Source organism: Anomaloglossus baeobatrachus, chromosome 3 (genome assembly GCF_048569485.1).
Source record: "Anomaloglossus baeobatrachus isolate aAnoBae1 chromosome 3, aAnoBae1.hap1, whole genome shotgun sequence".
NCBI classification, from domain to species: domain Eukaryota; kingdom Metazoa; phylum Chordata; class Amphibia; order Anura; family Aromobatidae; genus Anomaloglossus; species Anomaloglossus baeobatrachus.
In genome coordinates, this window is record NC_134355.1 from 130,268,234 (window position 1) to 130,556,591 (window position 288,358).

General features: G+C 45.5%; 1 protein-coding gene across 1 annotated transcript; it reads right to left on the reverse strand.

The window, feature by feature from the left end:
- Positions 1 to 44,499: 44,499 nt before the first annotated feature.
- On the reverse strand, positions 44,500 to 203,637 carry RMDN2 (regulator of microtubule dynamics 2). The gene is made up of 12 exons (XM_075338130.1): positions 203,545 to 203,637; positions 189,347 to 190,048; positions 166,912 to 167,110; positions 163,889 to 163,900; positions 160,406 to 160,496; positions 151,136 to 151,196; positions 110,152 to 110,227; positions 106,589 to 106,666; positions 71,386 to 71,484; positions 65,502 to 65,555; positions 57,017 to 57,097; positions 44,500 to 45,514 (listed from the first exon to the last, which is right to left on the reverse strand). Exons 2-12 carry the CDS (start codon positions 189,784 to 189,786, stop codon positions 45,461 to 45,463), a joined length of 1,245 nt encoding a protein of 414 aa, XP_075194245.1. The 5' UTR covers positions 189,787 to 190,048; positions 203,545 to 203,637; the 3' UTR covers positions 44,500 to 45,460.
- Between the last annotated feature and the right edge of the window lie 84,721 nt (positions 203,638 to 288,358).

Sequence of the window (288,358 nt, forward strand, 5' to 3'; positions counted from 1 at the left end):
AATCTATTTCTGATAGGGGAATAGTTTTTTTTTATTTAAAAAAAAAATTATATTAACACTTCAGTTAAAAATTACAATTAGTAAAATAATGGAGCCTCCAATGCAAGATGGACACACACACACACACACAAGGAGGCTGCTGAGAGGGTATGCAGAGAAAATTATCCAAAACCAATCTAATACGTGATATCAGCACAGTTATATAAGTCAACTAACAGAGATCCCTGGTGTGGTATGGGTAACCAGGTTGTAAATACACTCCAAGTATAATAAGGGGATGAATCCACAAAATTAACCCACCAGAAATACTGCCTGCCAGTGACCCATTAGCACTAAACTACCTCCCATGCTAAAATACAGGTGCCCCTATAATTAAATGGTGCAAAGCTGCATACCTGGACGTAACGAAATGCACGTCGGCTTGTGAGGCAAACTGGGAGCTATTTATTCATCTGGTTATGTCCAGGTATGCAGCTTTGCACCATTTAATTATAGGGGCACCTGTATTGTAGCATGGAAGGTAGTTTAGTGCTCATGGGTCACTGGCTGGCAGTATTTCTGGTGGGTTAATTTTGTGGATTTATCCCCTTATTATACTTGAAGTATAGTTACACCCTGGTTACCCGTACCACACCAGGGATCTCTGTTAGTTGACTCATATATGTCATGCTACCACTAGGGGGAGCTGGAGCCCTGCAGGAAAAGACACTACACAGAGCTGAATCAGCATGGAGGTGGACACACTGTGTGCTAGAGCACTGCCCTGCAGAGTCAGCCAGAATACAGAGGTCACGGGGCATGCGAGGGATGGTCAGGCAGGCCAGGTCATACACAGTACGGTGAGAAAGAAGACTGGAGGAACGAGCAAAAGCGGTGTCGAGGTCAGGCCAAGGTCAGTACCAGAGGAAGCAACCGAGTGGGGAGGTAGGAGAAGGGGGAGCGACTGGGGCTATTTTGGGAAGGAAGGAGGTGGGCCAGAACGCAGACAGAGCACAGGGGAAGGACGGATCAGGAAACACTTACAAAGCAGTGCTAAGCTTATAGTCGGCGCTGGTTCACCAGAGAATACAGAATTTAAAGCATCCAAGCTCCGGAAGTGAGGCCCAAGAGAAGGCTCTGCCCCCTAGCCATGTGGATGGGGAGGTGGAACCATAACAATATAACTGTGCTAGTGTCACGGATTGGATTATTTTTGGATAATTTTCTGCATACCCTCTCAGCAGCCTCCTTGTGTGTGTGTGCATCTTGCATTGAAGGCTCCATTATTTTACTAATTGTAATTTTTAACTGAAGTGTTAATAAAAAAAAAAATTAAATAAAAAAAACTATTCCTCTATAAGAAATAGATTCTTCTGAAGTCATTATTTTCTTCTGGGTGGTTTTCCCACAGGAAGTTTTTTGAGAAGAATTGAGTGCCTTAAATGACAATAATGAAATGAGATTTTTGATTAACTAATATAAAAAGTAGTTGATCCCAAGCATACTTCAAAGTTTCAAGAGAAATCCTGGAAGGTTCTTAAGAGGCCATCATAGTTGCTTGACTTGAACCCCATAGAAAAAGATTTCATGGAATTCGAAGAAAAATGGTTATGGCATGCAAATACAAGAATATTAGTGACCCAGAGGCTGTTGCTCAAGAGAAATGGGTTAAAATGGAAGTACTAACAGCCAAAGGTTCTCTACTCTACTAAAGACTCTTGTCACAAAGGGGTTTAATAATTTTGAGCTTGCAGTAGTCATGAGCGGGCATGGTGTGCTGATTTTAGAGATTTTATTATATAATTTGTGTTGAGTTATATATTCTTGTTTCATCGGTTCATTGTAAACAGCAGTTTCTAAATTTTGCTAAGAAACCTAAATTTGAAATGTAGTTTGGATTATTTGGTTTGCAACTGTATCATTGTTGACAAATATTTGACGTTTTAAATACATACATATACAGCCATGACTGAAAGTATTGGCACCCTTTATATTGTTCCAGAAAATGAAGTATTTCTCTAAGAAAACGAATGCAATTACATGTTTTGTTATACAAGTGTTTATTTTGGAGCAAAGCAAAAACATAAAAAAGGCAAATTGGACATAATTTCACACACAACCTCAAAAATGGGTCAGATAAAATTGTTGGCACCTTTCCAAAATTGTGGGTAAACAGCTTTGCTTTAAGCGTGTGATGCTCCTTCAAACTCACCTATGGCAAGTAACAAGTGTGGGCAATATAAAAATCACTTTTTTTGAGACATGCAGGCATGTGGAAAATCACCATAACAGTCATTAGCAACAACTCATATAATCATGAGGACAAAGAGGAACAGAGTCTTTAAATTCACTATAGTAAAAAGCCCATACAAGCAAAGTGATGTGAATATTACATATTTTATTATAAAGTGCTGTTGGGTACAAAAATACATGAATAAATAAGGACCAAAGGAATGGTGCTGAGGGGGAAAGAACCCCACGTGTCCCAGAGAGGAAAGAGGAAAGTTCCTCAGCAGAGATCTTTTTAGAAGGTTGCTGAGGGGTGGCTGATACCAGAGAGTAAGGCTGTAGCACAAATAATAGGAACAAATATACAAAGAGTGTACAATTATTTTCCCTAATGCAAGCAGCACCACTCACCTCCTCAAATCTATGCAGATCACTGCACCACCGGGGTAACCACGTGGGGACCAGCGTCTCAACACGTGTTTCGCGTGTAGCTTCGTCGGGAGACGGATAAAAAGTGTGTGCAGAAACTGACCTTAAGTAGGCACCCAGAATACATCACAAACACCCACCCAGAGCGCGTCACGGGAAGCCCTGAGGCCCGGAAGTCCGCCCAGGTTCAGCGTCCACAGTAGGGGCCGGACGGAAGAAAACTTCCTGTGACGTCAGTATTATTGTTCCGGCCCCACTGTTAAGGATGCTGCCGTGGCGACGTCCAGGCAACAGGTACGCCCCGTGACGCGTCTCCAAATCCCGCCCCCCTCTCTCCGTCCATCAATCCCTCATTATACATAGAGCCACCACTCACTACCGAGGTAGATCAGGATCTCTCCATACCGCCCACAAAGAAAAAGACGAAAAGTCACCCCATAACACCGCAATTATGCCCGCCATAGTGGCATCAGGATAACATCAAAAACATCAAAAGAAGCCGATGAATCTTCATAGATAGCATAGTCCTCCCCCTGCAGAGTGGGGTCCACCGTCCACTCCAAAGAAAGATAAGTGAACAGCACATTTTAAGCAGACGTCCATCGGTTATCCCAGATCACAAGGGAAGCCCAGATACAGTAAGAATGTGGTAAGAATGTAAGGACAGGAGGGATGGGGCCAAAAATAGACCCCCAACACTATCTGACATGTATCGCCTTACCCAAAAAAATCATGGAAAAATATCACGTTCTAAAGTTTGCAATGACAGATGTATTTATACTAGTACAGAAGATTTATCATAAAGGAGTCCATAAGGCCAGTTGAATACGTGATGGTATCAGTACACCATATCTTCATTCTCCACCATGTGAACCGAAATCCCAGATGTAGATAGTCCTCTTTATGGTTACAGTCCATCCATTATGGGGGTGGGCGTAAGAATGGTTCTTCCATCTCCACAGAGGCAGGAGGGTAAGGGGGAGTGAGGTTTTCTTTGTTTGTGGGGGGTTTTTTTTGGGGAAGAGGGAGAAGTGGCTAAGAGGGGGGGGGGGGCAAGATGCTTCACAAATGTGATACATATGGGTACCACTCACTAACAAAAGAAAAGAGAAAAACAAACACACTGTTAAAAAGAGAACCATAAACTCCTGTCCAGAATAACCTAAAATAAATATATAAAACAAAATTAAAGAAAGGATCGCATAGGCAGTCTCAAAAGCTCAGATGTAATACTGAAGGTATCCATTGTAAGCACCTATGTGCGTGACCACACGCCCAACAGTGCTACTGATACACCGCAATGTCCCAATAAGAACAGTGGAAAGATACATAGCATGAAGTTATAGGAAGGGCGCAAACGAAAACCGCTCGTTGAGACCAAGCGGGGACATGGTACCCAGGGTGAATATCCAGCGACATTCAACTTGTGCCAGTCGTTTTTTAAGATCTCCACCCCGAATGCCCATGTGAACCTTGTCAATACCCCGAATCCTCAGACTTTTTGGGTCACAGTCGTGAGCCATCCTGAAGTGTCGGGGTATAGTTTTCAAGGTATCCGGGTCAGTAGCTTCCTTGGCTGCGAGGATGTCACGCACATGTTCTCTTGTACGTATTCTAAGCTCGCGGGAAGTCAAGCCGATGTATATCAAGCCACAGCCACACATGGCATAATAAATTACGCCAGATGTGCTGCAGGAGATGTACTCCCGGATCCGATATTCTTTCTTCCCGTCAGCTGTAGAAAAATGGGTGGCACGAATGATATTCTGACATCCCCGACAGCTACCACACGGGTAACAGCCAAGCCGTTGAGGACCACAGCCAAAAAGGGGGGGCACCGTAGCCACATAATGGCTATGCACTAGAATGTCCCTAAGACTTCTACCCCTCCTGGCTGTCATAAGGGGACGTGCTGGAAGATATCCCGCCAGGGAGGGCTCAGTCTGGAGAATCCCCCAATGTTTATTCAGCACCCCTCGTATTTGGTCCCATTGACGGCAGTAGGTGGAGATGAACCTGGCCACAGGTTTAGAATTTGCCACTGGGAGCTTTCTCTCCATCAATAATTGATTTCGTTGGGAGGATCTCGCTCGCTGGTACCCACGCTTAATAGATCTTCCGCTATAGCCTCTATCGGCAAATCTCTCCCTCATGTCACATGATTCAACCTCAAAAGCCCGATCCGACGAGCACAGTCTGCGCAACCGCAGAAACTGGCCAGTCGGAATCGCGTTAATCGTGGACTGTGGATGTCCCGAGGATGCATGAAGAAGAGCATTCACCGAAGTAGGCTTACGGAAGATATTAGTGGATACCATCCCGCTGTGTTCGATTGTAATCCGGATGTCCAGAAAGTCAATGGTCCTCGGGCCAATGTGATGGGTCAAATAGATGTTAAGATTGTTGGAGTTGAGTCGACGCACAAAATCCTCGAATTCAGAACCGGTTCCCCCCCAGACGACCAGCACATCGTCTATATAGCGGAGCCAGCACTGCGCATGGGAGCTCGCCGGCACGCCATCCCCGAAAACCTCCCTCTCCCAAAAACCGAGAAAGAGGTTTGCGTAGGACGGCGCGCAGATGAATTGACAAAATTTAATGAGTCACTAGATAGGGACTTCTCCAAGTGGGAGAAGGAAATATTGAGTGTGAAGACCAAGAAATATCAGCGGGACGTCACAGATTACAGGAATGGCCAGGTCTTTAGATGGCGGGGGGCCTCCCAGAGCAAGAAGAAACATCTTGCCTCCTCTATGTCAGTCTCAGCATCATCGGTCTCCTCATTGGAGGAAGAATCAACGACAGAAAGGGCTAGGAGCATGAGACCGAATACAAGAGCAATAACAACACGCAATAAGAATACTTCAGCCCCTGGTGGTGGTCGTGGGACTCCTCTTCCGACTCAAAGGAAAGGTGGTGATACTAATTTGGAGGTGATTAATTTATCTCAGCACCGGCTTACTGCAACTCAGCTGGAGGTTCTTAAGCTGGGACTGACTTTTGTTCCGCAGTCTAACTTTAGTGTTTTTTCAGTGATTAAGGACCTCCATCTTTTTCTTCGGAGGTTGGTGCTGCATAAGTTGCACTCCAAGAAGGGACCAGGAGAACCATCTATATCAGCTATGGAAGAGGAAGCCTTGGCGGCACTTGAGGAGTTGGAGGAGGAGTCTGCGGGCCACCCACCAGGTAACTTCCCTCATGGGGTGATGCCAAGGTCATCCACGTTCCCCCCTCTGTCACTTTGCCCTCCGATCCAGATCTTTGGAGACCTGGTTACCAGGGACATCCAGGAGCTATCCCGGAGAGGTGGCACCAACAACCTCTCATTTAAACAGGAGAGAGCCCTAAGAGAAATACAAGATCTGGAGGGAGTGGTTATAAAACCTGCAGACAAGGGGGGGAACGTGGTAATCTGGCCGGTGGAACTTTATGAAAGGGAGGCATGGCGGCAGCTTAAAGATCGGGAGGCCTACACGCCTCTTCACTCTAATCCAGTGAAGTCTTATACACATGATCTGGAGCAGATACTGCTTAGTGCCTTTGAGGCGGGGACTATTCCTAAAAAGGTGTATGAGGGTCTTCTAGTGAGATCGCCGGTGGTGCCAACTTTTTACCTCCTCCCAAAGATCCACAAAAACCCCAAGGTACCCCCGGGGCGTCCTATTGTCTCGGGCATAGGAGGGCTATGTGACGTCACGTGCAAGTTCATTGAACATTATCTGCACCCCCTAGTTGAGACGTTGCCCTCCTATGTGCGAGACACTTCTGACGTCCTGAGGCGTTTGGAGGGTCTTGTCTTAGAGGAGGAGGTATCACTGGCGACATTGGACGTGGAGGCCCTCTACTCCAGTATAGGCCACCAGGAGGGACTTAAAGCTGTGCGATTTTTTCTGGATGCCAGTAGTCTTGATGGGTCTTTATCTTTATTAATTATGGAATTGTTGGAGTTTGTGTTGACGCACAATTTCTTCGTGTTTCGGGACCGGTTCTTCCTCCAGCGGCGCGGCACTGCGATGGGGGCGGCCTGCGCGCCGTCCTACGCAAACCTCTTTCTCGGTTTTTGGGAGAGGGAGGTTTTCGGGGATGGCGTGCCGGCGAGCTCCCATGCGCAGTGCTGGCTCCGCTATATAGACGATGTGCTGGTCGTCTGGGGGGGAACCGGTTCTGAATTCGAGGATTTTGTGCGTCGACTCAACTCCAACAATCTTAACATCTATTTGACCCATCACATTGGCCCGAGGACCATTGACTTTCTGGACATCCGGATTACAATCGAACACAGCGGGATGGTATCCACTAATATCTTCCGTAAGCCTACTTCGGTGAATGCTCTTCTTCATGCATCCTCGGGACATCCACAGTCCACGATTAACGCGATTCCGACTGGCCAGTTTCTGCGGTTGCGCAGACTGTGCTCGTCGGATCGGGCTTTTGAGGTTGAATCATGTGACATGAGGGAGAGATTTGCCGATAGAGGCTATAGCGGAAGATCTATTAAGCGTGGGTACCAGCGAGCGAGATCCTCCCAACGAAATCAATTATTGATGGAGAGAAAGCTCCCAGTGGCAAATTCTAAACCTGTGGCCAGGTTCATCTCCACCTACTGCCGTCAATGGGACCAAATACGAGGGGTGCTGAATAAACATTGGGGGATTCTCCAGACTGAGCCCTCCCTGGCGGGATATCTTCCAGCACGTCCCCTTATGACAGCCAGGAGGGGTAGAAGTCTTAGGGACATTCTAGTGCATAGCCATTATGTGGCTACGGTGCCCCCCCTTTTTGGCTGTGGTCCTCAACGGCTTGGCTGTTACCCGTGTGGTAGCTGTCGGGGATGTCAGAATATCATTCGTGCCACCCATTTTTCTACAGCTGACGGGAAGAAAGAATATCGGATCCGGGAGTACATCTCCTGCAGCACATCTGGCGTAATTTATTATGCCATGTGTGGCTGTGGCTTGATATACATCGGCTTGACTTCCCGCGAGCTTAGAATACGTACAAGAGAACATGTGCGTGACATCCTCGCAGCCAAGGAAGCTACTGACCCGGATACCTTGAAAACTATACCCCGACACTTCAGGATGGCTCACGACTGTGACCCAAAAAGTCTGAGGATTCGGGGTATTGACAAGGTTCACATGGGCATTCGGGGTGGAGATCTTAAAAAACGACTGGCACAAGTTGAATGTCGCTGGATATTCACCCTGGGTACCATGTCCCCGCTTGGTCTCAACGAGCGGTTTTCGTTTGCGCCCTTCCTATAACTTCATGCTATGTATCTTTCCACTGTTCTTATTGGGACATTGCGGTGTATCAGTAGCACTGTTGGGCGTGTGGTCACGCACATAGGTGCTTACAATGGATACCTTCAGTATTACATCTGAGCTTTTGAGACTGCCTATGCGATCCTTTCTTTAATTTTGTTTTATATATTTATTTTAGGTTATTCTGGACAGGAGTTTATGGTTCTCTTTTTAACAGTGTGTTTGTTTTTCTCTTTTCTTTTGTTAGTGAGTGGTACCCATATGTATCACATTTGTGAAGCATCTTGCCCCCCCCCCCCCCCTCTTAGCCACTTCTCCCTCTTCCCCAAAAAAAACCCCCCACAAACAAAGAAAACCTCACTCCCCCTTACCCTCCTGCCTCTGTGGAGATGGAAGAACCATTCTTACGCCCACCCCCATAATGGATGGACTGTAACCATAAAGAGGACTATCTACATCTGGGATTTCGGTTCACATGGTGGAGAATGAAGATATGGTGTACTGATACCATCACGTATTCAACTGGCCTTATGGACTCCTTTATGATAAATCTTCTGTACTAGTATAAATACATCTGTCATTGCAAACTTTAGAACGTGATATTTTTCCATGATTTTTTTTGGGTAAGGCGATACATGTCAGATAGTGTTGGGGGTCTATTTTTGGCCCCATCCCTCCTGTCCTTACATTCTTACCACATTCTTACTGTATCTGGGCTTCCCTTGTGATCTGGGATAACCGATGGACGTCTGCTTAAAATGTGCTGTTCACTTATCTTTCTTTGGAGTGGACGGTGGACCCCACTCTGCAGGGGGAGGACTATGCTATCTATGAAGATTCATCGGCTTCTTTTGATGTTTTTGATGTTATCCTGATGCCACTATGGTGGGCATAATTGCGGTGTTATGGGGTGACTTTTCGTCTTTTTCTTTGTGGGCGGTATGGAGAGATCCTGATCTACCTCGGTAGTGAGTGGTGGCTCTATGTATAATGAGGGATTGATGGACGGAGAGAGGGGGGCGGGATTTGGAGACGCGTCACGGGGCGTACCTGTTGCCTGGACGTCGCCACGGCAGCATCCTTAACAGTGGGGCCGGAACAATAATACTGACGTCACAGGAAGTTTTCTTCCGTCCGGCCCCTACTGTGGACGCTGAACCTGGGCGGACTTCCGGGCCTCAGGGCTTCCCGTGACGCGCTCTGGGTGGGTGTTTGTGATGTATTCTGGGTGCCTACTTAAGGTCAGTTTCTGCACACACTTTTTATCCGTCTCCCGACGAAGCTACACGCGAAACACGTGTTGAGACGCTGGTCCCCACGTGGTTACCCCGGTGGTGCAGTGATCTGCATAGATTTGAGGAGGTGAGTGGTGCTGCTTGCATTAGGGAAAATAATTGTACACTCTTTGTATATTTGTTCCTATTATTTGTGCTACAGCCTTACTCTCTGGTATCAGCCACCCCTCAGCAACCTTCTAAAAAGATCTCTGCTGAGGAACTTTCCTCTTTCCTCTCTGGGACACGTGGGGTTCTTTCCCCCTCAGCACCATTCCTTTGGTCCTTATTTATTCATGTATTTTTGTACCCAACAGCACTTTATAATAAAATATGTAATATTCACATCACTTTGCTTGTATGGGCTTTTTACTATAGTGAATTTAAAGACTCTGTTCCTCTTTGTCCTCAATATAAAAATCACACCTGAAACCAGATAAAAAGAGTGGACATTGACTCAATCTTTGCATTTTGTGTCTGTGTGTGCCACACTAAACATGGAGAACAGAAAGAGAAGAGAACTGTCTGAGGACTTGAGAATAGTTATGGGCGAATCCGAACTGTAAAGTTTGGGGGCCATACCGAACACATGTTTTCCTGGGAAGCTTTGTTACAGTTCGGGTCCAGTTTAGGTCCAGGGGCATTAAAAAAAAGCACATTAGTGAAAAACATTATGATTATACTAACCAGTCCCGCGACGCGTCCTGCAGACCCGCTCAGCCACTGAATCCCTGCCGTTTCTGCTTCCGAGTCCGATCATTAACTTCCGGTGGTATTCACTGCACTGCTCGTAACTCAGCAGTTTTCGGCCATGTTCGCAGTGACATCAGGGTTCACCTGACTCCATAAGCCATGGACTCGATTGAACTTTGACTGTCACTGTGCGAGTCTCACATTGGTGTCACCCGGCATTGGCCACACTCTCCTTACAAGAGCAGATTGGCTGCATTTATTTCCATGCAGCTGAGGCGCTCCTGTCAGGAGAGTGTGCACCGTGCCGGGTGATACCAATCCGAGACTCGCAGGAGCCATACGCAAGCCTCAGCTGTGCACTCGGGTAAAGTCTCTGAGCTGAGTCTGTGTGAGCAGACCTGTGTTTGTCTTCTCGCAGTTGTAGCAGAGCTGAAGATGCTTGCCCGCCTTTGGACTATGTTGGAGGGGTTTTTTTGGGTAATAAAAATGGAGTTCTAAATGTCTTCTGTTTTATTTCTAATAAAATATTTTTTTCTCTGTGTTGTTGTTTTATTTTACTGTTAAAATAACAATCACAGATGCTGTCACAGAGTGGGCATCTGTGATTGGATGCTGGAGTAACCTGAAAAAAGCCCATACATTCTAGCATTTAGAATATATAGGCAGATTCCAGGTTTCCCCAACAGCCTATCACAGACGCCCATTTTGCGTGACAGCGTCTGAGATTGACTGTTGAATCCCTCACACATATAGTAATGTAAAAATAAATAAATAATTAAAAAAAAATTACGTAGCACTCTCCGGTATTTTTTATTTTCAGCGCAGAAAAAGTGGACAGCTACGGGCTGCCACCCCAATCTGCCTGGTTTTACCTTGGCTGGCATTCAAAATAGAGGGAAGCCTATTAAATTTTATTTAATTATTTAAAAAAAATGTAAAAAAGAAATGCATGGGCGCTCACCGTATTTTGATCACTAGTCAGGTAAAACCAGGCAGCTGGGGGCTGGGATTCTCCGCAGCCGCCTCTTGAAATGACGCATTACTTCTTAGCACCATTTCCAGGCGCCTTACCCGGCTCATCCAGCGGCCCTGATGGCGGTGGCACGCTGGGTAATAAAGGGGTTAATACCCGCTTTGTATTCTCAGCTGGTATGAAGCCCGAAATTCATGGTGTCATGCCAGATTAGACATGGCCACCATGAATTTCTAGTGAACCGTAAAAAGAAAAACACAACACATAGAATTTTTTTTACTGGAAATAAAACAAAAAAAACATTTAGAGACTCCATCTTTATTATAAAAAAATTCTTTGTCCAACGTAGTCCACAAGTAGAGCTATAGACAAGCGTCTCTACAAAGCGAGAAGCAGGCTGACAGTGAGGGTATGATTCCTCTTGCGTATGACTCCTGCAAGTCTTACATCGGTATCACCCAGCACAGAAATACATGTAGCCGAGCACTCCTGTAAGGAGAGTGTGCGCTGTGCTGAGTGATACCGATGCGAGACTTGCACAGTGACAGTCAAAGTTCAATCGAGTCCATGGCTTATGGACTCAGATGAACCCTAACGTCACAGTGAACACGACCAAAAACAGCCGAAGACTGCTGAGTGATGAGCAGGGCAGTGAATAGTGAATACCCCCGTAAATTAATGACTGAACCTGGAAGCAGAAGCAGCCAGGAGACAGCGGCTGAGCGGGCCTACAGGACTCGTCGCAGGAGCGGTAAGTATAATGACAATGTTTATTATTAACTATATTCCTTATTTTAAAGACCCCTCCACCTCATCATATAACTGTAAAGTCCAAGTTTGCAGTTCGGACGCAAGGTCGTGTTATCTTAGAAACTGAACTCGAACCTTGCAAAAAGTTCAGGCGAGTCCCCCGAACACGAACATTGGGGGGGTTCACCCATCCCTATTTGAGAACCAAAACTGTAGAAAAATATCAACAATTGCAAGGTTACAAGTCCATCTCCAGAGATCCTGGTGTTCCTTTGTCCATGGTGTGCAACATAATCCAGACGATTTTAACCCATAGCACTTTAGCTAGTCTTAGACGTGGACGACATAGAAAAATTGATGAAAAGTTGCAAAGCAGGATAGTCCAGATAGTGAATAAGCAGCCCCAATCAAGTTCCAGAGAAACTCAAGCTGTCCTGCCGGCTCAGGGTGCATCCATGTCAGAGTGAACTCTCTCTCGGCATTTGAATAAAATTAAACGCTATGGCAGCACAATCAGGAGGACCGCACTGCTGACACAGAAATCTGAAAATTACCAAAGCATTTTGGGTCACAATGTAGCGACCAGTGTCAGAAACTAGATTTGCATCCAAGATCATGGGTCTTCCAGCAGGACAATGACCCCAAACATACTTCAAGAAGCACCCAACAATGGATGGAAACAAAGCGCTGGAGAGTTCTGAAGTGGCAGCAATGAGTCCAGATCTAAATCCCATTGAACACCTGTGGAGAGATCTTAAAATTGCTGTTGGGAGAAGGCGTCTTCAGACATAAGAGACCTGGAGCAGTTTGCAAAAGGAGAGGGGTCCAATATTCTAGTTCAGAGGTGTAAGAAGCCTGTTGATGGATATAGGAACGTGCTACCAATTTTGTCAGGCTCATCATGGGCGTACCCAGCGAGGGGCAGGGAGGGGCAGCTTCCCCCCCTAGAAGCAGGGGCACGCACCAATTATGACCTGTCTCTGTCAGGTAGTGGGTGCGTCAGGCAGCGCGGGTGGTGAGGAGAGGACAGGGGGGCATGGTGCATCGGCACCCGCCACCCACTAGTACCGCAGGACAGGTTGAACGCTGCTCCCGCAGCCGCTCCTAGTAGGAGCTGTAAAATCCCGTCCTCAGTGCCTGCCGGCCACTCTGCACTGCAAATCAGCACAGCGGGGACTGGACTGGAGTGATGATATTGACATCATCACTCTGCACCCCGTTGTGTCGAGTCCTGCAGTGCAGAGCTGGGGAGACTGCTGGGAGGCTGAGCTGCTGCCACAAGTAAGAAAAAATGTAAATATTAAATTAGACAGTCTGGGGATCTGGGGAGCTGTTGTATATGATGTGGGGCTGAATATGGGAGCCCTATGGGGGGGCCTTATATCAGATACAGCCCCCCATAGGGCTCCTATCATGTGAGACCTATGGAGGGGCTGTATATGATATGGGATCCATATGAGGGGCTGTATATGACATGGGAGCCCTATGGGGGTGCTGTATATGAGATGAGAGTCCTATGGGGGGCTGTATATGAGATGGGAGTCCTATGGGGGGCTGTATATGAGATGGGAGCACTATGGGTGGACTGTATATGAGATGGGAGCCCTAAGGGGGGCTGTATACAGTATGTGTTTGTGGGGGGGCTCTAGGACCCGGAAGCACCATGTGACCGGTGACGTTGCCCGGTCACATGGTGCTGTTTAAGATCCTGCTCCAGATCCTGCGCTGCATAAATGCAGAAATACGCAGCATGTGAATGCACCTTTTTCTTTAAAACAACTAATCTTTCAAATTTATTCCAGTTATAATTTATTAGTTTGCCTTCTTATTTACATTTAGAAGTCATCGAGGCTGCCTAAATGGATATAAGAAACTGGTTCCAAAAAGGTAAGATAAGTAATTTCTGTAGGAAATGAAATTGAGAGGAAGCAGCCCAGCCTAGAGACATTGAACCATAAATTCCATGTTTTCTAATAGGTCTATAATAGTGATCACTGATGAGCGAGTATAATCATTACTATGTGCTATTCACATTATTCGTTATTCAGCCAGTAAATAGTTAAAATTTTCGTTTCATTCACCTTTTCCGTTCTAATATTTTACAGCCTGAATGACCATGGCTTGCCCCCCTCCTAGTTTTGATCCTGGGTACGCCCATGAGGCACATTATTCAAGTTTTGTGTGAATTATGTCTACTTTTCTCTGATATTTTTGTGTTATTCCAATACACACAAAGGAAATAAAAATGTGTATAACAAACTGTGTAATTTGGCGTCACGGTGGCTCAGTGGTTAGCACTGCAGTCTTGCAGCGCTGGGGTCCTGGGTTCAAATCCCACCAAGGAAACCATCTGCAAGGAGTTTGTATGTTCTCCCCGTGTTTGCGTGGGTTTCCTCCGGGTACTCTGGTTTCCTCCCACACTCCAAAGACATACAGATAGGGAGCCTAGATTGTGAACCCCAATAGGAACTGTGTTGCCAATGTATGTAAAGCGCTGTGGAATTAATAGCGCTATATAAATGAATAACATTATTATTAATTATTATTAATTACAATCATTTTCTGGCAGAAATTCCTTTTCTTGAGCACCTTCAAGGGTGCCAACACTTTCGATCATGACTGTATATTAATTTAGGTCCAGAAATATTCAGATAGTGACAAAACCTTTGGCATTTTAGCTTTTTACCAAAACATATTCAAGATACAGTTACATAATCAATATAGACTTAAAGTGCAGACTATTAGCTTTAAGGCTATGTGCGCACGTTGCGTAAATACATGCAGTTACGCTGCGCTTTGTAGCGCAGCGTAACTGCATGCGTCCTGCCTCCCCTGCACAGTCTATGGAGATTGTGCAGGGGCCGTGCGCACGTGGCGTTTTAGAGCGCAGCGCTTCGGCTACTGCCGAAGCACTGCGTTCTAAGAAGTGACATGTCACTTCTTCCGTGCGCTTTGCCGGCAGCCCCTGCTCTGTCTATGGCAGGAGCTGCAGGCAGAGCGCATGGAATCGGCTTCACTACGGACATTTCTGCAGCGATTTAAAGCGCATATGTGCTCTTCAGATCGCTGCAGAAATTTCTGCAGTGAACTGTACGCAACGTGCGCACATAGCCTAACTTGAGGGTATTCTGCTCCTAATTGGAGTACTTTCTGCCTTAAAAAGAGTAGACTGGAGAACTAAGGAACACAAAAAGACCTGGATTTTCACGGAAGACAACAGTGATGGATTATTGCAGAATCCTTTCCATGGTAAAGAAAAAAATCCTTCACAATATCCACCCAAGAGAAGAACACTCTCCAGGAAGTAGGTGTTTCAGTATCTAAGTCTACTATAAAGATAAGACTTTAGGAGAGCAAAAACAGAAGGGTCACCACAAGGTGCAAACCATTAATTAAGCCTTTAAAACAGAAAGGCCAGATTAGACTTTGCCAACAAACACCTAAAGAAGCCAGCCAAGTTCAGGAAAGCATTCTTTGGACAGATGAAACTAAAGGCCCAGTCACACACAACCACTTACCAGCGATCCCGAAAACGATGCGACCTGATAGAGATCGCAGGTAAGTCGCTGGGAGGTTGCAGGTGAGATGTCACACAGTCAGACCTTACCCGGATGCAGGAACAATACAGGTCGCAGTAGCGACCTGTATAACGATCTCAGCAGTCACTGTGACCCTGTCACACAGTGTCAAACACAGCGATGTGTCCTGCCCAGCAGGACATCGCCTTTGAAGAAAATGGCCTGGACCATTCTACAACGACTAGCGATCTCTTAGCAGGGGCCTGTTCGCTGGTAGATGTCACACATAACGAGATCGCTAACGGGATCGCTACTGCGTCACAGAAACCGTGACTCAGCTGCGACCTCGCTAGCAATCTCGTTATGTGTGACGGTACCCTAAGAGCAACCTGTATCAGAACGATGGGAGGAAGAGAGTATGGAGGAGGTATGGAACGGCTCATGACCCAAAGCATAGCATGTCCTAAGTAAAACATGGTGGAGATATTGTGATGACATGGACTTCCAATGGTACTGGGTTACTAGTGTTTATTGATGATGATACTGAAGACAAGCAGCCAGATGAATTCTGAAGTGTACAGGGCGAGACTTTCTGCTCAGATTCAACCAAATGCAGCAAGGTTGATTGGATGGTGCTTCATAGTACAGATGGACAATGACCCAAAACATACTGCAAAAGCAACTCAGGATTTTTTTAAAGGGAATCTGTCAACAGGTATTTGCTACTTCATCTAAGAGCAGCATGATGTAGGCAAAATGACCCTGAATTCAATGATATATCACTTTAGATTACTGGGTGCAGTGGTTTTGACACAATCAAAGTTTTTAGCTTTACCTATGCCGCAGAACTAAAAAAACTGCACCTGCCCACTTAAGGTTGTGTATTTATATAGACAGTGAGAAGCTGCTAATCTCAGAGGGGGGTTAATGCACTCCATAGTCCAGTAATGATAAGCTACTGAAGCTAAAACAGACATAGCAGATAAACAATAACACACTTTTTGATAAGAGGACATGGCTGAAATCTCTGTGTCAATCCTTGCAGATGTCTTCAAAGTATATGAAAAGTAAGGTTCAGTGTTAGTACAAAACATGAACATTACCAAAAAAACAGTGTTCAAGTTCTGAGTTTGGGTGCTTTACGTATGATAACCACTCGCTAGAGCATCACTGTGCAAGCTGCACTGGGGTAACAAGAGCTTTATCGGATGTAGTGTGCACCAAAAAAAACAACCTTCCCTGGAAGTGTTCTCTTTATGGCTGGCTGTACTTGCACAGCGAGCCAAACTGCCCAATCATTGACTTCCATTGGGGTTCAGGTCAAGTCCGGGTCCAGAATTGAACTTTATCTAAAGTCTGGCTGAGCACGCTGAACCCGAACTTTCACGGGTCCGCTCATTTCTACCGGCAAAGCATCACAAAGGAGGAAACCCAGCATTTGGTGTCGTCCATGGCTTCAAAATTTCAAGCAGCCATTGACTGCAAACGATTCTCTACAAAGTATTAAAAATGAACATTTTATTTATGATAAACTCTATTTGTCCAATTACTTTTGAGCCCCTGAAACGAGGAGTATTTGTAGAAAAATGGTTGCAATTCCTAAACGTTTCACAACATATTTTTGTTAAACCCCCTTTTTTTTATACATAAAAAAGTAGCATGAGTAATAATAATACTATTTATTCATTTATATAGCGCTATTAATTCCACGGCGCTTTACATACCTTGGCAACACTGTCTCCATTGGGGCTCACAATCTAAATTCCCTATCAGTATGTTTTTGGAGTGTGGGAGGAAACCGGAGTACCCGGAGGAAGCCCACGCAAACACGGGGAGAAGATACAAACTCCTTGCAGATGTTGTCCTTAGTGGGACTAGAACCCAAGACCCCAGCGCTGCAAGGCTGCAGTGCTACCCACTGAGCCACCATGCCACCGACCCTTGTCATTTGGCACATATCTACAGCTGGGCTACAAAATCAATTTCCTAATCAAACACAACCTTTGGACATCAGTGAATGACCAAAACAAGGGGAGTGACAATTTTACTATTAAAAAACAATTGTTATTGGTATTCATTAAAAACAAATAAAATCAGCAAAAAAGGTACCGATTAAACAGAGAGACATGGACAAACAATTTAAATGGATCCCAGTATTTGTCAAAATTACAGATGGGACATAGACACCAGCCTCCCAGAGAAATTGAGAATAATTAATAATAGAAGCCCTATGCCTATATAGACCGTCTAGATGATAGAAAACAGAGATCGGTGCAGCTTTTAGTCCTATATATGTTAGTAACAAAGCACTTTATTGAAACAAATTAGCTTAGGTTTTTACCACTCATGGGTATCTCATCAATATTAAATTCCCACACAATAAATATACATTAATAAATAGAAGGGTATATATAAAGATAATCCAAAAAGTACATAGGTGGATATGAAAGTGCACCGTGCATAAAGTGCATAGGGTCATGAATAGGACAAGAACTGCACATCCCAGTAAAATCAAAGTAAAGCATACAGGGAATTAAGCATAATACCCAAAGTTGGTTACATCATCTGAGAAGCGGTGCCCGATGCCGTGGCCCTCACACTCCAACACGTGTTTCGCTATCGCTTTTTCGAGGAGCGTGTCAGAGGTGGGGGGCGGACTGGTTTAATTCTACAAGATAGCCAATGAAAGAGCTGAACTAGGATCATGGGATTAGCGACAGACGGCAGCAATATTACTTAATGATGCGGCACATGACAACCGTTGCCATAACCACTATTAGAATGAACTTCCTATCCAGCGCGATCACGTGACTGTGACTGAGAATAAAGGGGCCGCAGAGCTGCTTTCCACTCACAGTTTTGAACATGGCTGTAATCCAGCTGCAACAGGTCTCCATTTGCGTGAACAGGGATGATTGTAATGCCCTGAACAGCTGGGAGGCCAGGAGAACCGCTATGCAGGAGAATTCCAGAATCAGTAGATCATTAATTGATGGCATATCCTAATGACATGCCATCTCTTGCTGAGATGAGAATATCCCATTAACCTTTTCTTAACCTATTTACATGCAGGTCTAAGCTAGCTATAATAGTATACTTGTATATTAACAATGGTTCCTATCCTAGACAAAAATACAAACAGAAATTACACTTGATATGAGAGAAAAAAATGAGTAATTGATACTGTGTTTGATCATTATTGAACCATTTGTTTTTTCACTTTATTTTTCAGCAAAACCAGTGTATTATTTTTTCTAAATATTTAAGTATTATATATGGGCCTTAGTTCATAATTGCTATATGTGGAAATCCTTAGTTGGTTGTAGACTAAACTGGAAGCAATTTCTCTTAATCATTCAATCTGGGAACCTTATGCTTAAAATTATCAATTGAAAATGCAAATAACTAGAAAAAAAGGTCTGGATTTTGTAATATTGATAACTGTCTCTTTCAAACTCAGCAAAGGAATTAAAGCACCTCTCCAACGTGTTTTTTTAAAAATTTCACCGCTGGAAATGTACTTTACAAAGTTACAGGCACAAGATGACACTGCGAGACAGGAGTGATGCCAAAAAAGCATAAAAGCCGCCATACGGTAAGTATAAGGTAGAGGACAAGTGCCTTCTCCAGTGCTGAAAATTATAAAACCCTGGAGTGGTGCTTTACGGAACTCTGAAGTCAACTATCTACAGATATTATTATGGTTTGCTCTTTTCAGTGACTAAGGGTGTTTGACACTGGAAACTAGTAGAGGCATTATAGGGGATGTGGCGTGTGCAATATATTTTTTGTGCTCTTAATAAAAAGGCCTAAAGTTAGTGAAGCTGGACTTGGATGTTCTTCTCATCCAGATAAAATGCATTACAGCACAGAGACTCATCAGGTCCGACCAGAGGTGTATCTAGGCTTTCTCATAAAAAAGAGAAGTTTTGGCAGCACTCTGCGGTGTCAAGAAATCTATTTTCTTTTTCTTTTTTGCAGACAGGTGATACAAACATGAGGGAGCAGGGGGAGCGGAGCACAAGGACGACGGTACCGTTTCGCACCTCTAGGGGTGCTTTCACGGGTCCACACTATCTAGGCTTTCTGGCACCCAGGGCACGAATCCTGTTTGGCGCCCCCTCCACCCCGCCTCGCGGTTTGGGTAGTCGTCATGTGGCCGCTCATTCATATATGATTGGCACATTTAGTCATATGCAAGACGAGCTGCTCTTCCTAAGGCCTAGCACATATGGGGAGAAAAATAGAGCAAGTGGAATGTGATAAAAAAAAATTGCATTCTACTTGGATCAATATTACTCTATGTACCCGCTCCCATAAGCAATTGTTTTCCCAACCCTAATCGTACCGAGAAAACAGTCGCATCATGCTGCGGGTGTAATACGAGCCTGTTTCACTCACACCCATACAAGTCTATGGGGCGAGAGAAACATCGCACTGCAATCGCATTACACTGATGTAACGCGAGAGCAGTGCGATTCTCGCATCAGCCGGCAACGGAGGAGTGAGGGAGAAAAATTCCAGCACTCCCCTCTGCAGCGCCGGCCCTCCCCACTGCAGTTGTGGTCTAATCGGACCACAGTCGCATGACCCTCGGCTCCCGCTGTGCTGCGAGCGTGAGCAGAGTGTCATGCAAGGACTCGCAGTAATCCCCGTGTGGCCTCAGCCTAACTCTCTCAATCTTCACTGAAAAACAGAAGTAGAAAGAGACGCTAATTGTCACATGACCAACTATGCGACTTGCATGAGTGGAGCGGCAATGTGATAACTGCTGGAAACAGAGAGTGTAGCTGAATCCTGACAGTGAGTATATTATACTCTGTCAGAATTGGACTACAAAGCTTAATTTTAATTTTTTATGATGAAAGTGTGTAGTCACTCTGTGACTGCAGGCTTCTAAATTCTCACAATGAATGCTCTGCACACTTTTAGGATTCTCCCATGCCAGTGGCAAGAGTGGAGGTTATGTGAGCACAATTATGCTGGGTACTGCACATCCGCCTCATTGATTAGCATGGGAGAAGATATGGAGTACTCAGCCGTGGCCACTATCAGAAGACATAGCAGATCTGGAATTGAGCACTCTGGCCGTCTGCTGCTTCAGTCGATATTTAAAAGGAACCTGTCAGGTGCAATATGTGCATGTGCATAGTGCACATGGCACTATGCAGCACTGCCATGCAGGCCCCTCCCCCACCACTCTGCAATCTTACAGGAGATGTGCAGGAGCCAGAGGCAGGGAGAAGTACCCCCCCAGTGCTGTCTGCCGGACCTCTGTCACTGCACTGCACAGGTCGCACAAACCTACCGCCCAGCCATGCAAATGATCACAGGGAGCCGCGGTCCACACTTTCTCTGACTCCGGCTGTCAGCTTGACTGCTGGACTCAAAGAATAGCCGGCTCCCACTATGGAGGGCAGTAAAACAGTCTCCAGGGACTATCAGAGTGCTGCATCAGGCAGCTAGACAGCGCCTCTCTGATAACTGCGCCCGGGGCAGATGCTCCGCCAGTTCCCCCTAAATACGCCTCTGGGTCTGACAGTCCATTAAGCATGTGAATATTCACTGTTCCCCATGCCCTTTATCCCACCCACCTCTTTTCATAGAGGGATTATGGGAAAGGGGAAAAGTGATTATTCATGTTCTTTAATAGCAGCCAACATGACCACCCATCAGTCAGCCTCCTACAGCGGCTGGGCGGACACGTGTGCCATTATTAAAGAATATGGATATTCACTCCTCCCCACGCCCATAATCCCGGGCGTGTGGAGCACTGACTATGCCGGCAGGTGACGGCGGTGTAAGTAGGCGTGCATAATAGTGATTTAATGCACTGCGCCGCTTACACTCTGAGGTTAATTGCTGGTATGACAGCATCGAAGGAAGACACCGGGGGAAAAGAGGGAAGGTGAGTATAATCATTTTGTTTTGTTTTTTTTTTTACTGTGTGCGGCATGATGGGGGATAATATGAATCAGGATGCAGCCGGGATGGGGACATATGCCAGGATGGGACTATGATGGGGACATAAATACCAAGATGGGACTATGATGAGGACATATGTACCAGGATGTGAACAAAAAGCAACACACTGCCAGCTTATCTCAGTCAATGTTCATATGAGTTTTCTCTAATCTGGGTGGAATCCACACGGAGGACTCAGCGGTAGCTCACTGCATTGTATAGAGGAAAAAGAGGAATTTTCATCCAGCGTGATATCCAAAAGTCCCAGGTATCTTAAAATTTTAAGATACCTGGGACTTTTGGATATAACGCTGGATGAAAATACTTTTTTCCTCATATGTGCCAGGATGGGGCCATGATAGGGACATATAAACCAAGATGGGTATATGATGGGGACATATATGCCAGGATGGGGCCATATATACCAGGATATAGCCATGTTGGGGTCATATACTAGGATGGAGCCACGATGGGGACATATACCAGGAAGGGGGACATATGTACCAGGAAGTGGTCAAGGATAGTAGTAATTAGTACAGGCTAGGGGTCATTGCTACATAATGAAGGAGGAGAGGGGGCAACTGGTAAGTCTTTATAGGATTTAGAATGCTACAATGGCCCATTCATCTGACCAACATACAGGGAGGGGGGGGCTCAGGATCAAACTCTGCAAAGGGACCCATCAGACCCAGTGCATAGTTTCAAGTTAGGAAGTGCTGGCAGTTAATCCAAACACCATTACCTACCCAGTTAGTAAAAAGAAAAAAAGACAGACACGCACATAGTTTATTTGAATAAAGACTCCCCAACTATCCCTCGTTCACCAATTTGTTATCAAAAATTTTCACAAGCAGCTCTTCTATCGTAGGCCACAATCCAAGACTGCAGATGGGGCAACTGTGAATAGCATTAAACTACCATTCACAGGCGCCGAATAGTGACAAGTCTCATCAGCATCTCTGTGTATCGCTGGGCGCAATGAGAAATTCCTTGCTTGCTGCTCGTTAGAAAGTTTGTGCCTGATTCTGGCTGGGAGTTATTATTATTATTATTTATTATAGCGCCATTTATTCCATGGGGCTTTACAAGTGAAAGAGGGTATACATACAACAATCATTAACAGTACAAAACAGACTGGTATAGGAGGAGAGAGGACCCTGCCCGCGAGGGCTCACAGTCTACAGGGAATGGGTGATGATACAATAGGTGAGGACAGAGCTGGTTGCGCAGTGGTCTACTGGACTGAGGGCTATTGTAGGTTGTAGGCTTGTTGGAAGAGGTGGGTCTTGAGGTTCCTCTTGAAGCTTTCCACGGTAGTTACCTATGGAACCTTGTTTTCAAACTTTTGTCGGAACTTTGAGGATATTTTTTAATTTATAAATTGGTGAACGAAGGAGTGTGGGGGAGTCTTTATTCACCATTGGATTACATTGGAACTTTGAGGATTTTTTTTTATGAATAAACTGGTGAACAAGTGAGTATGGGGTAGTAGTTATTCAAATGAACTATTTTTTACAGTGTGTGTGTGTGTGTTTTTTTTACTGTACACTTACCGGGTTAGTAATGGGGGTGTCTGATAAACGCCTGTTCATTACTAAACTCTGGGCTTGATGCAAGCTGTCAATTCATAGCTGACATCAACCCCAAAAACATTACCTTAATTGCCACCACTCCAGGGCCATCATATAGAGCCAGAATTGTCGCATCTAATGGATGTGCTACTTCTGGGGTGGCTGTGGGTTGCTATTTTTAGGCTGGGAAGGGTAAGAGAGCCTTGGGCCTTCCCTGTCTGTCAACATTAGCCCCCAGCTGTCTATTTTACCTTGGCTAGATATAAAAAATAAGAGGGACCCTATGTCATTTTTAAAATGTATTCCTTATCCACATTTGTTTGCAGGGCAAATGTCCTCCTCTTACCCCCATTGACTTATATTGCCTTCAAGGTCCAGGATCAAGTTTGGATCAAGTCCTGGTACCAAACTGAACTTTTAACTAAAGTTCAGCTGAACCCGGTGAACCTGAACATACATGGGTCCGCTCATCCCTACTTACTGGGTTAGTAATGGGGGTGTCTAATAGATGCCTCTCCATTGCTGTTGTCGCGGGCGGAGGAGGGGACGCGGCACTCTCCCACTGCTCGGGTCCGGCCGCTGCTGCTGCGGCTGCTGCTCGGTGGTGGCTTGAGCGGTGGGCCGGATCCCGGGGACTCGAGCGGCGTTCCTCGCCCGTGAGTGAAAAGGGGAGTTTGATTGTGGGGATTAGATATTGTCCGTGACGCCACCCACGGTTGTGGTGAGATTGGTGACACCACCGCTGCTCTGGACGGGGATCCTGGGAGCGATGACAGGGAGCAGCTTGGATGTTAGTCCTCCCCTCCGTGGGTAGGGGGATTGGTTGTCCCGGGGCCCGGTGAGGGGGTAGGGATGGATGGCAGGCGGGTTACGGGGCCTGGCCAGGTGCAGGGTCGCGGGGGCAGCGCTGTGCCGCACGGCACGGTGGTACTCACTCAGCCAATGATGTACACAGAGTCTCCGGTAAAACAAACGGCTGGATGGACGGGTCCCACAGACGGCTGCGGTGTTTCTCCTCCCGGCAGGTTGATGGTGACTGCCTTTCCCTCCACCTGTGTAGTGTGTACGGTTCCAATGGGTTCCCACCGGTAACCCGCTCCCCAGCTTGGATGGGTGCTGAAGGAGCCCCTTTTGCCCGCAGGCTCTGGCCCTGGAAACTTTAGCCTTGGCGGTGACTGTGTTTCCCTCTCTCGGTTGGACTGTTGCCTTCTGTCGGGACTTGGCTGCTGGGAAACCCAGGAGGTTCCCTTCGCTAACGGATTTGACAAATTCATGGCGACTCCTAGCCTTGTCGGGGTCCGTAAGCCCCTGCCAGATGGTGCTGGCTTCTCTTTGCGTACCGGTCCGGTACCGCTGGGCCACCACCCGTCCACGGTCTTTACGGCTAGCTCCAATAGGCCACTCCTGCAGACGGTCACCACCGTCTGCCAACCTTGCTGTTCCGTCCGGGCCACACACCTGGACCAACTTCAGGCTCCTCAACTGCTACTTCCCTCCTTCCACTTTCACTTCCAAACTCTATCTTCCTGCTTTTCCCGCCTCCAGGACTGTGAACTCCTTGGTGGGTGGGACCAACCGCCTGGCCCACCCCCTGGTGTGGACATCAGACCCTGGAGGAAGGCAACAAGGGTTTTTGTCTGACTTTGGTGTGCCTGACTGGGAGTGTGGGGTGTGTTGGTGTAGTGCTTGTGACGTCCTGGCTTGCCCAGGGCGCCACATTCCCCCTTAGCAAAATGCAGACCGTCCGCGGGCTGCCCGTCCATCACCGGTTTTATTTTCACAAACTGGAAAAGATTTAAAACGGTAAACAGGTATTACAAGTATACTAACTTCTTCCCACATCGGGAGGCACATTACTTAAACGTTGCTAACGGTAACGGCTTCCGCTCTCTCCCACCCAAGCAACCTGGCCCTGATGCTGCCCCTAAGCAAATGGGCAGCACCCCTTGACCCCATTCCAGCACAAGTTACCCGAGCGGGTTCTGTCCTTTTCAGGGGACCCACGTCCATGGGGAACCCCTGAAACCCCCGGAGGATTGCCACCGGTTGCGGTAGTGGCGGGCCTGGGCCATCACTTCCCTCCAGGCCCATCCTCCAAATCAGCCTCTCCGGAGGCGGTAACGGTAAAGCCAACATTTTTATTTACAGACCACAAGTTCGTGGTTGCCCTGCCAGTTCTTGGGCTTGTCCGTAGTAGTTCCTACGCAGTGGTTTGTAAGGGGTCCCAACGGGGACCAGTTGCCGGCAATGACCGGTTCAAATCAGGGTTTCAATCAGGTAACATCTCAGTAATTATTCACCTATCATTTTCAAAACTTCTAAGCGGCACTTTGGTGGTCCCAACGGGGACAACTTGCAACGGGACTCCGCTGCCATCACTCCGATTCTTCGGCATCGGTCGGGGGAGGGGGCGCGGTGAACACCCGGGCCTCTTGGCTGCCCCTAAGCTTTGCATCCAACGCAAACCACCCCTTCTCCCCGCAGTGCCGGGTGTACTGCACCAGGTCTCCCGGCATCAGGTTGCGGCCTGGGTACTCCTCCGGCAGGTGGGCATTGACATCCCGCCGGGCTATAAAGACTTCGGCCTCCAGGTCTGGCTCATAAAGAAAGCCATAGCCCCGGCGGACATCAAACCGCCTCACCTGCCCTTCATACAGGGGGCCCCGGACACAGAAGGTCGCTTGCCGGAGGCTCTCTTTTTCCCGGATCGTGCGGGCCACCAACTCTGCCTTCTTTCTCTCCCTTTCTGTGATCTCTGGGCCCAGCGGTGTCGGCTCCCTGTCCTAATACGGGGCTGCTGCGAGCTCTGGTGCACGGGTCGGGCCCCGCGAGACCTTCTGGACACTGCCCACCACTGGCGATCTGGGTGGAAGGTCCCGCGGTGACTTGGCCTGGGGTGCTGCCTTGCAGTGGCAACCCAGCGCAACCTCAGCCGAGGTGTGGGGGATGGGCACAGGGGTCCTCTTCCGCCGGGCCTCCTGCACGGAGCGGCTTGTCGGCTCCGGTTCGGGGGAAGTCTCCGCAGATGCCTCCGGTTCAGGCTTTGGCACCTTCCATGGAAGCAGTTCCGATCGGTCACGGGCTCCGGCTGCAGGCCGATCCACCTGGGTGGACGTGCGGGGTACCGCTACCGGTTGCGGTGGTAGCGGGCCTAGTGGCGGGTGCGCGGCGGCCAATACGGGTAGCGGGGGAGGTAGCTGGATGAGCGGGTGTGGACCGGGTCCCTCGGCCGCGATGACCGACCCACTAGGGGCACAGGGGCATGGGTCACTCACCCTCCCTTCCGAAACTCCCTCTTCCTTGCGTCTCCGCACGGTCGCCACAACCTTCGCCATGTCGGCCTCCCACTCCTCCAGGAGGAGCTGCATCTTGATCTGTAGCCGTTGTTGGAGCTGAGCGGTCCGGATCTCCACCCTCGCCGCGGTTCCAGGCGCGGGGGCTACGGTGCTGCGGGACGGCATGAACATGGCTCTGGCGGCCTCTTCCAGGAACCAGCAACAAGATGGCCGCAGGGTCCTGGCGTCCCTGCTTTTATAGCCGCGCGCTACATGCGGCCAGACGCCATCAGTCCCCCTTAGTCCCTTTCCGGCTCCTCCTCTACAGGGGCGGGGTTTAGGCCTTCGCGCCTCCACTGCTCGAGGAGACGCTCGAGCGGGAATTTTTCGCATCCAAGATGGCGGCTTCTCCAAATTTTCAGCCGGACACCTCCGGCGGTCACAAGGCGCACCTCTACCAGACAGCAGAGCGGTAAGATCCTGTTCATGATGCCAAGTTGTCGCGGGCGGAGGAGGGGACACGGCGCTCTCCCACTGCTCGAGTCCGGCCGCTGCTGCTGCGGCTACTGCTCCGTGGTGGCTCGAGCAGTGGGCCAGATCCCGGGGACTCGAGCGGCGTTCCTCACCCGTGAGTGAAAAGGGGAGTTTGATTGTGGGGATTAGATATTGTCCGTGATGCCACCCACGGTTGTGGTGAGATTGGTGACACCACCGCTGCTCTGGACGGGTATCCCGGGAGCGATGACAGGGAGCAGCTTGGATGTTAGTCCTCCCCTCCGTGGGTAGGGGGATTGGTTGTCCCGGGGCCCGGTGAGGGGGTAGGGATGGATGGCAGGCGGGTTACGGGGCCTGGCCAGGTGCAGGGTCGCGGGGGCAGCGCTGTGCCACACGGCACGGTGGTACTCACTCAGCCAATGATGTACACAGAGTCTCCGGTAAAACAAACGGCTGGATGGACGGGTCCCACAGACGGCTGCGGTGTTTCTCCTCCCGGCAGGTTGATGGTGACTGCCTTTCCCTGCACCTGTGTAGTGTGTACGGTTCCAATGGGTTCCCACCGGTAACCCGCTCCCCAGCTTGGATGGGTGCTGAAGGAGCCCCTTTTGCCCGCAGGCTCTGGCCCTGGAAACTTTAGCCTTGGCGGTGACTGTGTTTCCCTCTCTCGGTTGGACTGTTGTCTTCTGTCGGGACTTGGCTGCTGGGAAACCCAGGAGGTTCCCTTCGCTACCGGATTTGACAAATTCACGGCGACTCCTAGCCTTGACGGGGTCCGTAAGCCCCTGCTGGATGTTGCTGGCTTCTCTTTGCGTACCGGTCCGGTACCGCCGGGCCACCGCCCGTCCACGGTCCTTACAGCTAGCTCCAATAGGCCACTCCTGCAGATGGTCACCACCGTCTGCCAACCTTGCTGTTCCGTCCGGGCCACACACCCGGACCAACTTCAGGCTCCTCAACTGCTACTTCCCTCCTTCCACTTTCACTTCCAAACTCTATCTTCCTGCTTTTCCCACCTCCAGGACTGTGAACTCCTCGGTGGGCGGGACCAACCGCCTGGCCCACCCCCTGGTGTGGACATCAGGCCCTGGAGGAAGGCAACAAGGGTTTTTGTCTGACTTTGGTGTGCCTGACCGGGAGTGTGGGGTGTGTTGGTGTAGTGCTTGTGACGTCCTGGCTTGCCCAGGGCGCCACACTAACCCCTGGGCTTGATGCCAGCAAACACTAAACAGCTGAAATCAAGCCCAAAATATATTTCCCAGCCTACTACTATCTCGCAGCTGTCTGCTTTATCATGGCTGGTTATCAACAATAGGGGGGGACCTCTTGTTGTTTCTTTCTTTAATTAATTTATTAACAAGTATATTAAACTACAGATGCAAGGCACTAATTAAATATCTGATTAATATCTATCCTATCTAACCTACAATAGCCCTCAGCCCAGTAGACCACTGCGCAACCAGCTCTGTCCTCACCTATTGTACCATCACCCATTCCCTGTAGACTGTGAGCCCTCGCGGGCAGGGTCCTCTCTCCTCCTATACCAGTCTGTCTTGTACTGTTAATGATTGTTGTACGTATACCCTCTTTCACTTGTAAAGCGCCATGGAATAAATGGCGCTATAATAATAAATAATAATAATAATGTGCCTTGCGTGTGTTGTTTACTGTGCTTAATAAATAATTAAGTGTTAATAAATTAATGAAAATAAAATTACATGGGGTAAGTAAAAAGAGCAAAGTAAACACACAAAAATATTTTAGTTTAAAAAACACTCCCCGACTCATGCCCTGTGTCACCAATTTAAATTTATTATCAAAAAAGTTCCTACAAAGCTCCTCCGTCATAGTCCACGATCCACGAACACAGCTCCAGCGACTGTGAAAAGCAGAAAAGTACAGCTATTCACAGCTATTCAATAAAGACTGGATTTTATGCTCCAGCAAGTGCCGCTTTTTTCATCTCGCACTCAGCTATTACTAACACATACGTTTTGCCTCCAATTGAATTCAATGGCGTTCAGATATGTTTGTCGAGCTGTTCGTTGAACAATGGGAAAGTCGGCGAACATGAACCGAACCTTGACAAGATCACTCATCTCTAGTTAAGGGTCATCTAGAGTACGATGCACCAAATTCATCCGGAGGCAGTACCTATAAATTAATTTGTCCCATTTTTCAACTACATATGTGGAAAATTAAGAGCGGTACTGTGGTCATAGGTGTTTATGGCACTGTATGTATTACTACAATAATTTACTATAGCTTTATTTTTAATAGATCCATCTTCACTGTGCCACCCCCTCCCGCTAACCTCTGTCTACTTTTCAAATAGTTTGCGTAGCTGGCATAAAAGTGCAAACATTTCCAAACTTTTGCACAATTACATTTTGCGCACCAAAATTTGTGACTTTCCTAAATTTTTTGGTAAAATGGACTTGATCAGTTAATTCACTAAGTTTCATCAACCAATGTAACCATAATAGATGAAGACTAATAACCTTTCAGGTTTTTTTGTAATTACATCAGTGCTGAAAGTGTTAATGATGGCGTGCATTCTCCATAAATGTGCCTTGCACAATGTACTGTTCTCAGAATAGGTTGTGTAAGAGGTGCAGAGGCAACTTCAAAAGCAATTTGTTTATTAACTTATTATCTGCAATCAGCTAACTGTACAAGGTTTAGTCACGCACAAATGGTCCAGTCACACTAAGCAACTTACCAGCGATCCCAACAACGATAGGGATCGCTGGTAAGTTGCTAGGAGGTTGCTGGTGAGATGTCACACTGCAACGCTCCAGCGATCCCACCAGCAACCTGACCTGGCAGGGATCGCTGGAGCGTGGCTACACAAGTTGCTGGTGAGCTCACCAGCAACCAGTGACAAGCCCCCAGCGCAGCGTGGAAGATGCTGCGCTTGGTAACTAAGGTAAATATCGGGTAACCAACCCGATATTTACCTTGGTTACCAGCGCACGGAGCTACACGTGCAGAGAGCAGGGAGCAGCGCACACTGAGCGCTGGCTCCCTGCTCTCCTAGTTACAGCACACATCGGGTTAATTACCCGATGTGTACTGCAGCTAAATGTGCACAGAGCAGGGAGCAGCGCACAATGCTTAGCGCTGGCTCCCTGCTCTCCTAGTTACAGCACACATGGGGTTAATTTCCCGATGTGTGCTGTAGCTACATGTGCACACAGCAGGAGCCGGCAGCACAGGCAGTGAGAGCGGAGGAGGCTGGTATCAAAGGTAAATATCGGGTAACCAAGGACAGGGCTTCTTGGTTACCCGATGTTTACATTGGTTACCAGCCTCCACAGAAGCCGGCTCCTGCTGCCTGCACATTTAGTTGTTGCTGTCTCGCTGTCACACACAGCGATCTGTGCTTCACAGCGGGACAGCAACAACTAAATAATGGCCCAGGACATTCAGCAACAACCAACGACCTCACAGCAGGGGCCAGGTTGTTGCTGGATGTCACACACAGCAACATCGCTAGCAACGTCACAAAAGTTGTTCGTTAGCAGCGATGTTGCTAGCGATGTTGCTTAGTGTGACGGGGCCTTTAGGAGGACACTGATTGGCAACACGTCTCTCGCAGATAATTCATGCAGGATGTTGTGAGAGGAAACTGGATTCTACAGATACATACACCGCTTATCTCACCAGTTTCCCCTTCACTTGTACCTCTAGGAAAACCTTCCAGCGTCCTGCTGTAGATCAGTAGAAGTAGCAAGGGAACTTTTCTTGTGGGAAAAAGATAAAACATATGTAAAAAAAAAAAAGCTGAAATTACACATGCGATTTTTATTGCAGTTTTCAAAGCCAGGAATGGAAACAAAAGAAAGTCATATGTGGTTTTCTAGCATCCTTTTTATTTTAGGATCAGTTTTGGAATCCACTTGAGCCATACATATTCCTTTGCATTACATGTGTTTGACAATATTCTCGCCTAGAAGCAAAGCTTTTCTAGCCATAGGTGCAAATCTAGCAAATGCCAGATGGTTTAGTTGTGGGCCGCATTGGTTGTCATGCTGTGTGGTAGCCTTTGGCACAGAGGGGTGAGCAAGAATGTGGAAGGGGACAATGTTATTTTGCAATTAACATGCATTCTAAAGGCCGCTTTACACGCAACGACATCGTTAATGAGATATCGCTGGGGTCACTGAATTCGTGACGCACATCCGGCCTCATTACCGACGTCGTTGCGTGTGACACCTACGAGTGACCGCTAACAATCAAAAATACTCACCTAATCGTTGATCGTTGACACGTCGTTCCTTTCCCAAATATCGTTGCTGGTGCTGGATGCAGGTTGTTCATCGTTCGTGAGGCAGCACACATTGTACATGTGACACCCCGGGAAAGACGAACAACAGCCTTCCTGCGTCCTCCGGCAACGAGGTGGGCGTGTCGTTAATGCGGCTGGTCTCCGCCCTTCCGCTTCTATTGTCGGGCCGCTGTGTGACGTCGCTGTGACGGCGCACGAACCTCCCCCTTTGAAAAGAGGTTGTTCGCCGCCCACAGCGACGTCGCTAGGAAGGTAAGTAGCGGCAATATTGTTCGCCACGGACAGCGATGTGCCCGTGATGCACAAACGACGGGGGAGGGTGCTTTTGCTGCGTGTAAAGTGGCCTTAAGGCCTAGGACACAAGAGAAGAAAAACGGTGTGAGTGGAATGCGATAAAAAAAAAAATCGCATTCCATTCGGACCAATGTTACTCTATGGGGCAGCACCCATGAGCGATTATTTTCTCATCCCTAAGCGGACCGAAAAAACAGTCACAGCATGCTGCGAGTGCAATGCAAGCTTGTTTCACTCGCACCCATTGAAGTCTATGGGGGCGAGAGAAACATCGCACCAGTGTAACGCGACAGCAGTGCGATTCTCGTATCAGCCGGCAATGGAGGAGATAGGGAAATAAATCCCTCCCCTCAGCAGCACTGACCCTTCCCTCCGCAACTGTGGTCTGATCGCATAATCGGACCACAGTCGCATGACACTCGGCTCCCGCTGTGCTGCGAGCGTGTGCCGAGTGTCATGCGAGGACTCACACAAATCCCTGTGTGGCCTCAGCCTAATCGCTGTCATCAGGCACCGGGTAGTGATGACAAAAACGGCAATTTCCACAGCGGACATTATAGTTAGGACAAGTGCGGTCCAATCAAGTAACAGGGCATGATATTCTATTACTGACCAAAATGTCTTTTAAATTCTTACCCCTGCAATAAGTAACTGTTTATGATTTGTTACCTCCTTGAGGTCAGGATCGTTGCACAAAACATGCCAATTACTTGTATGTGAAGAACAGACGTCTGAATGAGCCCTTATAGACACAAACATTCGGATCGGAATCCTGCGGTCAGTCCGGGCTTTGCGGTCCATTTTTGCACCATAAAATATGCCCGCCTGAACACGGCCTTACTGGTAGCGTAAATCTCTGGAAAAGCGACATGGCACCCAAAAAAACAATCCAATACAATGTGCACTCCAAATGTCAAATAGTGCTCATTCCCTTGTATGCATTCTCATGTTGCCAAACAGTAGTTCTAACAACATATAGGTCACCACCGCATTCTGGAAAAATTGTATAACAATTATTGTTCCATTTTCTTTTATTATCTTTGTTACAGTAAAATATTTGCAGCTAATATAAAATTTTTATAGTTAAAATGTAATTTTTAATTTCCCTGTAAGTTCAAGATGCTAACAAGATTCCTACATTAATTCCTCGTCTGATGTATTTTAAAAAATTAGATTACTTGTGGGTGTAGGGTAGAGGTTCTGCTGCTTTTGCACCACAGGCACTCTACAAATTTGCCATGGTGTCTGTAATCTCTTCTGGACAAATTTGCACTCTAAAAATCAAATTGTGCTTCTTCCCTTCCAAACTCTGCCATGTGCCCAAACAGTAGTTTTTGACAGCTTATGGCCACCAATATCACACAGCAACAGCATTGCTGTGCCTGCATTCCCAAGATCCCAGAATCCCATCCTACAGATATCCTTGAGAAAGGCATATTGATTGCCAAAACATTGAAATTTGTCTCTACTTCACATAAGCCAGAATAAAAATTCATTTTTTGCCTACTTCACATTGTCAAATGTCTAGTGTCAAACATTTTCTATTACAGATTATGAAATCATAATAAACCTTTCCCGTTTTAGGTCAATTAAGATTACCAAAATTAGTTATATTTGCCAAATGCCAGTATAATGAGAGAGAGAGAGACAGAGAGAGAGAGAGAGAGAGAGAGAATGTTTTAAGGTATTTTTAGTACTTTCTGCAAAGTCAAAAATTTACATAGACTATCAGTACTATGTCTTTAAACTATATGGTACAGCCCATATGATGATTTCATGTCTTTGGAAGCTTCTGATAGATTTTTTGGCAACATCTGAGTTAATTAGAGACATATCAGTTCTGTGTACCAGAGATGAACATGCTTTTGTCAGAAATGTGCATATCAACACAAAAGCAAAGGCAAAAGACTTTGTGAAGATGCTGACGGAAGCTGGTAAGAGTGTGTCCTTATCCACAGGGAAACGAGTACTGTATCAACATGGGCTGAAAAGCCACTCTGCCAGGAAGAAACAATTACTCCAAAAGAAACATAAAAAAGCCAGATTAATGTTTGCAAATGCACACAAGAACAAAGACCTTAATTTTTGGAGACGTCCTGAAGTCTGTGAAACTAAAATTGAACTGTTTGGCCATAATGACAGTTGTAGGAAAAAGAGAGAAGCTTTGAAGACTAAAGGGCCATTTACACGCTGCGACATCGCTAACGATATATCGTCGGGGTCACGGTGTTTGTGACACACATCCGGCGCCGTTAGTGACATCGCAGTGTTTGACAGGCAGGACGAGAGGTCGTTCATTTACCAAAAATCGTTGTCTTGTACGGAGCGACGATCATCTCCTTACCTCTGTCCACCGGCAATGAGGAAGGAAGGAGATGGGCGGGATGTTACGTCCCGTTCATCTCCGCCCCCCCTCTGCTATTGGACGGCTGCCGTGTGACGTCGCTGTGACGCCGCACGAACCGCCCTCTTAGAAAGGAGGCGGTTTGACGGCCAGAGCAAATGTCACAGGGAAGGTAAGTCCGTGTGACGGGTGTTAGCGATGTTGTGCGCCACGGGCAGCGATTTGCCCATGTCACAGAACCGACGGGGGCGGGTATGCTCACTACCGATTTCGCAGCATGTAAAGTACCCTTAAGACCATCATCCCAACTGTGAAACATGGGGGTGGCTGCGTCATGTTGTGGGGTTGCTTTGCTGAAGGCGGGACTAGTGCACTTCACAAAATAGATGGAATATCATGAGGAAAGACGATTATGCAGCTATTCTGAAGAATCATCTCAATACATCAGCCAGGAACTTAAAGCTTGGGTGAAAGTGGGTCTTCCAAATGGACAATGACCTGAAATATACTGCCAAAATGCTTACAAAGTGGCTTAATGATGATTTTGAATAATAAAGACAATTATAGAGTGATTAAGACAGATCCCACTTAGAGGTTTCAAGAAATACTGGTTGAACTGGTGGATGAGAGCTTGGGGAACAGACTAATTTTGGAAAACGAGCATAAGTTTCTGGTTCGCAGATATCCAGTGATAACAACCTTTTATGTGCTTCCCAAGCTGCATAAGGGGGTGGTCCTTTAAATTGGAGACCCATTGTGGCTGGGATTGGATTTGTTAGCCAGAATATTGGGATTTATGTTGACAAGATCTTGAGACCGTTTGTTGTGTCGATGCCAACATACTTAAGAGATTCATCTGACCTGCTTCTTAGGTTGGATAGGATGAAGACCGGGGGGGGCCTTTTTGGCGTCGATTGATGTGAAGGCCCTCTATAGTGGCATCATACATGATAAGGGGCTCCAAGCAGTGGAGTACTATCTTACTAGTTTTGATTGGCACAATGAGTTCGTACTTGGTCTGCTGTCATTTATCCTGCACCACAATTACTTCTTATTCGACGGTAAGTACCAGCTCAGGGGGTCTGCTATGGGCTGTTCTTATGTGCCAAGTTATTCAAATCTCCTCTTGGGCTGGTGGGAGTAAACCGTGGTCTTTTCGGTTGAAGGAAAGTGTTGGCAGCATAAGATAAGTATGTGGCATCAATACATAGATGACGTGCTCTTCATTGGAACAAGCACTAAGGAGGAGTTTGGGAAGATAGTTGAGGAGTTGAGTATCAATAATTTCAACCTCAAATTCACTTTTGAGATTGACCAGCATAAAATCCCCTTTCTGGATTTGGAAATATCGGTTGATGAGAGGGGGGCTTATCGTACTGATATGTTTAGAAAGCCAACAGCGATGAACAGCCTCCTTCTCTGGGATAGCCATCATCCACTGCCCCTTCGGAAAGGTATTCCAAATTGGCAGTACCTTGGAGCTAGAAGGAATTGCCCTGAAATCCACTCTTTTAGAACAGAGGTGATAAATCTACAGAGAAGGTTCAGGGAAAGGGGGTACCCTGAAGAAACACTTAACAGAGCCTTCCTGAATGCCTTAGGTAAAGAAAGAGACTCGTTAATAACCCCCAAAAAGAGGGAGGATATCTCCGGGGAAGTTAGGGTCATTGGTACCTTTAATGAACAGACAGATCAGATCTAGAAGGTATTAAAGAGATATTGGGGTATCCTTAGGGCAGATGAGGCAATAGTAGAATTCATTTCGGAAGCTGAAAAAATAACATTCAGAAAAGGGAGATCAATTGCAGACCATCTAGTAGATAGCCACTACAAAAAAAAACATTACGAGAGGGTACGTGGTTGAACAGAAAAATCTGTGGCACTTTTAGATGTGGTAGATGCTCCTTTTGCAATTGGATGAACTCTTCCAAATAATTTGTAAGTGCCTTTTCTGGTAAGAGGTTCTTTACAAGAGATTATGCCAACTGTCTAATACGGGAGTTGTATATATGGCCCCATGTATATGTCCCCTAAATTGCATAGGGAAGACCAGATGCAAATTACAATGGTGCATTGGTGACCATTTGGGGGACATACGCCATAAATGGGATATCCCAATATCTCGTCATGTGAGAGTTCCATGGAGGAGATGAGGGAGTTTTGACTTTCTTTGTGCTGGAGGTGATCAACAGAGTGACAGAGGGGGAAACAAAATGGATATATCACATGGAATCCATTAAACCTAAGTTTCTGAATGAGACCCTTACATTTGGATGCTAGGTGACATGAACTTTAAGAGATGAGTTGTGTCTGTTTATGAGGCCCCTTTCAAAAAAGATCATGGGCCTTATCTCATTGTATTTCCTATTTTGGAAATGCTGGATTTGTTTTTTTGAGACTAGGGATGTTATGTGTATTTTCTGCCATCTGTACTGATGCTAATTGTGGGAGTATAGTGGAGTAGATGAGTTTCCTTTGCTATGATATGAGATATAGGTCTATTTTTTGGCAGTAAATGGAAATTTAACATTTTGGAATATATCCAATATTTGATCTATATACCCTCTGGGTAGTAGTAGTTATGCACAGCTATGTTATTTATATCCAATTGCTAGTTGCATCTATTGTATGTGGCCATTTAGTGTTCATTGGTGGTGCAGTGTATACCATATAGTTTAGCTGGTTAGATTCGCTCTTGCACAATTGGGTTATATTTGCGGAGTCTGTAAAACAGCGATACTACGACTGATACATGGATGTATGCGCAGTGTTACCGCAGGCCGTGACGTTGGAGATAAATAGTATTGGTTGCCAGTGCCTGCGCTTTTGATTGGAAAACTTGTCGCAGGCGTAGAATACAGGACATATCCAAGTTACATACATTTTAGTGAATTTACGTTTCTACGCCTCTGGTGTAGAACAATGCATGCAACGTGCTATTGGAGGTTGTGACGTGTGTAAACCAGAAATTGAACGGTGTCTCTTCTTTTAAATGTGGTGAGATGCCACGAATGTGGTGTTGATCGACAAGGGCAATTGAATCTGTATACCAATGATCCGGACACTACTAACTTTCACTAACATTTGTCTGGTTAAGTGGATTCCTTTGTACTGATGATTAAGTTGTATACCTCATATATAATATATATATATATATATATATATATATATATATATATATATATAAAACGATCTGTAGGATATCCAATCCAGGAAGTTGTGTAAATATGGTATGGATTTGTTGAAGAGCAACTAGATATGTATGCCAACAGTCTGGACACCACTAATTATGGTATATTTAGTCTGTGAATGTGTTTCGTATGAAATATTAAAGTATATAGACTACTGTAACTTCTAGAAGGTATTTACAACCAATATATCTAAAAAGGGACAATTTAAAATATAGGCTTTTTCTACTGCATGTGGATCAGCTATTAGGCTTTTAAGGTATCATTTCTCCTGTTTCTCATTTTTCCTCCTATGTTTCCTTGCTTTATTTCTCTTTGAAAATGTTCTCCTTCATTTAATAAGCACTTGTTTGCTGATTATGGTGATAGGAGATTTGAGGGAGGAGGACTCTATAGGAATAGCCTTCGTTGAGCAGGGAGCCCATTTGCATTGTGTTTCTTCATTGGTTATGCAGGAATTAAGTGATAGGGGAGAGTACAGGGTGAGTAGTTAGTGGTGTTATCCGCTTCGCACTGATGGTATTGTTATTATAGGTTATATGCCTTTTTGTAATCATGTCTGACAGTTTCTATGGGTGATTTTAATGACTAATAATAAAGAATATTTTTATATTTGGGGAAATTTCAGTTTGTGATTTTTGGATTAATAAGGACCCCATTTGGTATTAATAACTGGTATTGCTTGTTTAAAGTGGCTTAAGAATAACAAAATCAATGTTTTGGAGTGGCCATCACAAAGCTTTGATCTCAATCCTATTGAATATGTATGGGCAAAACTGAAAAGGAAGGTGCGAAAAAGGCAACCTACAAACATGGCTCAGTTACTTGAGTTCTGTCAATAGGAATGGGCCCAAATTCCTACCATCTATTGTAAGAAGCATGTGGAAGGATATCCACAATATTTGACCCAAGCTTAGCAGCAAGCCCAGCGGGAAAGAAAAACATTGCTGCAACAGGTCCAACACCAGCAGCAGCAGTAGTAGTAGTGGCAGTAGCAACAGGCGGTTGAACAGCAGGAGCAATTCTTGGCAGAGGCAGGCCAACTGACCCACTCCTGAGTCCAGGTAATAACTCCCACGTTTGGATGGCAGAAAGGAGAGTGATGCAAAAGATGACCCCGGGTAACACTGTGGAAGTATTTTTGACAATGTTTGAAAGGTTCGTAGATTAGGAAAAACTGCCGCCATGAGGCAGAGGGGCTAGTTCTATATCTAACTGGTAACCCTGGTGAATGCCACAGTCCTTCACTGGCTGATTCCGAGGAAAATAGTGGGCATCCGTTGTATCCATGGGGACGAAAAGGACTACACTGTAGCCAGAATGATCACAGGGACAAACTCAATAATGACACTCAATAATGAGGTCAACGTGGTCTAGGATCTTTTACATCCTGTGCGAAAAAGGGTGAGTGCCTGGTTACTCAGGCAAAAGCCAGGTCACCCTTAAGGAAACCTCAATGCAGTTGGAATCGGATAAATTTCCCTTTTGTGTACTTGTGGGTGATGAGGAGGAGATGATGTCCCCTAAGGCCAACGCCCCAAAGCTAGGGCTATCAGAGGGAAACTTTGGGACAGGCCAACTAAGCAACTTAACTCTAAAAAGAGTGTTTGATAATGTTACGGTACTGAATGGGGTTGTTCAAGAAAAGGGAGCCGACACCCGATACCCATATTTTGACATGAATCAGGTCACTAAGCAAAGAAGTGAAGTGATTGAGCAATTGCTAGTACCAGGGATCTATTGGCATAAGGTGTTAAATATGGACCACGTACATATCTTGGGGGGGTCATTTGGAGGTGACCAAAACCCAAGAACGGATTCTCCAAAGGTTCTATTGGCCTGACTGTCATTAGGAAATTCTGAACTATTTTAAGTCCTGTCCCACCTGCTAGCGGACTGCCCTGCTCCCTCATTTCCGTGGTCCCTTAATACCATTGCCCATCCTAGACGTGCTGTGTGAACGCACGGTGATGAATTTCATGGGACCCTTGTCAATTCCAACCAAGGGCAACAATATATCTTGGTGATTCTGGAATATGCAACATGGTACCTAGAGGCATTGAAAAACTCTTTCGCTGAGAGTATAGACCAGGAGTTGTTTGGCCCATATCTTCTCGAACTGAACTACCGAATGAGATCTTGACAGACCAAGGGACTCCCTTCATGTAAGAGGTCATGAGGGAACTGTGTGAAGTTATGCAGATCAACCAACAGAAAACTTCAGTGTACCACCAGCAGACGGACGGAAAGATTTAATAATATATGAAGAGAAGGTATGTACACCAGTGACTATGTAAGGGGAATATATGAAAAGCAGAAACTGCTGTGTGAATACTGACATGAAAAATCCAATAGCTATATGTAAGAGTAAAAGTATGAAAAATGGAATCTGCATTACTGCCATGAACATATGAATAAAGAGAAATTTAGCTACTGAATTGATCAATGCAATAGAGCCCCAACACTACGCCAAAGTATCTCTCTACGTTGGGGTCCCTAGCTAGTGTGTGTCCTCTCATGCAGTTAAAAAACTTACCATGTATGTGAAGCTGAGACCCAGGCTATATATGCGTATGTGGACTGGCAATAGGTGTGGGTGGGGCCGGGTTCACAAACGAAAGACTACAAATCAATCAAGAAATAACGTCTGGAACACCATTCTGAGTCTGAACTGGGTGCAAAAACCTAAAAAATCTACACTATATGGAGAGAAGGTATGCACACCAGTGACTATATAAGGGGAATATATGAAAAGCAGAAACTGCTGTGTGAATACTGACATGAAAAATCCAATAGCTATATGTAAAAGTATGAAAAATGGAATCTGAATTACTGCCATGAACATATGAATAAAGAGAAATTTAGCTATTGAATTGATCAATGCAACAGAGCCCCAACACTACGCCAAAGTATCTCTCTACGTTGGGGTTCCTAGCTAGTGTGTGTCCCCTCATGCAGTTAAAAAACATAGTCACTGGTGTGCATACCTTCTCTCCATATAGTGTAGATTATTTTAGGTTTTTGCACCCAGTTCAGACTCAGAATGGTGTTCCAGACGTTATTTCTTGATTGATTTGTAGTCTTTCGCTTGTGAACCCGGCCCACCCACACCTATTGCCAGTCCACATTATACGCATATATAGCCTGGGTCTCAGCTTCCCATATATGGTAAGTTTTTTAACTGCATGAGAGAACACACACTAGCTAGGGACCCAAACGTAGAGAGATACTTTGGCGTAGTGTTGGGGCTCTGTTGCATTGATCAATTTAGTAGCTAAATTTCTCTTTATTCATATGTTCATAGCAGTAATGCAGATTCCATTTTTCATACTTTTACTCTTACATATAGCTATTGGATTTTTCATGTCAGTATTCACACAGCAGTTTCTGCCTTTCATATATTCCCCTTACATAGTCACTAATGTGCATACCTTCTCTCCATATAGTGTAGATTTTTTAGGTTTTTGCACCCAGTTCAGACTCAGAATGGTGTTCCAGACGTTATTTCGTGATAGAAAGATTTAATAAGACATTGAAAACCATGCTCACGAAGGTTGTGGAGTAGGATGACAAAGACTGGGACCGCCTACTGCCATAACTACTATTTTCCATCAAAGAAGTTCCCCAGGCGTCTGCTGGATTTTCTTCCATTGAACTCTTGTATGGCCAAGATGCTTGTGAATTCCTGGACATAGCGAAGGAGACCTGGGAAGCAGACGTTACACCCCACAGGAGCATCATCAAGCATGTGGCCCAGATGCAAAAGGATTGCAGAGGTGATGGCCATCATAAAATAAAGCCTCATCAAGCTGTAAGAAGCCAAGGCAAGGGTGTTAAATCATTTAAATCATTTGGCAAGGGTGAGACAGTTCAGCTCTGGAAATTGTTGAGTCTTAGTGTTGATCCCCACTGTGGAAAGTAAGTTTCTGGCCGAGTGGCAAGGGCCATATAAAATGTTTGAAAAACTTGGTGAGGTGAACTATAAGATCCACCAACCTGGAAAAAGGAAGCCCTACCAGGTGTACCACATTATTATTTATGATTATAGCGCCCTTAATTCCATGGCACTTTACAAGTGAAAAAGGGTATACATAAAAACTAGTACAACAATCATTAACAGTACAAAATAGACTGGTACAGGAGGAGAAAGGACCCTGCCCGCGAGGGCTAACCGTCTACAGGGAATGGGTGAGGGTAAACCCAAGGATAAACCCGATAAAGCCATGCTGAGACAGGGAAGCAGTGTAAACTTCGTGTGTATCTGGTGACCAAGATTGACGCAGATGTCAAAAGAGGTTACGGTGGCAGAGACACACTCACTGGATCAAAAATAGCAGTGCTGGGAATAGCTCCAATGAAACTGAGACATTTTCTCAATTACTGTGGCGTACTCAAGGTCATAGAACATAAGGTTGTTATGGAGCCTCATGTGCAAGTGAACATAAATCCGTATCGGGTCCCCGAAGCCCTCCGGGAGGTGATTTTGAAGGAGGTAAAGTGGAGACTGGATCTAAGGGTCCTTGAAGAGTCTAAAGTGGCTGGTCCAGTCCTATTGTTTTAGTGCTGAAACCAGATGGAGATTGAGGGTTTTGTAATGACTAATGAAAGCTTAATGAAGTATTTAAAGTAGACGTGTATCCCATGCCCGATGTCGACGAGCTCACTGAAAGGCTAGGCCTGGCAAAGTACCTCACTACCCTTGACCTAAAGAAGTGGTATCAGGAAATCCCCATGTCCCAAAGCGCCAAGGAGAAGATGGCCTTCTTTACTCCTGTGTTAACTCTTGCAGCATGTTGATTTCAGCTTACATAACAAAAACCTGCTGACAGATTCCCTTTAAAAGGGAACAGGAACTTTGCAAGGAGAAGAAGTCAAGCATGTACGGTGCCGCACTACTGTCTGTGCTGTAGTTATCTTTAGTTTTTGCACATGAATCATTTGGGGTCTACTTTTCTAAAAGTGTAAAACCCAATTCGTACTGGAAGAAGCATACATTCCCTTGCATTTAGCACTTAAAAGGAGTTTTCCAACTACAGACATCGATCATCCAACCGGCAGAGAAGTGATAAATGTCTAATCATTGGGACCTCACTAATCACTAGAACAAGGAGACACTTTTTCCTGCTTATGGCACCAACCACAGTGAGAAGCGGCTTAAATAGAGCCATAGTTGAGAATGCTTTGGTATCTGTGGTTTGGCTACAGCTGTGACATGGCAATAGCTCAAATCAATGCTGTAGCCAATCATTGAGCTCAGTGGCTTTTGCGGTCTACATTGGCAAACTACTGAGCTGAATGATTTGGTGCAGCAAGGATGTGAGTTGTTAACGTTGTGTCACTGCTGCAACACAGAGACCAGACTGCTGGCAGGGATCTGGTGCTGGAGTATGCAAGGGCAAGTACTATCTGGCTTTACTACCGTGTTTCCCCGAAAGTAAGACAGTGTCTTACATTCTTTTTACCCCCAAAAGTGCCACTATGTCTTACTTTCGGGGTATGTCTTATATTGGAAAAAATCCCACAGCAATCGCAGCAAATCTCCATGCAATGTACCGTATGGGGACTTGCCGCGATTGCGCCCTAAGTGTACCGCAAGTTAAGGAAACTTAACCCCCAGCGGCTGCACATGAGGGCACTGAGGCTGCGTGATTTTGTATGTTGCCCATGGTCCTGATGGACCACGGACAACATTACTGCAACATTTCAACATTTCTCGGTAGCCGAGCGTTCAGCTGAGTGCCCGACCGCCGGCATGTGTCAGCTCTCAGCTGAGCGCTAAGCCGCCGGCATGTCAGGGCGCTCAGCTGAGCGCCCGACCGCCGGCATGTGTCAGCTCTCAGCTGAGCGCTCAGCCGCCGGCATGTCAAGGCGTTCAGCTGAGCGCTCGGCCGCCATGTGACAGCTCTCAGCTGAGCGCTCTGCCGCCGGCATGTCAGGGTGCTCAGCTGAGCGCTTTGCCGCCGGCAAGTCAGGGCGCTCAGTTGAGAGCTGTCACATGCCGGCGGCATGTCAGGGCGCTCAGCTGAGCGCTCGGCCGCCGGCATGTTAGGGCGCTCAGCTGAGCGCTTTGCCGCCGGCAAGTCAGGGCGCTCAGCTGAGCAGTTTGCCGCCGGCAAGTCAGGGCGCTCAGCTGAGAGCTGTCACATGCCGGCGGCATGTCAGGGCGCTCAGCTGAGCGCTCGGCCGCCGGCATGTTAGGGCGCTCAGCTGAGCGCTTTGCCGCCGGCAAGTCAGGGCGCTCAGCTGAGAGCTGTCACATGCCGGCGGCATGTCAGGGCGCTCAGCTGAGCGCTCGGCCACTGGCATGTTAGGGCGCCCAGCTGAGCGCTTTGCCGCCGGCAAGTCAGGGCGCTCAGCTGAGCGCTTTGCCGCCGGCAAGTCAGGGCGCTCAGCTGAGAGCTGTCACATGCCGGCGGCATGTCAGGGCGCTCAGCTGAGCGCTCGGCCGCCGGCATGTTAGGGCGCTCAGCTGAGCGATTTGCCGCCGGCAAGTCAGGGCGCTCAGCTGAGCGCTTTGCCGCCGGTATGTCAGGGCGCTCAGCTGAGCGCTTTGCCGCCGGTATGTCAGGGCGCTCAGCTGAGCGCTTTGCCGCCGGCAAGTCAGGGCGCTCAGCTGAGCGCTCGGCCACCGTAACTGTACTGCAAAGAAGAAAAAAAATAAATAAATTTTTACTACGTCTTACTTTCGGGGTACGTCTTACATTAGCCGACCCCCCCAAAACCCCCACTACGTCTTACTATCGGGGGTGTCTTACTATCGGGGAAACACGGTATTTTACATTACTGAAATGGTTTAGGATCCATTTTTCTAAAAGTGAAAACCAACAGCAGTTGCATAGGTGGGATACCTTGCTCTGCTGTAGGGTTACCTACTTTTGTCAGTAACGCAGTACATCTGTGTTTTCTACTTTTATTTGCTTTCATAAAATGTAGCCTGTATATTTCACACAGAAATAATCCCTAATGTTTTGTTTCTTTATCATCCAGGTTTCACATCCAAATGTTACCAGAGAAAAGAACAAACTTTGTAGAAGACGTGTCTTCGTCAACAGTGACATGTTCCTTGATTTGAAAACCTTGCGTAATCAATTTATGGCTATGTGCGCACAGTGCGTTTTCCGCGGCGTTTGTGCGCGTTTTTCGGGTGCGTTTTTGGCCTCAAAACTGCATGACTTTGCTTCCCCAGCAAAGTCTATGAGTTTTCATTTTTGCTGTCCGCACACAACTGTTTTTTTAAGCTGCGTTTTTGAGCTTGAAAAAAAAAATGGACATGTCAATTCTTTCCTGCGTTTTTCTGCGTTTTCCGCCCATGCAATGCATTGAAAAAACGCAGCAAAACGCAGCCAAAAACGCACCAAATCGCAGTAAAAACGCATGCGTTTTTTCGACTCAGGTGCGTTTGTGCGTTTTTAGCGTCCAAAAACGCACAAAAACGCAGCGTCAAAAAAACTCAGCGGGCGCACATAGCCTATTGTTGATTTGCCTAGAGCTATTCATCTATTGACTTCTGGTGTTATTGCTGCATGTTCAGTGATCATTGATTTGAGTAGGTTGAAGTCCTTTACAACTTCCAGTTTGTTGCTCTCTATTTCAAAATGTGTCCTGGTCATACCTGACAGCAGTCAATATCTTTGTCTTGTTTGTGTTGAGTAACAGTCTCATGTTCAAGTTTTCCCGTTTGACACTCTATAATAAGTATTTTGTCTTTGATATGTGGTGCTAGAGAAGGATATTATCAATACCATGGATGGCAAGAGGGACAAACACATTTTGGAATAAATGAAGCCAGACATGTCACTCAAAGCAAGGTTCACCAAGCTACGCTTTGCCTATTTTGGACACATCATACAAAGGGAGCAATCACTGGAGAAGGACATATTGGTGGGAAGAATAGAAGGAACAAAAAAAAAGAAAAGAAGGCTCTTTAATAAAACAAATATTTAGCATAAAATACTTTATTATGTTCTTTAGTATTGCTTATTTAGTACATTATTTCTTATATCATTCCTTCATAAAATATATCAGTATATACAGATGTAAAGTGAAGCCATCATCAGAAAATGAAATATTGTTTAAATATGATTGTGTTATTGCTATTTTATTTATTTTTTTAAATTGGGCATTTTTTTCATATCACATTAAAAACACAAGATTAGTAATCTTCCCACTGGCTACTGCAACTTTTTTAGGCTTATACTTTTTTCTTTCAGGAAGTTTTTCTACAAGTCTCCATAATATCACAGGAAGGATTACAGTGACAGGTAGAAACTCCATACGCAGCTGATAACACAGGATCCACCAATCACAATAGTAAATTAACAGCTGACCCTGCTCCCCCCTCAGTTCACAATGACCTTTGCACACACTCAGATGCTTTAGTACAAAAGATAGGGTTCAGACGATTGTAGCTATGTACATTTATTGTTTCCTAAAATATATTTAGGAAACAATAAATGTATTTTAAAAAATAAAATTAAAAAAATAATATTACACATCACACAAAAAAACCCAAACAGATTTAAACAATAGGTCACTTTCTGATGGTAATTTTCCTTTAAAATTATAATCTTAAAAGTAATGATCTATGCCTGTAGATTTCATTATTTTCATTGGTCCTAAAACCATCTTTTAGCATCATCTTTTCTCCCCAAAAAAAACCCAAACGCTATGTCCACCTCTGCAAACAATTATTTTTAAAACTTCCACACCATATTCCAAAACATCATTGCTGTCTATCAGTATTTCTCTGGCAGACAGCCTATTAGGTCTATTATATAATCTCCCAAACCGTTTTTGTGAAACCGGTCAATCATAAAACAAAAAACTTTAACAATAATTTTACACCATAAATAAAATCATTATTTGCATGATCTATTAGGAGATTTATTGTATCCAAAAGTAATAAATAGTTATTCGGAATTCGTTAATTTCATTGCCTGAGAGACACCGTCAAGGCTTCCAAATCTTTCTGGGCATCAATATCCTAAAATGAAGAAAAATTTATATTAATGAAACTATCATGATAATAAACCAACAATTCAAGGCTCTTTGAGCTCTATTTGAATTACACATCCAAAAAATACAAGTCGGTCAATGCCCAGTGATTCTATAGTTTTATATTAGGGAGTTCAAATACAGCAGTTGTTCTCCAATATACTTCAATACTAGAATTATTCCAATCATTCTGATAATGAAGCACCCAATCCAATAGGAATTCCCATCTCATACACATGGACAACATTGTTGTTACCCAACTGCTAAAACGGAAATAACTTGGAACTAAGAAAAGTAATTGTCAATTTAAAAAGTAAACTTAGCAAATCAGACTTTACATTGTGGTTCTATTTAATCACTATTGGTGGCTATGGGAAAGTAATTAAAGGAAACTGGTAGGAGATTTGTGTTGCCTGAACCACAGACCACATGAATCACACAATGGCTGCTTTATTGAAGCCAGGTACGTTCTCATCTGAAATCATGCGGAGTTTAAAAAAAAAACAAAAAACAAAAAAAAAAAAAGCCTCAACAAAACATACTTTGAAAAGCCATCCGGGAAATTTGTGTCTTGTATGACTATTTCACAAGGTAGGTCCCTGAGGGCTTTCCTACGGCCCACTTACCTTGGCTAACAGGTTTTTCCCTTTACGCAAATAGGGAGCGAGCGTCCAGTCAAGGGGCGCGGAGTGGGGAGAAGCCACTGAGGACCGACCACTTGGTCAGGTCATCTAAGATGTATGGTCTCCAGTCAGTTTCTCAAAGTATGTTTTCTCTGACAAGTTGTAGTGTTTCAGATTAAACATAGACAACTGAAATAACTCACACAGTAGCATTTAGATAATGTGGAGACTCCTTTAAGGGAAAGGATCTATTACAATACTTCAGTATTTGGTGGAAAAAACACATTTTGGGTGAGTTTGATTCTAGTCTGTAACTATATAACTGGATTTTATAGAGATCTTTCTAAACACCTTTTACACCTATGCACATAACCATGAAAAGGATACAGCTTCCACGTGTAATGGCCTATTTTGAGAAGCTAATAAGTAGCAAATTGTAGTGGGAATGCTTGGTCTGAAATAAGGGGCATGTTTTAGCAGGGTAATAATCACCTGACAAACAAGCAAAAAGCCTGTTCGTCATCTGGCACAAAGATTTAAAATCATTGTTATCCGCAGCAGATTGCCCCATGTAAATAAGTGCTTCCCATAATATGGAATTCTATGAGCACAGAATGATCATATTAACGATTGTTCAGTACGCACAGAATGTTCATCAACATATGTAATAAAGTCAGTAAACAACTAACAATCAAATTTCTCACAGCTGATTAGTGGTTGTTTAGCGGCTTGGATATGAAAAAGGAAATGGGGCATTAAATGATAAAAAGTTTCACCATTGTCAGCCAGATTCTGAACTGTAAAAGTAGCGAGGCATTGGAAAGCTCTGCCACACAATATTGTGATGGCTGACAAACCCAAAACAATAATATAATTCAAATCTTTATGCATGCAAGCCTGGATTTGAAGTAGCTATACCTGAATGTATTCTTTTCAAACACCCTGTAGCCAAATCATCTTTGTAAAGTAAGTCAACTATGCCTTCAGGTGCTTATTGGCTACATTCATACGTCCCCATATACATTAACGTCAGCTGACCCAGTCAATATCAATAGCAGCGCCAGTCAATTGAGGGTCAGGGCAGATGTTGATCATATATGTCCAATGTGTCAGCTTTTGGCTTTCTCAGAGTATTAAGGGGCAACCGAACTGACCAGGTGATCACTGTAAACTATACTTTCCACAAGGACCCTGCTACTTCTCCAGACACACTGCACTCTCCTGTGCATAGCTGACATTAGCTAGGCCGCTAATCTACTCTTTGATCTGCTATTAGCAACAGGGGCAGAGCTGACAGGAGATACAGTATAGAAATACTTCTTGGCATTGTAGCCACAGCCCAGATGCTTTACAGTCATCTCAGAAAGAAAAGCAATATTCCAATATATGATTCCCATGAAAATCTAAACAATACTGTAGTAACCATAACCAAGTACCTCTAAATATAACGTCTTTATGCCTATTCATAGGAATGGACATCGGTGCAACAATTGGTGGATGTCTAACTCCTGAGATCTCCAAAGATCAGCTGTTTACTAGGCATATTTGTGTATATTTTATAGTGGATGAATCTGGAATTACAGCTTACCTGGTAAACAATGGGGGGGATGTGTTCAATTAGCTAATCTTTGGTCGTGCCAAGAGATAGACCCCCACCAATTCTTGTATTGATAGCCAATCTTAAGGGAAGGCTATTAATATTCTAATCATAGAAAACTAAAATTTAGGTGTTATGGTTACTATAGTATTGTGTACATGTCCTGACTGGTAAACAAGAAAGTGGAAGCAGTATCTTCAATCAGCTGGTAATTGGATCTCCATTGATCTAATATTGATGGCCTATACTAAAGATAGGTCAACAGTATTATATGGAAAAAGCAAACTTGAAAGATGTGATTTAGCAACACAATAAGTAGATGCATAGTCTTGAAAAAAATCCATATCTACACATTTCAAATGTTAGAACCTTGAACCACTACAAAGTGTTTAGTAAAAGTTGGATTTCAATCAACTCTCTGATGCAAGAGACATCAGATTTTGCAAGTGATTTCCTGGGTTCCAGCCCAGCACTCAGCTGCTCCACGCATCAGTCAAGTCACCTTTCACTGATCACCAGCAAGGTGGTGGGTGATCTCTCCAGTTTCTATTATATATTTGCTACAACAATATTCTAGTGCGTGAAAACCCTTTAAACAAATGGATGGCACATGACAGTCATAAAACTACATTTTAATATTTTCTTCATTTATGTGAATATTTATGTTGAAACGTGCTATGACTAGCTGACTAAATTGGATGTTTAAAGGTATCTGTCACCTGGTTTATGCAGACGCATCTGAGAGTAGGGACAAAAATCCGGATTCAAATCCTGCACCACTCACTTGGCTTTTTACTGTTATTTTATAAAGCCCTATTGTATCTGCTGCAGCCCTTCTCATCCTCCCAGCGACAATCTATTGCTACATGGACTGCGATAGTCATGAGCTGTGGCTATCTTCCCCACCACTGATTGACATGTTTCTGCCTAGACTGCCAATCAATCAAAGCTTTAAACAGAGATCATCATTGAGAAGACTAGAAGGACCGCAGCAGATAAAACATACATAACATGTGTGTATATATATTTCTTTTTTTATTATTGTTTTATTTTTAATGGTGAACTTTTATTTTTTTATTCTCTAATATTTTTTTTTAAAAAATGTCCCCACTTTTCTTTTAGTGATTTTACTACTCACACTAGGGGACATTACGACTACACAATCTAATCACTTGTCCTGATCAGAGCATTGCTTCAGCATCGCTCTGATCAGCAGAAATGCTGATCTTCTGTGAATGCCAACGCTTTGCCGGTATTCAAAGGAAGTGAGTCATTGCAGTGACCAGGGTCATCATCTGACCCTACACTGCCATGCCAACCCCACTGGCGCCCCATGATAGCGTCATGGGGCAGCCGATGGCCAGGAGGGAATGGAGTAATCCCCGCCTTAGTTCATTAGATCACGCTGTCAAAGTTTGACTGTGCGATCTAAGGGGTAAAAAAGGGAAGATCCAACCGCATCTGTTAGCCTCACATGTCTGCTGATCAGATCAGACACAGGATAGACATGGCCAAGGATGTACTGGTACGCCCATGGTCATGAAGATATCAAAGGGAATCTGCCAGTAGGTTTTTGCCATATATGTATGGGTTGAGAGCATGTTTCCAATGATTTCTTACTTAATAGACTATGTATTGGTTCAATAAAATCAGTTATTTTTAATCAGCCGAAAGTTATCATTTCAGGATTAGGTGTCTCGTGCCTGCTAGTCAACTGGTCTCTGTAACCTCATTCCCACCACTGTTTGTCAGCTCACTGTTAATGTACAGTGTACGCAGAAATGTCACTGGGATGAGATGACTGGATAGGGACTCCTAGGCTGGCTCTGAGACTGGGGACCCTGTGCTGTGCCTTAGCTCAGAGATACGCTTGATGGTAGCGAGGTCTGCGTCGCCAGTGTGATCCTAATGCCTGTCCATTCCCTAGTGTAACTCCCCTCCCCTATCTCCACTCAAGGGGTGAGCCAGGCCCGTAGTCACAAACCCCATAACTAAACACAGACAGGGGAAAACCCAAAACTCGTACACACTGCAATCAAACACAAAAGGAGCGACATACAATACGTGCAAAGCAAAAAACATAAAAGGGAGGAAGTAAACAGACAACCGCGAAACTTCCACACCGCACAATAAGCACACTACAAATCACAATAATAATACCGGAATCACTGGACAAGCTGTAGTTATTATCGGGACTGAGAAGCAGGATCCAGTACCTTATATAGAAAGGAGACTGCTGTGATGGGTAATTAGCAACCTGAGCTCTTAGCAGAGTTCCCCACGTAAGCAGGAATTAACTCCTGCAGGACTGAGGAACAGTGCACATGAAATAGCCGACGTCCAGCACTGGCTGAACAACTAGGAGACATCAGGTTGCCTGTCAGGCTCTGCAGAGTGAAAAGAGACAGACGCAGCCATGACACCTAAGGAATCTGGAACCAATCAGTGGAGTGGGTGGGGTTATACATAGCTCAGCATTCAAACTTCACAGCTGGAACAATGTATTTTGATAAGAACCGTTCTCCTGGCACCCACAAATGCAGATTTGTCTGCCAGACTCCAAGTTGGTAAAGCAGGACACTACAAAAATAACGCACTGCAGTTTTGCATTATAAATTTCTTGCTGATCCTACTTACAAGGGTTTAGCCAACCAGAGCCGTGTAGTATGTATAGAATTCATATAGTAAATGTATTCATCCAAAGCATCAGAGCAATAAAACTAAATTACATTGTGTGCTGAATTATTAGGCAAATGAGTATTTTGATCACATGATAATTTTTATACATGTTGTCCTACTCCAAGCTGTATAGGCTTGAGAGCCAACTACCAATTAAGTAAATCAGGTGATGTGCATCTCTGTAATGAGGAGGGGTGTGGTGTAATGAATTCAACACCCTATATAAGAGGTGTTTAATTATTAGCCAACTTCCTTTCCTTTGGCAAAATGGGTCAGAAGAGAGATTTGACGGGCTCTGAAAAGTCCAAAATTGTGAGATGTCTTGCAGAGGGGATGCAGCAGTCTTGAAATTGCCAAACTTTTGAAGCGTGATCACTGAACAATCAAGCGTTTCATGGCAAATAGCCAACAGGGTTGCAAGAACAGTGTTCGGCAAAAAAGGCACAAAGTAACTGCCCATGAATTGAGAAAAATCAAGCATGAAGCTGCCAAGATGCCATTTGCCACCAGTGTGGCCATATTTCAGAGCTGTAACGTTACTGGAGTATCAAAAAGCACAAGGTGTGCCATACTCAGGGACATGGTCAAGGTAAGAAAGGCTGAAAAACGACCACCTTTGAACAAGAAACATAAGATAAAATGCCAAGACTGGGCCAAGAAATATCTCAAGACTGATTTTTCAAAGGTTTTATGGACTGATGAAATGAGAGTGACTCTTGATGGGCCAAATGGATGGGCCAAAGCTGGATCAGTAAAGGGAAGAGAGCTCCACTCTTACTAAGATGACAGCAAGGTGGAGATGGGGTACTGCTATGGGCTGGTATCATCAAAGATTAACTTGTGGGACCTTTTTGGATTGAGGATGGAGTGAAGCTCAACTTCCAGACCTACTGCCAGATTCTAGAAGACAACTTCTTCAAGCAGTGGTACAGGAAGAAGTCGGTATCGTTCAAGAAAAACATGATTTTCATGCAGGACAATGCTCCATCACATGGATCCAACTACTCCACAGCGTGGATGGCCAGTAAAGGTCTACAAAATGTAAAAACAATACCATGACCCCCTTGTTCACCTGATCTGAACCCCATAGAGAACCTGTGGTCCCTCATAAAATGTAAGATCTACAGGAGGGAGAACAGTGTCTGGGACGCTGTGGTGGCTGCTGCACGCAATGTTGATCGAGCAACAGATCAAGCAACTGACAGAATCAATGGATGGAAGGCTATTGAGAGTCATCATAAAGAAAGCTATATTGGTCACTAATTTTTGGGGTTTTGCTTTTGCATGTCAGAAACGTTTATTTCTAAATTTTGTGCAGTTATATAGGTTTACGTGGTGAAAATAAACAAGTGAGATGGGAATATATTTGGTTTTTATTAAGTTGCCTAATAATTCTGCACAGTAATAGTTACCTGCACAAACAGATATGCTCCTAAGATAGCCAAATCTAAAAAAAACCCCACTCCAACTTCCAAAAATATTAAGCTTTGAGATTTATGAACCTTTTGGGTTGATTGACAAAATAGTTGTTTATCAATATTAAAAAAAAATCTTCTAAAATACAACTTGCTTAACCCCTTCACCCCCGGCCACTAAAACACCCTAATGACCGGGCCATTTTTTGCAATTCTGACCAGTGTCACTTTGACAGGTTATAACTCTGGGACGCTTCAACGGATCCTGGCGATTCTGAGATTGTTTTTTCGTGACATATTGTACTTCATGTCAGTGGTAAATTTAGGCCGATATTTTTTGCGTTTATTTGTGAAAATTTAGGAAATTTGGCGAAAATTTTGAAAATTTCGCAATTTTCAAACTTTGAAAATTTATGCCCATAAATCTGAGAAATATGTCACACAAAATAGTTACTAAATAACATTTCCCACTTGTCTACTTTACATCAGCGCAATTTTCGAAACAAATTTTTTTTTCGTTAGGAAGTTAGAAGGGGTCAAAGTTCATCAGCAATTTCTCATTTTTCCAACAAAATTTAGAAAATAATTTTTTTTAGGGACCACATCACATTTGAGGTGACTTTGAGAGACCGAGGTGACAGAAAATACCCAAAAGTGACCCCATTCTAAAAACTGCACCCCTCACTCTGCTCAAAACCACATCCAAAAAGTTTATTAACCCTTTAGGTGCTTCACAGGAACCAAAGCAATGTGGAAGGAAAAAATGAAAATTTTACTTTTTAACACAAAAATGTTACTTTAGCCATAAAATTTTCATTTTCACAAGGGAGAAAAGAGAAAGTGCACCCTACAATTTATTGTGCATTTTCTCCTGAGTACGCCGATACCCCATATGTGGTAAAAATCAATTGTTTGGGTGCACAGCGGAGCTCGGAAGGGAAGGAGCGCCATTTGAATTTTTGAACGCAAAATTAGCTGCACTCATTAGCGGACACCATGTCGGGTTTGAAGACCCCCTGAGGTGCCTAAACAATGGAGCTCCCCCACAAGTGACTCCATTTTGGAAACTAGAGCCCTCAAATATTTTTTCTAGATGTTTGATGAGCACTTTGAACACCTGGGGGCTTCACAGAAGTTTATAACATTGAGCCGTGAAAAGAAAAAAATTTTTTTTTACCACAAAACTGTTGCTTCAACTAGGTAGCTTTTTTTTTCACAAGGGTATCGGGAAAAAATGCAACATAAAATGTATTGTCCATTTTCTCCTGAGTACGCAGATACCTCATATGTGGTGGAAATCAAATGTTTGGACACACGGCAGTGCTTGGAATGCAAGGAGCGCCATTTGAATTTTTGAACGCAAAATTAGCTGCACTAATTAGCGGACGCCATGTCGGGTTTGAAGACCCCCTGAGGTGCCTAAACAATGGAGCTCCCCCACAAGTGACCCCATTTTGGAAACTAGAGCCCTCAAATATTTTTTCTAGATGTTTGATGAGCACTTTGAACACCTGGGGGCTTCACAGAAGTTTATAACGTTGAGCCGTGAAAAGAAAAAATTTTTTTTTTACCACAAAACTGTTGCTTCAACTAGGTAGCTTTTTTTTTCACAAGGGTATTGGGAAAAAATGCAACATAAAATATATTGTCCATTTTCTCCTGAGTACGCAGATACCTCATATGTGGTGGAAATCAAATGTTTGGACACACGGCAGTGCTCGGAATGCAAGGAGCGCCATTTGAATTTTTGAACGCAAAATTAGCTGCACTAATTAGCGGACGCCATGTCGGGTTTGAAGACCCCCTGAGGTGCCTAAACAATGGAGCTCCCCCACAAGTGACCCCATTTTGGAAACTAGAGCCCTCAAATATTTTTTCTAGATGTTTGATGAGCACTTTGAACACCTGGGGGCTTCACAGAAGTTTATAACGTTGAGCCGTGAAAAGAAAAAAATTTTTTTTTACCACAAAACTGTTGCTTCAACTAGGTAGCTTTTTTTCACAAGGGTATTGGGAAAAAATGCAACATAAAATGTATTGTCCATTTTCTCCTGAGTACGCAGATACCTCATATGTGGTGGAAATCAAATGTTTGGACACACGGCAGTGCTCGGAAGGCAAGGAGCGCCATTTAAATGCAAAATTAGCTGCACTCATTAGCGGACGCCATGTCAGGTTTGAAGACCCCCTGAGGTGCCTAAACAATAGAGCTCCCCCACAAGTGACCCCATTTTGGAAACTAGAGCCCTCAAATATTTTTTCTAGATGTTTGATGAGCACTTTGAACACCTGGGGGCTTCACAGAAGTTTATAACGTTGAGCCGTGAAAAGAAAAAATTTTTTTTTTACCACAAAACTGTTGCTTCAACTAGGTAGCTTTTTTTTTCACAAGGGTATTGGGAAAAAATGCAACATAAAATGTATTGTCCATTTTCTCCTGAGTACGCAGATACCTCATATGTGGTGGAAATCAAATGTTTGGACACACGGCAGTGCTCGGAAGGCAAGGAGCGCCATTTAAATGCAAAATTAGCTGCACTCATTAGCGGACGCCATGTCAGGTTTGAAGACCCCCTGAGGTGCCTAAACAATGGAGCTCCCCCACAAGTGACCCCATTTTGGAAACTAGAGCCCTCAAATAATTTTTCTAGATGTTTGGTGAGCACTTTGAACACCTGGGGGCTTCACAGAAGTTTATAGCGTTGAGCCGTGAAAAGAAAAAAAAATTTTTTTACCACAAAACGGTTGCTTCAATTAGGTAGCTTTTTTTTTCACAAGGGTAACAGGAAAAAATGCACCATAAAATGTATTGTGCATTTTCTCCTGAGTACGCAGATACATCATATGTGGTGGAAAGTAATTGTTTGGGCGCATGGCGGGGCTCAGAAGAGAAGGAGCGCCATTTGACAGCAAAATTGGTTGGAATCATTAGCGGACGCCATGTCACGTTTGGAGACCCCCTATGGTGCCTAAACAGTGGAGCTCCCCCACAAGTGACACCATTTTGGAAACTAGAGCCCTCAAATAATTTTTCTAGATGTTTGATGAGCACTTTGAACACCTGGGGGCTTCACAGAAGTTTATAGCGTTGAGCCGTGAAAAGAAAAATTTTTTTTTTACCACAAAACGGTTGCTTCAACTAGGTAGCTTTTTTTTTCACAAGGCTATCAGGAAAAAATGCACCATAAAACGTATTGTGCATTTTCTCCTGAGTACGCAGATACCTCACATGTGGTGGAAAGTAATTGTTTGGGCGCATGGCGGGGCTCAGAAGAGAAGGAGCGCCATTTGACTTTTCAAACGCACAGACGCAGTGCACTGATCGGCCGCTGCAGGACGCACGGTCGGATGCGATAAAAAAAGCGTCGGGGATACGTAAAAAAAAAAGTCACGCCAAAAATTGACCATGGATGCAGATATGTTATGTGCATCCCTGATCAGCGCTCGGCGGGACGCACAGACGGATGCCATACAAAAATTGTCGCGAATACGGAAAAAAGTCACGCCAAAAATTGAGCAGGGATGCCGATCCGTTATCTGCATCCCTGATCAGCGCTCGGCGGGACGCACGGACGGATGCGATACAAAAAGCGTCGCGAATACGGAAAAAAGTCACGCCAAAAATTGAGCAGGGATGCCGATCAGTTATCTGCATCCCTGATCAGCGCTCGGCGGGACGCACGGTCGGACGCGATACAAAAAGCGTCGCGAATACGGAAAAAAGTCACGCCAAAAATTGAGCAGGGATGCCGATCCGTTATCTGCATCCCTGATCAGCGCTCGGCGGGACGCACGGACGGACGCGATACAAAAAGCGTCGCGAATACGGAAAAAAGTCATGCCAAAAACTGACCACGGATGCAGATCCGTTATCTGCATCCCTGATCAGCGCTTGGCGGGACGCACGGACAGATGAAGTGTAAAAATGGACAGGATACAAGAAAAAAAAAAAAAAAAAAGTTATACTCACAGTACCAAGAGGATCACTGACCAGAAGAGTTGCAGAGGAACAAGAAGGCAGTGAGATAGACAGCTTTACACCAGCAGCAGGCAGGACGTTGGACAGATCAGCAGAAGGACCCAGCGATGGAGGCAGATGTGATCGGGCCAGTGAAGACCTCGGACGACCCGTGAAGGCAGGTAAGAGGACGTCGGGGGGGGGGCAGGGGGGGATGGGGAGAGGGGGGGGCAGATGGGGGGCAGATGGGGGGGGGTTAGAGGGAGAGCAGAGGGGGCGGAGAAGCAAAGGCAGAAGGAAGGAACCTTGGAAGCAGAATAGAGATGACAGAGGAGGCAGGCAGATCGCGTGGGGAGCAGATCGGGATGCCGGGGGGCAGATCGGGGCATAGGGGGGCAGATCGGGGCGTAGGGGGGCAGATCTGGGGGGGCACGGGCAGGGGCCTTCACGGGAGCGCACAGGGGCCTTCACGGGAGCGCGCAGGGGCCATCGCCGGAGCGCAATACTTACCTTTGGAGCTGGCGCGGTGACAGCAGAGGCGGCGTCTGCGGCGGCAGCAGCGGTGGCGTGGTACCAAAAGTACCAGCCACTCCACGCTGCAGCCATGTTGGGGGAGGGTCCCCAGAGCAGTACAGGCCTGGGGAGGGCGGCCACCGGCAGATCAGACCGCCCCACTGCACACTGATTGGAGCGATTGCGCGTCATAGCACGATCGCTCCAATCAGTGCTGCAGGGGCTGGGGGCGACATGTTTGAGGTCCACCTATGATATGCTGCAGCAGCTGCGGCATCTCATAGCTGGATCTCACAGGATCGCACTAATTCGGGCATTATTTTTGCCGAAATTAGTGCGATCGATGTGGTTGGCGGTTCAGATTTGAACAGCCAATCACATCGATCGTCGATAGGGGGTGGCGATGCCACCCCCCCTGGGGTCAAGCAAAGGTCCCCTGCTGTAAGAAACAGCAGGGGACATCATTTGAAAGCCGTTGCTATGGCCACGGCAATCAAATGAAGTTTAGGCAGTAAAATTACGTCCCTGATCGTTAAGTCACGTTAAAATAGGACGTAATTTTACTGCCCGCGGTCGTGAAGGGGTTAATAATTCTAATTCTGCACACGGTGTATTCAATAAGAATGTAAACTAAAAGGTCAAGATAAAACAAATCTATGAAATAGCAATTGTACTGTGTTAATATTATATCACTTTTGATCCTTACCTCTTTAGAAACTGATGGTAAGGCTGATGCTTCATCATAGTATTTAAGTGCAAGAGCTTTTTGTCCTAGGTCCTTGTAGCACTAGTATCAAAGAAAAAGAATAAAGGAGGAATAGTTTAGTAATACTAGCCACATAGCATAGGGTACAATAAACTTAAGTGGGAACTGCTCTTTTAGTGAGTTTTGCATAAATTAATTTTTAAAACCCATGTAAGAAACTTTGTAGCATGTTTTATGAAATAGAAATGCTTCCTTCTCCACTTGAGTCCACTTCTTCCACTCCCCTCACCATCCACACTGAAATGAACAACTCAAAGCCATCTTGCTCAATACAATATAGTGATATGTCAGGCTATATCTCCTATTATTAATCACCAAAAGTCCACAATAACTTGTGCACACTTCGTTTGAACGTAGCTACCACAACCTGGCCCCGGGATACCACCCGACCAAGAAAGAAGTGAATAAACACCAAAAATTAGCTATGAAATATTCAATTTTTACTCAACAATTTCATTTAATTTGTAGAATAGAATGTAGAATAATTCTTCTGTCAAGGATAATATGCAGTAATTTCTCTTTCTCTGGTTGCAGCAAAATCATGATGTATGGCTAATTTATATAGTTTGGAATAACCATTGTATCCTAGGGTAGACATAATTTTATTCAATATATCTGGATTTCATGCGCCCCCCCCAGGTGGCTCTCTTGTTTATATGTAAATTAAATTGTTGAGAATAAAAATTGAATATTTCATAGCTAATTTTTGGTGTTTATTCACTTCTTTCTTCGTCGGGTGGTATCCCGGGGCCAGGTTGTGGTAGCTATATCTCCTATTATACCCAAGTAAATGCCTTTGGGGGATTGAGGTGCAGAGTGAGAGGCAGAGACACATATTGTATAGCTTCAAGCTAGCTTATCCTAGTGCAGAAAGCACAGTTACAATGCCAAGTACTGCTGTATAATTTCCTTCATTCATCAATTGTCTCTATGTGGTCCAAAAGGTAAAAAAAAAAAAAAAAAAAGTAGGAACAATTTGTATGTGAGATATAGATAAATATAAAATAATAGGATGTCATATATAATACATGTGCCTTTCATATTTTGATTAACAATCCCATGGTGTCAACATAGGTGTATTTTTTATAAATTTATAATTTTGCATCTTCTGCATAGCGGTGTCTCTTTCATGTTTCTAATAGGGACTTGTTTAGCTTTGGTCATTTACACTTCTATACTTTGTACCATAATCATCATTAAATCATAATGCTCTTTTAATGATAGTCAAATCTTAGGACCTACTCTCATAATCTAGGGATTACATGAGCGCATACTTAGAATTCAGATTATACATACACAGTTAAAGACTTGGTGCACTGGCATTAGAAAGGCGCATTAGGTAGACGCATGTGCATTTGATGAATTTGTGCTGTGCGCATCCCAGTTATCGTTATCCACACACTGTAGATATTTTATATAATCGGAACCACCAGTTGCACCCTTTATCAAGGTTTGCAGAATTATTAGGCAGTTTGTTTTAATCAAGTAAAATGGGCCAAAAAAGAGATTTACAAGGGGCTGCTGATAAGTCTTTGGCTTTGTGATTTTTTTTTGTTTCTATGGTAATCAATGTTACATCACATGAGAGCCTTATGTGTCTAATATATGTTTTCAAAATTTTGCGTTTGTTGCTTATAGCAACGGTGATCTACGGACGCGGGAAATCAAAATGGCGGACTCTAATGCGATATTCACAGCAACTGAGAGCAGAGGAGTAATAAAATTCTTGTTCCTGCAAGGAAAGTCCACAAAGGATGTTTATGGTTATATGTCGCAGACATTCGGGGAGCAATGCCCTTCATATTCCACAGTTAAGAACTGGGTTGCCAAATTTAAAATTGGCCACTTCAGCACCAATGATGAGGAATGTCCTGGCGACAGACAGTGGTTGTTGTTCCGGAGATCGTCGATGCTGTGCACAACCTCATACTGGAAAATCGACGAATTTCAGCTAAAGCAATAGCAGACATTATGGGGATTTCCCGTGAACGTGTTTGTGTTATTATCCATGAACATTTGGACATGAAGACGCTATCTGCAAATAGGGTCCCCAAATGTTTGACAACAGATCAGAGAAGCATGCGAGTGATAACTTCCCTGTCCATTTGTCAGCATTACCGGACTGATAAGAAGTTCCTGGATCAACTGGTCACTATGGATGAGACCTGGATTTATTTCTATGACCCTGAAAACAAGGAGCAGTGAAAAGAAAGGAGGCACAGTGGGTCTCCTCATCCAAAGAAGTTGTCCAAAGGAATCTTGTTCCTGAAAGACCATAACTCTGCTCACACTGCACAAGCGACAACAGCAAAACCGGCAGAGCTGGGCTTCCAGCTGCTTGACCACCCACCTTATTCACCAGATCTAGCTGCCTCCGACTATCATCTGTTTCCAAACCTGAAGAAACACCTCAAGGGTACCAAATTTCACACCATTTCTGATGCCATGGCTGCTATGGATGCCTGGTTTGATGCACAACCGAAATCCTTCTTTTTGCTAGGCTTACAGAACTTGGAATACCGATGTAAGAAGTGTGTTGACATCAGTGGAGAGTATGTGGAATAAATGTAAAGTTTCATCATCCTATCTTGTTTAGTTACATAGTTACTTAAAAGTAAAAAGACCTAGGTCCATCTAGTTCAACCTTCCTCCACCAGTTCTACATTTGGTCACTAAGTCATTTATAACAAACAATGTTTTGTGTACTGAGGAAATTATCCAGCCCTTTTTTAAAGCTGTTTTAATATCTGCCATCACTACCTCTTGTGGTAGGGCATTCCACAGTCTGACTGCTCTAACTGTAAAGAACCCTTTCCTATTTAGCTGTCAGAATCACTTTTCTTCCATCCGCAGTATATGCCCCCTGGTCCTTAGTATTGTCTTTTTGTAATATTGCACTATCAAGGTCAGTTTTTAATATCCTACATAGTTTGGTGTCATCAGCAAAGGCTGACACTTTACCATCAATCCCATCCACAAGGTCATTAATAAAAAGATTAAAAAGAATCGGTCCTAGCACAGATCCCTGCGGCACCCCACTGCTGACTATAGCCCATTTAGAGAATATACCATTTATGACTACTCTTTGTTTCCTATCTTTTAGCCAATTCCTTACCCAGTTGCATATAGTTTCCCCTAGTCCTTGCTTCTGGAGCTTTAGTATAAGGCTATTATGTGGTACAGTATCAAATGCCTTTGCAAAGTCCAAATAAATCACATCAGCTGCATTACCAATATCCAGGTTTGCACTTACGTCCCCCCTTACCCTTTCTGGGTAAAGTCAAAGACTTATCAGCAGCCTGTCGTAACTGATAGAAAAGTCAAAAATTGTTAGAAATGTTACATAGGGATGCAGTCTTCATGAAAATGCTAAGATATTGGGGTGTGATCACAGACCCATCCAAAGTTTTGTTTCAAATTGTCAACAAAGTTGAAGTAAAAATCCAGCTCACCGGTCCTGCAATTCCTAAGCTGGGAGCATGAGTGACTCGCGTGAGGATCGCATCGCATGGATGGCGGCTCTCCTAACAGGTAAGTGTCAGCTTCACATATTTCTATGTAGTGGAGAAACTACTGTCAGGAGAACTGCTGGCCAGTAGGGGTGATGCGATCCTTGCTCCAGCCTAATAAGAAAAAAAGGAAGATATCCAGCACTGTGGGAATGAGCTTGAAAAAACTTGTATATTTTATTTCTGGAACATACACGCGAACATGGAAAAGTCAGTAGCAATTCAGCAAATAACGCGTTTCAACCATAAGGTCTTAGTCATGGTTCAATTAGTACCATCACTATCATATGGTACGACATCAAGCTCTGAAAAAATATAAAGAACAATAGGTGTCTCCTTTTGAACTTTAAAAAAAAAAAAATACAGGATTATTACACCAGCGGACAAAGGTAGGGCTTTTGTAATTTTGGATGTGGATTCACATAAAAAGAACTCCTGTCCAAACGTTTCAGAAAATTATTTCTAATTTGGGGCAAAAGGGGATAAATGCTGGGATCTTGAAAAGAAAAAAAAAATAGGGTGAATTTATGGTAGCAATTTGCTCTATAAGGCCCTGTGCTCTCATGCTGCGGATTTTACCGCAGAATTGCTGTGGATTTCGCTGAAGGAATGCTGCAGAAAATGTTTATAACATTCCTCATTCATTCTCCAGCAAAACCTATGGTGATAAAGAAATGCTGTGCGCACACTGCGTTATTTTGTCCCTGCGGGTTTTGCTGCAAAATTTCCGCTGCGTAATTAATGTGCATGTCACTTCTTTTTCGCAGGTACCTGCGGTTTTTGCCATAGAAATGGTAAAAAAACGCAGGGAACAACCTGCGGAAAATTTGCGGCAATACCACGGCAAAATGAAGTAAAACTGCATGCGGTTTTCGGGTGTGGCTTGCTGCGTTTTTTTATCACAACTGCAGTAATCTTTCAGAAGGTGCGGAATTTTCTTAAGAAAATTCCATTTTCTAGTGCGCACAGGGCCTTAAGGCTACTTTACACGCTGCGATATCGGTCCCGATATCGCTAGCGTGGGTACCCGCCCCCATCTGTTGTGCGACATGGGCAAATCGCTGCCCGTGCCGCACAACATCGCACAGACCCGTCACACATACTTACCTGCCCGGCGACGTCGCTGTGACCGGCGAACCGCCTCCTTTCTAAGGGGGCGGTCCGTGCGGCGTCACAGCGACGTCACTGAGCGGCCGCCCAATAGAAGCGGAGGGGCGGAGATGAGTGGCCGGAACATCCCGCCCACCTCCTTCCTTCCTCATAGCGGCCGGGAGGCAGGTAAGGAGAGGTTCCTCGTTCCTGCAGCGTCACACATAGCGATGTGTGCTGCCGCAGGAGCGACGAACTACATCGTTACTGCTGCAGTAACGATAATCGAGAATGGACCCCCATGTCACCGATGAGCGATTTTGCATGTTTTTGCAACGATGCAAAATCGCTCATCGGTGTCACACACAGCAACATCGCTAATGCGGCCGGATGTGCGTCACAAATTCCGTGACCCCAACGACTCCGCATTAGCGATGTCGCAGCGTGTAAAGCCCCCTTTACTCCTGTTTTCCATTCCTTACATAATGTACAGAAGCCAATTAACCCCTCTCCCATGTGTCCCCTAGCTGCAGAAATTAGTTCCCTCAATGAAAATTTAAGTGGGTGGGTAGACGGCTTGTTACAACCTTTAAGTAAACAAATTCCTCGGATCCTTAACATATATTGCAACTGTTGTCTGCGATTAAAGAGCTGCTGAATTATAGGTGGATCGCATGCAATACATTTTAATGTTTCAAATGCTTTGCAGTCATCAGCCCTATTTCAATAACAAAACTTTATATTGTACATATTTGATTATATACAGTTAGGTCCAGAAATATTTGGACAGTGACACAATTTTCGCGAGTTGGGCTCTGCATGCCACCACATTGGATTTGAAATGAAATCTCTACAACAGAATTCAAGTGCAGATTGTAACGTTTAATTTGAAGGTTTGAACAAAAATATCTGATAGAAATTGTAGGAATTTTACACATTTCTTTACAAACACTCCACATTTTAGGAGGTCAAAAGTAATTGGACAAATAAACCAAACCCAAACAAAATATTTTTATTTTCAATATTTTGTTGCGAATCCTTTGGAGGCAATCACTGCCTTAAGTCTGGAACCCATGGACATCACCAAACGCTGGGTTTCCTCCTTCTTAATGCTTTGCCAGGCCTTTACAGCCGCAGCCTTCAGGTCTTGCTTGTTTGTTGGTCTTTCCGTCTTAAGTCTGGATTTGAGCAAGTGAAATGCATGCTCAATTGGGTTAAGATCTGGTGATTGACTTGGCCATTGCAGAATGTTCCACTTTTTTGCACTCATGAACTCCTGGGTAGCTTTGGCTGTATGCTTGGGGTCATTGTCCATCTGTACTATGAAGCGCCGTCCGATCAACTTTGCGGCATTTGGCTGAATCTGGGCTGAAAGTATATCCCGGTACACTTCAGAATTCATCCGGCTACTCTTGTCTGCTGTTATGTCATCAATAAACACAAGTGACTCAGTGCCATTGAAAGCCATGCATGCCCATGCCATCACGTTGCCTCCACCATGTTTTACAGAGGATGTGGTGTGCTTTGGATCATGTGCCGTTCCCTTTCTTCTCCAAACTTTTTTCTTCCCATCATTCTGGTACAGGTTGATCTTTGTCTCATCTGTCCATAGAATACTTTTCCAGAACTGAGCTGGCTTCATGAGGTGTTTTTCAGCAAATTTAACTCTGGCCTGTCTATTTTTGGAATTGATGAATGGTTTGCATCTAGATGTGAACCCTTTGTATTTACTTTCATGGAGTCTTCTCTTTACTGTTGACTTAGAGACAGATACACCTACTTCACTGAGAGTGTTCTGGACTTCAGTTGATGTTGTGAACGGGTTCTTCTTCACCAAAGAAAGTATGCGGCGATCATCCACCACTGTTGTCATCCGTGGACGCCCAGGCCTTTTTGAGTTCCCAAGCTCACCAGTCAATTCCTTTTTTCTCAGAATGTACCCGACTGTTGATTTTGCTACTCCAAGCATGTCTGCTATCTCTCTGATGGATTTTTTCTTTTTTTTCAGCCTCAGGATGTTCTGCTTCACCTTAATTGAGAGTTCCTTAGACCGCATGTTGTCTGGTCACAGCAACAACTTCCAAATGCAAAACCACACACCTGTAATCAACCCCAGACCTTTTAACTACTTCATTGATTACAGGTTAACGAGGGAGACGCCTTCAGAGTTAATTGCAGCCCTTAGAGTCCCTTGTCCAATTACTTTTGGTCCCTTGAAAAAGAGGAGGCTATGCATTACAGAGCTATGATTCCTAAACCCTTTCTCCGATTTGGATGTGAAAACTCTCATATTGCAGCTGGGAGTGTGCACTTTCAGCCCATATTATATATATAATTGTATTTCTGAACATGTTTTTGTAAACAGCTAAAATAACAAAACTTGTGTCACTGTCCAAATATTTCTGGCCCTGACTGTAGTTGTGTGCCCTGTTTTTGTGTATAAGCTTTTTCTGCTTTGTGAAGTATGTATTCCTTTATAAACACGGGCAGCATCACATTTATATCCAATGATGGTGCCTACTCCTTTTAAGTATATTACATGAGCCTGTCAGGTCAGAGAATACAATAAACCTGCACATGTAGAGTTAATCTGCTGGTTAATAGCATTAGGAAGGTGTCTGACTGCAATACTGAAAGCGCAGCACCTGGGAGAAAATTAACTTTATTTCTCCCAGAAACTGTCGGCTTTCAAAGTTGTGCTGGCAACGTTTCAGTTACCACTCCCAACACTGAGCGGTGGCCATAAGCAAGTCCCTGACACTTTGACTGACAGCTCGCTCTGTACTGATAAACTGCAGATCTGTCAGTCAAAGTGCAGAGGCGTGCTCACAGCTCCAGCTCACAGAATACTGAGCAGTGACTGTAGCTGCGTCAGGATACCTGTATTACTGAAACCCGGGAGCTCCAGGGAGGAATAAAATACATTTTCTCCCGAGTGCCGCACTTTTAGTACTACAGCTGGGCATCTATCTGATGATATTAGCCTGCAGATAAACGGTATATATGCAGATTAATAGTGTGATCTGATATGACAGGCTCCCTTTAAACTTTTGTTAGTGACTGTGACAGATCAAAGAAGCTAGTCTCCACCCTCCAGCTCAGAGACAGTTGCAAATTGGAGATCAAGGGTGCAGAGTGGAAAACTGGTGAAAAATTTAGGAAACAATCATATAATAGCCAGAAATAACGCTATTCCTCATGTGCACATACACAGAATAGCTTATTCTGAAGATTTACTTAAAAGCATAGTTCCCATTAAAGACATTTAAAAGGGGATTCCCATCTCCAAGATCATATCCCAATTTGTAGAAGGAATAATAATGGCAAATACCTCCAATTAGAAATGTAGTACAGTTCTCCTGATATAGCCATGTCTCTTACTTTATGTGCAGGGCATTGTAGCTTAGGAATCCATGGCTATGACAACAAGCAACTAACGAACTGTCACTATTCGATTGGACGTAACCACAGATACCCAAGCTGCAATGCCCTGCACGTTAGGTACGAGACAAAGCTATAGCAAGAGAACTATACTACATTTCTAATTGGAGGTATTTACTAATATTACTATTTTTATTACACCTACTATATATTGGGCTAGGATCTTGGAGATGGGAATACCCCTGTAAGTCCCTTGTCTTGTAGATCATTCATTCTGTAGTTGATTAAACCTCCATAATACCCAATGAAAGAGCATGCTAAGATTTATCTTCCTAATGGGAGTCCATATGATTCCATATACAATCAGAATAACACTAATGCACAGTATGAGACCATAGCACAGATTATATAATGTCAGCGTGCATCAGGCAACACCATCCTCTTACCTTTGCCAGATACACGTAGTTGAATTTGGAGTACCCAGGATGCATTTCTTCAGCCTTTAAAATAAAGAAGAAAACTTTGTTAAACAAAAAAAAAAAAATTACAATACAAAAGCAGAAAAGGAAACAATGTATACCACACAGAGTATTAGCAAATGTGACGACTACTACTATAATTTATTGTATATTCGAATACATTGATTTTTAACAATTAAGTTTTTGTATCTATTCAGTTTATCATTATTGAAAGGGGGTTCGTGGCATACAATATTTATGGTCTAAGGGTGAAGATTGGAAGGGACCTCAGGGTGACCACAGAAAGGGGGTCGCTCAGTGGCATTCAGCCTCTTCTGTAGTAACAAACACAGCACCACTTGGTCCATACAGCTTTGTCTGGACCTATAGCCGAGTACCATTTGCTTGAATAGGGCTAAGCACAGCATCAGACATGAGCAGTACGGAGTTGATTACGGCACGTTCTCACAGATATCTACGACATAAGTTTAAATAACACAACTGTAATTTCCATCACATCAGAATGACTTGTTCAATTTTCATGGTTGTGAATAATAACAAATTAAGGAAATGTTGTGACTCAATCGGAAAATGAAGACTGAAATGTCATGGGTATGAGGATCTTTGCAATATGAACATGTGATTTCAGAGTCTAAAAAAGGGAAATATGATTATTGGTACAGGACATTATTTGGTAATCACAATAGACTTTCTGTAGCTGTCAGGAAAGAAATACATATGGCAATACTGCCAAAGTGGGCTTCCTATATTTACAACTTATCCACAGGTTAGAATAGAACACTGGTCAACCATAACAAAATCATCAGCAAATGTAATGTCTGTTTTCTGGAGTTTGATGTGCGGATTCCAAAAATATGCTTAGTTTTGCTCTATCACAAAGTTTCTGAGATAGAAGTATTTTTGTTATTACGTTATTTCTGCATTTTCAATGTGTGCTGGACCCCTCATGTGATATGCTTAAGTTGTTCAAATGGTCTTCGTGACTGGCTGAATATGAGGAAAGTGGCTATGCCATTTGCTGTTCCCATGATTTGGAGAGAACCCAAAATTCATAGTGATGACTGCTACTTTTCTTTTGCCAAACTGAAGGGCTTTTCTACAAAGCACAAACATAAGATTACCCTGAACTTGAATCTTTGATTAGGCCAGTTCCACATGATGGTTCCTTACTAGTCCCTTTACAATCGGTGTCTGGATTGGATGAAAATGAAGTAGAATATAAAGACTATGGAGCTAAAGCTACTAGCAAAGACATGGAGACCTCAAGTCAAGATCTCATCAGAGACCTTTCATTGCCAAAAGATAAAGCTGACCGTTTTGCGTCTAGGTTGAAACAGAAGAATCTTCTACATGATGATGTCAAAGTGTGTTATTACTGAAACAAAAGTAACACTTTAACACAATTTTTCATAGTTGATGGACCAATGGTGTACTGTAACAATGTGAATGGCCTCTTTGAAGAACTGAATCGAGTATTCTGTTGCAGATTAGCGATTGTTTATAGACTCATCCCAGAGAAGTTTGAAAGCAGTGTTGCCTCACAATGGAAATATGAAACCATCAATCCCTATTGCTCACTCATGTTATCTAAAGGAAAGTTATCAAAATCTGTCAGTTGTTTTGGATGCTATACAATATAAGCATCATCAATGGAACATCTGTGGAGATTTGGAAGTGATTGGTCTGATAATGGGAATGCAAGGAGGTTTCACAAAATATTGTTGCTTCTTGTGTTTATGTGACAGTAGTAATACAGTAGAGCATTATGTTCATCGTGATTGGGGATAGAGAAACATCTATGCTCCAGGTAGAGACAATGTTCAGCATAATCCTTTAGTTGCTCCAACAAAAATCTTTCTTCCTCCACTACAAATAAAGTTGGGATTGAAGAACTTTGTGAAAGCCATAGCAAAGACAAATTCACAAGGGTTCCAGTACATTTGACAGAAATTCTCCAACATTTCAAGGGCAAAACGGAAGGGGTATTTGTTGGTCCTCAGATCAGAGAGCTTATGAGAGATGATGTGTTTGAAGGAACTCTAAGGGCGGCTTTGCACACTACGACATCGCAGGTGCGATGTCGGTGGGGTAAAATTGAAAGTGACGCACATCCGGCATCGCATGCGATATCGTAGTGTGTAAAGCCTTGATGATACGATTAACGAACGCAAAATCGTCGTAATTGTATCATCGTTGCAGCGTCGGCGTAATTCATAATTACGCTGACGCGACGGTCCGATGTTGTTCCTCGCTCCTGCGGCAGCACACATCGCTGTGTGAAGCCGCAGGAGCGAGGAACATCTCCTACCGGCGTCACTGCGGCTTCCATAGGATATGCGGAAGGAAGGAGCTGGGCAGGATGTTTACAATCTGCTCATCTCCGCCCCTCCGCTCCTATTGGCCGCCTGCCGTGTGACGTCGCTGTGACGCCGCACGACCCGCCCCCTTAGGAAGGAGGCGGGTCGCCGTCCAGAGCGACGGTCGCAGGGCAGGTGAGTGCGTGTGAAGCTGGCGTAGCGATAGTTTTCGCTACGCCAGCTATCATACGATATCGTACCTGCGACGGGGGCGGGGACTATCGCGTGCGACATCGCAGCATCGGCCTGCGATGTCGCAACGTGCAAAGCCCGCCTAAATGATAAGGAATTGAGATCTTGGAAAAGCTTCAAGTGGATCTGTGAAAACGTCTGGGGAAAAAATAAATCTCCAAAATATGTTGAAGGTGTCGAGGAACTGGTAAATGCATACCAGTATCTTGGATGTCACATGTCTCGGATTTGAACAGCTGACATGTGCGGCTATCAGGCACGAGTGCATTCACTACCCACTTGCATCTGTTAACCCCTTAGATGGCGCTGTGAAAATGTCACAGCACGATGTAACAGCAGGCCGCGATAAGCATTCATTTATCCGGCTCCTTCGGAAGTCATGTGATGTGATCACGTGGATCCGATGGTTGTCATGGTAGCACAGGGTCATGTGATGACTCCTGTAGCTATCATGAGTCAATGCCTCTTACAGCCGGCAGAGCACAGTCTGTGAGAGGAGAGCAGCTTTTGTGCAAATCAGAGCAATGCTCCTCTGATATACAAGAAAGAATGAGCGATCAGACTGCTGATCGTTATAGTTTCCTATGGGGCCTAGTAAAATAAATAAAAATAAAAAAAAAAAAAGTTAAATAATAAGGTTTTCCAAAATTAAAAAATAAAATAAAAAAACCTAAAAGTTCAAATCACCCCCCAATTGCCCATTGAAAATTAAAGAGTTAAAAAAATAAAAAATATACACATATAGGTATCGCCACGTTCAGAAATGCTCGATCTATCAAAATATAAAATCAATTAATCTGATTGGTAAGCGGCAAAAAAAACCCAAAACACCAAAATTACATTTTTTTGGTCGCTGCAAATTTTGTGCAAAATGCGATAACAGGCGATCAAAATGTAGCATCTGCGCAAAAATAGTACCATTAAAAATGCAAAAAATAAGCTGTCACTCTGCCATAGATTCTGAAAAATGGTGCACCTTTTTTTGGGTCAAATATCTGAATTTTTTTTAACCCCTTAGATAAAAGTAAACCTAATACATGTTTGGTATCTACGAACTTGTACCGACCTGAGGCAGCACACCCACATATCAGTTTTACCATATAGCTAACACAGTGAATAGAATATCTCAAAACCAACATGCAATCGCACTTTGTTTGCCATTTTGTTTGCACTTGGAATTTTTTTGTCGTTTTCCAGTACACTATATGGTAAAACTTATGGTTTTATTTAAAAGTAGAACTCGTCCCACAAAAATCAAGCCCTCACATGGCAATATTGCCTGAAAAATAAAAAAAGTTACAGCCCTTGGAAGAAGGGGAGAGAACTCCCCCAACCCCCCCCGGAAAAACGGAAAATCGCCTAGGGGTGAAGGGGTTAATGTCGTCAGTATATTTCCTATACCTTATAATAAAGAAATAATGATGCTGCTTCATGGAAACTATACATGCTACAGAAATACAGAAAAGCTATATACATTTTTTAAATCAGGACATAAAGATGATTCAGAAAAGTACAGTCACCTGCGATGATTACAAAAAATATTTATTTGTAGACCTGTGTAATTGACCGACCATGCCACACTGTGTGAGCGCGTGGCGTGGTAGTGTGCATGTATGTGTACTGCTCCATTCATGGACCAATGGAGTGACAGTGGTTTAGAGATATCCTAAGTACAGATGAGATTATGGAAATATGCTTAATTTTCAACAGGTAATAGGTCATATAACAAATAAAACAAGTGTAGGAGAGTGTCCCTCAGAAAGCGGAGGATGTGATAACTCTTGAATGCTCACAAAGCAATATACTACATGTACAAACTATTTAAATGGAGATGAAATAAGATATCTTGCTTGTGCCTGGCAATTTAAACAAGTGTCTTTCACTGTTTAAAGAAATCCCGTCAGTGGATTCATGCTGCCTAAACCACGGGCAACATTAGAGCCTGGCTTACAAATATATCATTTGAAGAGGCGCTCTAGGTGATGGACAGGTCTCTCTTCTGTGTACATAGCAAGAGATCTGTCAATTCCCTGGAGAAGCTGGGCATGGGCAGCACCGTACTAGTCACGTTTCTGCCTATGGACCTTTGTTGGCTCTTCAAGCTATATTTTCCCTGAATATATCTTTCTGCAATAGTGCAGCCAGGCTCCGATTCATACTGCCTTTAATGATTCAGTCTCCAATAAAAGTAGACATACTTTGTCATCCTTATAAGGATTGTATGGATCTATGGCTAAGTAAGAAGAAGATAAATAGTTGTGGTTTTAGTAAGTAGAAAAGAATAAACATAGTCACTAGTGATCAGTGAGCACTATCATGCTCAAGTGCTCGGTACTCGTAACGAGCAGTTGGATGCTTTGATGGGCGCAACTCATGACTTGACTATAATGGAAGTCAATGGGGAACTCGAGCATTTTTCTGGGAAATCTTCAGGAAAAATGCTTGAGTTCCCTATTGACCTACTTCCATTATGAGTCTCGCCCATCCGAGCATTACCTGCTAGTTACAAGTACCGAGCACCTGAGCATGGCAGTGCTCGCTCATCCCTAGTAGCTATGTCTCATATTGTTTTTCCTGGAAAATAGCCCCAAATCCTATTAATAAATTAATTCTTTGACTGTGTGTGCCTCCTCAGAAGAGTTGAGGACCGCGCCAGCTGGGCTAAAAAGACTAGATTTATATACAAAGAAGAGAGGGTCATAGCTCAGGAACATAAAGTTGCAAGAACAAAAACAAAAAAACCCCGCCAGATTCAGGAGAACAGGAGTAGTTAGGTCAGGAGAAAAAAAAGCAACAAAAATAATAAACAAAACATATGTATGACAAGTGAAAGATTCTCTTTAAAGAAGATTAAAATGCAGACAAAGGTTACCACACAGTCAAAGAAATTTTGAGGTTCTTGCTCTGTTATCCTTTCATTTTACAGACCATAGCCTAATTCAGAAGCTCCAAACCTGGTTATGTGGCTGTATATATATGGAATTCTGTATACAGCAGAAATTCATCATTTATTCTACACTCTTTAAACAGGATATCATATTATTCTACATTGAATGGAAACACTCTTTAGACTTGTGTCTTGTTAAGCTATCGAGAGCTTTACATATCCCTTCTTGTAGTGGTAACCTTTAGGGAAATGTTTGTGCCATACTTTTCACAGTTCTCGCATTATCCTATTAATGTTGTCATGTCACGGACACCAAATAGCGAGTTCTAGTACTATGCGGTCATTCATTTACAATAACATCTCACAAGTAAATTGATGTGATCATCCCATTTATAAGGAAAGTGTAATTATTTACCTTAAGAAAATTCTGCAAGGCCTCTTGGACTGTCGCAGTGGGAGGATTTCCAAACAGAGTAGCAGCAACTTTTCTCTCAATCCAGGACAACTGAGAAACCTGCGGACACACAAGAAAATGTTTGGTTAAACACAGATAATTTTTTCTGATAAGGTTTTTCTTGATGAAAACAATTTTTTTTTAGAAACAATAAATTATAAAACACTTGTGTTTTTTCCCCATTTTAACTGAAATGTTAGTCAGAAAGATATTCTACATTATTATTATTTCTTTTTGGTGGACCATTGATTTAATGGTGCTGTACATGAGGAGGAGTTACATACAAAATACAAGAGAACTTGGCACACCAACATTGAATAGAAGGACTATCGTACAGGCAATCCAAACTAATGTACCGTTTCGCCCTCTATATTTAGGTCTTCATCAGACACAACAGATTCTTATGTAGGGATATGCCTTTAAAATGGTGTTCATATGAAAATCACTGAGATTTCTAGATAAATAAGATTGCTGTTCTGTATAGATGTGATGGCGAGGTATAGCAGTGTGACTAAAGCCTGCTTTACATGTTACGATTCTGCATATGATATCGTATGCGATCGTAACCGCCCCCATTGTATGTGCGGCACCGTTCAATTTTGTTGAATGTGTCGCACAAAGATTAACCCCTGTCACACGTACTTACCCGTCCATACGACCTTGCTGTGGGCGGCGAACGTCCACTTCCTGGAGTGGGAGGGACAATTGGCTTCCCATCGACATCACGTGGCAGACGGTCAATAGAAGCGGAGGGGCGGAGCTGAGCGGGACGTAAACATCCCGCCCACCTCCTTCCTTCCGCATTACCGGCTGGGAGCCGCAGGACGCAGGTAAGATCTGTTCATCGTTCCCGGGGTGTCACACATTGCAATGTGTGCTACCCCGGGTATGATGAACAATCTGACGTTCAATTCATGAGGAATGAACGACGTGCGTGCAATGAACGTTTTACCGTTCAATCGCAATCGCACGTAGCTGTTACACACTGCAATGTACCTTACGATGCCGGATGTGCGTCACTTACGACGTGACCCCGCCGACACATTGTGAGATACATTGCAGCGTGTAAAGCGGGCTTTACACGCAGGCGGAGGACGCACCTTGTGTGTAAGACACTGCTATACTGCGCCTTTACATCTACACTGTGTGCAGAATTATTAGTCAAGTTGTATTTTAGAGGATTTGGTTTTATTATTGATCAACAACTATGTTCTCAATCAACCCAAAAGACTCAAATATTAAACCTTAATATTTTTGGAAGTTGAAGTGGTTTTTTTTAAGATTTGGAAATCTTAGGAGGATATCTGTTTGTGCAGGTAACTATTACTGTGCAGAATTATTAAACAACTTAATAAAAACCAAATATATTCCCATCTCACTTGTTTATTTTCACCAGGTATACCAATATAACTGCACAAAATTTAGAAATAAAACAAAACCCCCCAAAAAATAGTAACCAATATAGCTACATTTCCTTATGATTACACTCGACAGCCTACCATCCATAGATTCTGTCAGTTTCTTGATCTGTTTACGATCAACATTGCGTACAGCAGCCACCACAGCCTCCCAGACACTGTTCCGAGAGGTGTACTGTTTTCCCTCCCTGTAGATCTTACATTTTATGAGGGACCACAGGTTCTCTATGGGGTTCAAATCAGGTGAACAACGGGACCATGTCATTATTTTTTAATCTTTTAGACCTGTACTGGCCAGCCACGCTGTGGAGTAATTGGATGCATGTGATGGAGCATTGTCCTGCATGAAAATCATGTTTTTCTTGAATGATACCGACTTCTTCCTGTACCACTGCTTGAAGAAGTTGTCTTCCAGAAACTGGCAGTAGGTCTGGGAGTTGAGCTTCACTCCATCCTCAACCCGAAAAGGTCCCACAAGTTCATCTTTGATGATACCAGCCCATTCCAGTACCCCACCTCCAATTGCTGGCAAAGTGGAGCTCTCTGCCCTTTAATGATCCACCCTCTGGCCCATCCATCTGGCCCATCAAGAGTCACTTTCATTTCATCAGTCCGTAAAACCTTTTAAAAATCAGTCTTAAGATATTTCTTGGCCCAGTCTTGGCGTTTTATCTTATGTTTCTTGTTTAAAGGTGGTCGTTTTCAGCCTTCCTTATCTTGGCCATGTCCCTGCGTATGGCACACCTTGCACTTTTTGATACTTCAGTAACGTTGCAGCTCTGAAATATGGCCAGACTGGTGGCAAATGCTATCTTGGCAGCTTCACGCTTGATTTTTCTCAATTCATAGGCAGTTATTTTGCATCTTTTTTTGCCCAACATACTTCTTGTGACCCTGTTGGCTATTTGCCATGAAACACTTGATTGTTCGGTGATCACGGTGATCACGCTTCAAAAGTTTGGCAATTTCAAGACTGCTGCTTCCATCTGCAAGGCATCTCACAATTTTGGACATTTCAGAGCCCGTTAAATCTCTCTTCTGACCCATTTTGCCAAAGGAAAGGAAATTGCCTAATAATTAAGCACAACTTATATAGGGTGTTGATATCATTACACCGCACCCCTCCTCATTACAGAGATGCACATCACCTGATTTACTTAATTGGTCTATACAGCTTGGAGTAGGACAACATGTATAAAAAGTATCATGTGATCAAAATACACATTTGCCTAATAATTCTGCACACAGTGTATACAAAACAGCTATCTGATTTATCCATTGATCCCACTGTGATTTTGACATTATCATCATCTTAAAGACATATCCCTACACATGAATCTGTTGTGTCTGATGAAGCCCCAAATATAAGGGTTGATACGCCACATTTTATATTTTTTTGGATTCCCTGTATAATAGTCTTTATATTCAATTTTGGTGTGCCAAATTCTTTTGTATCTAATAACGGGTTTGAACCCTCTTTTAGCACTCAATTCAAGTGTGCCCTAAACCTTATTCTACATGCAAAATACAGATATAAATTACATTGACTGGTACAGGAAGGACAGGACCCTACCCTTACGGGCTTACATTCTACATATGACTGTATATATCTTAGAAATCTTGTAAAGATCACAGCTGTTTACTTTTTTTTAAGAGCTACTCAACTTTTATCTGACAGAATGCTCCACGGATGGGGCTTAAGGCTGCTTTACACGCAGCGACATCGCTAGTGATGTCGCTCGTGAAAGCACCCGCCCCCGTCGTTTGTGCGTCACGAGCAAATTGCTGCCCGTGGCGCACAATATCGCAGGCACCTGTCACACGTACTTACCTGCCTAACCATGTCGCTGTGGCTGGTAAACTGCCTCTTTTCTAAGGGGGCGGTTCGTGCAGCGTCACACCAACGTCACACGACAGCCGTCCAATTGAAGCAGAGGGGCGGAGAGCAGCAGCAGGAAAGCCACGCCCACCTCGTTGCCGGAGGACGCAGGTACGGTGTTGTTCGTCGTTCCTGGGGTGTCACATGTAGTGATGTGTGCTGCCTCAGGAACGACGAACAACTTGCGTCCAGCACCATCAACGATATTTGGGATTTGAACGACGTGTCAACGATCAGGTGAGTATTTTTGATAGTTAGCGGTCGTTTGTACATTTCACACGGAACGACGTCGCTAACGAGGCCTGATGTGCGTCACAAATTCCGTGACCCCAACGACATCTCGTTAGCGATGTCGTTGCGTGTAAAACCCCCTTTAGTCAAAGGGTGAAGTTTAACACTGCATGTCTCATATTAAATACAAAGCAATTACTTCTGCAGTGAGTTGTCTAACAGCCAGGCATGATTTTTTGAGGAGGAAAAAACTCTTGATTTCCTACACATTGGATGTAGTATGTATTTCAATTTTATTTAACAATCCAGAAAAAAGTATCCAGCTCAAACACAGGTAAAATCTTCAATGTTTGAGAATTATTTAAAAAGAACCAGTAATGGACACCAATAAATGTAACTAACACTGATTCTTTCTAAATGATTCTCCAACATTGAAGATTTTACCTCTGCTTGAGCAGGATATAAACTACATCCTTGTAAGGCTCTGTTAACATGTTCAGTAATCATCCGTTAGAACTAATAATGGATGGACCCAGACTGTAAAAGTCCGGATCTGTGCAGGTTTAAAAGAACCTGAGCACTGACCACAGGCCCGGAGTTCTCAGGGAACTCTGGGTAACGATCTGGGTCCGGCCAGCCGGGTAATTAAAAAAAACAAAAACAATCAAAGAAAAAAGAAAGAAGAATAAAGCAAGCGCTTTATACTTACCGGTCGCCATAGTGCTATAACTCTGCTTCCGGGGCTGCTCACTCTACTTCCAGTGCCGCTCATTATCTTCAGGCATATGCACTGCTTTCCCCGCCCACCGGCAGTCCTGGTTTCTCTAATTGGTTACAGTCAGACAGCGCCCCCAGCCTGTGTGACAGAGTATGTGGCTGCAACCAATCAGAGGCACTGTGTATGCATCTAGATTGGTGTAAAAATAAATAAAACGAGTAAAAAAATTGGAGTAGTGTGCCCCGTATTATGATACCTAGCACAGACAAAGAGTATGGCTACAGGCTGAAGAACCACCTGCGGCTTTTTAAAAAAAAATAAAAATTATATATATATATGTATGTATGTATGTATGTATGTATGTATGTATGTATGTATGTATGTATATATATATATATATATATATATATATATATACACACATACATACATATATATATACATATATATATATATATATATATATATATATATATGTATATATATATATACATACATATATACATATATATATATACATATATACAGTTAGGTCCAGAAATATTTGGACAGTGACACAATTTTCGCGAGTTGGGCTCTGCATGCCACCACATTGGATTTGAAATGAAACCTCTACAACAGAATTCAAGTGCAGATTGTAACGTTTAATTTGAAGGTTTGAACAAAAATATCTATCTGATAGAAATTGTAGGAATTGTACACATTTCTTTACAAACACTCCACATTTTAGGAGTTCAAAAGTAATTGGACAAATAAACCAAACCCAAACAAAATATTTTTATTTTCAATATTTTGTTGCGAATCCTTTGGAGGCAATCACTTCCTTAAGTCTGGAACCCATGGACATCACCAAACGCTGGGTTTCCTCCTCCTTAATGCTTTGCCAGGCCTTTACAGCTGCAGCCTTCAGGTCTTGCTTGTTTGTGGATCTTTCCGTCTTAAGTCTGGATTTGAGCAAGTGAAATGCATGCTCAATTGGGTTAAGATCTGGTGATTGACTTGGCCATTGCAGAATGTTCCACTTTTTTGCACTCATGAACTCCTGGGTAGCTTTGGCTGTATGCTTGGGGTCATTGTCCATCTGTACTATGAAGCGCCGTCCGATCAACTTTGCGGCATTTGGCTGAATCTGGGCTGAAAGTATATCCCGGTACACTTCAGAATTCATCCGGCTACTCTTGTCTGCTGTTATGTCATCAATAAACAAAAGTGACCCAGTGCCATTGAAAGCCATGCATGCCCATGCCATCACGTTGCCTCCACCATGTTTTACAGAGGATGTGGTGTGCCTTGGATCATGTGCCGTTCCCTTTCTTCTCCAAACTTTTTTCTTCCCATCATTCTGGTACAGGTTGATCTTTGTCTCATCTGTCCATAGAATACTTTTCCAGAACTGAGCTGGCTTCATGAGGTGTTTTTCAACAAATTTAACTCTGGCCTGTCTATTTTTGGAATTGATGAATGGTTTGCATCTAGATGTGAAACCTTTGTATTTACTTGAATGGAGTCTTCTCTTTACTGTTGACTTAGAGACAGATACACCTACTTCACTGAGAGTGTTCTGGACTTCAGTTGATGTTGTGAACGGGTTCTTCTTCACCAAAGAAAGTATGCGGCGATCATCCACCACTGTTGTCATCCGTGGACGCCCGGGCCTTTTTGAGTTCCCAAGCTCACCAGTCAATTCCTTTTTTCTCAGAATGTACCCGACTGTTGATTTTACTACTCCAAGCATGTCTACTATCTCTCTGATGGATTTTTTCTTTTTTTTTCAGCCTCAGGATGTTCTGCTTCACCTCAATTGAGAGTTCCTTAGACCGCATGTTGTCTGGTCACAGCAACAGCTTCCAAATGCAAAACCACACACCTGTAATCAACCCCAGACCTTTTAACTACTTCATTGATTACAGGTTAACGAGGGAGACGCCTTCAGAGTTAATTGCAGCCCTTAGAGTCCCTTGTCCAATTACTTTTGGTCCCTTGAAAAAGAGGAGGCTATGCATTACAGAGCTATGATTCCTAAAACCTTTCTCCGATTTTGATGTGAAAACTCTCATATTGCAGCTGGGAGTGTGCACTTTCAGCCCATATTATATATATAATTGTATTTCTGAACATGTTTTTGTAATAGCTAAAATAACAAAACTTGTGTCACTGTCCAAATATTTCTGGCCCTGACTATATATATATTATATATTATATATATTATATATATATATATATATATATATACACACAGTCATATGAAAAGGTTTGGGCACCCCTATTAATGTTAACGTTTTTTCTTTATAACAATTTGGGTTTTTGCAACAGCGATTTCAGTTTCATATATCTAATAACTTATGGACTCAGTAATATTTCTGGATTGAAATGACGTTTATTGTACTAACAGAAAATGTGCAATCCGCATTTAAACTAAATTTGACTAAATCAGAAATATTACTCAGCCCATCAGTTATTAGATATATGAAACTGAAATAGCTGTTGCAACAACCCAAATTGTTATAAAGAAAAAACGTTAACATTAATAGGGGTGCCCAAACTTTTTCATATGACTGTATATATATTTAAAGAAATTATTGTAAAAAATGGCATGCAGTCCTCCCCCCAATTTTGATAACCAGCCATGATAAAGCCAACAACTTGGGGTTGGTATTCTCAGCCTAGTCATGTTGGAGATAACTATGAGCGACGGCTTTGCATGCATTGATGAACAAAACCCCAAACCATTCATTCTGCACATGAGCCGTCACCGCTCATTTTCGTCTCCACAGTGTCTTCAATAAAATGGCGCTGGTGATCACAGTACGCGTATGCGCTGATTCCAGGGCCATTTTATTGAAGACAAGGTCACAATGGCAATTCACATGCGCCGCTAACATCGGTAATGGCAGCAGTGGCGAGAAATTTAAACAAAGAAAAAGGCAAGGCAGGAGGAGGAATCATCACAGAAGACCCGACCCACAAAGTATCACCCAGATGCTTAGGTCACTGCAATAATGATGTACTTTGTGAAGGTTTGAACAAGGATTATTTCGCAATCAAGTCTCAAATTTCTTATCTAAAAGGTATCATTTTAAATCAGCATCCTAGCACCATTATGGCACTGCCTCTCGTTTATAGGGCAAAAACCTGCTAGTTGGTCAACAGTTCCGTTTTCCATAGACTCCAATGTTAAAAAAATGGATCCTGCAAAAGTTAATTTTGGTCAAAATGGACAAAAAAGGTTGTGTTTGCCCATCTTTTGCGCCAACACATTGCTGTTGTATATGTTCTAAAAGAGGATTACTGGGAGTGGGAACTTAGTCTTAATCTTGCCAAATGTGGTGGTGATTTTCTGAGCTTTGGTGTATTACAAGCTAACCTGGTTATCTTTCTATTGATTTCAATTTTTTGCAGTTTGTTATTGCAATATCAAAATAGAAAATATATTATGCTAAGGTTTTTGCTTAATTATTCATTTAAAATATTTCCTAACTCAATGTTTGTATCAAATGTGTTTAGCTGACTATTCTGTACAAAAAACCTTTGCAGTCAGTAAGATTTATCCAAAGCCAACATATCTCACAGCTTATGGCCTTAAAATAGCAAATTTAAAACCACCATGCATTCTCATGTCTGAATGATATTTATTTGCTTCTTGCAGCACATTGCCAAATAAAATACAAAATAAAAGTATTAAGAAATATGAACCTTTACCCTGGAAACTAGTTGAGGCTCATCGGTAAATCTTAGGGGCACTTTGCACACTACGACATCACAGGTGCGATGTCTGAGAGGTCATGTCGAAAGTGACGCACTTCCGGAGTCGCACTCGACATCGTAGTGTGTAAATCCTAGATGATACAATTAACGAGCGCAAAATAGTCGTAATCGTATCATCGGTGTAGTGTCTGGGAATTCCATAATTACACGACTGCGACAGATACGACGTTGTTGCTCGTTCCTGCGGCAGCACACATCGCTGTGTATGAAGCCGCAGGAGCGAGGAACATCTCCTACCTGCGTCCTGCAGCTCACGCCGGCTATGCGGACAGACGGAGGTGGGCGGGATGTTTACGTCCCGCTCATCTCCGCCCCTCTGCTTCTATTGGCCGCCTGCCATGTGACGTCGCTATGATGCCGCACGACCCGCCCCCTTAATAAGGAGGCGGGTCGCCGGCCAGATCGATGTTGCAAGACAGGTGAGTCCATGTGAAGCTGCCGTAGCGATAATGTTTGCTATGGATGCTATCACAAGATATCTCTGCTGCGACGGGGGCGGGGACTATCGCGCTCGGCATCTCAAGCATCGGCTTGCGAGGTCATTGTGTGCAAAGTGCCCCTAAATCTTAGAAACGGTCAGGATTGCATCTCAATAACAGTGAAATACATAAAAACAAGTAATCTCTAGCAGTTTTGTATTGATAGGTGACAACAGTTATGCTAAGTAGCAGTATTAATGTCTGTAGGTCAGTCACACAGTATGTTTGTGCACCCTTACATTAATTTAATACTAAAGATAATTGGGGTGTGTGCGCTAAGCACATCCTTCCCAGACACGTTTTTTTTTTTTAAATTCAGATGTTTTTTATTAAACAGTTAGGAATCAATACAGAGAAAATATATTGCATCTTATATAACTAGTAAAAGCGTACATTGAAAAAACATATGCTGTCTATAAATCAGGTTCTTCCTCTGTATAAAAAAAAAAAAAATAATTCTTAGATCACAGTTATATAAATTGAGCCTACAAACAACATGGTTCCACAGATAAACAAAAGTTAAATTATGCAATAATACCTCAGTCTAATAGAAAAGTCTCCTCCATCAGCCGTGACGCTCCACATCATATTTCCATACCCGCTTGCCTCTCTCTTCCAGTTTAGTCATCAATCACACCCTTCCGGCCCCTCCCACAGCGCCGCTCAAAGTCCACTTCGCCACATAAAACACTAGTTTTAACTTTTACGCCCCAAACGTTCCATTCACTGCAAGCACAACAGTAACTGGTCCAACATTGCATCCTGCACTAGTGCCCCAGAGGGGAGACCCGCCGACTCCATCCATGGCTGCCAGATTTTGTAAAACTTTCTCAGTGTTTTTCTTTTTAAATAAACTCCCCTTTCCAATCTAATGACGTTATTTAATATATTTTTAAGCTCTGATAACGGTGGTGGTAGAGGATCTAACCAATGGTATGCCAGTATCTTCCTTGCTTGATACAGGATACGGGCTATTCCCAGGGCTGTTGGAGAGTCCGGATCTACTCCTCCCTCCCACAGACTCCACAAACAAACAAGGTGACGGCTGTATTGTGATATGATATATTTGGTCTATGAGTCCCAGGGTTTGTTTCCAGAAATCACCAATGTGTCCACACTCCCACATAACATGCATCAAATGGGCATCATCCTGTCCACACCTAACACATTGTGCATTTGGTCTAAGTCCCATCCTGAATAATAGGCTGGGAGTTTTATATACCCTGTGGATGAGATATATTTGAGAAAGCCTTTGGCACCGCCAGTTTAGGGACCTGTTCTAGAATGTCGGACCACTGGTCTTCCGTCAGGGGACCAACGTCCCGTTCCCATTTACTTTTAACAGTCAGTGGGTATGTCTCCAGATGGGCAGGTAGTAATCTTTTATATAGTTCAGAAATAAGACCTTTAGAGGACTCGGATGTAAATAGCATATGTAATGTTTGATTATGTGTCACTGTCACAGGATTTGTCCTCCCCTGTCTTTCCAGTGCGTGTCTCAGCTCTAAGTATTGATAAATGAAGAGATGCGGGAGGTGAAATTCCGTTCTCAATTGCTCAAAACTCTTAAGAATATTATCTTGTAGTACTTGTGACACTAAATGGATCACTTTATCTTCCCACCCTCTGAACCCCACTAATTTTTTTTAATTTCTGGCAAATCCGGATTCCGCCACAGTGGCCAGAACTCTGTAGGCCCATTTATCTTCAAAATAAACTTACCTCTGTCCCATACCCTAAATATCATAGCCAAGGTGGGATATCGTGCCCCATTTATCTGTCTTTGGGGTACTTTGCACACTACGACATCGCAAGCCTTCTTTGCCCCAACCCCTAAGATGTTGCATCTGGGAGGCTATATAGTATATATATATGGGTTTGGTACCAACAGTCCTCCCTCCTCCTTCCCCGCTGTAGCACTTCCAGTCGAATCCTAGCCTGTTTTTTCTTCCAGATAAGTTCCCGGAATAATGTATTCATTTTTGCAAAAAATTCCCTACGTATCCACACTGGTGAATTATATATAATATATAGTAATTGTGGCATCATTACCATTTTGATTAAGTTGGATCTACCGATAATTGATAGCGGCAAACGACACCAGGTGTGTACCTTTGCTCTAAACCGCTGCAACAGGGGTTCCAAATTTAGGGCCTGGAAATCCTTCGGAATTGGGCTAACAGTTACTCCCAGATACTTAAACTCTCGGACCACAGGAACCGGTATCTGCAAGTCCGAGAAATCCACCGGGAGGGGGTCTATCGGCATTAAAGCCAATTTGGACCAATTAATCCGAAGGCCAGACCTCTGCCCAAATTCTTGAATGATATCCATTGCCGGCAAAATCGAGGAATGTACCCTGTCTAAATATAAAAGTAGGTCATCCACATATAATGATATTTTCTGCTCCACACCTAAATCCCGTTATCTCCCTGGACTTCCGTATTGCAACTGCCAATGGCTCCACTGCGGTAGCAAATAGCAAGGGCAAGAGCATGCACCCCTGTCTAGTACCTCTTCCAAGAGGAAAAGACTCAGAGACCCTGCCATTAGTCCTAACCTTCGCCACCGGTGAGTCATATAGCAGCTTCACCCAATTTATAAATCTGTGTCCAAAACCCATTTTCCGAAGTACCGCCCACAAATACCCCCATTCTAAGCTATCGAACGCCTTAGCAGCGTCTAAGGACAAAATTGCCCTTTCCCCTGGCTTCTCAGAACTATGTTGAATCCCTAAGCATAATTTTCTAAGATTCATAGATGTGGCTCTACATGGAATAAATCCTGTTTGATCATTCTGTATAATAGATGAGATGACTCGGGACATCCTATTGGCGAGCACCTTGGCCAGTAATTTAACATCTGTTGGTAGTAGAGAGATTGGGCGGTACGAGTCCGGGAACTCTGGATCTTTTCCGGGTTTTAATATTAAGACTATTAAGACTTCCCTCATAGAGGGCGGGAGGACACTCTGCCTTTCAGATTCTTCAAATACCTTAAGTAGTTTAGGTAGCAGTAAGGGTGCATAAGTTTTATAAAACTCACCAGGCAGGCTATCCATTCCCAGAGCTTTTTCATTTTGCGTCTGGCCAAGCGCTTCCTCTAATTCTTCCAACAGGATGTCTCGATCCAACAAATCCCTTTCTTTGTCAGCCAGAGTGGGGAGAGAGAGTGCATCCAAATATTGCTCAATCTCAGTCTCCGTAAGGTCACAGTCTGATGTGTATAGCCGCATATAATACCTCTTTATCTCCCTCACTATATCCTCACTTTCCGTTACAAGATCACCCGACTCCGTCTTCAGCCTATTTATATATGAAGATCCTTCCTGTGCCCTAATGACCGTGGCTAGTAGGTGCCCTACTCCCTCCCCCTCTATGAAATGTTTTTGTTTGAGGAAGTAACGTTTATTTGCCGCTGCCGACATGAGATTTTCTTTGAGTGACGTTTGTGCCTTCTCTGGAGTGTTTTTCGTTTCCTCTGTCGGGTTGAGCATCACCGCAGCCTCCGCAACAGATACTTCCTGAATTAGACTCTGGGTGTAGCGTCTGTTTTGGTTTTTACGTATGCATATTTCTCTGATATAGATGCCCCTCACCACGGCTTTCATAACGTCCCAGACTATATGTGATGGTGCAGAGCACTCATTAAGTTGGACATATTCTAAAATAGTATCATGCAAACATCCCCCTATAAGCTAGATCCAAAAGGGATTAAGTTTCCAGATAGGCCTAGACAGGGTGAGGGGGTTTCCCCATGAAAGTGTAACATCTGGTGGTGAGTGATCAGATACGCTTCTAGGTATATAGACCACCATTTCTACATATGAGGTCATAATTGTGTTCCCAATAGCCAGGTCTATCCGTGACATAGTATGGTGGGAGCTAGAGTAGCAGGATAACGGTTTGGATGTGGGGTTTTGGACGCGCCAAAGGTCTACCAAACCCAGCTCTGTCAGCAATCTAGCAAATGAAGTTGAGGCTGCATCCTCTGATATGTTCCCCGAATGTAGCTTATCTAGATAAGGATGTAAATATGTGTTAAAATCTATCAAAAGAGTCGGCACAGGGGGAAAGGAGTCTAAAACAGACAATATTCTTTTTACTGGTTCAACTGAGTACGGTGGAGGGATGTATACCGCAACCAGAATAAATTGTATACCATACAGCGTGCAAAGTAAACAAACAAATCTGTCCCCAGGGCCAACCACTGATTTTGTACATGAGAACGGGATGGATTTGTGCACCAACACACTGACACCCCATGCATGGGTTGAGTATGTGGAACGATATTCATGTGTGATCCATCCCTTCCTCAGCCAATGAACATTATCTCTTACCATGTGGGTCTCAGATAAACATAGAATAGCCGGGAGAAACTTTTGCAAATGAGTAAATATAGCACACCTCTTATTCGCATCCCTGAGCCCCCTAACATTCCACGCTACAATATTAAGTTATGTCGCCATAAGAGCAGGTTAAAAAATAATAAATCAGAACATACTCCCTTCCTGGGGGAGAGAGGTAATCTCCAGCAATTCCTGTTAGCATTAGCTTGAGCGACACGACTGAGGTACGTCGCACCCCACATATTAATTGCAAAATACAACAGTAAAACGAAAAAAACAAAGAGGGAAATAGAGCCCTGCACACCAGTGTACAGCACCCCCGCCCTTAAAAACAAGTGTAACTTGCACATTTCTCTCAGATAGAGAGAATCAGGGCTAGAAAATTTGCCCAGAGTCCATGCAGGGAGAAGGGTCCACAGCTTGTTCCCGTAACGAGTGTCCACAATGAACCGGTCATCTCCCGCCCTGGATCCAAAATGAAATGATCAGTAGTAGTGATGAGCGAGTACTAAAAAGCTCGGGTGCTCGAGGCTCGGGCCGAGCATCCCAAGATACTCGTGTACTCGGCCCGAGCACCGAGCCCAATGTTATCCTATGGGAGACCCGAGTATTTTTGTGAAATGACCCCCGGCAGCATGTAGAAACCCTAAAAATGGAACAAAAGTCTCAGAAGAGTGCTCAAATGACATGGCAACAGCATGGGGAAGACCCCTTGAAGCATTTATCACTGAAAAGTCACAGCTGTGAACAATTTTGTCCGCGTTTTACGCCATTTTTACGGACTCACCAGAAAACCTTCAAAAATGACACCAAAATGAATTTTCATGGCGGAAATGTTACGGGCACATACCCAATAGTGAGATAGAGCTAATGTATGTTACTTTTTGAGATTAATACATGAAAGATTTTACGTAAAACATTGTGTGGCACTCCGATGTCCCTGAGAAGAGACGTACATAAAGGCCTCTGAGTCTAATGTGCCCATTTTGAGGAAGTGAGTCTTTGTAGTATTTTCCTTTGCCAGGGCAGTCCAAAATTGTGAGGTTCACCAATGCCCCTGCATACAGACGTGCATGAGGGCCTGTAAACCTGAAGTGCCCATTGTAAGGAAGTGGGTCTATTGTAGTATAGCCCTTAGGCAGGGCAGCCAAAAATTGGGAGGCTCCACGTTGTCCCTGGATAGAGACTTGCATGAGGGCCTCAAAACATTAAGTGTCCATAGTCAGGAAGTGGGTGTATTATATTATAGCCCTTAGGCAAGGCAGCAAAAAATTGGGAGGCTCCACGTTGTCCCTGGATAGAGACGTGCATGAGGGCCCCAAAACATTGTTCCCATTGCAAAGGAGCAGGTCTCCTGTCGTTGTAATGTCCATTCTGCAAAGAATGGGCGAAAAAATTTACCACTGGGGGTATACCTGAAACAAAGGCCTAACTATTGTAACGGTCATCATGGTGGCGCATGAGGAGAAGGAGGAGCAGTCCAGCGATTATCCAAAGTCCAGAAGTGTGTACCCATGGGTGAGTGGAGGTACATGGCAAATTCCCGTTACAAACTTTAAATTCCGCTCTCATTTGCTGGTGGTGTGGTAAAGTCTGGCCCAATCCAACCCTTGTTCATCTTGATCAGAGTCAGCCTGTCAGGATTTTCAGTTGACAGGCGGGTGCGTTTATCTGTAATGATTCCACCTGCGGAACTAAAAACACGCTCTGACAAAACGCTAGCGGCAGGGCAGGCCAGGACTTCCAAGGCATAGAGAGCCAATTCATGCCACGTGTCCACCTTGGATACCCAATAATTGTAAGGCACAGAGGAATGTCGGAGTACAGTTGTTCGATCTGCAAGGTACTCCTTGAGCATCTGGGCAAACTTAGGATTTCTTGTGGCACTACCCCGCACCTCAGGGGCTGTGGTACGTGAGGGGCTGAGAAAACTGTCCCACATCTTAAAGATTGTTCCCCTACCTCTGGCGGATTGGACTTGTGCCTCTCTCGGCTGTACGCCTTGGTTGTCCACTGATTCCTGACCTATGCCGCTAGCGTTTTGTGAGGGGAATGCTTTGCCTACTTCCGTGACTATGGCCTTCCGGAACTGCTGCATTTTGGTTGACCTCTCCGCCTTGGGAATAAGAGACATAAAGTTCTCCTTGTAGCGTGGGTCTAACAGTGTTACCAACCAGTAATGATTGTCGGCCAAGATGTTCTTAACGCGAGGGTCACGAGACAGGCAGCTTACCATAAAGTCAGCCATGTGCGCCAGACTCTTAACAGCCAGGACTTCAGTAGCCTGACCAACACGTTGACTGAACATGCTGTCCTCCTCCTCCTCCTCCTCTACCCTGTCCTCTGGCCAGCCACGCTGAACCGAGGATATGACTGGTGTGCATGTCATATCCTCAATTTGGCCGGAGAGTTGCTCCATGTCTTCATCCTCCTCCTCGTCATAGTCCTCCACTGCACGTTGTGATGAGACGAGGCTGGGCTGTGTGTTATCACCCACACCCACTACTGTTTCTTGCTGAAACTCATCGCGCTCCGCCTGCAATGCATCATGTTTGTTTTTGAGCAGAGACCGTTTTAGAAGGCAGAGTAGCGGTATGGTGACGCTAATAATGGCGTCATCACCACTCACCATCTTGGTGGAGTCCTCAAAGTTTTGGAGGATGGTACATAGGTCGGACATCCATCTCCACTCCTCAGGTGTTATGTGTGGAGTTTGACCCATTTCCCGACGGCTTAGGTGATGCAGGTACTCAACAACTGCCCTCTTCTGCTCACATATCCTGACCAACATGTGCAGAGTTGAATTCCAACGCGTGGGGACATCACACACCAGTCTGTGAGCCGGAAGATGCAAACGGCGCTGAAAGCCGGCAAGGCCGGCTGAAGCAGTAGGTGACTTTCGAAAATGTGCAGACAGGCGGCGAACTTTTACCAGCAGATCAGACAGCTCTGGGTATGACTTTAGAAACCGCTGAACCACGAGGTTGAGCACATGGGCCACGCATGGAACATGTGTCAGCTGGCCTCGCCTCAAAGCCGCCACCAGGTTCCGGCCATTGTCACACACGACCTTTCCTGGCTTTAGGTTCAGAGGTGTGAGCCAGTGATCTGCCTGCTGTTTCAGAGCTGTCCACACCTCTTCTGCATTGTGGGGTTTGTCACCTATGCAGATTAGCTTCAGCACAGCCTGTTGCCGCTTCGCCGAGGCAGTGCTGCAGTGCTTCCAGCTTGGGACTGGTGTGGAGGGTAAAGTGGATGAGGATGCGCAGGAGGAGGAGGAGGCTGAAGAGCATGACATTCCGGAGCTGTAGAGAGTGTGGGTGAAACCCTGACTGAGGTAGGGCCTGCAAACCTTGGTGTGGGAAGGACGTGTTCCGTCCCTCGCTCAGACTGGGTCCCAGCTTCCACAATATTAACCCAGTGTGCCGTCAACGAGATGTAGCGGCCTTGCCCACAAGCACTTGTCCACGTGTCTGTGGTTAGGTGGACTTTGGGTGAAACAGCGTTGTTCAGGGCACGTGTGATGTTTTGTGACACGTGGTTATGCAACGCGGGGAAGGCACACCGGGAGAAATAGTGGCGGCTGGGGACCGAGTAACGTGGGACAGCTGCCGCCATCAGGTCGCGGAATGCTTCTGTCTCCACCAGCCTAAAAGGCAACATTTCCAGCACAAGCAGTCGCGAAATGTTAGCATTTAGAACTGTGGCATGTGGGGCGTTGGCAGTGTATTTGCGCCTGCGTTCAAAGGTTTGCTGAATGGATAACTGAACGCTGCGCTGGGACAAGGACGTGCTTGATGATGGTGTTATTTCTGCGTAGGCAACTGCAGGTGCAGGACCGGAGGAGGCTTGTTCGCAGGCAGCATGGACAGGGGATTGGCTCGCATGCACAACCAGCGAAGACGTAGCAGTGACATCAGCAAGCACTGCTCCTCGACTCTGTTGTACTTCCCACAAAGTCGGGTGCTTGGCTGACATGTGCCTGATCATGCTGGTGGTGGTCAGGCTGCTAGTTTTGGTACCCCTGCTGATGCTGGCACGGCAGGTGTTGCAAATGGCCTTTTTAGAATCATCTGGAGCCAACTTAAAAAACTGCCAGACTCGGGAAGACCTAACATTTGTACAGGCACCTTGTGTCGTGTTGTTGTTCCGGGGAACGGTTGCCTGACTTCTGCCTGGAGCCACCACCCTGCTTCTTACTGCCTGTTGGGATGCTACGCCTCCCTCCCCCTGTGCACTGCTGTCCTCGCTCTGCATATCCTCCTGCCAGGTTGGGTCAGTTACTGGATCATCCACCACGTCGTCTTCCTCTTCCGCACCCTGCTCCTCCTCCTGACTTCCTGACAATTGTGTCTCATCATCGTCCACCCCTTGTTGAGACACGTTGCCAACTTCGTGAGAACGTGGCTGCTTAAATATTTGGGCATCTGTACATACGATCTCCTCATGACCCACTTCAACATGAGCTGGCGAGAGGCCAGAATGTGCGAATGGAAATGTGAACAGCTCTTCCGAGTGTCCAAGTGTGGGATCAGTAATGTCAGAGGACGTGTACTCAGCCTTGTGGTAGGAAGGAGGATCAGGTTCTGAAATGTGCGGTGCAGTATCACGGCTACTGACACTTGACCTTGTGGAAGACAGAGTGTTTGTGGTGGTGCCAATCTGACTGGAAGCATTATCCGCTATCCAACTAACAACCTGTTGACACTGGTCTTGGTTCAAGAGCGGTGTACTGCTGCGGTCCCCAAGAATTTGGGACAGGACGTGCGAGCGACTAGATGTGGCCCTATGTTGTGGCGAAATTAGAGCTTGCCCACGACCTCGGCCTCTGCCTGCACCACCATCACGTCCACTTCCTTGTTCCTTGCCAACGCCCTTGCGCATTTTGCAATGCTGTGCTGACGTGTATTCACTAGACTTGTGCGTTATATCCAAGTTTGTGCAAATCGTGCACCTGTACGCTGCCACCGACAGGCACACACGTGCGGTTTTTAAATGCAAGCACGGACGCACTAACAACCTAACAGGTTTTTAGGAGCGACAATTACTGAGAAGTCTGACACTATCAGTCACTGCTGACTGACGTGTATTATACACTACACTTGTGCGTTATATAATAGTTTGTGAAAAACGCACACAAGTGCACCTGTACGCTGCCACCGACAGGCACACACGTGCGGTTTTTAAATGCAAGCACGGACGCACTAAGAACCTAACAGGTTTTTAGGAGCGACAATTACTGAGAAGTCTGACACTATCTGGACTGTTTTAGACTGTGTACACCAGCCCCAGATATGATGAAGGCTGGTATACGGTCACCACTAGGAATGGCTATATACCCTGCCTGCCTGCCTGTATACTGCTACAATAGTCCTGACAAGGACTCTTCTGGTCACTAGCCTGTATTCCGACCTGGCTATACCCTGCCTGTATATAGCAACAATAGTCCTGAGAAGGACTCTGCTACTGTACTCCGACCTGGCTATTCCGTGCCTGCCTGTATACAACTTATTGTATGTCCTGAGAAGGACTTCTGGTCACACTGTTTGCAGCCCGGCTCCGGAACTAACTATAAAGGGCCGCAAACCTTTCCCTGAAGCAGCAACCCTCTCCCTGCACTGACTGTCTGGATGGCTGTGAGCAGAGCACAGCGCGCCCGCCAGTATAAAGGCTCGGTCACGCTGTGCGGGCCGGCCAATCACTGCAATTCCACAACTAACAGGGCTGTGGCATTGCAGTGGTCTGACAGCCAATCCCTGCATGAGGGCTGGCTCTCAAAAGAGCGCCAACATGCAGGGATGAAGACCACGAGTACAGCACGAGTATCGCGAGATTACTCGGTCCCCGCAGAGTAGCCCGAGTACAGTGATACTCGTGCGAGTACCGAGTAGTAACAAGCATACTCGCTCATCACTAATCAGTAGTAATTATACCAGCATAGCGTCTCAGACAAAAAGAAACAGCAGCACCTGGCGGTAGAAAGGGTGATCTTCAAGTATTCTTCCTCCTCATGGACCTCTCATTAATATCCAGCCAAGACAGCGCCGCTCCCGCCGTATCAAAAAAGTGAGTTTCTCCATTCACCGCAATTCGCAGTCTAGCAGGATACATCATGGAGTATGGCACTTGTAAGCCGCGCAGGCGTTTTTTAATCTCACTAAATTGTGCCCTTTTACGTTGTACCTCCATGGAAAAATCAGGGAAAATAGAGATCTTCCTCCCATTAATAGCAAGTTCCTTAATATCTCTGGATCTGCGCAGAATAGCATCCCTGTCTTTAAAATGCAGGAGTTTAAGCAAGATAGGACGTGGGGGTGCTCCTGGCGGGGGGGCACGTGTAGGGACCCTGTGCACTCTCTTAATAGAAAAGAATGGGGATAAAACATCTTTGCCAAAGGTGTCCATTAGCCATTTTTCAAAAAAGCCCAGGGAGTCATTCCCTTCTGCCCTCTCCGGGACCCCCACCAGGCGCAGATTACTTCTACAAGAGCGGTTCTCCAAATCGTCCACCTTGTTCAGCAGTGTTGTGATATTTTGCATGGCTTTTCCCAGCTCCCGTGTCATTGGTGGCAATTTATCCTCTTCTGCACTCACACGTTCTTCTAGCTCCCCCACTCTGGCAGTCACCCCCTGCAGCTCATTTTTGATACAGGCTATATCCAGAGTGACAGTTCCCATTTGGTTACTTAAAGTGGCCAGTGTGGTGTTGCAAGCATTAACTGCTGCTAGGATTTCCCCCAGTGTGGGTTCAGCTTCAGCGGGAACAGACCCAGGCTGCTCCATATCTCCCCCTCCCCCACCTTCAATCACAGGCCCCGATGTCTGTATTTGCTGAGCTGCTGAACAAACAGGGCTCAAATTACTCACGGCCTCTAGCTCCAAGTTATGTTCCGTGTCTCTCACAGACTTTTCACCCGAGGACAGATCAGGAACAGGAGCCACTCTGGCACATCTCTCAAGCCTGCTCGCAGCCCCTACTGCTCCACTAAAGGACGGCCTGGTTTTTGCCAACGCCATCTTGGCCACTGCAGGGACATATTCCTGTGCATCTTTATCCTTATCTTTCTTGCTGATACGGATCGGCATGGTGCTAGTATCCTCCCCTCTCCAGATGCCTGGGTTAACAGGGCCGGTATTCAGGATTTTGAGCAGATCCAGGCAGGAGCTCTCCCTTGCTGCCTACATGAGGTCCTCCCTACATGAGGTCCAGGCCACCCCCCCCCGCCCCCAGACATGGTTTTAATTGGGAGCTTTGCCTGTTTTTCTTTCACTTCCCTTCACTTCAGATGAGTCCTGTTTGGCATATGGAGAGGTATGACATTAGTGATAGGGACCATCCATATGTAGGAACACCTTGACGTGGTTGGATGGCTTTTTCACTTTAATAAAAAATCTGGAAGCATGGGGTGAACTAGCTCCAGATTATCTCAACAGCCAGCTAGAATGCCAAAGGTCTGCAAAACTGGATTGCTGCAAAGGAGCATTCTGTGATGAAAGCAAAGTCTGAAGGAGAAAATGATTATTTCAAGTAAAAATCATGATTTCTAACCTATTCAATTTCTGGTCTATATTTTCTATTCATTTTGCTACTCATTTGATGAATAAAAGTATGATTTTTCATGGAAAAGACAAAATGTTTGAACTGTAGTATAGACAGACAGACAGACAGACAGACAGACAGACAGAGTGGAACCTTGGTTTAAGAGTAACTTGGTTTGAGAGCGTTTTGCAAGACAAGCAAAGCTTTTTACAAATTTGTAACTTCTTTTAAGAGCAATGCTTTGCAAGAGCAAAATACTCACCGAGCACACTTGCGGTTCTGTCCTTTCACCGTGCTCTGACCCGCTCTATTTTAAGCTGAAGTGTAGTTTAAATTTACTTTATATATTTTTTCCTGTAATGTACAGTATTTTGTATTAGTGTACTGTAATCATTTTATATATATTACTGTAATAATTATTTTTGTATTACTGTAATAAATTTTTATAAATACAGTAACAATTTTTGGGTTGTGGAACGAATTGTCTGTGTTTCAATTATTTCCTAGGGGAAAATTCGCTTTGATATAAGAGTAAAGCGGGCTTTACACGCTACGATATCGCTAGCCATTGCTAGTGATATCGAGCGTGTAAGTACCCGCCCCCGTCGCACATGCGATATCGTGTGATCGGGGGGGGACTAACATGTAATCTCAACCCTATTTTAAAATGTGCAATTTTTATTAATATTCATTAAAATGTACCCACAAACAGACACACAAACATAAATGAGAATGGATCACGATATCCTTGTAAATAACCAAGGAGTTTTATATACACACTCACTTTAGGAAAGGGAAGGGAAACTAATATAGCCCTATAAGGGTAGTGTATCCCTACCTAACAACGGAGGGTATGACATCATAAGTTACCGGGCGCCCCCGTTCCACGTCGGCTCTCCCTCTCCCTGATATAGGGATGGGATGGAAAGCCCTATAGTGGTGCTTGCACAGTACAATATATACGAGTTCCCAAATGGTAATACTCTTCCCTGTATTGTTTTCCTTAGATCAAGAAGGTATCAATTTACTGATCTACAACCAGGAATTCCTATTCATGATACTAGCGCTGCTTCCCCCGCAGCCATGCTTTAAATACCTCATTCATGCACGTGAACGCTGCTTACAGCCATGGATTGTTATTGAACAGGACCCGCTGCCATCTCCCCTTAGCCTCCTGATGACCCTCTAAAGGGAGAGGAGAAACGCGTTGAGGCCTGGCAGGCCGGGATTCCTGCTTCTCAGGGAAGTAATTCATCTTTTCTCCCTGTTATACTATATTATATAGAATATGATTGGAGCAACCTTGTCTATTTTGCAGTAATTTGCAGGGGTGTCTGTATCCCATTTTTCTTTCAGTTCCTGGGGTATAATGGGGAGATTATCTGAGCCCCTTGTGATATGACTCTAGGTGACTGTAATATACTTGTGGGGTATACCACCCTGTAACATATGTGGTTGTAAATAACTCTTATGGATCATACCTTGCATAAAGATAATTTATTAGGAATAGAAGTCTATACGTCTTGTACAGTGCTAGTATCATGAATTGGAATTCCTGGTTGTAGATCAGTAAATTGATACCTTCTTGATCTAAGGAAAACAATACAGGGAAGAGTATTACCATTTGGGAACTCATATATATTGTACTGTGCAAGCACCACTATAGGGCTTTCCATCCCATCCCTTTATCAGGGTCAGGGAGAGGGAGAGCCGACGTGGAACGGGGGCGCCCGGTAACTTATGGTGTCATACCCTCCGTTGTTAGGTAGGGATACACTACCCTTATAGGGCTATATTAGTTTCCCTTCCCTTTCCTAAAGTGAGTGTGTATATAAAATTCCTTGGTTATTTACAAGGATATCGTGATCCATTCTCATTTATGTTTGTGTGTCTGTTTGTGGGTACATTTTAATGAATATTAATAAAAATTGCACATTTTAAAATAGGGTTGAGATTACATGTTAGTCCCTTTTTGAGCACTCTACCCATCTATTTAACTCTGTTAGTGATCGCTGCCACAGCAAACATTATCGCTAAGGCAGCGTCACACGCACTTACCTGGTCGTCGTCGTCGCTGTGACTGCCGAACAATCCCTCCCTCAAGGGGGAGGGACGTTCGGCATCACCGCGACGTCACTAAATGGCCGGCCAATCAAAGCTGAGGGGCAGAGATGAGCGGGACGTAACATCCCGCCCACCTTCTTCCTTCCGCATTGCGGCCGGCGGCATGTAAGGAGACGTTCCTCGCTCCTGCGGTGTCACACATAGCGATGTGTGCTGCCGCAGGAGCGACGAACCACATCGATAAACAACCCTTACCGATTTTTGGTTTTGGGACGACCTCTCCATAGTGAATGATTTTCACCATTTTTAAGGTCGCGTAAGGTCGCTGGTAAGTGTCACACGCTGCGATACCGTTAATGACGCCGGATGTGCGTCACTAACAACGTGACCCAGACGATAAAACATTAACGATATCGTAGCGTGTAAAGCCCCCTTTACTCTGTTTAAGAGCTCACATTTAATAGGGATCCATGAACGATCCGAAAGAGCCAGCTGTTTTTGGTAAGCAGAGCCATGGGAACCGGATCACCAAAAAGAGCCAGAAAGCACATCACTACAGTCCACTTTTCAAAACCACTTCAATTAGGTCTCCAATTACAATGTTGAGCATGCAAATTGCCTCTTCGGACAGGAAGAGGACTTGAACTCTAGTGCCATCTATTAGAAGAAGCAATCCTAAGGGGTACTTTGCACGCTGCGACATCGCTAGCGATCTCGTTAGCGATGTGAAATGCTAGATCGCAAGTGCGATCTTTCGAGATCGCACATGCGTAAAATGACCTATGTGTGATCTCGAAAGATCGCACTTGCGATCTAGCATTTCACATCGCTAACGAGATCACTAGCGATGTCGCTGCATGCAAAGTACCCCTTAGAGTCAATATTGACCCTTTAAACAAGCCTTTCTATATGACTTGGGATATAAGCCAAACCAGAATCTCAATTTAGAGACACGGTGTTTTGGGGTATTGCCCCCTCTTCAGTGCAAAGTATGAGATCTGATTTAGCTAGGTGAGAGGCTAAAGCTGGGTTTACACACTGCAACATTGCAAAGGACATCGCTGTAACGTCACCGGTTTGGTGACGCAATAGCGACCTCCCTAAGTCTCTGCTAAGTCTCTGGTGAGCGTTCAAACAGGCAAACCTGGCCAACAACTCAACAGCGATCCGGACCTGCAGAGCGACCTAGCTGGTTGTTTGGGGACGTTGATAAGCAGCCTTTTGAAAGGGAAGTTTGTGACGGGGGTGTACAACAGAGCAAAGGATGGACGAGGCCGAGGGACGATCCAACAGGTTTATTAACAAGAACACTGGAACAGCACACGATAAATTCACGTAAAACAGATTCGGGGGCCCTTCCCGACAATCCTCGGACCGGATAACAAAGCAATCGTCCTTACAGTAGTCCAAAGAGTTCCACACAATCCCACGGGCCGCCACACAGGCCTAGCTCCGTCCGTGTCCACAGCCACCCAGGCTGGGGCTCCTGCTCTCTTTAAGTTTCAGCTCACTCTGAAGTTACAAAAAGGGAAATGCATTGTCTGTGCTGCTTGACCAGCCCACCATGTTTGTTCAGGGGGTAGGGAGTCACACATCCTATCATCAATGGTTTGGTCCATCACAGGGCTCCAATATGTCTGCCAGCCACAGTAGATGAAGGGATCCCCTGCTGTAAAGAACAATGACTATTCCTTCACTGGCCAATGCAATTACAGATTAGATACACAACTCTGGAAAGAAGAGGACAGGCTATTTACATAATCACATTAGATGCCAAGACTACAATTGTATGAGAGAGACACATTGAGACCAGTAGCTCCCCCAAGAAAATACATGAATTACAACTAATACAACCAGGGAAATATACATATCATGACATAGTATCACAGCATATACAGTGAGAGGGTAAATTACATCTTCACAATACCTCCCCCTCCCAACTTGTGTACGTACTAGGGACCTCTACAGGTCACTGGTTAAGTACAGACAGGCAGAGCGTTACTTACATGTGGCTTCATGCAGCCACGAATTGGCATCGTAGCTCTCCCACATCATTGCCCAGGAGAACAGCTGCAGGCAGACCACCCATCACCCCAACCACACATCGCCTGACCCCAAAACCAAAGTTCAGATCCACAGTGGCTGTGGGAATAGTCCTCCATTGTCCACCAGCCAGTTCAATAACAATCCCAGGTCCTCTATGGATTGCCTCAGGCCGAACCACTCGGGGATCAGCCAGTGTGAGGAAAGCACCCGAGTCACAAAATCCAACAAGTCTCTGTCCATCCAGCACAACCTCCTGCAAGTGCTTACCTCGATGAGCAGAAGTCGTCATAACTGCGGGTCGCACCCCGTAAACTCCTGGTGGTGCAACATGGGGGGCTGAGTCACTAGGCCAGTCCTCACATAACGGTGCCACATCTTCCTCCATGGCACTGGGCTGTAAATAATTAACAATCCGATTGGGTGCAGGATCAGTCCTCATTTGAACAGCTGGGCAGGAGACTTGCCGATGCCCTGGCTGTCCACATTGATAGCATCTGAGCTGGGTCTCCCTCCATCCAAGGCATCCTCTTGGGTAAGGGGTAGGGGAACTTGGAGGCCGGCTCCCACCTGAAGGTGCTGTAGGGGTTTGAGGATGATTCCTCCATGGCCTGGCTGGGCATGAGGCCTGCAAATGCCCGGGATGCCTACAAACATAACACCTGCGCTCTGTTACTTCCTCTCCCTGGCGTATTCCAGAAAGTGCAGTAGAAGCAACTGGAGGCACATTAACACGGGTATCAACATGTGGTGGCTTAGAGGAACGGGGAACAATGGGGACAGAATAACTGGGGGCATCCGGTGTTGTGGAGCTGTTAGGCGTCTCTCCATCCTCCAACAGAACCCTCCACTGAGGCTTGATGGTGAGAGCCTCATCAGCGAGAGCAGCAGCTTCCTCCACTGTCGCTGGTTTTCTCTCATGCACCCATTCCCGGATCTCAGCGGGGCACTGGGCAAAGAATTGTTCTTTTAGGATGACCTGCAGGAAGGTCTCACAAGATAAGGCCTCCTCTGCCTCCAGCCAGCGATTACATATTTGTTTGAGTCTATGAGCATATATCTTAAAACACACTTCCCCATCACAGGCTAAAGCACGGAACTGAGTCCTGTAAGTGTCTGGGGTCACAGCATAATGTTCTAGAATAGTCTGTTTAATATCCGCATACTCACAGTTCCACCGAGGGTCCATAGCTCTATAGGCTTCAGCAGCTCCCCCCTCTAGGAGCCCAACCAGATGCCGGACACGCTCCCTGTCCGGGACTTCCATTAATCGACACTGATGCTCAAAGTCCTGGAAGAAGCCCTCAATGTCGCCTGCAGCCTCATTAAACGGCTTAAAGTCTTTGCGGGACACCCTGGGAAGTTCCCTCATGATGGGTGCTGGGGTTACAGTCTGTCTGGAACCTCTCGCGGCTTCCACAGCGAGCTCCTTATCCAGCAGTGCCATCTCCTCCATCCTGCGCTCCTTCTCTTTAGCTCCACGCATGGCCTCCCTCTTATCTTCTATGGTGGCCTCATCTCCAAGCAGTGCCATCTCCTCCTTGTACCACACAACCCATTGACTTTTTTGGGTATTCACCTCCGGCTGCCGTCTTTCTTCCGTTTGCTGTGAGGATCCTTCCTCCACGTCATTTTGCGAGCAGACTCCTTCTAGCGCCTCAATCAGTTGCTCCTTGGAGAGTCCTTTGAAACGAACTCCTACTTCACGGGCCTTTGATTGCAGGCTCCCCAAAGTCCAGGTCTTGTACTCTGCAGTGCTGGTTCCTGATGTTGAGCCATTGTCCTCCATTCCTTCTGCTCTGATCCCAGCGCTGCCAACCAGTTTGTTCAGGGGGTAGGGGTCACACATCCTATCATCAATGGTTTGGTCCATCACAGGGCTCCAATATGTCTGCCAGCCACAGTAGATGAAGGGATCCCCTGCTGTAAAGAACAATGACTATTCCTTCACTGGCCAATGCAATTACAGATTAGATACACAACTCTGGAAAGAAGAGGACAGGCTATTTACATAATCACATTAGATGCCAAGACTACAATTGTATGAGAGAGACACATTGAGACCAGTAGCTCCCCCAAGAAAATACATGAATTAGAACTAATACAACCAGGGAAATATACATATCATGACATAGTATCACAGCATATACAGTGAGAGGGTAAATTACATCTTCACAAAGTTGCTAACAAAGTCGCTGCAAAGTCTTCACACACTGAAACTTCATGCTGCACAGCGGGAAACAAAGGACCTAGGAATGGTCCTGAACGATTTGTAACGATTACAACTTCACAGCAGGGGCCAGGTCGCTGATAAGTTTCACACACTGCAACATCGCAAACAACATCGCTATTGCGTCACAAAACCGGTGACGTTACAGCGATGTCGTTTGAGATGTTGCAGTGTGTAAACCCAGCTTTAGACTGGGATCGAAGTTGGAAGTTTCTGTCCTTATGGAGAGTGACACACCAGGTCTGGCATCCCAGTATGAGGAGACTTAAACGCGTTGCATGCTCCTATGGGAAATTTGATAAGCAAATTGCCTCTTCAGAGATGAAGAGGACTTGAACACTAGTGCTACCTACTTATATAGCCACCAGTCTTCCCTAATATAGCTTATTCATGTATACTTAGAATTACAAAATAAAAATGACAGAAATAACATAACAGAAGAAAAACTCTGATCAACTGTCAATGTGTTCAGACAAATGAAGGATGATACGTGAAACACATCATCTACTTGTTATCCTGTTTTTATATTATTTGTTATTGCTGTTATTTTTAGTTCGTATTTTAATGGGCAAATGAGCGATTTTTTATTCCTGTGAATGGTTTATCCTATTTTAAGTTTTATGCTATTTGTTATTTTTAATTCAAAATGTTAAGTATTAGTGACAGCATTACATAAATGCACCACAAAACAAGGTACTTTCTAAATAGTGAATTACAGATGGCACGTTTTAAGACTTTGACAAGTATAATAGTAATTAGAACAATGCTTTTACATAAAAACACTTGCAGTGTGACAGAGTGTGGACAGATTCTCTGATATATTGAGATATTTAAAGCTATGAATAGCTTAACAGTAAAAGAACGGTTTGGAGTCCTGACTGTTTTAGCTGGATGAATCACACACAAGGACGGAGCCCAATAAGTTCAAGTACCGGACATGTGAGTCAACTATCTAGTAGGTGTCAGGGTGTGAGCCAGACCGCTCCTCCTGACAAAAATACAGGCGTTATTTTTAGTACTTTGCACATGTATTTTGTCAGTTACAAAGGGGACTGTTAGTCACAGATTACTCACAGCAAGGCGGCCTAGTCCAAAAATGTATTTACAACCCGACTGTGAATTTGGGTGCTTTAAGAAAACAATAAATAAATAAAAACATTTGCCTATGTGTGTCTTTCGAAAGCCATAAAACATTACAAAGTGTTTTGTTTTTTCATAACCTGATTGTTGCCAGGTTTTTTTTTTTTACGTGGCAATGATTGTCTCACAAAAAGCTTGCATAAAAAGGGCCTTAAGTCAACAAAAAAAATACAAAGTAGTTAATTATATAGTATATTTTATTTATGAAACACCTTACGGAATGCAGAACATTTTGTTAAATTATTTTAGAACTGGAGTTGTGGAATTGGCCCCACGGGATACAGGAACACCCCAAAATAATTGTAGGGTGGCCTTTAGGGCGTTACCACTGTGAGATATGTAGATCAGGAGAGAAGCCAGTCAGCCATTACATGTCTCAGACTGGTAACCACTTTCATTTAAAGGGAAGGTGTCGTGCCCAAAAAAAAATTTCAATAACTCAAAAAATGTAAAGTACTAATGTTTTGTTTAAATATTATTTGATTTTAATTGAGCAAAATATATAAAAAAATTAAAAAGTTTGATATTTTCCACTCTTAAACACTAGGGGGAGCAGCTGCTGAAATCCTACAGAAATTCCACTGTAGAAAAAGCCTGGATTACAGCTGCAGTAAAGTGGGCGCAGTCTACTCTCCTGTGTGTGGTGTCACTGCTCCCCCCTCCTAATCTGAGTGTTTACAACAGATAAGAGGGAATGAAGTGTAGGGACACAGTGCAGAGCCATTTTGTTGGTGACCACAAATGGCTAAAGTGTAAACAAGGACAGCTGCATAGTGCTCCCCACATAACGCTCTGCACGCCCTGGTCCTGCAATGCTCTGCCGCATGCACGCACACCTGCAATGTTCTGCCACATGCACGCCCATAATGTTCTGCCACACAGACGCATGCAGTGTGTGTGTGTGTGTGTGTGTGTGTATACACTGTGTATATACTGTGTGTGTGACTGAGCACCCAGCATGAGGGCAGTGGAGCCAGCACCTGTATATACTATATACCATGTGCTGTGTGTATTTACTATATATTGTATGAACACTGTATATTCTATGTGTGTGTGACCGAGCAGGATGAGGGGAGGTGGAGCCAGCGTGTGTATATACTATATACCATGTACTGTGTGCATATACTATACACGGTGTGTATATACTATATACCGTGTGTACACTGTTTATATACTGTGTGTGTGACCGAGCAGCATGAGGGAGGCGGAGCCAGCGTGTGTATATACTATATACCATGTATTGTGTGTATATACTATATACTGTGTGTATATACTATATACCGTGTGAACACTGTGTATATACGGTGTTTGTGACCGAGCAGCATGACGGTGCAATGCTCTGCATGCACGGCCACCCGAATTGCTGTGCCACACGCCCACAATGCTCTGCCACATGCTCACCCACAATGCTATGCCATGCACGCACACACAATGTTGTATCACGCACGCTCACACAATGCTCTGCCACGCACACACAGAATATTCTGCCACACGCACGCATACACAATGCTCTGCCACGCACGCACACACAATGCTCTGCCACGCACACACAATGCTCTGCCATGCACACACAATGCTCTGCCACATGCACGCACAAATTGCTCTGCCACATGCACGCACAAATTTCTCTGACAAATGCATGCACAAAATGCTCTGCCACACGCACGCACAATGCTCTGCCATGCATGCACATAAAATGCTCTGCCACATGCATGCACACATTTCTCTGCCAGCACACACACAAAATGCTCTGCCACACATACACACACATAATGCTCTGCCAGCAAATACACAAAATGCTCTGCCACACGCACACACACACAAGCACGCACACACATTGCTCTGCCAGCACACACACAAAATGCTCTGCCACACGCACACACAATGCTCTGCCAGCACACACACAAAATGCTCTGCCAGATGCACACACACACACACAAGCACAAGCACGCCCGCTGCGGCCGGGGAGGGAGGGGGGCCATACACTACTCACACAGGCTGACAGGTGACAGGCCATGGGGGAGAGCGTGGGGGTATTATCGGAGACGGTAGCATCGGCGTCGGGAGGGGGGGGGGCACCGGTACACTACTCCGACGGGCTGAACGGGGACAGGGGGAAAAGTTCAGCACACAGCATGACCGCTGTAAGCTGCAAAAAGATGGCGCTGATCTCCTCCCTCTGCTGTGATCTGGACAGCCCAGGGGGCGTGTCCATTTCACAGCAGGGAGCTCTCTTCTAATAAGCCTAAGGGTCGGATTCCGACTATCACAGTCTATGCACAGGGGCTGCCGTAAAGGAGTGAGTAACTGTCGTTACACACAGCAAATCCAGCATAGCAGCCCCCAGTGCCTCCAGTAAAATTAGAATTAAATAAAAACTAAATAAGCAGTGATTTTAATTTTGTATTAAAAATACTTGATATCATAATCTCTATTATTAATACAAAAATAAAAAACCTCGACACCTTCCCCTTAAAATAAGCTCTGGAGGCAGATTCTGAGGGAGATCTGCATCCCGCCCATAGATCTTAGCAGCTGATTTACATATAAAAAAAAAAGTGGATTACTCTGGAGTAAGATATCAGATTGCAGATTTCATTGTATCATTTTATTCCAATTTCTATGACCTACATATCCATATAGACAGCTTAGGGCCATGTCACATCTCCGGTATTTTGCTGGAAGCCGGATCCGGCACAAATGCAGTACAGTTACATTCATTTACAATGGAAGCGCGACACCACGCGGACACATGCTTCATACGCAACTGCATGGTGTCGCGCTTCCATTGTAAATGAATGTAATTGTCCTGCATTTGTGCCGGATCCGGTTTCCGGCAAAATACTGGAGATGTGAAACGGCCCTTAGGGGTACTTTGCACGTTGCGACATCGTTACTGCGATATCGTCGGGGTCAAATCGAAAGTGACGCACATCCGGCGCCGGTAGCGACGTCGCAATGTGTAAAGCCTAGGAGAGAAGATGAACGAGCGTGAAACAGTCAAAAATCGCTGATCTGTGTCATGTCGTTCATTTTCATAATGTCGGTGCGTCCGCAGGTACGATGTTGTTTGTCATTCCTGCAGCACCACACATCGCTGTGTGTGAAGCCGCAGGACCGACAAACATCTCCTTACCTGCGCCCACCGTCCACTGGCAATGCGGAAGGGAGAAGGTGGGTGGGATGTTTACATCCCGCTCATCTCCGCCCCTCCACTTCTATTGGCCGCCTGCCGTGTGACGTCGCTGTGACGCCGCACGACCCGCCCCCTTAGGAAGGAGGCGAGTCGTCGGCCAGAGCGACGTCGCAGGGCAGGTAAGTGTGTGTGAAGCTGCCGTAGCGATAATGTTCGCTACGGCAGCTATCACAAGATATCGCATGTGCGACGGGGGCGGGTACTATTGCGCTCGGCATCGCTATCATCGGCTAGTGATGTTGCAGCGTGCAAAGTACCCCTTGTGACGACATGGACACCCAATTCCTCTCATGGGTTAAAGTTTCTTAACATTCAGCCAGACTATTGTTCTTATGTGTGCTAACTCATGTTTGCTTAACTATTGTTTGGGACCAGACCCTGCGGAGCATTCATTGTATTGTAGTTGTGAATTGATAATGTAATTACCTTAGTAGCCATTGTCTAGTCGGTGACTTGCCGACTCCATGTAGATATACTGAGTCTTTCTATGCACATCATTTAAATGAACATTATCCATGCAGCTTGAAATTCATCCAATGGGAGAAGCAATCTTGTCCAACCAATCGATGAGGACGCAGTGTATCCTAAGGGAAGGTTATGGCTATAAAAGGGACTTCTTTAAGCCACCAGGGTGGATGAAGGTTGATGGATGCTGATGGATCCAGTCTAAGCTCTCAGGAGCTGACTAGAGGATCAGGATATCTTATGGCTTCAATCTAGGGGCTCCGGTTCCGGTTGGAGACCATATCCACAGCCTAGGGATTTTGACTCCGGCTGCCAGGATTGTATCATCATACCAGGACTACCTAAGGAGGACACTCAGGTTGGGACAGTTCAGTCACCTGTTACAGACTTTGCAGACCTCAGCCAGCTTCCTAAATCTGGCATTATTCTTTTCTTGGTGGGTGCCCGCCAAAAGCGGGGTGCTGCTGGATTTGAGTAAATAGCCCTGGAACCTCTGAGGCATGGACATTCTAAATCCCTGGTGAGCCAGCGGAAGGGTGAGACTCTGTTGACTGTTACATTTGTGTGTTTTGCTGGTTATGTGCCGTTAATTGTTTGGGGATCCAATAAAGTCTAATTATTGTGGTTCCCTCACCCTGTGTTGTCTGAGTAGTGGTACGCCCACGGTTAAGGAGGCCGCCGTTCAGTTGGGATGAGCCCTGAGCCACGCTGTCTTTCTAAAGGCGGCGGGTTTTAGTGGACGAGAGCACCCACTGAGCCCCGTGTCTCCACACCCCTTAGTGGGGTTGATGCTTCTGACAGATTCGCTTTAAGGGTGCCAACATCTCAATAAGAAGTAGTTTTTCTGTGGAAGACTTATAATTACAATACTGAGTGAGGTGTGTGTCTGGACGAGGATTTTCCTGATAGATGTGAACATTATGAACTATTCCACCTCTTATAGACCCATATTTTCACCTGTAAGGCTGAGGAGCTGAAAATATACTTCAAATGACATGTAACTGGGGATAAGCATTGCTCCAGTGTTTCAGATCTATAGGTCTCATCCAAACTGCCTAATGAGATAGTGATGACACTCTTTCAGGAGACACAGGGTTGCACCGAGATGTGATTCTGCACCTACAGCTGCTTCACTTTATATTTACCTTTTGAAAAGTAGTGTAATTTGGGCACTTTATGGTTTCTTAAATATTTTCTGATAAAGGGAGAGTCACTTTCAGGACATCAGCTATGGATTTCCATCTAAGTCAGGACTAAATTTGGTGGAGTGGTTGATATAGTAGCCAAGAGGGAACTTACTTTTTTGCATATGATAATCGATGGCTGAAAGCATTTTTAATGTTTATCCCTTAAAGGGAAGGTGTTGTAAAAAAAAAAAAAAAAAAAAATAAAAAATTCCAATAACTGAAAAAATAAAGTATTAATGTTATGTTTAAATAATATTATTTGTTTTTAATTCAGAAAAATAATTAAAAAAAAATTATTTTCCACTCTTAAACACTAGGGGGAGCAGCTGCTGAAATCCTACAGAAATCCTACTGTAGAACTAGCTCACATTACAGCTGCAGTAAAAGTGGGTGGAATCTGCTCTCCTGTGTGTGATGTCACCTCCTCCTCCCAATCTGGGGGTTTCCAAAAGTATAAAAGAGAATGAAGTTTAGGATCACAGTGCGGAGCAATTTTGTTGTTGGCCGCAAAGTGATTATAATTATGTCTAAAGTGTCACCGAGGACAGCTGCATAGTGCTCCACTGTATCCCTATGCCCCGCTGCTGGCTGTCTCCCTCCCTATGCCCCGCTTCTGGCTGTCTCCCTCCCTATGCCTCACTGTATCCCACATGCACCCACCTCAGACCAGCGCCCCCGGCAGCCTTTCATGTCAGCGATCACAGTACAAGCAGCGGACAGAGGCCCGAGGTGAGCACACGCGGGGGGGGGGGGGGGGCGTTGGTGTGAGCAGCGGTGGTGTAAGCAGCGGAGCGGGAGCGGGGCTGAACGGCGGAGCGGGAGCGGGGCTGAACGGCAGAGCGGGAGGGGGGCTGAACGGCAGAGCGGGAGGGGGGCTGAACGGCAGAGCGGGAGGGGGGCTGAACGGCAGAGCGGGAGGGGGGCTGAACGGCAGAGCGGGAGGGGGGCTGAACGGGAGGGGGGCTGAACGGCAGAGCGGGAGGGGGGCTGAACGGCAGAGCGGGAGGGGGGCTGAACGGCAAAGCGGGAGGGGGGCTGAACGGCAAAGCGGGAGGGGGGCTGAACGGCAAAGCGGGAGGGGGGCTGAACGGCAAAGCGGGAGGGGGGCTGAACGGCAGAGCGGGAGGGGGGCTGAACGGCAGAGCGGGAGGGGGGCTGAACGGCAGAGCGGGAGGGGGGCTGAACGGCAGAGCGGGAGGGGGGCTGAACGGCAGAGCGGGAGGGGGGCTGAACGGCAGAGCGGGAGGGGGGCTGAACGGCAGAGCGGGAGGGGGGCTGAACGGCAGAGCGGGAGGGGGGCTGAACGGCAGAGCGGGAGGGGGGCTGAACGGCAGAGCGGGAGGGGGGCTGAACGGCAGAGCGGGAGGGGGGCTGAACGGCAGAGCGGGAGGGGGGCTGAACGGCAGAGCGGGAGGGGGGCTGAACGGCAGAGCGGGAGGGGGGGCTGAACGGCAGAGCGGGAGGGGGGCTGAACGGCAGAGCGAGACAGGGGCTAAACGGCAGAGCGGGACGGGGGCTAAACGGCAGAGCGGGACGGGGGCTAAACGGCAGAGCGGGACGGGGGCTAAACGGCAGAGTGGGAAGCAGCAGGCCAGGATTGGTTACGGTGCAATCACCATTGCCTGGCGTCGGCACTCACCCCATTCCTCCCGGCGGGTGACAGGGGTAAAGTGTGTGCTACACAAAGATGACGCTGATCTCCTCCCTCTGCTGTGATCTGGACAGACAAGGGGCGCGTCTATTTCACAGCAGATGCCTTCTCTATGTTACTAAATGGGGTCGCTATCCGACCACTGTCCTCTATGCCCTGTAGGCTGCCATAAAGGAGGTGAGTAACTGTCGTTACAAACACCAAATCCAAGATGGCAGCCCCCAGTGCCTTCAGTAAAACTAGAATTAAATAAAAACTAAATAAACAGTGATTTTAATTTTGTATTAAAAATACTTGATTTCATAATCACTATTATTAATACAAAAATAAAAAAACGCGACACTCTACCTTTAAAGGGAATCTGTCAGTAGGACCTATGACCTACGTGCATTTTGTGATTACTTGGGTTATATTAGTCTAATAGTTTGATGATCTGAAACATTTAAGTGTGACAAATATGTAAAAACAGAAGAAATTGAGAAGTTGGCAAATACTTTTATAGCACTACATGACTTGAGAAGAATTGTAAAAGAATTGTAAAAGTTCTCAGGCTGCCTTGCACTATTTTCTCATTGCCCCTGCAGCTTGTATATATTAATTAAAAAAAATTAATTAAAATAAGGGAACACTTTAAAGAACTACTAAAATACATCATGGTACATACAAAGGAGGTAACATAATTTCATAGTAAAAGTGTACATTAACTATATGGATATCAGGTTACCAAACTTGTACATCAGTCAGCAGAACTGAAAATAACAAAGGTATAAGCTAAACCACCATTTATTAATGGTACAAAAGACTACTTACAGCATAGCACCATCTTCCTAAGAGGTAGTATTGAAGAGGGTCTTCAGGATGGAGTTGTATTGCTTTGTCCAAATGCTCCTGAAATGTGAACATTAGCCTTTTATTAGTTTTTTTATTATTACCTTCCAGTTCTCAAAAACGTCAAAACAGTCAAAGGGAACCTGTCACCTTTTTTTCGCTTATAAAGTGCGACAACCACCATTAAGTCCTTATATACAGCATACTAGAATACTGTATATAAGTCGCCAAGCCAATCTGCATAGCATAAAAAAGACTTATTATAATCAGTTATGGGGCAAGGCGGTCCGGTCTGATGAGTGTCACTAGTCTTGATTCAGCACCTCCTCTCTTTTTGCCCCGTGTGGATGACAAGTCCTATGTCATCCACAGAGTGTCCTCCATTGTGCTCCTGCGCACGCACAATTCTCTCTGCCCTCCTGAGGGAAGATCATAGTACTGTAAAGCGCAGGAGCTGGGAGAGGTCACTGCGTACTACAATACTTTTTCCTACCCTTGACAGGACAGGAAGAAGTGTGCGTGCGCCGGAGCACAATGGAGGCCTCTGTGTGGATGATGTAGGATGCGTCATCCACATGAAGCATGGAAGGAATACGGCGATCGCAAGACAATGAGGGGCTGGATCAAGACCAGCAATGCCCATTAGAGTGGACTGCCCCATAGCGGATTACAAAATATGTTTTAAATATTTTGCACATTGCCTTGGGGATTTATATACAGCATTCTAGAATACTGTATATAAGAGCTTACTGATGGCAGCCGCACTTTATATGAGAAAAACCTGGTGACATGTTCCTTTTAATGCAAAGTGACCAAACCGTTCTTTAGGCATTTACTGTTATGAAGTCACTCCATACTTTAAAATGCAAGTCATTTGGAAGACAACAAAATGCTTGGATGTTTTTATTTTTACATTTTTTATAAGCATTTTGGAGGTGTTTTTGACTGAGAAAATAATGCTAGCGTTTTATTTCTGGCTGCTCACATAAAGGGATATTTAGCTTTCAGGTGAAATTTATGTAAAACGTAAAAAGTCAACACTACAGTGATATTTTATATTTTATCATGACAGTAGGGCATTGAATTAGAAGTGTGCAATGGTGATTTCCTCATCTCAAACTAATTATCGAAACAAAAGCCAACAACAGTGGTGTGTATACCCCCCAAAGTGTCAAGGTCTGAATAACTTTTCAGGTGGCCTTGAGCATCAATTACAGCTTGACAACGACATCTCATGCTGTTTACAAGTGAAGCTACTGTCTGCTGAGGCATGGCACTCACTCTTCTTGAAGGGCCACTCCATTTGAGGTACCCCAGTCTCCAGCAGCCATTCCCTAATGAAGCAACCTTGATGAACTGGAGCATTGTAGTCCATGAAGACGAAATTAGGTTTGTGTTGTTCATGCAGAGATACAATGACTGGACGACTTATGTTGCTCACATAGTAGGGGCTGTCACTGTACCATTCACAAAGTGTTTGCAGTTCAGTAGACACACCTGCCCCCACTAGCACCACCACCACCAAATGCTCATCTGGTGACAACAGTGGTTGATGCATAGCGCTCTCCTTGACGTTTCCAATATCATTGAGTGCCATTGTTTCAGCTCATTGTAAACTGATTTTCATCAGTGAAAAGCCCAGAGGTCCACTGGTTCATCATTCAGCAACTTGATTACGCCTCTGCCTGTTGATGCTATCAGGTACCCTTGCAGGTCTCTTGCACATAAGGGGGCTTTACACGCTACGATATCGTTAATGTTTTATCGTCGGGGTCAAGTCGTTAGTGACGCACATCCGGCGTCATTAACGATATCGCAGCGTGTGACACTTATGTGCGACCTAAAACGATCGCAAAAGCGGCCAAAATCGTTTGCCGCGGAGAGGTTGTCCTAAAACAAAAAATCGTTTACCTCTCATTAGCGATGTTGTTCCTCGTTCCTGCGGCAGCATACATCGCTGTGACACCGCAGGAGCGAGGAACATCTCCTTACCTGCCTCCACCGGCAATGCGGAAGGAAGGAGGTGGGCGAGATGTTACGTCCTGCTCATCTCCGCCCCTCCGCTTCTATTGGACGCCTGCCGTGTGACGTCGCTATGACGCCGAACGACCAGCCCCCTTAGAAAGGAGGCGGATCGCCGGCCAGAGCGACGTCGCAGGGCAGGTAAGCCGTGTGACGGGGGAGCGCGAATTTGTGCGCGACGGGCAGCGATATGCCCGTGTCGCGCAAACGATGGGGGCGGGTACGCACGCTAGCGATATCGGTATCGATATCGCTAGCGTGTAAAGCCCCCTATAGACCATGCTGATGTAAACTGTTTTGAATGGTTTGACGTGACACTTGGGTGCCTGTCACCTCCCTTAAATGTGCCTGGATTTGTGTGGTATTCATCATCCGGTTCCAAAAAGCATTGCACACAATGAAGCGGTCATCAGTGTAAAATATGAGCAAAAGATGTCCACTTTTATGCTTTTCTGTGACTCTTCCAGTCTCTCTCTATCTCTGTTACAACCTGCTGTGACACTCTAAGCTCAGTGGCCACTTCTGTCTGAGAACATCCTGATTCAAGCCTCGCACTGGTGCGGTACTGTTGAGCAATTGGTAGGTGTCGTCTTGGTCTCATGATGTCAAAATGTGAACAGCATGATGAGGAGGCTGTTTAAATACCAAATCTAATTGATCCCCCGAAATCTATTGGGCGATTCATGGACACCTGTTGTGAACTTTGCTATTATGCTCCTTGTTGAGAACAGAAGTTGTACAAAAAGTACTGAAACATTGGACATGTGCATCCAAAAGTGTAGAGAAGGTCACATTAATTACACCTAAAAAGGTTATAGGGTATAATAGGATCATAGTGGCATTTCACCTGAAAGCTAAATATTCCTAACTTGCTGTAAGTAATGTAGATTTAGAAGTGAAAAAAAATTGTCCCCAAAAAATTCTCCAAAATGTTTAAAGAGCACCTATCATCAGTCTTCGCTTTTCATTTAAGAAAACAATGGGCAGATACGTTGATGATTTTCCTAAAGAATACTGAATACTGAAATTGATGGCAAGTATGCTAAGGGCCCCCTGAAGGACACAACTTTCAAGAAAAAAATTTGATTGGACTGCTGGTTTGTGGGATCCTGAAATGGAAAGCGGGACCCCATAATCCTCTGCGGCCCTCTCACAGTAAACGTGCGAGATTCTGTGTATTACACGAGATCTTTAAGCTAAAGCAAAGCTGATCCATCCTTTACTAACCAGTTAATATCGGTACAGGGCCTGTAATTTGTGACAGCTGTTGTGAAAATAAATGTCCCAGTATAAAATGACAGCAGTGTTCTATCAGGGGGCTACAATGGCATGCTGGGCATTGTAGTACAGCTGAAATGACACGTTAATGATGCGTGCAATACTAACTGAATGCAGCGCAAAGTTATGATACATGCTGCAACTCAGAATTAATAGGTTACATCTATACAACTGTGCACTGATGATCAAGGATGAATCTAAGCTTCATATGTGGATCTTGTTTCTACCAAATGTTTTGAACAAACCTTAAAGAGATAGCCGTTTTTTATTTTATTCTGAACATTCTCAAATTCCGACATGTAGCCGCACATGATCGCATACCTAAAAAAACAAAGGAATGAGAGTCGCATGATCACTAAGACATTTACCAATACTTTGCCCATCTGCAATATGTCCGATATGTGCGTTTTCTTAGTTTTATTTTTTTAAACACCTCACGTTAGAAATATACAATTAATACAATAACATTTGTAGAATTCAGCAAAGAAACCTTTGGTATGTCTTCATCTACAGGGGTCTGAGCTGATGTCAGGATCGCTTTAATTAAAGCTCAGTAAAGCCCAAGGATGTGGTGAAGCCCCATAGGAAACACTCAAGTCTTAGGCTACTTTCACACTTGCGTTGGATGGCTTCCGTAGCATTGCGTTGTGTGACGGATGCAACGGATGCGTTGCATATAGTGGCACAACTGATGCTACGGATCGTACAAAACAACGGAAAGCTTTTTTTTTTTTTTTTAATTTATTTTTTTTTCTTCTTTACAGTTTTACCGGCAGCAGACTAATTATTGTGAATGATCAGCTGATCACTCTCAATAGCCGGCGGCCGGTCGCTCAGCTGAGCGCTATCACATGCCGGCGGCCGGGCGCTCAGCTGATCGCTCTCAATAGCCGGCGGCCGGTCGCTCAGCTGAGCGCTCTCACATTCCGGCATTCGGGCATGCCGGCGGGCGGGCGCTCAGCTGAGCGCTCTCACATGCCGGCAGCCGGGCGCTCAGCTGAACGTTCAGCCACCGAGAGACAAAATAAAGAGTTTGTGATAAAAAAAAAAAAAAAAAGAGCATGCGCAGTGAAATCCAACGGATTGCGCTGCTCAAAAAAAGTTACATGCTGCGTTCCTTCCGCCCGACGCAGCGTCAAAATAACGACGCTGCGTCATCCAGCGGATGCAACGCTGACACTTGCGTTACAGTGCGTTGTCCGTACAAGTCTATGGAGAATAGTGCAGTGCGTTAACGGACTGTGCTATTCTCCATAGTGACGGACTCCGCTGAATGCAAGTGTGAAAGTACCCTTAGCTTTATGTGTCTCTTAGGCCTCTTTGACACGTCCATGCAATTCACTGACGTTTTGCATTGACCATGTTGAAGGTACGTATAGCCAGCCGTGTGTCGTGATTTTGGCACGCATATGTTCTCCATATGCTATCCGTGATAAGACACGGAGTTCAGGAACTTTTTATTCACCTATTCCCAGCACTGCTGTCTCTAGCGCTGTTCAGTCGCTGCTGCTTCCGGGTCCGAAGTGCTGTCTTCGCACTTCATAAGCATAATGAGCAGACCCGGAAGCATGGGACAGCCGCAGCGAAGACAGCAGTGCTGGAGACAGGCGAGTATAAAAAAAAAATAATTATTTTTTATACTCGCCTATCTCAAGATGGCCAAAAGGGGAGGTGCCCGCAACGGACAACGGAGGCGCCCATTAGGCCCTCATCCACCGCAAAGCGACCGTTAGGTGAGTATTATAAAGTCTTTTTTATGTTGTCACAGCGGCCTTGGCTCTTATATACAGCATGTTAGAATTTTGTATATAAGAGCCCGGTGGTGGTGGCCACAGCTTATAGTCCAAAAAAGTGGTGACAGGTTCCCTTTAATGAGCTGGATCTGGAAGCACCAGCAACGCCGCAGACATAGAAGTATAAAAATTCTTTATTTTTATGTGAACTGTTTATTTTCTACGGTACATGTCACATTGATGTCATACTGATCACATCAGTGTGCGGTCTATGTGACACTCATGCTGCTGGCAGAAAACGGACATGTCACTGTGTGGAACGGTACGTGTGAATACGGACACCACACGTATCGGAGACACAGATGTATGAAGAAGACCTAACTTTGGGGATAAGCTGTTGCCAGAGATTGTTCGGATAAGCAGAACACTCCGAGGAGGAGACAGGTTCTGAGTGCTGACCCCTTCACTGCCATCATCTGTACTCCAAATGTGTATGTTCTGATAGTCTCTCCAGTAAAGGAGACAAACTCTAGCACAGCGCCACCTATTGGAAGTAGCGATCCTAAAAGTCACAAGTGGATTTTTGACAATCCTTTATGTTCTGATATTAATGCAGTTAAAGGTTGGGAAACAGACTGAGGAAAAGCAGCGGATTGGAAGTCCTTTACAGAATTTTTGTTTATTACAGGAATTAAAAGGTACATTTCGAATAAACTGATTTACAAAAGTTTTATACCTTTCCATGCTGGACAAAATTTTGAATAATAAAAAAATATTTAATAGTTATCCAAAGGAATAACTTAAAAGTATAAGTGTAAGTAATTTTCTGCAAAATGTTAACTTTAAATACCATTTAAACCTGTAGCACAAATACTAGAATTACAGAGCAGTGCTGGGTCAGCTTTGTACAGAATCACATTTGCATGTAAATCAGTGTCTTGACCATTGCCTTTACAGTTCTCTGAATGGCACATTCCTCCTTCTAGACAGAGGCAGTCTGTTCCTGCATCTATTCACCCTTCGAAAAAAAAAAAAAAAACAACCACTTTCATAAAAAGTGTCTCGCACATGCGGATTTACCCTCTGGGAACCAAGCATAGGTCATACTCTCATATCACAGAACCAGCCAGTTTTGAGATGTTCTCGGCTTCGCTGGCAATGCATGCACCAGGGGAAAAAGAATAGTAAATTCAGCATCCTGGATAAGACTGCTGGAACCAGCAAGGGATAAACTGTGCTGTAGAAAAATAGAACAGCCCCTAAAAACATCCAAGAACACAACTAATTATACGGCTGCAATTAATCTGCCAGTGAAAGGCAATGCCACAGTTCCTCGAAAAGTAAACACAGTAGTTGGCCTTGCGTGAGTCTTGGCCAGGCTGTCAAACATTGTGGGGAAGGATGCAGACTGTGATCAAAGAACACTGAAAAGAATCTGGCTAATCTTGCTGGTGCTCCTGTCAGCTGCAGAGGTGGCGTGCAAGAACTTCTCACAAGGAGGAGGGGGAGAGGGTGTAGTAGCGCCAAGGGTCAATGGAGTTCATTCATTAAAGAGACAGCTCCTTAAACTACGAGGAAAAATAACACAAGGAAATAAAAGGAATCTATTTCCTTTTCCAAATGCCTGAAGTTCCTGATTGTTTTTCAAAGGCTCAGCTTCATTAAGCTCACTTTTACCTTAAATCTTGAATTTAAAGGGGAACAGAACTGTATAGAATTTAACATCACAAATGAACCATGATGTGCAATATAAAAAAAGCTATCTTTAAAAAGGGTTCTGGAACTAAAATTAAGAAAAATACAATGCTGCAGTGACATAAATTGACAGTAAGGCCGAAGACACACGGCATGAAAATCGGAGCGAGTGGAGTGCGATAAAACATCGCATTCCACTCGGACCAATATTACTCTATGTGTCAGCACACATGAGCGATTATTTTCTCAGCCCTAATCGGACCGAGAAGACAATCGCAGCATGCTGCGACTGTAATGCGATCCTAGATTATCTCACACACATTCAAGTCTATGGGGCGAGAGAAAAATCACACTGCACTCGCATTACACCAGTGTACCGCGAGTGCAGGGCGAGAATCGCAATAGCCGGCAATGGAGGAGAGAGGAAGATAAATCCCTCCCTCCCCTCCTCAGCGCCGACCCTCCCCTCCTCAGCACGATTGCACCTCAGTTCCACTCGCATGACACTCGGTTCTGCTGCGGTGCCAGCATGAGCCTAGTGTCATGCAAGGATCACAGAAGTCCCCGTGTGGCCCCGGCCTAAATGGTATTAAGTGGTATAGTTATCTACAGGTCACAGCAGCGGAGCTTCCACTGCACAAGCTCCTGAGCAGTGTAACAAGACAGTGGTTGCTATATTGTACAGTAGTTTTGTGATTGCCTTTATAGCCAGAACAAGCATGATTTGCTAATTAAAGGGACTCTGTCAGCAGGTTTTTGTTATGTAATCCAAAGATAGCAAGACGTAGGGGCTAAGACACAGGTTTCAGTGATGTGTCACTTATTAGTACTAGAAGTCCCAGAGAGGGGTCATTTAACATTTCTACCTTTGGAACCCAGAGACGGGTCTAATGACCTGAAGGATTTTAGCTAACATCCTATAATTATCGTCTTTTGTTCTGTAATTAAGGCCATTGCGGTCGCCCCACAGGAGGTTGTTGTTTTCCATTGAGTTTAGCCATTTTGTTTCTAGTTAGGTAGGTCAGCTTGGACTAAGGGTCATTTGACCCTCTTTCGGGACTTCAGGGGGGAGCTCGAAATTTCTGGGACTTCTAATGTTAAGCTGTGTGCCTTTTTCATACAATGAAGGTTTTATCACCAGGTGATCATCACTGCCTGGACTACACCGACTATGCCCCTCCTGTGAAAAGCAACTCACTGTCTGTAGACCATGTACACAGAAAGCTGTAATGTTTGGCAGGCGCAGCTTTGTGAGCTCTGCTACATTAAAAAACTCTGTGTTAAAACTGAGGCCCCCAGTAAACTAAGTTGGAATCAGGGTCTCGTTTCCTTCACTATGCTGCTCTCAGATGAGATAGCAAATAACTGGTGACAGATTCCCATTACAAGTATTTAGAAATATGTTTAGCATGACTATCTTTTATTCTATCCTTTTAATTTTACTTGTTTAACGAAAAATTATCCCACTGTACATAGAGATTATACATTTCAGTTGAAGTTTGCATATTGTACACGGCATATTCTGTATCTCTGCTCTCATATCATTGAAAAAATATTACCTCATTTTCCCCGAAAACAAGACAGGGTCTTATATTATTTTTGCCTCTAAATCAGGGGTCAGGAACCTTTTTGGCTAAGAGAGCCGTAAACGCCACATATTTTGAAATATAATTCCGCGAGAGCCGTACAATATGTTTAAAGGGCCATTGACAGATCAATCGCTCCAATGTTCACTTAGTACAGCAAGGAATGCTCCTCCCTGCTGTATAAAGCCACAACTGGACTGAAACAATGGTAATTAGCAGTAAAAAAATCAAATAAATAACTTACATTGTGAACTTGCGATGCATGACATCAGTCCAGCAGTCTGGCTTCTTCTTTTTCCTGCGCATGACTGGAAGCTGGCATTCTTCCCACCTGATGTTGAGAGAATGCCAGCTTTGAGGCATTCGCAGAAGAAAGAAGCTGGAATATTGGACATGTCACACAACGCATTGTCAGTTATGTCAATTATCTATTTTATTATTTTACAGCGAATTATTGTTTAGGTCCAGCGGTGGCTTAGTGCAGCAGAGAGGAACACTCCTTTGTGTACTAAGTGACCGCTGGAGCAATTGTATCTGTCAGTGGCCCAGACACCCTGCTTCCCATACAGCCTACACCCCCCATATCACACACACACACACACTGCTCCCCATACAGCCTGCACCCCCCATATCCCACACACACACACTGCTTCCCATACAGCCTGCACCCCCCATATCACACACACACACACTGGTCCCCATACAGCCTGCACCCCCCATATCCCACACACACACACTGCTCCCCATACAGCCTGCACCCCCCAGATCTCACACACTACACCCCCATATGTCACATACCCTGCTTCCCATACAGCCTGCACCCCCCATATCACACACACACACTGCTCCCCATACAGCCTGCACCCCCCATATCACACACACACACACTGCTCCCCATACAGCCTGCACCCCCCATATCCCACACACTACACCCCCATATGTCACATACCCTGCTTCCCATACAGCCTGCACCCCCCCATATCACACACACACACTGCTCCCCATACAGCCTGCTCCCCCATATCCCACACACACACACTGCTCCCCATACAGCCTGCACCCCCCAGATCTCACACACTACACCCCCATATGTCACATACCCTGCTTCCCATACAGCCTGCACCCCCCATATCACACACACACACTGCTCCCCATACAGCCTGCACCCCCCATATCACACACACACACACTGCTCCCCATACAGCCTGCACCCCCCATATCCCACACACTACACCCCCATATGTCACATACCCTGCTTCCCATACAGCCTGCACCCCCCCATATCACACACACACACTGCTCCCCATACAGCCTGCACCCCCCATATCCCACACACTACACCCCCATATGTCGCATACCCTGCTCCCCATACAGCCTGCACCCCCATATCACACACACACTACACCCCCATATCTCACACACCCTGCTTCCCATACACCCTACACCCCCATATCACACACACACACACTGCTCCCCATACAGCCTGCACCCCCCATATCCCACACACTACACCCCCATATGTCGCATACCCTGCTCCCCATACAGCCTGCACCCCCATATCACACACACTACACCCCCATATCTCACACACCCTGCTTCCCATACAGCCTACACCCCCATATCTCTCACACCCTGCTTCCCATACAGCCTGCAACCCCCATATCACACACACACACACTGCTTCCCATACAGCCTGCACCCCCCATATCCCACACACTACACCCCCATATGTCACATACCCTGCTTCCCATACAGCCTGCACCCCCCATATCACACACACTACACCCCCATAGGTCACATACCCTGCTTCCCATACAGCCTGCACCCCCCATATCACACACAATACACCCCCATATCTCACACACCCTGCTCACATATCTCACCCTGCCTGTACCCCAACTTACCCCTCTCAAACACTCTGCACCCCTTCACATGCTTCTGTCACAGTCTGCAGCCCTCATATACCCCTCACCCTGCAGCCCCCCTCACCCTCATGTCCCCTCTTTTCTTATTACAAGTCATGTGTCCAAATCTCCTTCAGGATTCAGTTCTCTTGCTTTCTGCCGGCCTCCTGTGTCTCCTCCCACACAGTCACATGGGCGTGACATCATCGCAGGTCCTGCAGGATGGAGATTCCGTCTGCTGTGCAGGTCAGGACTAGCACTCCTGCAGCTCAGACATGGCTGGTGGCCTCTCCAGGTCAGGGGCCCCTCTACTGACACTGGGCTCCCCTGACTCACAGTTCGGCCACTACACAGCAGCACTAGACATAGACGCAGAGCGGCTGCCGGGCCCCTATGTGTACTAGTGCCGCTGTGTAGTGGCCGGCCTGTGAGTCAGGGGAGCCCAGTGTCAGAGGGGCGGCTCACTTCTCGTTCCCCCGCTGATCCGGTCTTCTCGGCGCATCGTCCATTGCTGTCGCTCGCTGACCTCTCAGCAGGCGCGCAGTGATGACGTCACCGCGCTCGCTGCAGAGCTGTCAGAAGAACGCCGACAGTCACAGCGGGGAGAATGATAAGAGAGGGAGCGCCGCTCACTCTCTCATCATTGCTCTCAATTGTATCAGCACCTGCGATGCCGATGCAATTGAAAGCTCGATCCTCGGCGGGGGGCGGTGACAGCGCGGCCACCGGGCCCCCCTGAGTAGCCGGGTGCTGGCGCCGGCCCTGATCCTTCCCATAGACAGGTAGGAGCCCTGTCTGCGAGCCAGATACGGCCATCAAAAGAGCCATATCTGGCTCGCGAGCCATAGGTTCCCGACCCCTGCTTTAAATGATGCACTGGGGCTTATTATAAGGGGATGTCTTATATTTGCCTTCTTTGATGAAGGGCCCTACTGCATTCTTTAAAGGTAATCTGTCAAGTAATTTTTGCGTACCATAATAATACCTAGTATCCTGAAATAGGGCTTGGGCAGCTCTTTCAGGATATGTAACTTTTACTGCTGTACATTGACTCATTGTGGTGCTGTAAACCCTGGAAAAGTTATAGTTGCATGTTGGCTTTTGATGCAAAATTAATATTCACCCTTTCCCCCACCCATAATCCCACTCACCTCTCTGTTCCAGCGGCTTTGATTGGGTGCAGTTAGACTGCCGTATTTCTCACCCGAAGATCACTTCACTATCCACAGACTGGCCATCTGCTCTCCTGACCTGAGAGTGACAGCTGCATAGAAATATATGGTGTCATGCTCATCTCAGGAGAGGAGATAGCCCGTCTGAGGATTGTGATGCGATCCTCAGGTGAGTAATATGGTAGTCTGACTGTATCCAATCACTGATCCCGGCATAGTGGGGTGGTCTTGATTATGGGCAGACGAAACGGTGAATATTCATTTTTCATAAACAGCTGGCATGCGACTATAAATTTTCTAGCGCTTACACAACGGGGCAACGTACAGCAATAAAACTTACATATCTGGAAAGGTCTGCTCAAGCCCTATTTCAGGATACTATTAGTATGGTACGCAAAAACAGAACCACAACTAGGGCTTATTTATGGAGTAGGGTTTATATTTTAAGAATACATCAAAAAGCCTACAAAATCCTGCTAGTGCTTATTTTCAGGGTAGATCTTGCTTTCAGGGAAACACCGTATTATGTTACTGAGTCCTTCTTGGCAACCATTTCCTTTAAATTGTATTAAAATTAGTAGAATTAGTAGTAGTAAGGTTGATTTTATGCTAGGTTAGTATTTCTTTAAATAATAACGTGCTGTTAAAGACGACCCTGATTAAAGTTGTCCAACATGGAATTCTTTTTATTAAAGGAGCTCTCTAGGATTTAAATACAGGGACTTTTTTCCTAGAAACTGAGGCAAATATTTGCACAGGCTGTCTGAGATTGTGGTTAATCCCCATGCTGCTAAATGGGCCTGAACTCAATTTAAGTCGATATACAGCTCATTGACAAGTGTTTTCTGGAAGATCTTTTTTTATTGCAGAGTATTAGTTTATACTAAGTTCATAAGTTACATATTTGGAGGGAATTCTAAAAGCATAAAGTGTACAGCATCTTACAATACCTGCAAAGTGGTTGAGTTTTATCTCAATATCCACATTTAGCATTTTTTTCATACAGGATCTGCATAGAAATTGGCTTTTAAATATCAAAAAACTGACAAGCACCTCCAAGAATAAGACAAGTGTGAACAGGTGCAAGCTGAGACAACTAGTCAATATAACAAAAAAGATAGTTACACTCTGAAATGCTATAGTATGTAAACATTGACTAAATGAAATTGGAATTGTATTAATGCTATAGAAATTAGGTTAAAAAACGAGGTACTTACTGCACAAATTGGCCAATTCATGAAAGCCCAACAGCCAGCGACAAGGCGTACCCCTTTGTTGGGACCCTCACCTTATATGCCTCTACCTGGGCTGAAAGCCTATAATGTTAAGGACAGGTAGGATCCAGCTTTAATTAAAACCCTGTAGGCCAGGGGTCCCCAACTCCAGTCCTGAAGGGCCACCAACAGTGCATGTTTTCAGGATTTCCTTAGCATTGCATGGGGGTTGGAATCATCACAGAATCAAGCAGGTGATTAAATTATCACCTGTGCAATACTAAGGAGACCCTGAAAACATGCACTGTTGGTGGCCCTTGAGGATGGGAGTTGGGGACCTCTGCTAGGCTGATAGGCGAAGGAGTGCTCAGTTAAAAGGGAGTGTACTACAAATATCAAAAAAACGAGCATCTCCAAGAATTAGACAAGTGTGAACAAGTGCAAGCCGAGATAACTAGTCTATATAACCAAAAAGATACAGCTGCACTGAAATGCTAAAATATATAAACATTGAATACAGGAAATTTGAACTGCATTACTGCTATAGAAATGCCTTGTCACTGGTTGTTGGGATATTGGCCAATTTGTGTGCTAAGTAACTTATTTTTAATCTAGTTTCTGTAGCAGTAATGCAATTCCAATTACATATATGAAATTTTACATATTATAGTATATCCGGGTGTAGCAGTATCTTTTTGATTATATAGAAATTGGCTTTTTATGCATTTTTTTTTTAAATCCACAGCATGTCATGGTCAGATTTGAAAATGCACCTTTTTAGTACAGATTCTACCTAGAAATTTCAGTGGGGACTCTAAAACCGTAGGGATTGCTTTGTTGTATTTAAAAAAAACAACCAAAAAACAACAACATGAAAATGCATGAACAGCAGCGGAAAATATGCAAGGATTTTAAATGCAGAAATACTGCCTATTTTAACTTATAAATAAAAAAACTCTCAAAATCTGCACCAAATACTCAACAAGTGAACCGGATCCTAACCTCTTCCCACAAAATGATGTAACTATGTCGAGAACGCAGGTGATTTATAGCAATCATATATACACTTACGTCAGGGAGATGTTGAGGAGCTGTTACACATAACCAGGCTATGGCTGCAAATGCCGGAGCCTGGTTATGTGTAACGGAACGGACGGACATGATGATGATTGCAACACTTTACCCTGTCAAGTGTCAGTGTCCGTAACGATAGCAGCAGCATGTCAGGAGTTTGACAAAAGGAGGTTGCTCCCTTTGTCTGCCATCGGCACCCAGAGACCTTGCTGTGGAGGTGATGATTGTTTATATAGCAACATGGAAACCAAATAATGGCCTCTCTGCAATATTGCTCAGATAATCAGGTACTGCCAGGTGAAGGACCCGATAGGCGCAATGTCAAAGGCTGACTTGAGATAATGCAGAATAAAAGTTCTACATCGTTTTACCAATGTGATCGAAGGATTGAAAATTCAAAGCCACTGGTGGAACCTATAAGTATTGTAAATAAAAAAATAATACGTATATAATATTTATTTTGATTTAAAAAAAACAAACAAAAGAATTTTATATATATATATATATATATATATATATATATATATATATATATATACACACATACATACATATACAGTGCCTACAAGTAGTATTCAACCCCCTGCAGATTTAGCAGGTTTACACATTCGGAATGAACTTGGCATTGTGACATTTGGACTGTAGATCAGCCAGGAAGTGTGAAATGCACTGCAGCAAAAAAGAATGTTATTTATTTATTTATTTATTTTTTTTTAAATTGTGAAAAGTTTATTCAGAGGGTAATTTATTATTCAACCCCTCAAACCACAAGAATTCTGTTTGGTTCCCCTAAAGTATTAAGAAGTATTTCAGGCACAAAGAACAATGAGCGTCACATGTTTGGATTAATTATCTCCTTTTCCAGCCTTTTCTCACTAATTAAGACCTTCCCCAAACTTATGAACAGCACTCATACTTGGTCAACATGGGAAAGACAAAGGAGCATTCAAAGGCCATCAGAGACAAGATCGTGGAGGGTTACAAGGCTGGCAAGGGGTACAAAACCCTTTCCAAGGAGTTGGGCCTGCCTGTCGCCACTGTTGGGAGCATCATCCGGAAGTGGAAGGCTTATGGAACTACTGTTAGCCTTCCACGGCCTGGACAGCCTTTGAAAATTTCCACCCGTGCCGAGGCCAGGCTTGTCCGAAGAGTCAAGGCTAACCCAAGGACAACAAGGAAGGAGCTCCGGGAAGATCTCATGGCAGTGGGGACATTGGTTTCAGTCAATACCATAAGTAACGTACTCCACCGCAATGGTCTCCGTTCCAGACGAGCCCGTAAGGTACCTTTACTTTCAAAGCGTCATGTCAAGGCTCGTCTACAGTTTGCTCATGATCACTTGGAGGACTCCGAGACAGACTGGTTCAACGTTCTCTGGTCTGATGAGACCAAGATCGAGATCTTTGGTGCCAACCACACACGTGACGTTTGGAGACTGGATGGCACTGCATACGACCCCAAGAATACCATCCCTACAGTCAAGCATGGTGGTGGCAGCATCATGCTGTGGGGCTGTTTTGCAGCCAAGGGGCTTGGCCATCTGGTCCGCATCCATGGGAAGATGGATAGCACGGCCTACCTGGAGATTTTGGCCAAGAACCTCCGCTCCTCCATCAAGGATCTTAAGATGGGTCGTCATTTCATCTTCCAACAAGACAACGACCCAAAGCACACAGCCAAGAAAACCAAGGCCTGGTTCAAGAGGGAAAAAATCAAGGTGTTGCAGTGGCCTAGTCAGTCTCCTGACCTTAACCCAATTGAAAACTTGTGGAAGGAGCTCAAGATTAAAGTCCACATGAGACACCCAAAGAACCTAGATAACTTGGAGAAGGTCTGCATGGAGGAGTGGGCCAAGATAACTCCAGAGACCTGTGCCGGCCTGATCAGGTCTTATAAAAGACGATTATTAGCTGTAATTGCAAACAAGGGTTATTCCACAAAATATTAAACCTAGGGGTTGAATAATAATTGACCCACAGTTTTATGTTGAAAATTTATTAAAATTTAACTGAGCAACATAACTTCTTGGTTTGTAAGATTTATGCATCTGTTAATAAATCCTGCTCTTGTTTGAAGTTTGCAGGCTCTAACTTATTTGCATCTTATCAAACCTGCTAAATCTGCAGGGGGTTAAATACTACTTGTAGGCACTGTATATATACACACACACACACACACACACACACACACACACACACACACATACATATATATATTACACACACACACACACACACACACACACACACACACACACACACACACACACACAGTACAGACCAAAAGTTTGGACAGGACACACCTCATTCAAAGAGTTTTCTTCATTTTCAGGAGAAATTTGTAGATTCACATTGAAGGCATCAAAACTATGAATTAACACATGTGGAGTGAAATACTTAAAGTGAGAAACAACTGAAAATATGTCTTATATTCTAGGTTCTTCAAAGTAGCCACCTTTTGCTTTGATTACTGCTTTGCACACTCTTGGCATTCTCTTGATGAGCTTTAAGAGGTAGTCACCGGAAATGGTTTTCCAACAGTCTTGAAGGAGTTCCCAGAGATGCTTAGCACTTGTTGGCCTTTTTGCCTTAACTCTGCGGTCCAGCTCACCCCAAACCCTCTTGATTGGGTTCAGGTCTGGTGACTGTGGAGGCCAGGTCATCTGGCGTTGCACCCCATCACTCTCCTTCTTAGTCAAATAGCCCTTACACAGCCTGGAGGTGTGTTTGGGGTCATTGTTCTGTTGAAAAATTGATGGTCCAACTAAACGCAAACCGGATGGAATAGCACGCCGCTGCAAGATGCTGTGGTAGGCATGCTGGTTCTGTATGCCTTCAATTTTGAATAAATCCCCAACAGGGTCACCAGCAAACCACCCCCACACCATCGCACCTCCTCCTCCATGCTTCACGGTAGGAACCAGCCATGTAGAGTCCATCCGTTCACCTTTTCTACAAAGACACGGTGGTTGGATGTTGGATCCAAAGATATCAAATTTGGACTCATTAGACCAAAGCACAGATTTCCACTGGTCTAATGTCCATTCCTTGTGTTTTTTAGCCCAAACAAGTCTCTTCTGCTTGTTGCCTATCCTTAGCAGTAGTTTCCTAGCAGCTATTTTACCATGAAGGCCTGCTGCAAAGTCTCCTCTTAATAGTTGTTCTAGAGATGAGAAAGTGTGTCCAAACGTTTGGTCTGTACTGTATATAATTATATATATTATATATATATATATATATATATATATATATATATATATATATATATATATATAAACACACACCCAAAGCCTTGCACAAACCCCAAAGCCATGCACAAACAACTCATACTACATATACTACATATATTAATACATGTATATGGTTTTGGCGCGTTAAAAATGACCAATAGTATAAAATGATCTTGTTATTTATTTTTCCACAGTCAATGCCATGAAAAAACGTGATAAAAAAACCCCCTGTATTTATATTAAATAGGTAAAGTCTACAGCTCTTTACATAAAACACAGGCCCTCATACGGCTCTGTATTCAGGAAAAAAAGCGCTTACAATTTGACAACCACCAACCCCCCCCCCCAAAAAAAAAACCCTATAAATATATGTATATATATATACACACACACACACAGTATATATCTAAAAGTACCGTATATTCAATTTTAGTAATAAACAATAAAAAAAGGAAAAAAAAACAACCAAAAACACAATAAGGCTATATTCACACATTGCGTTTTTTGTTGTTCTTTAATGCATTTTTATGCAAATTAAAAGCTGCTTTTTACAGTACCAGTAAAAGCTGAAATTCCAGAAATCTTGTGCACACAACTGCTTTTTGTTTTTTTTTCCAAACTGAATTGAAAAAATGCAGCATGTTAATCTGAGTTTTTGCAGTGTTTTGTTTTTTTATCATAGAAAGCAATGAAAGTGTAAAAATGCTGGAAAATTGCAACCATGCGTTTTTTGCTGCTCTTTTTGGTGAATGAAACTAACTTTATTAAACATGTATTGTAGATAAACGACACAATGTACAGCAAAAAAGGCAACAAAAATGTAGCAAAACCTACTTTTTGTAAGCAGCTTCTTTACTGCCAAGACGGCAGAAAAAAAGCGGCAAAAAAGCATCATGTGAACAGAGCCTAAATTGGCCAAAACTGCAATTTTATCACTCAAAATAAAGATAATATGTTAATTAAACTGCACAAATTGTTGTTTTTTTTAAACATTTTCTGAACAAAAGTAGCAAAACATAAGTAAACTTATATAAATTTGGTATTTTCGTGTTCATACCAACCTGCAGAATAAAGATACCATTACAATTATACAGAGAGGTGATATTTGGGCGGCACGGTGGCTCAGTGGTTAGCACTGCAGCCTTGCAGCGCTGGGGTCCTGGGTTCAAATCCCACCAAGGACACCATCTGCAAGGAGTTTGTATGTTCTCCCCGTGTTTGCGTGGGTTTCCTCCGGGTACTCCGGTTTCCTCCCACACTCCAAAGACATACAGATAGGGACTCTAGATTGTGAGCCCCAATGGGGACAGTGTTGCAAATGTATGTAAAGCGCTGTGGAATTAATAGCGCTATATAAATGAATAAAATTATTATTATTATTATTATTATTATTTAAAACAAACAAATTCAGAATGACATTTTTGTTCATTTTGTCCCCCAAAGAGACTAATAAAAATGTGATCAAAATTTTCATGTAACGCAAAATAGTAGCAATCGAGTCTGCAGTTTGTTATGCACAAAATAAGCCCTCAAACATCTCTGAGGATGGAGAATTGCAGGACGTATTGCATTAGGAATACAGCGAAAAAAAATAAATAAATAAAGGGATTTGTAAAAATATAATAATCGCTCCTGGAATGCAACAATAATGTGAAAAGAAAATGTGTTGGGAAAAAATAAGGACAAAACTGGCTGTGGTGACAAGTGGTTAATGAGTAATAATGTAAATGTCCCTTTAACAATAATTGTCAAATTTAGGCCATTTTGCCTGGTGTTGGAGGTTGAAAATTAATGGGACAAAATGTAGTTTAGCAAAATAAATAAAAAACAAAAAAAACAAAAAAAACAAAAAAAAAGAAGAAAGCAAATGTTACTGTGTTCACTATTTGACTTATCCATTTCTTTTCTCATTCTTCCTATAAATATACATTACACACTTACTTTAAATGACTGTACTAAACTAAAAGGTCCATGTCTTGACGTACTTCTAAGTAATAATGATAGTGAAAAAATAAATAAAAAGAACCTAGAAGTCTGATGTGCAGAGACTATGGACAGAATGTAGGAAATGTTACAATAGTGAATGAGCGCTCTCCATCCAGTTCCCTTACCCTGCAGGAGCTAATCATATAAACTCAACATACCATAACTAAACGGATTGCAACTCAAAAGAAAACAACGAAAAGCGAACAGGATTATCCAACGCCTCGTAGACTTTGTTTCTCTTTGCGTGACAAGGAGATAAAATGGGGCTAGTTAAAACTGGTTAAGGCCGAGGGGTTTAAAAGTAATTACAATGTGTGGTCTGAAGAGATTGTCATGTATTCCACCAACAAACACGCATGGTCACTTATCTGCTATTAGTGGAGGCCGGCTCTCCTAATCTACAGCAGAGAATAAAACCTGGAGGAAAGACCACGTGAAAAAGGGGCTTCTGTCATAGAAACAAAGTGTGCAAAGGCAGCATCAAAAATAAGTTTTACTTCATGGGCTGCTACCTTGCCAACCATCAGAAATTTCTTGGGACAGGGTATTTTGATATATTCTGGGTATAAAAAAAAAAAATAAAGATAAAGATACATGTTAGCAGTATCTGGTCTGTTTTTAGGGTAATGGGTTGTGAAAATTTAATGGGATGGGGTGTGTTGACCCAGAAACTACATTCACATTTTGGACTTTTAGGAGATTTCAGAGACTAAAAATCCCTTTGTAACATGTAAATGAGGCTATTCCTGTAGATTAGCACAAACTTATACAAATCTGCCTCATTCAAGGGTATCCTTACACTTCTGATATTCACAGTGTAAGTGCAGAACACCGGCGAAGGGTCTCCTGACTAGAGATGAGCCGTTCTGTCGAGGATCGATTTGCCGGCAGCAAGCGATCTTAGCTCCACAGGCTCGAGCTTGACCCGAACCCAGGATCAAGACACTGATTGGCAGTTTAAGTCTCCGCCCACATACAGCCAGCCATAAGCAGATCACTTCCGAAGAAGGGTGGGCGGGCTTTTTCAAACTTTTTTTTTGTTTGCTGCACATTACATCTGATCACGCTGTTGTTACCCCCAGTGCGCGTCATTCAAACACTGCAACCGGCTCACACAGGGCTGAAGACCAAGCGTATCTGAGCAGTTGTTCGCACAAGTTTTGTTTGCACGTACAGCATCCGATCCACGAACCCGATCCTTGATTTTTAAATTAGATGTTCAGTTCAAAAACTGAACCTCAGGTTCGCTCATCTCTACTCTTGACCCGAAATCGACATTCTCATTCATGCTTAGGAATTTGGACCCGCAGATCCACGGCTGCTCCAGACATCTTATGGCCAGTGTGAACATGAGCTTACAAGGTCCATGTATACCCTCTCATTCTCCGGCTCACTTTTTTGTTTTTATGTATTCTATTGTATTTAGTACAAATAGGGTGTGGCCCTCCCTGTTAGTGAGCTGGGCATTTCATTCTGTGCATCCCCTGACTGTGGATCCTGTTGGGACCTGGTCACTCTGAGCCCTTAGTCACATTGAGGCCTAGTTCAGACCCATGGTAAGGTTTTAATATTAGAGAGTGTAGGTACTGTCCCAACCGGGTACACCTTGTCGTTGGTGGGATGGCTTTATTCTTTTTTTGATCAAAAAGAGTGTTTACTAAAGTACCCTATGTTTATATGCACTATGCTTTTTTTTAGTTACAGCAGAGTAAATGTTCCCAATTTTTTTTTCCCTTGGTTTTTCATCATGGTTTGTACGCAGACTCAATGTCGCATGTGTGAAACTTGGATTAGGAGGAACTTTCAGAATCTTGTAGACAGTGAGCTCTTGTGGGCAGGGTTCTCTCTCCTCCTCTACCAGTCTGAGCCTTGTATTGTTCATGATTATTGTTTAAAGTATACCCCTTGTCACATGTAAGGGGCCATGGAATAAATGGCACTATAATGATAATAAATAATGAACTTTTTAAAATACAAAAATATCGGTATCGCCGATGGCACGCAATCACAGAACAGCTTAGGCAACAAAATGTTTTTCATCTAGATCGCTTCATAAATCTGCTCTATAAACTGTCTCTCCTACACTGTGGACTTTTCTTAAAAAGAAAAAAAGAAAAAAAAAGTCATAATATATAAAACAGGCAGTTTTCTGTTATCTAGCACTAAACCGTCCATGACAGACTTTCTCTCTATGCTTTCAGTCTTTGTAACTTCACTAGATTTGTGTAGTGACAGCGCCCTCTGCTGGTGACTGCTCACGACACATCACGTTTGATTCATCTATGAATAAAAAACTGTTTGTTTTTTTTACTTTTGAATGGAATTTTAGGAAAGTCTCTTTTAAAACAATAAAAATATTTAGGATTCTTATCTCAAATACGCACTGAATATCTAAAACAAAAAGTCTGATCTAACAGTTTCACATCTAAGGCTGGGGACAGATGAGCGCATAGCATCCAATGTGATATGCTCATGACACTCGGCTCAGACTCTGCAGCGAGCGTGATCCGAGCGTCATTCCACTGATCAGATTCGCTCACGTGAGAGAAGATAGAGAAATTAACTTCTCCATCTCGCCATTGTCTGTCTGAGTATATCAGGCTGCACTCGGATGTTATCAGAGTAGTCTAATGTGTCACATGCACCCATAGACATGTATGGGTTTGTGTAGTCCAAGATACACTATCAATCGCATCATGCAGCCATCTTTCTCTCGTGCCGATTCTGTATGAGAAAAAAAAAAAATAACAAACTGTAGATCTGTTCTGCCTCATTGAAGAACATTGGTCAAAGTGCAATGTAAGATGTTTTTTTATTCATACGCTCGTGTGACTCCAACCTAAGATATAATCAACCTCTATATCTAATTATTTCCCAACCTGTGATAATATGGACATGTGTGTAACAAACACCTCACTCCTCAAGAAGTACAATACTGTATATTAGATATTTGGAACATTGGACATGTTTAGTCATATTAAATACAGGTTTATGATGGATTATCCAAAAGGTATTATTAAATCCCCCCCTTTGACAAATTGAGCACAAAATCTTCATCTTAGATGCACAGTTTGCCGTGTATTTGCCTCCAAATTCCTATGAATTTCACGCTCCGTAATCCAGCAGCAAATCCACAACAAAATCAGCACGGAGCAATGGATTTGGCAAAAGTGTTAAAATACAGCTCACGTGTACCTGGTCTTGGATGTAGTGAAGTTGCCCTGAATCCGCTCCATTTACTGTCAATGGGACAGCTGGAAATAGCCATATATAGCACTTGGCTACAGTATAGAAATGGGATAACTTGTGATTTTGGGAAGAACACTAATGTTCCATCTATCTGTAGGTCCACATTCATCTATATCTCATTTTTGCCCCTGGTTGTTAAAACTGCTGTACAGGTGGTAGCTTTTCTCCATTACCACAGTGCTGGCATCCTGCAAAGCATAGGCAGGAATATTGCTGTGCAGCTACTGAGCAAGTCTAGACTGTGCTCAGTGCTGCAGACAAAAACAGATACCAGGAGCAGCGGCCAAGACTTAAGTGCTGGACTCGGGGACAGAGACAGTTTCTATTCTAAAACAAACTGTAGAAGGGGGATTTTGGTTTGCGAAACAGAAAAGGTTATCAAAGACTTTGGGTTTGTTTTTTTTCTACAGGCAGGTATTTGATAAATACCTGCCTGTTTGGTCCTGCAACGATCTGTTATGGATCAGTACTCAATTGTCCTGGTTCCTTTGATCTCACATCAACAGAGCATCTCTTTCTCTTCCAGACTGCTCTGATGGTGAGGTGTCGCTGCCGATGTCATACTGATTGACAGCCATGTCACTACAAGTGGCAGCCAATCAGCTTTGACATTGGAAGTGACACCTTTTCAGCAGAAGAGAAAGAGCTGCTCTGACGATGTCAGGACAGAAGGAAAATGTGTCTATCTCCATGCTGCTGTCAATGTCATAGGAAAAGACCAGGATACATGAGCAGGATTTGATGTATCCAATAAACCGCATCAAATCCTGCTCATGTATCCTGGTCTTTCCTATGATCATGGCAGCATGGTGGAGATAGTCACAACACAAGAAACAGTTGATGCATTGAACAGCTGCTGCAGAATCCACAGTCCCAGAGTCCAGCAATATTGGGATAGAAGGATAATGTGGCTATCACAACCTGATAAGGTGAGCAAGTTATCCTTGCATGTAATTAACATATTTTTGTATAACACCCTATTGCGCTTTCTAACCCTTTAGCTCCTGGTTCAGCTCTGTCAATATGACGTCACTGGAAGTAGAATAGCCAGCAGGAGTAATCGGTAACTTTGAGCCAGCAGAGGTCGAAACCGGGCAGAACAAGAAGCTCATAACCGCCTGCTGGTAAGTTCTTAACACCATGACAAAAAAAAAAAAACAACAAAGTCCTGTTAAGTTTGGCTACATTTCCATGTTCATTCCATAATGGGAGATAAGAGGAATACAACCTTAATACGTTATAGAAAAATAAATAATCTGCACGGGAAAAAAAAATCCGACTTGTATGATCTCTGTCATATAAATGAACTAGTTTTCATTGTAGTACTTGTACTGGCTACAATAAGTAGGTGGAGTGTATATAAACAGGATATACTTACTGAGTTTTTAGAGAAGTGATATAAATGAACAGACATGCTTCTAGATCAACTGAGATTAAAAAAATATAATTAAAGATGCCGTAGCAATGAGAGGCCAATAAGATTCCAATGATTGTACAATGCATTAATGTTATATTATCTCGTCTGTAAATGTTACCACCTTTGTGCACATTTTGATCAAATCGTTTCATGTCTACCTGCTATAAGTCTGCAGTCTTACTCATAAGGATCAGTGAACTAAAGATTATACCTGTAAAGTAGGTGAGAAACCCCTTTCAGCTTAGGCATCGGCCTTCAAAGTGTACTAAGTGTAGGTAGGATCCAGCCTTAGGCTGTGCCAACGAAAGAGGAAGAAGCGCCACACCCGCTGTAAAATGAAATCCAGACTTTATTGAGAACGGTACATAAAAGTCGTGGAGGTCCGGGGTCGGGCGATGGAACCCAGAGGAATGATTGAGGTTTCGCGCAGGTGCGTTTCTACAGGTCCTTTTTCCGCTTTCGTTGGTTCACGTTTGGATCTGCCTTTCCACACAAGTGAGCACCACTGAAGCTCTAGCAACAGTCAAGAGTTCTCATGTGTTCCCCAGCCATCTGCAGCATTGGACCAGGTAACTAAGAGATGTGTGTCCGAATCTACTCTCTCGTTGTTCATTCCTGCCTTAGGTTGTGTTTACAGCTGTGTTGGAAGCTGTGGTCGGAGCGTTGATCACACAGTCTTTCAATTTTGCCAGGGTATAGGGCTATTTTTCAAATCCAAGTATCAGAGAAAATTAAGACAATGAGATGCGTTGAGCTCCAAACTTCATTGTTTGATGAATCTGGCAATGCATTGTAATGTCCATTATAGGCACAATCCATGACAGAAATTAGACCAGAGCTGAGAACAGGTTTGGACACATGTCTAGCTAGTGGTAGCTTCCATAACCTAAACTTGAGGCAAGAAACTAATCAACAGCAAAACTTCAATAGGTTGTCTTGGTACAGATTTCTTTTAGATGGCCACTGAACATTACAATTTGGGCCCCAATCCAATAATTTTGTTCTGGTTAAATGCCAGAACATATACGGTAATGGACAAGCTTGATTATTGTGTGTTGCGTGCTACATATATCAGAATATTGTCTGGTAACTATAAACATGTCACATCTAATAAAGGAACAGAAAAGAAAAAGGCAAAAAGAAAAAAAAATTAAGATGAAGAATAAATATTAAAATGTAAACTTTTCACATTTCTATTTGTAAATTTCTACTGGAATTAAGAAATGGCTCCAAGAAAGGAGTCCATTTCCTATATGAAGTTCCCCCTAAACACTTTGTGTTGCCTATGCAGATATTCTTCAGCTCTCGATGAACTCTGGCATGCTGCCACCAGCCGTGGTTACATTATCAATCTTCTCTCAGATTGCAGACGCAGGCCAAGTTCATTTATCGCAATGGAATGAAGGTAAAAATGACAAAGTGTACAAGGCGAAACCTTTCCTCTACAAGTGGGTCACTAATGTTTGAAAAGAAACACATCTTAACTAAAAGGACAGGAAATATGCTTTTTAGAAAAGTGAATGGTTGTGTATGAAAAGCTCCGATGATGCTGCTCACTTGCCAAAGAAAAATGTACATTTGGCTGAAATTTAATACAGTGCGGCTCCTGCAGCTGTACATTAAAAGACAAAGTACAGAACATGAAGTTCTTTCAGAAATCAGTTCTTTTCAAACTCCTAATGTGCTTTGCTGAGATATTAAATGTAGAAAAAAGGCTGTGGTCACAATCACTAATTAAAGAGTGCAAATAAGAAATATGTCATCAGTTCTGTCTGTCTTCACTATTAGCCATGCTTCAGATGTGTCAGCATGTAAGCAAACATGTCTGTGGGTCACTGGCCTTTCTTCTAAGTGCATCTCACGATCATCTTCATTCCCGGTGTCTATATTGTAGCATGCAAGAGCACATGTACTGCATTTTCTGTCAAAGACAATTAATCACTTTCCATAAAGACATACTTTTTTACCTAGTCTAAATAACGTTGTTTCCTTGAATCAAATGTTTTTTCCTTTGATCCTGTATTTCCCCGTTCATAAGATATGCATCCCTTTTCTTTTTCGAGCCCTGTGTGCAAATCTAGTCTTGTGAGCTAAGGGAACATAATTCTCAACGCTTCTCTGTGGGCATCTTCTTGAGAATAATGCTCCATTGGCTAACAAGACGACTTACATAGAGTTGATTAAATAAATGATCAGATGTAACCTCAAAACCATAATTAGAGATGAGCAAAACGTGAGGTTCGATGTTCGTAACCAACACAGACTTTAGAAAAAAAACTAGAGTTCGTGGGCTTTACGCATGAACATCACTCATGCGAGCATTGCTGTGCTCAGATGTGCACGGCCCAGTGCGAGCCGCTTGCAATCATTTCAACAGCTTGTGCAAATAGCAAAAGCGTCATCAGATGTAGTGTGCACCCAAAAAAAATAATAAAAAAAACATTAAAATAAAAATCCTGGCCACCCATCTCCGGAAGTGATCTGTTTATGGATGGCTGTATGTGGGCGGAGACGAGTTGAGCAAGTATCGAAATATCAGTGTCCGCGATACGCGTAACGAGTTCTTTGTACTACTAATGAATTTGTTCCAAATAGTGGGTACAATGCAAGTCAATGGGAAATGTGAGTAATTTTCTGCTGGAATCCAGTAAAAAATTACTCGCATTTCCCAATCAGCAGAAAATTACATGTATATTCTATTGTCTTGCATTGTACTCGCTATTTGGAACAAATACACGATTAGTACAAAAAACTCGTTAAAAGTATCACGAACACGAATATTTTGATATTCGCGCAACTCTAGCAGAGACCCAAACTGCCCAATTATTGACATCCATTAGGGTTCAGGTCAAGTCCGGGTCCCAAATCAAACTTTATTTAAAGTCCAGCTGAACACGCCGAACCCGAACTTCCATGGGTCTGCTCATCTTTACTGACAAAGCATCACAAAGGAGGAAACCCAGAATTTGGTGGCGTCCATGGCTTCAAAACTTCAAGAAGTCATTGACTGCAAAGGATTCTAAACAAAGTATTAAAAATGTTCGGTTGCACATGCCGTACCAAACTTCCATGAGTTCACTCATCTCTAATGATAATATATCCATATGTTTTGGAATTAGGTTTCCTTTGTTCTCTAGCCTATCACTTCCATGGTAATGTTACCTCAAAATTTTGCTTCTAAAAAGTATTTCCAGAATTCACCCTTTTCTAACTGCAGAACGAGCAAAAACTCATATTTTTACTCTGATTAACCACTGTAATTGCCTCCCCTTTTTCCAACTCTACTCTCGACAATCCAAAGACTTTCCTCATGGTGCACCAATCCTCTGGAGTGCGCTACCCCAGTTAGCTTAATTTCCAACATCCACTGATTTAAGCATATCTTAAAAACAAACAAAAAAAACTATACCATATTAGGCAGGGTTAGTTTCCTACTCTGAATCTTCTCCATGTAACCACCCCCTCCAGAATCAAATACCTTCATCTAACAGTATAAGAATGCTTTTAATGTCCAAATGCATACAGTTACTGGCTGTGTTTTGCTCATGCAGACCTATGTGTATTACATGAATAAAGAAGGAAAATCCAGCGCAGTCCTCAAGTGCAATTAAAAAAGTTTTCCATTTATTTGATGAATCCGTTAAAAATGAAAAGTGTACAGAGTGGTCAGCTGGGAAAATATAGGGGACACAGAAGGGATCCCACAGAACAAATTTTCATTTACGTGTGTTACAGGTTTGAACATGTGTCTCCTTATATGTAAGTATCTTAGTCCACATTAACCCACGGGGGACTAAATTTTGAGGCCTGCTGAGTTTTGCAGATGCCCAGGTTCCACATAATTTCACAAGAAGCAGGATTGTTCTTATAAGACATTCAGCACCTTAAAACATCTTGCCTTGTTATAAGTATTATGTATTTTAATTGTGATGTCAGTTACCATATAGAGTAACCTGAAACATACCAGAAGACTGCAATTTAATTCTAATTATTGCTATTTCAGTGTACTATTTCCCATATTAAGGTAACGTGACTTGTACATTGGCATAATGGGCTCATTGTGATAGTACAAGTGCTGTATAGTTCACTGTAAATATATTACACTCTAAAGAGCAGACCTTTCATTAATTCATTCACTGATAACTACAGGTTTGGAGAGCCCATCCTTTATGGAGTACAAGGCTAGTTAGAATGTTATACTATTTTAAATTTCAACAGGATCTCATGAATTGAAATACCGTATGCAGCTATAATTTATGTATATAGTGAACTATTGATATTCCCAACAAATCCATGCCAGTTATAGCCAAATCTGTGAGATCATTCTCATAGTAATAAAACGACTAAGTAATTAAAGGGCACTTGACAGGTCCCCCAGTATTTGTATATTTATTACTAAATACCCTGCCTAACCAGCCCAACATTGTGTTTTACTCCTAATAGCATGTTTATTTTTTTTTTTTTTATAAAACCCGATTTTTTTTTATGCTAATTAGCCTGTTAACTGGTCGATGGGGCGTTGCATGATTTGCAAGAGACGGCGTCATCACCAGCTCTCTGTAAATCTTGCGCATGTGTGCGGCTTTCTTAACATCATTGTGCCTCTGAAGCCAGTTGTACACGTCCAGGTGTCACGAGTGTCTCTCGAGGTTGAGAGATGTGTGACAGTTCTGTGATCTGAGCTTCACTCTTTATTGGGTGGGTCAGCATATTAAACATATTTGCTTTCTGTTGGCACTTCTGGAGTTAATGTTAGTTTTTCCTGCTGGCAGCTCCTGGCTAATCATCTCATGTGCATATGGTGTGTGACCCCTCCCAACTCCTTTAAATAGTCTCCCCATCTTTCAGCTTCCGTCCGAAATAGAATCTTCTGTTCTTGACCACCTAGGTGACTGCACGTCTCTAGGAGCTGCTGGTTTTCGCCTACTTATCCAGTTGTTGGAGCAGTTTTGTTGCAGCCGTCAAGTTTGTATCATATTCCCCTGTCTGTCTACCTTTCCCTGCCTGTTTATTAGTACAGTGGTGAGGCTAGTGTGTCTCGCCAGCCATCTCACTGTGCAGCTGTCACACAGTGTACTTGGACCACTTCCTACTCCGAACGTGACATCAGGCATATGTCCGGAAGGAAAGGGGCTTTCTTCACTTCCAGACATGTGCAGTGTACCTCTTTGAAGCTGAGACATATACACCCGGCTTCAGAGGCACAATGATGTTGTGAAGAAAGCCGCGCACATGATTTACAGATAGCTGGCGATGATGCCGGCTTTTGCAAATCATGTTATGTTATCACGCCCACAGGGCTAAGAATGCACTGTGAACATTTGCTTGGTTTGAAAAGTAATTTTGTGTGGGTGGACCCTTTTAAATTGGTCTACAGATTGAATTGGATGGGACACTCCTTAGAGCCAAATCTTCTCTGTGCTTCTAAACTAGCCTGACTATTTTGATAGAGGATTAGATGATATGCAGTCTATGAACCAAATGCTATACGATTACTTAAAGCTTACAGTTTACATAAAGAATTACATAAGGAGACAAGCCTTTCTGAAAATACATTGCTTTCTCTTGTATAGATTCTGAATACAGAAGACATTATATACAAGAGGGTCATTTACTTTTCTGTCTCTTTCAGAGCTGAAATCGTCCAGGAATCCGTGTCAACTCCATGTCTGCACAGTGGTTGCATTGATGATTTATGTTCTAGGACATATAATTATTACTTCAAATATCATACAGTAATTTGCTGTAGAAGAAAAACTTAGGTGATAGGGTGTATGTCAACCGTTTCCTATAGTAGCTGCAATAATACAGGATGCTTCTCAGGACAACAAGGGAAAGACTGTCGTACAATGAAGGCTACAAGAAACATTTTTACGGTGAGTACCAAAAATCATCTTTAACCAGATGCCTCATTGGGAAGCTTAGAAGTCAGGTTCCATGGGAAAAGGATGGTCAAGACTTGAGCCCTGGAACCAACCCTGACTTAAAAAGAATAACTAAATTTAAAAAGTGGAGAATGACCTAGGATCGCTGCTTTGATTCATACCTATGGAAAAGAGGCCTTCCGAATGTAATGGTAGACATGTGACACCTAAGGCCTTTGTAAACCCTATTAGGTAGGAATCCTAGGATACAGTCAAGCACATAAAATCATCAAAAACTTTGACATTCTAGGCAACACAATAAAAAGCCAATCCTCCGGATGACCTGCTTAAAGACTCGAAAAAGACGGCCTTAGCAAACACTCCCCAAAGTAGGTAAAAACATGGAAACACTGCTCTCATTTTCTGACACAGCCATCCAGGACTCTAGGAAGGAAAAACTATGATAAAGTGGAGATCAGCTTGGAAACCGAGATAGCGTTTAGGATGAACCAAAAGTTAGCCATCTCAAGTGGATGCTCACACACTCCATGCATTTAAAGTTGCACCCTAATCAGTGACTGCGTCCACAAGGGAATAAAATCTGGGGACTCCCCCCCCCCCAAAAAAAAACCCACTAGCTAGAGAAGGGGGTCGGGAAACTTTTTGGCTGAGACAGCCATGAATGCCACATATTTTAAAATGTAATTCTGTGAGAGCCATACTCACCAGGGGAAAGTGACAGTGGTGAAGCGGCTCAGAAGGTCACAGGAGGCAGGGTATGTGATTCTGCGGGCACAGAGGGGGGGTTGTCGTGCCTCCAGAGGGTCAGTGTGCGGAGGGTCGGCGATACTGCTGTGGGCTCGTCAGGTGTCATGGCGGCGGACATCATTGATCTGCCGGCGTGCTACTTTGAATCTCCCGCAGTTAACGAGATAGACTTCAAGAAAAAGGCTACAACGTGTGCGCTACAACGTGTGCGCCAATCGACGTGATGGACCTCAAGAAGTCGATTTCGTCAACTGCAGGAGATTCAAAGCCGCCCACAGATCATTGACACCCGCTGCTGAAACACCCCACGAGCCCGCAGTATCTCCGACTCTGCGTCACCACTGCCGCCTCGGTACCCCGAAACGGCTGTCTGTGGATGGATACCATGTTTGGCATAGGCGGTCTCCTTGACTGGAGACTGCCCTTCCCGTGGTTGTTCCTTCCCGGTGAAAGACCTGGCTAGTTTCTTGCCAGCGTTGAGAAACATGTGATGGTGTCTCCGCAGGCCTTCTTGCTTTGAATATTTCCCAGGGGGCATTGCTCTAGAATCACTGCGTTGAGAAACACGTGATGGTGTCTCCGCAGTGGTGGATGTTGATCTCCCTAAGGTCAACCATCCTTGCTCACATAGTCTTTTACTAGGCAATGTCCCACTAGCCAGATTCCTACTCCACACTGATGAGGGGCAAATACCCCGAAATGGCTGTCTGTGGATGGATACCATGTTTGGCATAGGCGGTCTCCTTAACTGGAGACTGCCCTTCCCGTGGTTGTTCCTTCCCGGTGAAAGACCTGGCTAGTTTCTTGCCAGCGTTGAGAAACATGTGATGGTGTCTCCGCAGGCCTTCTTGCTTTGAATATTTCCCAGGGGGCATTGCTCTAGAATCACTGCGTTGAGAAACACGTGATGGTGTCTCCGCAGTGGTGGATGTTGATCTCCCTAAGGTCAACCATCCTTGCTCACACTGCCGCCTCGGTTAGCCATATGTGGTTTGTAAGATGCACCCCCATTTTTTCCCCCAGTTTTGGGGGGGGGGAAAAAAAGTATGTCTTGCAAACTGGAAGATTTGTCTGTGAGCCAGATGCGGCCATCAAAAGAGCCACATCTGGCTCGCGAACCATGGGTTCCCGACCCCTGAACTAGAGTGTCAGATGGTCAAGAAGTGAAGTGCCCTAACCTTCAGGCGTTTTGGAACGTCAATCCCTGGTCTGTTTTATTCCCCAAGACACAACAAACAAAATGACTTTTACTGGCTGCAAAAGCCTAAAAACAATGTGATCTGCCAGTATCCCTTTACTGCAAGGTAAGAAAGACTGGCTGAGTGAGGCATTTGCTCCTACTTTTGCAATTAGAGGAAAGGGACCTGCTAAAGGTCAGAACCACAAACTAAAAGAGAGCTTACAGTTTAAATAAAAAATTAGTCTTCATAAGCTGGAGCAAATCTACCCGGAATCATTGAGACATATGCTAAGCAAAGAGGTCTCTTCTAGAAGATAAGTGTCTGGCTGGAAGTTAAAGTGCACCAGAAATCTTGTAGCTTTGCTAAATCGAGAAGTGTTTCTGTTGGTAGGTCTGACTCACTAAAGGATATGTTCAGAAACCTGTCTTGTTTGCCAAACTTACTAGCTTGTTGCTGGTAGACCAGGAGTAGCCTGCTGGGGAAGAGCCCAATTTTTTTAAAAATTCTTTTTTATTAGAGGTGTGCTCTTAGTGTCAGCCTCCTAGTGGCAGTAGGCTTAACCCATGGTTTCTCATTTTCTTGAATGAAGGGTCAGAGAAATGTACCGTATTTTTCGGACCATAAGACGCACTTTTTTCCCCCCAAATGTTGGGGGAAAGTAGGGGGTGCGTCTTATGGTCTGAATATAGGGCTGCGGCCAGGAATGATGGTGCTGTGGTGGAGCAGGTCATCGGCGGCACGAGCAGGCTGTAGCAGCGCCTGCCGTGACAACGTGGGCCCGCTCATTACATATGCACGCCTATCATCCCGCCCATAATCTCTCAGTGCTGACAGGTGGGCGGGATGATGGGCGGGGGATGTGCGCATAATTAACAGCCAGCCGTGATCCTCCTGGCAACTACAGCCTGGAGTGATCATGTGCGGCTGTATTCACTGCTCCCCGTGCATCATTAGCGCGGGGGGCAGTGCATAAGTACGGTACACTCACCAGTCACCGTTGCCCTGCAGCACCGCGATCTCCTCCTGTCTGCCGGCCAGCTGATATGAGTAGCGAGCGGTTAGCACAGAGATGACATCATCCCTGTGCGCGCTCTCCACACACATCAGATGGCAGAAAGGGGGACATCGCGATGCTGCAGGGGAACGGCTCCACACAGGTCAGCGCCGGGGGCAGTGAATCAGTACACTCACCCATCACCGTTCCCCTGCAGTACCGCGATCTCCTGCTGTCTGCCGGCCAGCTGATCTGTGTAGCGAGCGGTGAGCACAGCGATCGTCATCGCTGTGCGCGCCACTAGTCACGCAGGTCAACTAACCGGCAGACAGCAGGACGAGCGATGATGCAGGGAACAGTGACGGCTCCACACAGGTCAGCAGTGCTGCTGCCGCCACAGACAGGAGGAGAAGCGATGCTGCATGGCGAGAGGAAAGGTGAGTATAAACGTTTATTTTTTGTGTGGTACAAGATACATGCCATATAGCAGGATGGGGCCATATAGCAGGATGGATGGGGGTATATAGCAGGATAAGGGCATATAGCAGGATGGCAGTATATAGCAGGATGGGGGTATATAGCAGGATGCCGGTATATAGCAGGATAAGGGCATATAACAGGATGGGGTACATATACAAGGCAGGAGGATCATTACCAGGATGGGGTGCCTTAGCAGCGAATTTGGGGACATTACCCCCATAACAGTGTAGGCAGCAGATCCTCGCCCCATAACAGTGTATCATGACCACATTTTTTGCTTAAAATTTTATTTTCCTCCTCTAAAACCAGGGTGCGTCTTATAGTTCGGTGCGTCGTATAGTCTGAAAAATACAGTATTATGACTATTCGACTTCTCTTTAAAAACTTAGTTTTTAAGAAAAAAAAAAAATCTTCCTAAAATGTACTACGACTTAGGTCAACGTTGCTCGTATTATGCATATCCTGCCTGCAGTGTTGACCCTGACCCCGGCGAGGGGCCAAAGGCATGTCTTGTGTCAGTGACCAGAGTACCAATGACAGATTTGGTGGACTCTGGGAGTTTGGTAACCCTAGTAAGGGCCACACTTCCTCCCTGGCTGATTCCTGGGAAGATGATCGGCGTCCTCTGTAGCCACTGGGATTGTTGAAGTGATACCCATCATGAGAGAGCACCTCTTTCAGGCGCAAGAGGCACAGTCGAGGATGTACAAATCGGACGGCAATAGTGAGACAATTTAGCTCTGGGGATCGGGTACGGGTACCTGTATCCATTGTAGAAAGCACGTTTCTGGCCAAATTGCAAGGTTTCTAGGGAGTGGTTGTTGGCAAGGTCAATTATAAAGTCCACCAACCATGGAGAAGGAGTGTTTAGCCATCAAGTCGGCGCTGGGCACTATAAAATACTACCTATAAATCCCCCTTCAGATTTCCTTGTTTTTGGTACGTGTTGTGTCCGTTTTCACAAGTACGCACGAGACACGATCACATAGATCCTCATTAAAATCTATGGAGATTTTCACAACGCCGTGGTTTCACACAGGCCATGTGTGTCTGAATCACAAGTGTGTCTATTTGATCCACATGGAGACATGTCCGTTTTTAACCAGCAGCACAGACACACGGACCCATACAAGTCAATAGGTCCGTGAAAAAGCTTTGTAATTTCATTGTTCCTATAACCATACCGGAAAAACATGGATGAAACACAAGTACAGATGGATGGACAAAATGGACTGTGCAACACTTGAATTTTTTAAACGGATGTGTGAAGGAGGCCTTAGGCAGGACATTTACATTTAGGTTAGTGTCAGACCATGTCCCGCTGATATTAATCCTGGGAAAGAAAGGGAATAATGCCTGATTGTAACAGAGCAAGTCAAGATCCCTACAATACTTAAATACCGCAGCTAGAACTGTATTTTATACTTACTCCAAAAACACACACACACACACGTGTATATATATATATATATATATATATATATATATATATATATATATATATATATATATATACACACATACATACATATACATATATATATATATACATATACACACACACACATATACATATACACTCACATATACACACACACACACCCACACCCACACAGAGTGCTGCCCAAAAGTATTGGCACCCCTGCAATTCTGTCAGATAATACTCAGTTTCTTCTTGAATATGATTGCAATCACAGATTCTTTGGTATTATTAACTTCACTTATTTTGCTTGCAATGAAAAAACACAAAAGGACATTGAAACAAAAATCAAATCATTGATCATTTCACACCAAACTCCAAAAATGGGCCAGACAAAAGTATTGGCACCCTTAGCCTAATACTTGGTTGCACAACCTTTAGCCAAAATAACTGCGAACAACCGCTTCCGGTAACCATCAATGAGTTTCTTACAATGCTCTGCTGGAATTTTAGACCATTCTTCTTTGGCAAACTGCTCCAGGTCCCTGAGATTTGAAGGGTGCCTTCTCCAAACTGCCATTTTGAGATCTCTCCACAGGTGTTCTATGGGATTCAGGTCTGGACTCATTGCTGGCCACTTTAGTAGTCTCCAGTACTTTCTATCAAACCATTTTCTAGTGCTTTTTGAAGTGTGTTTTGGGTCATTGTCCTGCTGGAAGACCCATGACCTCTGAGGAAGACCCAGCTTTCTCACACTGCGCCCTACATTATGCTGCAAAATTTGTTGGTAGTCTTCAGACTTCATAATGCCATGCACACGGTCAAGCAGTCCAGTGCCAGAGGCAGCAAAGCAACCCCAAAACATCAGGGAACCTTCCGCCATGTTTGACTGTAGGGACAGTGTTCTTTTCTATAAAAATGCCTCTTTTTTTTTCTGTAAACTCCATATTGATGGCTTTTCCCAAAAAGCTCTACTTTTGTCTCATCTTACCAGAGAACATTCTTCCAAAACGTTTTAGGCTTTCTCAGATAAGTTTTGGCAAACTCCAGCCTGGCTTTTTTATGTCTCGGGGTAAGAAGTGGGGTCTTCCTGGGTATCCTACCATACAGTCCCTTTTCATTCAGACGCCAACAGATAGTACGGGTTGACACTGTGGTACCCTCGGACAGCAGGGCAGCTTGAACTTGTTTGGATGTTAGTCGAGGTTCTTTATCCACCATCCGCACAATCTTGCGTTGAAATCTCTCGTCAATTTTTCTTTTCCTTCCACATCTAGGGAGGTTAGCCACAGTGCCATGGGCTTTAAACTTGATGACTCTGCGCACCGTAGACACAGGAACTTTCAGGTCTTTGGAGATGGACTTGTAGCCTTGAAATTGCTCATGCTTCCTCACAATTTTGATTCTCAAGTCCTCAGACAGTTCTTTGGTCTTCTTTCTTTTCTCCATGCTCAATGTGGCTGCAAGTCAACTGACTGCAATTGTGATTTAGTTATTGCCAACACCTGTTAGGTGCCACAGGTAAGTTACAGGTCCTGTTAATTACACAAATTAGAGAAGCATCACATGATTTTTCAAACAGTGCCAATACTTTTGTCCACCCCCTTTCTTACGTTTGGTGTGGAATTATATCCAATTTGGCTTTATGACAATTTTTTTTATTTTTTTTCATTGAAGACAAATTAAATGAAGTTAATAATACCAAAGAATGTATGATTGCAATCATTTTCAAGAAGAAACTAAGTATTATCTGACAGAATTTCAGTGGTGCCAATACTTTTAGCCAGCAGTGTATATATTTTTTTTTTTAAAAAAAGAGAATTTTGTTTACTTACCGTAAATTCTTTTTCTTATAGTTCCGTATTGGGAGACCCAGACCATGGGTGTATCGCTTCTGCCTCCGGAGGACACACAAAGTACTACACTCAAAAGTGTAGCTCCTCCCTCTGAGCTTATACACCCCCTGGAGATCCAGATCTAGCCAGTTTAGTGCAAAAGCTGAAGGAGAATAGCCACCCACAAGAAAAAACAAACAGAGCAAGAACCGGAACAACCGGAGACTCTGTCAACAACAACAGCCGATGATAACACACGGAACAAGAAAGTGCCAACAGGCAACAGGGAGGGTGCTGGGTCTCCCAATACGGAACTATAAGAAAAAGAATTTACGGTAAGTAAACAAAATTCTCTTTCTTTATCGTTTCTATGGGAGACCCAGACATTGGGACGTCTCAAAGCAGTCCATGGGTGGGAAATAAACAGAAAAACTAAGAAGTAGGCAGAACCTAACTTCACAAGTGGGCGACAGCCGCCTGAAGGATGCGTCTGCCCAAGCTCGCATCTGCCGAAGCATGAGCATGCACTTGGTAGTGCTTTGAAAAGGTATGCAGGCTAGTCCAAGTGGCAGCCTGACAGACTTGTTGATCCATAGCCTGGTGCCTGAAAGCCCAAGAGGCACCGACAGCTCTGGTCGAGTGTGCCTTGATTCCCAGCGGGGAGGGCACCTGAGAACACTGGTAGGCGTCCGAAATGGTCGACCTAATCCAACGGGCTAAGGTCGGCTTAGAAGCAGGGAGGCCCTTGCGCCGACCTGTGGTTAGCACAAAAAGAGAAGTGCACCGCCTAAGAACAGCGGTGCGAGACATATAGATCCGGAGCGCACGCACCAGATCCAAAGTATGCAATGCTTTTTCAAAGCGATGAACAGGAGCCGGACAAAAGGAAGGTAGGGTAATGTCCTGGTTAAGGTGGAAAGGAGAGACCACCTTAGGAAGAAAGTCCGGAGTCGGACGGAGAACCACCTTGTCTTGATGAAAAACCAAAAAAGGTGACTCCGAAGAGAGCGCAGCCAAATCAGAGACTCTCCTGAGGGAAGTTATGGCCACTAGAAAGACCACTTTCTGTGAAAGACGAAACAAAGAAACCTCCCTAAGAGGCTCAAAGGGGGGTTTCTGCAAAACCGTGAGGACCAAGTTAAGGTCCCAGGGATCCAAGGGCCGCCAGTAAGGCGGAATGATGTGAGACGCGCCCTGCATGAAGGTGCGGACCTGAGCCAGCCGAGCGAGACGCCGCTGGAACAGCACTGATAGAGCTGAGACTTGTCCCTTAAGAGAGTTGAAGGACAGTCCCAGCTGCAGACCGGACTGTAGAGAGGACAGAAGGGTCGGCAAGGAAAATGGCCAAGGAGGATGGCCGGAAGAGCGACACCAGGACAGGAAAATTTTCCAAGTCCTGTGATAGATCTTGGCGGAGGAAGACTTACGGGCCCGAGTCATAGTGGAAATGACTTCAGGAGGGATACCAGAAGTCGTCAAGATCCAGGACTCAAGAGCCATGCCGTCAATCTGAGAGCCGCAGAATTCTGGCGGAAAAACGGACCTTGTGAGAGAAGGTCTGGACGGTCCGGAAGATGCCACGGCACCTCTACGGACAGAAGGAGCAGGTCTGGGTACCAAGCTCGCCTGGGCCAGTCCGGAGCAATGAGAATGACTCGACGGCCCTCCAGTCTGATCTTGCGCAGAACTCTGGGCAAGAGTGCTAGAGGGGGAAACACGTAGGACAGACGAAACTGGGACCAGTCTTGAACCAGAGCGTCCGCGGCGAATGCCTGAGGATCGTGGGAGCGAGCCACGTAAACCGGAACCTTGTTGTTGTGACGGGATGCCATTAGGTCCACGTCCGGAGTGCCCCACTTGCGGCAGATTGACTGAAACACTGCTGGATGCAAGGACCACTCGCCGCCGTCCACGGTTTGACGGCTGAGATAATCTGCCTCCCAGTTTTCCACGCCTGGGATGTGGACTGCGGATATGGTGGACTTGGAGTCCTCCGCCCATTGAAGGATGCGTTGTACCTCCAACATTGCCAGGCGGCTGCGTGTCCCGCCTTGGTGATTGATGTAGGCAACTGCTGTCGCGTTGTCTGACTGGACTCGGATGTGCTTGCCCGCCAACAGGTGGTGAAAGGCTAGGAGAGCTAGAAGCACAGCTCTGGTTGCCAGCACATTGATCGAGAGGACTGACTCGGACGGAGTCCAAGTGCCCTGCACTCGGTGGTGGAGATATACCGCTCCCCAGCCGGACAGACTGGCAGCCGTGGTGAGAATCACCCAGGACGGGGTCAGGAAGGAGCGCCCCTGAGACAGAGAGAGGGGCCGAAGCCACCACTGAAGAGAGCTCCTGGTCTGTGGCGACAGAGCCACTAACCTGTGCAAGGAGGAAGGCCGCTTGTCCCAACAGCGGAGAATGTCCAGATGCAGGGGACGCAGATGGAACTGGACAAAGGGAACAGCCTCCATTGACACCACCATCTGACCCAGCACCTGCATCAGGTGCCTGATGGAATAACGGCGGGGCCTCCGCAGAGCACGGACCGCCAGTTGGAGGGACTGCTGTTTGCCGGCACTTGTGAAGTTGCCCTCAGTCAGAGTCTCGAACTGCATCCCTAGGTACGTGAGACTCTGGGTCGGAGTCAGAGTGGATTTGGGAAGATTGACAATCCACCCGAATTGGGCTAGAGTGGCAAGAGTGAGCAAGACACTCCGCTGACAGTCTGCGCTGGATGAAGCCTTGACTAGAAGGTCGTCCAGGTAAGGAATCACTGCCAACCCCTGTAGGTGCAGAACCGCAACCACTGCTGCCATGACCTTGGTGAATACTCGAGGGGCCGTGGCTAACCCGAAGGGGAGAGCCACGAATTGGAAATTTTCCTCTCCGATTGCAAAACGTAGCCAACGCTGGTGAGAAACTGCAATTGGCACATGCAGATAGGCATCTCTGATGTCGATGGATGCCAGGAAATCCCCTTGGGTCATTGATGCAATGACTGACCGCAGAGACTCCATGCGAAAATGCCGCACCTGAACATGCTTGTTGAGAAGCTTGAGATCCAGGACGGGCCGGAAGGAACCGTCCTTTTTGGGGACTAGGAAGAGATTTGAGTAGAAACCTCTGAACCGTTCCCGGGCAGAAACCGGTACAATTACTCCGTTGGCCTGCAGGGATGCCACGGCCTGTGAGAAGGCGGCGGCCTTGGAGCAGGGGGGAGTTGACAGAAAAAATCTGTTTGGCGGGCTGGAAGAGAATTCTATCCTGTAGCCGTGGGAGATGATATCCCGCACTCACTGATCAGAGACGTGTTGAAACCACACGTCGCCAAAGTGGGAGAGCCTGCCACCGACTAAGGACGTTGCTGGCGTGGACAGATAGTCAAGAGGAGGCTGCCTTAGTGGCAGCAGCACCTGCGGTCTTCTGTGGACGCGCTTTTGTGCGCCAGCTGGATTTTTGGTCCTTGGCAGTGTTAGTGGACGAGGCCGAGGGCTTAGAGGACGACCAGTTGGAGGAACGAAAGGAACGAAACCTCGACTGATTCCTACCCTGGACAGGTTTCCTGGTTTTGGTTTGTGGCATGGAAGTACTCTTCCCGCCAGTTGCTTCCTTAATAATTTCATCCAGCTGTTCACCGAACAGCCGGGACCCAGCAAAAGGGAGCCCCGCAAGGTACTTCTTAGAAGAAGAATCTGCCTTCCACTCTCGAAGCCACAAGGTCCTGCGGATAGCGAGGGAATTAGCCGAAGCCACTGCAGTGCGGTGAGAAGCCTCCAGCATGGCAGACATGGCAAAGGATGAAAAAGCCGAAGCTTGGGAAGTTAAGGCAACCATCTCAGGCATAAATTCCTTAGTAAGGGAATGCATCTCCTCCAGAGAAGCAGAGATGGCTTTGAGAGCCCACACTGCTGCAAAAGTCGGGGAGAACGAGGCCCCTGCCGCCTCAAATACAGATTTGGCCAGAAGGTCAACCTGGCAGTCTGTGGAATCCTTAAGCGAGGTGCCATCAGCCACTGATACAACGGTCCGGGCTGAGAGTCTAGACACCGGGGGGTCTACCTTTGGTGAATGAGCCCACTCCTTCACCACCTCAGGTGGAAAGGGAAAACGGTCATCAGAACCACGCTTTGGAAAGCGTTTGTCAGGACAGGCCCTGGGCTTGGTCACAGCGGCCTGAAAACTGGAGTGGTTAAAGAACACACTCTTCGTCCTCTTAGGCGAGGTAAACTGGTGCTTTTCTGCCAGAGAGGGTTGTTCCTCTGATACTGGCGGATTGAGATCCAGTACAGAATTAATGGACGCAATCAAATCACTAACATCCGAGTCACTGTCGGACAGACCAATGGGGCACATGGATTTAGTCTCCGAGCCCCCAGTAAAGGCATCCTCCTCATCCTGCGAGTCAGCTTCTGAAACCGAGCCACGGGACGAAGGAGAGGGGGCCTTGCGTCTCTTAGTAGAAGGACGGGGCCTGGGACCAGATGATGAATCCTCTGTGAGCTCCGGTCCTGAGAGAGACCTAGCAGCAAAGGCACCCTGCGACGGGGGCTGATGCATGCTCAGCAGAGTCCTGGACAGATGTCCCATGGAGTCAGCAAAAGACTGGGAGATAGACCTGGTTAAGGATTCTACCCAAGCCGGGGGTTCAGCCACAGGAGCCGGAGCAGCCTGAGAGACCCCTGGGGGGGGCGATTCCAGGCTGAGGCATCGTCAGGTTAGAGCAGGCATCACAATGTGGATAGGTGCTCGGTTCCGCAGCAGGAGCTTACATGCAGTGCATACTGAAAACAGCTTTGGCGCCTTGCTCCTTGTGTGAGACATGCTGCTGGAGTGAGGGCTCTGCCAGAATGACCCCCAGAGAGTATATACAGAAGGTCCACAACCAGAGGTTGTGGCTTACCAGACCGCTGGAGCGGTTTGTGTGCCCTCCAGATCCCGAAGCCCGGACTCCCAAGCACCTCAGCAGGGATGCTGCAGATCAGTGGTGATCACAGGGAAAAACGCTGAGAAAATGTCCACCGGAGTGAAGAGAGGGGGCGGGACTCACTCTGAGAGCGGGATCTGGAGGGCCAAAGAGATTCACAGGGGAGGAGACATGTACTCAGTGAGGAGTGTCTCTCCCCTTTGTAGAACGGCCGCTGGGCGGAGCCGCGCTGTCCCTCTGCATGAATGACATGCGAGGGCAGTGAAACCGAAAGTAGGCCTCCGGCGAAGCCGGGGCCTAAATTTGAGCGGTGAGGCCGGCGCGCAGGCACCATCGGCGCGGTTCTCAGGCGACAGCCAGAGAACCCGCCGGAAATGTCATAAAAATCACTCAGCACACTCTCCCACCACAATAAAGTACAAGGGACCCCCATATATAAACGTCTCAGGTACTTAGCTTGCTGAAACGCAGGGTAGCCAGTCCCTGGGGATGAGTGCTCCGGTCCAGCAGGATCCTGAAGGGCTGCGGATGGAGACCGGTCTCATGCCAAGCATGGAGAACCGTGCTGGCTCCCACTTCAAGCCAGAGCCCCGGAGGGATGGTGAAGGAGCACGGCATGTAAGGCTCCAGCCTGGGAATCAACCTTAACAGCACCGCCGAAACAGTGGGGTGAGAAGGGACATGCCGGGGGTCCAGGCTTGGACCCGCTTTTCTTCAAACTCTTTCCAAAAAATAAAAAAAATCAGATGAGAATGCATGTGTGGATGTGACCTCCTGAACACAAAGCGATAAACTGGCTAGATCTGGATCTCCAGGGGGTGTATAAGCTCAGAGGGAGGAGCTACACTTTTGAGTAGTACTTTGTGTGTCCTCCGGAGGCAGAAGCTATACACCCATGGTCTGGGTCTCCCATAGGAACGATAAAGAAAAAGTATAACTCGTAGTTAGTGACTGACTCACTTTAGAAAATCTGGCTTCAGTTTGTAAAATGGGCTATAAAAATTAGCTAAAATGAACCCTAGCCCGAGATGTATGTACAAAGGTGTCAAGTGTAGCTACGTCGCAAAAGTTACAAAGTGATCTCTTAACATATACACAGATCGGGGCTTGCTTATATCAAAGCAAACTTATTTATATATCATTTAAACACCAATCCAATATTTTTTTTATTGCATTGCCGGATGGTGCTTTTAAGCTAAGTCCCCTACTCCCTGTCTTATACTCACGCTCTGGCATCTTCATCTGTTATCAGCCCCGCTCCCGTAGGTCTTGGGCAGTTTGTAACCTGCCAGCTTTACCATTGGTTCATGGAGCGTGCCGGAGGTCACAACTCAATGCAAGTCTATGAGAGTTTCGTTCTGACCTCGTTCCGGCCCTCATAGGGATGCATTGTAAGCTTGTGACAAAATTTCTGACTTCTGGCTAAACAGAAGTTATGATCACAAGATGGCGCTGTGAGATCAGAGCAGCAACGAACAAGCAAAGATAAAATGTGGGAGGATAAATATAATACTAGGGCAGGGGACTTAGATTTAAAGCACCACTTCAGTGCTGAAAAGAACCCCGCTGTATGGAGCTTTTAAAGCAGTGCCTGCATGTTCCAAAACCAATATACAGCACTACAGTCTATAGATGCTTCTGCAGCAGCCTTCAATGAATTTATATTATTTTAGTTTGGTGTAATCATTTATATGAACTGTGATTATAAAAATTGCCTAACCCCATTTTTTCATAGGTATCTTCTATCTGGCAAATGTGACGTTAACAGGTTAAAAAAATTAAATTATTTGTTAAACGGAATTGGTCAGCAGGTTTTTGCTACCTCATCTGAGAGCAATATGATGTAGGTGAAGAGATTCTGAATCCAACAATGTATCACTTTGATTACTGGCTGTAACTGTTCTGACACAATCAGAATTGTTGGATTTAGCGATGTAGCAGAGCTGTAAGAAGTACCCCGGCCACACCAGGGTCTCGATAGAGATTGTATATTGACAATGAAGTGTCAATCATAGCAAGCGTGTGTTGGGCTGCTGTGCTCCTAACATTGCAGTCCAGCAATGATAAGTCCTGCTTGATTCCTGCTGCTTAAACAAACATAGCAAATAAACAACAGATTGGACTATGACAAGACAGGGAGAACTGAATTATCTGTGTTAACCTTTGCAGAATGCTGTCTTCAGCTTACATAGCAAAAATCTGCTGACAGATTCCCTTTAAGGGTGTATCATGGTGGCACTAATCATTTAGATGCAACTTTCAATCTACAGTGTGTCCACCCATATCCTGTCCATCGCCATTCGCTTTAAACGGCAGCAGCTATAGGCATAGAAGTGGTGTCTAGGTAAAGTAGCCATGCGCTACGCAATGAAACCTATAGCGCCACCTGGTGGAAACAACGGAGTTAGCATTTTTATCTCGAAAACGGAACAAGATAGAGAAAAAAAGTGAATTACAAAGTTGTAGGGCATCATCAATTCAATACGAATTAACACCTTGCATACAGAAATGCTATGATTAAAACGTTTAAAACTCACAAGGCTGCGGACATGAAGTGATACCTCATGGAGACCTTCCTACAAGTCATTGGGCATGGTGGCTGCGTGGAGTGGCCTGGCCTGACCTGACCCCATTGGACTTCTTTCTGTGAGGTCACATTAAACTGCAGGTGTATGCGACCGCTCCACCAACACTGCAGGACCTACGAAGACATATTACAGATCCTTGTGCAAACGTGTCACTATCATATCGCCAAACGTGCAGCAAGATACAGTATGCTGTCCAGAGTCCAGATGTGCATTGCAGCTGACATTGGCCTCTTTGAGCATCAAAGTTAAATGAGCGCCATATGCGTGATCAGCATTCAATGTTTGGGGGGGGGGGGGGGTCATGGGTTTCATATCATAGCATTTCTGTATGCAAGGAGTCGATTTGTATTGAATTGATGATGCCCTACAACTTTGTAATTCATTTTTTTTCTCTATCTTGTTCCGTTTTCGAGATAAAAATGCTAACTCCGTTGTTTTCCACCAGGTGGCGCTATAGGTGGTTTCACTGCATAGCGTATGGCTACGTTACTATACCTAGACATCACTTCTATGCCTATAGCTGCCGCCATTCAAGTTAATGGTGGTGGACAGGATATGGGTGGACACACTGTATATTAGTCCTTCTCTGGCTCTATGAAGCCAGAGTAGTCAATCAAAATAGGAGGGGTGGAGGCAGCAGGAAGACAAGTAGGTGAAAAGGAGGTGGGAAGGTGTATTTAAAGGAGTAGCCCCACCATGATGCACGAGCGCCTGGACTCGGTTTGAACAGTCATTCGTTGCTGACAGTCCCTTTAATAATGGATTATTTAAAAAAAATCCCTAATATAAAAAAGGAAAGTACTGGGATTTCTGAACGGAATCCTTACCAAATGAACAATATTGCTAAAGATATAAGGTTACATTGTTCCGGTGAGAGAAGCATGACTAAAAATGTGATTCATCTGAGAGAAGACCATTCACCCACCATCTGTGACTTCCAGCACTCCTGTCATCTAATTCCACAGCTTTTCCAGCAACATTCTTCCCTGTAAAAAGAGAAGTGTTGTCATAAATAATACTATTAAAAATTTACTTAGCAATTCATTCGTGTTGACTTGTTAGCAATGACTACAGACCAGCAGCAGGTGGCGATCTAATGCTGTACATTACTGATGTAAATGAGAAGCTTTTGATGCATTTTCCTAGGAAATCTGAAACAAGCTGTGACTGACTTATGCCCAGAGTGACATTATATGGAGGGTGCAAGGCAAATACCTGCACCATTCTCTCAAAATTATTCACAGCAGGGGCCAAGCAGGGACCTTGCTGCATCAGCACTGTATTGTGGAGGCACGGCGTGGTAGTGTGGAGGGCCATGGTCATTATTGTAATCGAGGTTTTAGCTTTTGCCTATAACTAATGAATTGGTCTCATGATCGCTCTTTAGGAGTGCACTGCTCCTTTGCCCACCGGCTTCATACTTGCCGATGCACTTCTGATGACAGATCAGACCTGTGTTCTCCAATACTGAGATCATAGGCAGCATCAGTGGAGCGCAGAAACTGAATTCAGTGACCCAGCCAACTTCAGAGCAGGGCTTACAAGATCTATGACAAACATTGCAGCCCTTGAGTGATCTATGCCTAGGAAACCAGCCACCGCTGACTGACCACAGAGGTGGCCGATGACCTGAGAAATGAGCAACACACAACAGAAGTAAGAATCCCTCGGTGCATGAGAAACTGAGGATTTTTACAAAGAGTTCATTTCTAATTTTTCTTTTTATTTTTTAACAAGCAATTTAAAAAGAGTAACAGTTTCATTTTTTTCAGAGAGATTAAAAGGGAACCTGTCACCAGTTTTTTGCCCTACAAGCTTCAGCCACCACCACTGGGCTCTTATATACAGCATTCTAACATGCTGTATATAAGAGCCCAGGCCGCTGGGTATAACATAAAAAACACTTTAGAATACTCACCTAGACGGTCACTCCGGTGCACAACGGTTGGATGGGTGGCGCTGTTCTCCGGGTGCGGCGCCTCCCCTTTCGGCCATCTTGCTCTTCCTTATTCTGAAGCTGGGGTGCATGACGCCTCTACGTCATACACACAGGCCGGCATTGAGGTCCTGCGGAGGTGCACTACAATACTTTGATCTACCCTGAGCCGGGCAGATCAAAGTGCGCCTGTGCAGGACCTCAATGCCAGCGCGTGTGTATGACATAGAGGCGTCATGCACCCCAGCTTCAGAATAAGGAAGAGCAAGATGGCCGAAAGGGGAGGCGCCGCACCCGGAGAACAGCGCCACCCATCCAACCGTTGTGCACCGGAGCGACCTTCTAGGTGAGTATTCTAAAGTGTTTTTTATGTTATACGAAGCGGCCTGGGCTCTTATATACAGCATGTTAGAATGGTTGTGTACATCAGAGCCCAGTGGTGGTGGCCGCAGCTTATAGGGCAAAAAACTGGTGACAGGTTCCCTTTAATAGTACACATGAGAATAAGAACATTTGTAATCTAACTTAATAGGAGAAATCTATTTCTTTTTTCTGAATGGATCGATCTTTCCCAAAGAAGGGAATTTTGTTTACTTACCGTAAATTCCTTTTCTTCTAGCTCCAATTGGGAGACCCAGACAATTGGGTGTATAGCTACTGCCTCCGGAGGCCACACAAAGTATTACACTAAAAAGTGTAAGGCCCCTCCCCTTCTGGCTATACACCCCCCCGTGGGATCACGGGCTCCTCAGTTTTAGTGCAAAAGCAAGAAGGAGGAAAGCCAATAACTGTTTTAAAGACAAATTCAATCCGAGGAACAACATCGGAGAACTGAACTCTTCAACATGAACAACATGTGCACCCGAAAAAACAAAATCCCTAAGAAAACAGGGCGGGTGCTGGGTCTCCCAATTGGAGCTAGAAGAAAAGGAATTTACGGTAAGTAAACAAAATTCCCTTCTTCTTTGTCGCTCCTAATTGGGAGACCCAGACAATTGGGACGTCCAAAAGCAGTCCCTGGGTGGGTAAAAGAATACCTCGTGATAGGGCCGTCAAACAGCCCTTTCATACAGGTGGGCCACCGCCGCCTGAAGGACTTGTCTACCTAGGCTGGCATCCGCCGAAGCGTAGGTATGCACCTGATAATGCTTGGTAAAAGTGTGCAGACTCGACCAGGTAGCCGCCTGGCACACCTGCTGAGCCGTAGCCTGGTGCCGTAATGCCCAGGACGCACCCACGGCTCTGGTAGAATGGGCCTTCAGTCCTGACGGAATCGGAAGCCCAGCAGAACGGTAGGTGTGAAGAATTGGTTCCTTGATCCACCGCGCCAGGGTGGATTTGGAAGTTTGCGACCCCTTACGCTGACCAGCGACAAGGATAAAGAGTGCATCCGAGCGGCGCAGAGACGCCGTGCGGGAAATGTAGATCCTGAGTGCTCTCACCAGATCCAATAAATGCAAACCTTTTTCAAATTGGTGAACTGGATGCGGACACAAAGACGGTAAAGTGATATCCTGGTTGAGATGAAAGGAGGATACCACCTTAGGAAGAAATTCTGGAATTGGACGCAGAACTACCTTGTCCTGGTGAAATACTAGGAAGGGAGATCTGCATGATAACGCCGCCAGCTCGGACACTCTCCGAAGAGACGTGACCGCCACTAGAAAGGCCACTTTCTGTGAAAGACGAGAAAGGGAAACATCCTTCAAAGGCTCGAAAGGCGGCTTCTGGAGAGCAATTAGGACCTTGCTCAGATCCCAGGGCTCCAACGGCCGCTTGTAAGGGGGGACGATATGACAAACCCCTTGCAGGAACGTGCGTGCCTGAGGAAGTCGCGCTAGGCGCTTCTGAAAAAATACGGATAGCGCGGAGACTTGACCTTTAAGGGAGCCGAGCGACAAACCTTTTTCCAACCCAGACTGCAGGAAGGAAAGAAAAATAGGCAATGCAAATGGCCAGGGAGAAACTCCCTGAGCAGAGCACCAAGATAAGAATATCTTCCACGTCTTGTGGTAGATCTTGGCGGAGGATGGTTTCCTAGCCTGTCTCATGGTGGCAACCACTTCATGAGATAAACCTGAGGCCGCTAGGATCCAGGACTCAATGGCCACACAGTCAGGTTCAGGGCCGCAGAATTCAGATGGAAAAACGGCCCTTGAGACATTGTTGTTGTGCCGTGACGCCATCAGGTCGACGTCCGGCATCCCCCAGCGGCGACAGATCTCCTGAAACACGTCCGGGTGAAGGGACCATTCCCCTGCGTCCATGCCCTGGCGACTGAGAAAGTCTGCTTCCCAGTTTTCCACGCCTGGTATGTGAACTGCGGATATGGTGGATGCCGTGTCTTCCACCAACGTCAGAATCCGCCGGACTTCCTGGAAGGCCTGCCGACTGCGTGTTCCCCCTTGGTGGTTGATGTATGCCACCGCTGTGGAGTTGTCCGACTGAATTCGGATCTGCTTGCCTGCTAGCCACTGCTGGAAGGCTTGTAGGGCAAGATAGACTGCTCTGATTTCCAGAACATTGATTTGAAGGGTGGACTCTTTCCGAGTCCACGTACCGTGAGCCCTGTGGTGGAGAAACACTGCTCCCCACCCTGACAGGCTCGCGTCTGTCGTGACCACCGCCCAGGATGGGGGTAAGAACGACTTTCCTTTCGACAATGAGGTGGGAAGAAGCCACCACCGGAGAGAGTCCTTGGCTGTCTGAGAGAGGGAGACATCCCTGTCGAGGGATGTCGACTTCCCGTCCCATTGGCGGAGAATGTCCCATTGAAGTGGACGCAGATGAAACTGCGCGAAAGGAACTGCTTCCATTGCTGCTACCATCTTCCCTAGGAAGTGCATGAGGCGCCTCAAGGGGTGCGACTGGCCCTGAAGGAGAGATTGCACCCCTGTCTGTAGTGAACACTGTTTGTCCAGTGGAAGTTTCACTATCGCTGAGAGAGTATGAAACTCCATGCCAAGATATGTTAGTGATTGGGTCGGGGTTAGATTTGACTTTGAAAAGTTGATAATCCACCCGAAACCCTGGAGAGTCTTCAGTGCCACGATCAGGCTGTGCTGGCATGCCTCTTGAGAGGGTGCCTTGATAAGTAGATCGTCCAAATACGGAATCACAGAGTGACCTTGCGAGTGCAGGACTGCCACTACTGCTGCCATAACCTTGGTAAAGACCCGAGGGGCTGTCGCCAGCCCGAAAGGTAGAGCTACGAACTGCAGGTGTTCGCTTCCTACAACGAAGCGTAGAAAACGCTGATGCTCTGGCGCAATCGGCACGTGGAGATAAGCATCCTTGATGTCTATTGATGCTAGGAAATCTCCTTGAGACATTGAGGCGATGACGGAGCGGAGGGATTCCATCCGGAACCGCCTGGTTTTCACGTGTTTGTTGAGCAGCTTTAGATCCAGGACGGGACGGAATGACCCGTCCTTCTTTGGCACCACAAACAAATTGGAGTAAAAACCGCGACCTCGTTCCTGAAGAGGAACGGGAGTCACCACTCCTTCCGCCTTTAGGGCGGACACCGCTTGCAGAAGAGCATCTGCTCGGTCGGGAGGTGGAGAAGTTCTGAAGAAGCGAGTTGGAGGACGAGAACTGAACTCTATCCTGTACCCGTGAGACAGAATGTCTCTCACCCAACGGTCTTTGACCTGTGACAGCCAAATGTCGCCAAAGCGGGAGAGCCTGCCACCGACCGAGGATGCGGAGAGAGGAGGCTGAAAGTCATGAGGAAGCCGTCTTGGTAACGGTTCTTCCGGCTGTCTTTTTTGGTCGTGATTGAGTCCGCCAAGAATCTGAGCCCATCTGATCCTTTTGAGTCCTTTTGGACGAGGAGAATTGGGACCTGCCTGAGCCTCGAAAGGACCGAAGACCAGACTGTCCCCTCCTCTGTTGGGGTTTGTTTTGTCTGGGTTGAGGTAAGGATGAATCCTTACCCTTGGAGTGTTTAATGATTTCATCCAAACGCTCACCAAACAGTCGGTCACGAGAAAAAGGCAAACTGGTTAAGCACTTCTTGGAAGCAGAATCTGCCTTCCATTCTCTCAACCACAAGGCTCTACGTAAAACCACGGAGTTGGCAGACGCCACTGCCGTACGGCTCGTAGAGTCTAGAACAGCATTAATCGCGTAAGACGCGAATGCAGACATTTGAGAGGTCAAGGGCGCCACCTGCGGAGCAGATGTACGTGTGACCGTGTCGACCTGTGTAAGCCCAGCTGAAATAGCTTGGAGTGCCCATACGGCTGCGAATGCTGGCGCCAACGACGCTCCAATAGCTTCATAGATGGATTTCAACCAGAGCTCCATCTGTCTGTCAGTGGCATCTTTAAGTGCCGCCCCATCTTCCACTGCAACTAAGGATCTAGCTGCAAGCCTGGAGATTGGAGGGTCCACCTTGGGACACTGGGTCCAGCCCTTGACCACGTCAGGGGGAAAAGGATATCGTGCATCTTTAAGCCGTTTGGAGAAACGCTTATCTGGATAAGCGTGGTGTTTCTGGATAGCGTCTCTTAAGTCAGAGTGGTCCAGAAAAGTGCTCAATTTACGCTTGGGATACCTGAAATGGAATTTCTCCTGCTGTGAGGCTGACTCCTCCGCAGGAGGAGCTGGTGGAGAAATATCTAACATTCTATTGATGGACGCTATAAGATCATTCACTATGGCGTCACCATCAGGTGTATCCAGATTGAGAACGGTCCCAGGATCAGAATCCTGATCAGCCACATCCGCCTCATCACACAGAGAGTCGTCCAGGTGGGACCCTGACCAGTGTGATGAAGTTGAGGGCCGCTCATAGCGAGCCCGCTTAGGCCGTCTGGGACTGTCGTCCGAGTCAGAGTCGTCACCCTGGGGTGCATGCGACACCTCCTGAGCTCGGGAGTGTTCCAGCTGAGGGGGACCAGGGAGCAATGATTCAACAGTGCCCATGGTCTGAGTTACTGGTCTAGACTGCAATGTTTCAAGAATTTTAGACATAGTCATAGACAATCTGTCAGCAAAAACTGCAAACTCCGTCCCTGTCACCTGGACAGCATTCACAGGTGGTTCTCCCTGGGTCACCTCTAGCAGCGGCCCCGGCTGAGCAAGTGCCACAGGGGCCGAGCACTGCACACAATGGGGGTCAGTGGAACCTGCCGGTAGAGCAGCCCCACATGCGGTACAAGCAGCATATAAAGTCTGTGCCTTGGCACGTTTGCTTTTTGCGGACGACATGCTGTTGTCTGCCTTGAGTAACCTAGGAGGGTATATAGCAGAGAGTCACCAGCGACCGTACAGTGTAATGTATAGCATGCAAGCACAAAAATACAAAGTACACTTCGGCACAAGTGGGGGTGAGCCCTTGAGGGCTGCTTACCGCCCGCTGAAAAGCGGGGTGTGAGGTCGCAGAATCCCGTGTCTGGGTCTCCCAGTCTCCCCTCTCCAGCTCAGCGTGCAGACAGGAATGGCTGCCGGCGTCCTGTGAGGAGGGGCGGACCGTGGGCGTGCCACAAACAAAGTGCGGGAAACTGGCGTCCCACTGTGCCCAGTGTGAGGGCTGGAGTATGTAAAGCAGACTCCAGCCCTCAGCGCTGATGGTCTGTACAGCATCCCGCCCTCCCCCTGACTGGCAGGTCTGGGGGCGGGAACGAAACAAACTAGGCCGCAAAAGCCGGGGACTGTAGTAATAAGCGCGGCCGTCATACATGCACGGCTAGCGCGGAAGTCCCCGGCGCACCACAAGTCCCAGCCGCGTCGCAGTGAAAACTGACCCCAGCGGCCGGCGCGGCCGTTCGTACTAAGTCTACTCACTCAGCAGCGCTGTAGTGAGGAATGGCACAAGCGCAGCAGCGCTGATGTCCCCGGCGCACTAACACGCCCAGCATGCTGCGGTGTGCGCGCGGTATGCCCGGGGACACAGAGTACCTTAACGAAGCAGGGCCCTGTCCCTGACGATACTCAGCTCCATATCCAGCCGATTCTCCGGGGGCTGTGGAAGGAGCACGGTCTCAGTGCCTGGAGACCGGTAAAGTCCCACTTCACCCAGAGCCCTAATGGGGATGGGGAAGGAATCAGCATGTGGGCTCCAGCCTCCGTACCCGCAATGGGTACCTCAACCTTAACAAACACCGCCGACAGAAAGTGGGGTGAGAAGGGAGCATGCTGGGGGCCCTAGTATGGGCCCTCTTTTCTTCCATCCGACATAGTCAGCAGCTGCTGCTGACTAAACAGTGGAGCTATGCGTGGATGTCTGACCTCCTTCGCACAAAGCATAAAACTGAGGAGCCCGTGATCCCACGGGGGGGGTGTATAGCCAGAAGGGGAGGGGCCTTACACTTTTTAGTGTAATACTTTGTGTGCCTCCGGAGGCAGTAGCTATACACCCAATTGTCTGGGTCTCCCAATTAGGAGCGACAAAGAAATTCTCAATTCACAGGTAAAATTTTGTCTTCAGTGAACACAGATTTTCCCATTAGAGAGACACAAGATGACAGCTGGTGCTTATAGTGTTCTGTGGAGAACTGTAACTCATTTTAGGAGAACTTGCAGCAGAAGTCAGGGTCTGCCTCCAGCTCCTCCGTCCTGTCCCCTCAATAGGGTTAAAATTCTCTCAGTAATTGGAATATCTGTCTTCACTGATGAATACAGATTTTGCCCATAAATAGAGTGGGAAAGAGCAATCCACAAGGAGAAAGCAGATTTCTCTGACAAGATATATTACAAAGTTCTTATTTTCATGTGTATTATTGATTTACAAAATAAAAACGAAATCGATTGTTACACATTAACCATTTATGATAAAACACTATTCGTTTTATCTTGCATTTTTTTTTTTTTTTAATGGAAAAAAATGAAAAAGGAAGCTGCTCCTATAAAATCTAATATACAGTCCCTGATGGCAGCATGCATATTTATTTATATGAGAAGAATATAAATAAATTGATTTTTTCTGTACTTTGATCGAACACAGAAGCTACTGTACAAGGCGGTGCCATCTAGTAACTATTCCAAACGGCAATAAAAACTACTATATTACTAGAGAAATAACAGTCATATACAAGTAACCAAACAATTGTGCAAAAAATAATCACTTGTCATTGCCACAAACTGGTTACTGCTGTGATGTGCAGCTGAAATGGCCCAGGCCCCCTATCCAATAAGCACCCCCCTATCCAATAATGCCCCCCTATCCAATAACGCCCCCCTATCCAATAACACGACCCTCCTCCCTATCCAATAACGCCTCCTATCCAATAACACCTTCTATCCAATAACGCCTCCTATCCAATAACGCCTCCTATCCAATAACGCCTCCTATCCAATAACGCCTCCTATCCAATAACGCCTCCTATCCAATAACGCCTCCTATCCAATAACGCCTTCTACCCAATAACGCCTTCTACCCAATAACGCCTTCTACCCAATAACACCTCCTATCCAATAATGCCCACTCCCAATAACGCCCCCCCTCTCTCTATCCAATAATACCCCTTCTTCAATAACACCTTTCTCCTCCCTATCCAATAACACCATGTCTCCAATAACACCATCCATCTCCCTATACAATAACTCTCCCTTCCTAAATCCAATAACATGCTCTATCCAATGACACACTTGTCTACTCCTTGGTGCTCATCCGCTTCAGCTCCACTTACCCCAAATTTACACGAGATTTTTTTCTTGCATCCTGAAGAATGAGCCAATTGTCATCTGTATACTGGACCTGATTTTGATCCTTTTTCTGTTTGACCGTTCCCTCCCCCCATGTATGAGAGCATACATATATAGCATGGATAGCATTTTGTGCTTTTTTTTTTTTTGCAGATACATACACCAAAAGTGTGATATTTTACTCTCACTATAGAGATTTTTAGATTTATGCTGCTTTCATCTCTTTGCACCCCCAAGAGTTAGAACTTATTTTACATTCATCCTCTCTGTATAGCAGGTGATAAGATAGCATTTCTTTTCTGAGTAATACTGAGGTTATCAGTGATCATAGCCCCCCACTAATCAGATATTTTATTTTATAAAGATCATTGATTGGTAGCCAATAAATAGCCAGTCTCAAGTCACCCACAAAAAACAGTAGCCGACATAGCTGGAACGACGCTACTGCGGGTGAGCATACATGGTTTTCATTTCTGCAGGACACTGATATGGTTAAGCTGGGTTGTGCAGTAGTGGACAATCCCCTTTGATCATGCAAATCTGAATAACAAAAAACAAAATCACAGATTCTGATGTTTAGTAGCTGTAATGGAATGATCCTCTTACCATCAGCAGCATAGGATTTCTTTTCTTCTACATTATTTGTCAGATAAAACATGTCGCTGTACGCCCGCGCCAGCCTCCACAGGAATTCAACCTTATTCCATACTGAAAAGGCAAATACAACACTTCTTAAAAGACAACATACTCATCACAAACTGAAGTGTCTAACCAGAACTAGAGAAAGGAGAGAAAATATTAAATATACAAAATAAATATCATTATACGAATACCTCTGGACCGCTTCAACGGATCTTGGCGATTCTGAGACTGTTTTTTCGTGACATATTGTACTTCATGATAGTGGTAAATTTAGGGCTAAATTTTTTACATTTACTTGTGAAAATATAGGAATTTTGAAAAATTCACAAATTTAAAACTTTCAATTTTCATGCCTTTAAACCAGAGAGTTAAGTCACACAAAATAGTTAATAAATAACATTTCCCACATGTCTACATATAACCAGCATCATTGACCAGTGACTTGCCCTGCTCAGTTGGTCCGATTGGAAAGTTGGTTGGAGGAAGTGTTTAGTCAGTGAGTTAGGAGTAGTTGAAGGAGGAGGATAGATGAGAGTAGTAGTCGGAAAAGTTAAAGAAAGAAAAGTGTAGAAAGACCTGCAGGAATATCGGAGTGCTGTAACAGGAGTAAGGGACTGTGGAGTAAGGAACCAGGACTCCAGGCACTGTGAGTTACCTGTGGAAGTGGAATGCTCCAGGAACCGCTGGGCGCCTGTGGAAGTCTGAAACTTAGGCTGACAGGACTCAGCACGAGGCGGGGTGCAGACCCTAGGACAGCGGGACACAATGGTCAACTGTTAAATCTGCCAGGCGAGAAGATCTCCAGGGTCTATCGCCAACCAAAGAGTCTGAAGCATCAGCAGCAAAGAGGGGACCGGGGATTGACCCCCTTAAATAGACCAGGCTGCCTGCAACAGGACCAAGACAGAAACGGAGGGGTTCCCAAGAAGCTCTAGGTCATGGGAGCCCAATATAAACGAGAGTGCACGGAGGACAGCTACCCCAGGTTATTATGGCACGGAGAACAAGGGGAGCGGGAACACCTGGAACCGGCACAAGCGAGTCCAGGCACTGACACCAAGTAAAGACAAGGCAAGTTAAAACTGCAATACTAATGTGGACTGTTTCCTTATCGCCTCCGTACGCATACACTGACAGTTCCCCCTACAATCCCCACCATCCACTGCTGGCGGCGCCTAGCTCTGCTTACGGAGGGCCCAAAACACCTAAGCTGCACTACTCCATCAGCCCCAGCAAGATCTTGCAGCGGCTTCAAATAACGTGGCCGCACACCGCAAGTGGTGTAGTCGAAAAAACTCTTTCTTTCTCCCTTTTCTTTTATTTTTACCCCTTTTTTTTTTTTAAAATCATACCGACCCCAAGGTCACGGAACCGGGCATTGGCTGCGACCACGACTGTCCCCCACACTGCGCACCACTCGCCCGAGTACCCCACAGCCCCACATGGCATCACAATAGCTTGCGAACTCCCCTTACAAAGCCGCTAAAGCGCCAGAACAACATAAACCCCCTCAAGGACCACATTTCAGAAATTACAACCTATGGGAATTCATTTATAGCTATAGGGATGATGTTATCTTTGGAAAACAACAATGGAGTCAAACACAGTAAAAATTCAAGGGGTTCTCTTCAGTACAACAATCTGGTGTAGGCACAATGTAGTGCTCAGGAGGGATGGGGACATTTGAAGTGCAGATTTTGCTTGGGGAAGGGGGGGGGGGGGGGGGAGCCATAGCACTTTTCCAGAGTCTCTGTGGTACCAGTAACATGGAAGCCCTCAGTATTTCCCTTAAGATGACAAACCTGAGTGGGGACTAGATTTTTTGTGGGCTGAATTGAATGCTATTGGTGGCAATTTGGTGTACATAAAATCTTGAATCAGTTCATATTTATCCTGTGCTCTATGCTGAGCACTTACATCAGGGTTTCCATCTCCGCATAAGGAATACATGATCAATATGAAACCCCCAATGGATCCATTCACTAATAAGGCAGGAGAGTTACTTCAGGTTTGATTTTGCATAAAAAGGTGTACAAAACTGTTGGTGACTGCACAAATAAAAAACAAAAACATGTAAAAAAAAAAAAAAAAATGGGTACCGCCAGCCAGATGGGAGATCAAAGTGACTTCTCCTGCCTCACTACAGTGAAATTTCTGTTGAGAATTTTGTGTGCAGAGTTTTACACGTAATTCCAAATGTAAGCGCTCAGCATAGAGTGCAGGATAAAATGTGAGCCGCGCCTTAGTGCGATCTTTGGGAGGCAGAATGAACAAAATCAACAGCAGTTGAAGAATTGGCTTTATTTTTTTAAAACCATTAACCTTACGGTATAAGTGATACGGTGTCTTTATTCCTCAGGTCAGTACAATTACACAGATACCAGATTTATAGTTTTTTTTTAGGTTTAGCGGTTATCATAATAAAAAAATGCTTACAGGATGAATTGGGAGGTTTTATTGGTACCATTTTGTACCACATATGTTTTTGATCGCTTTCTATTCCGCTTCAGGACTTGCTTTTGTTTTCTTTCTTTTACACTGCAATATTTTTTTTTTGTTTCTTGCTGACGAAGCTGTATTGGGGCTTATTTTTTGCAGAACAAGATAACGTTTTTAGTTAGACCTTTTTTTTTTATACATATGACTTTTTGATCGTGTTTTACTGCACTAAAAGTCAGCTGTATGCTGAACAGACAGGTTTTGCTATATTTTTTATTTAGTCTTTTTAAGATGTTCACTGAAGAAGTTAACTTGCATGACAGTTTTACAGATGGGTTGTTAAAAGCACGGCAATACCAAATAAGTGTATTTTTACATAAATATATGTATTTATTGGTAAATGTTTTTGCTCTGTAATTTTTTTTTTTTTTTTTTAATTTGTACAATTTTTTTCACTTTTTTTTTTTACTTATTCTCTATATGGGACATAAACTTTTCTTAGTCTGACCGCAGGTATAATGTATTGCAATGCATACTCTGATAGATTGTTTCTTAGTCCATGCTCCTGGCATGGTGTAAGAGGCCACCATAGCCAGGTAACCCGGAGGTCGTCAACTGACCTCGGATTACCATGGCAACGATTGGGACACAGAGATCACGTTCCAGGCGTCTGACTCCTGACCTCTCCCAGCCTCCTAAATGCGGTGAGCATTTAGGGTGTTAAACAGCCAGGGGCGGTGCAGGCATTGTACCTGGCTGTGACAGCTGGTGTTCCACTATCAATTAATCCGAGCTCCTGAGGGTGCTCATGCGGGCACAGCTCCTGTGCCCGCACGATCACCAGTACATTCATTTATGGGAAGGGGTCAAAGGGGTTGTCCAAAGGGTAAACACATTTTTAAGCAAATCCCTATCTATTTAATGGGGTAATCTAAACCTATATCTAATATGGTTGCATTAAAAATTCCCTACGCTTCACTAACTTCATTATCTGATAGTGTTTCCTACAGTATTTCCTGTCTATGAAGCTTCATTTGAGACTCCCAGTGCATGCTAGGATTCTTTTAGGAGGTTTTTCTCTGACCCAAAATACATTACAGATCACCAGTGAGGTTGAGATTGATGAAACTAAGCCCTCCAGATAACCAGCGAAGGGAAACAGGAACGTATACCCTCGTGAGCAAAACAATTCTGTTTATTCTCCGTGAGCAGTTTTCACACTATTTACATACAAACGTAGTTCCCATGGGAAATTTTCATTTACCATGCCCTTCTGATGAACAGGTTATGAGTGCTTTACCTTATTATATATATTTTCTTAATGAACTACTCCTAACACAAAGTTTCTCAAAAAATTATACAAAATATAGGAAAATATTATACGATATATGAGAACATATAAAATTAATAAACATAATATGAGACCAATTTTAATTCTACATAAAATATAGAATATATAAAATATAAAAAATAATATCAACTCTTCTAAATCATTCTCAAATGAAGCGCCATCAGGGTCAAAGGCTGCGGTCACTATCACAGCCCCTGCCCTCTGCCTAAAACTAAGCGTCATCAGTGATGCTCATTTCAGGGGCTGGTCGTCTGGTCTCTGCATGCTGTTATAGTGAGATGTGCACGGTGTTGCCGGCTCAGGTCAGCTATAATGAGCCAGCAACAGAGCATAGCAGACAGCTAGGGCACATTATCAGAGTATCTGGTGGTGTTCAGAAATCAGCAAAGCCCCTGCAACTAACATCTGAACACCCCTCTGATAACACAACAACTTTCTGCTCTGTTATCGGCTCATTACAGCTGATCTGATCAAGCACCACAGTGCACATCGCAAGAAGACAGGATGCATGGACCAGCCCAGTCCCTGAAACAAGCGTCACTGATGACCCTTCATTTCAGGGAGGGGCCAGGGGCTGTGACAGTGACCGCCGCCCCTGCACCTTAATGATACTTCACATGAAAATCACAGCATCCACTAGCTTTCTCAAATGAAGTGTCAAATGCAGAAAGTAGGCAAAAAAAAAAAATATCAGATAGGGTAGGGATTGCAGGGTAGGGAATTTTTAATGCAGCCATATTAGAAATTAGTTTAGATTACCCCATTGAATAGATAGGGATTTTGTTGAAAATTTGTTAAGCCTTCAGACCCGTTTAACCCCTTTACGCTACAACGAATTTTTGTTTTTACATGTTCATTTTTTCTTCCCTTCTTCCAAAGCCCATAACATGTTTACTTTTCCATCAACACAGACATTTAATCACTTATATTATACTACTGTTGCAAATCCAATGTATTGCCATAGAAAGACAAAATGATGTTCTCCTATAAAGCCCAACCACCATCTGGGCTTCAGAGGACAAAAATGTCAGCCTTGAAGGCCTTCAGCAGGCCTCCTGCTACCATAACCCATTGGCAACCTGTGATCGCATCTCAGGGGGTTGATAGGAACTGGTGAGAGCGTGCATTGGCAATCGGATCATTTGAATGTCACGGTCAGTGACTGACAGCAACTGGAGCAAGGACTTGTGTTATGAAGATGATCCCAGTTTATAGGTCCTATTAAAGGGGTTATTCCACAAACAAAATATATTTTAATTAACAGATCTTAGACTAATAAGATTGATTATTTGTATGTGTTAAAAAAAAAGTTCCTGTGCTGAGATAAACTTATAAATGTGCCCATGCTATGTACGGCTTACTTACTATGTAGTAACATGGTCAGCACATATACGGCTACTTCAGACCAAAGGAGAAAACATAAGAGTATACAGATGACACAGTAGGGACTCGCAGCTGCTTCTTTCTGAGAGGTAAAATATTTCCCTGCTTTTTGTATTACAGGAGTGAGTATTTCTGCTTTGTTTCTAGCACTCTGAGCACATCACAAATCAAGTCAGTGATTAGGAAGCTCTGGCGACTGCTGATCTCCCATGTCACAGACTTGACTTATGATGAGCTCACACTCGCTCCTGTGATAAAACAAGCAGGTAAATGTGTTACCTTACTGAAAGAAGCAGCTGCAAGCCTCTGATGTGTTGTCTGTATCCTCTCACTTATCATAAATTACTTATGCTTCTTCCCTTGGCCAGAAGTTCTGGTATGCAAAGACCTTGAACAACTCTGATTGTTCAGACACCACCATTACACAGTCTGCAGAAATGTGTTAACTTTTTTTTATTGTTGAATTTTTGAATATACAAAGATCTATTATTTAAAATATACTTTGTTTGTGGAACAATCTCTTTAAGGATTTATGGATCACGGGGGAACACTATTCTCTTTATGGAGACTTTGCAAGCCAGTCTGGCTGCTTTCACGTAAGGGGACTTATAGCTGCCACGCCCCTCTGCAAAATATTCAAATTGTCTCTCCAGGACTGGAGACAAACTCTAGTACAGCGCCACCTATTGGAAGTAGCAATCCTAAAAGTTAAATGTGGATTTTTAACAACCCTTTACATATAACTTAGGATATATATGCCAGATCAGAATCCCAATTTGAAGACACGGTGTTTCGGGGTGCTTGCCCCTCGTCAGTGCAAAGTGGGGTGTCTGATCTGGCTCATGAGAAAGCTATGTGGGGATCACGGGGGAACACTATTCTCCTTATGGAGAACTCCTTATGGAGAACTACTTGAAAGCAGCCAGACTGGCTTGCAAAGTCTCCATAAGGAGAATAGTGTTCCCCCGTGATCCCCACATAGCTTTCTCATGAGCCAGATCAGACACCCCATACTTTGCACTGACGAGGGGCAAGCACCCCAAAACACTGTCTGCAAATTGGGATTCTGATCTGGCATATATATCCTAAGTTATATGTAAAGGGTTGTTAAAAATCCACATTTAACTTTTAGGATCGCTACTTCCAATAGGTGTCGCTGCACTAGAGTTTGTCTCCAGTCCTAGAGAGACAATTTAAGGATTTATGGACATGGCAGAGCGAATCTTACATAATGAGCCAAAATGGAGAGTCTTACTGGAAGACCGTGACTGTCCAGGACATTTTGTTGTTCTAATACCTTTTCCTGCTTGTTAAGTAACATCCTGAATCCATCCTGCTTCTCGGACTCTGAGCCACCGTGGCTAGTATCTGCTTGCTGAAGAAGAGAATGTAATTCAGCTTGGTCTTCAGGGATTTTAGCAGTCTGTGATGTAACAAGTCCCACTCCAGGCTCATCCTCCGACTCTGCTTCTGTGTCAGTCTGAGCAGTGAGATATCTGCAGAAAGATCAGAAAATTATAATATAAATAAATCTGTTTCCTTTAAGTTTTCACAAAATAGGTTTAGATTTTTAATGGTTACCACGAACGTGAGGACAGCTACATTATTGCATCAGCACCCACTTGGTAATAGTTTCATAGCTTTGATGATTGAAAGCAGACTCAAATCTATTGATTTCTACCTATAGCTTAAGGCAAAAATCCCACTGGGCAGACATGATGGCTTCAAAACTTCCAGACTCCACATAGGTCAATCAGACTACGGTAGTTCCCTGGATTAATACTGGGCACACTGCATCAAGGCTGAGGATGGAGAGGAGGCCATGCAGGACCTTATGTTACTTATCTGAATAGTAAACAGCCCAATTTCAGAGAAATCCACATTTTAATGGGAACCTCTTAACTCTAATTTATGTCTAAACCAACACAAAAGGTGCTAGAAGAGTCACCAGTGCCAGATCAGTAAACGTTACATAGGTTGAAAAAAGACCTAGGTCCATCAACTTCAACCTTCCTCCATCAATTATATATTTTTGTCACTAGATTATCTATAACCTAAACTGTTTTCCAACATCGATAGCATCTTACACTATAAATCATGTAGCTACGAAATGACTTTTTACCTTGGACAATAGTAACTGTGAGAAATAAAACAGACAAGAGAATACAGACCTCCAGGAGCTGTGACCACATTTATTCTGGATCTCAATACTGTCCGATAAGACTAAGTAATCGGTGTAGAGCACGACACTCCTGGACGGTCGTGCTTAAGTAGGGTCTTGCCCCTTATAAGTTCAGGTTGTTCTCTATACCAGTGATTACATATTTCCATTTGTATGATACAGATACATGATATTAGTGGATCAGTAACAGATGAGGTATCTGTAATTAGATGCATGTCTCTGTTTGTTTAGACAAAGACTTGGAAGCTCCTAGCTATTTAACAAACAGTTTGAGTGTCCACTACTTGTCTCGCTTTACTATGGGTTGTTTAAATCAATTTTATCTTAAAAGGGAACCTGTCACCAGGTTTCTACTTTATGATCTGCATCAACCACCACTGAGCTCTTATATACAGCATACTAGAAAATCTATATATATAATTGCCTTATTCTGTCTGTCTGTCTGTCTGTCATGCTTCAAAATTGTGTCCTTCCGGTGACATTGTGTCCTTACGGTGACACAAAGCTGATTGGCCGCTGGGCTCGCCATGGCCCCGCCCCCCACACGGATTGGCCGCTCGCCCAGGCTGCGCCCCCACACGGATTGGCCAGCCGCTCGCCCAGGCTCCGCCCCCCCCCACAGATTGGCCTCTCGCCCCGGCAACCTGCAGGCATTGGCAACTCGGCCACGCCACGCCCCGCCCCCCTCACGCAATGGACGCTAGCTCTGCCCCCCTCCCCCCTCCCGCGCATTCCCCGAACTGACACGGTCACGGCTCCCAGGTGAGTACTGTACAACCCCCCCCCCCCAACGGGAGCCCACATCAGCGTACGCCGCCAACCCAGCCGACACTTACCCTCGCATTGCTGGCCTTGCCGCCGTATGCTGGTGTGGGCTCCCGTGCGAGTGGGGGACGTGATGCGCTGGTAACCATGCTAGCATAGTTACCAGCACATCAAGGTCCTGCAGCGGCGGAAGATCCACACGCACACACATAACAGCACACACACATCACATCGCATCCACACACTCAGCATCCGGCGATATCGCTTGCTTCTCGGCCTCGATACTGTGCTGCTGTGACCTTCCAGGACCTGACGGAGGATCACATGGCCAGAAGCATGTGGTATCTCCGGATGTTGTGAGTATCAGCGCGTATGTGCGATTTCGTCAGTGTCTGTGTGTGTGAGTGTATGCGATCGGGTGTGTGTGAGTGTATGCGATCGGGTGTGTGTGAGTGTATGCGATCGGGTGTGTGTGAGTGTATGCGATCGGGTGTGGGTGGGTGGGTGTGAGTGTATGCGATCGGGTGTGTGTGAGTGTATGCGATCGGTTGTGTGTGTGAGTGTATGCGATCGGTTGTGTGTGTGAGTGTATGCGATCGGTTGTGTGTGTGAGTGTATGCGATCGGGTGTGTGTGTGAGTGTATGCGATCGGGTGTGTGTGTGAGTGTATGCGATCGTGTGTGTGTGTGAGTGTATGCGATCGGGTGTGTGTGAGTGTCGGCAGAGGAGCACGGCGTGCTGGAGGAGGCTGGGAGCAGAGAGGCTGATCTTGGGGAAGGCTGGGAGTGGGAGGCTGATGCTGGGGGAGACTGGGAGGGGAAGGCTGATGCTGAAGGAGGCTGGGAGGAGAGAGGCTGATCCTGGGGAAGGCTGGGAAGGGGAGGCTGATGCTGAGGGAGGCTGAAAGAAGAGAGGCTGATGCTGGGGGAGGCTGGAAGGAGAGAGGCTGAGGCTGGGAGGAGAGAGGCTGATGCTGGGGAAGGCTGATGCTGAGAAAGGCTGGGAGGGGAAAGCTGATGCTGGGGAAGGCTGGGAGGACGGAGGCTGGGAGGAGAGAGGCTGATCCTGGGGAAGGCTGGGAGAGAGAGGCTGATGCTGGGGGAGGCTGGAAGGAGAGAGGGTGATGCTGGGGGAGGCTGGAAGGAGAGAGGCTGATGCTGGGGGAGGCTGATGCTGGGGGAGGCTGGGAGGATGGAGGCTGGGAGGAGAGAGGCTGATGCTGGGGAAGGCTGGGAGGACGGAGGCTGGGAGGAGAGAGGCTGATCCTGGGGAAGGCTGGGAGAGAGAGGGTGATGCTGGGGGAGGCTGGAAGGAGAGAGGGTGATGCTGGGGGAGGCTGGAAGGAGAGAGGCTAATGCTGGGGGAGGCTGATGCTGGGGGAGGCTGGGAGGATGGAGGCTGGGAGGAGAGAGGCTGATCCTGGGGAAGGCTGGGAGAGGGAGGCTGATGCTGGGGGAGGCTGGAAGGAGAGAGGCTGATGCTGGGGGAGGCTGGAAGGAGAGAGGCTGATGCTGGGGGAGACTGGGAAGAGAGAGAGGCTGGGAGGAGAGAGGCTGATGCTGGGGAAGGCTGGGAGGAGAGAGGCTGATGCTGGGGACAGAGAGGAGAGGCTGATGCTGGGAGGAGAGAGGCTGATGCTGGGATGAGAGAGGCTGATCCTGGGGAAGGCTGGGAGGGGGAGGCTGAGAGAAGAGAGGCTGATGCTGAGGGAGGCTGAGGCTGGGGTAGGCTTGGAGGAGAGAGGCTGATGCTAGGGACAGAAGAGGCTGATGCTGGGAGGAGAGAGGCTGATGCTGGGAGGAGAGAGGCTGATGCTGGGAGGAGAGAGGCTGATGCTGGGAGGAGAGAGGCTGATGCTGTGGGCAGAGAGGCTGATGCTGTGGGCAGAGAGGCTGATGCTGCGGGCAGAGAGGCTGATGCTGCGGGCAGAGAGGCTGATGCTGCGGGCAGAGAGGCTGATGCTGCGGGCAGAGAGGCTGATGCTGCGGGCAGAGAGGCTGATGCTGCGGGCAGAGAGGCTGATGCTGCGGGCAGAGAGGCTGATGCTGCGGGCAGAGAGGCTGATGCTGCGGGCAGAGAGGCTGATGCTTCGGGCAGAGAGGCTGATGCTGGTGCAGCATGGGGGATGGAGCACGATGGGGGGTGCGCAGCATGGGGGATGGAGCACGATGGGGAGTGCGCAGCATGGGGGATGGAGGACGTTTGGGAGTGCGCAGCATGGCGGATGGAGCACGTTTGAAGTGCGCAGCATGGCGGATGGACCACGTTTGGGAGTGCGCAGCATGGGGGATGGAGCACGTTTGGGAGTGCGCAGCATGGCGGATGGAGCACGTTTGGAAGTGCGCAGCATTGCGGATGGACCACGTTTGGGAGTGCGCAGCATGGCGGATGGACCACGTTTGGGAGTGCGCAGCATGGGGGATGGAGCACGTTTGGGAGTGCGCAGCATGGCGGATGGAGCACGTTTGGAAGTGCGCAGCATGGCGGATGGAGCACGTTTGGAAGTGCGCAGCATGGCGGATGGAGCACGTTTGGAAGTGCGCAGCATGGCGGATGGAGCACGTTTGGGAGTGCGCAGCATAGCGGATGGACCACGTTTGGGAGTGCGCAGCATGGCGGATGGACCACGTTTGGGAGTGCGCAGCATGGCGGATGGACCACGTTTGGGAGTGCGCAGCATGGCGGATGGACCACGTTTGGGAGTGCGCAGCATGGCGGATGGAGCACGTTTGGGAGTGCGCAGAATGGCGGATGGAGCACGTTTGGGAGTGCGCAGAATGGCGGATGGAGCACGTTTGGGAGTGCGCAGCATGCCGGATGGTGCACGATGGGGAGTGCGCAGTATGGCGGATGGAGCACGTTTGGGAGTGCGCAGTATGGCGGATGGAGCACGTTGGGGAGTGCGCAGCATGGCGGATGGAGCACGTTTGGGAGTGCGCAGCATGGCGGATGGAGCACGTTTGGGAGTGCGCAGCATGGCGGATGGAGCACGTTTGGGAGTGCGCAGCATGGCGGATGGAGCACGTTTGGGAGTGCGCAGCATGGCGGGTGGAGCGCGTTTGGGAGTGCGCAGCATGGCGGATGGAGCATGATGGGGGGTGTGCAGCATGGGGGATGGAGCACGTTTGGGAGTGTGCAGCATGGCGGATAGAGCATGATAAGGAGTGCGCAGCATGGCGGATGGAGCACGTTTGGGAGTGCGCAGCATGGGGGATGCAGCACGATAGGGAGTGCGCAGTATGGCGGATGGAGCACGTTTGGGAGTGCGCAGCATGGCGGATGGACCACGTTTGGGAGTGCGCAGCATGGCGGATGGAGCACGTTTGGGAATGCGCAGCATGGGGGATGCAGCACGATGGGGAGTGCGCTGCATGGGGGATGGAGCACGATGGGGGGTGCGCAGCATGGGGGATGGAGCACGTTTGGGAGTGCGCAGCATGGCGGATGGAGCACGATGGGGAGTGCGCAGCATGGCGGATAGAGCACGATGGGGAGTGCGCAGCATGGGGGATGCGCAGCATGGGGGATGCAGCACGATGGGGAGTGCGCTGCATGGGGGATGGAGCACGATGGGGGGTGCGCAGCATGGGGGATGGAGCACGATGGGAGGTGCACACCTCCCCCCAACACACACACACGCGCACTGCACAACACACACACACTGGGAACCACAAACAACGCCCTACACAGACACCCACACACACAGACAACGCTGCACACACACAACACCCAACACACAAACACCGCAGCACACACAAATATACGCACATACCGCACAACACACACATTGCTCAAAACATACCTCCCCCCAAAACACATCACACACACACAAACCGCACAACACACACACACACAACGCTACAGACATACAGCGCTCCACAAACAGCGCAACACACGCAACACACATACAACACCGCTCTCACCCCCCGCCACACCCAGAACATGTACAGCGCCCTACACAAACACTTGCTAACTACACACAACAACATCTATATATATATATATATATATATATATATATATATATATATATATAACAAAAATCATACATGAACTACACAATACGTAAATTCTAGAATACCCGATGCGTAGAATCGGGCCACCTTCTAGTTGTATATAAGAGTCCAGGCTACTGTGTGGAACGTAAAAAACACTTTTATAATACTCACCTAGGGGGATGGCCTGGTCCGATGAGTGTCGCTGCTCTCCGTTCCGACGCCTCCTCTCTGCGGCAATCACCGTCCTATCCAGCCCAGGGCAGCATTGCGGTCTTGTGCACGCGCACTTCGCTCTGCCCTATTGCGGGCAGAGATGACAACATAGGTGCACCTGTGCGAACCAGCGAGTTCCCTGCACAGGCGTAATATTTTTGCCTGAAGATGTGAATGACATCACCGGCTTCATCAACATTGTCGGGCAAAATCTCGCGCCTGCGCAGAGAGCTCTCTGGTTTGCGCAGACACAGCTATGTTTTCGGCTCTGCCCACAATAGGGCAGAGTGAAGTGCGCCTGCTCGAGCCGGGAATGTGTCGAGATTTTACCCTCCTATGTGGATAGCGTCATGGTATAGCATATTTGTGGGGTCTATGGGGGGGGGGGGCAAGGATTAACATGCACCTTATTTAGAAGGCCAAAATAATCTGGTGACAGGTTCCTATTAAACCTTCTGGATGAAGGCTCTACAATGTAAAGATCCAATAGGATTATTTCCTGTTCAGTGTGTTTACCCTGTTTAATGAATGTGATTTGTTCTATTGGATTGACTCTGATCTCCTCAAAAGTCCCTTTGTGCTTGAGGGTTATATGACTTGATAGGTTTTGTTTCAGAAAACCATTTTTACTATTGTGCCAATGTCCGCTCATACGAGCTCACAGAGATTGTGTAGTTTGACCTACATACTAGACACTGCATTTGTACTTTACTACATAAATCACAAATTCTGAATAACAATAAATCTGTTATTTAATGGGAAATCTTTCGCTCATGCTGTTGGATGTTGGACTATATGCTCCATGTTCTGTTACGTTATAGCAATTGCATTTTTGTGCCCGCAACTATCCTGAGTGATGTCACCACTGATTGCGCAGCTCACTCAGTCTCTGCCTGAAGCTCACAGCAGGAAGTCATGCTCTATGGCTCTTGCTGTGAATTCAGATGTAGCAGAGCTGGAATCATTGTGGGACCTCGTGTGGATTAAAATTGGACCTGCAGGGGTGTTTTCGGGGTTAATAAAGTGGTGAAAGGGTGATTTTTTTGTATTTTATTTTAAATAAAGGATTTTTTCGATGTTTGTGTTTATTTACTTTCACTTACAGATTAGTAATGAGGACCTCAGAAGTCTCCCATTAATAATCTACGGCTTAGTGGCAGCTGTGAGCTGCAGTTAACCCTTTATTACTAAGATTGCCACCGTACCAGGGCAATCGGGATGAGCTGGATAAAGTACTGGGATTGTCACATCTAATGGACGAGGCAATTTTGGACGGCTACAGGCTACTATTTTTAGGCTGGGAGGGGCTCATTAACCATGGGTCTCCCCAGCATGAGAATACCAGCCCTCAGCTGTTGGGCTTTACCGTGGCTGAGTATCAAAATGGGAGGAGGGGGGTGGGGTGGGGGAAACCGCACGCCATTTTTTAAAATGACTAATTTAAATAATATAAAAAAGCTGCAAGCGGTTCCTCCTATTTTGATACACAGCCAAGATAAGTGCACAGCTGGGGGCTGCAGCCATATGATTTATCTGTGCTGGGTATCGTAATATGGGGGAACCCTACGCCAATTTTATTTATTTTTTTACCATGATAGATGTACATAGCATCTGTGATTGGAAGCAGTCAGCTGACACTGAGGGTGTGGGCGAGTCTGACTGCAACCAATCATGGTCGCCGGTGGGCGGATGAAGCAGTGCATATGCATGAAGGTAAATGATCAGTCACAGAAGTGAATGAGTGGCCGCAGGAGTAGTTACAGCCGTGCTGGAGATTCAGTAAGTATAAAGCAATTGCTCCTATCCCCCTATCCTTTCTACCATCATTTTTAATTGCTAGATTCTGGTCCCCATAGACTTATATGGGCACTGGTGTCCGGCCAGATAACAGAGATCAATTCTGGGCCGAAACTGGATTTTTTTTGTAATCCAGTTAAGTCCGCCACTCCTGTTTATTTGCGAGTCCGCCCATCACTACTGATTGGCAGTTTGAGTCTTCACCCACATACAGCCAGCTATAAGCCGATCACTTCCGAGGGAGGGAAGGCAGGCTTTTTCCGTTATTAATAATTTTTTTTGCACACTACATCTGATCATGCTGTTACCCCAAGTGTGAGCCATTCAAACACTGCAAGCGGCTCGCACTGGGCTGAGCACAAAGCGTACCCCATCACAGCGATGCTCGCATGAGTTAAGTTTGCACGTAAAGCATCTGAACCCGAGATCTGTTTTTTAAGTTGGTGTTCGGTTTGAAAATAACCTTGGTTTCGCTCATCTCTGCTCTAGACGGAAACTTGATACTTAAAGCACCACTCCAGCGTTTCTGGGTTTTTTTTCAGCACTGAAGTGTTGCTTAAAATGTAAGTCACCTGCCCCTTGCGTTATACATGCTCTCCTGCCTTTTCGGCGCTGCTTGGGTCCCGCAGTGCCAACTTGTGCCCATAACCTCTATAACCTCTATAACTAATTCTTGGGGATACTATTTATGTCTTAATTCTGAGCAGATCAATATGGGGTCTGGGTCCTGAGACTCTCCCATCAATCGCTCAAAAGGCCTCTTAGAAGTGCACAGCTCAGGAGAGAGGAGGCTTTACTCTGCATCTTTTCTCTGCTGTTTCTGCATTTAGGCTGTTATTTCCGCCTTCGATAGGAGCACACATTTTCACCTCCACAACGGCTGGAATTATGCATTATGATGAACTACAGGACCAAAAAGAGCCCATATATTGTTCCTGCACAGGGACCTTCTGTGTCTGACAGCGGCTTCTATCTTCTGAGCTGCGCACTTCTCAGAATTAAAGTCTTAAAACAGAAAAAAAAATCTCCTAAAAGTTTGGTTACTGTGAGTTAGCTAAACCTGATCATTTCAGAAATGACGTTGCATGGTGAATATCATGGAAGGCACAATAATGAATAAAGGAATGTTATCCATTATCATATGCACAACCTCTATCGCCTGTTACTCACAGCCCTTGCCTTAGTTGTCCTATTGAAAGGATTTATCCATTTTCCAGTTGCTTTTGGGAAATTGGTAGTCCCGACAGAAGGATACCATTCCTGGAGTAAGGAGCTCGCAGCTGTGAAAGATATTAGCCATGCTTTGATGCCCATTAGTTTACACAATGTTTCAGAATAAATGCAAAACAACTTAAATTTTTCACATATAATGTAGCATTTCACAAACTACTTTAGGCCTCTTTCACATGTCCGTGTCTCCGGTACGTGTTTGGTCCGGTTCCTCACGTACCGGAGACACGGGCACACGTAGACCCATTAAAATCAATGGGTCTGCGCTCACGTGCGTATTCTGCCATGGACCGTGTTTCCGTGTGGAACATACGTGAGCCCGTGTGCTCCACACGTCGACATGTCTGTTTTTCTCCGGCATCACGGGTGTCATACGAAACGCAAACGGACCACATGGATGTGTTCCGTGTGACACGCACCGGAGAAAACACACGTGTTTGAGAAAAAAAAAAAAAAACACTTTACTCACCTTCTCCAGCCCTGCTGTCTCTGCCGCTGCTGTCACTCACTTCCGACCCCTGCTCATTATGCTCATTGTAGCGGGGAGTCGACAGGGCAAGAGACCGAAGATCAGCACCATGGACAGCGACGCCAGGGACAGGTGAGCAGAAAGTTCCCGTTCTCCGTGTGTTATCACGGATAACACACGGAGAACACACGTGTGCCATAAACACGACTCACGCAGGGCAATACGCACCTTTGACACGCCCGTGAAAAACGTGCGTGATTTTCACGAACGTGTGAAAGAGGCTTTAGAGGGTGGCCCTTCTCTTCTCTGAGGATCATATCACCAGAAGATAGTTCTAGAGAAAAAAAAAAAAAAAAATCATCAAGACTAAACAGCTATACACCCATCATGGAGGTCAAGAAACCACCTCCTTCAGTCCTATCAAAAGTCAAAAGACAGTGACCTTGAGCAGTGCGGAAAGTGCAAATCCTTCTTTAGGTATATAGTGCATGTATTATGAATGATGTGGTCATTATCTGATTGCTTACAATAAATTACAAGTAGCCCTCAAATGATAATCTCTAGTTGATCAAACAGTGATTTTATGAAAAACTCCACCTAGCAGCCTGTAATGACCAGAGGTCCTATTAAGATCCAGTGAGTCACAGACCGAGACTGAGGCAGAAATGAACAACAGTATTTTACTGAAATGGGGGTCAAATTACGGTGAAATGTAGAATATAATGAGCTCAAAATCCCCCTAAAAACATTACCATTAATAATTTTCACACACTAAGCGCTAGCCGAAAATCAATGCACCGATCTCAGAGATCCCAGTATATGTAAATCACATTTGGGACCCGGAACAAATTTACCTACACGTTAAACTTATCAAACTGGAAAGACGATGTAAATTAGGTGAGGGTGGTCTGATGGAACCTCTGAGATGGCGCACTGAGTATAACTTATCACAGATAATAATACAATACACTAAATTAATGATGACTATACACTTATCACAGGGATACCCGGGTATCTCACAACCTATGGTACCATTAAACTCCAATGTAACTTTACACCGGTATGTTTCCGCGTGGGCTGCAGCAAGTCCAGAAAAATAAAAATAAAACTTTGGCGCCAAAAATAAGTACTTATTGCAAAAAAAACCCCAAAGTTTGGCAGCTATCAGCCAATGCCAGAGTCACCTGTCAAGCACTTTAATTCTGTAGCCTCAGGGTGCAGTCTGGGGATCACTCCTCTCCAGGGCTTGTCAGAATCCTTCCAATAGGGATGGCACCGGACGCCGTCTCTCTTATCGCAGTCACTCACGGCCTTATTGGACATCAATCACTTGCTCTGTCAGGGAGGGAAACATCTCCTCAGCTTCTCCTCAAATGCTCTTTCAGTTGGACCCAGGTCTGCACAACTGGATCGCTTATCACACAGTGATGTGGTATTGTCTTCGCAATTTCTGTTTCCCTTCACTCTCCTCAGATGCTGTCACTGGCTCTGTTCACCAACAAGTCTCTTGGTCACCAACCGGGGCTTACAACCAACTTTTTTTAAGGCCCATATTGCTTCACCTACTACGTTTTCAAAAACCCGTTGCCATGGACACCCAACTCCCTCCTCGCACTTCCTAGATCTCCACAACTACTTCCTGTTTATCGCTCAGACAGACAGGCAGACTCTGCAGGGTCCTAATGCTCGCCCTGTATTGTCATAGTTCACTCTCTTACATGCCACCCCACTAGAGGTTGGCGTCCTCGACATACCTCCCCACTCAAAATCATCCTGTGCGTAGCGCTGAGGGGGTATTCCTGCCGTAGGTCGAGTGGTTCTCCGAAGGTCCTTCCCAACGGATTCTGTCCCCGAAGGGGCAGGAGTCCCTTCAGAAGTGTCATCAGAGGAAAGGCGTGACGCTGCCCCCTCTTGAAGTGCGACACCCCGTGACCCATTATTCATGTCAGGTGGCTGACTCAAGCCCTCACCCTCGGAAGGACATTCCACCAGCTCAACACTCTTTCCACACAGGTGCAGATCATTCACAGGGGGCAGATAAACAGGCGCAGGGGAGGGCTCATCATCAAACTCAAAAACATCAGGAGTACCTGACCCTTGGGACACAGCCTCTGATTCCGTAGAAACGGGAGCCACGTCCTCAAACCAGCACCGTTGTAGCATGTTACGGTGAAGATTATGAGTGAGCCCCCCTGCCCCCACGGGCTCGACCTCATAAACTGGAATCTCAGGGTTCACTCGTCTCTTTATCAGGTATGGGGTCGCCTCCCATCGATTGGCCAGTTTCCCTGTCGGTCGTTTGACCCTCACCAACACTATCCCCTGGGGAGAAAGGGACACGAGGCCTGTGCAGATGGAACCTATGAGACACCTGATTGAGTCTATTACCCACCACCTGATGCACCACTCTCAGTCGCCGCTGGAGTTCCCGAACCCATTCAGATGCAGTCCGAGGGGAATCAGAGGAGGGATCTGGCATGTTCAAATCTTCAATATCCCTCCCGGGTCTCCCAAACATCAACATGTGTGGCGAATAGCCCGTAGTGCTGTGCAATCGATTGTTGTAGGCCCACATTAGTTCAGGGAGGTACTCAGGCCAGTGGCCCTTCTGCCCTTCCTCTAATGTTCTCATCATCTGTATCAAGGTACGATTGAAACGCTCACAGGCCCCATTTCCTTGGGGATGGTAAGGTGTCGTTCTTGAATGTGCTATGCCATACAGCCGGCGCAGCTCTTCCATTAGTGTCCCCTGGAAACATGCCCCCTGGTCTGAGTGTATCCTTTGCGGACACCCAAACACTTGGAGAAAATGACGACACACAGCCTTAGCCGCCGACTCCGCTGTCTGATCTCTTGTCGGCACTGCCACAGCATATTTAGTGAAGTGGTCTGTCATTACCAAGCAATAGGAGCACCCAGACGTCGAGTATCCTATCAGGACATAATCAATCATGAGCAATTCCAAGGGGGCAGACGTTTTAATGGTTTGAGTAGGGGCCCGCTGCTCAGGACTCTTACTGAGCCCACAGACCCGACATTGCCGACATGCCTCAGCTACCATCCCTCCCAAGTCAGGGCAATAGAGGATTCGTTGTAACCATTGGAGTGTCTTTTCACTACCAAAGTGGGCTCCTTTCTCATGTGCCTCGCGGGCAACCATCGGACCCATCCCTACAGGGATTACCAGTTGGTACCGGTGTTGCAGCTCAGATGGCAGATACACCTTACGATACAAAAGATCCTGTTCCACACACAACTTATCCCACTGTCGCAATAGTTTAATTCCTTCTGCGGATAGTTGGGCCTTGTCCTCTGCACTCGGCCAAATCCCATTTTGTACCCAGGTGCGCACTCGCGAGATGTCTGGACACTCGTTCTGATCTTTTGCCCAATCTGATGGCATTTTTCCCAGGACACACGGCATCCCTGATGCCACCCCACTTGGATGTACCACACTGCGGAAGATAGGTACCTGCCCCAAGTCAGGGGTCTCTGTGTCCTCGAGCTGGTCATCAATGCTTTCTCCCCTAAATCCAAGGGGTAGCCTCGACAATGCGTCCGCATTACCGTTTTCTCGCCCCGAGCGAAACTTAATCTGATAATTAAACTTAGCAAGGCGAGCGACCCATCGCTGCTCCAACGCTCCCAGTTTCGCATTCTCTAAGTGAGCAAGAGGGTTATTATCGGTCATGACCAACACCTCAGCTCCCGTTAGATACTCAGCAAAGCGCTCCGTCATTGCCCACACCAGGGCTAACAGCTCTAGGCGAAACGAACTATAATTAGCCGGATTGCGCTCAGTGTCCCTTAAAGACCTGCTGCCATAGGCAATGACCCGCTCCCGGCCATCCTGAATTTGGGCCAGTACCGCCCCCAACCCGTGAAGACTACCGTCAGTGTACAACAGGAAAGGGGTATCAAACCTGGCATATGCCAACAAAGGGGCACTCGTTAGGGCGGCTTTCACCTCGTCAAATGCCTTTTGCTGCTGAGGCCCCCATTGGATAGGGCGGTTGCGAGGACCCAGCGCCGTCCCTCTTAAAAGTTCATTCAGGGGACCCACTACTTGTGAAAACCTGGGCACAAATCGTCGATAGTACCCAATCCCAAGAAAGCCCGCACCTCCCGTAGAGTCGGAGGAGGTGCCCACCCCTGTACCGCTAAGATCTTACTGACTGAGGGTAACACCCCGTCTGGAGTCACCACATGGCCTAGATATTCTATGCGACTCTTGAACAGTTGACATTTCTTTGGTTTTATCATTAAGCCATGGCGACTGAGACGTTGGAGCACTTGGCGCAACTTCTCAAGATGGTCTTCAAATGACGTTCCGAACACCACGATGTCATCTAGATATATCAATACCGATTCAAAATTCAGGTCGCCTAAACAGTGTTCCATAAGGCGTTGAAAGGTCCCCGGGGCATTACTGAGTCCGAACGGCATCCTGTTGAATTCATAGAGCCCCATTGGCATAACAAATGCTGTCTTTGCCCGATCTTTCTCAGCCATTGGTACCTGCCAATATCCACTCGCCAAGTCCAACGTTGAAAAGTATTTGGCCCGTCCTAATGCAGACAGGGACTCCTCTATCCGAGGCAACGGGTATGCGTCTCGCACAGTGTGCGCGTTTAATTTCCGATAATCCACACAAAATCGGAGGGTCCCATCCTTCTTTCGGACAAGAACAACGGGAGCAGCCCAAGGACTTTCGCTCTCTCGTATTACTTGATTGTCGAGCATACTGGCGACCATGCCCTTCACCTCTTGATAAAGTGTCGGGGGAATCTGACGATAACGTTCTCTAATGGGAGGGGTGTCCCCCGTGGGAATCTCATGCTCAATCGTCGGTGAGCACCCGAAGTCTTCTGCATGTCGCGAGAAGGCCTCTTCATGTTCCCACACGACCCTCTCCAACTGTTCTAGTTGCACGGAAGTCAGTTCCTCCCGATCTACTCCCATCTGATCCATGATCACACGACCATTCCATTCTTTGGTAGGAGATTCAGGCCCTGCTACTTCGACCGCATATGTCCAGGATGACTGTGGGTCTGGCTGCAATTCAAACACCGCTTTGTCAGGCATCTTCCCCTCTGGCACGAACAGTTCAGCTAGGATGGTCCCAGCAGGAATGGTAATAGCCTCCTCCAACACGTTAATGCATCTGACTGGCACCCGTCCATTCTTCACAATCGTCAGAGACCGGGCCACATGCATCTTGGCACAAGAGGACTTCTCTGGGGCTGGCTCAAGTAATACCTCAAGTCCATTCAGCCTCTGCGCCACCCCCACTGGCAACATCAAGAGTTCCTCCTGTCGGGGCGCCAGTGAAATCGTGGTCCATGATGGCACTCGGACAAGGCCCACCCGGCCTCCAGGGACTGCACTTTTCAGCAGATCACAGTTCAGCACTAGGCGGTGTAACATTCTCTGTGTCGGTCGGTGAATTGTAGCACGAGTCCAGTAACGGACTGATGATTTAGATCTCGCAGAATGTTCATTCCCAGTGTCACTTCCATCCCTCTTCTAGGGGGGTGGTACACCAGCACTACCCCTTTCTGACCCAGCTCTTGACCAAACATTTTCAGTCTCATCCACACGATCCCTTTCACCGTCAGCTGGCCATTGTTAGCGGCAGTAAGTCTTATCATTCGACCATCTTCGGGAACCACTAGTTGACTGAAGTATTTCTCGAAAACTTCTAGAGGCATAATGGTACATTCAGATCCCGTATCAACCAAGCAATTCATCTTCCGTCCTTCAAATTCTGCTTCTAAGACTGGACTCCATGCAAACAAATCTTGCTCATTCCGTTGGGGGCTTTGTAAGGGGGGGGCCGCTGCGAATTGCCCCCTCAAGGCAGCGGCTGGGAGTTTAACGTCGGCGGAGGAGTCTCGGAGACTGTGGACATCCGGCAGTATCGTGAGATGTGTCCCCGGCGCCCGCACCTCCAGCAGGTGACTGCTCCCCGGGGACGGGGGCTTGAGTCATTCAAAGAGGGCGGTCCGGCTGTCAGTGGAATCACCATCCCAGAGGGTGTAGCTGGTGGCCTCTCCAGGGGAGTAGGGGACGACCCAGCTCTGATTTTAGACACTTCCAGCTTTAGCTCCTTCAACTCAGCACGCAGAGCTTGTACAACATCTACCAGTCCTTCCGCTCCTGACAATTGCATTCCGCCTCCCTCCAGCCGTGTACTGTCCACAGCCCCTTGAACTACCAGAATGGACTCTGCCTCTCTTTCCACCGCGGCCTGGTAAATCTGCTGAAAGATATTTCTGGGGTAGCCCGGGCCACCTCATACAGTTTATCCCGAAGGAGCCTGTTAGCTAACCCTGTGATGAATTGGTCCCGGAGCAAGTGGTCTACCTCCCGGAACGCTCCCAGGGCCCCTGGGTCTAGTCGCTGCACTTCATTCAATGTGTCCTGTAGCGTATTAGAGTACTGCATCAGAGACTCACTTTCCTTTTGAGGGCGGTTAAAGAAAAATGACCGAAGCTGGGTCACACGGGCCCGGCCTCCAGAACTCCCCTCTAACAGTACCAAAATTTTCTCTAATGTACTTCTCTCAGCCTCAGGTCGTACCATCACCGTCCGCCTAGCGTCGCCTTCTAGTGCGTTCAATGCCAGTTCTGCTCGTAATGCGGGAGTCAGATTACACATCCGCAGAATACTCTGGACCCTCTCTGCCCAATCCTGCAACGCCATATTACGCCCGTCGTATTTCGGCATGTGCTGGAGTAAAGCTCCTACCGGTACATGCCCTCCCACATTCGCCGCGGCTGCCAAAAGACCCGCACCCAGCAGCGGGGCTGCTGATGCGGTGGGATCATTTCTTCCTTCGCCGCCTCCGTCCATGACAAACACTGGATCCTGCCGACTACGCCAAAAATGTAATGACCAGAGGTCCTATTAAGATCCAGTGAGTCACAGACCGAGACTGAGGCAGAAATGAACAACAGTATTTTACTGAAATGGGGGTCAAATTACGGTGAAATGTAGAATATAATAAGCTCAAAATCCCCCTAAAAACATTACCATTAATAATTTTCACACACTAAGCGCTAGCCGAAAATCAATGCACCGATCTCAGAGATCCCAGTATATGTAAATCACATTTGGGACCCGGAACAAATTTACCTACACGTTAAACTTATCAAACTGGAAAGACGATGTAAATTAGGTGAGGGTGGTCTGATGGAACCTCTGAGATGGCGCACTGAGTATAACTTATCACAGATAATAATACAATACACTAAATTAATGATGACTATACACTTATCACAGGGATACCCGGGTATCTCACAACCTATGGTACCATTAAACTCCAATGTAACTTTACACCGGTATGTTTCCGCGTGGGCTGCAGCAAGTCCAGAAAAATAAAAATAAAACTTTGGCGCCAAAAATAAGTACTTATTGCAAAAAAAAAAAACAAAGTTTGGCAGCTATCAGCCAATGCCAGAGTCACCTGTCAAGCACTTTAATTCTGTAGCCTCAGGATGCAGTCTGGGGATCACTCCTTTCCAGGGCTTGTCAGAATCCTTCCAATAGGGATGGCACCGGACGCCGTCTCTCTTATCGCAGTCACTCACGGCCTTACTGGACATCAATCACTTGCTCTGTCAGGGAGGGAAACATCTCCTCAGCTTCTCCTCAAATGCTCTTTCAGTTGGACCCAGGTCTGCACAACTGGATCGCTTATCACACAGTGATGTGGTATTGTCTTCGCAATTTCTGTTTCCCTTCACTCTCCTCAGATGCTGTCACTGGCTCTGTTCACCAACAAGTCTCTTGGTCACCAACCGGGGCTTACAACCAACTTTTTTTAAGGCCCATATTACTTCACCTACTACGTTTTCAAAAACCCGTTGCCATGGACACCCAACTCCCTCCTCGCACTTCCTGGATCTCCACAACTACTTCCTGTTTATCGCTCAGACAGACAGGCAGACTCTGCAGGGTCCTAATGCTCGCCCTGTATTGTCATAGTTCACTCTCTTACAAGCCCAGTAAGTGAAACACCGCTGGAATCAGGAGCTGTTGAAGCGCAAGTTAATGTGTGAAATGGCTGCTGTTGTCCACTTACCACCTCACACCCACCTTCCCACCTCGCACCCCCCTTCCCACCTCGCACCCACCTTCCCACAGATCCGTTCTTACAGATGATATAAAGAAGTGTTTTTAAGCTATCTGGTGAGTGCCAACCTTTTATTTTCTTTGATGTGAACTTTGGATGCTTCTATTTTTGATTTGAGCACCACAGAGGTGTTCCCCCTATAACAGGTCCCGTTGATGTGTGCACAGATTGCTGCACAATACGGTCTTTGGTGCCGGATTCTTTAATTGCATATAGCTTATTTTTTACTCCATGAGCCGACATTTTTATTGGTACCATTTTTGGGCACATAAGATGTTATAACTGCCTATAATTGCATTTTTTTCCGCTATTGCGGCTGCTGAAAATCTACAATTGCTGTGGTTTGATTTTTCCCTCATTTCAGTGTTTACTGATTGGGGTAATTAATTTAAAATTTTGATAAAATGCACAAACATTCAATCTTTCATTGCTTTATTTTTAATGGCGTAAAAGAGGGTGATTCACATATGGTATTTCTTTCTTCATATTTTTGAAAACTTTTTTTTTTATTTTTTTTACTTTTCTAGACCTCTAAGCAGATTAGAATGACCGATTTTCCGATCGCTTGTGCTATATACAGCAATGTCACAGCATTGCTGTATGTAGGAACAATCATGGTCTCCTAGGAACACCAGCCACAGATTGGCTCTCACAGGAGTACCATCATGACAGGCAAGGGGGTCTTCAGCAGATCCCCGACTATCCTAGTAACCCTTTAGCATCACGCAATCATGTCGCAAGGGAGCAGATAGGCATTTAGAACAGTGCACCCCCTGGACCAAGTGCTTCTATCAGAGATTGACAGCGGCATTACCAGGTTAACACCATCTGCTGGCAAAGGTGCTCAGCACACATCAAAGATGGAGATCTGACATATGACGTACCATTCTGGCAACAGTAAGGTGTTAGAGGGTTTCTACTACCAGGCCAAGAGTGGCCACGTATTTACTCTTTTTATTCCCACAGCTCTCCTGCTGCTTTTGTCGTTTTAAAATCTGAAATTCTGCTGAAGAGACATGGTCTTTTTTTATTTGGTGCTAATTTTTATGGCCTTTACCAAGGGGATTGTTCAGACATGGCACTATCCTTACTGCAGGAATAAAACACTGTATTTTTCGCTTTATAAGACGCACTTTTATTCCCCCAAATTTTGGGGGAAAGTAGGGGGTGCGTCTTATAATTCAAATATACGGGTCCAGGGGAGGTGGGGGCAACTCTGGAGCGGTGCTGGGGGAGGCTGCAGGAGGCAGCGTTAGATCTCTTGCTCCCGCTCATATAATATACAATGACACTGTCCATCACCGTGGTGCTGAAACCGCACCACGGCGATGGGCTGGGGGAGCGGCGCATATTATATCTGCCTGCGCCCCCCCCTTTGATCGCACATCCCCCCCAGTGTTAGATATGGCCCCCATGCTGCTGCCCATCCTAAAATAAAAAAAAGCTTTACTTACCTCCCCGAGCGCGTCTCCCGGTGTTTCCCCGATCTTACTGCTGCCGCTGTGATCAAGCACGCAAAGATGATATCACTCTGCTGTGCCGATCACATGACCAGCACCGAGAATCAGGAAGTGCAGGAGCTCAGCAGCATGGAGGGAAACACGAGGGAGGACAGCAATGGAGAAGGGAAAGTAAAGTGTTTATTTTACTATGGGCAGCAGCATGGGGGCCATATCAAACACAGGGGGACGTGTGCCAGCAATAGGAGACCTGTGCCAGCAATAGGAGACCTGTGCCAGCAATAGGGGGACCTGTGCCAGCAATAGGGGGACCTGTGCCAGCAATAGGGGGACCTGTGCCAGCAATAGGGGGACCTGTGCCAGCAATAGGGGGACCTGTGCCAGCAATTAGGAGGATCTGTGCCAGCAATTAGGAGGACATGTGCCAGCAATTAGGAGGACGTGTGCCAGCACAGTGGGGAGTGTGCCAGCACAAGGGGGCTATATTCAATATAAGGGGGCCATATCCAGATTAAGGGGGCTAATTTTAGGATGGGGGGGCTATAAGAGACATATACCCTATATGATTTGTTAGACGGACACTGGCATTATGAGACGGACACCATTTAACATTAAAAAAAAATAAAAAAAATCTTTTTCCGTCATCAAATTTGGGGGTGCATCTTATAATCAGGTGCGTCTTATAAAGCGAAAAATACGGTAGGTACAAAAAAAACTGGCCACTTTTGACCTTGTGTCAGGTCCTCTTTAAATGGATGCTCTCAAGATCATTCTTCAGCGGTGCAGATCCCCATCCCGTAGGCTGCTTGCTGGGGACAGTGCGATCCTGATACAGTTGCCCGGAACTGTGCACTCTGTGATGCTGGAAGCACTGATAAAGAGGGGAGCCAGCACTGCTTGAAAAATGGCGTGCGAAAAATAAAGGTGTAAATTCTAAAAAATTCCAACTGTACTACAATACAAAAATGAGATATTTAGCAAAAAAAATTGATCAACCTTTTGAGCCGCCCCTGTCACGTCACGGCAAATCTCAATAGGGGGGTCCTACACTATATTTAATATTGTGATTGTGCCATGCAGCCTCAAATTCATAAAAATGTAGAACCATATAAAAGCAACACATTTACCTGTAACATATCGAAAACCGCTTCCATGTTCACAAGGAGAGGCAACTACAAATAAAGGTAGCCCAGGTCCCAGCATGCCACACCCACCAGGACAATGTCAGAACTAACCCTCACAGTGCCAGACTAGGGTCCATGAATAAAGGCTGAACAGGCCCAAGCAAATGGTGCTCAATTGCAAAGCCTGTGGAGAAGGGGGGAGGTGGTGAAGTGTCAACACTAACCAATATATAATTTTGGTAGAAACAGAGGGAATCTGCAAGCCAGACCAGGTGTGCACGGCATGGTGGGGGTTAACCACCGAACCAATATAAATCAAAAGGGGGGAGCCAGCACTGCTTGAAAAATGGTGTGCGAAAAATAAAGGTGTACATTCTAAAAAATTCCAACTGTACTACAATTATTTGCAGTTGCCTCTCCTTGTGAACATGGAAGCGGTTTCTGAAATGTTTCAGGTAAATATGTTGCTTTAATATGGTTCTACATTTTTGAATTTGAGGTCGCATGGCACAATCTAAATATTAAATATAGTGTAGGACTCCCCCTATTGAGATTTTTCCGTGACGTGGCAGTGGTGGCTCAAAAGGTTGATCAATTTTTTGCTAAAAATCTCATTTTTGTATTGTAGCACAGTTGGAATTTTCTGTGAATTTACACTTTTAATTTTTCGCACGCCATTTTTCAAGCAGTGCTGGCTCCCCCCTTTTGATGCTGGAAGCACTGACAGCTTTACCTCTGTAAGGCTGCTTTCACACCTCCGGTTTTAGCAGAGCCGGCCAATCCGGCTCTAAAACCTATGCAACGGATGCGGCGACAATACCGCATCCTTTGCATAAGTTTTTTACATGCGGCCCGTCCGGTTTTGGACGCTTGCGGCAGGCTACTGAGCATGCGCAGTGGAAAAAACTGCATGCGGCGGCCGGAACCGGTTTTTGCCGCAGGACGCCGCATGCATTGCAAAACGCGCCGCATCGGCCGGATGTGGCGCGATGCGGTTTCTTTTGCCGGACAAAAAAACATGCCAGGCAACGTTCCATCCGGCCGCCGCATCGGCTAAATCTGTCGCATGCGGCAAAAACTGGACGGAACGCAAGCCCATGCGGCACAATACGGCACTAATGTAACTCTATGAAAAAAAACCCGCAACCGGCGGGAAAAAAAACAAAGCGATTGCGTTTTTCTGCAAAGAGCCGGATTGTGCCGCACAGCAAAAAACGGATGTGTGAAAGCAGCCTAAGAGGCACTGAAGCTAGCTGGATCCATCCACCAATATGCCAGCTTCATTGCAGCACTTGGAAGTATAAACTAATTTGCCTGTAAACACAGCGCTCTTCGCCTACGAGGCCAGCCACCGATAGACTACAGAAGCAGCCAAATTAGACAAAGAGCAGTAAGCTGTAAAATTAAAAATCCTTCCATTTTTTCAGAAAGGAGATTATTTTAGAAAATAAGCACTGTGCACAAGAACTTTGCAGTGTTTACCATTTATCATAATGGGAATAACATTTTAATACCTTGATTTACACAACAGATAACTTTGCTATTTCAAAATCCATTTAAAAAGGTGTCTGACTTTTTGGGTCATGTTTTATCTGAGAAAGTATGAATTAAATGCGGCTTAAAGTGGGCGTCTTAAACTCGAAGGCTTCAGCACTCTGCATAATAGATCTGGCAGGTAGAATAAGCTCTTTATTACTAATCTCAGCTCAGGAATAAGGAGATTACACACAAGTGTTTGCATATATACAATTCTTACGTCTGTAGGGAAACACTGAGCGTTCTACTTGCAAAACATTGCTTTCTGATCTAATATGGGGTTAACATCAACATACAAAAATTGTAGTTAAAGTAAAAAAATAGAATTAGTTCTTACCGGTAATTCGGTTTCTAGGAACCCTCCACGACAGCACGGATATTCTTATGTGGTGCTGTTGTGGAGGGTGACTAGAGAAAATATCTTTGGGCCAAAGTTCCATAATGGATAATGTTGACAGGGAGTAATATGGTCAAATCCTTAGAGCAGAGGGCACCAACCTTTCTGACCTCGCGAGCCACATTCATAAGACCTGCTGTTCATAGTTATTTTCTAGATGTGGTATTAAGACACCAAGCAGGCAGAGAGCCGCGAGCCACACATCATGGGCCCATGAGCCACATGTGGTTCCCTAGATATAGGTTGGGAACCCCAGCTTTAGAGATTTGATGGGCAGCATACGTATGGCCCCAAAGCAAAATTGTTGTGGAAAGCTTACCTGAGCAGACAAAATAATAAGCAATATTAGCATGGACTAAAAAGCGTAAGAGCTGGTCGCACTGCTTTGAGCTACATAGGCAGATTACATATTCTTGACACTTACCCTCCTTCACTTTCTGCTTCTTCTGAACTAGGATATTCGCCCGACGCCTTTGTGATCTCACTTTTCTTTCTTTTTAGACTTCTGTGCTGAGGACTGACTTTCCTCCCATCATTCTTGCCTCTTAGCTCATCCTTAATTTGTTCTTCTAGTTTAGGAATGGTTTCTTTCAGAAATTTCACCTCCTCCTTGAGTTCCTCAACGCTTTTCAGCAGGCTCCCCAGTTTCTCTAAGATTTGCAGTTGACGACCCTGAAGGACCACGACAGCACCTTGGTTGTCTTGATCCTGGTTAGTAGCAGTTGACCAGTTCTCAGACAAGCCGAAGAAGTAGGAATGTTTCCCATATCTTCTCCAACACAATAAGGCAATGCTAATGCCTGCAGCTCCAGTAAGGATGCCCAAAAGCAAGCTCCTGTGCTCAGAGTGAATGATATTAGTCATGTTAGCACAGCAAGTGCTGCACTAACAATGCTGATATTTTTAGTGAGGACTGATCAGCAGAGTTACAAAGTTCAATACGTAGAAGGCTACATTCTTCCTTTGATAGATTTATTACACAGATGTCTATGATAACGTTCTCCTAGTGAAGGCTGCCATCAAGAATGTAATGGTCGCAGAATGACCATGAATCCCAGTTCTATGAAACACATCTCACTTCTCAAAGGTCCAAAGTCATCCCTGAACGTCAATGATTTCTGTAAGCCTGCCAAAACAGAAAAGTTGTTAAGTAACCAGCGAAAGGATTTTGAGCCTAAACAGAAACTTATAACATGTATATTACAATATATTACAAACCCAACAATGTGTGAAATATATACAAAAATATCTTATGTGGTTAGTTACTAAAGCTCAATAGCACATATATGGCTGGGTACACATGCTCCAATTTAATTAAAGGGAATCTGTCACCAGAATTTTGCCACCTAATCTGAGAGCAGCATAACGTAGGAGCAGAGATAGTGATTCCAGCGATGTGTCATTTACTGGACTGCTTAGTATACTTGCGATAAAAATCACTGAGTAATCAGCAGAAGATTATCATTACAGGACTACTTGGCGTCCTGCCAGGTAGTCTGGCATATTTCATGAGCTCTGTATAACTGCTAGATCTGCAGCAGAGAAAGCAATGATTTTATCAAAATGACAGCAAACAGCTCAGTAAGTGACACATCGCTGGAATCAGGGTCTCTGTTCCTACATTATGCTGTTCTCAGATGGGGGATGCAAAAACCTGGTGACAGATTCCCTTTAAGTTCTGCAAAATCTTTCAGAAACTTGTAGGGACACAAATCAGCACAATGAAATAAATGAAATTTGTTTATGTCAATTTGATCATTCTCCTTATTGGTGTACTCTCATACTGGTTGAACAGCATGACATAGCAGACTAGTCATATATCTGGACTCATAAAATGCTAAATTTTAAGTCCAGAAAGATCTAAGCTAAATGTTCAAGAATTGAGAATTCTGGCTTGTTCGACAAAAAATACGGCTTAACTTTAAAGTAGTGTGTGTCTTTTGGAAAGACGTGGGTTAAAAGACAGCACAATGCACCAAAATTGAAGTCAAATTTTTAAACTAATTTCTAGTGCAAAGTAAGAATATATTCAGTCTAAAGATGCACAAAATGTGTTATGCAGCATGGGCCACGATGATTACATTGCAAAACAATTAGATGGCTAATGTTGATTTTACACTTTCTAAACATTAGGCAATTTTAGGAAACCTGCCCCACAATGTTGGTGGTCACTGACAGAGTCCGTACGCTAGTAAAGCTGACCACTGTAAAAGTGCTTCTATTTTACTAGAAGGTGGCCCGATTCTACGCATCGGGTATTCTAGAATTTACGTATTGTGTAGTTCATGTATGATTTTTGTTATATATATGTGCGGTATGTGCGTATATTTGTGTGTGCAGCGTTGTCTGTGTGTGGGTGTCTGTGTAGGGCAGTTGTTTGTGGTTTCCAGTGTGTGTGTGTGGTGTGTTGTGCAGTGCGCGCGCGCGCGCGTGTGTGTGTGTTGGGGGGAGGTGTGCACTCTCCATCGTGCTCCATCCCCTATGCTGCGCACCCCCCATCGTGCTACATCTCCTATCCTGCGCACTCCCAAACGTGCTCCATCCGCCATGCGGCGCACTCCCAAACGTGCTCCATCCGCCATGCTGCGCACTCCCCATCGTGCTCCATTCCCTATGCTGCGCACTCCCCATCGTGCTCCATCCGCCACGCTGCGCACTCCCCATCGTGCTCCATCTCCTATGCTGCGCACTCCTAAACGTGCTCCATCCGCCATGCTGCGCACTCCGAAATATGCTCCATCCACCATGCTGCGCACTCCCAAACGTGCTCCATCCGCCATACTCCACACTCCCCATCGTGCTCCATGCCCCATGCAGCGCACTCCCCATCGTGCTCTATCCCCTATGCTGCGCACCCCCCATCGTGCTCCATCATCCATGCTGCGCACTCCCAAACGTGCTCCATCCGCCATGCCGCGCACTCCCAAACGTGCTCCATCCGCCATGCTGCGCACTTCCAAACGTGCTCCATCCGCCATGCTGGGCACTCCCCATCGTGCTCCATCCCCCATGCAGTGCACTCCCTATCGTGCTCCATCCCCTATGCTGCGCACCCCCCATCGTGCTCCATCTCCCATGCTGCGCACTCTCAAACGTGCTCCATCCGCCATGCTGCGCACTCCCAAACGTGGTCCATCCGCCATGCTGCGCACTCCCAAACATGCTGCATCCGCCATACTCCGCACTCGCCATCGTGCTGCATCCGCCATGCTGCGCACTCCCAAACGTGCTCCATCCGCCATGCTGCGCACTCCCAAACGTGCTCCATCCGCCATGCTGCGCACTCCCAAACGTACTCCATCCGCCATGCTGCGCACTCCCAAACGTGCTCCATCCGCCATGCTGCGCATTACCAAACGTGCTCCATCCGCCATGCTGCGCCAGCATCAGCCTCTCTACCCGCATCATCAGCCTCTCTGCCCGCAGCATCAGCCTCTCTCCTCCCAGCATCAGCGTCTCTGTCTCTAGCATCAGGCTCTTTCCTTCCAGCCTCCCTCAGCATCAGCCTCCCTTTCCCAGCCTTCCCAAGGATCAGCCTCTCTCTTCCCAGCCTCCTTCCTCCCAGCCTCCCCCTCCCAGCCTCCCTCAGCATCAGCCTTCCTCTCCCAGTCTCCCCCAGCATCAGCCTCCCAAAGCATCAGCCTCCACCAGCATCAGCCTCTGTTCTTCCAGCCTCCTCCAGCATCAGCTTCCCTAAGCATCAGCCTCCCTCGTCCCAGCCTCCCTCAGCATCAGCCTCTCTCCTTCCAGCCTCCCTCAGCATCAGCCTCCTCTCCCCAGCCTTCCCTAGGATCAGCCTCTCTCCTCCCAGCCTCCTTCTTCCCAGCCTTCCCATCCCAGCCTCCTTCAGCATCAGCATTTCCCTCTTCCCCATGATCAGCCTCTCTGCTCCCAGCCTTCTCCAGCACGCCCTGCTCCTCTGCCGACACTCACACACCCGATCGCATGCACTCACACACACACCCGATCGCATCCACTCACACACACACCCGATCGCATTCACTCACACACACACCCGATCGCATCCACTCACACACACACCCGATCGCATCCACTCACACACACACCCGATCGCATCCACTCACACACACACCCGATCGCATCCACTCACACACACCCGATCGCATCCACTCACACACACCCGATCGCATCCACTCACACACACCCGATCGCATCCACTCACACACACCCGATCGCATCCACTCACACACACAGACACTGACGATATCGCACTTACGCGCTCATACTCACAACATCCGGGGATATCACATGCTTCTGGCCATGTGATCCTCCGTCAGGTCCTGGAAGATCACAACAGCACATTTTCGCCGCCGAGAAGCAAGCGATATCCCAGGATGTCGTGAGTATGTGGATGCGATGTGAGGTGTGTGTGAGGTGTGTATGAGAGTGAGTGTGAGTGTGATCTGATGTGTGTGTATGTTTGTGTGTGTGCGTGTGGACCTTCCGGCGCAGCAGGACCTTGATGGGCTTGTAACCATGCGAGCATGGTTACCAACGTATCCACACCACTCCCACCACTGCCGTGGGAGCGGGGGCCGGGGGAGGGGGAGGGAGTACAGTACTCACCTCCGTGACAGCGCTTGTAACCATGCGAGTATCCACACCACCCCTTTGGGAGCGGGGGCCGGGGGGGGTTGGGGGGGGATAGGGAGTACCGTACTCACCTCCGTGACAGCCGTGTCAGTTAGAGAAATGCGCGGGGGGAGGGAGGGGGTGGGGCCAGAGCTAACGTGCATTGCGTGAGGGGGGCGGGGCGTGGCGTGGCTGAATTGCCAATGCCTGCAGGGTGCCGGGGCGAGAGGCCAATCTGTAGGGGGGGCGGAGCCTGGGCGAGCGGCTGGCCAATCCGTGTGGGGGCGCAGCCTGGGCGAGCGGCCAATCCGTGTGGGGGGGCGGGGCCATGGCGAGCCCAGCGGCCAATCAGCTTTGTGTCACCGTAAGGACACAATTTTGGAGCATGACAGACAGACAGACAGACAGACAGACAGACAGAATAAGGCAATTATATATATAGATAGTAATGGAATGGTGATCTAGCTTTAGGGAGGCATCCATTCTTATCCATACAGTTACATAGGCACAGATACTACTTCGTACTATAGATGAGGCAAAAGATTGAAACGGTCCTTGCCCGACATCTAGTCCAGCCCTCAGTATCAGCCGGACCAGGGCAGTGCTTACTTCTGCGACGTCAGTCCTCTGCTCGACGTTCTGCCTGTCATGAAGTCGTGTGAGGATTACTAACGAGTAATCATTTGTTATCTCGTACCGTGAAGTCATGATGTTACTTGTTACGAACTACGAATACTTGGTACCTTTCTCTCTTCCGTTTGAGGATGACCCACGGATGGACAATAGGGTTTAGGTCTAGAGACATGCTTGACTTGGGGTGTACACATGGGAGAGACCTGTCGATCAATTGGGGCAGGGAGAAACCATAAAGTGGCCGCACCTGTCTAGGTATGTCTCTCCCTATAGTTCACAATCAGCTTTTCAAACTATGTTTTCTCAGAAAGACCACAGCATAAAACATACCTGTTTGCAGTGGCACAGCTAGGCTCTGATTCCTGCTGCTCATAATTCAGGGCTCAGGATGAGCAGAGGAGGAGACAGAGTGGCTGGAGCTCATCCTGAGCCTCCTGTTGAGTAGAGGAGAAAACATTGCGGGCGCAGCTCATCCTGATCATCCTGCTTCAAGAATCATGAACCAAGAGGCTCAGGAAGAGGAAGAAACATCGCGGGTGCAGAGATCTGCTCATCCCTCTCCCCCCATCTAGGGGTCTTACCTCCAGACCCCCGCTTCTATTATAAACAACTCCATACCCATGTGGACTTAGAAAAAGAATGTTTATTCTAAACCGGGCTGCATTTTGAACACGCTCCCCAATCACATGAAAAATTACGTCACACCTGAAAGAAGCCCATACATTCTAGTATCTACCTTTATTTTTAGAGACTGATCTACTGTAGATGCACGCAGCGCCAGAAGTGAATGTTCAAACTGGAAACAGCGGCCCAGCATGACACAAAGATTTCGTGAGTACGCTGCTTGTGCGCCTATCCCCCCATTCCTTCAAACAACATTTTTAATCGCCAGGTTCTGGTTCCCATAGACTTATATGGGTACCGGATTGGGGACCAGAACCGGATTTTTAAAGAGATTAGCAGGGACCCGCCAGTCCTGGTTATCTGCGAGTCCGCCCATCTCTAGTCATTAATGTCGGATTGGCTGGTGTCCGACACCCGGCATACCACCGATCAGCTGTCCTTGGTGCCAGCAGCGGCAGCCGGAAATGCTCAGCTCCAGAGTTGCCCTGTCAATTGATAGCGGCCGCGGTGGGGTACTGCACATCTGCCTACTATTGATTTGAATGAAAGGCAGATATGCAGTACCCGGCTGCGGCCACTGTCAGAAGATAGGGCAGATCTGGCCTTCTGTTACTGCCACTGCCACAGAGAATAGCAGATCGGCGGGGGTGCAGGGTGTCAGACCCCAGCTGATCAGACATCGATGACGAAACCTATGGATAAACCATTAATGTTAAATAAGTGGACAACCTCTTTAAATGATATATAGTTTTATGAGAGCAGACTTCGTATAAGTTTGCTCAGTTTCCTTTGCTCTAAAGCAAATACCTTTTAAAATTGAACATTTTCCATATTCACTTACTGTGCCACGCAGCGGGCACTAGATGACTGAGACCTAGCATTGTGGCAGAAAATCTTGTGGCCATAATTGTTTAATAGCTTCGGCAGGTTTACCTTCTATTCAGTGATGTAACTAGAGTTTGATGGCCCCTGATGCAAAGTTCGGATCTGGGCCCCCCCTCCACGTACACCGACACTCAGGGTATGGGATAATGATGCTGACACTTGGCTCTTACCCTCAGCACCCAGGTTTACCATGCTTTGAAATCCCTCTATCAACACCCAGCTTTCCTATGTTCTGACATTTATCCTGTCCTCGGCACCCAGATTCTCCATGTTCTGCTATACATCTTTCGCTGAGCACCCAGCTTTCCCCATATCAGAGCATGGGAAAGCTGGGTGCTGAGAGAAGGTGTATAGCAGAGCATGGGAAAGCTGGGTGCTGAGGGAAAGAGCCTTTTTCCCTCAGCACAAAACGTTCCCATGCCATGCTTGTATGTTTGTCCTCCCTCATATATAGTTCTCCAAATACTATAATGGCCCACACATAGCCTTCCATATAGTATAAAGGGTCCCACATAACCCTTCATATATTATACTGCACATCCAGAGTCCTCCATATATTATAACCCCATAGTGCTCCATATATTATACTGCACCACATAGTCCTCCATATATTATAATGCAGCCCTATAGTCCTCCATGTATAAAGTAGCCCTCCAATTATTATAATGAATTTCTCATAGTTCTCCATGTATTATAATTCACCCCATAGTTCTTCATATATTATACTTCACCACATAGTACATATATTATACTGCACCCCATAGTCCATGTAAAAGGTAGGCTCCATAGTCCTCCATATATTATAATGTAGCCCCCATAGTCCTGTATGTAATATACCGCAACCCCATAAAGTTTCATATTGTATTATGCAGCCCCATAGTCCTACATATATAATGCACCCCTATATTCCATGTATAAGGTGTCCTTCATATTGTATTATGCAGCCCCATACTCCTCCATGTATAATGCACCCCTATATTCCATGTATAAGGTGTCCTTCATATTGTATTATGCAGCCCCTTAGACCTCCATGTATTATGCAGCCCCATAGACCTCCATGTAAAATACACCCCTATAGTCCATGTATAAAGTGTCCTTCATGTTTATTATGCAGCCCCATAGACCTCCATATATAAAGCAGCCAGCCTCCCCAGGCCTCCACGTATAATAATGCAGCCAGCCTCCCCAGGCCTCCACGTATAATAATGCAGCCAGCCTCCCCAGGCCTCCACGTATAATAATGCAGCCAGCCTCCCCAGGCCTCCACGTATAATAATGCAGCCAGCCTCCCCAGGCCTCCACGTATAATAATGCAGCCAGCCTCCCCAGGCCTCCACATATAATAATGCAGCCAGCCTCCATGTATAATAATGCAGCCAGCCTCTCCAGGCTTCCATATATAATAATGCAGTCTCCATGTATAATAATGCAGCCAGCCTTCCCAGGCCTTTATGTATCATGCAACCCCCGAGGCCTCTGGCACCGTGTACTCACTAATTTAGATAAAAAAAACAAAAAAAAACCCAAAACCACAAGTACTCACCTCTCTCCTCCTTCCACCGCTGCTCTGTCCTCACCTCTCTCCTCCGGGAGGATGCTGCTCCGGTCTGCGTCCTCCCGCCCTGCATGCCTCAGCATAGCAGTCGCACAGGAGTGACGTCAGCGTGCAGGCACAGGGGGAGGCTGATGAAGCGGCACAGGCCGCTCTATGCTTTAACATTGCCGTGCGCGATGACGGGGAGGGGGCCCAGTGCCGCTGACACTGGGCAGGGGAGCCTGATGTCAGCAGCGTGTCATATAGCGGCCACGTGGTCTGCGACAGATCAGCACAGCTCCCCTCTTACAGAAAAGAGCTGGCTGCTGATCTGCAGGGCAGCTGAGGGTCCCTAACCTCCTGGGCCCGGTCGCAATGGCGACCTTTGCGACCACGGTAGTTACGCCCCTGCTTTCTATTGCTATTCTGAGTACAATCACAGATCTTGCTGCATGTGTCCGAAAGTAGTACCACTGTAACACCAATTAGCTGCACGATTCTGAAACAGAGGCAGCAAAACGCAGCACTTGAGATTGCACTTAAAAGTAGTAATATACGAGTAAAAAAAAAAAAAAAAAAAAAAAACAGGAGCTGCGGCACATGTGGCCCACATTTTCCATTATAGTCAATGGTAGTGTTGAGCATGTGCTCCACTATCTCCATGTAGGTTCCCATGTGTTTGGCTGTATTTATTCGAGAAATTTCCATAGATCCTGAATACATTTAAATGTCAGTTCTAAAAGGTGTGTACAGAAGCATAATGGCTTAATAAAAAGAAAAACTGTCATGGGAATGAGCCTTCAAGCGCAGACAATGGTGTCATTTACTTTTGTGGTAACATATTTAGTGTCTCTTACACATTACCTTTAGGTGACGTTTCCACGACTGTCAAATATTGACAGCAAATTAACAAGCAAATATCATCCTCTCCCAATATTTGAGCTACTGGATGCTGTTTTTTTTTTTTTTCTTTTATAAAGAAATACGCAATAAACCTACAAACCGCTACAGTTTCATAAAGTTCTGTGTACAATTAATGACCTCGACATATTATTCTTTCACGCATTATATAAAATATATCACAATAATAACACAACTCCCCCTCCCTTATAAAAAAAACAAAAAACACTAATAGTACAAAATGTCAACAGGCGATGTACAGATGTGGAAAGTGCCAAGCAAATCTCCTGCTATAGCACAATACTTCATCAGCTTAGACTGCAGACAACATTATAAAATTAACGATGTTTTTCATTTTCACAAAAGTGGAGCCAAACAACTGCATAGTTGTAAAACACCAAACCCAGATGGGACTCATCAGCTCCAGCACAAGATCTCCGTCGCTGATCTGGAATTTGTGTACTGGTTGGGAGTCACGTCACGAATAAAGCGCACATCACGTCTATAGCCAAGCAGCGGCTCCACGGTTGTGGATGGCATGAGCTGCTGTGCTCAATGACTGGCTGCAGCGGTGATGTGCGCATAGTCATAAAATTATGTCTGTAGACGGTAAAATACTAGATCAGAGGCACAGACCTGGCAAGGTTGGATACTTTGTGTTTGTTTTTTTACCACCGTGGAATGGTTTTGTCACCAAAACCACTTTAATAGGCAGCCATGCTACACTAGTAAAATAAATGTCACTTAAAAGGGTTGTCCACTACTTTAACATTGATGGCCTAGCCTTAGGGGTACTTTGCACACTGCGACATCGCAGGCCGATGCTGCGATGCCGAGCGCGATAGTACCCGCCCCCGTCGCAGCAGCGATATCCTTGTGATAGCTGCCGTAGCGAACATTATCGCTACGGCAGCTTCACATGCACTCACCTGTCCTGCAACCGTCACTCTGGCCGGCGACCCGCCTCCTTGTTAAGGGGGCGGGTCGTGCGGCGTCATAGCGACGTCACACGCCAGGCGGCCAATCGGAGCGGAGGGGCGGAGATGAGTGGGATGTAAACATCCCGCCCATCTCCTTCCTTCCGCATATTCTACGGAAGCCGCAGTGACGCCGGTAGGAGATGTTCCTCGCTCCTGCGGCTTCACACACAGCGATGTGTGCTGCCGCAGGAGCGAGGAACAACATCGGACTGTCGCGTCAGCGTAATTATGGATTACGCCGACGCTGCAGCGATGATACGATTACGACGCTTTTGCGCTCGTTAATCGTATCATCGAGCCTTTACACACTACGATGTCGCATGCGATGCCGGAAGTGCGTCACTTTTAATTTGACCCCACCGACATCGCAGCTGCGATGTCGTAGTGTGCAAAGTACCCCTAAGGATAGGTTATCAATGTCTGATTGGCCGAGCTCTGATACCCAGCAACCCCACTGATCAGCTGTTCTTGATGCCAGCGACGGTAGCTGGCTGTCGGAAAGCTCCGTTCCAGAGCTGCTCCTTTATTTGATAGTGGCTGTGGCCGGGAAATACACATCCACCTCCCATTCAAATCAATAGAATGCGGATGTCCAGTACCCAGCCGCTATCAGATGACAGAGCAGCTCCGAAAAAGAGCATTTCCTGCTTTCTGCTACCGCCACCAGCACTAAACACAGTTGATCGGTGGGGGTGTGGGGTGTCGTACCCCGGCCGATAAGACATTGAATTGATGACCCATCATAAGGATAGGCCATTAATGTTAATGTAGTGGACAACCTCTTTCAGGCCTGAAACACACTTCCGTTAAAAACACGCACGTGCCGCGAGACACGTATTTACCCTGCGTGTTGCAAGTACGTGTCTCGGGTACGTAAGGTCCACGTGTGTTCTACGTGTGCTATCCGCGATAGCACACGTAGAACCAGTAATTCGCATACTCACGTGGTTCACGCTGCTGTCCGTGTGGTTTTACGTGTGTGTGCCTGCTACAATAGGGTAGCATTGCTGAACGTGTCTCCGTGCCGCCGGTACGTGCAAAAAATGGCAAACACGTACCAGTGGCACGGATGTGTGTCAGAGGCCTCAGTAACTGTGCCGAGTGACCAGCAGCAGGATCTCTCCATGCCGAATATCAGGGTTGTGCTGCACAATAAGGCTATGTGCGCACGCTGCGTTTTTGCACATTTTTTGGGTGCAGTTCTGGTCTCAAAACTGCATGAATTTCCTTCCCCAGCAAAGTCTGAGATTTTATTTTCGTGGTCCGCACATTGCAGTTTTTTTTGCTGCGTCTTTGAGGTGACCACAAAGATGCAGCATGTCAATTCTTTTTGTGTTTTTCACCCATTGAATGTGTTGGACAAAAACGCAGCAAAAAAAACCCCACAAAACAAAAAACGCATGAAAACGCATCAAAAAACAGACAAATACGCGCAAAAACGCATGTTTTTTATGCGGTTTTCCTGTGGGTGCGTTTTTTAGGGGCCAAAAACGCTGCATCTTTGTGGTCAGAAAAAACCCGCAGCGTGTGCACATAGCCTTAGTGGGCTTGGTCTCACACGCCAGTTGCCATGTGCACACCACGCAGTTCAGATGTGCCCACAATGTGGTCTGCTCCTAGGCAAGGAGAGCAGGGATTAGAGCTTAAAAGCGCTGCTGTAAAGTTAGCCAGATACCCCGCGCTCCTGCCTCAGCTTCCAGCATAGAAAACACCGCCGTTTGGGAAGAGACGCAGCCGTAACACCGCCGCTGCTCCATACTGACATAGCACCCTGAACCTTGGCAGGTGAGGGGCAGGGAGCGCTGTGCTCCTGAAGTTACCCCTTTAAATTTGCTTCCAATTTTAAACTGTTAAGGCCCCGTCACATGCAACGACATATCTGACGATATATCGCCAGGGTCACGGATTCCGTGACGCATATTCGGCATCGTTAGCAACGTCGTTCCGTGTGACACCAACGAGCGACCGTTAACGATCAAAAATACTCACCTTATTGTTGACACATCGTTCAGTTTAAAAAAAATCATTGATTGTTGAGGACGCAGGTTGTTCGTCATTCCTGCGGTAGCACACATCGCTATGTGTGACACCTCGGGAACGACGAACTACAGCTTACCTGCGGCCGCCAGCAATGAGGAAGGAAGGAGGTGGGCGGAATGTTACGGCCGCTCATCTCCGCCCCTCCACTTCTATTGGGCGGCCGCTTAAAGACGCCGCTGTGACGTTGCACGAACCGCCCTCTTAGAAAGGAGGCGGTTCGCTGGCAACAGAGACGTCGCTAGGCAGGTAAGTGACGGCTCCGAACAATATTGTGCACCACGGGCAGCGATTTGCCCATGGCGTACAAACGACGGGGGCGGGTACGCTCGCAAGCGATATCGCTGCGTGTGACGGGGCCTTTAGAATTGAATTGAAGGGTAGTCTTGCTCACTGGTCATGGCTGCGGCTCTAACATCATATAGACATATGACGCCCTGGAGTCCCAGGTATTCACACGTAGAATAGGTCCCCGCATAACACCATCCCTCACAGGGTTACACCAGCCAACAAAACCCTAGTCACCCTACCAGGGTAGGACAGGCACACCAGTGGGCGGGACCAGGCGGATGGAGAACGCCCACCTAGGGGGTCTAGAGAACCCGGCGGCGGGAAAAGTGCAGATTGATTAAGTTTGGAGTTCAAGGTGGAGGTTCCAAGTTGGAGTAGAAAGTGTGAGAAAAGTCTGAGAGCAAAGGCGTCGGGGTTGGAGCCCCGGCATTCTGGCTAGGTGGCAGACAGTGGTCAGTGTCTGACAGGATATGGGAAGAATGCTGTCGGAGATCCGAGGTGGACCGGGACAGGGCAGGAGCCCGCCGGTACCGACACCGGAGAACCGACCCGGAAACCGTGCACAGAGGGGGTACTTGGACCCTGAAGCCAGGACCGGAACCAACGGCCTAGCTAATTAACTAATTGAGGAAAGGATTATAGGTCCTGTCCCAACCAAAGTCCCAAAAGCCGACAACAGCCCACCGCGAGGGATAGGGCATCCGCCAGGGCCCGGTAGATCCCAAGGGCCAGCGTCAGCGGGCAAGGCTCCCAGCAAAAGTAACGGGAGCGGACTCCCGTGTTCCACACCAGGAAGTTCACCACACCACAAACACAGTGCAGAGGAAAGTGACACAGACCATCATCCCGGGTGAGGGACCAGAATTCACCCGGCCGCGGAGCACCGCCCACTGGCACCTTGGTTTACCACACACTTGCGTGATTAATTCAATAGTGAGTACACCAACATTCCCCGGTCCGTCTGGGTGCGCCGGCCCCTGCAATCACTATCCTCAGCACAGAGACACTGGGCCCCGGGGCATCCATCCCTACCCACGGAGGGGTAACAACAGCTAGCTGCCATCCCAACGCCCCGGGTCCTCCCTAATAGCAGCGGTGGTACCCCATTTTACCACACACCGTGGGTGGCGTCGCGGACTGTATACAATATCCCCACATACCAACATCCCCCCCTTTTATTTTGATGTGTCCGCGAGACCCCCGGGTCCGGAGACCCCTCGAGCCACACCGCAGATCCGGATCCGAACAGCCCGGCTACTGACGTCGGGGCGGTACAGACACAAGTCAGCAATCAATTCCCTTCTAATCTGAAATATCCAGTCTGAATTTGACTGCTTTCACACATCCGTTTTTTGCAGTGCGGCTCAATCCGGCTCAAAAACCTATGCTACGGATGCGTCGGAAAAAAAACCCGGATCCGTTGCATACGTTTTTCCATGCGGCCTGATACTGAGCATGTGCAGTTCAAAAAAAACGAATCCGGCGGCCGAATGCGTTTTTTGCCGCAGGACGCCGAATCAGGCGTCCATAGGCTTGCATTGTAAATTGCGCCGCATCCGGCGCAATGCGGTTTTTTCGCCGCACAAAAAAACGTGCCAGGCAACATTCCATCCGGCCGCCGCATGGGCTAAATATGCCGCATCCAGCAAAAACCGGACACAACGCAAGGCCATGCGGCACAATACGGCGCTAATGCAAGTCTATGCAGAAAAAAACGCAACTGGCGGCAAAAAAAACACTTGCGTTTTTTCTGCAAAGCGCCGGATTGTGCCGCACAGGAAAAACCGGGTGTGAAAGCAGCTCAGCACCGACCTATGTAACCAGCCCCTGCATAATGAAGGCTAGAAAAGTTAGCTGGAGTTTTTGTGGGGAATCCACATTGTCCCCCAAATACAGAGGTCTGGGAAAGATGGCTGCTCATGCCCTGCTCCTGTGCCGCAGCCACAGGGTCTCTACAGCAAACTGGGAACAATGAAGTTTATTGTTAGAAAATTGTACATAAACTGCACATATATAATCCTGACACACTGGCGGTAACACTTCCATTGGTTTCCTATCTGCTGCTGTAATACTGTCCCCTGCACAGTGAGGGCACCATGACCGCAGCACAGGTCACTACAGCGAACCCGGCCAATGGCCACTCACCACTGACGCCTCCAGCAGCGGCCCCTCGTACTTCACACCTCGGTGTGTGCCAGCGGCGCGGGCTCGGATGCTACACAGGAATGTAGAAACATTGGTTCCGGAAGAGAAAAGGTCCCTCCTCTTCTTACCGAACGGAGGCGGGGATGTGGGAGCACGAGGAGAGGTGTGGCTCCAGGAGGGGCCGGAGGTGGAGGGGTCCCGAGGAGTCCAGGGGTCAAGGAGGGGCCGGAGGTCGGGGGGGGGGGGGACAGTGTACAGAGCTGCTCCGGCTCTGACACTGCTACCTCAATACATCCATCAGGTGCATCATGAGAGCTCCTCGATAGACAGAACAGGTGTGATATGTGTATCAGTGATATATATATGGTAAGTGATGTCTGTGATATGTCTATGTGCAATGTGTGTGTGATGAATGATGTTAGTGTGTGTGATGAGTGATGTTAGTGTGTGTGATGAATGATGTTAGTGTGTGTGATGAATGATGTTAGTGTGTGTGTGTGTGTGTGTGATGAGTGATGTTAGTGTGTGATGAGTGATGTTAGTGTGTGTGTGTGATGTGCTAATGTGTGATATGTGTGTCGTACCAGGTCTTGCAAATTTATCCACAAATCCCCACAACTCTTCTAATATCTTTTAGCACATGGATTTTATTGTGTTATTTTTTTATTTGCTAAAAGTTGAGATAGAAGCTTTCCTACAAAGATGGAGGCCTCCGGGGCTATCACCACAACCTCTTGTATACAAATCCAAAAATAAGGGCAGCACCCCAAAGTCAGATGGTGAGAAGCAAAAGTCAGATGCGACATTTCAGTTTGTTTAAAAATAATCATCTCTTCTTTCCCCGTCCTCCCCTGGTCCAGCTTTCAGTCCCTACTGCTGCCGGTGACGTCTGTTTGGGTACGTGCCCATGTGTTGTTTTTTTTTTGTTTTTTTTAATTTTTATTTACAGTGTTCATTATATCGTAACCTGTCAGTATGACTATCCAGGTCAGTACAATTACAACAATATCAAACACACAGTTTTTTTTCCTTATTTAAGTGATGAAAAAAATCCTAAATCCCCCCCATCAAAAAAAAGAAGTTGCTTGTGTCGCCATTCTCTAAAGCCTGTAACCTTTTTTTAACTTCAGTTGATGGAGCTCTGTGAGCGGTTATTTTTTACTCCAAGAGTCGACATTTTCATTGATACTATTTTTGGATATGTGTTTTAATTGCCTATTATTGCATGAAGTTGCAAACAAGTGCAATTACGACAACTTATTTATTTTATTTATTTACCATGTTATCTATATGGTAAAAATGACCTGGCAGTATGATTCTCCAGGTCAGTAGGAGTTCATAGATACCAAACATATATAGTTTGGTTTTTTTTTTTGAATGGTGAAAAAAAATTCTGACATTTGTAAAAAAAAAAAAAAATCTTGTTTTTGTCACAATTTTCCAAAACCTTAACATACTCAGTTGTTGGGATCTGGGGCTCAGTGAGGGCCTATTTTTTGTGTCTTGAGCTGACGTTTTTACTGATACCATTTTTGTCATTATACCCTTTACCGATCAAATTAATTTATTTTATATTATGACAAATTGGACATTTCTGAACGCATCAATACCAAACTTTTTTAATTGTTTTTATTGTGCTTTGTTGTTTTGGTTTTTTTTTTTTCAAAAACCTTTTTTTTTTTTTGTATTTAATAGACCTTTTAGGGGACTTGAAGCTGTAATCGTCCAATTGCTTGTGCTATCAGCATCACTCTATACAGCAGAAACCACGAAGTCCTATGAATGCCGGCTCACAGCCAACTTTCACAGGAAGAGTGTCATAACAGACACCGGGGTGATCAGCTGACCCCTGCCTGTCATAACAATCCATTGGCGGCCTGCGATCACCTCACGGGCTTGTCAATGGGAGTGCGGAATGCTTGTTAAATCCCGCTGTCAGATTGATAGTGGGATTTACCTGCTTTACAGCCCCAGTTTAATCTCCATTCACTTCTGCTAGAGGCACATGACTGCTGATGAGATCAGCCAACATTTCCAGGAAAGGTGTGGGCTCGACTCAAAGCAAGGAACACGACATATGACATAAATATACGTCATATGTCATGAAGTGGTTAATAAAGGATTTGCTGGAGTCGAATGCACCAGATTCATTAAGAAACGCACACCCCTTAGTGAATTTGGAGGATCTCTTCAATGGCAGATCTTTTAATTTCTCTTCGTGATATCCTCTTAAGGCCTTTTTCACACATCCGTGAAAAGCATGCACGTGTTTCACGGACGTGTCAGAGTTGCGTTTTGCCCTCCGTGAGCCGTGTTTATGGCATACGTGTGTTCTCCACGTGTTATCCGTGATAACACACGCAGAACGGAAACTTTCTACTCACCTGTCCCTGGCTTCGCTGTCCGTGGTCTCCAGCCCTCCCGTCTCCCCGCTGCTGCTTCCGGCCGCAGTGAAGTGAATATTCAATGAGCATAATGAACGGCTGTCAGCAGCAAGTGACAGCAGCGGCAGAGACAGCAGTGCTGGAGAAGGTGAGTAAAGTTTTTTTTTTCTCTCGCAGACACGTGTTGTTTCTGATGCGTGTCACACGGAAAACATCCGTGTGGTCCGTTTGCGTTCCGTGTGTCCCGTTTGCGTTCCGTGTGACACCCGTGATACCGGAGAAAAACGGACATGTCTATGTGTGGAGCACGCGGGCACACGTATGCTCCATACGGTCCATGGTAGAATACGCACGTGAGCACAGACCCACTGATTTTAATGGGTCTACATGTGCCTGTGTCTCCGGTACATGAGGAATCGGAGCAAACACGTATCTGAGACACGGACGTGTGAAGGAGGCCTAACAGAAATTGTCCTCCAGTCAGGAACTACACACCTGCACTTTTGCAGAATTTGACAAGTAGGTGTGGTCATGTCCTGACCCACTAAGACTCCTCCTGGTGTAAAAATGCCAAAAGCTCCACAAAGCACATTTTTTGTGCAACTTTACCTGTTACCCGTTTGACTGCTAGAAGGCAGATGGTACCAGTGAGTATGGTTTGGGTTATATTGTGACTTACCACCAATTTTTGATAAGTGCTAGCAACATTACTGGTTCCACATGAAATATGGGGGATTGTTGTGTTCAATTTGTAGACTGAGTGATTGGCAAGTGGGAAACTGAGCTGTGAATTAATGTTTAGCTTCACCCACACCACAGTTAGGCCCCCTTCACACGTCAGTGATTCTGGTACGTTTGTGCTTTTTTTTTAAACGTACCAGCATCACTGACATACGCAGACCCATTATAATCAATGGGTCTGCTCACACATCAGTGATTTTTCACTGAACGTGTCTCCGTGCAGCGTACTCGCATGTCCGTGATTCTGCACGGAGACAAGTCAGTTTTTTTCTGGCATCACTGATGACCCACGGACCACACTATGGTCTGATCTGTGTGTGATCCGTGAAACACGTACCAGAAAAACACTGACATATATAAAATAATAAACATTTTCAACTCAGCTTTCCAGCGACGCGCTGTGCAGCCTGTGCTCTCTGGAGCTCGTGCCCGGCTCATGAATATTCATGAAAGCAGGAACAGCCGACCCGGAAGTAGCTGCAGAGAGCGGTGGGCGGACGCTACAGAGCCAAGGAGTTCAGCACCACGGACAGCAGGAGCGAAGGCAGGTGAGTAATGTCCATTTGCAATCACGGATTGCACATGGACAATCCACATGTGCCGTGAATCACGTAACACGGAGGGACATGTGCGTGTTTTTCACGTCAGTGTTTTTCACTGACGTGTGAAGGGGGCCTTACACAGAGAGCCTTTAGTGGCCGCCACTATTAATAATCTCCTATATTGTAAGAAATCCATGTGATTGATGCCCTACTGATCACGCAGTAGGTCTTGTCTAGCGCTGACCATTAGCCTTCCTCATCTGACTTTGGAGGGAGGAATAGATCTGAAGGTGAAGTATCCTAATATATCAGAAAGCCGGAAGAAATTACCAGTCCGTTCTTCAGTTCCACCAGTTCATTTACTACAGTATTTTCTATCCTATCAATCATACAAAGTTCCAAGTTGTTGACAGATTTGTAAGGTAATGATGTGGAATTTCTAATTCCCAGTATTTCTGCCTGGTTTTTTTTGGTTTTTTTTTTACGATCAACAATACAACAAAATGGAATAACTGGCAAATCTACATTATACTGGAATATACTTTACTATTCTACTATATTTTCTCACACCGAGTCCATATGATTAACATGTTTGTGTGACTTCAATCCATGACCTCAGCCGACCATTGCTGGTTTTGATGTTTCCAGTATATTTAGATCAGAGCACAATAGCTCAGTGGCGCAGGGTGACCCTGTTGCTTTTAATGTCTTTGGTTGTTTTTGTAATGGCCACAATCAATGATGTTCTTGGATATTTTAGAAACACTGATACAATCTACAACCAGCAAAACAATTCCTCTATTTCTGCCATCCTGCATATGATAAGTACTTACTCCGTGGGTCAGCTCTAAATATAGACAACTTTTAAGAAACTGAGAAAGTTCATCTGTTTTGTTTTTGTTTTATGTTTTAGTAAATTTCTCACATTCCTCAAAACTGTAGCTGCGAAGCTATTTTTTTTTTGTCATGCTACTTATTTATACTACGGTACTTTATTTTTAGCACTGTTGTAACACATTGAGATATGTGACTTAGAGAATGTGATTTTTCTGCTCTCCGGGCATTACTAATATTCATGCACTTGTAAAATTGGTCTGAGATCTTCTGAGAAAGGATTATGCCAGACAATCATTATATACGGTATGTATAGAAATATAATTATTTTTTACATATTTGTTTTCCTTAATTGATGTATTGATTTATAAGGCTGATATTTTAGCTAGTTCCAATGGAATAAAAAGCAGGAAATAAGGAATAAAATAATAATTAAAAAAATATATATTCTGTAAAATGTTACCCTTCGGCTGGGGACACACGGGGATTACTGCGATCCCCTCGCATGACACTCGGCTCACGCTGGCAGTACAGCAGAGCAGAGTGTCATGCGAGTGTCCCTGCGACTGAGGTCCGATGGTGTGAGCGGACCTCAGCTGTGGGGGGCGGGCCGGCGCTGCGGAGCGGCGGGCCGGCACTGAGGAGGGGAGGGCCGGCGCTGCAGAGGGGAGGAAGGGATTTATCTCCCTCTCTCCTCCATAGCCAGCTATTGCCATTCTCGCCATGCACTCGTGTCACACCGGTGTACTGCAAGTGCAGTGCGATTTTTTTTTTTTTTTTTTTTTTTGTTTTCTCGGTCCAATTAGGGCTGAGAAAATAATCGCTCTTGTGCGCTGACACACAGGCTAATATTAGTCCGAGTGGAATGCGACTGTTTTTATCGCACTCCACTCACACTGATTTTTATGCCGTGTGGCTTTAGGCCTTAGAGTTATTCCTTCCTTGGAATTTTTACCCTTGCACCAAAAATCTTTTCCACTTTAAAAGGGTTATCAAACACTACAGTTCCAAATAAAATTATTCAACCCTGATTGCAAATTATATTCATTAGCAAAATATCTAAACTTTATGCTGTGTGCAATAATCAAATCAAACAAGAACAATTTAAATAGCTCAATACAGTGGTTTCTCCAAAATCAACAGCAGTGAAATAAACGTTTAATGACTTTTGCAGTCTCAGAATTATTCAACCCCTTGAAACGTCATTAGTGCTTTTCAGAGCACTATTTGGCTGTTATAACCTGCTACAAACACAATGCACGGCCTGGCACCAAACATGATGCAAAACCACGGTAGAGCATTTGTCAAAGAAAGTGACCTCTAGTTAACAAATATTCCCGAGTTTGCACTCTGCAACTGCCTATCTTGAAAGACTGGCAGGCCACTTTTCTTTTTCGCTCCTAATTGGGAGACCCAGACAATTGGGTGTATAGCTACTGCCTCCGGAGGCCGCACAAAGTACTACACTTAAAAGTGTAAGGCCCCTCCCCTTCTGGCTATACACCCCCCCGTGGGAGCACGGGTCCCCCAGTTTTTTGCTTTGTGCGAAGGAGGTCAGACACGCACGCATAGCTCCACTATTTAGTCAGCAGCAGCTGCTGACTATGTCGGATGGAAGAAAAGAGGGCCCATACAGGGCCCCCAGCATGCTCCCTTCTAACCCCACTTTCTGTCGGTGGTGCTTGTTAAGGTTGAGGTACCCATTGCGGGTACGGAGGCTGGAGCCCACATGCTGATTCCTTCCCCATCCCCATTAGGGCTCTGGGCGAAGTGGGATTTTACCAGTCTCCAGGCACTGAGACCGTGCTCCATCCACAGCCCCTGGAGAAGCCGCTGGATATGGAGCTGAGTATCGTCAGGGACATGGCCCTGCTCCGTCAAGGTACTCTGTGTCCCCGTGCATACGCGCGCACACCGCAGAATTGCTGGGTGTGTTAGTGCGCCGGGGACAACAGCGCTGCTGCGCTTGTGCCATTTCCTCACTTCAGCTTTGCTGAGTGGGTAGACTCAGGGAGAACGGTCGCGCCGGCCGCTGGGACTGCGACGCGGCTGGGACTTGTGGTGCGCCGGGGACTTCCGCGCTGACCGTGCATATATCACGGCCGCGCTTATTACTACAGTCCCCGGCTTTTGCGGCCTAGTTCGTTCGTTCCCGCCTCCGCACCTGCCAGTCAGGAGGAGGGCGGGACGCTGTACAGAGCATCAGCGCTGAGGGCTGGAGTCTTTTTTACATACTCCAGCCCTCACACCAGGCACAGTAGGACGCAGTTTCCCGCACTTTGTTTGTGGCACGCCCACGGTCCGCCCCTCTTCACTGAACGCCGGCAGCCATTCCTGCCTGCACGCTGAGCTGCAGAGGGGAGACGGGGAGACCCAGACACGGGATTCTACGGCCTCATACCCGCTGTTCAGCGGGCGGTAAGCAGCCCTCAAGGGCTCACCCCCACTTGTGCCGTTTGTATACTGAGTATTTTGTGTTTGCAAATACTTTGTACTGTACGGTCGCTGGTGATTCTCGGCTATATACCCTCCTAGATTACAAGGAGGCAACAGCATGTCGTCCGCAAAACGCAAGGGTGCCAAGGCACAGACATTATATGCTGCCTGTACCGCATGTGGGGCTGCTCTACCGGCAGGTTCCACTGACCCCCATTGTGTGCAGTGCTCGGCCCCTGTGCAACTTGCACAGCCGGGGCCTCTGCTGGACGTGACCCAGAGTGTACCACCTGTGAATGCTGTCCAGGTGACAGGAACGGAGTTTGCAGCTTTTGCTGACAGATTGTCTATGACCATGTCAAAGATTCTTGAAACATTGCAGTCTAGACCAGTAACTCAGACCATGGACACTGTGGCATCATTGCTCCCTGGTCCCCCTCAGCTGGAACACTTCCAAGCTCCGGGGGTGTCACATGCACCCCAGGGTGACGATTCTGACTCAGACAACAGTCCCAGACAACCTAAGCGGGCTCGTTATGAGGGGCCCTCAACTTCGTCTCACTGGTCAGGATCCCAGCGGGACGAATCTATGGGTGATGAGGCGGATGTAACTGATCAAGATTCTGATCCTGGGACCGCTCTCAATCTGGATACACCGGATGGTGACGCCATAGTGAATGATCTTATAGCGTCCATCAATAGGATGTTAGATATTTCCCCGCCAGCTCTTCCTGCGGAGGAGGCAGCTTCACAGCAGGAGAAATTCCATTTCAGATATCCCAAGCGTAAATTAAGCACTTTTCTGGACCACTCTGACTTTAGAGATGCAATCCAGAAACACCACGCTTATCCTGAGAAGCGGTTTTCTAAACGGCTTAAAGATACACGCTATCCTTTTCCCCCTGACGTGGTCAAGGGTTGGACCCAGTGTCCCAAGGTGGACCCTCCAATCTCCAGGCTTGCAGCTAGATCTTTAGTTGCAGTAGAAGATGGAGCGGCACTTAAAGATGCCACTGACAGGCAGATGGAGCTCTGGCTGAAATCCATCTATGAAGCTATTGGAGCGTCGTTGGCGCCAGCTTTTGCAGCCGTATGGGCACTCCAAGCCATTTCAGCTGGGCTTATACAAGTCGACTCGGTCACACGTACATCTGCCCCGCAGGTGGCACCATTGACCTCTCAAATGTCTGCATTCGCGTCTTACGCGATTAATGCTGTCCTGGACTCTACGAGCCGTACGGCGGTGGCGTCAGCCAACTCCGTGGTTTTGCGCAGAGCCCTGTGGTTGAGAGAATGGAAGGCAGATTCTGCTTCCAAGAAGTGCTTAACCAGTTTGCCTTTTTCTCGCGACCGATTGTTTGGGGAGCGTTTGGATGAAATCATTAAACACTCCAAGGGTAAGGACTCATCCTTACCTCAACACAGACAAAACAAGCCCCAACAAAGGAGGGGTCAGTCTGGTTTTCGGTCCTTTCGAGGCTCAGGCAGGTCCCAATTCTCCTCGTCCAAAAGGACTCAAAAGGATCAGAGAGGCTCAGATTCTTGGCGGACTCAGTCACGCCCAAAAAAGACAGCAGGAAGAACCGTTACCAAGACGGCTTCCTCATGACTTTCAGCCTCCTCTCTCCGCATCCTCGGTCGGTGGCAGGCTCTCCCGCTTTGGCGACATTTGGCTGTCACAGGTCAAAGACCGTTGGGTGAAGGACATTCTGTCTCACGGGTACAGGATAGAGTTCAGCTCTCGTCCTCCAACTCGTTTCTTCAGAACTTCCCCACCGCCCGACCGAGCCGATGCTCTGCTGCAGGCGGTGGCCGCTCTAAAGGCGGAAGGAGTGGTGACTTCCGTTCCTCTTCAGGAACAAGGTCACGGTTTTTACTCCAATCTGTTTGTGGTGCCAAAGAAGGACGGGTCCTTTCGGCCCGTCCTGGATCTAAAGTTGCTCAACAAACACGTAAAAACCAGGAGGTTCCGGATGGAATCTCTACGCTCCGTCATAGCCTCAATGTCTCAAGGAGATTTCTTAGCATCAATAGACATCAAAGATGCTTATCTTCACGTGCCGATTGCGCCAGAGCATCAGCGTTTTCTACGCTTCGTTATAGAAAGCGAACACCTGCAGTTCGTAGCGTTACCTTTCGGGCTGGCAACAGCCCCTCGGGTCTTCACCAAGGTCATGGCAGCAGTAGTAGCTGTCCTGCACTCGCAGGGTCACTCCGTGATCCCGTATTTGGACGATCTACTTATAAAGGCACCCTCTCAAGAGGCATGCCAACACAGTCTGGACGTGGCACTGAAGACTCTCCAGAGTTTCGGGTGGATTATCAACTTTTCAAAGTCAAATCTAACCCCGACCCAATCACTAACATATCTTGGCATGGAGTTTCATACTCTCTCAGCGATAGTGAAGCTTCCACTGGACAAGCAGTGCTCTCTGCAGACAGGGGTGCAATCTCTCCTGCAGAACCAGTCCCACTCCTTGAGGCGCCTCATGCATTTCCTAGGGAAGATGGTGGCAGCAATGGAAGCAGTCCCTTTCGCGCAGTTTCATCTGCGCCCTCTACAATGGGACATTCTCCGCCAATGGGACGGGAAGTCGACGTCCCTCGACAGGGATGTCTCCCTCTCTCAGGCAGCCAAGGACTCTCTCCGATGGTGGCTTCTTCCCACCTCATTGTCAAAAGGAAAGTCGTTCCTACCCCCATCCTGGGCGGTGGTCACGACAGATGCGAGCCTATCAGGGTGGGGAGCAGTGTTTCTTCACCACAGGGCTCAGGGTACGTGGACTCAGAGAGAGTCCACCCTTCAGATCAATGTTCTGGAAATCAGAGCAGTCTATCTTGCTCTGCGAGCCTTCCAACAGTGGCTGGAGGGCAAGCAGATCCGGATTCAGTCGGACAATTCCACAGCGGTGGCGTACATCAACCACCAAGGGGGAACACGCAGTCGGCAAGCCTTTCAAGAAGTCCGGCGGATTCTGACGTGGGTGGAAAACACAGCATCCACCATATCCGCAGTTCACATCCCAGGCGTGGAAAACTGGGAAGCAGACTTTCTCAGTCGCCAGGGCATGGACGCAGGGGAATGGTCCCTTCACCCGGACGTGTTTCAGGAGATCTGTCGCCGCTGGGGGATGCCGGACGTCGACCTGATGGCGTCACGGCACAACAACAAGGTCCCGGTTTTCATGGCACGGTCTCACGATCACCGAGCTCTGGCGGCAGACGCCTTAGTTCAGGATTGGTCGCAGTTCCGACTACCTTATGTGTTTCCACCTCTGGCATTGTTGCCCAGAGTGCTCCGCAAAATCAGGTCCGACTGCCGTTGCGCCATTCTCGTCGCTCCAGACTGGCCAAGGAGGTCGTGGTACCCGGATCTGTGGCATCTTACGGTAGGACAACCGTGGGCGCTACCAGGCCGTCCAGACTTGCTGTCTCAAGGGCCGTTTTTCCATCTGAATTCTGCGGCCCTGAACCTGACTGTGTGGCCATTGAGTCCTGGATCCTAGGGACCTCAGGTTTATCTCATGATGTTGTTGCCACCATGAGACAGGCTAGGAAACCATCCTCCGCCAAGATCTACCACAGAACGTGGAAGATATTCTTATCTTGGTGCTCCGCTCAGGGAGTTTCTCCCTGGCCATTTGCATTGCCTATTTTTCTTTCCTTCCTGCAGTCTGGGTTGGAAAAAGGTTTGTCGCTTAGCTCCCTTAAAGGACAAGTCTCTGCGCTATCCGTATTCTTTCAGAAGCGCCTGGCGCGACTTCCTAAGGTACGCACGTTCCTGCAAGGGGTTTGTCATATCGTTCCCCCTTACAAGCGGCCATTGGAACCCTGGGATCTGAACAAGGTTCTAATTGCTCTCCAGAAGCCACCTTTCGAGCCTATGAAGGAGATTTCCTTTTCTCGGCTTTCACAGAAAGTGGCTTTTCTGGTGGCGGTCACGTCTCTTCGGAGAGTGTCAGAGCTGGCGGCGTTATCTTGCAAATCTCCCTTCCTGGTGTTTCACCAAGACAAGGTAGTACTGCGTCCAATTCCAGAGTTTCTTCCCAAGGTGGTATCTTCCTTTTATCTCAATCAGGATATCACTTTACCATCTTTGTGTCCGCATCCAGTTCACCAATTTGAAAAGGGTTTGCATCTGTTGGACCTGGTGAGAGCACTCAGGATCTACATTTCCCGCACGCCGCCTCTGCGCCGTTCGGATGCACTCTTTATCCTGGTCGCTGGTCAGCATAAAGGGTCGCAAGCTTCCAAATCCACCCTTGCGCGGTGGATCAAGGAACCAATTCTTCACGCCTACCGTTCTGCTGGGCTTCCGACTCCTTCTGGACTGAAGGCCCATTCTACCAGAGCCGTGGGTGCGTCCTGGGCATTACGGCATCAGGCTACGGCTCAGCAGGTGTGCCAGGCGGCTACCTGGTCGAGTCTGCACACTTTTACCAAGCATTATCAGGTGCATACCTACGCTTCGGCGGATGCCAGCCTAGGTAGACAAGTCCTGCAGGCGGCGGTGGCCCACCTGTAAGAAAGGGCTGCCTGACAGCCCGATCACGAGGTATTCTTTTACCCACCCAGGGACTGCTTTTGGACGTCCCAATTGTCTGGGTCTCCCAATTAGGAGCGAAAAAGAAGAAGGGAATTTTGTTTACTTACCGTAAATTCCTTTTCTTCTAGCTCCAATTGGGAGACCCAGCACCCGCCCTGTTTTTTCTTAGGGTATTTGTTTTTCGGGTGCACATGTTGTTCATGTTGATAAGTTACGTTCTCCGATATTGTTTATCGGATTGAATTTGTTTTTGAAACAGTTATTGGCTTTCCTCCTTCTTGCTTTTGCACTAAAACTGAGGGACCCGTGCTCCCACGGGGGGGTGTATAGCCAGAAGGGGAGGGGCCTTACACTTTTAAGTGTAGTACTTTGTGCGGCCTCCGGAGGCAGTAGCTATACACCCAATTGTCTGGGTCTCCCAATTGGAGCTAGAAGAAAAGGAATTTACGGTAAGTAAACAAAATTCCCTTCTTTTTAAGCCAAAAAACCCCCTCCAAAATCCAGAAATTTAAACATAACTGTAAACTTCACAAGGTGTGGTTATTTTTTTAAAAATAAATATTTTTGCTTTTTTGTACACTTCCTTATTGTAGTAGTCCATTATTAGGTCCTTACATGACACCAGATTTTATAAACAAAGTAGAGAAAAAATCTGCAAATAGAAAAACTAACTTCTTTAAAAACAATTTTTATTTATAAACGTTAAAATAGTTAAATCAAGCCATATCTCAAACTATCATATATAGCTATATCGGTCAGTGACCACACACCAGGTCGTGCAGAGCTGAATACACTCTGATAGGGATATTAGTCTAGAAGGTGAGGGATAGCCCGATGTGATTTTACTTAGTGGTTTTAGGGATAACAATAAGGTATTAAGCTAGGGGCCAGGCTGCAATTTCCTAATCTCACTCCTTCCTGGCAACGGAGGTTAATACACCACAAGGTTTTGGGCGCCCCCACTCAGCGTCGGCTATCCCTAAAGATCCCTATAACAGACTGTGTGCCAATAATTGACCCATAGCCCAAAGGGGTGTAATTAGTGCTGAAGTCAGAGTGGTTCAGTCACACAATGTGCATAGTCAGTAGAGATGAGCGAACCGGTCGCGGTTCGGCTCGAGGTCGGTTCGCCGAACGGAGGTCCCGTTCGAGTTCGGTTCGTCGAACGTTCGACGAACTGAACTCGCACCGCATAGGAAACAATGGCAGGCATTCACAAACACATAAAAACACCTAGAAAACACCCTCAAAGGTGTCCAAAAGGTGACAAACAACTCACAACACAAACACATGGGAAAGTGACAAGAACAAATTCTCATGGGAAAACAAAAGAGCGTAACGAGGAAAAAGAGGACGAGACACAGATATAGGCATGGCACGCCCTTCTAAAATCATGTAAAACACCGCAAGGTGACTCCAAGCGGAGTCTCCCTTTTTTCCAAAAATTGGGCCCCACACACACCCACCCCTTCAGTGGCAGCAGTTGTGCCCCAGTTGTACACTTCACAGCTAGATTTGCATCAAGCACATTCAAAAATACGCCATTCTTAACTGTCCCCAGGATGACACCAGGGTAGGTAGCAAAGTCTTTCCTGATCCCAGCTCTGTTCATCTTGGATCATTGTTAAAAAACACAGCAAGCAAGGGTTACTCCAAGCGGAGTCTCCCTTTTTTCCAAAAATTGTGCCCCACACACACCCACCCATTCAGTGGCAGCACTTGTGCCCTAGTTGCAAACAGGATGTTTTGATTTGCATCAAGCACATTCCAAATCCACAAGCATTTACTCTCCCCAGGATGACACAGGGGTAGTAAATTCCTTGTGGATCCATGACTTGTTCATTTTGATGAATGTTAGTCTGTCCACATTGTTACTGGACAGACGCGTGCGCTTATCTGTCAGCACACACCCAGCAGCACTGAAGACACGTTCAGAGACAACGCTGGCAGCTGGACACGACAAAATCTCCAAGGCTTAAGTGGAGAGCTCTGGCCATTTTTCAAGATTTGAAGCCCAAAATGAGTAAGGCTCCATTTGCAAAGTCATGGCATCGATGTTCATTTGGAGATACTCCTGTATCATCCTCTCCAGCCGTTGACTATGTGTTAGACTTGTTGTCTCTGTTGGCCTTGCAAAGGAGGGTCTAAAAAAATTATGAAAAGATTCCATAAAATTGCTGTTACCAGCACCAGATACGGTCCTACTGGTACGGGTAGACTGTTGAAGATGACGAGACCGTCCCATGTTTGGCAAGTCACAACTGGGAGATTCACTCCCTGCACCTGCACGGTTGTTTGGTGGAAAAGCCGAGCTAAGATCGAGTAACAGCTTCTGCTGATACTCCTGCATACGTGCGTCCCTTTCTATGGCTGGAATTATGTCACAAAATTTGAACTTGTACCGGGGATCTAATAGTGTGGCAAGCCAGTAGTCATCATCACTTCTAATTTTGCCAATACGAGGGTCATGTTGGAGGTAGTGCAGCAAGAAAGCACTCATGTGTCTTGCGCAGCCATGCGGACCAAGTCCACGCTGTGTTTGTGGCATAGAGGTGCTAACCGTTCTTTCTTCCTCTGACATCTCCCCCCAACCTCTTTCAACTGAAATTTGACCAAGGTCTCCCTCATCCACTGAGTCTTCCATGTCCATGGACAGTTCGTCCTCCATTTCTTCATGTTCTCCTGCACCTTCCTCAACATTTCGCCTGCTACCATGCGCCCTTGTTGATCCCTGTCCCCCATGGTCCCATGCCTCCGCGTTGGTGATGATGAACGTCTGGACCTTGGTGATGTTGTTGTGTCTTGCGCATATGAATCCTCTTGTAGTTCCTCCCCTTCCTGTTGTCCCACCCACTGACTCCGAATAGTGTTTAGCGTGTGCTCCAGCATGTAAATGACTGGAATTATCATGCTGATAATGGCATTGTCAGCGCTAAACATATTCGTCGCCATGTCGAAACTGTGCAGAAGGGTGCATAGGTCCTTGATCTGAGACCACTCCATCAGGGTGATCTGCCCCACCTCTGCATCTCGTTGGCCCAGGCTATACGTCATGACGTATTGCACCAGGGCTCGGCGGTGCTGCCACAGTCGCTGTAACATGTGGAGAGTCGAATTCCAGCGTGTCGGCACATCGCATTTCAGGCGATGAACCGGCAGGCCGAAAGACTTCTGGAGCGATGCAAGTCGCTCAGCTGCGGCGCTTGAACGGCAGAAGTGAGCAGACAGTTTTCGTGCCCTGGTCAGAAGGCCATCTAGGCCGGGATAGTGTGTTAAAAATTGCTGGACAACAAGGTTCAACACGTGAGCCATACAAGGTACGTGTGTCACCTTGCCCAGGCGAAGGGCCGCACCCAGGTTTGCAGCATTGTCGCACACGGCCTTACCAGGCTGCAGGTTGAGTGGAGACAACCATTTATTAAACTCGGACTGCAGAGCTGACCACAACTCCTCATCTGTGTGACTCTTATTCCCAAGACATGTCAAGCTAAAGACCGCCTGATGACGTTGCGCTCTGCTGCCAGCATAGTAATGAGGGGTGCGTGATTCCTTCTGCACAGTGAGAACGCTGGTGGCCTGACCAGGCAGGCTTGGGGCGGAGGTGGAGGACCCAGATGAGGTGGAGGAGGCAGAAGCAGTGACGGAACTTGGACACACAGAGGATTGACACACAAGTCGTGGGGACGGCAAGACTTGTGCAGCAGACCCTTCACCATCTATCACCATAGTTACCCAGTGCCCAGTCAGCGACATGTAACGTCCCTGTCCATGCTTACTGGTCCAAGTATCAGTGGTGAAATGCACCCGTTGACACACAGTTTCTCAAGGAAGCGGTGATGTTGTGTGCGACATGCTGGTGTAGCGCGGGCACACCTTTCTTAGAGAAGTAGTGGCGAGTGGGCATCTGGTACTGGGGCACAGCGACAGACATAAGGTCTCTAAAATCCTGTGTGTCCACCAGGCGGAAAGGCAGCATTTCGGTAGCCAAGAGCTTGCAGAGGGATAAAGTCAACCTCTTAGCTTTGTCATGGGTCGCAGGAAATGGCCTTTTATTTGTCCACATCTGAGGGACAGAGATCTGGCTGCTGTGTGTAGACGGTGTTGAGTAGGGTGTCCCTGGAAAAATGCAGCTTTGTGAGGAAAGTGCAGGCGTAGACATGATGTTGCCTTCATCCAATGTTGGTGCTATCAATGTCTGAGAGAGCTGTACACACTCACTTGTTTCCCCTTCCAAACCAACTGACGACCTACCAAGCAAACTTCCTGTTGCGGTTACAGTGGTGGAAGTTGTGCGTGGAAAACCAGGTGTGACAGCTGTCCCCACAGTCCTAGAAGATGAAGAGCGCGCGGATGCACTGGAAGGGGCAGGCGGTGGATGGTTCGCTCCGCTAGGCCGCATTGCAGCACGGTGAGCTTCCCACTGGGACATATGATATTTATTCATGTGACGATTCATGGAAGAAGTTGTCAAACTGCTGAGGTTTTGACCTCTACTAACAGAATCACGACAAATTTTACACATCACATAATTTGGGCGATCTTTTTCTATGTCAAAAAAGGACCAGGCTAGGCAAGGCTTAGAGGGCATGCGACCTGCTGAGCCCCCCCCGACTAGTGCTCAGAGGCAGAGTGGTGGCTGATGATGCAGTTGTAGACGTGCTACCAGTGCTCCGACTCTGTCCAGGAAGGCGCAAGGTAACTTCGTCGTCGGTTGCATCCTCCTCCACTGCCTCTGTTGACCTCCTCGAGTGCCTGACTGTGGGTTGACAGTAGGTGGGATCTAGAACTTCCTCATCAATTGTTGTGTTTGCACTCCCCTCCCCCTCAGACCGAGCCTCTTCTTGCCCTGACCGAATATTTAACTTGTCATCACAATCTGGTATCTGCGTCTCATCGTCATCAGTATGTTCCTCATTGTCTATAACCACAGGTGTTACAGTTTGTGACAAAGGGTCAACATTATGCTCAGAAACTTGGACCTCACGGCCTGAATCAGAGTCACAAAGGTTCTGGGCATCACTGCAGACCATTTCCTGGTCTGTACTCACTGTAGCTTGGGAGCAGACCTCTGATTCCCAGGCTATAGTGTGACTGAACAGCTCTGCAGACTCAGCCATCTCAGTTCCACCATACTGTGCAGGGCTGATGGAGACTTCAGAGCTGGGAGAAAGCAAGTTTGATTGGGATGACAACTCAGAGGACTGGTGTTTTTTGGATGCGGTAGTTGAGGTGGCTGAGAGGGCACTTGTTGGACCACTTGAGATCTATTCAAGCATTTTCCTTTTTTGGCCATCATCTACCTTTGTTCGTGTCCGTAAAAAAGGGAGCACATCGGATTGTCCACGGTAAGTAGTAGACATCTTACTTTTGCTGGTAGATGGTCTATCTTCAGCAGATATTAATGGAGCTTTGCCACCTTCCCCACGGACAAACCCTTTTTTTCCTTTTCCAACACGCCTCTTCCCCTTTCCACCAGCATCTGTCATTTTGCCACTCATGTTGATTGCGACAAGATTGTGCACTGAAAATGTCGTAGTAAAAATTGAGAGGTGGTGTAGATTGCAGCGGTGGTCTAGCTTTATTAACAGCAGAATAATAAAGAATAGTTATCCCTGACAATGCAACTGCGGCCCTTAAACTGGCAGCATAAATTGCTAGTATAATGGCTTAGTAACAATGAGTTTGAGTGTGAAATGCAGGCAGAGGTGCTGCAAATATCTTTGCACTTGTGGGACGATACAGCAGTCCAACAGCCACGTTTAGGATGCCACTAAGTACACTCAGTGTTTGCTAGTATAATGGCTTAGTAACAATGAGGAAAAAAAAAAAAAGTGGCACAGCAGTGATCTGAATGCTCTGTTCCCGCACACTATACACTGAACTGTCATAATAGTGTGAGTCACAGAGTGACTTACACTATTACAGCGGAAAGCCAGCTAGGAATTAGCTGTTTTTTTTTTGCCGCTAGAACCGTTCTCGAACGTATCTAGAACTATAGAGCTTTAGCAAAAAAGCTCGAGTTCTAGTTCGATCTAGAACAGCCCCAAAATCACTCGAGCCGCGAACTGGAGAACCTCAAACCGCGCTCAACTCTAATAGTCAGTACACTGGTTAGTAGAGTTGAGCGCGGTTCGAGGTTCTCCAGTTCGCGGCTCGAGTGATTTTGGGGCTGTTCTAGATCGAACTAGAACTCGAGCTTTTTTGCTAAAGCTCTATAGTTCTAGATACGTTCGAGAACGGTTCTAGTGGCAAAAAAAACAGCTAATTCCTAGCTGGCTTTCCGCTGTAATAGTGTAAGTCACTCTGTGACTCACACTATTATGACATTTCAGTGTATAGTGTGTGGGAACAGCGCATTCAGATCACTGCTGCCATTTTTTTTTTCCTTGTCTTCGTTCCCTAAGCGCGCGCGTGTAGTTGGGCGGGCCAGCATGTCAGCCAATCCCAGACACACACACAGCTAAGTGGACTTTTAGCCAGTGAAGCAATGGCATGTGTGATAGGATGTCCATGTCACATGTCCCTGCATTATAAAACCGGACATTTTCCTCCAGCACGCCATTATCTGCCTTGTGCGTCCTTGGTGTCAGACATCACTGGCGCAGCTCCTATCGCCCGATACTGCTGTATACGCTCCATACACAGGGTCAGAGCCATAGGTGACAGGTCCTGAAAACAGAGTTTAACAGCTACACAAGATGACAGCGTCTGTGTAGCTAAGGTCAGGGATTTCCTCGCTGCATTTCCCCATTAGGAGGGATAGAAAGGCAGGCTTCCTTTCCTCTACCCAGAGACCCACAACCCTGCCACTGTACCCTCCTGCCCTTTGCACACTCAAACTCATTGTTACTAAGCCATTATACTAGCAAACACTGAGTGAACTTAGTGGCATCATAAAAGTGGCTGTTGGACTTCTGTATCGTCCCACAAGTGCAAAGATATTTGCAGCACCTCTGCCTGCATTGCACACTCAAACTCATTGTTACTTACTAAGACATTATAATACCAAAAATTGAGTAAACTTAGTGGCATACAAGAAGTGGCTGTTGTACTCCATTAGTGCCCCACTGGTGCAAATCTATGTGCAGCACCTCTGCATGACACCCACCTGCCCTGTTTTTAATAAGCTATAATGATAGCAAAAAATGCTGCCATTTAGTGGCATCATAGAACTGGCTGTTGTATTTCATTATTGTCCCACTGGTGCCAAGCTATTTCTAGCACCTCTGCATGACACCCTCATGCACATTTTGCTACGCTAATGTTATAGCAAACTCAGGGAATTCATTGCTGCATTTGATAATTCGGAGGGATAGAAAGTGAGGCTTCCTTTAGCTTTTCCTTCTGTTCATAGACAGCATCTCCAAGTCCACACCCGAAGAGAAATTTCTCCTCCACGTGTAAGTGTGGAGAGGCAGCTAGTGCGCATGTGTGTGCCGATTTACCCCAGCTGCAGCCTAACTACAGTGTTTCGCCTAGTGAGTATGCTCAGCCTGACTGTGCCATTCCTGAGGCTAAGTCTTCATTTCGGGATACAGCGCATGCTCCCACACTTAGTGCGAAAAGCCTCTTTGCACAGGTACTTGCATTCCGTGCCGGGTCTAAGTCCTGTTTTGTGCCTAGACACCATGCTAAAGCTGATAGTCTTTTTTCAGAGACTGTATTTCATGCAACTGACCATGCTCAGGCACTTACTACATCAGAGACTAGGTCCGGTAATGAACTCTTTGGCACTGCCCCTGATGTGGGGGGCCCATATAGACCACAGGGCATCAGGTGTCCTGACGATGTGGCCAGGCCACTCCCAAATGGCTTGCAGAGGCCCGCCCCTATGACTTGTCACCTCATTATTGATGGTCAGACGATGACTGGTGAGGTGTTTGTGTCGTGGCAGCCATGAGGTCATTATTGAAGTTGCGGTTCCAAATAGGACGCTAGTTATGCCACTCATGACGTGTCACTCTGCTTTTGTCTCCAGGAGGTGCATTGTGGTCCACCCTGGTTTGGGGCGGACCCAGGTTATAAAACGGGCTGGAGCCAACAAGGAGGTGCGCAGTCTTCTATTATGCTCCGAAAGAGCACACCTCCATGTGTTGAACCCATTGCAGCTTTAGGCCAGAGGTAGGCAGGGATAGGGCGTCGATGCAGGCCGCCACCACAGTTGGTAAAGCAGAACGGTTAAGACCAGCTCCTGTCCTACAAGTCCTGCTTGTGCAGCCCAGTGGCATTAACAAGCCTGCGGCTGCTGATGCGCCTGCTGTCCACAGGTGTGGCCCCAATGCACACGGTCAGTGTACTGAATGGCCCCTGTGATGTTAACAGGGAGTTCCTGGGCTGGGTGGGCGTGTGGACCCTGTGACGCTAACATGGCTCCCAGTCTCAAGATCCGAGTGGCGTCTAACTCGGTTCAGGCAACTATTAGTTTCATAGCCACACAGATCTGTATCCTCCACCTAACCTTCCAGTTGCCAACCTCTCCTTTTCCATCTGGGAGCACGGTGGACACTGACTGCTGATGGGGATATATACCTTTCTCTTTCTTTTCTTATTAATTTTCGTTATATAGCGGTAACATAGTATATACCACCTTATCCAAATCTGCCAGTCCCACTGTAACAGATGGTGTTTCTTCAGCAAATGTTACTTTTGCTTAACCACCAAACCCACGGACAAAAACTTTTTTCCCCTTTCCAACACACCTGTTCCCCTTTCCACCAGCATCTGTCCTTTTTCAACTCATTTTGTATATGACCAAAAGTGCAACTCTGCAGGGACACCGTACTCAATGCCATCTCAGCCCAGCAGCCAGCCCTCGGTCCCTCAGATGTGGACAAGTAAAAGACCATTTCCTCCTATCCATGACAAAGCGTTGAGATTGACTCTGTGCAGCACTGGTGTTTACTGGAAAAGCAGATCTAAGAATCCGTACCACCTTCTGCAGATAATCCTGTATACGTGCGTCCCTCTCTATGGCAGGAATTATTTCGCCAAATTTTGTCTTGTACCAGGGATCTAACAGTGTGGCAACCCAGTAGTTAGCATTACTTCGAATTCGTACAATCCGAGGGTCATGTTGTAGGTAGTGCAGCAAGAAGGCACTCATGTGTCTTGTGCATCCAGGAGGACCAAGTCCTTGGTGTGTTGGTGGCAGAGAGGTGAGAATCGTGGCTCCTTCCTCTGCCCTCTCCCCACAACCTTGCACAACCGAAATGTGAGCAAGCTCTCACTCATCTGCTGAGTCTTCCATGCCCATCGCCAGTTCTTCCTCCATTTCTTCATGGGCTCCTGCACCTTCCTCAACAATTTTTGCAGATACTATGCGCCCTTGTTAATCCCTCTCCCCCACCGTCCCTTGACTTCCGCCTAGGTGCCGCTCACCGTCTGGACCTTGTAGATCTTATTATCCCTTCTGCATATGACTCCTCCTGTACTTCCTCCCCTTCCTCTTGGACCAACACCTGACTCCGAATAATGCATACAGTGTGCTCCATCTTATAGATGACCAGAATTGTCACGCTGAGAATGGCATCGCCAGTGCTAAAGATCTTCGTCGATATTTGTAAACTGTGTAGAAGGGTGCATAGGTCCTTGATCTAACACCACTCCAGCAGCGTGATCTGCACCACCTCTGGATCAAGTTAGCCCAGGGTATACGTCATACCGTATTTCAGCAGGGCTCTGCGGTGCTGCCACAGACGCTGAAACATGTGCAGATTCAAATTCCTGCGTGTCGGAACATCGCATTTCAGGCGTTTAACCGCCAGACCCTAAGACTTCAGGAGCGATGAAAGTTGTTGAGCTGCTGGGTGCGAAGGATGAAAGTGAGCACATAGCAGCGTGCCCGCTGCACAAGGCCATGTAGGCCGGGATGGTATTTTAAAAATTGCTGGAGAATCAGATTCAACACGTGAGCCATACAAGGCACGTGTGTCACATTGCCCTGACGAAGGGCCGCAGACAGGTTTGCATCATTGCCGCACACGGCTGTTAAGTCACCAACGTAGTCCACTCAATCAATTTGTACTCCGGTCGCCAGGTGACAAAGTGTTCCTTTCGTGCATAGTGCTGATGATGGGAAAGGAGTCGATGCCTGCGGCGCAGGTGGACGCAGGTTATGGTCACCCACTGGGTTGCGTTACCTTGACAGATACAGAACCACAGGCTGAATGTAGGTGGTGGGTATCTCACAGATGAAGTACCATCATTCAGCTACAACCAATGGGAAGACACCACACCCTTTTTTAGGCCCCTCCTGTCTGCAGACCACTGCCAGACAAAGCTATGAACCTCTGGTTAGTGTTACCCCCAGTTCAGTTTTATGAGTTTGTGTGCTTGTTACCTGACTACGTTTCCTGCTTGCTGTTTATGTACCTCGTTGGCCGATCCACATTTCACCTCTGCTTGTTTTCTGATTAAGTCCTGGCCATCCCATTCTGTTCCTCTTCCACAATTAATGTTTTTGACCCTGCATGACTACTATTCTCTGGAACTGCAGCCTTCCACAGGTATTGATCAACTTGGGCCCTGTGTAATTCCAAATCACTGTATAGGGGTTAAAGTGTTTCAGGGTTCTGGGTGTCCAGCTTGGTGAGTGGCTTGCCTCTAGCCTATCCTTTACAGCCCATCTGAGTGTGTCGATCCAGGCAGGCGTTACACCGTGCCCTCTGCAGAAGGCCATGTAGGCCGGGATAGTGTTTTAAAAATTGCTGGACAACCAGGTTCAACACGTGAGCCATACAAGGCACGTGTGTCACATGGCCCTGAAGAAGGGTCGCAGACTGGTTTGCATCATTGTCACACCCGACCTTCCCTGGCTGCTGGTTGAGTGGAGACAACCATTTGATGAAACTCGGTCTCACTCTCCAGAGCTAACCGTCCACAATTCCTCAGCGGTGTCTCACATTTCCCCTACATTTCAAAGTAAACATTTGACCGCCTGATGGCCTTGAGCTCTGCTGCCAGCATAGTAAGGAGGTGTGTGGGATTCCTTGGGCGCAGTTACAAGGAAGGGTGGCCTGACCACACAGGGTTTGGGCCGAGGTGGAGGACCCACACGAGGTTAAGGAGGCAGAAGCAGTGGAGGAACTTGTACATACAGAGGAAGGATTGACACACAAGTCGTGGGGACGCAAGACTTGTACAGCAAACCCTTCTCCATCTCTCACCATAGTTACCCAGTGCCCAGTCAGCAACATGTAACTCTCCTATCCATGCTTACTGGTCCAAGTATCTCTGGTGAAATGCACCCTGTCACACACAGAGTTTCTCAAGGAATCGGTGAGGTTGTGTGCGACCTGCTGTGGTAGCGCGGGCACGCCTTTCTTGGAGAAGGAGTGACGACTGGCCATCGGCTCTTGGGGCACTGCAATGGGCATAAGGTCTCGAAAATCCTCGGTCTCAAAAGGGTGTAAAGGCAGCCTTTCTGTTGCCAACAAGTTGCAGATGATGAAACTCAACCTCCTAGGCATGTCATGCCCTTCGAAAATCATGTAAAACACAGCGAGGGGACTCCAACCACAGTCTCCCTCGTTTCCACTAATTGGGCCACACACACCCCACTTGACTGGCATCACTTGATCCCCCTTTTCAAAATGAAACCGATGCTTTGCATGAAGCACTCTCAAAAATACGCGTGCCTTTCGCCTCCCCTGGCTGACCCAGGGGAAGAAAAGTCCTCTGAGAGCCATGTCCACATTGTCAGTGGACAGACACGTGTGCTTATCTGCCAGCAGACCCCCAGAAGCACTGAAGACAGGTTCCGAGAGAACACTGGCTGCAGGACACGACAAGATCCCTAAGGCGTACGTGGCAAGCTCAGGCAATTTATCCAGATTGGAAGCCTAAAATGAGCAGGGCTCAAGTTGTACAGTAATGGCATCGACGTTTCCTTGCATATACTCATATATCTGTGTCTCCTCCTCTTTTTCCTTGTCCAGCTCTTTTGTTTTCGCATGAGTATATGTCCTTGTCACTTTCCCATGTGTTTGTGTTGTGTTGTGAGTTGTTTATCACCTTTTGGACATTTTTTGAGGGTGTTTTCTAGGTGTTTTTATGTGTTTGTGATTGCCTGCCATTGTTTCCTATGCAGTTCGAGTTCGGTTCGTCGAACGTTCGACGAACCGAACTCGAACGGGACCTCCGTTCGGCGAACCGACCTCGAGCCGAACCGCGACCGGTTCGCTCATCTCTACTGGTTGGTATTAGGTATTTTTGTTGGTCATAAGAGCAGTTCCCAATCGGAATTACTTATACACAAACTCCCTTTTAGAAATATATGAAAAAAAGGGGGGGGGGTCTAAAAGTAGCTATTTGAGACTACTACTTAGTACAACCGGCCAACAAATTATTTGTGGACCCGTAATTAAGTCCCAGTTAGGTAAACTTATCTTTCTGGAGAGTGAACTCCCAGAAGGACCCGACGCGTTTCCCCCACCTTGTTTGGGGTTCATCAGGGGATGTTACCACACCGTGAAAATTCACCAATTCCAGGTCAAATTAAACTAGATGTAATTAAGCTGCCATCCAAATGCCTAGTATTGCGCATATCCAAATCCAGTAGAGAATCCTTATAGTTTTTAGTGTCCTGTAAATCGATCCCTTTAAGATATTGGAGAGTGATTTAAAGGTCCTCTTGTCCTGTGCCAAAGGCGACTTCAGCAACCCACCCTGTCAGAACGGGGCTGAATAGGATCCGCACGTGTCTATTGCAGCTGATCGTTTTAAAGGCTGGGAGATTCCCGCCACTCCACCCTAGCCAGAAATTGAGTGCCATGCAGTGCGCATGCGCTAAATCTGTAGCGCTATAAGCGGTGCGTTGTACAAGGCACTGCTTGTCCTCAGCCCGCCCATCTACATGACGTTGCGAACTCAGGAAAAATACACACGCCCACTCCATACCTAGATACAGTTAGGTCCAGAAATATTTGGACAGTGACACAATTTTCGCGAGTTGGGCTCTGCATGCCACCACATTGGATTTGAAATGAAACCTCTACAACAGAATTCAAGTGCAGATTGTAACGTTTAATTTGAAGGTTTGAACAAAAATATCTGATAGAAATTGTAGGAATTGTACACATTTCTTTACAAACACTCCACATTTTAGGAGGTCAAAAGTAATTGGACAAATAAACCAAACCCAAACAAAATATTTTTATTTTCAATACTTTGTTGCGAATCCTTTGGAGGCAATCACTGCCTTAAGTCTGGAACCCATGGACATCACCAAACGCTGGGTTTCCTCCTTCTTAATGCTTTGCCAGGCCTTTACAGCCGCAGCCTTCAGGTCTTGCTTGTTTGTGGGTCTTTCCGTCTTAAGTCTGGATTTGAGCAAGTGAAATGCATGCTCAATTGGGTTAAGATCTGGTGATTGACTTGGCCATTGCAGAATGTTCCACTTTTTTGCACTCATGAACTCCTGGGTAGCTTTGGCTGTATGCTTGGGGTCATTGTCCATCTGTACTATGAAGCGCCGACCGATCAACTTTGCGGCATTTGGCTGAATCTGGGTTGAAAGTATATCCCGATACACTTCAGAATTCATCTGGCTACTCTTGTCTGCTGTTATGTCATCAATAAACACAAGTGACCCAGTGCCATTGAAAGCCATGCATGCCTATGCCATCACGTTGCCTCCACCATGTTTTACAGAGGATGTGGTGTGCCTTGGATCATGTGCCGTTCCCTTTCTTCTCCAAACTTTTTTCTTCCCATCATTCTGGTACAGGTTGATCTTTGTCTCATCTGTCCATAGAATACTTTTCCAGAACTGAGCTGGCTTCATGAGGTGTTTTTCAGCAAATTTAACTCTGGCCTGTCTATTTTTGGAATTGATGAATGGTTTGCATCTAGATGTGAACCCTTTGTATTTACTTTCATGGAGTCTTCTCTTTACTGTTGACTTAGAGACAGATACACCTACTTCACTGAGAGTGTTCTGGACTTCAGTTGATGTTGTGAACGGGTTCTTCTTCACCAAAGAAAGTATGCGGCGATCATCCACCACTGTTGTCATCCGTGGACGCCCAGGCCTTTTTGAGTTCCCAAGCTCACCAGTCAATTCCTTTTTTCTCAGAATTTACTCGACTGTTGATTTTGCTACTCCAAGCATGTCTGCTATCTCTCTGATGGATTTTTTCTTTTTTTCAGCCTCAGGATGTTCTGCTTCACCTCAATTGAGAGTTCCTTAGACCGCATGTTGTCTGGTCACAGCAACAGCTTCCAAATGCAAAACCACACACCTGTAATCAACCCCAGACCTTTTAACTACTTCATTGATTACAGGTTAACGAGGGAGACGCCTTCAGAGTTAATTGCAGCCCTTAGAGTCCCTTGTCCAATTACTTTTGGTCCCTTGAAAAAGAGGAGGCTATGCATTACAGAGCTATGATTCCTAAACCCTTTCTCCGATTTGGATGTGAAAACTCTCATATTGTAGCTGGGAGTGTGCACTTTCAGCCCATATTATATATATAATTGTATTTCTGAACATGTTTTTGTAAACAGCTAAAATAACAAAACTTGTGTCACTGTCCAAATATTTCTGGACCTAACTGTATGCAGGCTCAAACTGCTGCATCACTCATTCCTGGTCCGCCCCCAGATACAACATCACAGAGCCACGAGGGAGGAAGGGGCAGGCCCCAAGAGTGACAATACACTCCCCTGTAAACTGATGTGCGCATATCCGGATGTGAGCTGTCACTGTGGAGCGCAAATGCGTTCCACAGCTTAAACGTTATACTTAGAGAACGCACATAAGGTGCCGGTCGCAATTGCGTTCAGACCTACGGGGGTTAAGATCGTTACGCAGTCGTATGCGAATCCGAATTTACGCATATCCTCATAGACAGCAGTACAAAGGCAGCCCACTCTGTCACTCGTCCTAGGTCCGCCCAGGGATGTGACGTTGCAGGCTGAGAGAAGAGGGAGGGCAGTCCCATGCATGACCATACACTCCTCCTGTCGAAGGGACGCAGATGCGTTCCACAATTTAGAATATGTATTAATATAAGAACGCACATGAGGATGTATATCGAAGGCGCGTTCAAAAAATGGTGGAAAAGCATAACCCAGTCATATGAGGGTGTATATTAAAATGCAAACCGCCAGCCATATAGGTACACATCAGTTCTTTACTGATGGTAAATTTGTATGATATCGGTCAAAAGAAGCGAACCTTCTCTATGCACTGCGTAAACGTGAGGGGTACTCACAGTATCAAATCGAGGCGGGCCTAGCCTGAAATGCAGATGCGTATGAGAAAATATATAGATTAGAGGAAAATTCAAAAATAGGGGGACTTAGCCACAGGTACAATTCCAGATTTATTAGGGAACCTCAAAGAGGAGTACGATTGTACGCATACTAGGAAAAAGGTATTTAACCTGGCAGAAAGTATCAGCGCCTTCAGCCCCTGGTTAGAAATGTAAAGGTTACTACTATATTAATATATAGGCCAAAATGACATAAGGATTATTTGCAGACAAGAATCCGCAATAAACTGGCATATACATAAATAATTAATTAGTTTCTTCAAAGGGGCTTGAACAGAAGAAAAATAGTGACGAATTAGAAACTAGCTCTGAGACCAGCCTTCTAGGTGCCTAGTTTTATTTAAAGCTCGTGAAGCTTAATATCTCATTGAGAGCAAGGATGGTTGACCTTAGGGAGATCAACATCCACCACTGCGGAGACACCATCACGTGTTTCTCAACGCAGTGATTCTAGAGCAATGCCCCCTGGGAAATATTCAAAGCAAGAAGGCCTGCGGAGACACCATCACATGTTTCTCAACGCTGGCAGGAAACTAGCCAGGTCTTTCACCGGGAAGGAACAACCACGGGAAGGGCAGTCTCCAGTCAAGGAGACCACCTATGCCAAACATGGTATCCATCCACAGACAGCCGTTTCGGGGTATTTGCCCCTCATCAGTGTGGAGTAGGAATCTGGCTAGTGGGACATTGCCTAGTAAAAGACTATGTGAGCAAGGATGGTTGACCTTAGGGAGATCAACATCCACCACTGCGGAGACACCATCACGTGTTTCTCAACGCAGTGATTCTAGAGCAATGCCCCCGGGAAATATTCAAAGCAAGAAGGCCTTCGGAGACACCATCACATGTTTCTCAACGCTGGCAGGAAACTAGCCAGGTCTTTCACCGGGAAGGAACAACCACGGGAAGGGCAGTCTCCAGTCAAGGAGACCACCTATGCCAAACATGGTATCCATCCACAGACAGCCGTTTCGGGGTATTTGCCCCTCATCAGTGTGGAGTAGGAATCTGGCTAGTGGGACATTGCCTAGTAAAAGACTATGTAATATCTCATTGAGGCCTTTGGGATTAACAGTGTCTAGGAGGTAGGTCCATCTTGCCTCCCTTTGCAAGATTTTCTGGTCCCAGTTACCCTTTCTAACCGGTTTAGGCACTTCTATCACCTGAAACCTGATTGAGTTCAAATTTCCCTGGTGTTGTTCGACTACTTGTCTAGCTACCGGTGTATCGCATTTATGGGAAATATCCCCCAGATGTTCTCCTATTCGTACCTGGATTTGTCGCTTCATCTTGTCTATATAACTGAGGGGGCATGCACAAGTACATCTATACACTACCCCCTCCGTTCGACAATTAGCAAAATCCTTAATTTGAAATACTCTCCCTGTATGCAAATTGGAAAAGGTCTTATTCTGGTCAATATAGGGGCAAAAACTACAAGAACCGCATTTGAACGTACCTACAGGTTTACGATCAAGCCACGTGCCAATTGGGTTTTTTTGGGAGGAAATGGCTATGGACTACATGGTCTTTAATAGTTCTCCCTCTCCTATAGGTGACACTTGGATTTGGTGTGACAAAATCTCTAATATCTGGATCTGCCCCCAAAATGTCCCAGTGACGTCTGAGGATATTCATAATTTGGTCATTCTGATCATCAAATAATCCGATGAGTCTGGTGATGGAATCAGACATTATCCTGGTACAAGGTACTAGTAAGTCTGTCCTGTTGGTATCTCGTGCAGTTTCATACGCTGTCTTTAGAACATCATTAGGGTATCCCCTGTCTCTGAACCTTCCCTTAAGCTGTTCTGCCTGATGGTGGAAGTCGCGCAGGGAGGAACAGTTCCTTCTTATACGAAGAAACTGTCCCTGTGGAATACCTCTGGAAGCGCAGGGGGATGGTAGCTTTCCCATCTAAGGAGGCAATTGGTGGCAGTTGGTTTACGAAATATCGTTGTCCCAAGTGAACCATCCTGGTGTTTATTGATGGATATATCCAAAAAATTCATCCTCTCTCCCCTGACTTCAAAGGTGAACCTAAGACCCAACGTGTTATTATTCAGATGTGTCACAAAATTTTCAAAGGACTTAACATCCCCTGTCCAGAGGACAAGGATGTCATCTATATAACGCCCCCAGAAGGTGCAGATGACATCCTCGTCCCCAATGAACTCCTTATCCTCCACCAACCCAGGAACATAGCATACGTGGGGGCACAAGGGCTCCCCATTGCTGTGCCCCTGAGTTGGTGGTAGAATTTGTTGTTAAAGGTGAAATAGTTATGGCACTCAATTTCTGGCTAGGGGGAGTGGCGGGAATCTCCCAGCCTTTAAAACAATCAGCTGCAATAGACACGTGCGGATCCTATTCAGTCCCGTACTGACAGGGTGGGTTGCTGAAGTCCCCTTTGGCACAGGACAAGAGGACCTTTAAATCACTCTCTTCAACATCTTAAAGGGATCTGTTTACAGAACACTAAAAACTATAAGGTATGTAGCTGGGGAATACATATTTTATCTCTACTGGATTTCCATATGCGCAATACTAGGCATTTGGATGGCAGCTTAATTACATCTAGTTTTATTTGGCATTGTGCTCTTTACTTAGGTGACCTGGAATTGGTGAATTTTCACAGTGTGGTAACATCCCCTGATGAACCCCAAACAAAGTGGGGGAAACACGTCAGGATTCTTCTGGGAGTTCACTCTCCAGCAAGATAAGTTTACCTAACTGGGACTTAATTAATTACGGGTCCACAAATAATTTGTTGGTCGGTTGTACTAAGTAGTAGTCTCAAATAGCTACTTTTAGACCCCCCCCCCTTTTTTTTTTCATATATTTCTAAAAGGGAGTTTGTGTATAAGTAATTCCGATTGGGAACTGCTCATATGACCAACAATAATACCTAATACTAACCAGTGTACTGTATTAACCTCCGCGGCCAGGAAGGGGTGAGATTAAGGAATTGCAGCCTAGCCTCTAGCTTAATACCTTATTGTTATCCCTAAAACCACTAAGTAAAATCACATCGGGCTATCCCTCACCTTCTAGACTAATATCCCTATCAGAGTGTATTCAGCTCTGCACGACCTGGTGTGTGCTCACTGACCGATATAGCTATATATGATAGTTTGAGATATGGCTTGATTTAACTATTTTAACGTTTATAAATAAATATTGTTTTTAGAGAAGTTTAGTTTTTCGGTCTATTAGGTCCTTACATCATGCCAAGTAAATACCACTGATTTCCTCCAGCCAGAAATGGTGAGGTCACTTGTAGATTAATAAGGTTGCGTTTGCATTTAAAAACTCAAATTGAGGATAACACGGGCAAAGGCACCCTTTACACGTCCGTGCAAAAAAATAACATTTTGCACGGTCCGTTGTGAAGTTCCATGTGCCATCCATATGGCATCAGTGTGGTGTCCGTGTGACATCTGGATAGGACACAGACAGCACGAAATTGTATACTTACCTGTCCCCAGCGCTGCTGTTGCTTCCGGGTCCGTGGTTAGTGCAGAGAATATTTATGAGCCATAATGAGCAGGACCCGGAATCTACAGCAGTGGCAAAGACAGCAGCGCCGGAAATAGGTAAGTATAATATATGTAGATTTTTTTTAAGTGACCTATGTTTCCTCCGGTACGTGTCACATGGATCACATCAGTGTGCGGTCCGTGTGACATCTGTGCTGCTGGCAGAAAACAGACATGTCACCAGAGTCAAAAGCTGGACGTGTGTGCAAACCCATTGATTTTAATACGTGTGTCTGTGTCTCTGGTACTTGTGAAAACGGACGTCACATGTACCGGAAAAAGATGTGTGAAGGAAGCCTTAGGAGAACTCAGATTGATATACATATATTATACAGTCAATTATAGACTTTTCAGTAATGCGATTTCAAAGAGTAGATTTGACGCAAATAAGATTTGGGGGTATATATTCAGCTAAGCTGGCGAATTTGAAATGATCCACTCATATGTATTTCAAATAGTAAATTACAAATAAATATAGGTCAAGTCTTTCTGATTTGAACACCACCATGCACTCATCACATACATATACATTGCATTCTCCAATTTCTTTTCTTCCTGTGAAAAAAATGTGAAAGGAATGCTGGCATTTTATATAGATCCCTGTTATACCACATTCTTTTTGGTCTATTGGCATAGGGCTATCATAGTACTATAAATATACCTTATAAGATGAAATAATGATTTTGTATTTTTTAATCTCAGACTATGCTTATGTCATTTTATCATTCCAGTTCTATGACTACTGGAATATTTTTAGAAGACTTGTTATTTTACTTTGCTAAACCCATAGATTATAGCTCTCCTAATTTAAAGTATTTGAAAGATCCATGTGAAATGTGGTCAGCCACAGGCCTGCATACGTAAATGCATTTCTTTGACTATGTTTCTTTTATCCATCAAACCTTGATGATTATGTTCAATTGAGAACCCCTTTAAGGATCTAGTGTGGCTAGCTTTACTTTGGCTAATTATTTCTGGATTTTGCTGTTTTTCGAGAGCAATAACTTTAAATTTTATTAATGAAGTACAGTACATCACAAAAGTGAGTACACCCCTCACATTTTTGTAATTTTTTATTAGTTCTTTTCATGGGACAACACTGAAGATATGACACTTTGATGCAATGTATAGTAGTCAGTGTACAGCTTGTATAACAGTGTAATTTTGGTTGCCCTCTAAACTCAACACACAGCCATTAATGTCCAAACCGCTGGCAACACAAGTCAGTACACCCCTAAGGGAAGATGGAATTTGAGCCCCAAATGTCAATATTTTGTGTGGACACCATTATTTTCACTAGACCTTCACAGGAACCGCTGGATCCTCTTCCACCCTCCATGATGACATCACAAAGCTGGTGGATGTTAGAGACCTGCGCTCTTCCACCTTCCATTTGAGGAGACCCCACAGATGCTAAATAGGGTTTAGGTCTGGAGACTTGCTTGGCCAGCCCAGCACCTTTAACCTCATTTTCTTTAGCATCGCTTGGTCATCTTGGAGGTTTGTTTGGGGTCTGTATCATGTTGGAATACTGCCCTGTAGCCCAGTTCCAAAGAGTGAACATCATGCTCTGCTTCAGTATGTCACAGTGCATTTTGGCATTCATGGTTCCCTCAATGAACTGTAGCTGCCCGCAGTCTGCAGCACTCATGCAGCCCCAAACCATGACACTCCCACCACCATTGTGTGTTGCTTCACTGAAGGCAACACACACTTGTCTTTGTACTCCTTACCTGGTTACCTCCCCACATGCCTTTTACCATCTGAAACAAGTTTATTTTGGTTTCATCAGACCACAGGACATGGCTTTCTTGTGCATCATCTTTAGAAGATACTTCCTTCTGGGAGACCTCCATGCAGGCCAATTTGATGCAATGTGCAGTATATGGTCTGAGCACTGACAGGCTGAACCTCCCACCCCTTTAAAGGGAACCTGTCACCACTTGTTTGGCGTATAAGCTGCGGTCACCATCACCAGGCTCTTATATACAGCATTCTAACATGCTGTATATAAGAGCCCAGGCCGCTGTGAGAACATAAAAAACACTTTATAATACTTACCTAACGGTCGTGCAGTGGGCCATATGGGCGTCTCCATATTTCAGTCTTTTATTACGTCTCTTTCAGCCATCTTCGTCCTCTTTCTAAAGCCTGTGTGCACGACGCGTCTACGTCATACACACTCGCCGATCCTGCCCTGCTCAGGGCAGATCAAAGTGCGCCTGCCCAGGACCTGAATGCCGGCGAGTGTGTCGGACGCGTCATGCACCGCGGCTAGAGAAGGAGGACGAAGATGGTCGAAAGAGGCGGCGCCGGCACTGGAGAACGGAGTTGCCCATATGGCTCACCGCACGACTGTTAGATAAGTATTGTAAAGTGTTTTTTACGTTCTACACAGCGGCCTGGACTCTTATATACAACATGTTAGTATGCTGAAAGAGCCCGGTGGTGGTGGCCGCAGCTTATACGCCAAAAGAGTGGTGACAGGTTTCCTTTAACCTCTGCAGCAATGCTGGCAGCATTTATACATCTATTTTGAAAGGCCAACCTCTGGATATGATGCTGAGTATGTGCACTCAACTTCATTGACAGTACAGTACAGTAAACCGCTTTATGTTCTGGGCCACTATGCTGCAGCTCAGTTTCAGAGTGTTGACAATCATCTTATAGACTTGGATATATTTATCAAAAACAACAATTTTTTTTTTCCAGATCCTCAGAGTATTATTTGCCATGAGTTGCCACATTAAACTTCCAGTAACCAGTATGAGAGTGTGTGAGTGATAACACCAAATGTAACACACCTGCTTCACATTCACACCTAAGACCCTGTAAAACTAATTAGTTACAGTGCCTTGCAAAAGTATTCGGCCCCCTTGAATTTTTCAACCTTTTTCCACATTTCAGGCGTCAAACATAAAGATAAAAAATTTAATTTTTATGGTGAAGCATCAACAAGTGGGACACAATTGTGAAGTTAAACGAAATTTGTTGTTGATTCTTCACCATCAACATTTTTTATCTTTGTTTTGAAGCCTAAAATGTGGGAAAAGGTTGAGAAATTCAAGGGAGCCAAATACTTTCGCAAGGCACTGTATATGACACCAGAGTGTAAAAATGGATAATTGGGCACAATTTGGCCATTTCCACTTAGGGATGTACTCACTTTTGTTGCCAGCGTTTTTGACAGTAATGGCTGTGTGTTGAGTTATGTAGAGGGCACAACAAATTTACACTGTTATACAAGCTGTACACTCACTATGTTACATTTGTACCAAAGTGTCATATCTTCAGTGTTGTCCCATTAAAAGATCTAATAAAATATTTACAAAAATGTGAGAGGCTGTAAAAACTTATATATTGGTTGTCATCAAATTTTCTCAAACATGAGTGTAAAGGCTGTTTTACACGTAGCGACATCGCTAGCGATGTCGCTGGGGAAAGCACCCGCCCCTGTCGGTTGTGCGTCACAGGCAAATTGCTGCCCGTGGCGCACAACATCGCTAGGAGCCGTCACACATACTTACCTGCCTAGCGACGTCGCTGTGGCCGGCATACTGGCTCCTTTCTAAGGGGGAGGTTTGTTCGGTGTCACTAAGCGGCCGCCCAATAGAAGCGGAGGGACAGAGATGAGCGGGCGGAACATCCCGCCCACCTCCTTCCTTCCTCATTGCGGGTGGCTGCAGGTACGGTGATGTTCCTCGTTCCTGCGGTGTCACATGTAGCGATGTGTGCTGCCGCAGGAACGACGAACAACATGCGTCCTGCAACAGCAACGATAATTGGGATTAGAACGACGTGTCAACGATCAACGATTAGGTGAGTAATTTTGATTGTTAACGGTCGTTCGTGCGTTTCACACGCAATGACGTCGTTAACAAGGCCGGATGTGCGTCACGAATTCCGTGACCCCAACGACATCTCGTTAGCGATGTCCTTGCGTGTAAAGCCCACTTAACAGTTCAAGGACAGACATGGACTTATGACTTTATTAGGAGACATGATCCTTTTCTTTAAGTGGTTATAAAGTTACATCATTTATGTTATAGGCAATGATCATATTACTGATTTCCATCACTGGAAACGTGCATCTCTACATGAGCAGTATTTATAATACTCATAATACATTTTTTCACTTTGAACATCTATGAAAGATATGCTGTCCCACATACTTTTCATGTAATCTAACCTACCCATCAATTTTCAATGTTACTCTTAAACAAAGCATTTCCCTCAGCATGAATGGGCCATTGAGAGTTTATGGAATTTGCAGAATTTTATTTCAGTTTTACTAAGAGTAAGACAGAAACAATAAGCAAAATTAGACAGTTTCAAGTACTGTGATGATTATTATGTCATAATAAGTTGTACTAAGATCCAGTAACAAATTTGTGAGTAAATTACAGAACAGATTTATGACATTCCAATTGGTTGTCGTGAGTTAGACGAGAGAGTTCATGATGGCTAGACGGACTGCTAATATCTATAGTGAAATTGTTAAAAGGAAAAGTATAATTGACCGCACCCACCTATGGTAACCTAGCCATCTGGTTGCCGGTTCAGGAACCAGTAAAATGTTAATTTCTATACATATTCCCAGTACAGTCATGAGAATTGACACAAAAGGCTTATTTGGATACAGGCTCAAGGAAATATACAAATTGGATTTTGGAGCTGGTGTGGATGTCTCCACTCCATACAAAAGGTTTTCAGTTTTTTACTCCACTTGGTTTCCTGAAGAATATCTATAATTTTAATGGGAAAAAAGCAGCATGCTTTGTGAAACTGACGGAATATGTGATCAAGCCTTCTGAAGGAAGGAGGCTCGAAAAAGTATCTTGTGTAATTAATCCACCTACAGTGGGCACGGAAAGTATTCAGACCCCTTTACATTTTTCACTCTGTTTCATTGCAGCCATTTAGTAAATTAAAAAAGTTCATTTTTTTTCATTAATGTACACACTGCACCCCATCTTGACAGGGAAAAAAAAACAGAAATGTAGACATTTTTGCAAATTTATTAAAAAAGAAAAACTGAAATATCACATGGTCATAAGTATTCAAACCCTTTGCCCACACTCGTATTTAAGTCACATGCTGTTAATTTCCTTGTGATCCTCCTTGAGATGGTTCTACTCCTTCACTGGAGTCCAGCTGTGTTTAATTAAACTGACAGGACTTGATTTGGGAAGGCGCACACCTGTTTACATAAGACCTCACAGCTCACAGTGTATATCAGACCAAATGAGAATCATGAGGTCAACGAAACTGCCCAAGGAGCTCAGAGACAAAATTGTGGTAAGGCACACGCGGCCAAGATTACAAAATAATTTCTGCAGTACTCAAGGTTCCTAAGAGCACAGTAGCCTCCATAATCCTTAAATGGAAGACGTTTGGGACCACCTGAACTCTTCCTAGACCTGGCCGTCCAGCCAAACTGAGTGAGCAATCGTGGGAGAAGAGCCATGGTGAGAGAGGTAAACAGGAACCCCAAGATTACTGTGGCTGAGCTCCAGACATGCTTTAGGGAGATGGGAGAAAGTTCCACAAAGTCAACTATCACTGCAGCCCTCCACCAGTCAGGCCTTTATGGAAGAGTGGCTCAACGGAAGCCTCTCCTCATTGCAATGAAAACCGCAAAGAGTTTGCAAAAAAACACCTCAAGGACTCCCATACTATGAGAAGTAAGATTCTCCGGTCTGTTGAGATGAAGATTGATCCCCAAAAAGTTCTTTCTAAGGGGTATGTGTGGAGAAAACCAGGCATTGCTCATCACCTGCACAATACAATCCCAACAGTGAAACATGGTGGTGGCAGCATGCTATGGGGGTGTTTTTCAGCTGCAGGGGCAGGACGACCGGTTTCAATTGAAGGATGAATGTGGCCAAGTACATAGATATTCTGTAAGAAAACCTCTTCCAGAGTCCTATGGACCTCAGACTTGGCCAAAGGTTCACCTTCCAACAAGACAACGACCCTAAGCACAGAGCTAAAATAACAAAGGAGTGGCTTCAGAACAGCTCTGTGACCATTCTTAAGAGTAAGATAGGACCTAGCATCACCTTTAACACTAGAACTACTGGTAGTCATTTTGACTACTTTGCACTATGTATTTTTATATAGGTGTCACAAGTCCAGTAGTTCTAGTGTTAACAGGTGCTCAGGAGTAATAGAGATACAATGAAAGAAAAATAAACCCCGACACACTGTATAATTTCCCGAAAAGAAAAACGGACACAAGTTCAGTAAATCTTGATCTTTTTTTCTTTTTTATTTGCGTGAAAAAATAGGGCTATACAATAGCAGAGAGTCCGCCTAGACAACTTTTCGACCGATTGGCCTTCATCCGGTCGGACGGTCTGACTGCAGTGTTATACATATGAAAAAACAAGCAGAAAAGCAAAGATCAGTGGAAGAAAACAGATCAAAATGCATATAACAATATTTAGTACACGACATCAAGATATAATGATGAGGAGGATGCAATATAGAGACCTAGGGCAAAACACAAGACCTTATAGTAATGTATATCGGTAGGTTCATATAACCTTTTTGTTTGATTACTGCTTTGTACACACTTGGCATTCTCTTGACGAACTTCAAGAGGTAGTCACCGGAAATGGTTTTCCAACAGTCTTGAAGGAGTTCCTAGAGATGCTTAGCACTTGTTGGCTCTTTTGCTTTCACTCAGCGGTCCAGCTCACCCCAAACCATCTCGATTGGGTTCAGGTCTGGTAACTGTGGAGGCCAGGTCATCTGGCGTAGCATCCCATCACTCTCCTTCTTAGTCAAATAGCCCTTACACAGCCTGGAGGTGTGTTTGGGGTCATTGTCCTGTTGAAAAATAAATGATGGTCCAACTATACGCAAACCGGATGGAATAGCACGCCGCTGCAAGATGCTGTGGTAGCCATGCTGGTTTAGTATGCCTTCAATTTTGAATAAATCACCAACAGTGTCACCAGCAAAGCACCATCACACCTCCTCCTCCATGCTTCACAGTGCGAGCCAGCCATGTTGAGTCCATCCGTTCACCTTTTCTACAAAGACACGGTGGTTGAATCCAAAGATTTCAAATTTGGACTCATCAGACCAAAGCACAGATTTTCACTGGTCTAATGTCCATTCCTTGTGTTCTTTAACCCCAACAAGTCTCTTCTGCTTGTTGCCTGTCCTTTTTTAGAGACACCCCTGCGGATGTATTGTAATGCACACCTGAAACACACTGCTTCTTTGTGTAGCATCATGAGAAAGTCAAAAGAAATTAGCCAAGATCTCAAGAGGAGAATTGTGGACTTGCACAAGTCTGGTTCATCCTTGGGTGCAAACAGGATGGGAATGTCCAGCCATTATACCGCTCAGGAAGGAGACGGTTCTGTGTACCAGCGATGAACGTGCTTTGGTCAGATGTGCATATCAACCCAAGAACAAAAGCAAAAGACCTTGTGAACATACTCCTGGTTCTGATTAGGCTTTAAGACCATTCTTTCGTCCATCATGCAAGATTTATGGTAGACACTTACTTCTGAGTCTCCTGCATTGTATCAGGTACAGCTTTTCCCCTCCTAACTAGGTACAGTGCAGCCAGCTTCTGGTTTCACGCTGTCTCCATTATACATCTCACACATTGCTTTTGTGACAAGATTTACATGTAGATGTACTAATGTATGTTTTTCTTGCACATATCCACGCAGCACTGGTTTTAACCCTTCCCTTTCCATTGGTTGTGCTGCGTGGATAGGTCCTGCATTTATCAAGTTATATACTTTTTCTCCATAGATTTTTGTAATACAGTACCTTCACTTTATTTTCATTTGGTGGTTTTATTTGATACAGTTCCAGTGACTGGCTTAATACACACCAGCACACAATCCCTGAAATGACATCTTAGTCCATTTTGTAAATTAGACAACAATTTTGACATTATTATTTTTTTACATTATTGCAAATTGGTCAAACTTTGTGTCACAGCTTGTATTGTGTCTTGGTTTCTATCTATATACCTGGTTGTACCCTTCTGACCCAGTTGCATTATATTTATCTTTGGATATATACCGCTTATTTTCACCTCACTAATTTTGATTTAATAAAGAATATTTGCATATGTACATTTGATCGCCTTTCTTTATCGTTTTTTCCGAGTTCCTTGCGATTTTCTTTTTTGGTCCTTATTTATTATTTTTTTGTTGCTGATGTAATTATCGGATATATCTTTAGCTTTCATATATTTAGTTAATCATGCATCTAATGCTTTCACAATCCTTCATTTGTCTCAACTTCTGTGTATCTTACCTGTTTTTCCAATGGGCATTTCTGATTTTGACCTCAACTTGTTTTTTGACTACTCTCCTTCTTTATGATTTTGTCCCTACATGGACCTCCTGGTTCTGATTAGGCTTTAAAGGGAACCTGTTAGGTCAAATATAAACACAGGACCACAAGCAGTTCTGGGTACATATTGCTAATCCCTGCCTAACCGTCCCTGTAAATACTAGCATCGATAAAGAGAGTATTTCTAAAGATCTTTTATCTTATGCTAATGAGCAAGGGCACTAGTCCCCTGGGCGTCCGTTCCCCAGCCAGTCGCCCCCATTAGCATGTTAGTACATCCCTGTGGGTGTGATAACATGCTAATATTTGTGCAGTGTCACAGGATGTCCTCACTCACCTCTCCGCTGCCATCACGTCCGACACTGGATTTTGGCTCAGTGCGCATGATCTTGGAGTTTGGGTCATGCACACTACTTGATTTTGAAGTCAGGACGCGTACACCCGGCTTCATAGTGCGCATGACGCAAACTCCAGGGTCATGTGCACTGAGCCGAAATCCCCCGTCAGACGCAATGGCGGCGGAGAGGTGAGTGAGATCATCCTGTGACACTGCATATTCATTAGGGATGTACTAATATACTAATGGGGCGACTGTAAAGGGGAACCAATGCCCAGAGGACTAGTCCCATCGCTCATTAGCTTACGGTAAAAGATCTTTAGAAATACTTTTTCTAAAGATCTCTTTATCTATGCTAGTGTATATGTGGCGCCCTGGACAAGCCAGGACGTCACGAGCACTACACCAACATACCCCACACTCCCGGTCAGACACACCAAAGTCAGACACAAACTGTTTTACCGGAGACTCTGTGTACATCATTGGCTGAGTGAGTACCACCGTGCCGTGCGGCATAGCGCTGCCCCCGTGACCCTGCACCTCGCCAGGCCCCGTAACCCGCCTGCCATCCATCCCTACCCCATCACTGGGCCCCGGGACAACCAACCCCCTACCCACGGAGGGGAGGACTAACAACCAGGCTGCTCCCTGTCATCGCTCTCGGGATCCCCGTCCAGAGCAGCGGTGGTGTCACCAATCTCACCACAACCGTGGGTGGCGTCACGGACAATATAAAATCCCCACAATCAAAACCCCCTTTTCACTCACGGGCGAGGAACGCCGCTCGAGTCCCCGGGATCCGGCCCATCGCTCGAGCCACCGAGCAGCAGCAGCCGGACCCGAGCAGCGGGAGAGCACTGCGTCTCCTCCGCCCGCGACAACTTGGCGTCACGAACAGGATCTTACCGCTCTGCCGTCTGGTAGAGGTGCGCCTTGTTACCGCCGGAGGTGTCCGGCCGGAAAATTTGAGAAGCCGCCATCTTGGGCGCGAAAGATTCCCGCTCGAGCGTCTCCTCGAGCAGTGGGGGCGCGAAGGCCAAAACCCCGCCCCTGTAGAGGAGGAGCCGGAAAGAGACTAAGGGGGACTGATGGCGTCTGGCCGCATGTAGCCCACGGCTATAAAAGCAGGGACGCTAGGACTCTGCAGCGATACCGGGTTCCTGGAAAACCTTATTGCCGAAATGCACAGTCCGACTACCAACGATGAAGCCCCCGCGCCCGGCACGGCGACGGGGCTGAGGGACCGGACCGCCCCACTGAGTAACTGTCTGCAGGCCCACATGCAGCTCCTCTTGGAGGAGTGGGAGACCGACATGGCGGACGTGGTGGCTGCTATGCGGAGACGCGAGGTGGAGGAGGATTTGGAAGGGAGGGTGAGTGACCCACGCCCCTGTACCCCTAGTGGGTCGGTCATGGCGGCCGAGGGACCCGGTCCATACCCGCTCGCCCTGCCTCCTCCCCCACTACCCGTGTTAGCTGCTGCTGTCCCGCCACTAGGCCCGCTACCCGTCCAACCGGTAGCGATACCCTGCCAATCCGCCCCGGCGGACCGACTGGCTGCAGACGCGCGGGGCCGGCCTGAATCACCCCTGTGGGAACCGCCAAGATCGCGGCCCCTTAGTGAAGATGTATCAGAGGCCCCGGCCAGGCTGGCACCAGGCGCTGTGCCCGAGCCCGGGACCGTGGAGTGAAGGCCAGAATAATTGAGTTCAACCAACGCCAGCAGAACCAAATATGCCTTATGATGGAGCAGTGGACCAATGAGGTGGAAATGCTGATTGCGACTGCCCCGATGTACGGGATGGGAACAGATGTGACTGAGCCGACAGGTGACCCACGTCCCTATGTCCTACCAGGACCGGCCACTGCGGCTGAGGGGCCCGGCCGAGTCTCGACCCACGCATCGCCCTTACCATTACTTATGGGGCGCCTCAGCGTGAACCCACCTGACCTACTATCCTGTGCTACTACAGAAGGATCTGATGTGCTGGATGCTGGAGGCCTGGAGACTGCGGCAGCTGGTGGCAACCCACCTGGCGCAGGGATAAAGGATAACGACTCTGGCCCCGGTGCCGAGCCCACCTCTGAACCCGAAGAGAAGAGTGAGCGTCTCCGCTACGAGGGGGAGCCGGTGGTTTATTACACCCCGCGCATCGGTGGGAACGGATACCGGGCACCCCTTTCACAGCAGGCCTGTCACTGCATGTTCGATATGTTGGTGGCAGAGGATGAGGTCGCCTCAACAGAAGAGTCCGAGTAATGGCAGCGGAGTCCCGTTGCAAGTTGTCCCCGTTGGGACCACCAGTGTGTGTTGAAAGTACCGTTTTGGAAGTTTTTAAAGAATGATAAGTGAATGATAACCGAAGATGTCACCAGATTAACAAACCTTGATTTGCACCGGTCGTTGCCGGCACTGTTGTTCCCGTGGGGACTGTTTACAAATTATGCGTAGAAACTACTACAAACAAGCCCAAGAACTGGCAGGGCAACCATGAACTTGTGGTCTGTAAATAAAAATATTGTTTTATGGCTTACCGTTACCGCCTCCGGAGAGGCTGATTTGGAGGATGGGCCTGGAGGGAAGTGATGGCCCAGGCCCGCCACTACCGCAACCGGTGGTGATCCTCCGGGGGGTTTCAGGGGTTCCCCATGGACGTGGGTCCCCTGAAAAGGACAGAACCCGCTCGGGTAACTTGTGCTGGACTGGGGTCAAGGGGTGCTGCCCGTTTGCTTAGGGGCAGCATCAGGGCCAGGTTGCTTGGGTGGGAGAGAGCGGAAGCCGACACCGTTTAGTAACGTTAAGAATGTGCCTCCCGATGTGGGAAGAAGTTAATATACTTGTAATCTGTTTTACCGTTTATCTTTTCAGTTGTGAAAATAAAACCGGTGATGGACGGGCAGCCCGCGGACGGTCTGCATTTTACTAAGGGGGAATGTGGTGCCCTGGACAAGCCAGGACGTCACGAGCACTACACCAACACACCCCACACTCCCGGTCAGGCACACCAAAGTCAGACACAAACCCTTGTTGCCTCCCTCCAGGGGCTGATGTTCACACAAGGAGGTGGGCCAGGTGGGTGGTCCCGCCCACCGAGGAGTTCACAGTCCTGGAGGCGGGAAAAGAGTGCAGATGAGTTAGGGAAGTGAAATTGAGAGGAAGGAAAGTGGTAAAGGAGCAGTCTGAAGTTGGTCCGGGTGTGTGGCCCGGACGGAACAGCAAGGTTGGCAGACGGTGGTGACCGTCTGCAGGAGAGGCCTATTGGAGCTAGCCGTAAGGACCGTGGACGGGCGGTGGCCCGGCGGTACCGGAGCGGTACGCAAAGAGAAGCCAGCACCATCCGGCAGGGGCTTACGGACCCCGGCAAGGCTAGGAGTCACTGTGAATTTGTCAAATCCGTTAGCGAAGGGAACCTCCTGGGTTTCCCAGCAGCCAAGTCCCGACAGAAGGCAACAGTCCAACCGTTAGAGGGAAACACAGTCACCGCCAAGGCTAAAGTTCCCTGGGCCATAGCCTGCGGGCAAAAGGGGCTCCTTCGGCAACCTTCAAGCTGGGGAGCGGGTTACCGGTGGGAACCCATTGGAACCGTACATTCTACATAGGTGCAGGGAAAGGCAGTCACCATCAACCTGCCGGGAGAGACAACACCGCAGCCGTCTGTGAGACCCGTCCATCCAGCTGTTTGTTTTACCGGAGACTCTGTGTACATCATTGGCTGAGTGAGTACCACCGTGCCGTGCGGCATAGCGCTGCCGCCGTGACCCTGCACCTCGCCAGGCACCGTAACCCGCCTGCCATCCATCCCTACCCCATCACCGGCCCCGGGACAACCAACCCCCTACCCACGGAGGGGAGGACTAACATCCAGGCTGCTCCCTGTCATCGCTCCCGGGATCCCCGTACAGAGCAGCGGTGGTGTCACCAATCTCACCACAACCATTGGTGGCGTCACGGACAATATCAAATCCCCACATCAAAACCCCCTTTTCACTCACGGGCGAGGAACGCCGCTTGAGTCCCAGGGATCCAGCCCATCGCTCGAGCCACCGAGCAGCAGCAGCCGGACTCGAGCAGCGGGAGAGCGCAGCGTCCCCTCCTCCGCCCATGACATATACAGGGACGGTTAGGCAGGGATTACTAATATGCACCCAGAACTGCTCGTGATTCTGGGTGCGTATTGCAACTGACAGGTTCCCTTTAAGAAGATCATTCTTTATTCCATCATGCAAGATTGACCAGCAGCTGACTCTGTGGACCCAAATCTGGAGTCTCTATATAAGTCCAGATTCCTGTACAGGGGTTAGAGGGTGAAGGCAGAGCTACAGCTGAGATTTGGCTTGCACCAAGTCTATCTGTGATAGCCATTTTAGTGCTACCAGGTGACTACTGACAGACCCACGTCCCACATATGCATCAACAAAGCAGCATTTGTAGTTGTATTTCACTGATCTTCCAGCAGAAGGCAACAAACACTGCTCAGTCCTGCACTGCCTAGTTCTTACAAGCTCATACCTGCCAACTTCGAAAGATAAGAAAAAGGAATACATACTGTGGTGCGCGACACACGTCCAGATGTTTATGCTTCACGCTAAGCCGGTACCCTAACCTCATCCAGTTTTTAATATGTTCCCACACAGAAATATCGATGCTGGTGAAGTGCTCTCATCTCACGCTCATGTGTATAACGGCCGCTCACTAGACACAGTATCACATAGCGGTGTGCAGCCATTGCGGAGAGAAAAAGGAGATGAGACTATGTACACACTGACATTTTGCATGTTCTCATAGCCTTCACCTGTCAGCATTGGCATCTGCAGCTTTGCAGTACATTTTTGCTTTTCAGAGATGCCATATCTGCAAAGGGAAATTACCAAACTTGACCAGTAGGTGTCAGTAAAATAACATAAAGCTGGAAAGATGCAGGAAATCTATTAAAAGAAAACATTGTAGGATTTTACAATGACCTTCATAATGACACTGGTATTTCCCATCAACTTGATTTCTCAGGGTTTTTTTGAGCCAGGAAACAATATTTCTGTTACATTTCAAGATTTATTGTCGGGGTACGGATTAGAGAATACAAGGGTATTGCATTTTTGGGAATTTTCTGTATGCTTCATGTCTGGGAGGAATTTTCACAGCGTTCTTTTTAATATGGTATTCTACCACAGCTAACTAATGTGCAATGTTTGTAGGAACATATAGATTCTCATTCACATATTGCATTAGTGCTTTCAATGGTGAAAAATACAAAAAGTATACACTATATGCCCCCCCCCCAAAAAAAAGAGACTGCTGTTATTACCACAATCACTCTCTATGAGAGGCATTAAGGGTTATGTCAACCTCTGCAATTCATTTTATATTGTCACTATAGATCCTCTAGAGGGGTTGAAAATAGATCCTGTATAGTCTGAACCTGCGGCCATATGTCAAAGTGAAGTGTGAACAGAACCTGTCCTGCTGATATTTACTGATGGATTTGGGAGGGAAAAAAATAATTTCGGTGGTGTTCATTTTCAACATTTTTAATTATCTATCAGTTAAAGTGCACCAATCACCAGGATTTTCATTTATAACCTTAAACCAGTCCTATACTGGCACTATCAGGCTGATTCTATACATACCTTTACTGGTCAGCTCGGATGTTTAGGTTTTGAAACCCAAGAAAGTAAAGTTTATTAAATCATCAGCTTCTTGAGTGACATTAGCATAAGTATTATACAATCGATTTAATATTTAACTTGCAGAACCTGTGCTGAGGTCATACCCATGTGACCAGAAGGGGCGGGGCCTCAACCAACAAAGGTGATACCAGGAAGCAACATTTTTCTGTTGACTGAGGCCCCTCCCCTTCTGGTCACATGGGTATGACCTTAGCACAGGCTCTGCAAGTTAAATATTAAATCGATTGTATAATACTTATGCTAATTCTAACAGGGGGAGGGGATAACTATGAATACCCCCAAGATATTATCTGATCCTCAGCTGCTGTCACTCAAGATGATTTTATAAACTTTACTTTCTTGGATTTCAAAACCTATACATCCAAGCTGAAAACTACATGTGTGTAGAGAATCAGCCTGCTAGTGCCAGTATAGCAGTGGCTTTATGTTATATACGAAAATCCTGGTGATTGGTTCCCTTTAAACATGTGAGATGTCATACGTAGCCCTGTTCTTGATTTCAAAAGTTTTATGACTTATCTATAGAATAAGTCATTAACCAGATTGACCCCCCCCAGCTAATCATTATTCTATATGTATAAAAGTATATCAACCAGAATTTTGAACAGAGATGGGGGAGAAGGGTGTGGGATAGGTTGGGGTGAGGGATTATTTTCCAAAACAGCAATTTTTAAAATATAACACCTGAAAATTCTATGTTGTCTTATGAAACTCCACTGCAACTTCCCATGTGTAATCAGGATTTTTTATTCTTCAACTGAAGAAAATGCTCTCAGACATGTTTTGCACCATTTTCCAATCTTTCACTTATTCTAGTTATACAAACTTGTTTGATGGAATCCGCTTTTGCATACTCACTTCCTTTCAGGATTCCATTCAGATTAAAGTTGAAAAAAAATTACAACCTCTAAATTCCAATAAGGTTCATTCAATACACTCATAAGGGTGAAATCCATATTCAGTCTAAAATCAGTAAAACAGCAGCATGCCTTGCACAAGCCCAAGTCCAACCCAGCGTTTCACCTCACAGCTTCTTCTGGGGCATCCTATTTAATTGCAAAGAAGCTGATCTACAGTACATTGAAGTAGTCATAAAATATTGGATGTAGCTGTGCTGTTTATTTCCAAAATGTATACACTTGGCTTCCATAGCAGAGAACAGTTGATCAGTTAGGGTTCCAGGTGTCTGACTACCACCGATCTTAAATTAATAGCCTCTCCTCTAGATATGTAATTAGGTTCATAGTAGTGAAACACCCCATTAAACATTAGAGGGAACCAAGAAGTTTTATATTCCCCTTAAAGGGATTATCCCATGAACAGAGTTCATTTTAATCAATATTTCTTGGCATAATGATGTTTCACAACTTCATGTGTTTAAAAAAATGTTCTTGTGCTGAGATAATATTATATATAGGACACTGCTATGTACTGTCTGTTTTTCACCATTCAGGGACATGATCTGATCATACCAAATATCCTGGCCCGGGGAGGAAGTAAAAAAGTATAGAGACATTACAGCACATGATCGCAAATAATTCTTTTAAGGTAAAACATTTTTTTAAAAAAACGGCAAGAAAATGTTCTACCTTACAAAAAGAATCCACTATGATCCCATGCTGTTCGGCCAGTATACTCTTTTTCATCATGCCAAGCACAGGAGCTATGGTATGATCAAACCATGTCCCTGTATGGTCAGACACAATCATTACACAGCACATAGCAGGGACACATATATAAGATTATCTCAGAACAGGATCATTTTTTTTAAACACATCCAATTATGGAACTTATTATTATTCCAAGTTCTATTGATTTTAATGAACTTTAAAATTAACTTTATTAGCAGTAAAACCCTTTTAAATAATGTGTCACCTTTGGTGTGCCTGCTCTAAAGTGATAATTATTCTTCCTCATCACAGTCAGATCCACATTTGTATGATGACATGCACGCTTTGTCCATTTACTGATGTGGAAACTCCTATAATTCCATGTGACTGACCCCCACCTGCTTGTCCCATGTAACACCCAGAAGCCAATTAAATAGCTGATTTACAAGAGTAGATAGGTTCTGCTCAAATGACTAACAAATAATGTACATGACTGTTACTTAAGCATTTATTAAATAGAAACTTTATATTAATATCGTCAGTAGCCATTTTCCTACACTGCAGTACACTTTTATTCTTCATCAGTCCTGTGATAAGACGGAAAGCTTTTGCAATTTCTTCTTTTTACCCAAAAGCTCAATTGCCAGATAAAAACATTGCATTATACAATGAAATCACCCAAAATTGTAGCAATCAGCATTTTTCAAGTTGAGTTATCTTCTCAAAGGAGATGTCCAGTATGCATTATATATGATGGAACTGAAATTCTGTCACGAGAAATCTGCTCTGGATAAGGGAGTGATCATCTCAAAGAGTTGTATTTTGGAGCGGGTTCACTGTAATTGACACATTGCAGATGGGGGATGGTGACAGATTTTGCACTAGGGTTTAAGAACATCAAGTTATACGTTTGAGTATTATACTGTGTCTTGCTATAAGAAGTATCAATTGGTTTATTCATTATCTCCCATTGCTTGAATAATGCATATTTAGCCGTAGAGATGAGTGGAGCCATCTTTTATGTCAAGGTTTCTGAAATTTGTGGTTCCACTAAAATTCAAATACTAAGATTTGAATCGCAATTTCCAAAAATAAAAAGTTGCCCAGCACGGTTTCCTACAATGGTGAAGCAACAGAGAGTGTCATCGCCCCTGGGACTAGCTGTCGCAGCACTAAGTCTCCCTGAGAGGCACTTGGTGGCTACCAGCAGCCCAGTCCATCCTCACTATCAGAGGCTCTGGTGAATACCTGTTGTGCCCCTCAGTGGGACCACTTGCACCCATAATCATTACACCCTGTCTATAATTTCCAGCCTCTCCACCCATCTCAGCTCTGTGAATGACAGGTCACTGCTGGAATCTCAAATAGAGGATGCAGGTCATTTACAGACTGGAGACATGCAGAGGGACTAGGGAATCACAGACAGGGAGGAGAAGACCCATGTACAGTTCAGCTACTGCACCAAAATCTAACTAGCCTAAAATTTCAAATTTTGATTGAAGAAGAACCACAAAGCAGATTTCTTTACCAAAGTTATTAATTTAATCAGTATTATATCACATTTCTAGCCATGTATTTACATTTCAAAATCATCGTCACCGGTTTAAGGCGCTGCACAATATGATGGTGCTCTATAAGAGAGTAAAATAAAATAATAATTTTCATGGCTGTGGGGTTTCGTTAAAGCCCATGTGTTTGTGATGTTTAAACAGTTATGTAACCATGTCTATGGCTGGGCTTTATAGGAGATTTTCTACATTATTGCAGTGTACAGTACAGACTAAAAGTTTGGACACGCCTCCTCATTCAAAGAGTTTTCTTTATTTTCATGACTCTAAAAATTGTAGATTCACATTGAAGGCATCAAAACTATGAATTAAAACATGTGGAATGAAATACTTAAGCGTGAAACAACTGAAAATATGTCTTATATTATAGGCTCTTCAAAGTAGACAACTTTTGCTTTTATTACTACTTTGCACACTCTTGGCATTCTCTTGATTAGCTTCAAGAGGTAGTCACCGGAAATGGTTTTCCAACAGTCTTTAAGGAGTTCCCAGAGATGCTTAGCACTTTTTGGCCCTTTTGCCTTCACTCTGCGGTCCAGCTCACCCCAAACCATCTCGATTGGGTTCAGGTCTGGTGACTGTGGAGACCAGGTCATCTGGCATAGCACCCCACCACTCTCATTCTTAGTCAAATAGCCCTTACATAACCTGTAGGTGTGTTCGGGGTTATTGTCCTGTTGAAAAATAAATTATGGCCCAACTAAACGCAAACCAGGTGGAATAGCACGACGCTGCAAGATGCTGTGGTAGCCATGCTGGTTCTGTATGCCTTCAATTTTGAATAAATCCCCAACAGTGTCACCAGCAAAGCACCCCCACACCATCACACCTCCTCCTCCATGCTTCATGGTGGGAACCAGGCATGTAGAGTCCATCCGTTCACCTTTTCTACAAAGAAGCGGTGGATGGATCCAAAGATCTCAAATTTGGACTCATCAGACCAAACCACAGATTTCCACTGTTGTCTGTCCTTAGCAGTAGTTTCCTAGCAGCTATTTTACCATGAAGGCCTGCTGCACAAAGTCTCCTCCTAATAGTTGTCCTAGAGATGAGAAGGTGTGTCCAAACTTTTGGTCTGTACTGTAGGTTGCACGATCAAGTCCTCAAGGTGACAAATCAGCAATGTAAAAAAAGGAACTCAACCCCTTTTCCCAAAAGCTTAATAGAGAATTATAATGAATGAACAAAAATTACTTGTTTGGTATCACTACATGTGTAATTCTCTGAATTAATAAAGTATCAAAATATTTATCCCATTAAGTGAACTCCGAAATGGACAAGAAAATCGAAATGGCAGACTTGCTGTTTTTGTTCAACTTCCCCCAAAAAGTGTAAACAAAAAGAAATCAAAAGATCACATGGAGCCCAAATTTGTATATAAATAACCCCAACAGCTCACGCTACAAAAAAAGCCCTCATTTAACATTTTTATTGTTATTTTTTTAAACATATTTTTAAGTAATAAACCAACAAAGAAATATCTAAATTTGATATTACAATAACCATACTGACCTGTAGAACAAAGTTACCAGGTCATGTTACCCCAAAGGGAGACTCGTGAAAACAAATCCCAGAAATAATTGCTGTTTTTGTTTCATTTGCACCCCACCATGAATTGATTTCCGGTATTCAAAAAAATATAGTAAAATGAATGGTGTAATTCAATACGGCTTTTGGGACCTCAAACCGATATGTTAATGGAAAAGTAAAAAAGTTATGAATTTTGGAAGGCGAGGAGAAAAAAAGAAAAGCGAAGAAAAACAAAAAATTGGGTTAAGAAAAATGTTCCCATTAATTCCAGATCAGCTAAATCCTTCTATACATATAATATGAATAACACAGCAGGTTGATGCATTCAGAAACACTCACATTTACTACATATAGCAAATGATTCGATTCATTCAAGATCAACAAAGTGATTTTAGTCTCTGGAGAGGAATGTGGGGAAGAAAATCTTTTAATTTCATTTATGAAAGCAGAATTTCAATTTTCAAAGTTTAAAAAGACATAAGTTAATGAGCATCCTTACCACAAGACAGACGTTTTAGAAATACCCTGTAATTACAATGATGCACCAAGACAGACACCAGCTGCTCCCTGTTTCCATGTAGTGTCAGCAATATGACAGCACTGTTTAAGAAGGAATCTGTTTGCATATGTAAGTGTTCAATTCCTTAGTATTAGACAGAAGCTGCCAAGATTAATATGAGTAGTTAGAATAAATTCTATGGATCATCGTCTGTTTACAGAAGGCTGGGCATTTGGGGCAATACTGTGCAAACGTTATAAACATATCTGTCCTGTGGTTCTGCTTTTCTTGCCATTCTATTAACAATTTACCTTACATGCTAACAAAAGGATCAAGCGATTTCATATCATTCTTGTGCTTCGCATTGAAGCTGCTCCTATGTTCATGCATTCTCTTCTATTTATGCATATTTAAAGAGGACTCACCAGAAGTTAGTAAAATTATAGAAATTGGTACTTTGTGGACAATAATATTTGTTCCTGTACTTAGTTCTATGATGAATATGATTACTTGAAGTTGCAAACGTAAAGCTTGAGACTGCACAAATAAGATTCTGATGACATTTCCCATTCCAGTTTCTTGTACTATCAATAAAGAAATGTATGAAAACATTTAGGGCTTTTGTGTTTTATGTAAAATTAAATTTTACAAGTGTTTTTAAATGTTCACTGTTCTTTCAGGACACTTGATCCGGTTTGAAAAATGATGTGCTAAATAAACAATCTGGAAATCACTATTTTTAAAATATACAGGGTTCAGCCAGGCCTCTTAATACAGGCCGTGCATAGTGGAGTCTCTGTCCCTTGTGTGCTGCAGTGAGTAGTGTCCGGGTAACCCGCCTAATCTAATAATAAGGGCGTGGTAAGAGGTTGCTGGCTGGACACCATGCGCATACAAGTGTGAACAGCGCCCTATGCGCGCCACTAGTGTGCAATTTACCTTGCACCTGTGAAGTGTCCATCATGTTGAGAGGTTTGTCTGCATCCTGTTTTGCATTAGATGTGTTGGCCTGGGCTAACTGGACTACTTGCCCTCCTTTTTGCTGTGAGTATATCCAATTTTTGGGGGAGTTTTTCTCTCCTCTTTTTGTTGCTATTTTTCACTATATTTAAAAGCTGTGTCTTAGGGTATGTTCAATTTTTTGGAGAGACCCCGCATCACCAAGTAGGTGCTCAGGAGAAAATTAGAACAAAAAAGAAAAAGAACTCCGGCACTCATAGAACCCCAATAAGTAAAACAGGGAATGGAATTTCTTATAGATTCTTTATTCAGTGAAAATAGGTGTAAACCGTAAACAGTTTGACGTTTCGGCCCCAGGCCTTTATCAAAATAGGACCATCAGATGGATTAACACAGAGAATATGTGGGTTAATTCGCAGGGAATTATCATCGCTGAATGACCTGTAAAGAGGCTAGGTGGTGTATATGATAGGTAGGTGTATTAGTAGGTACACAGGTAATGGGTGTCGCTATAGTAACCAACAGCCTGTAGAGGCTTAATGAGATGTATGGGAGTCCAGACTATGGACGACAGGGTCCTAATATTAATATCAAGGAATGGGTTAATAGTGCCCCAGGTATATCAGGGATCCAGTGTTGCCTGGATAATGACCTAAACCTAATAGGTGCCACCTTGTAGGTATAGAGAAGGGGGGAGTTTAAACATGGGAATCAGGACAAGGTCACTTTCTGTGCTGTTGGAGCTGGAGCATGTAATGGCTGGAGGGGAGTTATTGCCTTGTATTGTGAAGAGGTCTCATGCCATAGTGAAACAGCCCTGGAATTATTCCACCTAGCCTCTTTACAGGTCATTCAGCGATGATAATTTCCTGCGAATTAACCCACATATTCTCTCATAATCCATCTGATGGTCCGATTTTGATAAAGGCCTGGGGCCGAAACGTCAAACTGTTTACGGACTGTTTTACACCTATTTTCACTGAATAAAGAATCTATAAGAAATTCCTTTCCCTGTTTTACTTATTGGGGTTCTATGAGTGCCAGATTTATTTTTCTTTTTTAGGGTATGTTCACACCTTGCGTTTTTGCAGCAAATTTCATGCATTAAAATACAGCATTTTACAGTACCAACAAAATGAATGAGATTTATGAAATCTCATTCACATGCTCTATTTTTTCTTTGTGTATTTGTCATGAGGGTACCACAATGGAGAATGGTCCCCTCTATTCCAGTGTCAGAAGGTCGTAGCACAGGGTGACATGCACACTTGCACAGGTGAAACTGCTGGCTGTGCAGATTCTCCTTGATCTGGTGCTGCAAGGGTTAAGCAGTTTTTCTGGTTTCCTAATTCAGGATGAAAAGCCAGATGTCGGCTGTTCTGAGTTTCTCATTCATCTCTGCTATAAATACTCCCATCTCATCTGAGGGAATTGCCAGTGATAGTATTGCCATAGCTAGCCTCAGTAGTGGTCTTTGAGCTGTTGACTAAGAAATAGTTTTTGGAGTCGTAGCTGAAGATTGCTGCATGGATGTTGTGTGGTGTTTTCCCTTTCTTTTAATCCCATTTCAGTTTGGCTCACTTATCCATTCCCTTTACTCCTTGTCATTTGGGTGCCTCATACAATTGCTGTTTCTCTTACTCCTGTCTGTCTTATCCCCTCTGTGTCTTTAATGTAGAGTGAGACCGGTGTTCTCGTTGCCCTGTGCACTATAAAGGGTTTTTTATAGGATAAGACGGATAGGAATGTGATCGCCGCATGGGATGAAAGAACCAGTTTAGGGATATCAGGGTAAGTGTCATGGGTTGTCCCTCTTTTGTCTTCTCTAACGGCACTGTATCCCTTTTCCTGTCCAGCCCCTTTGGTGGACCGTGACAATCAGGAGCTGCCCTGGAGTAATACCTCACCATCAGAGGGTCTGGTGAAGACTGGTTTTAGGCACTTAGTCATGCCCCTCTCAGGGTAAAGCCTGCTTTAAACGTTACAATTTATCGTGCGATCACATTTGCGATCGCACCCGCCCCCATCGTTTGTGCGACACAGGCAATTTCTTGCCCGTGTCGCACAATGCTGTAACCCCCCGTTACACGTACTTACCTTCCAAACGACTTCGCTGTGGGCAGCGAACATCCTCTTCCTGAAGGAGGAGGGACGTTCGGCGTCACAGCGACGTCACACAGCGGCTGTCCAATAGAAGCGGAGGGGCGGAGATGAGTGGGACGTAAACATCCCGCCCACCTCCTTCCTTCAGCATTGCCGGCGGGACGCAGGTAAGCTGCAGTTCATCGTTCCCGGGGTGTCACACGGAGCGATGTGTGCTGCCTCGGGAACAATGAACAACAGGACGTTCCATTTTTAGAAAATGAGCGACGTGTCAACGATGAACGAGAAGGTGAGTATTTCTGCTCGTTCATAGCTGTCACACGCTATGATTTCACTAGCGATGCTGGATGTGCGTCACTTATGACGTGACCCCGCCGACATCTCGTTAGATATATCGTAGCGTGTAAAGCCCGCTTAAGGCTATGTGCGCACGTGTGTGTATTGCATGCATTTATGCTGTGTCTAGCACTGCAGCGTAAATGCATGCATCCTGTGTCCTCAATGTATGAAGATTGTGCATAATCCATGCGCACGATGCTTTTTAGAACGCAGCGATTTGAGAGTCAAAAATTTGACAAAATCTCTGCTTTCAAAAATGCAGCATGTCACTTCTTTCATGCACTTTGGATGCTGCTCCCACTCTGTCTATGGGAGAGGCAGCATCCAGAGCGCATGAAATCGGCATCTATTCTGCAGACACACTGCATCCATTACTCAGGTTTTCTGCAGCGATTTTGAAGCGCACATGTGCTGTCAGATCACTGCAAAATTTTCTCCAGTGACACGACGCAACGTGCGCACGTAGCCTAAGCCTGGTTCTGGGAACAGGGCGCCTACATCCCTCTTTTCCCTCCATCACTGTACCGTGATAATTAAAATACAATAAGATTTTTTTACAAATCTGTAGCAAAATTCCAAAAAGAAGACAAAAAATAGTAAAACCAAGCTGGGGCAAAGAACAAATTATTATCATTATTATTAATAATAATAATAGGTTAAGTAGTTTCTCTGATCTATGTTCTGAATGAAAGTTAGAGCCAGCTGTTCTGTGTTTGTAATTACATCTACTATAAAGACTTCCCTCCCAGTCCAGGTAAATGCAGGTGATAGCTTCTGCCTAGCTTGACTCCAAACGGCACCTGAGAGCTGAGGACCAGGAAGTCATTCAGAGATCATGTACTCTGTGAAATCTGTGTCTTTGTTTTTATTCTCTCAGGTCCATTGCTTATTACTCACTCCTGTCATTTTGAGGGCTTTGTATGATTGCTGTTTATTTTACTACTGTCTGTCTAATCCTTTCTGTGTCTTAAACCTAGAGCGGGACTAGCATTCCCACTGCCCTGCTCACTAGACAGGGCTGAATTCAGGGAAAGACAGGGATAGCCACGTGATCGACGATGGGGTGAAAGAACCCATATAGTGATGTTAGGGAGTGCAGGGATCAGCCTCAGGCAAGTTTAGGAGGTGATTCAACTTAAGGGTCCATGATTAATATGTACACTTCATGGAACACAATTACATACCTCCCAACTTTTAAAGAAGGGAAAGAGGGACAAAGTTTGCGGCGCACAATTTTAGGCCACGCCCCTAACCACACCCATTTTACAAACAGCCACACCCATATCCACTCCCCATCCACACTCATCCATCAAACTGAAACTGCAGAAGCTGTCCATGATCGCTCTGAGCCACCACAGATCAGCAATGTGCAGAACAGGCAGGGAGTTAACTACAGGGTGTGCAGGCGGCTAGGACCCAGGAGGAGAGCTGAACAGGGTGTGCAGGCAGCTAGGACCCAGGAAGAGGGCTGAACAGGGTGTGCAGACAGCTAGGACCCAGGAGGTGAGCTGAACAGGGTGTGCAGGCAGCTAGGACCCAGGAGGAGGGCTGAACAGGGTGTGCAGGCAGATAGGACCCAGGAAGAGGGCTGAACAGGGTGTGCAGACAGCTAGGACCCAGGAGGAGAGCTGAACAGGGTGTGCAGACAGCTAGGACACAGGAGGAGGGCTGAACAGGGTGTGCAGACAGCTAGGACCCAGGAGGAGGGCTGAACAGGGTGTGCAGGCAGCTAGGACCCAGGAGGAGAGCTGAACAGGGTGTGCAGGCAGCTAGGACCCAGGAGGAGAGCTGAACAGGGTGTGCAGACAGCTAGGACCCAGGAGGAGGGCTGAACAGGGTGTGCAGGCAGCTAGGACCCAGGAGGAGGGCTGAACAGGGTGTGCAGGCAGCTAGGACCCAGGAGGAGAGCTGAACAGGGTGTGCAGGCAGCTAGGACCCAGCAGGAGAGCTGAACAGGGTGTGCAGGCAGCGAGAACCCAGGAGGAGAGCTGAACAGGGTGTGCAGACAGCTAGAACCCAGGAGGAGGGCTGAACAGGGTGTGCAGACAGCTAGGACCCAGGAAGAGGGCTGAACAGGGTGTGCAGGCAGCTAGGACCCAGGAGGAGAGCTGAACAGGGTGTGTAGGCAGCTAGGACCCAGGAGGAGAGCTGAACAGGGTGTGCAGGCAGCTAGGACCCAGGAGGAGAGCTGAACAGGGTGTGCAGGCAGCTAGGACCCAGGAGGAGAGCTGAACAGGGTGTGCAGGCAGCTAGGACCCAGGAGGAGGACTGAACAGGGTGTGCAGACAGCTAGGACCCAGGAGGAGGGCTGAACAGAGTGTGCAGACAGCTAGGACCCAGGAGGAGGGCTGAACAGGGTGTGCAGGCAGCTAGGACCCAGGAGGAGAGCTGAACAGGGTGTGCAGGCAGCTAGGACCCAGGAGGAGGGCTGAACAGGGTGTGCAGGCAGCTAGGACCCAGGAGGAGAGCTGAACAGGGTGTGCAGGCAGCTAGGACCCAGGAGGAGGGCTGAACATGGTGTGCAGTTAAGGGTATGTTCACACATCAGGTTTTTGCTGTGCGGCATAATCCGGCGCTTTGCGGGAAAAACGCATCAGTTTTTTTTTTGCCACCGGGTGCGGTTTTTCCTCAGAGTTTTCTTAGCGCCGGATTGTGCCGCATGTACTTGCGTTTGATCCGTTTTTTGCCGGATGCGGCAAAAATCGTCACTTCGGCGGCTGCACAGGACGCAGAGAGGAACGTTTTTGCCAGCGGCAAAAAAATGCATAGCGCCAGGTGCAGCGCTGTGCGGCATGGTGCATAATGAAAGTCTATGTGAGCCGGATATGGCGGCATGCTTCAAACGCCGGAAGCCTGTATCGTATCCGGTTTTTACTTCTGAGCATGCCCAGAAGTGATATAAATTCATTGCTTGTCAGAAAATCACTCACTCACTCTCTCTCTCACTCACTCACTGACTCATTCACTCACTCTCACCCAGTCACCGATCACCGGCGCGGGGCTGCACAGCTGTCACACTGCTCCGGCGGCTGATTGAAGGCCACAGCCCAACCCGTCCGGATAGGAGCCACTGGCAGAGGCCAAAGATCCAAGGGGCCAGCGTCTGCGGCAACTGGGGCTCCTACGACACATATACGCCGGGGAGCGGGCTACCAGTGCCCAGGCACAGTAGCCAAGATCACATACAGGTGCAGGAGAAAGGCGGACATTACCAACCTATCTGGAGAAACTGCAGCCGGCTGCGGGCCCCGTTCGTCACTCCGTTTGGTTTACCAGTGACTCTGTGTGGTTTAATCGTGAGTACACCAGTGCCCTCAGGCACCGCACCGCGCTGCACCGCCACCTTGCGCCCTGCACCCCAGCCCCTGACCAATGCGGGCCCCTGGACCAACATCCCCTACCCACGAAGGAGTCAACACCTAGCTGCGCCCTTACACCGCTCCCGGGAGTCCCCGTACCTTCACCCCAGCGATGGTGTCCACCATCACCACAACCCGTGGATGGCGGTGGCGGTGGCCGGTTGGGCAGCCAAGACGCAGCAGAGCCAAAGCGGTTGGGCAGCCATGATCCAGCAGAGAAGAACCGATTGGGCAGCCATGATCCAGCAGAGAAGAACCGATTGGGCAGCCATGATCCAGCAGAGAAGAACCAGTTGGGCAGCCCGTCCAACAGAGATTAAAGGGAACCTGTCACCCATCCGACCAGTCTGCACCGCACCGCCCCTTACGTGGGTATTATAAAGTGATTTTTACTTTCTACACAGCGACCTGGGCTCTTATATACAACATGTTATATACAGTATTCTAAGACCCCACTGGTGGTGACTGCAGCTTATAGTCACCAAATCTGGTGACAGGTTCCCTTTAAAGTGAACCTGTCAGGTGTAATATGCACTCAGAGCCAGGAGCAGTTCTGGGTGCATATTACTAATCCCTGCCTAACTGTCATTGTATACACTAGCATAGATAAAGAGATCTTTAGAAAAAGTATTTTTAAAGATCTTATATCTTATGCTAATGAGCGCGGGGACTAGTCCCAAGGGCGTTACTTCACTTGGCAAGTCGGCTCACATAGCATGTTAGCATGTTATTACGCCCCTGTGTGAGTACTAACATGCTATGTAAGCCGACTAGCCAAGTGAAGTAACGACCTTGGGACTAGTCCCCGCGCTCATTAGCATAAGATATAAGATCTTTAAAAATACTTTTTCTAAAGATCTCTTAAATCTATGCTAGTGTATACAGGGACAGTTAGGGAGGGATTAGCAATATGTACCCAGGACTGCTCCTGGCTCTGAGTGCATATTGCACCTGACAGGTTCACTTTAAAGGGAACCTGTCACCAGAAATTTCGCAATAAAAAATAAAAGATTCCCCCTCTGCAGCTCCTGGGCTGCATTCTAGAAAGGTTCCTGTTGCTATTGTGCCCCCTTTGAGACCTAGAAAAATACTTTATAAAGTCTTACCTTTTTGTATGCAAATGTGTTTTTATGGTCACGGGGGCGGGCTGTCTGGCGTCCATTATTTCCCCTCCTGCCGCTGTACGCCGTCCCCCATTGCTCATTTACACACACGAGGACGCCCTCCTCATGTAATTGTCCTCCCGAAGTCTCGCGCATGCCCAGTGGCACTCTCGCGGGACTGAGCACTGTGCAAAGTGTGAACGCTTTTGAGGTGATTGTGCAGGCGCGAGATTTTGGGCGGCGCAGTGATTGTCATCAGCAGCGTCATCCATGTACCTGCCCATAATCTCGTGCCCGCGCTTCTCACTCTGTCTCCACCGTTATGCGCAAGCACTGGCCATATGAACCACGTTAACCTATTACTGCAGGCGCAAGATTATGGGCGGCGCTGTGGTTGTCATTAGCAGCGTCATCCAAGTATCCGCCCATAATCTCGTGCCCGCGGTAATAGGTAACGTGCATGATATGGCCAGCGCTTGCGCATAACAGTGGAGGCAGAGTAAGAAGCGCGGGCACGAGATTATGGGCGGGTACTTGGATGACGCTGCTGATGACAATCACAGCGCCACCCATAATCTCGCGCCTGCGCAATCACCTCAAAAGCGTTCACACTTTGCACAGTGCTCAGTCCCGTGAGATTGGCACTGGGCATGCGCGAGACTTCGGCAGGACAGTTACATGAGGAGGGTGTCCTCGTGTATGTAAATGAGCAATGGGGGACGGCGTAAAGCGGCAGGAGGGGGAATAACGGACGCCAGACAGGCCGCCCCCGTGACCATAAAAAACATTTGCGTACAAAAAGGTAAGACTTTATAAAGTATTTTTTTAGGTCTCAAAGGGGGCACAATAACAATAGGAACCTTTCTAGAATGGTGCCCAGGAGCTGCAGAGGGGGAATCTTTTAGTTTTATTGTGAAATATCTGCTGACAGGTTCCCTTTAACTGGTAGGGGAGCCAGGATAAAGCAGAGCTGAAGCTGTTGGACAGCTAGGACCCAGCAGCTCCACAGGCAGGAGACCACTGATCGGTAAGCTAATAGAAGTCTGCAGATGTAACTCTGCATAGGTTATTGCTATTGCCAGTGCTATCTGCAGGAGAGAGAAGTGTTGGTTGCACTTTCTCCTCAGCTTCCTGATTCCCCGTGTGTCTGCAGCAGTGAGAAGCCACACAGGGGGAGTCAGAGAGAACAGCTGCAGGGAAGCACAGGCTCCGGAGCTGGAGATGTCCGCTCTGGGGGATGGGGGGGGGTGTGTCCACTCTGGTGCTGGGGATGTCCGCTCTGGTGCTGGGGGGGGTCGGCTCTGCTGCAGGGGGTGATTCATACCTCAGCAGCAGTCACAGGAGTTTCAAGGTGCGCACTCGACTCTGTAATGAATAGAAGGGAGAAACAGCGAGGCGGGGCTACAGTGGGTGGGCAGAGCACGGGATAAATAGACTCACGGGCGGGACTCGGGATCAAAGGCTCAAAAGCGTGAGAGTCCCGCTGTATCCGGGACGGTTGGGAGGTATGCAATTACCAAAAAAACAGTCTAGAATCAACCACAGCTGGGTAAGAAGTTAATATACACCAATGAATTTATAGAAATATACGGTAATTCAATTTTTGTTTGTGATTCATTTCATTCATAAATAAAAAACAGAAGAGCCACCTGGGTGGGGCGCAATGAAACCAGATATAATTATTACAATTTGTATCCACCAATATAAAAGGAACAACCCATCAACAGAATTGCAATTGTTATGTCACCAGAAAATTATTCTGGCAATTATAATATTACCAGACAATTATTCCAACCACTGGCATCATATGGTTTAAAATAATCAATAATTTAATTTCTTATTCTATATAGCCATATTTTTGCCATAGATTTTTAAAGAACAACATATGAACCTTCGTTAGAAAGACAAGTTGAATTGGAAGCATTAATTGCAGCATAGATTGTTAGAAATCCATAACACAGGTTATAACAGCATATAGTGCAACAGTAACCCAACGATATAGTGACTAATACATAGTATTGCTAATTGGTAAAGACACATACATATGCATACATATATGTGTGTGTGTATATATATATATATATATATATATATATATATATATATATATATATATATATATATATATATATATATATAATGCACACATGTGAACTAGCCAAGATTCAATGATATTATGTGCAGAAATTATTCTCTACTCAAACTATATGTTTGACTAACCATATACTAATCACATGTATGCTGCCATATACCTCCGTGTAGTGGTTTGGAATAAGTGTCAGATATAATCCCACAGTTATCAGCTGGTGACTTATACATACCTACCAATTGCTAGTAAATTATAACGCCATGATGTCAGTGATTATAATATATGTCAAATATACAGGCTATGTACAATCAATAATGTTAGCATCACAAAACAATAGTTCAATGCTGGAAAAGTCGTACAGTAAATTAGCTACCTCAATAGGTGGTTCCTTCCTGACGTACGTTTCGCCGCTCGCTTTCTCAAAAGGGGCGTGTCAAGATGGGGAAACATCAGTGTTGTTATAGTAGCTGTCAGCCAATGGCGTGTGTTCATATATGTGAATGCCTATTGACTCTAGTCATGTCATCTCCGGCACTCTGTTGGCGAATAGTGATGTTGCCGCCTACCTCTGAATGGAACTTCCGGGCTGCGCGCGCTGACCCGCAAGCAGGACACGCTCTGGATCACATGATGCCCGCACCCGGAAGTTCAAGGAGCGGAAAACAGCGCATGCACACTACCGAATATGAAATAGTCCAGGTGAATTACCATACTCCCATACATTTTATATATCAATAAATGCGCTCTGTATATAAGAAAAGCCGCCCCTTATTATAATATTAAACAAACAAAAAAAAGAATAGTCTAACGACCATAACTAATACCTGAACATATCCCCCTCAGGAATATCATGCATGAATATATATGGAACATTCACATATCAATTGTTGTGCTAATTATTGTTAAATAACAAGTTACTAAGTATGCTAAATTGCTCATAATTATAGATTTATTGATATTCCTTGATCCAATTTTGTTCTTTGGGTCTGTTGATTATCCTCTAGATTACGATATCCTTATATAAGGTCATGTTCTTCCAAAATATTCCATGGCGCATTTATATATGAACCAACTGTGTCGGATTGAGTTCTATGACTAGAATAAAATGAAGAAAAGATAGAATAAAAACATAACCCACCCATGAAAACAACACACCGATAGCAGAGGGAGCTTACATTACAAGTTCAAATATAGAACATACATTTCAAGGGAAAAACATATAAACCTTTGTTAAAGGGACAAGTTTAATTAGAAGCGTTAATTGCAGATCATAAAAAAGATCCAAACCCATTATTTTCATTGAGTCCTTGTGGGGCCAGGGACCCAAGCCGATATATCTATTTACATTAAATCTTTGCCAAAGCAAGGCTCAAATCACCCCCTCTTGGCCCAAGATTAACCTGGTCAATGACCCAAAACTTCAAACCTTTAGGATTGTAACCATGAAAAGTGCAGAAGTGGCGTGGTATTGTTTTTAATGTGGATATATCTTCCACAGTATGTGCATTAAGAATATCTTTTAGATGTTCCAGAGCTCGAACTTTGAATTCTCGGGTTGTAAGACCTATATATATTTTAGCACAAGGGCACTCTGCCTGATATATCACTCCTCTTGATGAACAGTTCAATATTTTGCGAATATTGAACGTTTTTGACCCCTCATGATTCTTAAAAATGTTTGTTTTGACACAATTGCAGCATGCATTACACAGGCCACATGGATAAAAACCATTTAATGGGTTATTTACAAAAGGTTTTTTTGACAGTCTGATTTACTTCGTAATGGCTATGGACGAGAATGTCGCTTAAGTTACGCGACCATCTCGCTACCATTAATGGTCTTGAATATATCTTTTTTCAATACAAGATCCATCATCAACACTTTCCAATGTTTTTCATTAATTGCCCTTAAATCATTACATTGTGCATTATATGAGGTGATTATCCGAGTTGCATTATCATTGATGTTATCACGATTCTTGCAAGCACCATATAGTAAATCATCTCTATTGGTTTTGAGGGCCTTCCTATAGCCCCTTCTAATGTTCCTGTGACTATAGCCACTAGAGTTGAGCGCGGTTCGAGGTTCTCCAGTTCTAGGCTCGAGTGATTTTGGGGCCTGTTCTAGATCGAACTAGAACTCGAGCTTTTTGCAAAAGCTCGATAGTTCTAGAAACGTTCGAGAACGGTTCTAGCAGCAAAAAAACAGCTAATTCCTAGCTGGCTTTCCGCTGTAATAGTGTAAGTCACTCTGTGACTCACACTATTATGACATTTCAGTGTATAGTGTGCGGGAACAACGCCTTCAGATCACTGCTGTTTGTACAATGGCGATCGCCATTTTTTTTTTTTTTTCCTTGTCTTCCTTCCCTAATCGCGCGCGTGTAGTGGGGCGGGCCAGCATGTCAGCCAATCCCAGACACACACACAGCTAAGTGGACTTTTAGCCAGAGAAGCAACGGCATGTGTGATAGGATGTCCATGTCACATGTCCCTGCATTATAAAACCGGACATTTTCCTCCAGGACGCCATTATCTCTTCTGCGTCCTTGGTGTCAGACATCACTTGGGCAGCTGCGTCCTGAGTCCTATCGCTGATACAGCTGTATGCGCTCCATACACAGCGCTGGACAGCATAGGGATAGCACTTTCCATCAGTCCTTTTAAGGGCTCGTACCGGCAGGGTCAGAGCCATAGGTGACAGGTCCTGAAAACAGCGACAGCGTCTGTGTAGCAAAGGTCAGGGATTTCGTCGCTGCATTTCCCCATTAGGAGGGATAAAAAGGCAGGCTTCCATTCCTCTACCCAGACCCCCACAATCCTGGCACTGTACCCTCCTGTCCTCTGCACACTCCAACTCATTATAACTAAGCCATTATACTAGCAAACACTCAGTGTACCTAGTGGCATCCTAAACGTGGCTATTGGACTGTTGTCTAGTCACACTAGTGCAAAGACATTTGCAGCACCTCTACCTGCATTGCACACTCCAACTCATTATAACTAAGCCATTATACTAGCAAACACTCAGTGTACCTAGTGGCATCCTAAACGTGACTATTGGACTTTGCTATAGTCCCACTAGTGCAAAGACATTTGCAGCACCTCTGCCTGCATTGCACACTCCAACTCATTATAACTAAGCCATTATACTAGCAAACACTCAGTGTACCTAGTGGCATCCTAAACGTGGCTATTGGACTGTTGTCTAGTCACACTAGTGCAAAGACATTTGCAGCACCTCTACCTGCATTGCACACTCCAACTCATTATAACTAAGCCATTATACTAGCAAACACTCAGTGTACTTAGTGGCATCCTAAACGTGGCTATTGGACTTTGCTATAGTCCCACTAGTGCAAAGACATTTGCAGCACCTCTGCCTGCATTGCACACTCCAACTCATTATAACTAAGCCATTATACTAGCAAACAATCAGTGTAGCTAGTGGCATCCTAAACGTGGCTATTGGACTTTGCTATAGTCCCACTAGTGCAAAGACATTTGCAGCACCTCTGCCTGCATTGCACACTCCAACTCATTATAACTAAGCCATTATACTAGCAAACACTCAGTGTACCTAGTGGCATCCTAAACGTGGCTATTGGACTGTTGTCTAGTCACACTAGTGCAAAGACATTTGCAGCACCTCTACCTGCATTGCACACTCCAACTCATTATAACTAAGCCATTATACTAGCAAACACTCAGTGTACTTAGTGGCATCCTAAACGTGGCTATTGGACTTTGCTATAGTCCCACTAGTGCAAAGACATTTGCAGCACCTCTGCCTGCATTGCACACTCCAACTCATTATAACTAAGCCATTATACTAGCAAACACTCAGTGTACCTAGTGGCATCCTAAACGTGGCTATTGGACTTTGCTATAGTCCCACTAGTGCAAAGACATTTGCAGCACCTCTGCCTGCATTGCACACTCCAACTCATTATAACTAAGCCATTATACTAGCAAACACTCAGTGTACCTAGTGGCATCCTAAACGTTGCTATTGGACTTCGCTATAGTCCCACTAGTGCAAAGACATTTGCAGCACCTCTGCCTGCATTGCACACTCCAACTCATTATAATTAAGCCATTATACTAGCAATTTTTGCTGCAAGTTTAAGGGCCGTAGTTGCATTGTCAGGGATATTTATTCTTTATTATTCTGCTGTTAATAAAGCTAGACCACCGCTGCAATCTACACCACCTCTCAATTTTTACTACCACATTTTAAGTGCACAATCTTGTCGCAATCAACATGAGTGGCAAAATGACAGATGCTGGTGGAAAGGGGAAGAGGCGTGGTGGAAAAGGCAAAAAAGGTTTTGTCCGTGGGGAAGGTGGCAAAGCTCCATTATCATCTGCTGAAGATAGACCATCTACCAGCAAAAGTAAGATGTCTACTACTTACCGTGGACAATCCGATGTGCTCCCTTTTTTACGGACACGAACAACAGGAACAAAGGTAGATGATGGCCAAAAAAGGAAAATGCTTGAATGGATCTCAAGTGGTCCAACAAGTGCCCTCTCAGCCACTTCAAGTACTGCATCCAAAAAACACCAGTCCTCTGAGTTGTCATCCCAATCAAACTTGCTTTCTCCCAGCTCTGAAGTCTCCATCAGCCCTGCACAGTATGGTGGAACTGAGATGGGTGAGTCTGCAGAGCTGTTCAGTCACACTATAGCCTGGGAATCAGAGGTCTGCTCCCAAGCTACAGTGAGTACAGACCAGGAAATGGTCTGCAGTGATGCCCAGAACCTTTGTGACTCTGATTCAGGCCGTGATGACCAAGTTTCTGAGCATAATGTTGACCCTTTGTCACAAACTGTAACACCTGTGGTTAAAGACAATGAAGAACATACTGATGAAGATGAGACGCAGATACCCGATTGGGATGACAACTTAAATATTCGGTCAGGGCAAGAAGAGGCTCGGTCTGAGGAGGAGGGGAGTGCAAACACAACAATTGATGATGAAGTTCTAGATCCCACCTACTGTCAACCCACAGTCAGGCACTCGAGGAGGTCAACAGAGGTGGTGGAGGAGGATGCAACTGATGACGAAGTTACCTTGCGCCTTCCTGGACAGAGTCGGAGTACTGGTAGCACGTCTACAACTGCATCCTCAGCCACCACTCTGCCTCTGAGCATTATTCGGGGTGGATCAACAGGTCGCATGGCCTCTAAGCCTTGCCTAGCCTGGTCCTTTTTTGACATAGAAAAAGATCGCCCAAATTATGTGATCTGTAAAATTTGTCATGGTTCTCTTAGTAGAGGTCAAAACCTCAGCAGTTTGACAACTTCTTCCATGAATCGTCACATGAATAAATATCATATGGCCCGGTGGGAAGCTCACCGTGCTGCAATGCGGCCTAGCGGAGCGAACCATCCACCGCCTGCCCCTTCCAGTGCATCCGCGCGCTCGTCATCTTCTAGGACTGTGGGGACAGCTGTCACACCTGTTTTTCCACCCACAACTTCCACCACTGTAACCGCAACAGGCAGTTTGCTTGGTAGGTCGTCAGTTGGTTTGGAAGGGGAAACAAGTGAGTGTGTACAGCTCTCTCAGACATCGATAGCACCAACGTTGGATGAAGGCAACATCATGTCTCCGCCAGCACTTTCCTCACAAACCTGCATTTTTCCAGGGGCACCCTACTCAACACCGTCTACACACAGCAGCCAGATCTCTGTCCCTCAGATGTGGTCAAATAAAAGGCCACTTCCTGCGACCCATGACAAAGCGAAGAGGTTGACTCTATCCCTCTGTAAGCTGTTGGCTACCGAAATGCTGCCTTTCCGCCTAGTGGACACACAGGATTTTAGAGACCTTATGTCTGTTGCTGTGCCCCAGTACCAGATGCCTAGTCGCCACTACTTCTCTAAGAAAGGTGTGCCCGCGCTACACCAGCATGTCGCACACAACATCACTGCTTCCTTGAGAAACTGTGTGTCAACGGGTGCATTTCACCACCAATACTTGGACCAGTAAGCATGGACAGGGACGTTACATGTCGCTGACTGGGCACTGTGTAACTATGGTGATAGATGGTGAAGGGTCTGCTGCACAAGTCTTGCCGTCCCCACGACTTGTGTGTCAATCCTCTGTCTGTCCAAGTTCCGCCACTGCTTCTGCATCCTCCACCTCATCTGGGTCCTCCACCTCCGCCCCAAGCCTGCCTGGTCAGGCCACCAGCGTTCTCACTGCGCAGAATGAATCACGCACCCCTCATTACTATGCTGGCAGCAGAGCGCAACGGCATCAGGCGGTCTTTAGCTTGACATGTCTTGGGAATAAGAGTCACACAGCTGAGGAGTTGTGGTCAGCTCTGCGGTCCGAGTTTAATAAATGGTTGTCTCCACTCAACCTGCAGCCTGGTAAGGCCGTGTGCGACAATGCTGCAAACCTGGGTGCGGCCCTTCGCCTGGGCAAGGTGACACACGTACCTTGTATGGCTCACGTGTTGAACCTTGTCGTCCAGCAATTTTTAACACACTATCCCGGCCTAGATGGCCTTCTGAACAGGGCACGAAAACTGTCTGCTCACTTCCGCCGTTCAAGCGCCGCAGCTGAGCGACTTGCATCGCTCCAGAAGTCTTTCGGCCTGCCGGTTCATCGCCTGAAATGCGATGTGGCGACACGCTGGAATTCAACTCTCCACATGTTACAGCGACTGTGGCAGCACCGCCGAGCCCTGGTGCAATACGTCATGACGTATAGCCTGGGCCAACGAGATGCAGAGGTGGGTCAGATCACCCTGATGGAGTGGTCTCAGATCAAGGACCTATGCACCCTTCTGCACAGTTTCGACATGGCGACGAATATGTTTAGCGCTGACAATGCCATTATCAGCATGACGATTCCAGTCATTTACATGCTGGAGCACACGCTAAACACTATTCGGAGTCAGGGGGTGGGACAACAGGAAGGGGATGAACTACAGGAGGATTCATATGCGCAAGACACAACAACATCACCAAGGTCCAGACGTTCATCATCACCAAGGCGGCAGGCATGGGACCATGGGGGACAGGGATCAACAAGGGCGCATGGTAGCAGGCGAGATGTTGAGGAAGGTGCAGGAGAACATGAAGAAATGGAGGACGAACTGTCCATGGACATGGAAGACTCAGCGGATGAGGGAGACCTTGGTCAAATTTCAGTTGAAAGAGGTTGGGGGGAGATGTCAGAGGAAGAAAGAACGGGTAGCACCTCTATGCCACAAACACAGCGTGGACTTGGTCCGCATGGCTGCGCAAGACACATGAGTGCCTTCTTGTTGCACTACCTCCAACATGACCCTCGTATTGTCAAAATTAGAAGTGACGATGACTACTGGATTGCCACACTATTAGATCCCCGGTACAAGTCCAAATTTTGTGACATAATTCCAGCCATAGAAAGGGACGCACGTATGCAGGAGTATCAGCAGAAGCTGTTACTCGATCTTAGCTCGGCTTTTCCACCAAACAACCGTGCAGGTGCAGGGAGTGATTCTCCCAGTTGTAACTTGCCAAACATGGGACGGTCTCGTCATCTTCAACAGTCTACCCGTACCAGTAGGACCGTATCTGGTGCTGGTAACAGCAATTTTATGGAATCTTTTCATCATTTTTTTAGACCCTCTTTTGCAAGGCCACCAGAGACAACAAGTCTGACACATAGTCAACGGCTGGAGAGGATGATACAGGAGTATCTCCAAATGAACATCGATGCCATGACTTTGCAAATGGAGCCTTGCTCCTTTTGGGCTTCAAATCTAGAAAAATGTCCAGAGCTCTCCAGTTACGCCTTGGAGATTTTGTCATGTCCAGCTGCCAGCGTTGTCTCTGAACGTGTCTTCAGTGCTGCTGGGTGTGTGCTGACAGATAAGCGCACGCGTCTGTCCAGTGACAATGTGGACAGACTGACGTTCATCAAAATGAACAAGTCATGGATCCAGAAGGAATTTACTACCCCTGTGTCATCCTGGGGAGAGTAAATGCTTGTGGATTTGGAATGTGCTTGATGCAAATCAAAACATCCTGTTTGCAACTAGGGCACAACTGCTGCCACTGAAGGGGTGGGTGTGTGTGGGGCCCAATTTTTGGAAAAAAGGGAGACTCCGCTTTGAGTAACCCTTGCTTGCTGTGTTTTTAAAAGAAGCCAAGATGAACAGAGCTGGGATCAGGAAAGACTTTGCTACCTACCCCGGTGTCATCCTGGGGACGGATAAGATTGGCGTATTTTTTAATGTGCTTGATGCAAATCTAGCTGTGAATTGTACAACTGGGGCACAACTGCTGCCACTGAAGGGGTGGGTGTGTGTGGGGCCCAATTTTTGGAAAAAAGGGAGACTCCGCTTGGAGTAACCCTTGCTTGCTGTGTTTTTAAAAGAAGCCAAGATGAACAGAGCTGGGATCAGGAAAGACTTTGCTACCTACCCCGGTGTCATCCTGGGGACGGATAAGATTGGCGTATTTTTTAATGTGCTTGATGCAAATCTAGCTGTGAATTGTACAACTGGGGCACAACTGCTGCCACTGAAGGGGTGGGTGTGTGTGGGGCCCAATTTTTGGAAAAAAGGGAGACTCCGCTTGGAGTAACCCTTGCTTGCTGTGTTTTTAAAAGAAGCCAAGATGAACAGAGCTGGGATCAGGAAAGACTTTGCTACCTACCCCGGTGTCATCCTGGGGACGGATAAGAATGGCGTATTTTTGAATGTGCTTGATGCAAATCTAGCTGTGAAGAGTACAACTGGGGCACAACTGCTGCCACTGAAGGGGTGGGTGTGTGTGGGGCCCAATTTTTGAAAGAAAGGGAGACTCCGCTTGGAGTAACCCTTGCTTGCTGTGTTTTTAAAAGAAGCCAAGATGAACAGAGCTGGGATCAGGAAAGACTTTGCTACCTACCCCGGTGTCATCCTGTGGACGGATAAGAATGGCGTATTTTTGAATGTGCTTGATGCAAATCTAGCTGTGAAGTGTACAACTGGGGCACAACTGCTGCCACTGAATGGGTGGGTGTGTGTGGGGCACAATTTTGGAAAAAAGGGAGACTCCGCTTGGAGTAACCCTTGCTTGCTGTGTTTTTAAAAGAAGCCAAGATGAACAGAGCTGGGATCAGGAAAGACTTTGCTACCTACCCCGGTGTCATCCTGGGGACGGATAAGAATGGCGTATTTTTGAATGTGCTTGATGCAAATCTAGCTGTGAAGTGTACAACTGGGGCACAACTGCTGCCACTGAAGGGGTGGGTGTGTGTGGGGCCCAATTTTTGGAAAAAAAAGGGAGACTACGCTTTGAGTCACCTTGCGGTGTTTTACATGATTATAGAAGGGCGTGCCATGCCTATATCTGTGTGTCCTCCTCTTTTTCCTTTTCCAGCTGTTTTGTTTTCGCATGAGTATATGTCCTTGTCACTTTCCCATGTGTTTGTGTTGTGTTGTGAGTTGTTTGTCACCTTTTGGACACCTTTGAGGGTGTTTTCTAGGTGTTTTTATGTGTTTGTGATTGCCTGCCATTGTTTCCTATGCAGTTCGAGTTCAGTTCGTCGAACGTTCGACGAACCAAACTCGAACGGGACCTCCGTTCGGCGAACCGACCTCGAGCCGAACCGGGACCGGTTCGCTCATCTCTAATAGCCACGTTCCACAAACCTACGAGCTATATCTTCTGATTGTTTATTAAAATTCTCAATAGACGAACATATCCTCCTAGCCCTCAAAAACTGGCCCATGGGTATACCTCGTATAGTTGAGGGTAGATGGGACGAGGATGCGTGCAGGAGAGAGTTTGTGGCCGTATGCTTGCGGAACATGTCTGTGCTAATTTCACCACCATCAGAGATTGAAATTTTGATATCCAAAAACTCCAATTGTCTTCCACTCTTATAGATCAACTTTATATTTTGATCGTTCTCATTGAGCTTAATCATGAAACTCTCCAAATCCTGATCTGTGCCCATCCAGAGAAACCATACATCATCAATTACTGAACTCCCGACACCGCTGGTAAATTTTCTCCCAAAAAAAGTTTAGGAGGTGACCCTGCTTCCCTTTCCATTGCGCCAGGGCCCACCATTGTATCGTGCTCCCTGTGTACCTTGTGTGTTGCGGCACTTGTTGGGGGTTCCCGTGTATCAGGTGGAACCCCGGTAGTGACTGTGTGACACCCACTGTTACTTGATGTGAGATGTTGTTCTGGCTGCATTATTTAAACCATGACACAGGCATTTTATTTTAATATTTAGGCATAATAGAGATCTGCTCAATTGCTTCCCATAGCATTGTTGTCATTTCATCTTCATTAGTGATTGTGTTTGCACCTTATTGTGGTTTTATGCAACATTGACATGTGCTGATGGTATTTTACCATTGTTGTTATTATTAATAATAATAATAATTAATAATTTGTTGTTTGCCCCAGCTTGTTTTTACTACTTTTTCTTCTTTTGGGAATTTTTTCACATGTCACACTTTTATTAATAAGTTATAACCTTTAACATATTTTGCACTATATTCCGTTTTTCTCTTGCATTCAGTATTTAATATTGAGTTGTTGCGTTACCAGGTAGACACATAAATATATGTCAACTGATTCATTATATATTGCTTGTTATGAATTTGATAATCATGTATGTAAAAGATATACCATTGATATATAATGATATGAAATGCTGGGTATGTTTATATGTCTCCCAAAATGGATAAGAATAACGTCATTATAGAATACTGCAAAGTTTAAATGCAAATATAAAATTACCCACATACCATAGATAAGAAAAAGATCTACACAATAATCAGGACTCCCCAAGACTCTGACGTACATTTCGCTTTTTGCTTTCTCAAAGAGTGATTAAACTTGGGGTATGCAGACTTCATAAATCCATTCCATCCAATAAGAATTAAAGATGAATAATAAAATTTTAGAAACAAGTGTGAAAAGAATCATCAGATCAGCCAATGTCCATATAGCTATTGTTTTTCACCCACTCAGTCAGAATGCATAAAAAAAAAACACAAATTCAATAAAAATACAAGTATAAACATATAAAATATGCATGCATTGTACGCTGCATGTGTCCTGCCAAGGGATGTGTTTTTAGTGCAGACAACAAAGCTGCAAAAACTCAACGTGTGAACATACTCTTAACCTGTAAAGTCACTTCAGAGTGCTGAAGAATTGATGCCATTGTTTTGTCTAACATGTAATTCACTGTGGCCAAGTGTAACCTGTTTTTAGCAGGAGGGACTTCTACAAATTGCAGGAAGTGGGGACGAGTCTTGGTCTTTCAGGCCTTGCTCTCCTCTCTGTCAAACTATTGAGAAGTGAGCTTTAGGCTATGTGCCCACGGGAGATCGTACCTGCAGGTATTTCTGTAGGTTCACGCAGCAACTCCCCGGAATCCGCAGCTATCCTGTTGTGAATGTCATCCGAGTGGGTGCTGGTATGGAGCTCCCTCTGGTAGCCAGGAATGGTAATGAAGCTAAGTTTGAATCTGTGATTCAGACAGGTGATGGAATTAATTGGGAATCCAGGAAGTCTTATTGCAGATCATCCTAGTTTATTTAGGAGAGCATTTTGTGCCTGGCGGCCGCCGGTGGTAAATGTTTCCTGCTTGCTTCTGAAGATGGTGGGGAGTTTTCCCTTCTGTTTCTCCCATTTATTTGGTGCCTGAATAATCTCCAGATAAGTTTGCTGGTTTTGTGCTTAATTGCTGGATTTGCACTTAAGAGTGTTTCTGCATATTCCATTTGGTTATGTGTTTGGTTTCTTGTATGTGAGGATCTGTATTTCTGCTTTTGTGAGCAGAGCAGTTCCTCCAGCAAGAAAGGGAGCTTGCTCCCTGTTTATGTTTGGAGTATTTGCACTTTAGAATATTATTTGTTCTGTGATTTTGTTTCTTCCCATTATATCTGCAGTTCTGTTTAAAGTGTCAAGCACAAGAGTACCTGATATAGTGGGGGGAGAGACTGTGTGATCTCAGATCTTCTTCCTATCAGGAGATTGGTATTTTTGAAGGTTTTTTTGCTGTCCGCAATTGGTTATCTGTCCTTTCCTGTTCTATCTAGTATGTCGGGCCTCACCTTTGCTGATCTATATTTTTATCTGTGTATTGTGTTTTCTTACATCACCGCTGTTGCATGTTGGGGGCTTGCTACTTCTTTGGGGACTGCTCCGAGGTAAGTTAGGATTCCTCATTTCTATCTTTGATGTGTAGCAAGTTTCTCGGGCAGTGACAAGGTGTCTAGGTGTGTTAGGAACATCCCACTGCTACTTCTAGTGTTGTCCAATAGATAGGGGATTGCGGTCAACATAGTTTCCAACTATTCTTGTGGTATTGTTTTTTCCTTATTAATGGGATTTTTTGTGATCGTCCACGGTTACCAGATCATAACACAATCTATTGCTGCGGAATATCAGCGGAGTTGTCGCTGTAAACCTGTGGAAACTGTAAACCTGTATCTCCATAGTGGAGGGGCGGGAAATCCGCAGATAATTCCTCATGAATAATGGACATGCAGTTACGTGCAGCTGCGGGAAATCCGCAGCCGCAAATACCGCAGCATTGATTCAGCACTCCCCAAATCCCATAGGATAACATGGGGAGTGTCGGTACTTGCATAAACCCACGAATTTATATAGAAAATCTTGAAAATCCGCGGGTTTTCCACGGCAAAATCTGCGGTTACTTTCTCCCGTGGGCACATAGACTTAAGTTCATGACACCCAAACTATTGAACAATATTGGGACCAAGGAATGCTAGACAGTGAGGTGAATGGATGTTTCAATCACCTGTACAGTTCCTGCCCATATTAAGCAGGGATTTACACCAAAAGTTGTTTAAATTTATTTTTGGGAAAAGGTAATAAAATCAGGCTTTTTTGCCAGTATTATGTTTTAAGGATGGGTAAACATAAATTATATACTTTTTGTAACCACTTCAACAGCTTGCATATATTATCATGCAGTGCAAACTGCTTGATTCTGTTCAAACTCAATGTCAACAGTCAGCTCTTTGTGGACTTACTCTGCTTTCTATTCCTGTCATGAAAATGAATCTAAGTTCAAATCATATTAGATCAGCTTTCACCTTTGATTCTCATTTACAAGAGTGGAGAGAGCGAAATTGTGTCGGCAGGAGAACAGTCAATATTGAGACAGACTAAAATGAGTAAGGGACACAGTTAGGAGGAAGGAGGCTCAACACGTGATGAATGCCTCAAACATGTATTAAGATTTGGGCACATCCAATCTAGGATAGATTAAAAAAATATATATTTTATTACAAAAACACTTTTCATTATGACAAATGGCCATACTGTTTTTGGATTCATGCAATAAAGAGGAACGGGTTTTCTGATTAACAAAATCAATTTTTTTTTGTTGCTGCTACATATTCCCCATCCTGATATATATGTCCCCCATCCTGGACCCCTTCTAGGTATACATGTCTCCCATCCTGGTAAATATGACCCAAACCTGGGCCCATTCTGGTATATGTCCACCATCTTTGGCCCATCCTTGTATATATGTCCTAAATCCTGGTATATATGTACTCTATATACATTCTACTCACCTTCCTCCTCTTCTCCGCCACTCGGTGTCCTCTTCTACAGCCGGCGCAGGAGCTAGTAGCTTACATTGACATGTGTGCCATGGTGCATGACATTACTAACATGTGATGTTAGCTGTCCTCAGATGCACATCCAGCTGAAATAGACGCTGAGGTTGGATGTTCTCTGTGTCCACGATCATTTTGGCCCTATCACCAGTTGTATCAAGAAGATAGAATTTCCATTGGTGTTGCTGCTGATGGACCTAAAGGAAAGAGAATTTACGGTAAGAAATTATACTTTTTTTTGACCTGGTAGAAGAGCTACTGAATGGGTTTTATTTTCTTCCTGCTCCTTTCCTTTCCTTTCCTGAGATACAGCACTTTCTTCCTTGTAAATCTGGTATTTTTTAGCCAATTGAACATGGCGCTCAAGAAGACATCCGTAGAGAAGAGTTGAGGTTTATGTCCCTTTGGTTAAAAAGAGTCGATTTACATATGGAGAAGACGGGGGCTATATATCAGCAATGGAGAGGCATAAGAACTAAGAAAAACAACAAATCTGGATTCAGAATAGCTGCATGTACACCAAGTAAAAAAAGGCAAAACTGGTTACTCCTCAAACAGCCATTTTATTGACTTTTATGGACTGGAAAGCTGAACCAAGAAGTGCAAGAGAACGATAAGGCTACGTTCTCACGATAAGTATATTGTGACTTTGTGATGTTGCAGGTTTTCTGCACATACTGACTGAGTAAATTATGTTACTTACTTTTTTCATTGCGTTTTTGTTTGCATTTTTTTTACATGCATTTTAATCGCGATTTTGACTGTGTCTTTTTGTTTTTTCTTGGTATGTTTTAAATAAAGCCATTTTGTTTTTTATTCTTCCTAGTATTTGGCTTTAATAAAACTTTATTGATGCACTTATGTACACATTACATGCTTTTTTAGTGCGTTTCTGTGGCAGAAATGCATTAAAAATGCATATGCATTTTTTTTTTGCTCTGTATTTTCCACATGTAATGCAATTTTATGGGGGAAATAGGCACATAAAACTCAGCGTACCGGCAAGAGAAATTGATGTGTTGTGAATTTTACACACACACTGCAGGTCAGTTTTTGCAGTGTTAAAAGAAAAAAAAAAAAAAAGTACATTGGGTTGAGATTTCAGTAAATCCCATCCACTTTGCTGGAATTGCGTTTTTTTTCCACAGCAAAAATATAAAGCATCAAAAACTCATCATGGGAACCTAATCTAATGGATGATATTGGAAAATGCCACAAAATCACTCTACAATACATATGTTAAAATAAAGATCTAATGGATAACCCCTTTATGATATATAAAAACTGTTTTTAAACTTTTTAGATAGCAGCTTTTGCTGAAAATTAAATCGCTGGAATGTCATTATACTACAGATTTGTGCTTTTGTTCCGCTATCTCCGTGGGTTTGACCTTGTCCAGTGCTGCCATATACGCACTTATCCTAACGTTCCATGAACGCTAAATGACATTGTAATAGGATTGAATTCCTATCAACATGACAACACTGCCAAAACAAACACAAATAAGGAACACAGAGCAGATGTACTCTAAGTGACTTACCGAGTCAAGAATTGTTCTTCCTAATGGCTTCTATGCATGCAGTTATGACATTTACTAAGGTTATATTCTGTAAATAGTCCTTAAATCTCTAATATAAATTGCTTGTGTTCTAATGTGATTGGAAAATGCTTTTGTTTTAGTTTACATGTCATACTATTAAAAATGACTGAGTGAGTGAAGAGCTTTTATTACTAGTCTGTAAAAATCTTTACATGTAACAATGAATGCAATTTGTTTTTTAGCAGTTTAGACCTACACCAAATAAATTAGACTTGACAAGGGCGCTAACCAAATAAAACACTTTTGACTTGTTAAAAAGAGTGAAAAGCCTCAATAAAACAGAAATTGCAATAGATTCATATTTTCGAATGTAGCTGCTAAAATTAAAGGGAATCTGTCAGCAGGTTTTTGCTATGTAATCTGAAGACAGTATGCTGCAAGGGTTAAAACATAGAATTCATTGATGCCTGTCTTGTCAAGGTCCAATTTGTTGTTTATTTGATATGGTTGTTTAAGTAACAGGACTTCTCATTGCTCAGACTACCAATGTCATGTGGGAGACACAGAAATGTAAAAAAAAATTCCACGAGAAACCGATGAGGTAAAAAAATAAATTTATTAAAATAATTTAAAATAATAAAAAAATGTATTTAATAGTTATGAAAGAGACCGCCACAATCTCAATGCAAACCAGAAGAAAAGGGCATCACATGTAGTGTAAAACATGGGGGCAGAGAGTCAGTAACATATAATAAACAGTCCAGGAACAATAAATGGCAGAAATTGTGACAATTAGATTAGTAGATAATAAAAAAAATGTGACCAGGAGAAAAAAATCAAGGCAGAATATGAAACCCACAGTTCTGCAGCATAATGTGTATATCACATATTAATGAAATTAAAAAAATTGCAGAACTGGGAAACAGGTGATGTGACATGGATGTGACTACCAGTCTCATGTAAAGTAACCGTGTTATCAAAAAAGAGAGTAATCAAAAAAGAGGAGACACCACATGGGGTATGCGCAAACAATGGTGTGCCAAAAACAATAAAGCACTAATGGCCTTAGCACAACAAGCTGCACACACCACAAGCAGCGCCCGCTTGTAAAACAATTAGTTTAGAAAGTTTAAGTGGTGAAAAGAGAGGAATAGATACCTTATCAGGGGAGACCCGGATGTAGAGGATTTGCCCGCACATGTGATGCCCGGCCCCGACGCGCATGTTTCGGCGTCACCTTTGTCACCCCTGACAAAGAAAAAAAATGTCTTTTATGGTTTTTAATCATTTTTACTACTTTATAGTTGCTCATTTCTAAAAATGTTACAAAAATTGCACTCATTTCTAGCATACATAAAATCACTGCAGATGGTACTGTATTACATTTGCAACACACTTTGTGACTTTTTGAAGTCGCAAATGAAGAATCAGGCAAAAATGTCTGGAAACTCAAAACTCTGCTCACAGTGACAAGCTGAAAAACAAACAAACAAAAAAAGGCAAACACATAAAAAGGTGCAAATTTAAAGAATAATTGAGTGCCTGCAAAAACAAAGGCACAAAACACCAAAATCATAAAAAAACAGATGCAAATGCAATAATGAATTGGGCCCTAAATGATATTATATGGCCACTATCCATCACTGATATTTAATATGTATATGATTCTGTTATGTGGTTATTGCATATATTGCATATATTATGGCTGCAAAAAATGTCATAATATAATACAGTTCCTTTACCATTTCCAAAGTTCCATAGTGTGGTAGTCTCATGGGTGTGTCACGGTTGACAGACAGTCTGTCTGGCTGTAGAAGGCTATGACCCGAAGCATACTGCCAAACTGCTTACAAAGTAGCTTAAGGATAACATAGTCAATGTTTTGGAGTGGCCATCACAAAACCCTGATTTCAATTTTATTGAAAACTTATGGGCAAAGCTGAAAAGGCAGGTGCAAGCAAGGCGATCTTCAAACATGACTCAGTTACATCTGTCCTGTCAGGAAGAATAGGCCCAAGTTCCTACTAGCTATAGTGAGAATCTTGTGGAAGGATATCCAAAACGTTTGACTCAAGTCATACGGTTTAAGGGCAATCGTACCAAATACTAATGAAAAGTATGTAAACATTTGACTTTGCAGAAAGTAATAAAAATGCCTTAAAACATCCTCTCTCTCATTCCAGCATTTGACAAATGTAATTAATTTTGATAATCCAAATTGACTTAAAACGGGAAAGGTTTATTCTGATTTCATGTCAGATAGTGAGAGAAACATGCATATAGGCCATTTTAGATAATGTATGTAAACTTCTAGCTTCAACTGTATATATACTGTATGTCCAAGGTCATGAAAAGGTTAACAGGATTATTGTCTCTCAACTCTGGAACAACACCATGAAACTAATCATCAGCTTTAATATTCTTAGATCCAGGATCATAGGTCACTGAGAAATGAAACTGATCAAAGAAAATTGCAGACCGGGCCTGTCTGGTGTTTAGATACTTAGCAGCATCAATATATCATAGGTTTTTATGATTGGTAAAGACTGTTACTTCATGCCTAGCCTCCTTCAACCAGTGTCTCCATTCCTCAAAGGATCTCTTAACTGCCAAAAGCTCACGGTCACCAATATCATAGTTAGATGCAGCTTGAGAATAAAAAGCACAGGGATGAAGGTTACCATTCTTTTTCTGTGAAAGAATGGCTGCCATCCCTACAGCAGAAGCATCTACATCGACCACAAAAGGTAGCTCAATATTAGGTTGACTGAGAACAGGATCTTTAGAAGAAGCTGTCTTGAGAGTAGAAAAGGCATTCTCTGCCTTAGGCTACTTTCACACATCAGTTTTTAGCAATCAGGCACAATCCGGTTTGTGCCTGATGCAACGGATCTGTGTCAGAGTGTATAAAAACTGATGCGACGGATCCGGTAAAAAACGGATCCGGTTTTTTTTTTTCATCATCACTGCACACACCCCGGCACTCCCGCACACATCATCACTGCACACACCCCGGCACTCCCGCACGCATTATCCACGCACACACCCCGGCACTCCCGCACGCATCATCACTGCACACACCCCGGCACTCCCGCACGCATCATCACCGCACACACCCCGGCACTCCCGCACGCATCATCCCCGCACACACCCCGGCACTCCCGCATGCATAATCATAATAGCACACACCCCGGCACTCCCGCACGCATCATCATCACCGCACACCTCGACACTACCTCAGTGACGTCACCGCTGACAGCGCGACTCCCTCAGTTGCTGCGTGGAGCTGATAGAGTGTGGCGGTGTTCCACGGCCGCTCCTGTCAGCTTCATGTAGCAGAGCTGAAAGCGTCGCGGGACCTCTGTGGATTACGTCGGACCAGGAGGGGTATTTGGGGATTTTAATAAAATGGTGAAAGAGGGTGTTTTTCTGTCCTTTATTACAAATAAAGGATTTTTTGGGGTGTATGTGTTTATTTACTTTCACTTACAGGTTAATCATTGGGGGTGTCTCATAGACGCCTCCCATGATTAACCCCTTATTACCCCGATTGCCACCGCACCAGGGCAATTCGGGATGAGCCGGGTAGAGTCCCGGGACTGTCGCATCTAATGCATGCGGCAATTCCGGGCTACTGTGGCTGATATTGGTTGCAGTGAGACAGCTGTCACTCAGCGTGGGGGCATGTCTGACTGCAATGGGTGGCCAGCATTTTCAAATCAGGGGAAGCCGCCAGCAGTGTGACAGCCGTGCAGCTCCGCGCCCGTGATCGGTGAATGGGTGAGAGTGAGTGAATGAGTCAGTGAGGGAGTCAGTGAGTGTGAGAGAGAGGCTGGGGCCACACAGGGCACTACTGCGATGCTTGCATGACACTCGGCTCGTGCTGGCAGCACAGCAGGAGCCGAGTGTCATGCTAGTGTTCCTGCGTCTGCGGTCAGCCTGTGCAAGCGGACCACAGCTGCGGGGGGCGGGCTGGCACGGAGGAGGGGAAGGTGGGATTTATCTCCCTCTCTCCGTAGCCGGCTATTGCGACTCTCGCTCTGCATGCATGGTACACCGGTGTACCACGAGTGCAGTGCGATTTTTCTCTCGCCTCATTCACTTGAATGGGTGCGAGAGAAAAGAGTCTCGCATTACAGTCGCAGCATGCTGCGATTGCTTTCTCGGTCCGATTAGGCCTGAGAAAATAATCGCTCATGTATGCTGACACACAGGCTGGAATTGGTCCGAGTGGAATGCGATGTTTTATCACACTCCACTCGCACCGCTTTTCTTAGGCCAGAGAATCACTTCTGGGCATGCTCAGAAGTAAAAACCGGTGCATAGACTTTCATTATGCACCATGCATAATGCACCATTTATGAGACAAAAAACGTTGCATGAAACGTTCCATGTGGCCACCGCATTAATTAATTAAGCCGCATCCGGAAAAAGCCGGATGCAACGCAAGGTCATCAGGCACAATCCGGCGACAATACAAATCAATGGGGATAAAACAGATGCGGTACCGGATCCGTTTTAACCGTTTTTTTCCAGATTGTGCCTGATGGGAAAAGCCTGATGTGGGAAAGTAGCCTTAGGCCCGTTTCACACATCCAGCATTTTGCCGGATTGCCGGATCCGGCACACTCCAGTACAGTGATACAGTACAATGGTATCGCGGCAACCTCCAGTCATATGCTGTCATGTGACCGGAGCATGTGACCGTGGCTTGCCGCGATGCCATTGTACAGTATTAACACTGTACTGTAGTGTACCGGCAATCTGGCAAAATGCTGGATGTGTGAAACGGCCCTCAGTCGACCATAAAGAAAAGTCAGTTGCTTTCTTGGTCATGTCAGTTAATGGTTTAGCTATGACTGAAAAGTCCTTAATAAACTTCCAGTAGTAATTTACAATACCTAAACATCTCTGCAAATCTTTGAGTTTAGTCAGTTGATACCAATCAAGGACAGCTTGCTCCTTTAATGGGATCTATTTGAAACTCTGAAGCAGAAAGCAGATGACTTAGAAATTGGACCTGCTGCACTTCAGAAACACATTTGTCCAGATTAGCAAATAAATTATTGTCTCAAAGAATCTGGAGGACCTGCCGAACATGTCCTTGGTGTTCCTCCTGAGAATGTGAGTAAATCAAAATGTCATCATGATAGACCACCAGAAATCTACCCACTGGAGGGCAAAAGATGTTATTTATGAAATTCTGGTTAAACCAAAAGGCATCATCAGATTTTCAAAATGACCTTCTGGCGTGTTAAAAGCAGTTTTCCATTTGTCACCCTGTTGACCTAGTATAAGGCTATATACCCCCTTATGTCAAGTTTAGAAAACTACTTACTTCTTGCTAACCAATTAAAGAGGTCTGGTATAAGGGGTAAAGGATAAGGATTGCTGATCATGATTTTTTTTAATCTCTCTAAAGTCCAAACATAGGCGCAACCCACCATGCTTTTTTTTGGCAAAGAAAATCTCCCCGGCGACAGGAGAGTTGGACGGCCGTATATGCCCCTTGGCCACACTTCTTTCAAGGCCTTTATGGACGCTTAAGTGCACACAAGGGACATAATGAAAAAAAAAGGTTTTACCTAAAACTACTACACCTGACCCACCCGATTCTTTTACAGACTTGAGGTCACAGCTGCACAGTCCCTAATGGCCCCTGCACAGACTAAAACCACCATACCTGGGTAACTCAGAGGACCACTTGGAACAATTGCTCACTAAGCAACAATTGAGGGTTCCACATAGCTCCTTAAGAAACCGGGGAAAAGTGCAAAGTAAAACAAAGTAAACCAAAGGTAATCATAAACAAGGAAAAAGACAAATACAACAGGCTGTAGTTTCAAACAAGGTCCCCTTTAAACCTATCCTCAGCGGGGAATGGAAACCTGGGGAGGATTTTAATAGTTAAACCCACCAGCTGATAGGGCAGCCCAAATTACATAACAGAAGACACCGGTTGGCAGAAAGGCAATGAATACAAGACGTGTAAACACAGAGACAAATTGTTCAGAACTCAGACAGGGACTGAACTTGACTGTGGTCCAGTGGGGAGGGAAACAGAGCACAGCACAGGAGCTAGCCAGATCAAATAAGAAGCATGACAGACATTTAGGCATTTTTCCTCCTGGTAAATCCCTACAATCACCAATTTACACATTTACAATACTCTTAAACATGTCTCTATCCCTCAGATTTATGTCTAGAAAAATAGCAAGAGGCATAGCATCCTCCAAAGACTGCGAACTAGAATTGCAAGTCATCCTGTCCTTCATGTGATCAGACAGTCCCTGGCAAAACTGACTCCGAAAAGCAGGGTCATTTCAGGAGGACTCCTCAGCCCATCGTCTAAACTCTGAGCAGTAGCCCTCTGCTCTCTGAACAAATCCACAAATCTTGGACTCAGCAGTGTCAATTTTATTATGATTGTCATAAATGAGACAGAGAGCTGAGTCAAATGCATCTACAAAGGCCAACGTTTGAGAATCCTCAGGCAAGGAAAAAGCCCAAGCCTATGGATCACCACAAACCAAAGACAAAATAATACCTACTTGCTGACTCTCGGACCCAGAGCATGGTGGACGCAAATGGAGGCATAACCTAATTGAAGCATAAAAAAACAAAGAGCTTGCTTCAGTCACTGTTTAAGCAATCAAGCATCTTTACCTTAAGTTCCAATGGAATACACTGATGACCTCGATCACTGGTAACAGTCAAATGTGCATGCTGCTGTTGGTCCCTAATTTCAGCGACCTTTACTGACAAGGCTTGTAGTTGTGCCACCAAGGAGCAAGCCGGAATCATAAGGAAGCCCTAAGAATGCACCAAATGGGCTGGCTATAATGTTACAACTCAGCCTAGCACTCTCACTGGATGGACCCCGAACCCGAAGCCTTCTGCTATCTGAAATGGGTCCCCAGTTACCCCTAAAGTTGGGTGCTGGCAGCGTAATTATTTTTGCATAGAATTATTGGGGTGCTATCATTAAGTGTACCGAGGAATATATATATTTCATTAGCAGGAATCGGTGATATATACATTTACACTTGCTGTAAGAGCTCCAATATTTGGCATTATTAGCTCAGCAGCCTCATTTACTTATTGTCTGGCAGTTCCGAAATTGACCTGACGATAGGGGCGCGCTATAGGATAGTTGTGTTCTTGACAAATCCATCAACTGTGGGTGGGTTTTTGATGTAACCCCCCCCCCCCCCCCCGGCTGATCATGACATTGCCTTAGACCTGATCCTGATTTGTACCTGCCTGAAAGCGGAGGTTGGCACCCTAAGTTCATATAATAGCACCCCTACTTGTTGATGGCTGACCCTGAGTGTCCATGACTGCATCCAAAGCTATAAACCAAGTGTAACACAAAATAACAATAAACATAAAGTGCACACAAATGAATAAAAGTGAAATGGGAAGAAAGAAAGACAAGCGATCCTTCAGCAGTTGGAGCAACACAAAACAGGCTCTGATTCAATCAAGAGGGAAACCGACCAATAACCAGAAATCATCAGTTTGAACCCCAGAGTGGAGCCATGCCAATACAATAAGAGACAGATTGATCTACTAGTGATTATTCTGTGTTCACCATTCTTCGTCAACCTGTGTAAAAATGCCAGGAACAACTTCAATATTGTCGATCACTCTTGTTTAACAGACAGAACTTAGTAGATGTAAATGAGTGTGATGGTGCAATATGTTAGCATTTAGAGCTCCACTTTAATCTTTATCCAAGTCTGTACCTGTCAGTTCCTTCCCAGTATATCCTTCTGCTTGGTCTGATTTCAGTGCAATTTCTTTAGTCAATGGTGTCTGTAGAAAATAGGAGTCTAGTAAACAAAGTGCAGGGCAGACATAAAACTGCGGGGTCAACCTAGGATAAGAGTTCAAGAAAGAATGATTATCACACAGAAAAATGCTTGGCTTTTCTAAACATCCAGTAACTAAAAAGCATAAATGACCTTATAAGAACCCTGAATATTTCAACAAGTTATGACTTCTCTATGATTTACTTTTGAAGGGTAATGTCCTATAAGGAATTTTTATCATAGATTTATTTTGGCAGAAAAGTCAACATATGTTTTAATTACATTAAAGGACATAGGAAATAATTTACATTGCAAGATAGTATCCATTAGTATATGGCAGTATGGTGACTTTGTAGCTGAGGTCCTGAGTTCAAATCCCACCAAGGATAACCTATGAGTGGAGTTTCTTTGGTCTCCATGTTTTTCTTCCAAGTACTGTACTTTCTTGCCACACTCAAAACTCACAAGAAGCTATACTGATAGGGAAATTAGTTCGAGGTGGATAGTGGTGACAACAATGGGGTATATTTACAAAAAGTGTATTCATGTCAAGCAGCAGCTGACATCCCGCCCACCTCCTTCCTTCCGCATTGTCGGTGGATGCAGGTAAGGAGATGTTTGTTGTTCCTGCGGTGTCACACATAGCGATGTGTGATTGCCGCAGGAACGACGATCAACATCATACCTGTGGCAGCAGCGATATTAAGGAAAGGAGCGACGTGTCATTGATCACCGTTTTTGAACGATTTTGCGATCATTGATCTTTGCTCCTTGATGTCACACGTTGCGATGTCGCTACCGGTGCCGGATGTGCGTCACGAACGACGTGACCCCGACGATATATCGGTAGCGGTGTCGCAGCGTGTAAAGCACCCTTTAGGGACAAAATGTTGAATTGATGGAGGAAGGTTGAACTAGATGGACCTAGGTCTTTTTTCAACCTACGTAACTATGTAACTATTGTTTAACTTAACTTAACTTGTTTATTGTTTATGTAACTATTGTTTAGCATTGTTTAAAATATTAGACTAGCCATTTAAGTTTCAGATGTTTATTATTCTGGCACACACACATTCATACATTTTTTCTAAAGATAAGGACTGGTGTACTTTGACCCATTTTTGTTGTTGATATTTGCGCCAATATTTGCATTGTGTGCCTACATTAATAAGTAAAATGCACGAAAAACAAAATGTTGACAAAAACAGAAACAAAAAAATCATGACATGTCATCAGGTCAATAATGATGCAGAAAATACAGTGAACAAAGCTTATAAAATAACTTCTAATAACTAAAGATAGTATTTTCCTGCGCTATGCTACCTTTGTGCATGCAAATATAACAGAACAAAAATGTAAAATAAATTAATAGCACTAGTAAATGGTATAATGAGAAAAAGCAAATAGCAAGAATTAGGTTTTTTTGTTGCCACAATATTGCAATAAAATGCAATAAAAGGTGATTAAAACATCGTCTTTATCCCAAAATGGTATCAATAAAAACATCAGCTCAGGGCACAAAAAAATAAGCCATTACACTGCTGCAGATTTGGAAGAATGAGAATGTTACAGGTCTCTGAGAATGGTTGCAAAAGCAAAAAAAATCTTTGACAAATTTCTGATTTTTTTTTTTCATCACTTAAAAAAACCCTCTACATGTTTGGTATCTATGTACTTATACTGACCAGGTCAGTTTTACCATATATTGGACATGGTAAATAAAAACAAACAAACAGTGTGGAATTGCACTTTATTTGCAATTTCACCGCACTTGCATTTTTTGTCCCATTTTTCAGTATACTATGTGGCAAAGTTAATGGTGTATTTCAAAAGTACAACTCGTCCCTCAAATAACAAGGCCTCATACACCTATATTGATGGAAAAATAAAATAAAAGTTATGGCTCTTGGAAGAAGGGGAGGAAAAAAGCAAAAATGAAAAATGGAAAATTGTTAGGTGGTGAAAGGGTTAAGTAGCATGTATTGGCTGTCAGGTTTAATTTAAATCAAAAAGGTATATAACTGATGTGTTCCATAA

Excerpts from the sequence above, each read along its gene's own strand:
- RMDN2 (XM_075338130.1), bottom strand. The coding sequence starts at position 189,786 with ATGACTAATATCATTCACTCTGAGCACAGGAGCTTGCTTTTGGGCATC. Across the intron at positions 167,111-189,346 it reads GAAGCAGAAAGTGAAGGAGG|ATATCTCACTGCTCAGACTG; the intron begins GTAAGTGTCAAG and ends ATCTTTCTGCAG. Across the intron at positions 57,098-65,501 it reads ACTACGTGTATCTGGCAAAG|TGCTACAAGGACCTAGGACA; the intron begins GTAAGAGGATGG and ends CTTTGATACTAG.